The sequence below is a fragment of the Panthera pardus genome, unplaced genomic scaffold, assembly GCF_024362965.1.
Source record: "Panthera pardus isolate Hobbes unplaced genomic scaffold, ASM2436296v1 HiC_scaffold_6, whole genome shotgun sequence".
Classification (NCBI taxonomy): Eukaryota; Metazoa; Chordata; class Mammalia; order Carnivora; family Felidae; genus Panthera; species Panthera pardus.
This window is the reverse complement of record NW_026526991.1, coordinates 48,273,275-48,551,469: the sequence shown is the minus strand read 5'-3', so window position 1 is coordinate 48,551,469 and position 278,195 is coordinate 48,273,275. Positions and strand designations below refer to the sequence as shown.

General features: G+C 40.1%; 2 protein-coding genes and 3 long non-coding RNA genes across 7 annotated transcripts; 1 reads left to right on the top strand and 4 right to left on the bottom strand.

Annotated features, from left to right (window-relative positions):
* Window positions 1-5,949: 5,949 nt before the first annotated feature.
* Window positions 5,950-10,420, bottom strand: IL22 (interleukin 22). The gene is made up of 5 exons (XM_019454668.2): window positions 10,235-10,420; window positions 9,738-9,803; window positions 9,470-9,613; window positions 8,501-8,566; window positions 5,950-6,027 (listed from the first exon to the last, which is right to left on the bottom strand). Exons 1-5 carry the CDS (start codon window positions 10,418-10,420, stop codon window positions 5,950-5,952), a joined length of 540 nt encoding a protein of 179 aa, XP_019310213.2.
* A 35,817-nt stretch (window positions 10,421-46,237) lies between these two features.
* On the bottom strand, window positions 46,238-80,382 carry MDM1 (Mdm1 nuclear protein). Of its 2 annotated transcripts, XM_019455040.2 has the most exons (15): window positions 80,244-80,382; window positions 79,097-79,211; window positions 75,183-75,550; window positions 73,722-73,856; window positions 69,051-69,218; window positions 66,288-66,391; window positions 66,107-66,206; window positions 61,152-61,181; window positions 60,626-60,801; window positions 59,048-59,347; window positions 58,178-58,290; window positions 57,982-58,091; window positions 50,665-50,917; window positions 48,342-48,401; window positions 46,238-47,070 (listed from the first exon to the last, which is right to left on the bottom strand). In XM_019455040.2, the coding sequence occupies exons 1-15, from the start codon at window positions 80,259-80,261 to the stop codon at window positions 46,958-46,960; spliced, it is 2,163 nt and encodes a 720-aa protein (XP_019310585.1). In that variant the 5' UTR covers window positions 80,262-80,382; the 3' UTR covers window positions 46,238-46,957. The 2 variants fall into 2 exon arrangements, with proteins under 2 accessions (XP_019310585.1, XP_019310586.1); XM_019455041.2 differs by lacking the exon at window positions 61,152-61,181.
* A 253-nt stretch (window positions 80,383-80,635) lies between these two features.
* Window positions 80,636-235,355, top strand: LOC109270475 (uncharacterized). Of its 2 annotated transcripts, none has more exons than XR_002081546.2 (4): window positions 80,636-80,750; window positions 84,635-84,687; window positions 226,342-226,441; window positions 230,438-235,355. It is a non-coding gene; the product is annotated as an uncharacterized LOC109270475 (long non-coding RNA). The 2 variants fall into 2 exon arrangements; XR_002081547.2 differs by lacking the exons at window positions 80,636-80,750; window positions 84,635-84,687 and adding exons at window positions 222,419-222,797; window positions 222,960-223,092.
* LOC109270477 (uncharacterized) lies at window positions 81,603-85,304 on the bottom strand. Its single transcript, XR_002081553.2, has 3 exons — window positions 85,155-85,304; window positions 84,828-85,037; window positions 81,603-81,695 (listed from the first exon to the last, which is right to left on the bottom strand). It is a non-coding gene; the product is annotated as an uncharacterized LOC109270477 (long non-coding RNA).
* Window positions 128,081-128,421, bottom strand: LOC109270478 (uncharacterized). The gene is made up of 2 exons (XR_002081554.2): window positions 128,319-128,421; window positions 128,081-128,237 (listed from the first exon to the last, which is right to left on the bottom strand). It is a non-coding gene; the product is annotated as an uncharacterized LOC109270478 (long non-coding RNA).
* Window positions 235,356-278,195: the final 42,840 nt, after the last annotated feature.

Below are 278,195 nucleotides of genomic sequence, written 5' to 3'. Positions count from 1 at the left end.
CTTCTCATGCCTCTGGCCCCTTCAGCACTTCAGGGGAAGCAGACACCACAATCTGCCCCACAGCACTTTTTCTGAGTTCAAAGAGACAGAAGGAGCCAGAAATGATCATTGCAGTAGCAGTTGAAAACAAGAGAGACCAAGAGAATCTGAGATGACCCATAAGATGTGTTTACAAAGATTTACTTTCCATTGTAAAAAAAAAAAAAAAAAAAAATTCATTGTTATCAAAAATAGCTAACAACAATGTAGATCATCCGTTGTGATAAATGTATCACTCTGTTGGGGATGTCAATATTGGGGAAGTTGATGCATGTCGGGCGGGAGGGGGGATATATATGCTTATATTTGAAATTTCTATACCTTCCTCTCAATTTTGCTCTGAACCTAAACTCTAACAAAATAAAGTCTATTTTTTTCAATGGGTAGCAAGATAAAACATTATTATAGTAATGATTACAGTTCATGGTTTTGCTATAACAACTTGTAGTTGATAGGGAAATTTAATTTTAAGTGTAATTTTTGTTGACTCTGGTTTATACTCAATGCTGAATTCATTTGCCATCCTGTCACTCAGAGCAGATCTTATTAGTTACCCATGAAACCATTCCCTTTTAATCTTGCTGGCAGAATTTTTTGTGCCTAATGCTGGAAAATGAACTATGAATGATCTAAGCCAAGGGTTGTCAAATTACAGCCCAAATCTGACTCACAGACTGTTTTTATAAACCCCAGGAGCTAAGAAATGGTTTTATACTTTCAAAGAATAGAGGAGGAGGAGGAAGATGGAAGTGAAGAAAAAACATGCAACAGAGATAATATGTAGCCTCCAAAGCGTAAAATATTTCCTATTTTGCCTTTATTTGTGCCTGAGCAGTTATTTGTTCGTCTTCCTCACGAGGCTGTCAGCACCCTGAGGGCAGCATCCAAATTATATCTAACCTTCTATTTTCATAGTCCCTAGTCCAGGATCTTGCTACCCTATGATCTCAACAGTTGCTTACGGAACTAAATTGAATTGAAACGTCTAAGGGTGTTATTGAGTCAAACAGCAATGTAAGAATCATAAAGTTCCTGGGCAGTCACTGTGCCTAAAAATAGCATCTGCTGCAATGGCAAGTGGAAAATGTCATAGATGAAACAAGAGCTCAGCAGAGCATCTTTCAGCATGCAGGTTTCAAAGAGAAACAGCACAGGCTAGTAAGGGCACAACAGATCGATTTCTTGATGGTACTGAGCTTATCCTGCACACGCATCGCTAAAGTAAGATATGGGATGCAGAGAATGAGCCAGACAGTTAAACCCCGTAGAAATAAGGAGAGACTGTGACTAAAATAGGCATGTGTAGGGTCACCCTGAATATCTTGGATCAAAAGAGGAGAGAGAAGGGGCCGCACACAGGACAGACAACCAAAACACAAGGTTGAGAGCCGTGGAAATTACTCAAGTGTAATAATTCTCCCTTCCCCTAGCTGGCGTAGTAGCCTGATTTAAAGATACCCCTGTTTGTCTGGCATGAAAGCAGGGGAGAGGAGAAAGACTCCAAAGGAACAAGAGCACTCCTTGCCCAGAGGGAAGGAGAGAGCTCTTTAGTTCCTGCATGTTGATGCAAGTGCCTCTCTTCCCCCATGGAGAAGTCTGTTGGATAAATAGGATTTTTTTTTTAATTAAATAAAGTGTTTTGATTTTAAAATTCAAAATACTATTGTTTCTGATTTTGCTTTGTTGCAGGGTCAAAATTTACAGACCACTCAGCTATGCCAAAAACTGGCTTTCTTTATTGTCCATGGATGATACCTAAATTAACAGACTTCATCTTGTTGCTATGTGACTCGGGAGAGAATGGAAGAGAGAAAAGGAATACATAGATCAGAATCCCAGCAGAAAACATGTTGCATTCAAACTGGGTAATAGAGAAGAGTTTCATAAGGGATTAATTTTTCTAAGGTGTAGAAAGAGTTTAAGGAACTCCGTAAGAAGCAGTGCAATGCCCTAAAGCTAAAAATAGCTGGAAGCCTATTGGGAAACAGGGTTGAGAGCAATTTCCAAAACCAGGAAAGAAAGCAACATGGAAGAGAGCTGTCTGCAAGGAACCACGGCATTTGGTAGAAGTAGACAACCAACCTGCGTAGAAATCTGGCAGGAAGTCCCAGAGGAATAAGTATCCCGCCCTTCTTCAATCTCCGGCTAACTTCTCCCACTTGCCACATGCAGTCGAAAGCCAGAGAACACACACATATATGAGGCGTGTCGTATACGTCAGCCTCTCTGAGCAGAGAGCAGAGAGTGCAAGAGACCAGAAGATGGATATGGATGGCCAGATTGGCACAACCCATCTCTTTTGTCTTCAGCATCCACTCTTGGATTTGCTGAGGTGAAAAACGTAGGTCTCCAGCACAGGAAACCCTTAGAATCTCATCAACCACTGTGTAGTTACAGGACAATATCAATGTGGTTATTTTCCCACTTGCAAACTAGAATAACTTCTACCGTATTCTTCATATAAGAGGTGGGGGAAAGGGAAAAGGGGAAAAAAGGACAAATGGAAAACTTATCTGCTATAGTTCTTATTTTTATAGCTGTTCACAGGACCTATGTTAATAATTGTGAATTCCTTCTTCTACCACTCATTCCATTTTTCCTTTACCCTCTGCCTGCACCTCCCTTGGATGGGGTCCTTCACTTGGTAAAGTGACTTAAAACCTCATTGCTATGGAAATGAAGTTCTTGAGGATCCTGTCTTTTCCAGTTGATGTAGTTTTCCATTGACAAGACTACTGAGTGAATTGACAAGACAATCTAGTCCATACCTTTGGTCCAGTTACAGTCTACCCAGCAGTCATGGTGTAACGGCAGTATGATTTTCTCTTACTGACAAGGATCCATCATCTCAGTTTTCTCCACCTATTATTTCAACCATAAGCATTCACTGGGGAGGAGCCAAGATGGCGGAACAGCATGGAAGTTTTTTTGTGTCTTGCATCCATGAAATACAGCCAGACCAACACTAAACCATCCTGCACACCTAGAAAACTGATTGGAGGATTAACACAACAATCTGCACAACCTGAACCACAGAATTCAGCAGGTACGCAGCGCAGAGGGGTGAACTTGGGGAGCGAGAAGCCGGACGGTCAAGGAGGTGCTTTTGCAGGCAAAGAAAAGACGGAGATGGGGTGGGGGGGGAGGAGAGGAGAGAATATGGGAAAATCGCCCCTCCCTGGAGGGGAGAGAAAGTGGAAAATTGGAGTCAACAATAAGCATTCACTGAAAGTACATTTTAAAGATAAAGTCACTGTAGCTGTGGTTGCCTCAGAGACAAGAGAACCTCGGCTTTCAACCCTTGGTATCACTGCTTCTCATCTCATATGTGTCTTCGCTCAAATCTTAAAATCCTGACCTCTTTTCAGAACAAAATCACCTGTCTGTCTTTACTTTCATTCCTATCTGGAGAACTACATACTAGCGAATAATATAGTATAAATAAAAAGCCAGAAAAAGAACTAACAGATCACTTTTCCTCTGAATGTATATGACCTACACATAGCCCTTATTTCCTAAGCAATCCAAGCTAAGTGTCACAGAGAGGGTCACACACCAGTTTCCCTGGCTCTACTCTCATCCACTCCAGTGCAATCATTACCTCTTCCCTAAACTATTGTGCTGGCATTGTTTCTAGTCTTACCCCGGTTAAACTTAGTCTCCATCCAATACCAGAGCGATCTTTATGAGTCATATCAAGTTTTTCCCACACTTGAAACTCTCTAGTGGCTTCTCGTCAGTCCTGAATGCTGGTTAGTGTCTCTGGGGGTTTGCGTCTCATACAACCTCACAGATGAATCTCCCCAACACCCAGGTGTTGCCATCTGCTGCTGGGGGAGGAAACACCCATGGCCTCTGCCAACGCCAAGAGTAAGAGCAGTGCTCATAGTGCCAGCCAAATGCAAAAGAATTGCTACAGCAAGTACCAAGGATTATGTCAAGACTCCCTGTGGGAAATTTGGACTATCTCGTGCAGCTGCAAAGTTTGCCAGAACCGCCCTTGAGAACTGAAGAAGATCCTGGTACCTTCTGTTTTATGTTCATCAGCATTCAGAATTTTTTAAATCTCTTTATTTTAGACTCCTTGCCCTAGATGGAAGCATTCATGAATCCAATTCTAAGGGTATTCTTCCATTTATGGTTTAATTCCTAGAAGATTGGTCAAAAGTAAGTAAAATCACGGGCTCCTGGGTGGCTGAGTCGGTTAAGTGTCCAACTTTGGCTCAGGTCACGATCTCATGGCTCGTGAGTTTGAGCTCCACATCGGGCTCTCTGTGTCATCACAGAGCCTACTTCAGATCCTCTGTCCCCCTCTCTCTGCCCTTCCCCCCATTCATTCTCTCTCTCTGTCTGTCTCTGTCTCTCTCTGTCTCTCTCTCAAAAAAAATATGTAAAATCCCAAATTTTGCTCAAATTATTACCCTGAGATTCATTTGGAAGGAGAGAGGAAAAAGTCCAAAACTCCAGCTTATCCCAGAAATAACTATAATTGTATTAAAAAGCTTAGCTGGGGTACCTCTTAGTATTTGCAGCCCACACCCAAAAATATTAACTTCAATTAACCTGTGAGTGAACTTACAATTTACATATGTGCTCACCAGTCACCACCAGGTTTGACCTAACCCTGCAAGAATTTGGCAAATGATTGGTGAGTGACCTATACAATAAACCTGGGATTCTTGACTTTTCAGAGGAGGAAATACTGTAAACAGTCGACCACTGACACACTGACCTCTCCTGACCACTGGCTTTCACCTTCGGTGGAAAGAACTGTATATTCCTCAACGCTGGTGTCATTTGTCCATTCTTCTAGATACAGCTCATCCAACTAGCTCTACTTCTTTTCTCTTTTTTGAACCATTGCACAAATTTGGGAGAGTCCCTGAACTCAGTCCACTTCCCCTTTACTTTGTTTCCTGACTTACAGGAAAACTGGAGAATGCCTTCCTTAATAGATTCAATCTAGTTCCTCCATAGCACCGGGGGCTACGTGTATTTCTCTGCAAGCAACATCACCCCATTCTTTTATCCACAAACTGGTAATGATGCCAATGGATCCTTTTCTGTGTCTTACTGTTTTCCTTTCAGAATTACATGCTGAATCAGCATAATAAATCTACATAGGCAATATAAAAGAAAGCCCAGAAATCCCATAGACCTAGCTCAATACAGGTCAACTAAAGTTACCCAATGTTTTTTTAACATGTCTCTGATTCAATTTTCTCATCCTTAAAATAGAGATAATACTAACAGCTACCTAACTGGCTTAGATTCAAGAAAAAGTATATGAGGTTCTTGGCCCATTTAACAAATGAGAATGTTTACATGATGATGATGATATTAAAGGGAAACAAATCACAAAGCCACAAGATTTAGGATATCAAAGTGTTTATTAAGGTCAAATAAACATAGCTCCATAATTATTGTCATAAATATTAGCTTTTTACTTAAGTAGCAATATCATGTAATATTTCTATAAATAAATCTATATTATTAAAATGACATAAATAAAATGTGTACTTACAACAATAAATAAATTCATAAATATAAATATTGATTCTGGAAATGAAGTTATTTAGGGATTTTTTTTTTCCCTAAAGGAATGGGAAGTAATATTTTTTATGGGAGTAGACAATTGTTTTTAAAAAAATAAGTTTCTGGGTATAAAACACCAACCACAATAAAATTTTATCAATAATTCTCATTAAGCATGGAAGGTCTACCTTCTGATCCTGTGGACACAGGTGACATTGTTCTCTATTTTAAGCTAAGCAGCGGTTTACTTAGAATCCACCCATGATTGAAAAGTTTGGCTTCCCATTTTCCTTTTGGTAAAAGAAAGCTTTAAGGGATCTTGTTATTTCTAAGGGGCAAGAAGGGTTAGTCATCCATTTTCCAGCTTTGCTCTGTTCAATTACAGGCATTTCTCAGGGCCATAAACAGCAAATCCAGTTCTCCAATTACTTTGATCTCTCCATTCTCTCCAAGCTGTAAAAATAAGAACACATGAGTATTTGAGCATTCATACCATACTTTTTAAAGAGGAACAAATTAGAAAAAGATGGTTGGGTTGCTGGAGACAAAAACCAAGTTTTTTGCCTTTTGTAAAAGACTAATAGCAATACCCTTTTAGCAGAATATAACATGATTTGCCATAGAGCTTAAAATTATGGCTAACTGAACTTTAAAGCCACCAACGGGCATCAAATCTCAGTTGTATCTACACTAATGAAGCTGTTTAAAGCCACTTCCTAACCAGAGCAAGCGGATGGGAGCTGTGCAGACATCTGCAGGACCGAATGCCCCCACTATGCTCTGCCCTCCCTCATAGCCTCACTACAGTCTATGACCACCTAATTATAACAGCTCAGCTCACACACTTTTGTACCAAAACTATACATTTACCAATACACGTGAGCTTCTTCTGTTCTCACCTCCTTAACAAAGGGGGAAAACAACAACAGGTTTTCACTTTTGTAGGGAAAATACCAAATAAGTCCCATCCAGTTGCTTTAATTAGTAGAAAGTCAGATACACATTATAACACCACTTCTCTCCTCCTCCTTCCGGGTAGGCTGTAAATGAGGCTTTCAAACTCCATAAGAGAGAGAACTCAGATTCAAGTTCAAAGCATTCTCCTCTGAAATTCATCTAATCTATTAAATTTGCTCTAGAGTATTTCAAGGAAAACCGTAAGCCATCATTGTCCTCTCTGCTTTGTTCTCCTTTCACTTCCTCTTGTCTTCCATCATTCCACCTTTCCATACTTCCTTTGACATAATGCCAAGCGATATTTCTTATATCTCAAAGACTGCCAAGACTATAAAGAATGTTTGAAGTTAGCTTGCCCTACTGTCTATCATCCATTCTACCACAGCCTGCTCTCTGCTTGTACCTGCAGTGGCAGGGACATAACACCTCCAAGACCGCCCTCCCATTTCAGCCAGTGTTGAACAGTTATCTCTGGCGTTGAGCTTCCTCTGGGTAATGAGCTTCTTTCTTGCCTATGCTCTCTGGAGCTACAGGGTTAAAACAAAAATACCATAACCGCTCTTCTAGGTGGCACACCATTGCAAGAGTTGATTCTCCCAAAATGGATTAAAATTTGTTTTAAAAAATGCATTTAAAAAATGCTTTAAAATTTGTTTCCCCACATGGATCACCGTCAGATGTTTCTCTCCCACCCTGCATTTTTCTAAAGCCAACAAAGTAAACTGATGTCAGGAATTTTTCAGACCAGAAGTGCAAAGCAATTTTTTGCAATGGCATGCTAATATCCAGCCCTCCACATCGAGGTAACCGATATATGACAAGAGAATTGATCTTCACAATGAAAGGCTACAAAGCCTTCCACTACCCAAGGAAGAAACAGACACATTCGTGAAATCATGATCAGGAAGAAATCCTTTTTTAAAGAAACATCAAGGTGGGAAGGAAAAGAAAATTTAGGTTACACCTGTTAGTGAAAATTCCATCGGCTAGAGCTTTCGTGCTTCTGAGGTGTAACTGTGCCTGTCTGCAAAAGCATCACTTTCGCTGCTAGTAATCATTCCACTGGTTTTTGGATGAGTCACAACTGCTAGTCTCAGCTTTCTACTATTGTTCTTTTCCCCAAATAGGCCACGTGACAGTATCATTCACTGTTCGAATATACAGTAGCCTACATAAGATAAATGCTCACTGGGAATTTGTTGAGGGAAGGAGGAGACCAGAAAGGAAGGGGAAAAGAGAGAGGAAGAAAAGATTATTCCCAGTTCAGACTTTCATTCACTATATGAAAGCCATTACTAACATTTCATTCTATTTGAAACTGTATAAAAGAAATTAGGGGTGGCTCACTCTTGCTTTTAAATTAAAACCTACAGCTGTTGGGTATTGTACAATGATGATTAAATATAAGCATGAATCATTCCAGAGATTCATCCCCTACATAAGCCCAGCTCTTTTATTATGATTGTTCTGGGCTTCTCTCTCCAAGTCTTAAACCATCAAATCAATGGCTTCAAAAATCACCTCAAATAAATTTTCCCCCAGGTGCTTTTCTGTTTTTTGAACAGGTGCCTGTTCAGATTACACGCTAGTAGGAATCTCAAATTTCCTGAAGAATTAATAAAACTAAAACCAACACAAAATGCTGCTGGAAATAGTGTTGCATAGAGTATTCAGGAGATCTGCCTAGTAGCCCTGGCTTTGCTACTGGCCATGCCCAGAACATGGGGTGATGAGATTAGAAGACCTAATTTCCCAGCCGGTTCTAGGATTCTAGGATTTGCAAAATTGGGAAGCTTATTTATAAATATACAGACACATCCATGTATATGCACCTAGATGATCAACCCAGTGGTAGGCGAATCAAGTAAAAAATTATCCATAGGGGGAAAAAAGAAACAAAGGGAAGAAAAAGAAAGTGACACGTGTCTCTCCTCTTTAATAATTTAGCATTAATAGTTATTAGTAGTACCTTTTTCACTGTGTCCTTCAGGTTTTGCACATTTCTCTGGATATGCTGGTCATCACTGTCAATATGCTACAAAATGAAAACCGAAACACTTATTTTAGCTTTATGAACTTGAGTGTCCCTAACCGAGGTGCGTTACAATGCACCTGGAATTAAAGTTCTTAGCAATTTTGCCCACAATGACCCAGATTTCACCAGTGACCTAGATTTGCACAGCTCTTGAATTCCCTTGGACACCAAAATCCAGTCATTTCCCTTACATGGGACCTCTCTTCACCTTTGGGAAATCCTACTGAGGTTTAAGTGTGTGGAAAGAGTGGAGTGGTTTATGCAAATTCGGTGAAGAATAAAACCCTAACTCTCCCTCACAAAAAATGCACGCTCAGAACAAGAAACGGACATAAAGTATGTCTTGGGTGAACAGTAGGCCCTCTTTAATAAATACTGAGTCCCGTCGCTCCACCCAGTCTACCCCAATCTTTTTTCAAAATTTTAAATATTCAGAGCCATCAAGGTCATACACCTCTGACTCGGTCACTTCTTGCAGCATCCAAAGGGCAACCGTGTTTGTCCACCCAGCACCGAATGTTAAATCTTTCCATTACCCTTTCTCTTTCCCATCCCTTCCATCTCTACTCAGAGGAACCGTTTCCACATCTAGGCATTTTTTCCTACAGCTGCCAACACCTTTCTCTTCTCACATAACTTAAGTTGCTTTTTCCCAGGAACAGAGGAGCCTTCTGTGCTCTTGTCTTTCAGATACCCTTCATCACCATAAATTCAAAATGTGACTCAATTAAAGCAAAAAAAACCACTCTGACTCCAAATCACTCCTGTAATGGTGTTGCTGAGGCACCTCTTGCTGCCAGCCTGGGTAGGGGCAGTGAGGGTTGGCGTGGAAGGGCTCTAAAGGGAAGAAGGGGGGGGAGGCGGGCTAGGAGTGGGTGGAGTTAGGGTAGGAGAAGAACTCACACATTGGCTTAGTTTGTTGCTGAGCCTGGCCAGGAAGGGCACCACCTCCTGCATATAGGGCTGGAACCTATCAGATTGGGGGAGCAGCACTTCTTCAAGGGTAAAGTTCAGCACCTGCTTCATCAGATAGCAGCGCTCTCCCATCTGCAGGCAAAAGTGGAACAGCAGGGGTCATGGGAGGGGGCATCCAGAAGATCCAAACCATCATCACCACCATCCAAATAACCATGGATGACACATTGCCTTGCTCATCATGACTATGACTTACATTGACTTCGTAGAACAGTTTCTCCCCAATGAGACGAACATCTGTGTTGTTATCTGCCAAACTAGCCTGGAAGAGAAGAAAAGACAAAGTGCCTGGACGTCAGGGAGATAGGAGAAAAGTCTGTGAGTAGAGATGCATTCTATCCACGTTCCCCAGAGCAGCCCCAGGAAGACTGAAGAAAGAATTCAGATGTGTGCATGAGTTTAAAATAATGCACAGAGGAGTAAAGGGAAAAACAAAAGTCAGGTGGGCTAATAAATGGATTTTTTGGAGTAAAGCTCAATATACATATCCTCAAGGCCAAAGTGGAAGGTCTTCTGGTAAAGCCCAATCTCCAGAAATTCTCTAAAGAGACATAGAAAATAATCTCTGGTCTACCAGTGAGGATAGATGATGGGTTCCTAAAGATTTTAGTAGTGTCCTGGAGACAATTTTTGGAACTCTCAGGTTCCAAGTAGATAGATGTGAAAGAGAGAGAGAGAGTTTGAGATGAGTACCTCCTTAGCCAACATGAAGGTGCGGTTGGTGATATAAGGCTGCTGGAAGTTGGACCCGTCAAGCCTGCAGTGTGAACTGATGGGCACAGCCAATCCTCCCTGCGTCCACAGGGCAACGAGAAGGAGGCAGCTAGCGGCCAGAGTTCCCATAAGGGAAGAGCTCCCAGGTTTCTGCAGGGCGGCCATCGCAGACACCTCTAACTTAAACAAATGGCGACTAGAAAAGGAGAACCTGGTTTGGAGAGAACAAGAAGCAAGATTACAAGGGAAAGCAATGAGGTATCAAGAAGTTATCATATCAAACCGAGTTTGCTGAAACACTTACCTGTTTCAACGATTCTGCTTGTGATGGAAAGGGAAAAGCTGCTGCTTTTATAGCCCCCAGAACACGTTTTTTTGTGAAAAAGATGACATCAGCAATTATCTAATTTCCAGTACTGTCTTCTGAGAACTACCTAACCACCAGAAGAGCCCACAAAACGCTACCTCCTATTTTTCCCACCCCGAAATGTGAGTGTTTCCCTAAAACGTCACTATTAGGGCCCAGAAGGTGTTTTTACAGATAAATCCCAGAAATTTTCTAAACCCCACTTATTTTTCAAAGAAAACAATTGCTTTGTCTTCGCAGATTCCGGATTCAGCATACTAGTTTTTGATCTTCCGTAGTAGCTGAGTAAACATTTTGGTTGTGGACTCATTTTCCTACCAGCTTCATAGATTCTTATCTCATTACAGGTGATAAGAAATAAAGGACCCATGTCCTATATCCTCTGCTTTAAAATAAAGAATAATGATAGCTTGGAGATAATCACATTTTTAAAATTAATTTTATCTCCTTTTTTCAATATGCTGAATCCTGAGGAAGACTTAAAATTTTAAAATAATAGTGTTGGCTAATCTAAGCACTGTTTTCCTCCCATTCTGTGACTTTTAAATATTAACAATTATGGTGGCTGCAAATATATCGTAAAATTTTTTATTGAGGGGCGCCTGGCTGGCTCAGTCAGTGGAGCATGTGACTCTTGATCTTGAGATCATGAGTTCAAGCCCCATGGTGGATGTAGAGATTACTTAAAACAATTTTTTATTGAATTATAATCAGTATCAGTTTAAATTTGGAAACCTTAATGCTAAACAATCTAATTGCCATTTTTCTCAACATGCAAATATTTTAAGAATACAGTGGCTATTGTAGTTTATCTTAAAATTTTACCTGTTCTCATTCTAAACAACACACAAGTTAAGTCTCAAAACAATATTTCCAAAAATATTTATTTTTTAATGTATTTATTTTTGAGAGTGAAAGCATTAGAGGGGGAGGGCAGAGAGAGAGGGAGACACAGAATCTGAAGCAGGCTTCAGGTTCTGAGCCACCAGCACAGAGCCCGAAGCAGGGCTCGAACCCACAAACCATGAGATCATGACCTGAGCCGAAGTAGGATGCTCACCCATTGAGCCACCCAGGCACCCCTCCAAAAATCTTATAACAGTTTTTATTATGTGTATGGATGTCTAAGGAAGAGAACCTGGCAATATAGTGGTTATATGTTGACTTTGAGTTATTAAAAACACATTGAATTCTTTTTTTAAGTTTATTTAAGTTTTTTAAGTGTATTTAATTATTTTGAGAGACAGAGCACAAGCAGAGGAGGAGCAAAGAGAAGAGAGACAGAATCCCAAAGAGACTCCGCACCTATAGTGCAGAGCCCGACTTGGGGCTCAAACTCACAGTGAGATCATCACCTAAGCCAAAATCAAGAGTAGGAAGCTTAACCAACTGAGCCACCCAGGCACCCCTAAAAATACAATGAATTCTAAATAACACCTAAAAACTCAACTGGAACCCCTCCCAAAGGGTGGGAATGGGGAGCATGTGCTAGGGGAAAGAACGTGCAAATTAGTTTGTTCAGATTTTTCTCCTCCCAACTAGTTAAGATCAGGAATGTTGAAGAACTGGAAGAAGGAAAGCAAGTAATTGAACCTTGAGCATTGGTAGAATGGCACGACCCAGATGAGGAGCCACAGGAAGGATTAAAACAGCATAAGGACACTGAGCATTTGGGAGTGTGCCTTAGGAGAAAGATGCAAAAGGGATGATTCAGGAGAGTGCATGAAACTAGACCCATTCCAAATGTTTGTTTGAGGTTGTTTATGAGTCCAAGATGAGGAAACTCTTTTTCATCCAATTTCTTATTGTATGAGATATGGCCATTTTTGTCCAAAATTCTGTATAATTATGTTAGCACTAGATTTATTCTATATTATGGATTAAATAGTCTTTTGTTGGCTTGCCTGGGAATCTGACCAGCATACATAATTTTGTTCCCATGGGAAATAAGGTTTTTTTAAGTTTATTTATTTATTTTGAGAGAAAGAGAGAGAGCTTGGGATGAGCAGAGAGAGAGAGAGGGAGAAAGAGAAAGAATCCCAAGCAGACTCCATGCTGTCAGCGCAGAGCCCAATGTGGGGTTTGAACCCATGAACCATGAGATCATGACCTGAGCCCAACCCAAGAGTCAGACATTTAAGCAACTGAGCCACCCAGGATCTCTGGGAAAATAAATTTTGACATTATCGAATTATATGCTTCCCAGGGAAGAGTCTCAGTCTTTTTTATCTTCGTATCTCCAATACTTAAAACAGCTCCAGACACATAAAAAGAAATCAACAAAAAAAGACGTTGATCTGTGAATTTAAATAATCCACTAAATATCTTTGGGAACACTCATGGAGATAATTTGGAACTGCCTTTACCGTACTTGTAAAGTTGGGGTTGGTGCAGTACTACTTGCCAGCTTCATTGTTATCCCTGAATAGGGAATAAATAGCTGTGAAACAAGAACAGAGTGCCAGAAAATGGCAAACCAGTCTTTAACAGCAGCAACATCCGTATTATTCACTATCTAGTCCTGAGGGACAAACATCAAAAACATAGCGTTGGGGCACCTGGGTGGCTCAGTGGGTTGAGCTTCCGGCTTCAGTTCAGGTCATGATCTCGTGGTTTGTGAGTTCAAGTCCCACATCAGGTTCCCTGCTGTCAGCCCAAAGCCCACAGAACTCGCTTCAGATCCTCTGTCCCCCTCTCTCTGCCCCTCCCCCACTTTCGCTCTCCAAATAAATAAATAAATAAATATTAAAGTGCTAATGGAGCCAAGATCTTAGGCTTCAGTGAACTTGACCAAAACCCGCTAACCTGAAAATCTGCTCTAGGATTTCTGAACAAGAAGTCTCAAAAACCCTTGTTATTAGGAGAGGTTGTGGATACAGTATAAAACTGCTCCTGTGAAAAAACAACTGGAGACAAATGGGTGCTAAATAACTTCAGATCATGAAAGGCCTTCTCTTCAGCTGTTCCCTTGTGAATTTTCAAGCGTCTTCCAGCAGTCACCCTAGATAAACAGCAACCCTGGCTTCCCAGACCCAGACAGACATACCCATTGTTCATCTTTGATTTATGCAACAGTTTTCCTGCTCTAATGCCAGGAAGGGCTAACCAGAATCCCTAACCAGAAGGTAGCCTTCTCTGTCTCACTCACTCTACTCTCCCTAGCACCCAGAATAGTGCCTGGCACATAAATATTCACTGCATGATGAAACTATTTCTCAATTCATTGACTGATGCTCAGAAATCCACAATGCATTCTTTTTCTTTTTAAGTTTATTTATTTATTTTGAGAGAAACATAGCATGAGCAAGGTGGGGGGTGGAGAGAGAGGAAGAGAGAGAGAATCTCAAGCAAGCTCCACACTGTCAATGCAGAACCCGGTGCAGGGCTAGAACTCACGAACTGTGAGATCATGACCTGAGCCAAAACCAAGAGCCAGACGCTTGACCAACTGAGCCAACCAGGCACCCCAACACAATGCATTCTTTTAAAGTATACATCTCTCTGTGGCGCCTGGGTGGCTCAGTCGGTTAAGCGTCCGACTTCAGCTCAGGTCACGATCTCGCGGTCCGTGAGTTCGAGCCCCGCGTTGGGCTCTGGGCTGATGGCTCAGAGGCTGGAGCCTGCTTCGGATTCTGTGTCTCCCTCTCTCTCTGCCCCTCCCCCGTTCATGCTCTCTCTCTGTCTCAAAAATAAATAAAAACGTTAAAAAAAAATAAAGTATACATCTCTCCAGGAGAAATAGAACTTCAGGTGTCTGGTAAAAAGTCATGTATTCATCATACTCCTCAGTATAACACACAGGATCATTGTTCCCTGCAAGTTTCTCTCTCTCTCTCTCTCTCTCTCTCTCTCTCTCTCTGTCCCACTGTGTGTGTGTGAGAAAGAGAGACACGGAGACAGACAGAGAGAGATCTCACCCTCCTAATCCTCCTTCCTTCTGCACCACACAACATCACCACCTCCACACCTGCCATAGGCCATTGGGCTAATGTATTTATACACATTTCTGAATCCTTGTAAAACGTCAAGTGTTGTTGAGCATGCGTAGGTATTTTTATTTTATAGGAATGGTTCTTTCTTAATCTTTCACTCAGCACTGTGGTCTTGCAATCTATCCGTGTTGCTATGTGCAGACCCTTTTTCTAACATGCCACTCAGCAGTGTATATCCATGCTTTACTTATTCCCCCCCCCGCCCCCCAGTGGGCACCTAAACCATCTCCAATTGCACTCTACAGACACTGCAGCACTAAGCAACCTCATCCAAGTCACGTAATGGTATATTTTTGAGAACATCTTCGGGATAGTTACCCAGGAGTAGGTCTACCTGGTCTTAAAGATAAGTTCATTGCCTTTTTCTAGATACTGCCAAACTGCTCTCCAGAAAGACAGCACTAAGGTTTGTTTTCTTCGGTTTTCTTCGATTTTGAATCCAGATTTGATTTTGCCAACTTTTGGAAGTTTAAAACGCTATCTCATTATTGTTGTAATTCTTTTTTCACACACTTGGAGCCTCTTGAGTTTCCCCCCTCTCTGAATTGATTGTTTACATCTGTTGCCCATTGTTCTAGTGGGCTTTGGGGTTTTGTTGTTGATTTCTGGGCGTTCCCTGTATATTTCATACATTGTCTCCTTTGCTTGTAGGCATAACAAACTCTCCTCTCAACTTGCATTCTACTAACTTCATTAGTTTGGTTTTCTTTGAATAGAAATTTGATTTGGATGAATCTAAGACATTATTTTTTGTTACACAGTTTGCACTTTCCAATGCTTTGTTTGAAAAGTCTCTCTCCACCTCTAGGTCACAGAGATATTCTTCTGTCTTTTCTTCTATTTATGGTTTTACCTTTTACAATCAGGTCTTTAATGGCTTTTTGTAGATGATGGAAAGTAGAGAATCCAGTTTACTTTCCTCCACATAGCGAGTCAGTTATCCTAACACAGTTCACTAAATGGCGAGTCCTTTATTATGTGCGTATTTCCCATGTACAAATAGCTAGCTCTGAGCTCTCTGTTTTGTTCCATTGGTTGGTTGGTTGGTTGGTTGGTTTACTTATTTATTTATTTATTCTTGAGCCAGTTCCATAATATTTTTATTACTGAGGAATATCTTTATATATGGAAAGGAAATTCTGCTCTCTTTGCCCTTTTTCAAGACTGACGTTGTTATTCATGGGCTTTCATATATTTTTTACATAAATCTTATAATAAATTTGTCCAGTTCCGGAGGGGTGGAGACTCAGAAGAAACTTTGGTTGGGCTATCACTTAATTTGAGGAGAATTGGCAACTTTATAAGATGAACTCATTCCATCCAAGAGCGTTTACCTGTTCTCTACTACTTAAGATCTTCCTTCATATCCTTTGACAGTGTGTCAACATTTTTTTCATTGAGGCCTTGTGTATTATTTTTAACTCCTAGTCACTTTATAGGTGAAGTAAGATATTAAAGTGTTATTAATCATTTTCCCCTTGGTGTGAATGAGTACCAAGTTGGATTATTGGGATATTCATCTCCTGGGAAAATGAAGAACGTTTGCTTTTTTTCACGGTCAGCAGAGAGGAGAGTTAGAGATAGCCAGCAACAAAGCTAGAGATATTTTACTTCCCCATTATGCTCAGAGCTGACCCTGCCAGTACTTAGGCCAGCTTTCTTCCCTGCCTACCGCACCCTGTGAACACCCAGCCCAAGGGCACTTTTCAACGTAGCCACCTTTCTCTTCTTCCTAAGGACGAAATCTTGTGAATTCATCTTAAAGGGGAAGACTATACCCCCAGGAATGTGTCATGATATAAATGAGTATATTTTCCTCTCTAGTAGGACCAAGGACTGAAATCAATTTAAATGATAGAAGGAAGCAACATTTATTCAAACGCCTCACTACTCCAGCACATATAAACAATTCGGCATCAGCTCCCTAATGTCTATCCTCTACTGTGATTGATGTTGTTTTTTTTTAATTCATTTTCTTAAAGTTTATTTTTATTTATTTTGAGAGAGAGATAGGGAGCAAGCGGGGGAGAGACGGAGAGAGAGAGAGACACAATCCCAAGCAGGCTCCGCACTGTCAGTGCAGAGCCCAATGCAGGGCTCGAATCCATGAACTGTGAGATCACGACCTGAGCCGAAATCAAGAGTCGGACGCCCAACCGACTAGCCACCCAGACTCCTCTACTGTCAAATATTTTTAAAATCTATAGGTCTCTCCCAGTTGCTCACTTATTATTTTGACTAGTAAATAAGTTTAGAAAATCGTAACTCACACTTACTTGTAACACCAGATGTTGATATTCATAGTTAACTGTTATCAGTGAATCTCTTATTCCAATTCTCTAATCAATTTTAGAATTATTAATGCTTCTCACAATCATTTCCACAGGGTGAGTACTATTTTTAAACACAACTTTTAAAAATTTTTATTCAGGGAGCACCTCGGTGACTCACTTGGTTAAGTGTCTGACTTTGGCTCTGTTCGTAATCTCACAGTTCATGAGTTCGAGCCCAGTGTTGAGCCCACTTCTATCAGACAGAGTCTCCTTCGGATCCTCTGTCTCCCTCTTTCTCTGCCATTTCCCCACTCACGCTCTCTCTCTCTCAAAAAAATAATAAAAAATTTAAAAAATTAAAAATTAAAATTCTTAGTCACCACTGTATCTTGGTACAGATTTACTAGACTCTCTTAGTCTCCGAAGGAAAATTGTGGGCCAAATAAACTAGATATTTCCTACATTCTCACCACCCTGTTGAAAGTTTTAAAATACATATAAATATAACCATAGCTGGGGAGAGTAAGACAGTTCCAGTTCTGAGGAGATTTGGTTTTAAAATCTCATAAACATCATCGTGAGAAAATATTCTTTTTCCTTTTTCTTTGTCATTATCCTAATTCAAAAGCTTCGTACATGCTATTAATGGAGTGAAGTATCACTAATTTAGTTTAGTTGGAAAAGATGTCACCCTGAATCGATGGTAAGTCTAAAATACAATGTGTTTTTAAAGAGGTATATTTTGGGGGCACCTGGGTAGCTCAGTTGGTTAAGCATCCAACTTTGGCTCAGGTTATGATCTCACGGTTTGTGGGTTCAAGTCCCGCATCGGGCCCTGTGCTGACAGCTCAGAGCCTGGAGCCTGCTTGGGATTCTGTCTCCCTCTCTCTCTCTGCCCCTCCTCTGCTTGTGCTCTCTCAAAAATAAATAAATAAAAAACATTAAAAAAAAAAAAAGCCTAACAAAAAAGAGGTATACTTTTGTTATCACTTCCAAATTCATACAAACAAATCAACTAGGCTGATAATATTTCATTCTATTTAATAAATATCTATTTTGTTGTTGTTTCAATATTTTACCACACAGACGTTCTTAGACTCATGTTTAATACTTCAAAGAAATACAGTAATAGGTGACATAGTAATTGTGTTGTAGCAGCCTTAGGATTAATCTGAAGTGGGCTTACTTTTGAGAGAAAACATTGAATGTACCTAAATACTGATTAGAGAACTGCATTTTAAGTTGTACTCATGTTAGTTAATTAACCTGATTTTAGAAAAATTAAAGATCGACAGGTACTTGAATGAGTAAGGAGGGAATTAAATATAAGAGCTGGATAGAAATTGTGCTTGGTACACTTAATCGGCTGACAAAGGGAGGAGTTACAATAAATGATAAAGCCATAGATAAGTGGGATCATTTGTTAGAATACACGGCTTAAACGCAGGAGAATAAGAGGAAATGCCTGGGTGATGTTTGCCAGGAAATAAAACTGCAACAAAGAGCTATTCACAGGGTGCCAGGTTGGTGCTGGATGAGCGAGAAAGGGGCAATATGCTTTATTCACTCATTTAGTCATTCATTCCTTCACCATAAGATCAGCTCCTCAATAAATTGTAATCAGATGATCAAGTGAATTACAAGCAAAGGTGACCTGATTATTGTTGCAATAATTATATTTTGACTTTTCAATGCATTAAGCTTCTAGAATAGTGCCTGGCATCCAGCAGGGCACTTAATAATTGTTCTCTTAGTTGAGGGGACAAATGAACATTTATTGGGAAAATAACTCTCAGTACTTTTCTGTTTTCTCATCTTTGCAGCCACCTGCTAGACACCCTAATGTAGGAAAGACAAGCAGTTTTACCCCCTTTACAACTGGGAGAGTAAGATTTGTTTGTGACCTACCCAAAGCCACAGAGTCATCATGGGAAAGCCAGAACTTGAGGTCAGGTTTTCTGATTCAATGGCCACTGTTTTTACTATCTATCTCTTTCTTTTTCCATTCTCTGCAGTCTGGTTTCCTCAAGTTCATTGCTGAAGATGGCTTTGGGCCATACATTTAATAAGACTGACATTTGATATGAATTAACCAACAAAAGTCCCATGGTTGACATAAGGTCAGCTTCGTATAGCAGGAAGGCAACCATTGAGAGTATAGTCTTTCTAGTCAGTCTGCTTAGATTTGAATCTGGCTCTACCTCTTACTAACTGGATAGCCTTAGCTAAATTACCTAAGTGTTCTGTAAAAAGAGAGTAATAATAGCACCTACTACATATAGTTTTGACAATCTGTATGAAGTGCTTGGACTTTGTTCAGAAAACATTTGTTATTGATAATAATTATTATTATCCGAAATATGAAACAACCAGGAGAAAGGAATGGAGATAGTCATAAGGTAGCCAAGAGTTGGGAAACAGAGGTTCAGTAACTTCACTAGATGTTTACCTTGCACAGGCCAAGTCTGTTGAATGAATTAATGCACCATTGTTCTTGAATTCAGATTTTAGCATGAGTATCCCTTCTCCTTCATCCACTATGGTCAAGCTGTCCTAAGTCCTTTTTTTTTTTCTTTGAAATATCTCTTAACTTAGGGTCTTTTCATAAACATCTACTGACATTTGTAGTAGAACCACCACAAGTGTGAGTTGTTAAAAACAATTCCAGAAAAAATATTTGTAACATATCTGAATTCCAGAATATGTAAAGAGTTCTTGCAAATAAATAAGAACAACCCTAGAGGGGGGGACAAAGAAAAAGACAAAATCTTGAACAGATGTTTTTCAAAAGAGAATATGCATCTAAAAGGGGTAAGACTTCATGAGGCATAGGGAAAGGCAAAATTAAAACCACACACCCACCAGAATGACTACCAATTGTTGGCAAGCATTTAGAGCAAATGGAACTCTCGTAAGCCATGTGAAGGGGTATAACTTGCTACAATCACTTTATTTTTTTATTGAAGTATAGTTGACGTGCAATGTTACATTAGCTTCAGATGCACAACAGCAATTCGACAAATCTACATGTTACGCTATGCTCACCACAAGTCTGGCTACCATCTGTCACCATACAATGCTGTTACAATACCATTGACTATATTCCCTACGCTGTACCTTTTATCTCCATGATTTGTTCATTCCATAACTGGAAGCCTGTACCTTATATATAATATAATATAATATAATATAATATAATATAATATATAAAAGTATAATATATAAAAGTATAATATATAAAAGTATAATATAATATAATATAATATAATATAATATAATATATAAAAGTATATATCTTTTTGCATTAAAGTTTTCATTTTCTTTGGGTAAATACCCAGTGGTGGAATTAGTGGATTATATGGTATTTCCATTTTTAACTTTGTGAGGAAACTCCACACTGTTTTCCACAGTGGTTAAACCAGTTTGCATCCCCACCAACAGTGTCCAAGTGTTCCCTTTTTTTTTTGCATCCTCGCCGACGTTTGTTCATTTGTTATTGACTTTTTTTATACTAGCCATTTTGACATGTATGAAGTGATATCTCATTGTGGGTAAAACCACTTTAGAAAATTGTTTTTGCAATAACTACCAAAGCTGGACAGATAGATGTCTATGACAAATTATTTAGTTTCTAGCTACATACCCAACAGAAGTGAATTTGTTAACAAGAGACATTCACAGAAATATGCATTGTAGCATTCCTTACAACAGCCTGAGCCAAAATCATTAGAATAAAGTAAAGTATAGTTATATATTGGAATACTACACAGCAATGACAATATACACATAACTACAGGCATGAATCTCACAAATAACTGAGCAAAAAAAAAGCCAAATACGGAAAAATATAAACTATGTAATTCCTTTCATATAAAGTTCAAAAACAGACAAAATTGGTCTATCAAGTTAGAAGTCAGAAGAGTCACCACCTCTGGGGGTGGTTAGACACTGAACTAGGATGAAAGGGCATGTCCGGGGGTGCTAGTAATGATTTGTTTCTTTATCTGGCTGATTATTTGGGTGCGTTTATCTGGTGCAAATGTATTGAGCTATGTATTTATTATTTATTCATTTTCTATATATATTTTATAGTCTAATAAAAATGTTCTTCATGTCATTATTCCTCAAAATCAGCTAACCTTTTCACTTGTGGCCTCGTTCACATTTTCCCTAATTTGGGCAATAATTTCCAGGGCTTCCTCTGCTCAGTTGTGTACTTCCTTGGGTATACAGCCTAGAGTAAAATGAAAAAAAGAGGAATATAAGACTATAAGTACTCTACATAACTTCCAATAAATTATATGACTATTCAAACTCAACAGGAAGGTTTTTAATAGGAAAACTCCTCCTTACTTTATTTTTTTTTTTAAAGAATTTTTTTTTTAATGTTTATTTTTGAGACAGAGAGAGACAGAGCATGAACGGGGGAGGGTCACAGAGAGAAAGAGACACAGAATCTGAAAAAGGCTCCAGGCTCTGAGCTGTCAGCACAGAGCCCAACGCGGGGCTCGAACCCACGGACCGTGAGATCATGACCTGAGCCGAAGCCGGACGCTTAACCGACTGAGCCACCCAGGCGCCCCTCCTCCTTACTTTAGAAACAAAGAGAGGATGGCAAGGAAGAAGAAGTGACCCAATGACAATGACTACCCAAAGTCACCACTGATCTGCTCTTTCCACATCAGTGGTGGAGCCACCCTGAGGGCACTCTAGATGAAAAACCTCTATGGCAACCACGCACCTCTTTACTAGCTCTGTTTTCCTCTTGCTCTGCCAGCCCTGGTCACACTTATGTTGACCTCCATGCTGTTCAGGCTCTCCAATCCTCCTCTATAGAAGCACAACCTCACTAGAAGCACCGCATGCTCTGGACCCTCCATCCTGCCCCCAACCTTATATATATATAAAAAAATCTACCTAGCCTAAGTTGCTACTACCTAAGTTACCTAAAGTGGCACCAAGTAAATGAGACTATCATAACCAACTAATCCATACCTAGGTATAAATAACTAAGAAATTCTAAATGCAGATAGGCATTTTTGCAGGATTTTTTTCACATCTTAGCACAAAGGAATGACTAATGGGAAATTTGGGGAAAATGACAGGCTCATAGAGGAAAAATTGGATAAATATCTCTTGGTAACTCTTTGCCTCTTTCACATATGTTGGGCTAGGTCTTACCTAGTCCTGACCCTGTGACTTTCTCCTAACGTTCAAACTTCTGTGACCTCTTTGGAAATATTTGTGGTTGGTTACACTCACTGTAATTGAGAAAAAGTAGAGAGTGGTTTTATAATTTTTGCATAGAATCCCAGAATATATGTTATTTGGTGCCAGGTTGACTTCAGGGACCAACAACATAATTACTACCAGGTAGCCATTAATTAACTCCCCAGGGATGTCCGGAAAACCTCTCCCAGAGACCCCTCTGAGGACATGTTCTCATATCATGTTTGCCAGTGGGATTCCCCTGTATCACCCTGGTGGTTTAGTATTCTCGACAATGACTTACAAAATGAAAAGGATTGAGGGAAAGAAGTGGAAGCTAGCATCATTTTACCTCAAGAGCCACAAATGTTTCCTTCTTTCATTTTTTGTACCCACAGATAGAACCAAAACTCTACCTTGATCTTTTGAAGTAATCCACTTTCCTAGATGTCTACCTTTGTCACATTGTGTTGCTAGGTCATTTATTTCATGAATTGGTGAAACTCCAGTCACGCTGGCAAGAGCTTTGTTCATCAAAATAAATGAAAAGTTCTGGCATTCTGGTAGAAGTTCTATCCTAAAGTCCTAATCAATCCACAAAGTGCCTTTCCATGAATTTACCAAATTCCCCACAAGTCAGTCTGTCACAAGAGCATTTGTTGCCTGACTTCTATGTGCCCAGCCCTCTGCTAGTCTTTATTATGCAGGAGAGAAGAAACATAGGGAAAGTTCATCATTTTATAATTGAACTAGTGAGACAAATGCAAAGAAAAAGCAATTAGGGAGCACTGAAGTAACAAAAGGTATTGACATAAGTATAATAGAGATTCGGGTCAGAGTGAGAAACAGGTACATATACAGATTTCTTGTTTAAGGTCCCTCTGTGTTTAGAACACTGCCATCTTCCTTTTTCTGTTTCTATTAGAAAATAAAGAAATTTGTCTTTCAGGGTCCCAAATGAAGCTAAATATTATCAGTGTCTGTTCACAATTCTGCTCTGAGAAACACAAATAAAAGGTTTCAGAATACAATATAACATTACTTTGGAGTAACAGCCTTCTAGGCCAGCAGAAAGTCAGCCAAAAACACAGGCTCTCCCTTGATTGACCAGGTCCTGAACACTGAGAGAATAATCCAGAATCATTTGAAATTGGCAGAGAGTGGAAGCAGTGTAAGAACTGTATACTTCTTTGAGTTGTTATCAACACAGAATTAATAGAAAGTTAAAAGCCCTTGGTAGCAAGACCACCTACATTTGTCAAAATTCAAAGAACTGTACTCCTAAAAAGGATGAATTTTATTATGTGTAAATTATACCTCAATAAACCTAATTGAGAAGAAAGAAAGAAAGAAAGAAAGAAAGAAAGAAAGAAAGAGTTTGGCTAGTATTTGTTTCTTGTGTCCTAAAATATCCACCTAATTGCGATTGAAAAATTAAAATGGGCCTTACCCAGAGAAGGTATTAATCCCCAATTTTGCCAGTTTTAAAATAAGAGTTTTCTCCTAAGTAGAACTGCTCAATAACGGATGGAATGGACTGTCTTATAAGAGAACAAACTTCCTATCTATCACTAGAATTTGGCATTGCTTATGTAGAACTTCCCCTGCTGGGTGATTTACATAGCCCATTTATGATCCTACCATAATGCTCCAAGGGGGAGCACGTTACAAATGAGCCTCAGAGGGTGTGTGTGCCTATCACTTACAGCTGTGTCCTACAGGTGTCTGTGACAAGGCTCCCTCCTGGTGAGGCCTCCACCAGCCACCATGGCAACTGCCAATACTTCCTAATACATATATTCACTATTTTCTTTTTGTCTTAGTCACCAATTGCCGTGTAACAAATTGCCCTCAAAATGTAGCAGCTTAAAACAAAAACATTTGTTATCTAATATAATTTCCAGGCGCCTGGCTCTGGGTCACTCGTGATGTTAAAGTCCAGATGGCCCGGGCTGCAGTCATAGGAAAGGTTGGCGGGACCCAGAGGATCCACTTCTAAGAAGACTCATTCATGTGGCTGCTGTTGGAGGCCTTGTCCCATTACTATATGAGGTTCTCCAGAAGGCTGTTCATGATATGGTCTCTAACATCTCCCAGAATGTGAGATCTAAGACAGAGAGGTGGGGAGTCACAGTGCCTCTCACGACCTAGTCTCCAAAGTCACACACCATCACTTATGACTTACCCTATTCATTTGAAATGAGCCTACACACGAGGAAAAGGAAATTAAGCTCAATCTCCTGGTGGGAGGAATATCAAAGGATTTGTAGACATATTTAAAATCATTACATCTTCCATGATAATTTGTAGACATATTTAAAATCATTACATCTTCCATGATATATTTTCCTCCATGGCATTCATTACCATCTGACATAACACATTTTATTTATTTGTTTATCGTCTGCCTTATAGCACTGGCATATAATCTCCAAGGGACTTTTCTCTGTTTTATTTACTGTTGAGTTCTCAAAACAGTGCCTGGAACACAGTAAGTGCTCAATAAATATTTGATGAATAGGCTGATAAAGGAATAAATCACTGAAACAAAACTGAAGACATCAGCAGAGGCTAGACTGTGGAAGACCCCTTAGACCATGTCGAGGAGTTTGGACTTTGCCCTAGAAACGTGGGAAACTATCAAAGAGTTTTAAACAGGTCATGTCATGTCCTGGATGTTACAGAGTGATTCTTGCATCAGTTGTGGTGTTTGAACTCCATTCCTCTCGGGTCCTTTCTGACTCAGAGTGTGGCCCAAATTGCCATGACACAGCTCTCCTCAGCTTCACTGCTGGAGATGGGCCCACCCGCAGAGATCCACCTACTGTTGAAGTAGTCTCACAATATGGAAATTACGTGTTATAAGTAATTGACAAACTTTAGTCTCACGATATGGAAATTACGCGTTATAAGTAATAGACAAACTTTAGTCTCACGATATGGAAATTGCGCGTTATAAGTAATTAACAAACTTTAGTCTCACGATATGGAAATTACGCATTATAAGTAATTGACAAACTTTAGTCTCACGATATGGAAATTGCGTGTTATAAGTAATTGATAAACTTTAGTCTCACGATATGGAAATTACGTGTTAAAAGTAATTGACAAATAATTTCTGGCAAATTATTACTGACTTCTAAAAGTCTAAGACTTTTACAATATAATCATGTTATTGTTCGACGTTACAAAAAATTTTAGAGTAGGAGAATTCACAAATATAGAATCTGCAAATAATGAGGATGGGCTGTATGTATATTCAGGAGAAGGAATAGACATTCTCAAAAGAAATCAGCGCTGTGGAAGACTATCAGTAAAAGGGGAAAGCAAATAATTGTGGCACATTCCACATAGCATTCAAGTAAAATGAAGACTGAAGTCTCAAGAGTCCACTGGATGTTGTGAATACAAAGTGGCTGGTATTTCTTAGAGCACTTTCACCGGAGTAGTTGAGACAAGGATTTGGTTGCTATGACTTGGGAAATAATTAGGGGGTGGAGAAATGGAGACAAGGAAGATGCAACTGTTTTAGGAAACTTGGTCGTGCACATCAGACTGGAGAATATTCACCATTGCGATGTATGTTCTGTGAGGGTAGGAGTTTTCTTCTCTGCCGTTCATTGTCGCTTCCTCAGCATTTAGGACAGCACCTGAGACACTGGCGCTCAATATAGGTCTGTTCCCCATAGGCTTGGTCCGATAGAGCTGGGAGGGACCATTGAGATCATGTGCCCCACCTGCTGACTTTACAAAGAAGAAAACTGAGGCCAAAGAGACTGAACAATTTACCTACAGTCCCATGGCTAGCCAGTGGCAGAATTGTAGCTAGAAATCCGAGACTCTTTAGCCTTATTTCAGTGTACTATTTTGGCTATACTATGGAGCCAAAAATAGGAGAATGGAAATGAGAGGGAGCAAAAGTATTTGGCCTCATTATTACAACAGGGATTTCAGCACATGGAGAGGCTGGGAAGTTTTCTTCAGTGAAGAAAGCCAACCGCAAAACAATGTGTATAGCGTGATTCCACTTTTCTAAAATATGAACAATCTAGCCAGCATACCCTTTTTGACAAAATGGGGAGTACTAGACTGTTAAAATGGTTTTCTCTGCAGGGTGGGATTACAAGGGACCATCACTTCTAACAGTAAGTATTTCTGCAGTGTTTGGGTTTTATCCAAGGTATACATTATCTTTGTTAAGAGAAAAATGAAAGAAATACTTGTAACGCCTACGAGAAAAATCCGCTGCTGTTAGAACAGTACATCGTTGGCTACGTAGAAGATTAGTGGATCTCTGGCCAATGAAGAGAACAAGTTTTGTGAGGACGCCTGCCTGGAACCGCCGCTGGAGTTTTCTTCAAACACCAGAGGGATCTAGAAGGAGAATGGGAGAAGATAGAATTTCTATGCAAAGGGGGAGAAAGAGAGGTGGGGGAAAAGAGATAGGGAGGCATTCCCACTATGGCAAGGGGGCCGAGGTATGCTAAAAACAAACCACAGATAATCTAGGAATTAATAACATGGGCACCTACTGAGAAAGAAAATGACTCAGAGGTTTGCAGTATCAAGCACAGAGGGTTTCCTGCCCGCTCCCACATCTTGCTCCGCTCACATTTCACACATGCACGCACAAACAGCTCGGGCACACTCCCGCTGTCTGCACCGTTTATAAATTACCAAACCCGCAGAGCTAACTTCATCAAGGCTGCTTGAGGAGCCAATGAAGTGATGCATGCAAAAAAGTAAAGCACAGCAGCAGACTCATCAGCACAGCTGTTATCATGGTGGCTGAATCAAAAGGCGATCCTCGGAATGCATACACCTTGGGGAAACGCACAGATTGCTTTTCTGGACACGTACGCTTTCTCTTAATTAAGTACCGTTGTACAGCACTGTTGGAAGTGGGAAATGTTGGATGTATCCTGACTGAAGATGATGCTGGAAAGTCTCCCAAAAGGCAATTCTACTTTTTGAGGACCTGGTGGACAAGAGAGGATTTAGGGGGCTTTTTTGGCCAAAGTTCAGGGAAGCACTGTCTTTTCTTTTCCAGGCCGTAAAGTGAGAGGATCTTTTTAAAAGTCGGTGAGCAAAAAATTTAAAGCTCTGAGAGACAGGCATCAGGCGTAAGACTTTCAACTTAGATAGCACTTGGGAGTGATTAAATATTCCCTGAGTTGGCTTCTCGGCGCGCCTCCAGGGAGGCTCCTTTTCAGGAACCGTTTCAAACATCGAAGCAGAGCAGGAGATCAACACCTCCCTCGGCCCCAGCCCCAATACTGGATGAGTAAACAAATGGACCAATGGAAAACAACGGAAAGTCAGAATTAGAACCAAATTCTTACAAGGATTTGGTGCATGACAAAGGTGGCTTCTCAAGTAAAAATGGACTAGTTAATAAAATTGTTGGGGCAATCGGGTACTCACCTTCAAGAAGACAAGGTTAGATCCATAACTAACATAACACTCATCAGAATATCACCAAATAAAAATGTATACACGGGTGGAAAACAGAAGAAACTATAGAAATATGACAAGAAAACACAGGCGGAACATCAGAGTAAGAAAGGCCTTGCTAACGGTGACTCAAAATCCAGAGGTTATGAGAGAGAATAATGATGCCTTCAACTCTGTAACCAACAAAAGCCCTCTGAGTGGCAAAAGAATAGCAATAATAATAATGACAAGGGCAAAATCAAAAGATAAGTGACAGATTTAGATATTTGTCACTCATATCTCAGGCAACATAATCTCCCCACTACATTTTTTTTTTTTTTTCACAGAAAGGAAATACAGTGCCCTTAGACGTATGAAAAGATATCAACTTTGGTCATAAAAAGAAAAACAACAACTGTAAATCAGAACTACATTCGAAAACCATTTCTCGCCTATCAGATTGGTAAAAATCCAAGAGTGTGATAACATACTCTATAGGCCGGGCAGTGGAGAAAGAGGTGCTTATATAATGCTGGTGGGAGAGTCCTATAAGGGACAACTTGACAATAACCATCAAAAATGCATTTGCCTTTCAACCTACCAATCCCACTTCTGGAAAATTATCCTGCAGATACAGCTGCATGAAAAAGAAATGCCATTTATACAGGTCTCTTCACTGCTATGTTGCTTGTAATTACAAGATTTCAAAAATTTTAATATCCATTTAGAGTATCTTAATGCTCTGAAGGCCCATTAATTGGGACTCATTAGATAAATCACAGTTCAGCCACACAATAGAATACTACGCAATGTAAAGAGTGAAAAGTGAAATTTGCACGGAGTACTCAATAAGTCCTAGCGATCTAATGCACAATAGAGCGAATATAGACAACAATTCTGTGTTAGAATTATCAACTTGCTAAGAGACTACATCTTAACTATTTCAACCACTAAAAGGAAATGATGATTATGCGACATGATAGAGATGCTAATTATTGCTACAATGGCAACCATATTATAATATCGAGATGAATCAAATCAACATGTTGTACCTCTTACATTTACACAATGACATATGTCGAATATATTTCAGTGAAAAATAAAAACACATGCAATGAAAAAAAAGAGTAGAAAGTAAATGTTTTCCACATATTAATATAGAAAGATTACCATGTGTAATATTGCAATATAATAAGAAATATATATTTGGTCCCTGGCACAGATCTCATAACACCCTTGTAATTTCCTGAGTGATAAGAGTGGTAGGACCATCTCTTCTTATATCACTTGGTTTTTGTCCCTGATTCCTGACAGAAGACCTTCTAAGACCCTTGGAATCTCCAGTGATGAGTCCTTTTTTGAATGCTAATGAGTTGATTCCCAGTGGGTCCCTTGGTAGCTTCAGGATTGCATGCTGGTGACACAGAAACCAGACCAAGGGATGATTAGAGGATTGAAATGTTCAACCCCATCTCCCAAACCTTCAGGGAGGAGAGAGGTGAAACTCACCAATGGCCAAAGACTTAATCAATCATGCCTATGTAATAGAGCCTCCATAAAAACTCTAAACAGAGGGGTTTGGATAACTTCCAGGTTAGTGAATGTGTCCATGTGCTGGGCGGAGTGGCATATCCCAAACTCCATGGGAACAGCTTCAGTCTTCTGTCCCAATCTGCCAGATAGTGCCTTATGTAACCCTTTATCTGGGTGTTCATTTATATTCTTTATAATAAACCATAATAATAAGCAAAGTGTTTCCTTGGGTTCTGTGAACCATTATAGCAAATTATGGAACCTGAGGAAGACTACAGAGCCACTATATATCTCCAAAAGAGGGAATCTAGGCTATCTTGTGCACGAAAGCTGAACAAAGCAGGACTCTCTATAGTCAAGGGATGCAGCTTGTAGATTCAGTCCAGCTGAATCAATCAGTCCATTATTGGTTACTTTTTCTGAAAGTCAATATGTCATGGTGGTAAAGACTGAGATGTCCAAAATCAGTTGGGTTTGGATTGAGCCCCAAGTATACCATTTATACCGGATGTGAACTTGGCCAAGTTACTTAATTTCTGTAAACCTCAATTTCCTCATCTGCAAAATGCAGGTGATAACAGGGAAGATTATCCACATATGAGCACTTAGCACAATACCTGGCACATAGTAAGGGCTTAGTAAGTGGTTACCATGAATATTATTATTTGGCCAGTGTAAAAGAGGCCTGTTGTTCCGTATCTCAGCAGGCAAAATGTCATGCAGAGTCATTCCAGTTTTGAAGGAGGGATAGCAAATATTTTCACTACCTCTCTCTCCTTTTATGTTTCAGTTCAGCTCATTTAAATTAAGAGGCCCTCATTTGTACAGTTCTTATGGGAGACAAGTGTGTAAAGATATGAGTGTGAGTGTGACAAGTCTTCCAAATGAACCCACCCTATGTTCCAGATGTAGAGGGCCACCCCTTTACAGCAGGAAACGAGCCACTTCTAGCGATTTAATCACGAGTGGGAGAAAATCTCAACTCTACTTGGACGTCTTTGATTGAAGTCAGCAAATCTTTCAAAAGCAGTTAAATCATTTGGCTTCAGAAAATCTTTTCAATACAGGTGCAAATAGCAGTTTGGCCTTTTTTTCCCCTACTTTATTGTGATATTGTTGACATATAACATACGTAAGTTTAGGGCGTACAATGTGATGCCTTAATATACATATATATTGTGAAATAATTACCATGATAATGTTAGTCAACACCTTCATCCCCTCACATAATTACCATTGTGTGTGTGTGTGTGTGGTGATAACAGTTAAGATCTACTCTCTTAACAACTTTCAGGCATATAATACGGCATTGACAACTATAGTCATCATGCTTTACATTAAATTCCCAGAACTTATTCATCTTACAGCTGGAAGTTTGTACCCTTTGACCTTACATCTCCCCATCTGCTTCCCCCCGCCCCCAACAGGCCCCTGGCCACCATTCTACTTTCCATGAGTTCTGCCTTTTTAGATTCCATACATAACTGAGATTACACAACATTTGTCTTTCTCCAATGACTTACTTCACTTAGCATAACGCCCTCAGGGTCTATTCATGTTGTTGCAAATGCCCAGATTTCATTCTTTTTATGGCTAAATAGTATTTACTATATATAATAGTATATGTTATATATATATATATATATATATATATATATATACACACACACACTACATTTTCTTTATCCATTCATCTATTGATGGACACTTGGGTTGTTTCCATGTCTTGGCTTTTGTCAGTAACGTTGCAATGAACATGGAGTTGCAGTACCTCTTTGAATAGTGTTTTCATCAGGGCACCTGGGTGGCTCAGTCTGTTAAGCTTCCAACTCTTGATGTCGGCTCAAGTCATGATCTTAAGTTTCATGGGTTGGAGACCACCATTAGTGCAGAGCCTGCTTGGGATTCTGCCTCCCTCTCTCTCTGCCCCTCCCCTGCTCTCTCTCTCTCTCTATCTCTCTCTCAAAATAAAGAAATAAACATTTAAAAAATCTTTTTGAAATAGTGTTTCCATCTTGGAATATTTACTCAGAAGTGGAATAGCTGGGTCTTATGGTGGTTCTATTTTAATTTTTTGAAGAAACTCCATACTGCTTTCCATAGTGGCTACACCAATTTACATTCCCAGAAACAATGCACAAAGTTTGCCTTTTCTCCACATCCTCCCCATCACCTGTCATCTCTTGTCTTTTACTAATCACTTTCTGGCAGATATGAGCAGTTTGGGTTCAGCTCTTGTTCACCATTTTCATGGTAACAGAAATATGTATACCCTATGAGAAGATTCAGTAAATACTGTATTTGGTGACTAAGAACTGAGCTACTACCCAGAGAAATCATTTCACTGCCACATCAGTGCAGGAGCATTTATCTGTTATATTCTGAGACATTGTGAGCTCTAAAAGGCTGGTGCTTATCTGGGAATCTCATTTAGGGAAATCTAGCCTATTTAAGTCCAGTGCTATTTCTATGGGCATTTTGCAGTATCACAAAGAGGAATCAAAGTTAGTAAGACCTTTGCTGGAACCAATGCACTTGATGCCTAGTTTCACAAGCAGTTTGGCGATTCTGCATTTTCAAAAATCAGCAGCATTTGCAATTAATGTGCATGCAAAGATGTTTACCAAGTCCTTAGTGAGACTGGCTGAAATATCAGAGAAGATGAGGGGATGTTCTTTGATCTGGACAGGCAGGATAGAAAAGGCAACAGAATGAAATAGAGAGCTAGCTTCGTACTTAGGCACTGAGGCCCCAAACTGGGTCAGTCTCATTTCAATCTGCTCCTCTGCCTCTACTAATTTTGAGAACCTCAGGAAATGTTTGAACCTCTTGCACCTTGGGGTCCTCCTCTGAGGAATGAGGACATTTATCTTATAGGCAATAAGTAGCATTTAACTTATAGGTAATGAGATCATTCCTGTAGAACATTTAATACAATGCTTAAAGCTGCTGTATACAACTTGATAAATCTTTCAAATGGAAGTAATAATAATTCTTATTCCACATGGTTATTGTTGTATTAAATGAATTAATATAGTACCTCGGACGCAGCAATTTCTTACTTGACGTGTCACCGAAGGCAAGGGAAACAAAAGTAAAATTGGAACCATTGGGACCTTATCAAGATGAAAAGCTTCTTTGAATATATACATATATACACAAACACTTAGACTAGAACTAGGGGCATTGTAAGAGTTCAACAAGTATAAGTGCTTGAGACAACAAAGCCTCCTCCTATTGCTATGATTATTGTCCAGTCCTATTTTGGGAAAGAAGAGATGTTCATCAGGAATCAAGATTTAATTTAATCAATAGTTTGAACCATGTGAACTGTTAATATTTGATGATTTGGGACCTGCAGATATGGTGATTTATTAAGGTTCAACCTAATAATTTAAAGCCTTTTTAAATTTAAACCTTGATAACTCAAAGAAGCAAGTGGAACTTTCCCCATTGCAACTCAATCTCCCCTGTGATGTTATGGATTGTACTGTTTTTTTTTAATATGACATTTATTGTCAAATTGGTTTCCATACAACACCCAGTGCTCATCCCAACAGGTGCCCTCCTCAATGCCCATCACCCACTTTCCCCTCCCTCCCACTCCCCTTCAACCCTCAGTTTATTCTCAGTCTTTAATTAAGAGTCTCTTATGGTTTGCCTCCCTCCCTCCCTCTCTAACTTTTTTTTTTCCCCTTCCCCTCTTCCATGGTCTTCTGTCAAGTTTCTCAGGATCCACATAAGAGTGAAAACATATGGTATCTGTCTTTCTCTGAGGATTGTACTTTTAAAGACAACCTCCTTAGACTCAGCATTTCCATTTAGGTCAACATTTTGGCATTTATGTAGCCACCACCAGATGAACAGTGATAATTAGCCTCAACCAGTTGGGCTTTCCTCGGGCGCGGATAAAAGATAACTATATTAAATACCCAGTATAATTATCAAGCTCTAACTATTTAGCAAAAACAAAGTGGTATGCAATTTAGAATAAGATATTAAGGTATTTGTTAAAAAATAAATACATGGGTTCACTGTAACACCTTTCTTAGACAAAAGTGGTTGAACTGGTATCTTTGCCTATTTAGAATAAACTGTTTTTCTTCTCTAATGAAAACCTCTTAGTTTTGACTTATATTTCAAAAGTCAAAAAGAATTTATGTAACTTCTCATGATTTTAGAGTCAGAATCTCCCACAGGCCATTTAACTCTGCCATTTGGCTATCAAATTGAGTTGAAAGAAGTCTGTAAGTGCCCTTTGTCCATTTCTCCATGACAATGAAAAGGATTGTTAGAAAATTAGTATTTGGATTTCAACTTATATAAGCCTCACTTTTCTTACTGAGAAAAGGGAGACAACACTCATAAGATGGTTCAGGAACATGAATTAAATCATGTAGTCAAAGGACAAGTCACATAAAATGCATCGATCACTGTTACTTTCCTTCTAATAATAGCTAGAGTTAACTGAACGTTTGCTGTGTGCAGGGCACTAGTTAAGAATCCTTAATGGACCTACTCACTTTATCCTTGTAGGAGGAGCTAAACACAGGCTTGGAGAAATTCAGCCACTTGTCCAAGAGATGACATCAACGTGCCAAAGCAAAGATCTGAACCCAGAAGGTCTAACTACACAGCTTATATGCCTAACCACTGCACCACTCAAAGAGATGCTTTTTCCAAAATATATCACAAGTTGGTGAATACCATTTGTTTTTACTTATCAAAAGTTTACAACTTTTACATTGAAACAGCTTGGAGAAGGGGTTCTCAACTGGTTCATGCACACATACCCCAGATGGTACTACAACTTTCTTAAGAGTTCAAGTGGTAAGTATACAGTTCAGACTACAAGATCAGGTGTGCAAAAAAACATAGTTTCATTTATTTTTTGTCTATAATGGGACTTAACTTTCTATCAAGGGGGTGGGTGGTAGAATGGAGTCCAAGTAACTGTAATCAAGAATCCCTCTCACTATGCCTGATGAACCTAGATGCAAAAATTCTCAACAAGATACTAGCAAATCAAATTCAACAGTACATTAAAAGGACTATTCACCATGATCAAGTGGGATTCATTCCTGGGCTGCAGGACTGGTTCAATATTTGCAAATCAATCAACATGATATATCACATTAGAAGAAAGGGTAAGAACCATATGATCCTGTCAATAGATGCAGAAAAGGCATTTGACAAAATACAGCAGTCTTTCTCAATAAACACCCTCAAGAAAGTCAGGATAGAAGGAACATAACTTAACATCATAAAAGCCCAATATGAAAAGCCCACAGTCAATATTATCCTCAATGAGAAAAAACTGAGAGCTTTCCTCCTGAGATCAGGAATATGACAGGGATGTCCACTCTCACCACTGCTATCTAACATAGTGTTGGAAGTTCTAGGCTCAGCAATAAGACAAAAAATTGAAATAAAAGACATCCAAATTGGCAAAGAAGTCAAACTTTCACTCTTCACAGATGACATGATACTCTATGTGGAAAACCTGAAAGACTCCACCAAAAAGCTGCTAGAGCTGATACATTCAGCAAAGTTGCAGGACACAAATCAATGTACAGAAATCAGTTGCATTTTTATGCACAAATAATTAAGCACCAGAAAGAGATATCAGGGAATTAATCCCATTTACAATTGCATCAAAAACCATAAAATACCTAGGAATACACCTAACCAAAGAGGTAAAAGATCTGTATGCTGAAAACTATAGAAAACTTATGAAAGAAATTGAAGAAGACACACAAAAATGGAAAAACATTCCATGCTCATGGATCGGAAGAACAAATATTGTTAAAGTGTCAATACTACCCAAAGCAATATACACATTCAATGCAATCTTATCAAAATAGCACCAGTATTCTTCATAGAGCTAGTACAAACAATCCTAAAATTCGTATGGAACCATAAAGACCCTGAATAACCAAAGTAGTGTTGAAAAAGAAAACCAAAGCTGAAGACAACACAATCCCAGACTTTAACCTGTATTACAAAGCTGTAATCATTAAGACAGTATGGTTTGGCACAAAAACAGACACATAGATCAATGGAATAGAATACAGAACCCAGAAATGGGCCCACAAATATATGGCCAACTAATTTTTGACAAGGCAGGAAAGAGTATCCAATGGAAAAAAGATTGTCTCTTTAGCAAATGGTGCTGGGAGAATTAGACAGCAACATGCAGAAGAATGAATCTGGACCACTTCCTTACACCATATACAAAAATAAGTTCAAAATGGATGAAAGCCTAAATGTGAGACAGAAAGCCATCAAAATCCTACAGGAGAAAACAGGCAGCAGCCTCTTTGACCTTAGCCACAGCATCTTCTTACTTGACATGTCTCTGAAGGCAAGGGGAAAAAAAGCAAAAATGAACTACTGGGACCTCATCAAGACAAAATCTGCACAGCAAAGGAAACAATCAGCAAAACTAAAAGGCAACTGATGGAATGGGAGAAGATATTTACAAATGACACATCAGATAAAGGGTTAATATCAAAATCTATAAAGAACTTACAAAACTCAACCCCCAACTCAAAAAAAGTAATCCAGTGAAGAAATGGGCAAAAGATATGAATAGACACTTTTCCAAGAAAGCTATCCAGATGGCTAACAGACACATGAAAAGATGCTCAATATCGCTCATCATCAGAGAAATATAAATCAAAACCACCATGAGTTATCTATCACCTCACACCTATCAGAATGCTAAAATTAACAACTCAGGAAACAACAGATGTTGATGAGAATGTGGAGAAAGGGGAACCCTATTGTACTGTTGGTAGGAATTCAAACTGGTGCAGCCACTCTGGAAAACAGTGTGAAGGTTCCTCAAAAAATTAAAAATAGAACTACCCTATGACTGAGGAATTGTGCTACTAGGAATTTATCCAAAGGATACAAAAATGCTGATTTGAAGGGGCACATGCACCCCAGTGTTTATAGCAGCACTATCAACAATAGCCAAATTATGGAAAGAGCCCAAATATCCATCAACTGATGAATGAATTAAGAAGATGTGGTATATCTATCTATCTATCTATCTATCTATCTATCTATCTATATATATACAATGTAATACTACTCTGTAATGAAAAAGAATGAAATCTTGCCATTTGCAACAACATGGATGGAACTAGATGGTATTATGCTAAGTGAAATAAATCACTAAGAGAAAGACAAGTATCATATGATTTCACTCATATGTGGAATTTGAGAAACTTAACAGATGATCATAAGGGAAGGAAAAATAAGATAAAAACAGAGAGGGAGGAAAACCACAAGAGACTCTTAAATACAGAGAAAAAACTGAGGGTTGGTGGGAGTGGGCTAAATGGGTGATGGGCATTAAGGAGAGCACTTGTTGGGATGAGCACTGAATGTTATATGTAAATGATGAATCACTGGGTTCTACTCCTAAGGTCAAGACTATACTGTATGCTAACTTGAGAATAAAAAAAAAAATCCCTCTCATTTCTCTATCATATCTGGGGGCATCTCCACATTCTTGCCCACCAACGGGAGCAAGGAGGAAACTTGTCCTCTGCTGTCACCTGTCTACCTCTTCCATGCTGAGATGTACATCTTCCTGCCTGATTGTTGATCATCAAACCCACAGGTATGGCTCCATTTCAATTACTTCTGAGCCACTCGCAAAAGTACGGGTCAAATTTGAGTGGTCTTCCATGCCCATCTGTGGCCATGGAAAATTCTGGGATTCTGTCTTACATCCTTTCTGCTAAGATAAGCCACAAGTCATGCAGCAAAAGCCATTTGTACCTTTTTCCAGATGTAGGGTAGGCATGTGATAGATTTCCAAACCCTTGCCACCTCTCTAGACTCAACCTGGGAAGTGAAGCAGAGCTCAACTTTACCCTCAATAGTTCCCAAACCAGTGATGCGCTGGTAAATGTTTACCAATCAGTTCTCCAAGGTGGGGAGGTCTTGATTTGTCTCTGTTTGCCAATTTCTGTGCTGTAGAGATTCCCACCATGGCCAATTTCAAGCTCCTAGTGAAAGAACACTGAAGGGGGAGTTGGAAAGAGACGCCACTAGTGACTTCCACAAGCAGGTACTGTGGTTCAGTACACCATTGCCTCACCTGAACTGAAATGCCTGTAATCCTCACTCATTCAATCAGCCCATGTCTCCATCCAGAAGAGCCTCAGGGAAGGATCTTTTGTCAGCAGCCCACCAACATCAGTCCTGTCTCCCTCTCATTTCCACCCCTAGTCTGACCACTTTGAGTCTCCTGCAGGCTAGAAACACTGGCGATGCCTGACTCCCAAGTCATCCAACTTTTACCTTTCAAAAACAAAATCCTAAAGCTTGACTTTCTATTTCACTACTTACTCAGTGGCAACCTTTTTATAGGTAATACCAACTTGTGTTCCAGTGCTGAACTGGAAGAGAGAAACTGTTTAAAAGAAAATGCCAGACTGGGGAATGGGGATAAGAAAGATATATAATGACTATATAGACATAATAGCTTACTACATTATAAAGAATTCACTCCCTCTCTCACCTCCCAAACCCCTACCAGCACTGGCTGCCAAGGATTATTTTCTGGGTGGCAAAGGCGTGGCATATATTTCAGAGCATGAAAGACAATTTTATTTATTTTTCCCTATAATGAAAATTAATATCTTTAGGATGACACCTTGGCCAATTTATTAAAATTTAAGATATATATACTCTGTAACCCCACAATTGTATATTTTTTGACATATACCTATTATAGGCTGCATTGTATCTGCCTCCCACCCCAAATTCATATGTTGAAGTTCTTACCCTCCAGGACCTCAAAATGTGACTGTATTTGGAGACAGGATCTTCTTTCTTTCTTTCTTTCTTTCTTTCTTTCTTTCTTTCTTCTTTCTTTCTTTCTTTCTCTCTAGAGGGAGAGAGATCATGAGTGGGGGGAGAGGGGCAAAGGAAGAGAGAGCAAGAATCTTAAGGAGGCTCCATGCTCCAACCTTGGTATCATGACCTGAGCTGAAATCAAGAGTTGGATGCTCAACTGACTGAACCAACCAGGCACCCCTGGATACAGGGTCTTTAAAGAAGTAATTAAGGTAATACGAGATCATCTGGGTGGGCCCTAATCCAATATTACTGTGTGCTTATAAGAAGAGATTAGGATGCATAGGGAAGATCCTGTGAAGACACAGAGAAGAAAGCCATCTACAAGCCAAGGAGAGAGGCCTCGGAAGAAACCAATCCTGCCAGTGTCTTAATCTCAGACTTCTAGTCTCAGTCTGGGAGAAGATAAATTTCTGTTCTTTAAGCCTCCCGGTCGCTGGTGCTGTGTTATGGCAGCCCTAGCGAGTTAATATGATACCCTAGAAAAATACTTGCACATTTTCACAAGGCAGGTATTTGTGGAGCAGTACTCAGACCTTTAGGACTTGCCTGCAAGGATTCCGAGTGACGGAGGACAGAGAACACAGTGCTGCAACAGACACTATGAGTGAGCATCCTCTACCCACCACCCAAGCCTTTAGCGCACCTCTGCTGATTTCCAACGGCAGCACCTGCTCTCCTCGGCTTGCCTGTCACTTCCACGACATGTGTTGCCAGGGCACTGAGGCCATTGACGTTTGTTCACTTCCCTCCTCATCCCAGCATCCTTCACCCAGTGACTGATGGGAGTTCCCTCAAGCCTCAGTGCTGAGATACAAGCTCCCAGAGTTTTCCCAGCTGTGTTAAGCTCAAGTTACTCAGCATGGTAGCTGGTTTAATAATACAGCCCTTTACTGGATGCTTCTGTGATTAATCTCCAGGGTAGACGCATTGCTGTAGTTGCAGCTTTCAATATGAAAAGCATCCTCTCTCTTTTCTCTTTTTTTGCACTTCTCTTTCAAGTCCCATTCAGGTGGGTGGTAAAATGCTGTCTGCAGAGAGCATGCTTGAGGTCCAAAGTTATCAACGCACCGTGGTACATCTATTAGGGTTGGCTCTCCCAGCCTCAGGCCACTGCCCAACTTCCTGTCTCACTAGCTAGTTAAAATTTCTGAAAATACTAAATTAAAAGTATTTTTATTCCTCTCCATGTCCTTCATCTGCCTTAAAATAGAGCAGTTTTGGAAAATGAGATAGAAAATAAGTGATGGTTGCAATTATTGAACTCTAACTCTGTGCCAGCATTAAGTTGCTTCACATGCATGAAATTATTTCATTTGCACAAGAAACATTTAAGACACCTTATTATTATCCCTATTATTAAGGATAATATCCCTCACTACCCCTGTTTATGATCCCTATTTAACATACTATCAACTAGAACTCAGAGAAATTAGGTAACTGGCCCAGGATAACACAGCTAACAAGAGGTAGAACCAAGATTCAGCCTTCCTATTATCTGACCCCAGAGTGAAAGCTCTGTTTACAATGAACATTGATGGGTGTTTCTTTTTTCCAGCTTCTCTGGTCTTCAGCTTCCTAAATAAAATCTATTGTAGAAAGGCTTGGGGAGACTGATTCCTTTGCCCAGAGAAAAATGTGGTAACATACTCTACCACATTTGACCATATGTCATTGCCATTTCTGGATGAGATGCCTTGCAGAAGCCAAGGAAAAGATGCATTCTCTAGAATCAGTGCCCTGGACCCATGGAAAACCAGAAGACAAAGCTAGGACAAATGGTTTTTTTTTTTTTTTTTTTTTTTTTTTTTTTTGAGAGAGAGAGTGCACGGGGAGGGGCAGAGGGAGAAAGAGAGAGAGAGAGAGGGAGAGAGAATCTCAGGCAGGCTCTACACTCAGCACAGAGCCTGAGGCAGGGCTTGATCCCATAACCGTGAGATCACCACCCGAGCCAAAATCAAGAGACAGACGTTCAACCGACTGAGCCACCTAGGCGTCCCAGAGCCAATGTTCTTTAAAGCAGATTCGTTCAGCAGAGAGAAAACCATACAAGATTTGTTATATTTTTATTTTACTCTTCATGAACAAAAGCGAATGGCAATAAATAACACGGCAGTGTGCTGGTGTTATCATTAACACACATGCAAACACACACTTGTGTACACACACAGACCACACATACCATATTTTCCAGTAACTGAGATGGGGCTTTTTTGCTGTTAGCAACTAGGTACGAGAGTTTAACAAAGGGCATCTGGCACAGGAAAAGGGAAGACTCGCTGGATGGCTACGCTGCCCTTAAGAGAAAAGCAAGTGGAAATTAGTTGCCCAATAAATTTGAAAATTTGAAAATCCATAAAGCATACGTGGAAAATTATCTTTCTCCTTATATGGAATTAACAAAAAACAAATAGCTAAATGTCTAGTAGATTATTTTGTAAATTGTAAACCATGACATGTTTAAATGGATTATTACCTAAAAAGACACTAAGATTAATGTGTGTAATTTAATCTGTGTAGCTTTTGCATGCATTTTAATGAATGAATGAATGAACATATTCACTTGTATTTGTAAAGAAGGAAGAGTTATCAGATATTTTCCTAGAAGCTTCTCCAATCACACGTATTCAGCTTCTACATTTTATTTTTATTATATTATTATTTAAGTAATGACTAAAGAACTGTACATGTTGAATATTAGTCTCTGGTACCCTGTATTTTTATATTTCTTCCAATTATAAAAATAAACCTGAATAAAATATCTTTTCCTGGCCCCCACATTTTGATTCTGAATGAGGAAAGAAAGTGACAACTTCTTAGGTTATTGATCCATGATGTTTTAAAGTCTTAGCAGCTATCCTTCATAGTAATTAATTTTAAATGATCAGGCTAGGGTGTTTGTAATGCCAGAGTATGCTAATTTGCAAAGCACTCTGGATATTTCATCTTCACAAAATTACAAGTCATACCTTATGATGTTGTTTGTTCTTTATGGAACCAAAAAGTGTGTGTTGTGATACAAACCTATTTTCCACTTTTTTCTCTTTGTCCAGAGAGTTCACTGTTTTGACCTGAATAATTTTTTTTTAACAAGAACATCAAATGCTAAGGTACTCATTGTGGGCAAAATCTTCCTGAGTAACATGCCCAAGCTCTGACTGTAATTGAATTTATGAGTGTAAAGCTCCTACGTTTTCCCATAATGTGTGGCATTTAGGTTAGTTTATATTTTCTTCTTGAAATTACAAAACTCTGAGTTTTATATCATCAATCTCTAAATAAAAAAAATAACTCGTAGCAAACATAGGAAATCTTTGATTTTGGCCGGGTGTATTCATTTACGGACCAACCTTGCCTATCTTTCCTTTCATCAGTAAGTATCGTGGGTCCTTTGTCTCTGCATTGTTTGACTCATACCTGATAACATCTCTAATTCATGGTTACACTAATACAGTTTGCATAGCTCAGGTAATTGATTCCACCTTCCAGAATTGCTGAGTCACAAGACTGTAGTCAGTCTTTCTTGCTTTACCACATAACGGAAATAGACAAATCATTCCAGCATCTCTGCGCTAAACTGCCTCTGTGTGAACTGAATGTAGGTCATCACAGATAGGGCTTTGATGCCAGATGCCACAATTTCAGGATACACTGCCCCCTCCTTTCTAGATTTAAACTTAACCTCTCTAAAACACGCCTGTCCACCCCCCACCCCCATTACTTTAAGGAAAATTTGCCTTCAACACAACAGAACGTTTTGAACATCTTAATAGGGGATATGAAACATCTTTAGAGACCTTAAGCCATGGAATCTTAAATCTTGCAGATGAGGGACACAGGGTCAAAGAAGTTTAACTGGCTTGCTTGCTCAAGCTAGAGTTGGAATTTAACCATAGGTTGCCATAACGCCATAGCCAGTGGCTCCTAAACTACCCGACTATCAGAATCATGTGGAAGATTATATATTCTCTCAGGCCCTTTCTCTGGGTAGTTCCATGGACGGGACATGCATAGTCTGCCTCTACAATCTATAGTCTGCTATTTGTTGTTTATTTTTATTTTCTACGTGGACTTCAGCCAAGAAAGGAAACAAACCAAAGTATTTTTATTTTTTATTCGAGTATAATTAACATACAGTGTTATATTAGTTTCAGCTGTATAATGACTCAACAATTCTACACATTTCTCAGTGCTCATCATAAGTGTATTCTTTTTTTAAATTTTTTTAATGTTTATTTATTTTTGAGAGACAGAGCGTGAGCGGGGGAGGAGCAGAGAGAGAGGGAGACACAGACTCCAAAGCAGGCTCCATCCAGACTCTGAACTGTCAGCACAGAGCCGGATGCGGGGCTTAAACTCATGAACCGTGAGATCATGACCTGAGCCAAAGTCGGACGCTTAACTGAGCCACCCAGGTGCCCCAAGATAAGTGTATTCTTAATCTGCTTTATCTCTTTCGCCCCGCCCTCACCCCCCCCCCCCCCCCCCCCCGCCACTACCTTCCCTCTAGCAACCACCGGTTTGTTCTCTGTATTTAAGACTGTTTTCTTGTTTTATCTCTTTTTCTATTTGTTTTGTTTCTTGAATTCTACATATAAGTGAAATCATGTGGTATTTGTCTTTATTAACTAAGGAAGGTGTGAATGGTTTATAGCCACTTCTCTTGGGCTGCCTCTTCTCCTTTCTGAAGTAGACTGCTTTCTATCAGGCAAATGATATGGAAAGAAAATCAGAGACTGGTGTAGTGGTTGCAGTGGTGGGCTTGAAACTGCCTCCAGTGGGTAAGTGGGGAGGAAGTCCTAATTTATAGCATTTGCTAATTTCCATGGTATAAATACTCCCCCCAGAGCCAATTCAAATGAACAACCTGCTCACAATATTTCTGAATATTTAACAATTGGCCCCAAAGCCAGCTCCAACGTACTAGTGGGTGGATAATAATGGGGGGGAAACTGAACAATTTTCCGATATTACCTAGATTGCCCATAATGCGATTCAAATTGGTGTAGTCTCCCTAAACATCACTCTACCTGTTGGCCTCATGCTCGGACTTCCAAAGGCACCTCAGTTCTCATCTCTCACTCAGTGTCCAAGGACACACTCTGATATGGGTTTGGAGCATAATGAAACCATGGATGGGACTAGTGGATGGAGCATTTAGTGAAAGAGAGGTGAGACCACCTTTAGGATGACTACTCTTTCCCTCCTACCTGCCTTATTAAGCAAGGGTAGTACTATGGGGGAGCTGCCCTCTGCTTGAGAGAGGCTGCCGTCCTTAGTGAGCTTTGCAGGGCCAAGCGGGGAATGAAACATGAAGTAGGGTTATAGGAAGCTTGGCTTTCAACCTGAGAGGAAGAAAAATGGCTGGGTCTTTCTATGTGTCTACTTACCCTAGGAGAAAGACCCGTACAGTCAAATCAGAGTGCAGGATCACCATTGGCATGAAGTCTACTGGAACAGAGCTGAAGATAATAACCCCAGCCTGCTTTTCATCCATGAGGTAAGCTAGAGGAGCAGGTTGGCTTCTCACGTGACCAGGCCTGGCGGAGCACAACTCTAGTCCAATGAATAGAGACTGTGCTTTTGCCTGGAGCAGCCTTTGCACAACTGACTCATCTTGGGAAAGTGAGTAATGGTGTCAGTTGGACAAAGACTGAGCTCTGAGAACACCAACATGACTATCACCAATTCATGTAAAAGGAGCAAAAACATATTCCAAGAACAAATGTAAATGATTCTAGGATCACTTTCCATTTTAGATGATTTGTCCCTTTTATAAGCTTCCAGAAGTCAGGATAAATATTTTTGGGGTGTCTACAACTAAAGGTAGATACTCCATCCTTGAGCATCCTGGGTAGCCAACCACACCCCTGCTCTATAGAAGGGCAAACTTGCTTTGCATATTGACTCACTTTCATTCTGGTTGAATCCATTTGTACAATAATTCAATGCCCTCATACTTTTTCCTGACCAGAAAGGTAGACACTTCATTGATCTTCTAAGGTGGAAAAGGTAACTCCTAAATGAATCAGAGAGAGAAGTGATCACAGTAGGACTCAAAATTTTAACATAAACTCTCTAAAGTAGGCAGTACAGGTAGATTTCAAGTAAGAATGCCTAGATTTAATTAACCAGATATGAGGTCTTGGCCCAGTCATTTTACCTAATAGCATTTTCCCATCTGAAAAATGAAGATATTTGTGCTTAAATATCATGGTAACATTTCCTACCATGTACTAAGCATATTTCTCATGTTCTTTTTCCTTAACCCTCAAAATCAGCTTTCAAAAGTTCTTAATATGGAGTTCAGACTCCTTTCAAAGAGATCCAGAAGTGATACCAGAAATGAACATCCAAAGCCTACCATATATGCATATTTGTGCATTTTTATCTGGGTTCTCAGCCAGGGACGCATGAGAATCTCAGCATCTGGGGTGAAGCTGGGAGAAGGAACAGAGGCACAGGTGTGTGCATTTTGCAAAAACCTTCCATTGCGATTCTGATGGTTGCTCCCCAGTCTAGCTTGTACCAGTTTTGACAAAAAGGCCAAACCACCAGTTTAACATATTGATTTGCATGTATACTCAAAGTAGAAGTTATATGAAGGATGAACAAAAACTGAATTACCTATTTTCCAGAGAAATGAAAGCATATATCCACACAAAAACTTGTAACTATTAACAGCAACTTTATTCATTATGGTCCCAAACTGCAAACAATCCAAAAGTCCGCCAGGGGTGAAGGGATTAAAAGGGAACATAAACATCAAAACATAGAAGACTTCTAAAAACACTCTGAGTGAAAGCAATGTAAAAGATGGCTCCATCTATACACAGTTCTTACAAACCATCCTGACAGAGCAGATTAGCAATCACCTTGGGATAAGAGGTGGAAGGAAGGATTGAACTGCAGAGGGAAATGAAATTTTTAGGACGATGGAAACGTAGTAACGTATCTTGGTTGTAGGGTGGTTTCACAGAGGTATGTGTTCTTTCCAAACTCACTGAGCTGTAAATTCTTAATGATCGCTGTTTATTGTACATAAAAGTATGCCAAAATAAAATTGATTTAAAAATTGAATTAACAATGCCAACTCCTAAATGTCAGCACATCTCATGGAATATTTCTCACACAACTAAAACTACTTACCCACCAACTCAAATGCCTATCCTTTAAGCTGTTTTCAGTACAAGCGACGAAACAGGACTAATCTCTCAACACTATTCTCTCCCCAGGGCCACTGCGTAGGGCTTTTAAGAGGCAATCAGCAGTATACTACAATGCTAAATTGTCACCCAGAGCGGGGTAATGAACTCAGCCTCATCAGAACCATACCTTAATCCATCTAACATCTGACAGAGCAAGTTCATGTGGTGTGACTTATTCCAACAGATGTACCCATATTTTACAATGTGTACCTTGGGTAAGATGCACTGTGTTACACATTCCCTGCAAGCTAGCTGTCATTCCTTTCTTTACCGTAGATCAGTGATCAGTCATTGAAAATTCTATCCTAACCAACCAAACTAACCAACTTTAGAGGAAGAGGATGATGATACCCCTAAGCTTCTAGAGACACAGTATGTTCCGACTTTATTTTACAGCTAATATGCCTCAGTACATGTGTATAGAATCCAAATGATTGTGTTCTAAAATCCAATTACACATTACTTTCTAACTTTTATTTCCATCTTCAGTGCCTTAAAAACTTTTTTTATCAACAAACGTCAGTGAGATGTAGGCAAACATGTGTATGCCCAATTATTTATAACCTGATAATGTAAGATCTTTAATAAACTTATTGTGAATCAAGGATTTGCAAAAGCACTTTTGACCAAATTAAGTACTTTAAAACAAACTGCTCATTTGTTTTCTAACCAACGGGCATGAATATTTCATATATTTTACCTTCGGTACCTTGTATGTATGTAGTCTTGTACACATCACATGTCATATTTATGAAATTCATATTTTTTAGGAAGTTAGATATATTATGATTTGCAAGATTAAGTAAAGACTAGGAAAACAGAACATGTCCTATGAAGGAATAGTCAAAAAGTATGTGTTAAATTTTTGAAAATGAGTCTGCCTTGGAAATCTTGTATTTTTCCTATATTCATACAAAATTATTGTGAACACAGTTTTGTTGCATTTTGACAGCTGTAAAAGAAGAAAAACATTTAGTTAACTTGCTATGAGTAAAATGTTTCTAAAAGGTAATTGTTTATTACTAATTGTTTATTATGTGTAATAACTTTCTGAAGAAGCCAAACACTTGAAACACTTCAAACAAAAAGAATTAAAATACTTGATCAATTTTTATTTCAAAATGTCTACAAAGTTTTAACTCTCCATTATACAAATAATTTTTCAAAATTGAGACATTATTCAAATGTAAGCCAAAGTCCTTATACAAATAGAATACACACAAAGATCAAAAATATACATATTCTCTCAGCAAACTTTGTTACATAAATAAGAAAAATATATACAGCTCATATTTTCAATTTAAAGTACAATTGCCTTAACACTGCAACCACATACAGAAGGTACTAAAATAAAAAGAAATACTACAGCAAAAGTTACGGGAAGAACAAATTCATCTTATGACATCTACAGACTATAAAGATACACAGAGCCAATAATCAAGGAACATATACTTCACATTTAGATCTTAATTTTTACTTCACTTTATTTTTTAGAATATCCTCTGGATAGGTAAAATTCACAATTTTACCAGCTACCCTTAATACAAAAGTTAGAACATGTGAAGAAACCTATGTCTTTGTACTTTGGGATAGGTGTCAAAAGAATTCTGTAGGTTGAATTTGTATGAACCAGTGTTAAAATTTTCCAAGGAAACTGAATTGGCTATTGAAAACTCAAACAATTCTTTTTAAGTAGGAAATGTGGGGAAAAAATCCAAATACTTTAAAAGTCTTAACATAGTAAAGCAATAAGGAAAAATTATGCTAATGGTTCCGTAGATTGTTAGGCAACTCAACTAGATATATGGTAATTATGTTTTGCCCCAGAAATTCTCCTTCCTTTTCTGAGCTCGTGCCAGAGTTTGAAAAGCCTGGAGACTAGAAGCTGCGGAGCGAGCAGAAATCTCAGATAATCTGTCTTCGTCTGCAATGAAAAAAGCATAATCAGAAAGTATCTCTAATATAAACACAATGTTTTATAACGTGAACAGAAAATTAAAAGCATCAGGCTTTGTGATGTCAATATTGACTCTGTCAGAAAAAATTATTAAAATAAAAGATATTAACATTTTCAAGACAGTTCACCACAATTTCCCAAGTTTACCATATTGAGAAATCAAACACTTTCGTGTCAAATGAGCATTGTTTCCTTCCTGAAATCCCACAATGACATTACCTAAACACATGGCCTGTGATTTCAGTATTACTTGGAAACAATTCATCATCATACTGTCTTGCCCTACTTTAAAAAGCACAGCTCTTCTGAGCAAAAAGCTTTTTAAGCTTTTTAAAAACAAAATGCCATACCTTAACACAGTACTTAATGTTCACATTTCCTAAATAATCTCACTTAATGTTTGACTTTAATATGCTACCCTTCATTAGGACAGAAATTCCTCATTCTGAGTAAGCAAATATGTTACAAGATTATTTGTAAATGCTATTCTTCAACTAAGAAGAAAACAGAGGTGGATTCGAAGTGTCTGGATATTTATATTTCAAAACATAATAACTTGATTTCTGGCTCACTGAATTCTGAAAAAAGTCCCAAGTTTGTTAAGAGGAGAGAAAATCTTCAATGTGAAAATCTTCAGTCAGTTCCTATGTGAACTTATATAAAGTATTCATTCAAATTTATTTTCAAATCCAAAATTTATAAATTCAATAATTTCATACATCCTAGAATGAGTTAAAATAGTAACTTTGATTGCTCACATCAGGAATTCAAAATTCCTGCTGCCACTATTAGAAGCAAATGAATTTTTCAGAATGAATACAACACAAGAAAAAAAGTCCATTGGCCCTAATCATATTTCTTTTGATAATTGATAATTGAAAATTGAGCATTTGGAAAAAATGATACATATAATGCTAGACTGGATTCCTGAGCCCACAGCCAGCCAGGATGGAAAAAAAGAAAGAGTACTGACCTCAGGTGTGATGCAAGGTACACTCTCTTATCATCTGTTTGCCCTAAAAATTTTTTTCAAGACTTAAGTCCCAGTTTACTCATTTGTAAATGGGGATAACTTTATCCCCCCTCACAGGGTTTCATGGATCTAATGATATAATATCTGCAGAAGTACTTTGTAAACTATAAAGTGCTAACCCAATGTTAAAATCATGATACTACTATCAACTACCATATAATAAAACCTCATACTTGGATCTGATGTTATTTCACTATTGAAATACCTTCGTCATTAAAGACTTCATGCTGAGGCAGCTGGAAATTGTTCATCCTTGCTTTTCCCACTTAAAAAAAAAAAGGCAGAAAAATCATCCTTCAGAGCCATGTAACAGTATATTTTGTTTATAGGAAAACCTTAGTGAAAGATGGTCAAAACTTTTATTAATTTTATATCTTTGATAGAAATTATTATCAATGGGCCATTCACCAATTTATAACGTGCTTAGCAAATATGTAAACAAGCAATGGAAAACTTCTAGAATTCTTTTCAATAATAATATTGATCTATTCTAACTTTAAAGAAATGCAGTAGGCTTCTGTTTAAAGATGGGAGATGGGACAACACACATTTACAAGAATGACATTAAACCCACAGGACAAGAAAAATGAAGATAAGAAAACAACAAAATTTTGGAAACGGGAAAGCAAACAGAAAAGCAGTGAGTATATGAGACACCGGCAGGGCTCAGTTGGTTAAGTGTATGACTCTTGATTTGGGCTCAGGTCATGGTCTTACAATCGTGAGACTGAGCCCTGAGTCAGGCTCTCAGGCTGTGTGAAGCCTGTTTAAGATTCTCTCTCTCCCTCTCTCCCCTGCTTCCATGCTCTCTCTCCCTCTCAAAAAAAAAAAAGAGCTTAGACAAGCAGTGTGTTTGTTACCATCATACCTAAGCTGAATCCTAAGTCAGCAGAAGAAAGAATCCAAGAAGCAACCAATTTGTTCTCCTAACCTAGCTCAAGTTTAGGAGTACTAAGTACCCCTGAAAGTTGGAGTGAAGATAAGCCTGAACCAGGAAACTGGTTGAAGTCTTTTACAAAACAATTAGTCTGCCAAATCCTTCTTTATATTTCCACGGCTGGGTAACTGACCTTTCTCACAAGAGAGGAATGGAGGTTTCCTCTCTAAAGGTTTATCAGAGCTGCTCTGACTGAAGAACACCAGGTTCAACTGAGGGCGGGGGTACCATATTCAAAACAGGGCAATTATATATATCATTTATCTTTTCAAAAAGATAAAACATCCATAAAATAAGAACAGAATGCTACATAAAAGGAATATACAATTAAAAAATTCTTAGAAATTAAAAAATATAGCAAAAATTTCTTAAAACGCAGAAGGGATGAAAAATAAATAGTAACCCTCTCAAATTAAAATAAAAAGACAGAGATGGAAAATAGGAAAGGTAAGATAAGAAAATAAGATCATGTTCAACATGGCCAACATTGGAATAAGAGGAGTGTCAGAGAAACAGGAGTCAGAACATGGAGGGGAAGAAATTACTGATGAAATAATTCAAGAAAGTGAGGAACCAGGCTCCCCGACTGAAAAAGTTGACTGAGTACTAGCAAAACGAAGACACCTGCTTTAAAATTTCAGAGCATTAAGGGTAAAAGGAAGATCCCCAAAGATGCCAGGGAGTAAAAAATCCATATACAATGATCAAAAATAAAAAGAGCACTGGGGCACCTGGGTGGCACTGTTGGTTAAGTGTCCGACTTCAGCTCAGGTCATGATCTCATGGTTTGTGGGTTCAAGCCCCACGTTGGGCTCTGTGCTGACAGCTCAGAGCCTGGAGCCTGTTTTGGATTCTGTGTCTCCCTCTCTCTTTGCCCCTTCCCCACTAACTCTCTCTCTCTCTCTCTTTCAAAAATAAATAAACATTTAAAAACATTTTATAATAAAATAAAATAAGAGCATTAAGACTTTTCGACAGTAAAAGTGGAAGCTAGAAAAGAGCAGAGCAATGCCTAATAAAACTAAAGGAAACCAATTTATGACCTTGAATTCTCATCTAGGCAATGTTTGGCAATGTCTGAAGACATGTTCAGTTGTCACACCAGGGGAAGCGGTGCTACTGGCATCTAGTAGGCTGCCTGTTGTGGAAAAGACAGAACTTGGAGGAAACCTCATGCTGCTACAAAAGTACTGGGGTTGCCGCACAGCTCGGTGTTCCAAAGATGAGATGGAACTTTTCCTATTTAAATTTTTTTTTAACGTTTATTTATGAGACAGAGACAGACACAGCATGAATGAAGGAGGGTCAGAGAGAGGGAGACCCAGAATCTGAAGCAGGCTCTAGGCTCTAAGCTGTCAGCACAGAGCCCGACGCGGGGCTTGAACTCACGGACCCCGAAGTCGGCCGCTTAATCGATTGAGCCACCCAGGCGCCCCGGGACTTTTCCTATTTAAAGAAATGTGTTACATTAACTAAAAAACCCTAGATAATAAACACAAGTTATTAACATACAGTACATACTTAAGCCTTCGTACCCATCAGGATAACATTTTTGTTTTAAAAGACAAAAAATAAAAACCAAAATAATTACCATTATGCTGAAATTCTGGATCTCTGAGAGAGCCCTGAATTCGACGAGAGGGATGCCAGTAGGATGGAGCACAGGGTGGGGAAGGAGACTGCCCAGGTGTGTTTGCTGGATATTCTGGAATTTTTGAAACTGGAAGAGCTACCTCGGCACGCCTGGGGATATTGATTTCAGAATCTTCCCTCAAAGGCAAGGGATCGACTGTTTTTATACCAGCAGCTGGAGAAGTCAGGAGGGCTATAGCACGACTTTCTTTCTAAGTGATTAAAAAAAAAAAAAGATACATATATGTGTCTGTATATATATAAGTAAAATCTTTAAATACACAAAAAATATAACCACAAAAGCAGTAGGAGAAATTATGAAAAAAATCTATGTAACCTCCATGTGAGGAAGATTTTACATGCCTAACAAACAATATTGGTAAATATATTTAGCTATATAAAAATACATAAACATTAAAAAAAATTTTAATCACAAATTTGAGGAAAATATACAACCTATATATTGACAATGAATGACCACTGGTACATAGATATTTCTTTAAAAGTAGTAAGAAAAAGTCAATTAAAAAGTAGAAAAGGGATATACATAAGCAATTCATATAGACAAATTACAAATAGCACAAATACCCTACCTCACTAGTAATCAAATAATTTCAAACTAAAAGCACCAAGGCACTAATTTTTCACTTACCAAATTACAAAGATTAAATTTTTTTTGTCAAAAACACACTATTTTTAATACTGATGCTGACAAGACTATGGAAACACCGGCACTCTCCTAGAGTCCTGGGAGTTTAATCTTCCCAGGTTGCTGGCAAAACATAGAAAAATCCTTAAAATTTTGTGTTCTTTGGTCACACAATAATACTTGCAGAGTATTTATACAAAAAGAGATAAAATGAACAAAAATGTAGCTGAAGGACGGATTTCTTTACAGCACTTTTTCAAAACAGAAAAATTAATAACTATAGGCATCTAATTTTTTAAAAATTGCTTTCAACAATAAACAGCCTGCATAACTATACATTGCATATCCCGTTGCTATTAAAAATTAGATCATAATATTTAATGATATGTAAATATGTTAATTCATTGCCAAGTGAGAAAAAATAGATTAATCTTACCTACAGCATAATAAACAAATACACTATACACCTAAAGAACTCAAAAATTCAATATGGCTGCCCTGAACAGTAGATGGAACACCACTGATTTCCTTTTTAGCTGGTATCTTCTATTTTCCACAATGATAAAGTATCACTATCTTAAAAGTCCTTGTAGAATTTTCCTTATTAGAAGAATGCGAACCAGTAAAATCAAACACAGTTCCAAACTTTCCTAATTATTTCTTGTAAATGTGGCCTTTATTTACTAACTTTGGATTTATTGATGCAATATTCAAAACAATGCTTTCTGACCTTTGGTATCTTTTTCTGTAATTAGAGAGCTTACTGCTTCAAAGTGGAGAGGCCTGGGGTCTTATCCAACAAACATACATGTTTTTCACATCAAGATCTAAAATAAAACCACAAATCTTCCTCTTGCTTCCCTTTTTAACTATAAGTATCACTTAGGAAAAACGTTCTTCTGATTTACTTTTTCTACATATATACACAGAATCTGAGATCTCTGTCAAATTGGAATCGCTACTGCTTAAAAGGCCTGAATGAAATCTCTCTTACAATATTTGTAACATGGGGTTCCCAGGTATAATTTAATGGACTTTGCAATCTGTTTTTGAGGCTAAAGTCTTCTCATTGGCCTCCTTCCCCCTCCACCCCATACAGCCCATTCTGCACTGAATAGCCAGAGTGATTTTATCATGTAAACCAGATATTTGCTGTGTGGCTTTACACCCTCCCAGGGCTTCCCCGGGCCATCAGAATCACGCCCCCACACCTCACTCACCCTCCTTTCCCAATCTCATTTCTTACCTCTCCTCCTCCCTCTTAGGCCCCAGTCACACTGGTCTTCAAAACTCTCACTGTTACACACTTGTACTTACTGTTCCTTCAAACAGGAAAACAATCTCTGCTCATCTCTGCCTGGGCACATACCTCATTAGTCAGTTCTTAGTTAAATTGTCACCTCCGCAGAGGTGCCTGTCCTGATAGCCTGTCCTGATAGTAAAGCAACCTCACCCATGATTTGGAGGTTATTTGTGGTTTTATTTAACTCACAGCATTGATACTACCTAAAATTATCTTTTTAAAAAATCATCTGTCTCTCAGAATGAAAATGTAAGCTCCATGAGGGCAGGGATTTTGTCTTGATTACCAAAGAATCCCCAGATCCCAGAATGGTATGTGACACATAGTAAGAGCACATTAAATATCAAATTGAGTGAGTGAAAGTGAAATTCCTGATATTTCCCTCCAAAGATGGTTTCTGTCCAAAGTTCTCCTACTCAGTGCACGGCATCCCCTATCAATTCTACAAAGTAAGGCAGAAACCTAGAAGTCATTCATGGTTTCTCATCCACCATTATCCAACCCAGCACCAAGCCTTGACTTTGCTCCCCTTATTCACAATTCTTCAGTTTCATCCACTTCTGTCAATGTCCACCCTCCTCAGTCCAAGCTATCAACTTGTCCTACCTAGACTACCACAGTTACCTTCTAAGGGTAACTAGTCTACTCTTGCTTTCCATGGCAGCCGAAAGGTCTTTAAAATATTTCAGTGACTTCCCATTGCTCTCAAGATAATGATAAAAATTCTCAATATTGCTATCTTTGCCAGATTCATCTTGACCTACTCCCTGCCACACACTATACTTACCTTTGTTTCTTAGAACCCTATGTTCTTTCTCACCACAGGATATTGGCACATGCTATACTTCTCCTCCCCACCCTTTTTACCTGGTCACTCTTCCTCTTCCTCAGTATCTCAGCCCAATTATGACTTCTTCTAAGAAGCATCCTTGATTTCCAAGAAGCTTCCTGACTTCCAGGACTAGGCCAATTCCTTTCAAAATAGCACTATATACTGCTTTGAAACTGTTATTAGTTTTAACTTTACTTTTTTGGGGGGTATGATTCTTTGATTACTGTGTATCTCTTTCGCCAGACTGTAGGTTCCATAAGATCATGAACTATGTCTATTTTTTTTTTAACTTTATTTATTTTGGAGGGGGCGGGGGGCGGGGAGTGGCAGAGAGAGAAGGAGAGAGAGAATCCAAAGCAGACTCCATGCTGTCAATGCAGAGCCTGACACAGGGCTCAATCTCATGACCGAGAGATCATGACCTGAGCCAAAATCAAGAGCTGGTTGCTTAACCAACTGAGCCATCCAGGCACCCCCCCATGTCTATTTTTGTTCACTATCTTTATTGCATGTGGGTAAACAGATAAGTAACATCTGCTGCATGAATGAATAAAGTGAGCTAACACACACTTAGCTTTTTAATATCATTTATAAGACGTTAAAATGGTCCTTGACAATTAAACCAATACCATGAGAATTCTCTGAATTTTGTGAGACAGTGTTGTTTAGGAGTTAAAAACGTGGGCTCTGAGGACAGACTCCCTGGGACTAAATTCTGCCCCACCAATTGGCAGCTGTGTTTCCCCAGTTTCATCTAAATGAGAATAATAACAATACCAACCTCCTGGAGTCATTATGAAGACTTAAGTTAATATATATACAGTACTTAGCACAGGGCCTAGAACATAGTTAACCACTCAGTTAATGCAAGCTATTATGATCATCCCCATGTTTTTAAATTACCCAAATTGCTGCTGCCCCATAACCCTCACACAATTAAATGTCACTAAAAGTTAATATTAAAAAAATTTCTGGATATTATAAACATTCTGATTCTTATAATTAAAAAGATGTACAATGATATTGAGGGAAATTGAATACTGGAAAGGATTTATTGGAAACTATATTGTGTGCATGATGAGGTAGAAATTGGCATTAAAGAGCAGTATCATTCTATTTCATTAATTTAACTATTCAATAATTAATTCCACAATAAATGAAAATGTTACATACAAATCCAGTTGCCAATATGGATTAAGGCTACTCTTTTTAGCTGAGGGTAGTCAACTCTGTGTGGGCAAAGCTGCCTAGAAGCTCACACCTTCCAGGTAGCAACCTGGATCCTGGGATGAGAGGGAGTGCTGGGGGTGCAGAACAGCCCATGGGGGCAAGCGATTCCTAATATCTGATTCTGATCAGTCCTCTGTATTCCTTTTGTCATAAACCAATGTATACACATTGGTTTAGATTCTGTCATTCTAATAATACTCAGTCAACACCTATTTAACAGGTACCTGCTATGAGGTGACTTCGGTACTGGGCTTTGGGGACAACTAGGCTCTGATCCCCTCTCCTACCTCTCCCCAACACCTAAAAAGTTTCCCCTGGGCCATACCTCTGAAAATTCATGAACAGGCATCAGGAAAATCCCCTGGAGAAATGCAACCTCTTCTCTAAATGTTCTCTATCCTACTTCAGCCACTTACTCCCACGATTATATGTTAAGCCTTGTCATTACTGCTAACTGCAACCTCTCCACAATTCCAATTTCTGACTACCACCTCCTGACTTTAAAACTACTCCCTCTAGGTACTCCAATTTCAACAAGTCCTTAAGTTGGCCAAGACCTTCCATTGATCCTGTCACCTCTGCACTGTGCCTTACCTTCCCAAGTCCTATTTTTCCTGCTCTAACCAACTCAACTTCCATGGCCAATCATTATAATCACTCCCCTACATGTACCTTAACTCCCTGACCCCCTTTCTCATTTTGTCTTACTCCCTTGACAAAACATGAACCCCAGTTAAATTCAACTCTCTAACTTATCCTGCACCTCTGTAGCCAAACATGGCTGGAGAAAAACACACAACCCCTCACGACTGCTCTTACATCAAATCTGTGACCACTAGCCTAAAATGGGCCCTTTATGTTGCCCTGCGTTATCTCACATTTCCCTGGCCTACTCCCTCTCCCACTCTCTGTAAAGACTACTTCATGATTTCTTTTCTTTACTCAAACCTCCAACCTCTTCATACCCAGCCTTGTTCTTGGTGAGGATCTTTCTTCATGTGCCACCAAGAAAAAATCCGAAGTGGGGCGCCTGGGTGGCTCAGTCGGTTGAGCGTCCGACTTCAGCTCAGGTCACGATCTCGCGGTCCGTGAGTTTGAGCCCCGCATCGGGCTCTGGGCTGATGGCTCAGAGCCTGGAGCCTGTTTCGGATTCTGTGTCTCCCTCTCTTTCTGCCCCTCCCCCGTTCATGCTCTGTCTCTCTCTGTCCCAAAAATAAATAAACGTTAAAAAAAAAAAAAAAAAGAAAAAATCCGAAGAGACTTTCCCAAAGCTCCCAGCACATCTCCCTATTTTATTAGCAGTGCTCACATATTCTGCCTCCTCTGTAACAATGAAGGAGCTGTCAGAGTGCCTACAATCAACCCTTCCACTTCTCCCCCAGATCCCATGGAACATCTCAAGTGGTGCTAGGCACTGAGTGCACAGGGGCAAAGTTGCTGGCTGGGCCTGCATCATTTTTCTCTCTTTAAAACCATTCTTGTCAACACATAAATGTGCTGTTATCTCCTTCATCTTGACCTCGCTCCCAGCTGCCATTTGTTACTCTGCTCCCCTTCACGGAAAAGACTCTTAAAAGAGTTGTCTGTGATGACTGCCTCCAATTCATCTCCTCTCCTTTCTCTTGAACTCACTTGCATTTAGACAATTATCCCTCCCCACCATCAAAACTGCCCTTTGTCAAGGTCACCAATAACATCCATGTTGCTAAATCCAATCATCAGTTCTCATATCTTATTGATCCATCAGTAGCACTCACACTCCCTCCTCCTTGACACCTTCCAGATACCACAGTCTTCTATTTCACCACCTCACTGGCTATTCCTTATCATTCTCTTTGCTGGTTACTCCTCAACTTCCCAGTATCAAAAAACCAGGGCTGACACCTGTCTACACATACTCTTCCCTCTCTATACCCACCTCCCCTGATGACCTCCCCCGGTCTCAAGCCCTCACATACCTGTGCACCTGTACAATAGACACTCAAATCTGTATCCGTAGCCCAACCTGTCCTCCACACCTCAAACTCAGAAAGTCAACTCCCTATTCAACATGTCTACCTGTACCTGTAATAAGCTTCTCAAAGGTAACATGTCCAAAACAGAACTCTTCATCTTCCCTGACAAACCTTTTCCTTACACTGTCCTCCCCATCTCAGGTAAACGGCAACTTCATCCTTACTGCACAGGCCAAAAATCTTGAATCCTTGATTTCTGTCTTTCTCCCATGCCATATCTTAACCATCAGCAAATGTTGTCAACTATACCTTCAATGCACATCCAGAATCAGACTTCATCACATGACCTCCACTGCTACCCATATGAACCAAACGACCATCACCTCTTGGCTGGATATTGTAATTGACTCCTATGTAGGCTCAGGCCCCGGCTCTTGCATTCCTACTGTCTGTTCCCAAACAGTAGCCAGAGTCACATGGAAAAACCTAAGTCAAAACATATCACTTCTCTGCCCCTCCAAAGACTTCCGATTTCATTCAGAATAAAATTCAAAGTCTTTGCTGTGAACTACAAGGCCCTACACAGTTTAGTCCCCCCATGATGCCTCCTAACTTATTGCCCACACTCTCTCTGGCTCTCTGCTTCAGCCACACTCACTTTCTGGCCAGTCCTCAAGAAATCGGGCACCTGATCACCTCAGGGACTTTGCACTTGCGTTCTTTTTGCCTAGAATGCCTGCCTACATATGCATATGGGTCCATCTCTCACCACCTTCAGACTCTGCTCAAATGTCACCCTCTCAGCAAGAACTTCCCTGGCTACTTTGTATTCACCTCCCCTGCTTTACTTTTCTCTTTAGTACTTACCACTGTCTAAAATACTCTGTATTTTACCTAGTTATCCTGTTTATTGTCTCTCTCCTCCACTAGAATAGAAGTTCAATAAGGGTCAGAATTTGCACCTGCTTCTTTCACTGTTATATCTCCAGTGCTAAAACAGTGCCTGGAACATACTTGAAATACAACTGCCACCCAGTAGATGCTCAATAAAAAGTACTGTTTCTCTTCTCTCTCTTCTTGCTGAGTCACATTTGACAAGATTTAAAAACACATCAGCAGAAGTAGAATGCCACTACCAGAAAAAAATAATTCAAGGCCTTTGCCTTAATAAAAGCACATTAATAGCATCACCTCCACATACAATGCACAGAATTTTCTAAAATCTGAACCTACCGTTCATTCGTTACATGTGACTAAAATAATCGCTTCCTAAAAAGATATTTTTCCCCCAAGATATAAATATTTACCTTCCTAAAATCATTCTTTGCAGTTTCTAAGCCATCCTGAGGGGACACTCTTTTCCTCTGTTCTGGGACTGGAGGCCTCACTTTAGATGGAGACACTAGAACAGCACCACCTAGAAAAATGCAGAAGACAAGTCTCAAACTAAATTCTCATGCCGAAAAAGCAGGTAAGATAAGAACTACAGTGTTTGCCCATTACCAACAGCTGGAGTGGTGAGATCATGATGAGTCCTCTGGATTCCACCAAGTTCTCTCAGCTTTGGAGTAGGAAGCCTGCCTCCTTTTCCAGAAGATACAGAAGAAGAATCTGACCTACAAATCCAAACAATCTACTATGATGCATTTCCCCCCAGCAAAGAGGATTAAAAATATTTTATCATTATTATGCAATAATAAAACAAAATTTATAGGGTCATCTGTTTCTAAAAACACACGCCGTTAAGAGGGACTGAATATTGGAAAAGACAGAAGGTCACTGCAAGTCAGCAGCAATAGACCAGAGAATTCTTCCATTAAATCAGCTCCTAAGTTTCCCATTAGGTGCAAAACTCATGACAGAATGATTAAGGGATTTGGATGATGGACAAAAAGCACCATTACCAGTGGTAGAGAACCACTCCCCAAAGCAATTAACACATAAATCAGCAACAATTAGCTATTTGCAGATATCGCTTATTTTAACATTACAAAACATTATCTTTCTTTTTTGGTGAAACATTTGATATTAAAGAATATCAGCTATTTTCTTAAATCACAAAGAAAGCGATTCCCTCAAACACATTTACAAATCTGCCAAATCATAATTAGTGGGACATAAATGAAAACAACCCTAACTGCTTCCTCCCCAAGTAGCTCAGTGTTCAAGTGTTCAACTACCAATTACTGGTGACTCAAATACCTGAGTGAATCAAATTATAAATTAAAATGTCTGCTTTGTGACATTAAAGTAACATCTGCTCTTTATTAGTCATAAAACCAAGAGTGTAAACCACCGTACTTGGTGACAAAACAAAAAAATATTAACCGTGTGCATAATGCTTCCATACACTGATTAATTTAAAACTCTCACCCTTCTTTTATCTTTTCTGCCTTAGATTTTTCTGGTACTTCGACCTTCTCCAGCTCTCCGTTATGAACCTGCCTGTCCTTTTCTGTTTCTTCCTCCTCCTCCTCTCTCGGCTGTTTCTGCACCCCTTCATCTGTGTTCTCTGCGTCCCACGCCAGGCGCCTTCTAACGGGCAGGGTGGGAGCATCTGACATGCCCAATTTCTCTGTGGTAGTTTTCTGCGGCTGCTCTTCCAAGGCAGGCTTTTTCTCGTCCAGTGTTGTAGGAGGACATTTCTGCAAAGTCTTATGGCTTGTAGGATCTCTGCAGAACAAAAGTGTCAAACTGGAGTTTGAGGTTTCTAAGTTTATACTCATTTCAGTGAGTCTGTCATTCCCCTCCAGCGTTCACAACTTTATGTCCCACAGGTACTACCTTGCCCAGATACTGAAGAAAGAAACCTAATTAAGAGTTCATTTGACAGTATAATAAACTAAAGCTACAATTTGGACTTTCTATTAAAATACTCCATGGGCACCTGGGTGGCTCGGTCGGCTGAGTGTCCGACTTCTGCTCAGGTCACGATCTCATGGTTCATGAGTTCGAGCCCTGCATCGGACTCTCTGCTGTCCATGCAGAGCCTGCTTCAGATCCTTTGTCTCCCTCACTCTGCCCCTCCCCTGCTTGTACACGCTCTCCCTCAAAAATAAAAATAAAAACATTTAAAAAGTAAGCAAATTTTAAAAATAAAGTACAATACTCCAAAATAAAACCTACGTATCTTCTCTTATTTCCACCTTCACACAGGCGTGTCTGTCCCGCTGCTGACAACAGTCACATGTGTTCCCTTGACTGGCATTTACACACACAAGCAAGGACTTCACATGGTCTAACTTGTTCGGTTACTCAGTTACAGTTTATGCACAAATTCAAGTGTATTTGTAGATCAAGCAAACTGATTCCAATTTTATACTTCAGATTGATAAGTGTTTTCAAGACATTCTTACAGAATGGATTTTGTAATGAATTTTTAAAGAGGATGTCACATAATTAGAACTTATAGTTCAATTTGGCATATATAATTATATTACTATAATAACTAAAAATGCTTTTATTTGCCAAAAATCAATATGCTATTTCTTTTATAAATAGTTAAATAATTTTCACTTTAAAACCCAAAAGAGCAGAGACTTTGCCCATAGAATCAGGGCCTAAGTGTCGTATTAACCACAGAAATCCATTAATGAATGATTATAGGATGTACTACTAGCTTATGTTGTCTAGGTTTTTATTGTTGTTGGTACCTTTCCTTCCTGTTACTTTCTAAAGTTCTTTTCCATCTACTGTATAATCATCCCTATTCTACTCTTGTTAAAAAATATTATAAAATCCAGCCTTCCAGATTTACATTACGTATTATTTACACACAGCTTTACTTCTCACAGAGAATAAACTAGTAATAATGAAATGTAATAAATGGCTGGCATACCTCCATTTAACCGGAAGACAAATTTTGAGGGGTCATGTCACTTACCTATAGAATTCCGTGATCTACCTAAGCTACAATATACTTTCTCACCAGCCACAAAGAACATATCTTACCCGGCAAGATCTAGAGCTCTAATGTTACTACTAATGGTTCCTTCTGAGCTTGTGGTTGAGGAGACATCCCAACAGCAGTTGTTATCAGACAGAAGCTGATTCAGATGGTCCCGAGAAAAATGTGTTCCTTGAACTCGTTTCCTATAAAATTCAGCCTTCTCTCGGAGTTCTTTAACCTATGCAGGAGAGTTGAGACACTGTGTATTACTTTAAATGCTCCTTTGCAAACACCACCATGTAGCTTATCAAAGATACTGCACAAATACAGCCAGAGACCAAGGAGAAAGGAAGGCAAAAAAAAAAAAAAAAAAAAAAAAGCCACAAACGTTCATCAGACTGTGTGCATTTTAAGCAGAAATTAAAACAGTCAAGCTAAAGCACAATGCAGTTATTTTATTTCAGGCCAGCAGGCAGGAAGAATTTGCAGCAACTAAGAAAAATATTGACACCTAATTCTTATTTCAACTGAAATTACACAAGTACTCTATGCATTATTACAGGTTTTAAAAACTCAAAAGCAACCAACCTCCGCATACCACATGGCATTTAGAGAACCCTAGGAGAGGAATACAGAAACATACTTAATGACAGGTTAATGCCGTAGTTGAATATTAATGGGAATCAATGAAATACCTTATTATTCTTCCTTCTAAATATATAACAAACTTGTCAATCAATATTTTTATTATTTTTGGTAATATTTAATTCACTAAGTAAGATATCTTAATATTACCATGAAAACCAGCCACATTCTTGCATGGCTGAAATGCTATCAATAACAGGTAACCTAATTATTATTCCTACTTCCCCACCTCTGGAAGGGTAGTGACATGCCAGGAACCCCTACCCTGTCTTTATTTCCTGGCTTTATACAACAGCTGCTCCTACTATAGAAGCCGGCAGTGAGAGAATTATGAAGCTTCCCTCTCCAAATTCCTGAAAATTCCCTTGGCATCAGCAAAACCTCAACTTTTAAAAAATGTATTACATAAAAGAATATCCCACAAAATAACAATTATAATATATTCATCAAAGTGACAATACAAAAAAATGTTCTGATGGACTATAAGGTAATGCGAATTCCCTACAATGCAAATAACATCTGTTCAAATGGAAAGGAGCCTTCTATACTCTTTGAAACCCTTTCATGTTATACGTCATACTGCCACCTGCTGGCTTCCCTAAATTCAATTCCACAATGAAAAAAAATTAAGCTGCAGCTTAAAATTCTTTAAAATAATCTTTATTTACTCTTCAAAAAACTCAATAATTTTTCCTATCATAAAGATGGAATAATAGCATTAAAAGGATATCCAGATACCGTCTGCTATAATCTTTCACTTACAGGCAAAAAAGCAAATAATGAAACTTTGCATTGCAAAAAAAAGTAACCAAAGAAACACATCCTCAGTTCCTCAGGGAGACACTACTGAATGCAAAGGGATGAAAGTGTTACATCTGTAGGGAAGTAGCCAAAGCAAAGGACAGCACCTGTCACGGTGGCATAAGAAACCATATAATCCCAGCAGAGTCTCACTGTTCTAATGAACCAAACCTGAAACATTCCTAAAGGATAACTGAAAATATATTTTCTTCACTGCCAAGAAAAACTGAGCCATGTTCATTTATCATTTCTGTTAATTCCTAAACTTTAAAGAAAATTACTAGTTTTTGCATTTAACATATAGAACTGAGACGTATAGTTTTTGTCTGTTGAACTACTAACCAGGGTGTGTTGCTGTTTTCTTTCTTTGTTTTTAAAGTAGGCTCCACGCCCAAGGTGGGGCTTGAACTTAAGACCCCAAGATCAAGTGTTGCATGCTCTACCAACTGAGTCAGCCAGGTCCCCCCTCACCAGGGTGTTGTGAATACACAGAGGCCTTGTTATAAAGTGCCCTGATATAATCCAGATTTTATTTCTACTAAGTCCTCTCATGCTTCAAATGTTTCACAGCTGCTCCAGCACCTACATGATACAATCTTCAAGCTTTAGTACAATTTCCTCCTCTGTCTTCAAAGCTCTTCATGCACATCCCCATTAGTACTTATTTCATTCTAGAAATAAGTGGAGTTAATTTCTCTTATCATTCTAGTGGAGTTAATTTCTCTTATCATTCTCCCCCATTAATCTATAAACTCCACAATGTGAGGGAATGTGCAGCATTTAAACATTGATTCCACAACTTGATCTGAGTGTGGACTAAGTGCTCGGCTGGAGCTGGATGGCTGGTAGCCAAAGATAAACAAGAAAGTCCCTGCAGCACTCAGTGTGCTCACAGTTTGATAGAGAAGGCGGACCTCCTCGTCCTGTATGATACGTTATCATCATAATATTCGTATGGTCTATGCTATAATACACAAAAGAGATATAAGTGGAAGAAGTGGTTCAAAAGGGGCTCCATCGGTCCTGCACTGAGTGCGGGGTGGGCTGGGAAGGAGCAGCAGAGAAGGCTGTATTCCATCCCTGTGGGAGGGCCTACTGCTTGATGAACGAGACGATGGACAAATAGCCCCTCCATGTGCACGGTGACCCAGTTTTGTTTGTCAACCAGATTTTTTTTTAAAAAAGCAGATACTATGGAAATTCTGTATAACTTTATTCAGTTCTATTTTTCACTGACATTCAAAACTCAGTAATTGAAATTTACTTTGTCAGCAACCTTTATTAATAATCTTCGTGCTAATGTTATAGTGTTTTACAAATACATAACTTTAAACTTCTATGATCCTAAACTAAGATGAAAAAATAGAAAGCTGATCTTTCCTAAAGCAAGTTGTTCTACAAGAAAGAGAAGAAAACTAATGGTACGAACTTAATACCTACAACCAACAAGCAGAGGCACTAAAAAGGATGTGAACTTAATTAAACTCAATTAAAACAACACACATATCCCTTTCCAGGTCAAGAAACACCATCAGCATCTAGGATATAAATGCTGTAAGTAGAATGTTTTCATTTCTGAATTTCTTTTCCCAAAATAAGAATTCAACTAAGTTGTTTAAAATTTATATACCGAAAATTCAAATTCAAAAAACTGAGAGCATAAAAAATTTTTCCCCAAAATCATCCCCCTCAAAATGAGTCATCTTAGGCCTAGCTGTCCTTACAATGTTTGTCAAATTACAGAACGTCTCTCAAATGTGGAACTTTATCTTGAAATAAAGTTTGTGAAAGACACACTTGTGAAAGACACATTAGAAAAGAACATCTCAGCTAACGTAAGTTTGGATGATTAGAAGATCACCTAACAAGAAACAAGAAATGTAACACGGATTCAGTAGTTATTCTAAGGATGAGACCTAACAATTGCAACTGTTGGTTATTATTAAAAACCATCTTTTAAGTGAGCATTTCAAAAAGCAACAGTGCCAGTGGTTATATAATGGAGATAATAAATATACAACCACTGGACAAATAAAACCAAACACCCTAATGTTATATGAATAGGTACTTGGATCTTAAGATAAAATACCGAGGCACTAGACTATAAATAGATTCAAAAAGTTTAATATTTCAAACAACACAGGAGGAAATGAAAACGATATATGAACTAGAAAACTATAACAGGACTCAAAGTTACCATTCTAATGATAATAAAGTCACTGATGTCCAAATGCGTTTGAAGAGTGTGAATAATATTCCTCCATGAAACATTAGAAGTGGGGAAGTGAAGGAGTACCTTATGCTTAGATATCTCATAAGCAGACACATAAGTAAATGTCTTCAGGTTAAAAATAAAATCTAAGATTTAAGTAAAACATGGCCCATATTAAATATCTATGACCTGATCAACTGAAATGGTTATCAACATCAGTGATAAGATTTAGCTAAATGTCATATTCTTTACTAACTCCAATTCACTTTTTGAATTATTTTGCCCACACAGGTTAGGCAAAACGGTATCACTGATTTAAACATTAACAACCACCATTAACAATAAGCTTTTTTAAAAAGCCCAAAAGTCACCTTCCCAAGATGTTATAATAGGAAACCTTGAAATGACAGCTCTTAAGTTAATGTCAACAAAAATGCCGTTTTCCATCAGGGCAGGACAGGGACTACCACCTTATCGGGACTCCAGACAAAACAATCCTCTTGGTCCACTACATTTTTAGATCTGAGGCCTAAATACCAACTCATCTTAATTTAAAGAAGTCTCAGAGACTGAGAGATAATCTTTCTAAAACAAGGAGCCTCTCATGAGCCCAACCTAGTGAAGTCCCTAAATACAATAGGTCAGTGGCCTACACCTATTAAATGGCCACACTAGCCCTCTATGGCCACACTCTGTGCTCTGCTTTTGCCCCCAGCTTTTCCTCATTCCCCATCAGAGCTCCTGGCCAAGGTCTGGCATGACCATAAACTGTTCAAGGGTTTCACAGACTCAATTCTTTGCTCCATCATGCCTGCTCTCGATTCTTATATTTTTAACTTTATTTCACTAGGATATGAATATCCCCAGTAATATCTGGAACAGCTTCAAGATTTGCCTTTTACTCTGCCTGGATTGCTGCTGAGCCGCTCTCCAGTAGGGAAGGAGACAGCACGAGGAGCAGCCACGGTGGAAGGAACCAAGTGGTCTCCCGAAACAACATGCGGGGTACAGGAGTCTCACCAGGACGCTGGTCTGGGAGGTGCCAGCGCAAAGAGCCAGCAGCTCGAAGTGCCAATGCCTTCTTCCAGAGGCTCATTACATATAACCATTAGCCATGGTTTCAAGTACGGGGCTGAATAAAAGATTCATTCCCCATCCAAATGATCTCTCTCTTCCCAATGATGGGAGAGGGGGTGTTTACTGAAGTCTCAACTATTTTACTTTTGCTTGTTCACACAGAAAAAAACAGGAAACCATCAAGATGTGGTTTAAAAGATGGTAACTGTACAATAACCAGAAAAGCTCCACAGTTCATCCTTTGACTGTAAGAAGCTAGTGCTGAACAGGCACTTCCCAATTCTAGGATTACCCTTTCCCTCAAACCTTCCTTTCAGTCCTCAGAATTGCTCCCATATGTCAGGGTACCCCAACACTATAACACAAACCTCTCTCAGCACAGGCCACCCCTCCCAGATACTGATGGACTCTAATAGTACAAACTGCCAGTGGATGCCACGGTCAAACTAATCTTGAAAATTTACCTTCAGTTGAGAGAGTAGAGGTCTGGATCTTATTTTCAAAACTACAACGCTACAATTCTACAAACATAATGAAATACTGGATTATAAAAAAAAACATTTTAAAGACTTTAACAATAAAAATCTCCAGTTGAAAAAGGAGCTATTTGATATTAAAAAAAAAACAGTAAACACACTGATAAATTATATCCTAACATACAACTTTAAGTTCCTGATACTTCCAATGCTACTATTATATCACATATCTTTAAACTGTAGTCTCTATTACTAAATGAAACTCATTGTGGAATTAAATTGGGATATAGGCTCAAAGAAAACATGGGCATACTGAGCTTATGTATACTCACCTGATCTGGTATGTTTTCCTTCACACGGGTCCAAGCCCCGGCTTTGTATAAATACTGGGCTGGGCTCAGAAATTTTGCCCTATATTCAGAATTCACCTTCCTAACAGAAATGAAAGGAGAGTAAATATTTCACCATGTTGATCTTCTAAATACCATGACATTTTTCTTATAAAATACATACCCAAGCCTTTGATGTCTCCAAGGAGTAAGCTTCTTTTTAGGCTGGTTTGACTCTTTTGATTCCATCTCTGCTTCTAATTTTAAAGGATCATCTGTTTTATTACACTAAAATGGAAATAATTTAAACATTTTATGCTTAAAATATGTTATACATTAGGGCAAAAACATAAATGTTATAAAGTATAATTGGGTACTGTATTACAATTCTGTTTGTGGAAGTAAGTTTTAACTGCTAAAGATAACCTAGAAATCACAAGCAATCAATAAACAAGTTTTGAAACTACTAGATCCGGTTGGTTTTTTCAAGTATAGCTCAGGTTTGGTTCATTTATAACAATAAAATTTATATCCTTGGCTACAAAAAATTTTTCTAATTAACAAATAAACATGTAAATGAATAAACTTGACATTACCACCTATTAAACAATGTTTTTACATTTGCCTTTGATATTCTAAATCCACATTTTATTGCATTGCAGTAAATATAAGGTTCCAATGAGTAAGTTACCAACCACATTGTTTTACTGAATAACTTAACCCTTTTTTTTAAATGTTTATTATTTATTTTGAGAGGGAGAGTGGGCGTGGGAGGAGCAGAGAGAGAGAGAGAGAGAGAGAGAGAGAGAGAGAGGGAGAATCCCAAGCAAGCTCCACACACGTGCAGAGCCCGATGTGGGACTTGAACGCATAAACTGTGAGATCATAACCTGCGAGCTAAAATCAAGAGTCAGATACTCAAGTGACTGACCCACCCATGCACCCCATAATCCCCCATTATGGTAGATCCAAAAATATGTATATATGTGTGTGTATGGAAACAAATATATGTATAAACCAATTTACTTTTAGTCATAGAATTTCTATGTTTAGAACCCACAAGGTATTAGTTATAGCATTCCAGAAGATTTAAAAATAGGACTTCTATCCCATTTACCTATAATTTACAATCATTTTAACCTGAATCTGTAACTTAAATAGCTATAGTTCAAATAGAGGCAAGTGTTTGTATGTGTTGATTATGGGGTGCATGGGTGGGTCAGTCACTTGAGTATCTGACTCTTGATTTTAGCTCGCAGGTTATGATCTCGCAGTTTATGCGTTCAAGTCCCACATCGGGCTCTGCACGTGTGTGGAGCTTGCTTGGGATTCTCCCTCTCTCTCTCTCTCTCTCTCTCTCTGCTCCTCCCACGCCCACTCTCCCTCTCAAAATAAATAAACAAACATTTAAAAAAAAAAAAAAGGGTTAAGTTCTTCAGTAAAACAATGTGGTTGGTAACTTACTCATTGGAACCTTATATTTAATTACTGCAACGCAATAAAATGTGGATTTAGAATATCAAAGGCAAATGTAAAAACATTGTTTAATAGGTGGTAATGTCAAGTTTATTCATTTACATGTTTGTTAATTAAAAAATTTTTTTGTAGCCAAGGATATAAATTTTATTGTTATAAATGAACCAAACCTGAGCTATACTTGAAAAAACCAACCGGATCTAGTAGTTTCAAAACTTGTTTATTGATTGCTTGTGATTTCTAGGTTATCTTTAGCAGTTAAAACTTACTTCCACAAACAGAATTGTAATACAGTATCCAATTTAGGCTGGCTGTAATTTGGCATGCTAAAGCTTTGGTTTAAAATACATGTATCTAGGGGCGCCTGGGTGGCGCAGTCGGTTAAGCGTCCGACTTCAGCCAGGTCACGATCTCGCGGTCCGTGAGTTCGAGCCCCGCCTCAGGCTCTGGGCTGATGGCTCGGAGCCTGGAGCCTGTTTCCGATTCTGTGTCTCCCTCTCTCTCTGCCCCTCCCCCGTTCATGCTATGTCTCTCTCTGTCCCAAAAATAAATAAAAAAACGTTGAAAAAAAAAAATTAAAAAAAATAAAATACATGTATCTAGGGGTGCCTGGGTGGCTCAGTTGGTCGGACCAGGGGTGCCTGGTCCGACTTTAGCTCGGGTTATGAGCTCACAGTTCATGACTTCAAGCCCCACATTAGGCTCTGTGCTGACAGCTCAGAGCCTGGATCTTACTTTGGATCCTCTCTCCCGTTCTCTCTGCTCCTCCCCCGCTCACTCTCTTTCTATTTCTCTCTCTCAAAATAAATAAATAAACTTTAAATAAAACAAACAAAATACATGTAAGTATGCATGTTTCTGTTTGACTTCCATTATTTAATTTAAAGTGTGTGTTTCTATCGCTACTGTTACTCCTATAGCTCACATCACTATAAGGCTAATCATTTGCTATTAGACATAGCAGACTTACTTTCTGTGTTGCTAAGCACTTGTCACATATTACATTTATTTAGTTACAACTCTGTCTCCTCTGTGGGGTTTAGTGTGGTCATCGTTGTATTTTCAGTACTTACCCAGTGCCTGGCCCCCACTAAGTGCTTAGTGAACATGTAGCACTTAATGGACAAACAAATGAATAAACTAGCTAAAACCCAAATTCTCAGGTGGTATTCAGTAAAAGATAATGAGTAGAGTCTAAAATCATAAGTCTGTTATTTTGTTTAAAGTAAAGAGTTGATTGGCGCCTGGGTGGCTCAGTCGGTTGAGCGTCCGGCTTCGGCTCAGGTCATGATCTCGCAGTCCGTGAGTTCGAGCCCCGCGTCGGGCTCTGTGCTGACAGCTTACAGCCTGGAGCCTGTTTCAGATTCTGTGTCTCCCTCTCTCTGACCCTCCCCCGTTCATGCTCTGTCTCTGTCTCAAAAATAAATAAACATTAAAAAAAAAAAAATTTAAAGTAAAGAGTTATGAATACCTTCTTTTCAGGAGATACTGTTTCAAAATTTCCATTCTCTCTCAAATCATTTCTTAATTTTGGTTCTTTCACTGGAGATAAACCCTTGAAATTTCTTCTGTATTCAGTTTCATGGATGATTGAGTTACCTTTGAATTGTGGAACAAATTTGCTTTTATTGTGGAAAACCTTAAAACAAAAATTACTGTAGTTTAGTTTTCTTGTTGGTTAAATACACAAAACTTAGTTTCTGAACTGCTTTAAAATTTCATATATAAAGTTGAATTATAGGATGTCAAAAAAGTGAAATTATAAGACTGTTTATAATTTCGTATTATTTCATATATCTAATTAACATCCAAAAAACAACAAAAGCAAAAATAGACAAACTAAAAAGTTTCCATACAGCAAAGAAAACAATCAATAGGGTGAAGAGGCAATCTTGGAATGGGAGAAAATACCTGCAAATAGTACATCTGATAGGGGTTAATATTCAAAATATATAAGGAACCGAAGCACCTTGCTAGCAAGAGAACAATCTGATTTTGAAAATGGGCAAAGGGACACATACATCAATGGAACAGAATATAAAGCTCCAAAATAACCCTATGCATCTACAATTATTTACAACAAAAAAGCCAGGAATATACACTTGGGAAAGTATAATCACTTCAACAAATGTTGTTTGAAAACTGGACAGTCACTTGCAAGAGGATGAAACTGGACCCTGAACTTCTGCACTATTTAATCGGTACCCCGCTCCTCCTAATCGCCTCCATTGTGGCAGCCTCCAAGAGTTACAGCCAGAGTGGACTGGTAGCTGGAGCGATCTTCGGTTTTGTGGCCACCTTCCTCTGCCTGGCGAGCATGTGGCTGTCCTACAAGAACTCATGTGGGACCCAGTCAACAGATGCCACTGTCTGAGGACACCCTACGGCCAGGCCCAAGGCAGGCCCTGAGACGGGAATGTCGGGGAGCCGGCCCCCAGGAGGGGCTTCTGAACTTCTGCTCCTGTGCCAAAGCCCTGCCCACACTGCTGGGCACAAGAGGGGCCTTCGACATCCTCCTGGGCTCCTGAGCCACTCTCAGCCTCTCTTTCTGGTCTTCCTTGGAGAATAGTCCTCCCCGCCTGGGAACAAAAAGCAGCCTCCAGGGAAATCTAGTCTCTTCCTCCTGCTTTTAGAAGCAACCATCTCAGGGACTGATGACCCCACTTACCTACCACAGTCCGGGGGGTGGGTCTGAATACTCCTGCCTAAATCTGCTTCTACTCCACATTCCTCAGGGGAATGAAGCTGTTCTAAGTCCTCTTATAAAAACAAAGCCATGTCCAGGGCACCAGGGTGGCTCAGTCGGTTAAGTGTCCGGCTTCGGCTTAGGTCATGATCTCATGGTTCATGAGTTTGAGCCCTGCGTCGGGCTCTGTGCTGACAGCTCAGAGCCTGGAACCTGCTTTGGATTCTGTAGCTCCCTCTCTCTCTGCCCTCTCCTGCTCACACTCTCTTTCTCAAAAATAAATAAATATTTAAAAAAATCAAAACAAACAAATAAAAAAAAATGGGCAGAGGAATTGAATGCATATTTTTCCAAACAAGACATAGAGATGGGCCAGCAAGTACATGAAAAGGTGTTCAATATCACTCATCATCAGCCACACATAAATCAAAACCACAAGACATCACCTCACACCTGTTAGAATAGCTATTATCCAAAATACAAAAGATAGTGTTGGCAAGGATGTGGAGAAAAGAGAACCCTTGTACACTGTGGGTAGGAATGTAAATTAGTACAGTCATTATGGAAAACAATATGGAGATTCGTAAAGAAATTAAAAATAGAATTACCATATGATCTAACAATTCTACTTTTGGGTGGATTTCCAAAGGAAATGAAATCCGTATCTCAAAGAAATATCTGCACTCCCATGTTCATTGCAGCATTATTCGCATTAGTCAAGACATGGAATCAACCTAAGGGTTCACCAATAGGAATGGATAAAGAATGGTAGAATGGATAAAGAAAATGATACACACACACACACACACACACACACACACACACAAGAATATCATTTAGCCTTCAAAAAGGAAATTCTGTCACTTGCAACAAAATGGATGAAACTGAAGAACATATGCTAAGTCTAAGCCAGGCACAGAAAGACAAATACTGCAGGTTTCACTTATATGTGGAATCTAAGTAAGTGGAACTCATAGAAGCAGAGAGTAGAATAATGGTTGCCAGAACTAGGGGGTGGGAGAAACAGGGAGATACTGGTCAAAGGGTGCAAAGTTCCAGTTTGCAGAATTAATAAGCTCTGGAGATGTAAGGTGCAACATGATGACTAGAGTTAATACTACTAACAGAGTTAATACCTGAAATTTGCTAAGGGGATAAGAGCTTACAACACACATACAAAAAGCTAACTACGTGAGGTGTTAATGTGTTAATTAGCTTGATTTTGTTAATCATTTCACAATGTACAGGTACATCAAAACATTATTTACATACTGTAAATATATAATTTTTGTCAATTATACCTCAATAAAGCTGGGAAAAAACCCAAAGATCAACTTTCTACACTCACTACTATGTTGTGAATAATAGTTACTATAATAAAAATAATGTTTAAGCCAAAAAGATAATGAACCATATCTTTTCTCCCCAGTTTCCTACTCCTCCCTCCCATCAGTTTGATAATGGGATAAGTACAACTGGCATATTTAAGTGAACATAGACATTCACTTTATAAGGCAATTCTGTTGTCAGCTCTACCAGGTTTTTTTTCCTTCCTTGGCATGATTTTTTTTTCTTCCTCCAAAAAACAGAAGATTCCTAACACTGTGAATATCTGATGTGTTCTTTTGTTGTTGTTTTTTTTCCTTTGCTTATTTTTAGCTCAATGCAAGGGGAAAAAATCAGGTAATAATGATGTTTCTGTTTTTAAATGTTTCCCTTTATCCTTAGTATTTTATAATAGGGTTTCTATTTTATGGTATATTATCACTGATTACAAAGAAAGCAAAAGGAAAAGATGTGGACCACAAATAAGGTATATTATAGCTTTGCAATGCTGAATAACACATCTTCATACAGATCAAATCCAGAGTATCTTTTCCCGAGTATAACCTCAAGGACTTTTCTGCCAAAAATTATTCAGACTCCTTTACATATTAATATAAGACATCTTTTTAGAAAACAGGTGTTTGATAAAATAGAGCTGAATAGCTCCTTCAGAAGTTCCCTATCAAAACAAGCATTGAAAATTTCTGTCACAGGACTCTTTAATCCACAGACCCTGAAAATGATATACTTTGAATTGACAAAGAGCATTTACTTTCCCCCCAAATTCTCTGAAACTCCCACTAATGAAAGCAATAAAACTACCAGTGAAGGTTTGCTAATGATTTATTTTATATTATACTTTGGTCCTATAAAAAGGGCTTTTCTATACAATGTCTCCACTGAAATATATAAAAGCTGTCAATGGGGCTTTGATTTGAATTAGCTTTAGCTTAAAGATGAAATGTTCTACAAAAACTGAACAGCTACAATTTTCAGGGAGTGATTTTGTAGATACACACACTTACTATCCAAGAACACTTGTGAGCCAACAAAAGAAGTACTGATCCTCTACTGGGTTCATGAAGGGGACATACGTTGCCTTAGCTATTTTATATGCTTCTAAAATGTTCTACAAATTTCACAGTTTTTTTAGAAACCTGAATAACAAGTAAGCCCAAAGCTGCCACAATTTTTAGGATCACTAGAATTATTACATTAGTGTAAGAGGACTGATATTATTGTCTTGTTGAATCTACCCTCTCAGTCCTGAGGGGTATATAAAGTTTACAAACGAATGTTGAGATACAGGAGAAAATGAGCCATAAGGGTGTATGAAGGGATGTGTATGTGTTCATAAAGAAAATGCAAAGATCTAGAAGAAGAAAAGTCTAGGCTGTCCTGGGCCTCTGAAGATATTCTAAATGCAAGTATTTCCTTACCCAGGCCCAGAAGGATGGTTAAGAATATAAATGAGAGTTAAAAGCCTAAAAACTGTCTAGAGGATGACAGTAGTAAAATATTGAGTGTTTATTAGTAACGGTGGTCGAGATACAAAAAATGGTACAAGATACAAAGAAATCTAGGAGCACATTTAGGTACCATCATAGCTTTTGAAGTTTATAAATGTCATCAAAATGACAATTTCTATTACTGCTCACTTGATACAAAAACAAGATTATGTATCTTGTATTATTTTTAACATATTTTGTATTTTCTTAAAATATTCAGGGTAGTTATGCCTTTCTTATCAGACAGAAAACATGCAACATATTAGTCAACAAAACACAGTATTTTAGAATAAAAGCAATTTAATATTTTTTTATTAAATAAACAAAATCTCGCAGCATGCAAAAACTTACCAGTCCTCATGCTTCATTACCCTGTCTCATATTTAGCGTATGTGATGGATCTGCCAACAGTGACCATCAGTGGCCTAGGATAGTGTCATATTACTACTATAGATCGAAGTAACAGAAGGATGTTAGGAAAACTCTTATTTTCACTTTTCTAGAACCTACCTCCAGGCTCACTGAAGAAGTACCTAATTTCTTTTAGCCCTTAGTTCTGTGTAAATCTGCATTACTAGATCAGAGGATGATACTTAAAAATATATTATATCCATTCAACTACCTGATTGGCTGTAAAAACTGGAGCAGCTTCTTTAGGGGTCTTCCAAACAAACTGCCTTTGATATTCAGAATTTCTCAAGATATCATGTGAAGGAACAACAGTCAGTCCTGCTTTCTTCCGAAGAACTCTATTCAACTGTTAGGGAAAGAAAAACCCCACCCACAGTCATTAAAAGTTTCTGTTCAAACTTTTTCTTTTACTGTGGTAAAAACAAAAACCAAAAAGACATTATAACATATTTCATATAACATGAAATCTACCCTCTTAACAAATTTTTAAGTATACAGTATTGTTAATTACATGCACACCGTTGTACAGCAAACTCTTTTTAATTGATGATCTCTCTTTTAAACTATTTAAAATTTCTTTCTGAATATTGTCAATGAATCATTGTGCATCCCAGAAAAAGATAGCACCTCTCAGTCTCTTCCTACCAATTTTTCACAATTAAATCTATGACTAAGAAACAGCAGCACCTTGCCTTATTCACACATTGCTTCTGCGACACCCCTTCCCTTGTCCACCACTTACACATCACCTTCCTTGATTCTACTGTACCCCCTGGTTTTTGCAATGAGCCACAGATTCTTCACCAACACTTCTGAATGCCTCTCCGTGGTTCCAGTCCACAGTGGACACGAAATGGGGAAGAGGTAGTGGACTGGAGAAAAATGTGGGAGGCAGCGAGATGTCTGCACAAGTCCCCAAAGCCTATGCTTATGTGCTTGCAGGGATGTTCCACAGGCCAGGTGTGACATAGGAGAGCAGAACTCTAAGATCTTTGAGATCCTGCCAGAACTGCCCTTCCTTTTGTATTCTGTCAAGTGAGATGTTGTTTGTGTCCACAATAAGAAATTGAAAAGGGCCTAGGTAGAAGTCAGCTCACCACCCCTGCCAGAGGTAATGGCTTACTACTCCCCTTCTCTGTCTCAATTTGATCTCTCCCTTAGGACTTTGGTGCTGATATTTGATGAATAAAATCCAGAGGCAGGCTGCCCATCCAATGAAGAGATATCTTAGTATAACCAGTACAAACTGGCAACTATTAAGAATAGAACTCATAAGAGGCACCTGGGTGGCTCAGTCGGTTGGGTGTCCGACTTCAGCTCAGGTCATGATCTCACAGCTCATGGGTTTGAGCCCCGCATCAGGCTCTGTGCTGACAGTTCAGAGCCTGGAGCCTGCTTCGGATTCTGTGTCTCCCTCTCTCTCTCTACCCTCCTCCGCTCATGCTCTGTCTCTCTCTGTCTCAAAAATAAACAAACATTAAAAAGAAAATTAAAAAAAAAAAATAGAACTCATAATAACTAAAGTCAACAGCCTCTTAACTATTCTATAAGACATTAGATTAAAAAAATAAAACAATGGAAAAATTTTAAGCATAAAATGTAGTATTAGTGAAATGATGACATTTACAAAGAATTCTATGCTTTTGAAAAGAAATACTGTGAATATACCTACCCCATTATCTACATTTTCTGAAAGCAGCTTGGTAGAATGCTCCAGTTCCCCATTTTCATTAACCGGTATATGACCTTCTATTACATCCTCATTATTTTCCACAATATCTGAAGCCCCTTCAGCTCTGGAGTCTGTAGAGTGAGACCTGGTTCTTTTGGGAACCCTGGAGGCTTCTAGTGCAAGAACTCTTTCTTGGTTAACATCTTCTTTTTGTTCTGCTTCTTGTAATTCTGTTTCTGTGGCTTCAGGTTTTGGTGACACAATATCATTCTCTGAGATAGCTCCATTCCACTCAAGAGATTTTGAAATTTGTGGATCATGATAAGGGACTCTTCTTTTTGAAATAAAACTTGGCTCTTTTGTGATTCCTACAAAATACAGTATACAGAAATAGCCATAAAGCTCTACCATAGTATAAAGTTACAAAGACAACTTTTAATAACACTTAAGAGAGGAGAAATGGAACTGAAAAATCCCAGGTGAGATACACACAATGTCCTTAAAGTTGCAAGATAAAAAAAAAAAATAGGTATAGTTCGTTCTTCAACATAAAATCTTTAATTTTGCTTTTAAAAAGTATTAACATTTTTTTGACATAAAAAAAATTAAAAATTGGGGTCACAATGTTCGAGTTACCCCAACACAAGTCACTAGAATCGCAACGTGACGGGCCTGGCAAAGCCAGCAGGACATGTTGCCTCCGTTTCTAATTACTTTCCTGTGCTACTTAACAGAACAATGGGCCCTGGTACTGTCAAAATTTGGAACTTTTCACAAAGCTTCTCTTATGCACAGTAGACCAAGGTGAGAAGGGATGAGATGTCATTATGCTGGATCTTGGTTCTACATTTGCCTTGATTTCCTGAGAATTAAAGAGAATGAACCCTTTTAACAAGAGCTAAGATACTATTTCTCTATATTTCTGTCTGGCAAGCAAATGTCCAAAAAACTTAACCTTCTACCCAAGTAAGAGGAGCTCTGTGGAATGACAGCCACTGGGACACTGTCCTAGTTTGGGGCCATTCTTTAAATAGAAAGACGACTTAGCAGGGTGGGGAAGAAAGAATAAGACTAGAGGGAAGGAGAGGAAAGGTGGACTGAAAATGTGGCATGAGTTCTTTAGCCTCTGTCAAGGATGATTTGGCCATGGAACCCAGGGTCCCCTCCCTTACAAGACTTCCTTAGATTAGTGGTCTTCAAACTGGGTGCATATGTGTCTGGAGGCATATGGAGACATTCTAGGGGATAAGCAGAAATGGGCCGTGTAAGGGAATCATTTTGCAGATCTTAACTCTGTATGCACTACATCCCAACGTTGGTCTGCCTGAGAGTTGCACCTGCTGTCTGTAGTCTTCGTTCCCACCCCCGCCTTCCCACTTCACAAAAGGAAGACACACCTCTCAGCCAGCCCCAAGGAATAAAAAATTCTCGTAGGTGGGAAAGACAAAGGGACAATTCAAAAAAGTATAACTACCAAGAGAGAGTACCTGACAGCAAAGCAAAGAAGGCAGAGATGACAAATAACAAAAGAATAGTGCCTTATTTCACCCATCTTCACACTTTTCCCATCTAACTAACTTAGATGGTAATTTGGGGGTAAGAGGGTTGTCATGTGAAATGAATATATGTTAACACATGTTAACACATTTATAGGGATTGAAAAATAAAGTTAGACTTTGTTCTCACAGCAAATAATTCTAATTTGCCTGATTAGTTTGCCAATGAGGACTGACTTTACCACTTATATGATGAACATTTACCGTAAAGTGAATCAGCTATATTGGCTGCTCCAAAGTTTTAACAGAACGTAAGTGAAACATATGCATGATATTCCATATGCCAGAAATCACATCCTTTGATTTCACTTTGTTACAAACTGAATTTGTTACACTTATGATAAAAAAAATTAAATGTCAACTTAAAAATGTGAGGGCCACCTAGATGGCTCAGTTGGTTAAGCACCGACTTTGGCTCAGGTCATGAACTCACGGTTCACAAGTTCGAGCCCCACATAGGGCTCTCTGCTGTCAGCACAGAGCCCACTTTGGATCCTCTGTCCCACTCTCTCTCTGCCCCTCCCCGCTCGCACACGTGCACTTGCTCATGCGCTCTCTCTCGCTCTCTCTCTCGAAAATAAATAAACATTAAAAAAATGTGAAAGGATGCAAAGACTTTCTAAATACTTTTAAGGGATATGAAAGCAAAAATTTGAAGACCATTGCTCTAGACTTCTCTCTGTTCTAACACAGAGAGGCTTCTGGTAGAAGAGCAAAATGAAAGGGGAAGATTCTCAAGTGGTCTGCCATAATCTCTGAGCACCAGCAAAAATACACTAAGGGGAAAAAATACACTGTTAACAGAACACCCAGCCAGTCCTAGGTAAAATGGCTGTTATTCCTCCCACCTGCCTTTCTGAAGTTCTCACTCTGCCCCTCCCCCTAATCTAATTGTTTCCCATTCACATACCTCCCCTAGACCATTCCTGCTTTCATAATGTACCATACTCTAAAGTGGCTTTGCTCCCAGTCTTGTCTCAACATACCCACCCTCAAATGTAACTGATCTAAGCTACAATGTTATATGCACAACACTCTGGTTAACCAATTCCGTAGTATCATAACAGGCCATCAGTGGGATATATATACTTTAAGATTTATTTTGTATTAATCTAATAGAGCCTCAAATTTGTAGAATTTCGAGTCATTTGGAGGACTGAGCACCATCTTGCCCAAGAAGCAGAGACATCCAGTGTTTGAAGTCAGGCTCTGGGCAAAGGATCCTGATGCTTTAGAGGAACCAAGAGCCACTGACTCTAGCCCACTTTTCCCTTTTTTCTCCAAATCTAATCCCAGAAACCCTCTCCTCATTTTACTAATTTCCCAGGCTTGGGAAAATTATGCTTATTTCTCATACGTCTTTTCTTTTCTTGGCTTCAAATATCTAATATTTGAGGGACATACATACCATGCATAAAGCATGCTCACATGTGAGGCCCCAAGCACTCACCTGTATATATGCACCTGCCCCTTAACAAGGAATATCTCATTTAATCCCTCCCAGCAATCCTGTGCAATGGGCTTCCTAAACCCCACCTGGTAAAACAGGTCAAATTTTCCCAAGATCAAAGCTAATGGAGGTCCAAACTCACGTTCATTCATTCAAACACTGGTTTGCATAAGCACTGGAGGAAATGTCATCTACTAGGCAGGAAGACAACCAGAGCCCTTGCTCTTCGAGATCTTCTATTCTAGTGAGGGCCAGTGAAACAGGCAGGTAGGATAAAGTCACTCTGTTTCTTTTCCTCTGCACCATTCTCTGGGAAACCCTGGCCTAGGGCTGACTTCCCTGGGATACCAGGAGGAAACATGTGTGATGACAAAAATACAGCCTCTGAACTCATGGGCTTTCAACAAAACAGATTTGATTTCACATCATGGTTTTGCCACTTACTAGCTATGAACTTTGGGCAAGCTACTTAATCTAAGTTTCCCTTCCTCAAGACCTTGGGAGAACACCTCCCCAGGCTTGACTGCTCTCAGCCATCCCATCTCAGCTCAAGTATGACTCCTCAGAAAGGCCTTTCTTGACCACTGAAGCTAAAGTGGCTTCCCTCCAACCCACCCCTCCCTCAAGTTATCTATATGCTAGCCTATAACAACTTGAAGTCCCCTAGTTTATTTATTGAGTTACTTGTTTACTTTTTTTGCCCACAATTAAGGGTCTTTGTCTGATTCAAGGCTATGTCCCTAGAAGCTGGGAATAGTCCTGGCCTATAGCAAGCCCTCAGTAAATAGCTGTTAAACAAATATGTCAACCAGACCAATGGAACAATGCTTCACAATTCTTAATCATTTTTGCAAACTTAACCCCAAGCTTTACTTAAGTTACAACGACTATTAGTTTGTTCAGCTTACCTAATTGATCCGATCTAAGTCCAGCCCATGGGTACCTTCTCCCCACCGAGGGATTATAGGACTCTGACAAATATGACTTTTTCCACAGAAAGTTTCTCTGGTATTCACTCAGCCCCTGAGATACAAAATAAAATTTAAGTACAACGCAATTAATGGACATTGTTTTAAAAAAAAAAGACATCAGTAAAATAATTTCGGAACCATGAAAAGAGTTGAAAGCCTGGAGATTGATAAACACAGAAGAGCTCCCTAATAACAACTAATATTTACCCAGCCCTGTGCTAAGCAGTTCACACGTCTTCTATCCTTTAATCCTCACAACCACTTGAGGCAGATGCTGGCAGGAATCCGACTCCCTGAGCAGCTACCTTTTTGCTGGTTGTCTGATTCCAAAGCCTGAGCTCTTGTCTGATAACAGGTGACAATCTAAATCCCCATCGCTATAATTATCCTTACTGATTACGCTGGCAATGAGTACACAGTATCAGGTATTAGGCCTAGTACCTCTCGAAATGTTGTAAAGTCAACCAAAGACGAATTCCCATCCCATTCTGGATACAAGCCCTTAAGATAAAAGAATAAAACAGGGTTTGTGGAAGGATGTGGTCAACTGTTATGCTGATAGGTGCCTGACCCTGACCCCTACCACCTACCTGAAACTTACGCACAATATGAAAACTGTATATTTCTTACACCCTATCTTTACCTAGCCAGGGTCCCATTTCTCGATCCTTTAAAAGACATAGGCACTTTAAAGTTTTAAAGGGCAGGTAGGGGGCGGAGGGTAAAAGGCTGAGATGTGAGATGGGCTACAGGTGTTCCAATCTGAAGCCACCTTAGATCCCTTTACAAAGCGCCCTCCTTCCATCACCACTCCCCTGTGCCCTCCAAAATCAATCTCTCTCAACACCACCAAACGCCTCCATACTGCAACTCGGAAATGTGTGTGAGCGGAGAGGGAGCTAGGTGGAGGAGACAAGCATCCCTCAGGATCTTGGCAAGCAGGCTCGGGAGCTGACAGGCATTGCGGGGCCCAGGAGCGCCGCGCAGAAAGCCAGCGCGGCCCCCGTGCCGGCACCCGCCCAGCCGCGACTCCCCCCGCCCCCCCCCCCCCAGCAGACTTCGGATCTGGAGACCACGGCCTCACCTTGAAGCGCACCGGCATGTCGCTCGGCGCTAGAGCCCCCGCCACTCCGACAGTTAACGGGACAAAAAGCCCCGAGGGGGCGGGGCGACAACAGTCGGTTCCCTAGCAAAATCCTCAGCCTGGCGTCCCCGACTACGCGCCGGCGCACTCCGCGCTTCCCTCCTTGAGCCCCTACGCTCTGCCTTTCTCCGCCCATTCTGAGGTTTAAGAACCAATAGAGACCCCGAGAACTTCTTGCCGTCATTAAGATTCGACCAATCAGTGCCCGAATGGGGGACGCCCGCCTCCCGTGACAAATCCCGACGACTAACAGAAATGGCGGGCGGAAGACTGGCCAATGAGGCTCCCGGAACCGGGTGGGTGGGGCCCCGCGGGAGCTTTGTCCTGGGGAGAGTTCAGCGGCTGCTGGTATTGAGGGTCGTTGTGTGGCTGTGGGTGTACCTGCCGGTGGGATTCGTATGTTACCGGCCTCGCTGGGCCGGTTTCGTGACGTCAGAAAACATGAAGGTGTGTTCTTAATTCCAAGTCTGTGACGAAACCGAAATGTTTTCTTTTTCTGAAATGAGAATGTTCAGGTCTGTTCTCCTGAATATCAGGTCCTACAACTGACAGCCATGTTACATCACTTACTGTCGCATCAAAAGGAATAGGCTAAAAAGAAGTATTGCTTAGGCAGGCCAAAAAAAAAAAAAAATTTTATTTACTCTTGAAAGATAAACTGCTTACTTTCAGTGATGTTTTTGCCTCCCACTACCCCGCCCCCGCAAAAAAAAAAAAGTATATATAGCTCTTAATATTAGAAAACATTAATGATGCTTGTGAGTCTCAGCTTCTAAAGCTTCAGCGTTGTCTCTCCTCTCATTCATTTAAAAAAATAAAATTGCATCTGATTTCAATAGACTTGCCATCATCATCAGTAAGTATTTTTTGAGATTCTCCCATTGACAGAACACTGTGCTGGGAAAGAAATAAATTGTCCTGACAGTTCTCTAACATACTTGCAGAGAATGAACATATATTTATTCAATAATGTATAATGTATCATTGTGCTAAATTTTCAAATGGCAGGTATGATGATAAGGGCTACAGGAGTTGGAGGAGGGAGTTGTCCTTAAGGGCAGAGATGATTAGAAGAAGCCTCAGGAAGAAATATTCGGACTCACCCTTGGAGATTAGAAGGACTGAAATAAAGAGGAAAACGGGACGATCACAGGGCTGATGTCTGAATGGAATACTGCCCAGCTTCTTCCAGGAACAATGAAAATAGTGCCTTTACTTTTGTCATTTGTTGACTAAAGAAAAGTATACCCTCTTTTAAACTTTCAAATATTAATAGCAATCCTTGATGCTCTAAGCATCAAGACTTGTCTTCCTGAATCCTAATTGATGTCTCTGTTCTTCTTCATCATCACTGAGATACTTAAAAATTCATTTGAAAGAGCCACCTGATACCTGAAACAAAGAGAATATTAAATTAGCCCCTATGTGGCCATGCATCCAGGGGGCCCTTGATAAATGTTAATTGGTGATGACAGCATCTCTGTCGTGTAAATTGAGAATGGCACCAACAAGACACAGCAGAACATAAACTGAAGGTCCTCTTGAGGAAAACAGTCCAGATTGCACAGAGTAGGAAAAACACAGCTCTGGTTGTATATACAGCTTTGTTAGGACAGAAGGCTGAGGCGAAGTCAATAAAAGCAGGCATGTAGAATGTAGCCTGTCTGCTAAACAAGGACCATGGTAACTGCAGTAGGGCTCTGCTGAGAAGGGAATAAAGGACAAGAGCGGCAGATGGGAAAAATAACGGAATCACAACCGGGGTTGGCTGAGAGGTGCTAAAGGGACTCCAGGAAGAAGAGTACTTTGCTATTCTTAAATGAAAGCCTCCTCAAGTTTATGAGGCAAAGACGTAGACATACAAAAAGGGACAACCTTAGTATATGAGCCTATAGCTTGTGTTTTACCAGCTTTTCCACTCTCTACTACTGCAAGAAGCAGACCCAGCACCTACAAAGTTCCACCCAAGTGTTTGGGGGAGTCCCGGGAGGTGTCTCACATGTGCTTACAGCTACTACATACAGTACGCAGGGCAACACTGCCTCTCATTTCAGTAGCCACACATCTGCATGTGTCACTCTTGCTGCTGGCCACCACAGCCACAAGTGCTGAGTACTGAGCCTCCACTGGTCACGGCATGAAGCATCCTCCGACTGCCCAGTCCTGCTGGTGATCTGTGACAAGGCACCTCCGTCTCCTTTTTGTGTTACCCTCTATTAAGTGAGTGTCAAAGTGTCCTGGAGGGTTTTTCCATTTGTATTTCAGCCTTCCCTCTCTCCAAAGGGAATTCCATGGAGTCTGGGCCAGAAAGTAATCCTCAAGTGATAGGTTTCATTCTGTGTCATTCTATGACCTTCTATTCTAGATGAGCTTCTCCCTTCCACAGCCAAGCCTCTCTTCCTAGGACCAGGGTGTCATACCTGGCTCCCTCTTCCCTTTGTTGATGTCTCTGTTTCTCATGCAAATAGATTTCTCTTAATTATCTGTGGGAGATTAAATTGGTACCACCTCTAATGAAGGACAATTTTGCAGTCCTTTGACCCAGCAATTCTACTTTTATAACTTTATCTTACAAATATACTTGCCCATATGTGAAAATTATCTGTTGAAGGTTGTTTACTGTATTGGAAACAACTTAAATGTCCATCTGCAGGGGACTAGTTAGATGTATTGTGTTTCCTCCAGGGCCCAGAGCAAGAACAGGCTATGCAGCAGGCCCAGATGACAGTGCAGGCCGCTCTGCTCCCTAGGGCTTCCACCCCAGCAGGTCCAGGTGGGTCGGACCCGCTTCTGGTGTCAAGTGTTATATCCATCAGGGTCTGGCTGGGAAAACTGAAACTACCAGAGGCATTTCCAAAAAGAAAGCTTAATATAAACTATTGGTTAATGAGTTACTAGAGAACTTTGAAAAGCTAAAAGGAGAAACAGGATAGTAATTCCAGAAAGCAGCTCACACCCCTGAGGTTGGAAAAGCAAAGGGAAATGTTGATGTTACTGAAACACAGAGGTTTGCCCTAGAGGCCTCAGGGAGTGGGTGAGACCTCTGCCCAGCTGGTACTGGTGCCTCAGGGAACAAAGTGAAGCTGCCCCTGGGAATGACAGAAAGGGAGGGAAGGAAGGAAGGAAGAGAGAGAGCAAGAGAAAGAAAGAAAGAAAGGAAAGAAAGAAAGAAAGAAAGAAAGAAAGAAAGAAAGAAAAGAAAAAGTTAGAGACTGAACCAACTACTACTATGGAGAAAACAGTCATCATTAAGGTGCTGCTGAGAGCAAAAAGCGAGTGAAAGCAGGCATTCTGGTCTCTAGTGTCCTCTCTTAGCAGACCTAGAGGGAGTTAGTCAGCAGGACCCAAAGGATCTGCACAGCCCAAAAGGTAAGATTGAAAGTGAAAGACAGTAACTCAGTAACTTCTACCTATCAAACCCTTTAAAAGAAAGAAGCATTTTTTTTTAATGAGCTAACATGGAAGGAGTTCAAAAAAAAAGGCAAGTTACAGGTGTGTATAATATACCATCAGTTGGCATAAAAGAAAGACAAAAGAAAGAAGAAAAATGATGTTATCATTCACAGACACTTTTTCCCTCACTCATAAGTCCAACTCCATTATAGCAGCTATGAAGATGAAGAACATTTCATACAGCTTATAAATATATGGAGACTCTAAGGTATTGATAGCTACTACAACTATTCTCTTCGCATGAAATAACGCCTTTGACTCTTTCTAGATTTACTTTGATTTACATATATTGCAATAGGTCTGTTTTCTCTTTTAGAGACAAAAATATATCAAAATCCTTTAAAAACAACTTTTATTTGCACTTGAAATACAAATATATTACCCATTAAATTAAAAACAAGAAGTCAATCACTCCACAAACCTAACAATCTCCTATCATTTTCAAAGCAGCAATTGAAACATTGGAGAATTTGTATTTGTATTCAAACTTGTATTTGTGTTGAATCTATATGTGCCTCTAACCATATTTTTATTTTACAAACAAAAATATACTGCATATAAGCAAAATACTATCAAAGGGTTGAAGAAAGAAGATACAAAGAAGAGTAAGATACAGCCCGTTTCAAATCTGATTACAGTTGAATGAAGGAACAGACATACACACAAAGAACACAGGAAATGATAGAAAGAAGGATTCAAGAAAGGGGCTAAATGTGAGCACTCTGGTATTCTGAAGATGCTTTTAAATCTAGTGCCAGAAAGTTTGATCCAAGCCTGCAGACTGAAGAGCAGACAGGATAAGAGAGCTGCTTTTAAGTTCCATCCTGGGAAACACCTGATCGAGAGAACCTTTCACTTTCTCTTTTGTTCTGTCCTAGGTAGCTGAATCCAGGCCAGAACTAACATTTGCTCAAGATTGGGTCTCAAAAAGGTAAGTTACTTGCTCTCTGTCATCTTATTTTCCCTGGCTGCTTTAGAAATCAGAGTAAAGCTGTTTTAGAAACCACCCTACAATCAACACAGTGATGCATCAGCCTTATGTTTGCATATATGTGATTTTTTCTGAAATACCTTGCAAGGTAACTGAAATTCCAGTTTCCAGGCTTAGTAATGCTCTTGAGCTCTGTAACTTCCTCTTGGGTCGTATACGTGGGCTTTCCTTGGTAAATCTTGATCTCAGCCTCTGCCAAAAAGCAATCAGTCAGACAGCCACTTTCTTTGGCATTTTTCCATAAGTTTTAACTGCTTTTTCCTCACATGAATGAATTTCTGATTACACGACTGAAAAGAAAAATGACAAAATTAAATCAATGGATTCTGTTTCAGAAGCAAAATTGCTGATACTTCACATTAGTTTCAGTAAGAATCAAATAAACAGGGTGTGTGATTAAGACTTACCGATGAGCCAAGTGCAATTTATCCTCCAGACTTTTCGCTGTGGGATGCCTTTGTTGACAAAGAAGTGTCTGGCTTTTGAATCAATGGGGCACCTTTTGGAGGGACTCCAGGTTCTCTTGACAACATGAACTTTTTTTCCTTTTTTTTTTTTTTTTTTTTTTTTTTTTTTTGGTGAGCCTGAGGGACTTCTAGCCATACAAGGCCATGACTGAATAAAGAAAGTAATTCTTAGTAAGGCATAAGTCACTGCAAGCCTCACATACCATAATAACATGTTGTGCCTCCACTGAACAAGACACAGAGAACAAAATTTGAAGGCACATAATTCTTTTCATTTTAACGCCTTCACTGTTGATGATTTTGTTATCAAAAAATTGCCTTCCCTTTTCATCAGTGATTATTGTCCTAAGTCACCATCGCTAGGAAAGTATCCACAAGGACACAGACTTTTCTGGAATCACTAACTCTGTAGATTTGGAAGCATTAATTCTCTGACCACTTAAAACCAGGTGTCATGTCTTAAGGTCAGACCAGAGGACACTATCCACTATCTTCCTGAGAACCTTCTAAATCTCTACCCTACTCCAAAATAAATTTTGAAATATTCTTTTATCATGTAGTATATAGGCACCTTAATAACTTCAGGTCAAGACCAAATGCCTGCCATTATTCCTACTGAAATCACTGTTCTATTAGTAACGCTATATCAAATACCAATAAGGGACTAAGAATTTTTCAGAACATAAATCAGTTTTCCTCTCCTTAGTGACTTAATAATTGTTGATTCCCTTAAAACATTCATTTGGGTTTTGCTGGAGCAATGAGTTCATAAAATCTTAGTATATGTGGTTCATTCTCTCAGCTTCCAGTAATTGAATTAATAATGTTTGACAGTATAGTGATATGCCAATTGTAAAATACTGCACAATGAATTTAAAGAAATTGTTTCAATATCATGGAGCACAACTTACAGAATAAGTTTTAGGAATCCTTTTCATTTGAGTTAATCATAGCTGTGGCAGATACTGAGGCTGACACTCCAAATCCATTCCAGCCTCCTTCTCATGCACTGCAGAAGCTGGAAAGCTAAAGTCCCTTTGACACTAGACCCCTTTGCAGCTGATGGTCAGGTGTAACTTACATTTTGCTGATGAGAAGCACTTGCATAAATTGAATTAGATGGGAGAAAGAAAGACAAAGCATAAGCAACTGTTGTGGTTATGGCGGTAGCAGCAGTAAGTTATGGCGGTAGCAGCAATAGCATGGTTATGAAAAGGTAGCTCTATCAGCAGCTTCCTGGTCACCACAGCAGTGACAGATTTCTGGAGCCAGGGCTTAGAGAGGTGGCTTATTATTAACTTAGCATTGAATTTCCTGGTTCTACAACTTCCTGACATTAGTGAGTCTATTCTGTCTCTTCTAGAATTTACTCTTCTGCATTCCCAAGGATTCTGTAAGGCACTTTGTGTCAGTCATCTATTGCCACAATAATACTGTATAACAAACACCCCCAAAAGGAGTGGCTTAAAACAATAACCATTTAGTATTGCTCATGACTCTCTGGGTCAGTTGGCCAGTTCTAGTAGCCTAGGTTGAGCTTGGCTGACCTCACTGAGCTTGCTCAGTGGTTATTTGGTGGGTAAACTAGAAGCTGGCTGGTCTCCAACGACCTCAAGTAGGAAAACTCATCATTGCTCCCTCACCTTCCAGCAGGTCATCCTGGATTATTCTCATGGGATAGGAGGGTACCAAGAGGGAGAGCAAAGTGTGCAAGGTCTCTTGAGGATTAGGTTTAGAACCAGCACACCATCACTTATCACTTCTACCACATTCCATTGACCAAAGCAAGCCAAACAGCCAACCCACATTTAAGACTAGGGAAACAGGGGTGGCTCAGTCGGTTAAGCATCTGACTCTTGGTCTTGGCTCAGGTCGTGATCTCACGGTTTGTGAGTTCAAGCCCCACATCGGGCTTCGCACTGACAGTGCAAGGTTGGGATTCTCTCTCTCCTTCTCTCTCTGCCTCTCCTCTGCTCCTGCTCTCTCTGTTTCTCTCTCAAAATACATAAACTTAAAAAAAAAAAAAGAGTAGGGAAACAGAGTCAACCCTTGATGGGAGGAGTCACAAAGTCACATTATAGAGGAGGAATGAAAATTTAGGTCTATTTTTTCAGTAAATCTGCCTCAACACTGAATACCCTGAAAATACCCTCTCTGCTTTAAATAGCTGAATTAGTTATGTTCTCTGCAGCTTAACTCTGACCAATACAATGGTAGGTTACATATTTGCATTTATCTCTATTCCCTCTTAAAACACTATAAAATGACAGTAAATGGATAAACCAGGTATAAATTGGTGAGGTCAAAGAGAATGGCAGAGGAGACAACTGCAAAATAGAGATGTGGACAAATATTGGTGACATGGAAACAGAGTCTTACAGGCTGGGCTCTGTGAGAAAGAAATGGACCCTGAGATGAAGTTGAAGGTGTTGAATGTTTATTACCGAAGGCCCTTGGGATCAACATCTGTGGAAGGGAGGGCAAGGGAGCAGGACTGGGTAGAAGTCAGGTTTAAAGCAGGCCTGACAACCTCAACTAACCCCATGGGGAGTCCAGAACTAAAAGAGCCTGTGAGACATGCCCTGTGCTGGGCTATATAATGGGCTTCCCTAGAAAGAGCATGACCTTGGGTAAGGCAGCTCCCTCCAGTGGAGGTCACAGTATAGCACACAGACAGGAGGCAACTATCCTTCCCTAAAGTGGAACATGGACAAGTGTATCACCATAAGCATGTTCCTACTAAGCAATCAATGTTCCTAACAAACAACACGTATTTGAAGCCATAGGCAAAAATATCTCTGTTCCTATTGGGAGCCAGTCTCAATGCAGCTGTTAGAGTTTTAGTCCCCAAATCTTCAAGAGTGAAGGAGGGTCCCTGTCAGCACTGGTACCCTTAGTTCTGGTTCAGAACTCCCAGAGACAAAACACTGGGCCTGAATCTCACTGTACCCTTTCCCTTCCCTAGGCTGTCTCCTCTATCTTACCATGTTGTGGTTCACTTTGCACCTGCATTAGGGCATCCACAGCCTTGTGCTTCCAGAGAATCTGGTGGTGTTGGTGCCATGCTAATGGTTAGGAAAGCCAGATACAGGGGCCAGCAGGACATTCTGCTTGTGAATTTCCCAGGCAAAGGAAGGGTGGGAGTTGGGGCTGGAGAGGAGCACAGGAATCCTGACCTTAGAGGGGAGCGAGGGGAAAAGGAATTGGACCTGAGGAATTGGCCTAGAACTTGCCTTTTTACCTCAAGGTGTATAAAACCCACATTAAAAAATATTGTCACCCATAACCAGTAAAGAAACTGAATTATCAAAAATCTCCCAAAAAACAAGAGTCCAGGGGCAGTTGGCCTTCCAGGGGAATTCTACCGAACATTTAAGGAAGAGTTAACACCTATTCTCTTGAAGCTATTCCAAAAATTAGAAATAGAAGGAAAACTTCCAAACTCTTTCTATGAAGCCAGCATTACCTTGATTCCAAAACCAGACAGAGACCCCCACTAAAAAGAACTATAGACCAATTTCCCTGATGAACATGGATGCAAAAATCCTCAGCAAGAGATTACCCAACTGGATCCAACAATACATTAAAAAAAATATTCACCACAACCAAGTGGGATTTATACCTGGAATACAGGGCTGGTTCAATATCCTCAAAACAATAAATGTGATTCATCATGTCAATAACAGAAAGGACACGAACCATATGATCCTCTCAATACATGCAGAGAAAGCATTTGACAAAATACAGCATCCTTTCTTGATAAAAACCCTCAAGAAAATAGGGATAGAAGGATCATACCTTGAGATCATAAAAGCCATATATGAAAGACCCAATGCTAATATCATCCTCAATGGGGAAAACTGAGAGCTTTCCCCCTAAGGTCAGGAACAAGACAGGGATGCCCACTCTCACCACTGTTATTTAACGTAGTATTGGAAGTCTTAGCCTCAGCGATCAGACAACACAAAGAAATAAAAGGCATCCAAATTGGCCAGGAGGAGGTCAAACTTTCACTCTCTGCAGATGACATGACACTCTATATGGAAAACCCAAAAGATTCCACCAAAAAACTGCTAGAACTGATTCATGAATTCAGCAAAGTTGCAGGATATAAAATCAATGCACAGAAATCAGTTGCATTCCTATACAACAACAATGAAGCAACAGAAAGAGGAATCAAGGGATCGATCCTACTTACAATTGCACCAAAAAACATAAAATACCTAGGAATAAATCTAACCAAAGAGGTGAAAAATCTATACACTGAAAACTATAGAAAGCTTATGAAAGAAATTGAAGAAGACACACAAAAATGGAAAAAGATTCCATGCTCCTGGATAGGAAGAACAAATATTGTTAAAATGTCCATACTACCCAAAGCAATCTACATATTCAATGCAATCCCTATCAAAATAACACCATCATTCTTCACAGAGATAGAACAAATAATCCTAAAATTTGTAAGGAACCAGAAAAGACCCCAAATAGCCAAAGCAATCTTGAAAAAGAAAACCAAAGCAGGAGGCATCACAATCCCAGACTTCAAGCTGTATTACAAAGCTGTAATCATCAAGACAGTATGGTACTGGCACAAAAACAGACACTCAGATCAATGGAACAGAATAGAGAACCCAGAAATGGACCCACCAATGTGTGGCCAACTAATCTTTGACAAAGCAGGAAAGAATATCCAATGGAATAAAGACAGTCTCTTCAGCAAGTGGTGCTGGGAAAACTGGACAGCGACCTGCAGAAGAATGAACCTGGACCACTTTCTTACACCATACACAAAAATAAACTCAAAATGGATAAAAGGCCTGAATGTAAGACAGGAAGCCATCAAAATCCTCGAGGAGAAAGCAGGCAAAAAAACCTCTTTGATCTTGGCTGCAGCAACTTCTTACTCAACACATCTCCAGAGGCAAGGGAAACAACAGCAAAAATGAACTACTGGGACCTCATCAAAATAAAAAGTTTCTGCACAGCAAAGGAAACAATCAGCAAAACTAAAAGGCAACTGACAGAATTGGAGAAGATATTTGCAAATGATATATCAGATAAAGGGTTAGTATCCAAAATCTGTAAAGAACTTATTAAACTCGACACCAAAAAACAAATAATCCAGTGAAGAAATGGGCAAGAGACATGAATAGACACTTCTCCAAAGAAGACATCCAGATGGCCAACTGACACATGAAAAGATGCTTGACATCACTCATCATCAGGGAGATACAAATCAAAACCACAATGAGATACCACCTTACACCTGTCAGAATGGTTAACATTAACAACTCAGGCAACAACAGACATTGGTGAGGATGCGGAGAAAGAGGATCTCCTTTGCACTGCTGGTGGGACTGCAAACTGGTACAGCCTCTCTGGAAAACAGTATGGAGGTTTCTGAAAAAATGAAAAATAGAACTACCCTATGACCCAGCAATTGCACTATTATATATTATTGCACAATTAATTATATATTAAAAATATATAAGTAAATATATATTATAAATTATACATATAATATATATACATATGTAATGGAGTATTACTCGGCAGTCAAAAAGAATGAAATCTTGCCGTTTGCAACCACGTGGATGGAAATAGAGGGTATTATGCTAAGTGAAATTAGTCATAGAAAGACAAGTATCATATGACTTCACTCATATGAGGACTTTAGGACACAGAATAGATGAACATAAGGGAAGGGAAGCAAAAAGAATGTAAAAACAGGGAGGGGGACAAAACATAAGAGACTCTTAAATATGGAGAACAAACATAAGGTTACTGGAGGAGTTTTAGGAGGGGGATGGGCTAACTGGGTAAGGGGCATTAAGGAATCTACTCCTGAAATCATTGTTGCAGTATATGCTAACTAATTTGGATGTAAATTAAAAAAAATAAATTAAAAAGTAATATGTGAAAAAAAATATTGTCAACACTAGTGAACCAAGAAAAGAAAAAAATATTGACTCCCTAAAATTGATTCCATTTACAGTCATTTATAAACTGGCTGCTACCATTTATGCCTGATTACCATACGGCACAATAGCAAGTGTACATGTCATGAAGTGTGTGTTCAGTAAATTGATTGGAAAGCTAAACTTTCCACTATATGGACAGCTGTTAGGGTTTGTTACTTCTTCTTGGTGATCCCATAACACTGGAGGGCACATGAGCCAGAGGGCAACTCCATTCTCTTGTGATGAGAGAAAACTCTGGAACAAATCCATGTTTCAAGTCAATGTAACATAAGCTGCTTTGTTATTTGAATCATGATGTTCTCTTGAACATGGGCTTTTATTGTTAAGAAAACAAGTGTCCATTTCCAATATATGCTTCAGCTTAGCCCAGTGCAGTGAAATATGTGCAAATGCTTCGTGAATTGAGGAACATTACAGAAATGTTAGTAGTTCCTGGTATTAGGTGTTAAGAATGATCTCCTTTTGTACCATTTTTTGTTTTTTTTTGTTTTTTTTTTAATTTTTTTTTTTAACGTTTATTTATTTTTGAGACAGAGAGAGACAGAGCATGAACGAGGGAGGGTCAGAGAGAGAGGGATACACAGAATCTGAAACAGGCTCCAGGCTCTGAGCAGTCAGCACAGAGCCTGACGCAGGGCTCAAACTCACGGACAGTGAGATCGTGACCTGAGCCGAAGTCGGACGCTTAACCGACTGAGCCACCCAGGCGCCCCCTTTTGTACCATTTTGTACCACTCTTCATCGTTGTTTTTCCTAAACAGTGGAACTCACGCAGCCTAACATTACTAACTAGTCTCTAATTTATTATGAACAATACCTTTTCTTGTTACTTATTTTTTACTATTACTTATTACTATTGTTATTGTCTAATATTTGTTGAGTGCTTGTTACATGTCCTAAGCCTATATATGTTGTGCCAGAATGGTTTAATCAGGAAAACAGGGCCACTGTAAATGGTACAGGAATAAGGGGCTTCATATAGAAATGACAGCTTACAGGGGGGGTGCTTGGGTGGTTTAGTCAGTTAAGCATCCGACTTCAGCTCAGGTCATGATCTCCTGGTTCATGGGTTCAAGCCCTGCTTTGGGCTCTGTGCTGACAGCTCAGAGCCTGGAGCCTCCTTCAGATTCTGTGTCTTCCTCTCTCAGCCCTTCCACCACTCACACTCTGTCTCTCTTTCAAAAATAAGATAAACATTATTTAAAAATTTTTTAAAGAAATGACAGCTTACATAAATATGAGAAGGCCTGGAGGGTTTAAGGTCTAGAAGGTGGCAGCCAGAGCTGTGGAGAGTCACTGATGTGTGAGTCTAGAGCACTAGAGTGTGGATGGAGAGACTCAGCTCCTGGGGTATGTCCAAAATTCCTGCCATAGCTACGGAGTGAGGGCTCACAGAGAGGGCTGTGAGGCCTTGATGAGCTGTAGCAACTATTATTCCAGAAACATTGGTCTCCCTTCACTTTTGCCCTCCAAGTCTTGCGTAAGTCACAAACTCAAAGTCTCTTTCACAAACTCCAACCTGGAACCACGTAGGAAAGGAGATTTTGGGAAAGGTTGTTCCCAACCTTAGATAGGAGTAATGCTGATGGTGTCAAATTACCATCAGGCAGTGCAGCACACAGACAACTCTAATATCTAGGAAACAAGTGTTACTGTTAACATTTTTTTTTTGGCAGTTAAAATGCTGAGATGTTCAATAAACTTGCCTGAGGTCACATGTTAATAGGTGGCAGAGCTAAAACTCAAACCCAAGTCTGTCTGATTCTCTTGATCATACTTTTAACAACTGTTGTTTAATGGCCCTTCAAAATCTATAAATACTGATTATCTGTCATAATATTTAACATTATTTCCTATCTCCATGAGTACCAGAGGCAGAGGTTTCAACTAGTCTAGAACACTGTGGTTAAGAGATACAGATATCAGAACTAAAGTGATGTGTCAGGGATGCAAGTCTCCTTTGGGGCCAAGCTGGGACATTTCTGCTGCCCGAGGTATCAGGTGTTCCACAGCTTAGGAGCTACACCATTGAGAAGTCTCATTTCTTCCTCTGGTTGGAGAAAAATTAATCCCTGCACTCCTTAATTCTCCCATCTTTTCTACATACTGTGCCCAACACAATGACACCTTGAACCCTCCTTTTGGGAGAGAGGGAAGAATATGTTTTCCACTACCCCAAGCTGAGTGAGAAGAGTTTCAAGGGAACATTTGAAGAGCTCGACAAATGTTTCTTGGACTTTGTGAAACAGAATGGCTATTATCTAATTCCAGCCTGGAGACAATGGTGAAAGATTCCAGGTAGAATTGCTGGTTTATTGGCAGAATGACAAGAAGTGAGTGCATTAGGAACAACTACACTTCTGCCCACAGTAGGGAAAAAAAAAAAAAAAAGTTTCCTTGTGGGCCAAGTTGGACAGCTGGGAGGGAGCTCCAACCTATGAGTATAGCCTGGAGGGGAAATGTGACCCGCAGGTGGACTGTCAGAGGTCCAGGTGCTGAGGGTGAGATCTTGGTGGCTCTTGAGGTGGAGCCCCGCCCACATCAGGAGAGCTGCAGTCAGAGGCCCTTAGTGGGCACACCTCCAAAACATCCCTCAGGGGGAAGAGCCAGCAATTGTGCACCTGCCACCGCAGAGGAAATCATCAGATTACAGGCTACACAAGCCACAAAAAGTCTTTTTCATTAATCTCCTCTCCTCTGAGCCTGGCCCTGCAAAATAGGGAAGAGGAGACAGACAAAGTAAAACAAGCAAGCAGAGAAGTATGTGTGTGTCTCCAGCTGGGCACATTTGGGGGGAGAAGGGGCAGAAGGAAAGGAAAATAGAACTGGGTTGGAGTTTTATACTACAAGGGAACTTTACAAACCCCAACCAGAGGCTGTTCTTGTGACTATAAGTAACCAAGGGATTTTTTTCCCTATCTATGAGTAACTGAAAAAGTTTGGATGCCAAGACTGTATGCAAGAATGGGATCTAACAGGGACAAACAGGAAAGAATGAAGTTGGTTTCGGCATGACCCTATTAGGTCCAGCTTGTAAGTAAAATGATTATACCAATATAATAGGAACAATGGGACAGCATAAAAGAACTCTTAGCAACTAAAAATATTATAGCAGAATCTTAAAATGCCATATGGGAGTTATAAAATAAAGTTGAAGCCATCTCCTGGAAATTAAATCAAAAAGAAAGAAAAGACAATAAAAATCAACAGTCATTGAGGAGGTCCAAAAGCTGACATTATAATTGGAGTTTATAGAAGAAAAAAAAAACAGGAAAAAAATGTAGAGAGAGAAATTTTTAAAAATTTTTTCAAGAAATCTTCCCAGAACTGAAATGAGTTTCTAAAATAAAATCATATGTATTAATTATTCAGCAAATATCTGAAAACACCTTTTATGTGCTAGGCCCTATTCTAGAACTACAGCAAGGATGAAAACAAAGTCCTTACCAAGAGCTTGCATCCTACTAGGAGAGACAGGTCATAGACAAATAGTGACGTGTGTCAGATGGTGATAGGTGTCATTAAGGAAAATAAACCTGGATAAAGGAATATGGAATAATGAGATGGTGAGATTTTAGGCCAGGGAGTCAGGGAAGGCCTCTCTGGTAAGGTGACAATTGAGCAGAGGGAGTGAGAGATACAGACATGCTGGAAATGTAAGCCCAGCAAAAGCAGTTTCCTTGTTGGCCTTGTTTACTAATGTATCCCAACTATCATAGTCACATTTGTTAAATGAATGAATCAAGGCATAGGGGAAAAGCATATGTGAAGGCCGTGAGACAAAAAAAAAAAAAATCCTTGGCTTGTTCAAGAATGCCTCTGTGGCTGGAGCAGTGGAAGCTTGTGGGGAAATGGTAGGTGATGACCTTGTAGGTCATGGCAAGGACTTTGGATTTTATTCCAAGACAGATGAAAATCCACTGCAGCGTTCTGGACGCTGTTGTTAAAGAACTACCCTTGCTTCTTGAGGAAGGTAGACTGTAAGGAGGTGAGACAGGAGCAGGGGGACCACACTGGTGCAAGCAAATGTTATCAGTGGCTTAGAGTAAGGGTGGTATGAGTGGAGATAGTGAGAAATTATCAGATTATTGATAAATCTCAAAGAGTATACAAGACTTGCTGATGAATTAATTAGATGCCATATATGAGAGAAAGAGAAAAGTGAAGGATGAAACCAAAGTTTTCAGCCTAAACAATGAGAAGGATAGAAGGGGAAACTTAGTTGCAAGGTGTGCATGTAAGGACCAGAGGCAAAGGAAATGAGGGGTCATTTCAGACTTAATAATTGTGAGATGCCTACAAGATCTACAAGTGGAGATGTCACATGTATCTCTTTGCTAAATAAATAAATTTAGGGGGAAATGCATATTCAAGTTGATCCTCCTGAATACAACGCATCTATCTCAAGGGCCAGACAAGTAACCAGACTTTAAAGTCCATTTCTAACCCTGAGACGTGACAGTACAATAGTCCTCTCCTCACAGCTGAAGTAAAAGCCATTGAAATTCCCCTTTTGTGACTCCTGCAGGATCTTTCCTTCCCCACATATATTGCTTGCATTTTCCACATTGCCTTCTCCCCCTTTCCTCTAGCTTCTTGAGGAATAGGTCCCTCTTATTTTGGAAAAAAAGACAAAAAGAAATACAAACCCTTTATTTGACTACCTTGTTCTTTCTTCCTCATTTCCCTGAAAAACTTGGTTGCTTCCCCCTCTGGTCTCTGATAAAGCTTTCTCTCCTTAACCGTGATTTCCTTCTCCAGATCCCTCTCTAAACCAGTCCTTTCAAGGCCAAGCTCATAGCCTGTTCTCTGATCTGTGTACCCTGGCTGGGACTCTGCACCATTCCCTGTGGTTGACTTCTCATGGGGCCTCCCCCAGGATTCATTTTTGGCCATCTGCTCTCCTATCTGCATTCTTTCTCCCTCAGAAAGCTCATCATTCCCATAACTGCAATGAATACCCCTGTGTGGATGACTCCCAACTGTTCATTTTGGTCTTTGGTTTCTATCAGAGTTTGGACTTCTAAGAGTATCTAAGCAAAGTGGTGGTCTGGCATAAGCACTGGAATCAGATGACTTGTGTTTAGCTGTATAAACTTGGGGTTATATTTACCTCTCATCCTTTATAAAATGGGAATAAGATTAGTACCTATCTCACACAGTTTCCATGAGGATTAAATGAGTTTATATGTGTAAAACACATAGTGCCTGACACATAGTAAATATCATTATTGGAGATCACACTATCACCATCAGTTAAACAATACCAATTCTTCCTTTGTTTCTCTCCCTCTCTAATGGGTTCTCAAGTTTTCCTGTGCTATCTCTAGTTCTCAGACGCACAGATCTAACATTATTCCATGAAGTGCCAAATATATGTCATTTTTATATGTTTTAGGTTTTAAGATTCTAAAAGGTTGTAATGTTTCCTAAACATCAGTGTCCCTGATTCACCCCTTCCCCTTCCCTGCCACATGCCTAGGAAAGCAGTGACAAAGACCAGGAAGCCATGATGATAACACAAAAATAAATGATAATAATAATAATAATAATAATAATAATAATATACACTGTGCTATATACCAATTAGTCATCTAAGGAGCTTTTTACATATATCAATTTGTTTAATCTTCACAATAATTCTATAAAGCAGAAATATTATCTCTATTTTGCAACTGAGGAAACTGAGGCACAGAGAGGTTAAGGAACTTGACCATGATTGATTACTGACACTTGCAAATACATGAAGGAATGTAAGATGTAATTTAGGAAGACTATACTGTAAAGGCTACATGGAAGACCCAAAGAAAAGAAATCCTAAGACTCACTCTCACATCAGCGATACAAAATAACTGTATTTCTGGGTTGTGTGGGGGAAAGAATAAGTAGGGATCAGATTTTTTTTAAAAGATGTGATTTGTGGGGGACCTGGGTAGCTCAGTCCATTAAGCATCTGACTTCAGCTTATGTCATGATCTCATGGTTCGTGAGTTCGAGCCCCGTGTCAGGCTCTGTGCTGATAGCTCAGAGCCTGGAGCCTGCTTCAAATTCTGTGTCTCCCTCATTCTCTGCCCCTCTTCACTCACACTCTGTCTCTCTCCTTCAAAAAAACTTTTTAAAGTTTTTTTTTTTAAAAAGATGCGATTTGTGATTTCTTCATTTCTCTGATTCTAAATGAATCACAGAAGAGGCCCAAACAAACATCCGGTCCCACCCCTGTTCCCCCCATCCCCATGTTATAAGACTGCCCAACTACAGCCATCAGTCCATGAAAGAAGCATCGATATAAATTGGCAACTGCTCTGCCCTAGAAGGAGACACGTGTTACATGCTGTGCCTCAGAGTCATGTGCTTCTCCTCTTTGCCTGCCACAAGGAACAGTTTGGGATATACACAAATAGGGAAGTGCTGTAGGAGCTAACTCGTGACTATTTGGAAATCAGTCAAGTATTCCCCACCAATAGCAGCTCGTCAGCACCTACCTGAAGCCTAGGTCTTCACCCTTCAGAAGAGAGCGTGACCAGGCTGGAGCCGATGGCTGGCCTAGCAAGCTGCATTCTGGCACGGGAAGCAAAACCCCCGAAGCTGGGGTGTCCCACCAACACTCAACACTTCCCATGTGTGAAGGAGAGACTGTGGCTTGACTGCAGCTCAAGACTAATGTGGTGAGCTGAAGAGTTGAACAAATCAGTCACTTTTCCTGTTGCAGAAGTAAGAATTCGTACCTCCTGGCTTTTTGTTAGAGAAGGAGGGAAAAGTGTGGCTTGTTACCTGAGAAAATTCTGCCCAGTGAGAGGCTGGCCCTTCAGAGAATCTTCCCTAGATGCCACACAGAGTCTTGCAAACCTGGCTCAAAAGTTCTTGAAATAGTTATCTTTGTTTGCAGTAGTGGTTAGAAAAATGAAATGAGAAGAAACCTCGTAATATAATATTTTATACCACCTCATTGGTATTCAAATATGTTTTCCTAAGCTCAGATGATTTCCATATGGGGGAAGACTTCAGATTTAATTTTGTTAAAGATAATTAACATCACTTGGAGACAGTAGTTATCTATATGTCATTCTACCCCCAGCAAAATATTTATGTGTAAGGATGTTTCAGCTGCCGCACGTATTCTTGACTGGCATTCAAGTGCATTATTAGCTATCTTGCCCCTAGCATCTATTCTGCCTTAATGACTTCTATCCTCCAACACTGCTGAAAGTGACTGGAGGCAGTACAGATTCCAAAGGCAGCCTGCCAGATGAAGCAGAGAAGCTGCAGGAAGCATACATTGAAAGAAAAGTGAGTGCAGTTCCCCCGAGATAGGTGTACGTTAATGTAACCATGGTTTTTAATCCCCTCATATACTCTCTTTGTAACTATACCTGCCTTGAATAGTATGTTCAAAAGAAAAATGATAATAGCTAACAGCTGGACTCTTTCTAGCACGTTCTTATCAAGTACCTTCTAGTTTGCAGCCTCTCAGAACAAAGAGGGTCTCTGTTGCTTAAGCCCAGAAGCTTGATTTATAAACTTAGCATAATGAACGCTGTCAAAATTTTATTACCAATTGGTTTGTACCAGAATATATGCATGGAGCAGCTATTGTCTACAAGGATGACTTATTTTAATGCACTAGAACTTTCCCTTTGTTAACTTTCTCTTAGCCCTGGGAATTGTAATGTCTCCTTTGTTTGTAGTTAGATAGCTGCCATTTAGCCAGCTGCCCTAAGATATCCATCTCCATCTGATTTTCTTTGGAGCTACAATTCCCATATTAAAGTGGAATCCAGGGGCGCCTGGGTGGCTCAGTCGGTTGAGCATCTGACTTCGGCTCAGGTCATGATCTCACGGCTCGTGAGTTCGAGCTCTGCGTCGGGCTCTGTGCTGACAGCTCAGAGCCTGGAGCCTGCTTCGGATTCTGCGTCTCCTCCTGTCTCTGCCCCTCCCGTGCTCATGCTCTGTCTCTCAATAGTAAATAAACATTAAAACATTTTTTTTAATATAATAAAAATTAAAAATAAGAAATAAAAAAAATAAAGTGGAATCCATTTCTTTTATCCCCCTTGAATGATGAACAGAAAAAACAGAATGATGAACAGTAACTGTCTACAACTGATCTAACACCTGTGTGTTCTCTCTCATAAGAGCCAGTACCCAAGTTAAATCTCGAGCTGTGTGTAATAATTACATTACATTCCTCTGGAACCCACGAATGTCAAAGCATTTGCTCCACAAGACAGCCTGGAACCAAGGTGTAATCAAGCCTTTCACTGGTCCCATTGGACTGGGCTATGAATCATCTCCCTTTCTTACCCAACTGGCACAGATAAATAGCAACTGAACAGCATTTTGTCTCCCGAAGAGTATAATTTCCTTAAATTAACATAAGGTACTAGTTGTTGTATTCACTTGCAGCTTTTGTAAGGCCAGACATATCTCAGGAAGGCCTAACTAATCTCAGGAAGCAACCCACACTTGGAAAAAGTCTATTTACCGAGTTGAAATCCTCTTAAGGAGATGGAGTAGGCAGAATCGTCCTCACGATCACCTGTCTGGGAAATTTGAGCTGATGGCACCTGAACAGCACTGCAGCTCCAAGCAAGAACACCACCTTTTATTCTCAGGTTCATTTTATTGCCTAAATAATTCTGTCACCTGCCTTCTCCCTAGGGGCTGAGCTAGTAAGAGATTGTTACATCTATCAGCAAGTCCGTCTGGCTCCCTGAAATTCATCTCACAAATAGTAGCTGGTCAAAAGATGAGAAAGTAGCACAAAGTGGTCTAATTTGTGTAAGTCCCTCCCCCACCCCAACACACACAGCTTTGTTGGGGGGGGGGGGGGGAGAAGCACTAGCTTCGCTTTCACTGGAGCAGCAACCTGTAAAGTACAGGATCCTTTCAGAGCATTCAGATATGTCCTCAATCAGGGCCGATATTTATCCCAGTTGTTCTTGGTATTTTATTCAAGTTAAACTTGCAATGATTCAGTCTTCCACCGAAAGTTACTTTTCTCCTAAATCTTCATAACCTGGAGTGAGTACAAATTGTTTAGGCATATACAAAAGGTAATGATGCATTCATAAAATAAATAAAGAGCAGGCAAAAAAATTTTTTCCTTGTAGATTTCTGCTAAATGTTTTAAGCATCAGTGGGGATCGTGATACTTATTCATTTTTTAACCATGGGTCAGATTGGCTGCACTCTGTCCACCCCCCTAGTCTGTGGCCAGAATGGAGTTTCCCAAACTTGGTGTCAGAGTGGTCAAGAACCCATGTTCTGCAGCCACCTGGGTTCGAATCGTGACTCTGCTATAGGGAAAAGAATGGCCTGGAGGTAATAAGAGTGTCTCCATCATGAGCTGGGAGTGAGAATTCCTTTGGTTAATATAAGTGAAATATTTAAATAGCGACTAGCTAATCATAAATGCTACATATTAGCTTGATTATATTCCACAGAACATTAGTTGCAAGAGATGTTCCTGGGGAAATGAGAGTCTGTGTTCAAAGAAGATTGGAAATACTTCACGCTAACGTATTTCATGAAATCTATAAAGCTATCCTATCAATTAGGTACCACTAAGAAAGACAAAGCAGGACACAGGCTCTCCTGGGGATTTGGCAGTTCTGATTTCAGTTTTATTGCTTTCTTGGCACGTGGTAGGTAATCCTTTTATACCTATCTCAGTAACAAAATACACCCCCAACCCCTGGATATCTTCCTTTAAGTTCGATCAAGCACTTGGTTATTTCTTTGCAAGAAAATATGGAATGGTTAATCCTGCAGTAATGAACCTTTGTCTCTCTAACTGCTCTGTCTCCATACCTTTTGGCATATACAGTTGAGCAGGTCTCAGCTGCTGCCTGCCAACAGCCATGGTAAAATGCCCCTGTCCAGGAGGTGTCCTACCTTCAGAGATGATAAAATGTGGGAGGAAAGTACTGCTTAGAATTGATGAAATATTTACGGACCCCTTTAGGAGATTCCCAATGCATATTAGCATATTAGAGGTGGGAGGAAGCTCCACAGTAAAGAAACCATCTTCCCTGATTTAGCCAACGTATTGGACCATACAACCTTCTTTACAAGTTAACACATATCAACATGTTGGAGTGTGCTGAAATAGAACCTGACAAATCTGAGCATTACAGAGTAGTTAGAGGAGATTTTTGCAGCTCCTTTATAATCAAGCAGCAACAAAGAGAAGGAAGACTGGCTTCATGGGGTTCAGGACATGCTATCCCCAAATATGGGATCTTAGCATATTGAATATTTTAACCTGGAAGAGTTTGAGAAAGGGTCATTCTGAGCTCCCCTGCTCCCAACTCTTCCCCTGAAACAGGTCATGAAATCCTTATCCTTCCTATACCCCGACGAGAGAAGCATCCTTATCTCCAAAGACAAAGGGATGTTCAGGAGAATCCTAACAAACAGGCCTTGCTAAGTTTCCCCCAGGTTAGTTCACTTACCTCATATTTTTTAACCCATCAGGTTTCTATACCTCTGCCCACTCTTCCTCAAACCCAGAATAAAGATACACAGGTCTAGCTGTTATCTTCAGGTCTTCCTTTCCTTATGAAGGCCTCTACATCACGTAAAACCTGTATTCAATACATCTGTATGCTTCTTTCCTGTTAATCTTTGTCAGCTTAATTTTCAGACCCAGCCAGGGACTCTAAGAGAGTTAAGGAAAACTTTTTTCTCTTCTACAGCCCTGTTTGGGGTCAAAGATGGAAAAGTAGCCCCAGAGAATTCCTAGAGACTAGTGCTGAGTCAGTCTCTCCATACTTTTGAGGAAAATACTTGCATTGATCTCAGCCCAGGGTACTCATCATGATGAGACTAACTCCTTAGACCTGGTCAAATTCTAGTTTCATAACAAACATTATTGAGGTCTCAATGTAACAAGCCCTGAGCTCAGCAGCAGAGCTACGAAACCAAACGATTGTGGAAGTTCCCTTTCATAATCTGTAAAAAGGTAATAGTAACAATACAATAATAGTGTTATTGTCCATATGCAATGAAGGAATGTATGTAAAGCACTTAATTACAGTGCCCATTACAGATTGTTGCAAGGTTCGTTCCAGTGAGGAAGATGGAAAGTAAATGTAAGAAATGCTGAAGAAGCAAGGGCCACCACCACTCCCCTGTCCCATAGAAGGCAGATTCCCATAGAGGCCACGAAGCAAATGGCTTACTGTCCTCTGATGTACTTTATTTTTTTTTTAATTTTTTTTAACGTTTATTTATTTTTGAGACAGAGAGAGACAGAGCATGAACGGGGGAGGGCCAGAGAGAGAGGGAGACACAGAATCCGAAGCAGGCTCCAGGCTCTGAGCTGTCAGCACAGAGCCCGACGCGGGGCTCGAACTCACGGACCGTGAGATCATGACCTGAGCCAAAGTCGGATGCTTAACCGACTGAGCCACCCAGGCGCCCCTCCTCTGATGTACTTTAAATGCATTCCGTTCTAGTTCCTTTGTGCCTGCAAAAGGACAAGAACCAAATGAGACTTCAGCCTACTTGGTGTCTGGTTATCTGACCCTTGCAAATACTGGGTTATGGCAGAGCCAAGCAACGGCTTGTTCTGACTTCAGCCTGGCATCTGGGATGAGAACCAGCAGTGAGAAGATCTCTTAGCAGGCGGGGAGAGAGAAGGTGCGTATGACCAGAGGAAGGTAGGCTAAACTTGGGGCTTTCACTTCCAGCCCCAGAGTGGCAACCCAGGTGCAGGATGGTGGCACCACGGGTACTGCCCGACAGCCCCCACTGCCCCTCTCAACTGGGGGCCACTGGGAAAGAACCCTGTGACACATCCAGGCCCACTTGCACTGGAGTTGCAACCAGACTAGGGGCAGAGATTTTAAAGACAGGGATACTTGTCCTCAAGGGGACCCACTTCACAGCCAAGCTTCCAGTTCTTCCTCCCTGTCAGAGAGGCACGGCCAGCCACTCCTCCACTTTTGTAGTGCTTGTGGGTCCTCCCAGCTACTGGGGGCAAGATGTCAGCCTGCTTAGAAGCTTAGCCTCCTGCTGGGACAGAGAAACCGAAGTGAAGAGAGGATATTGTAAACAGGGTTATTCGGAGGATGGGAAAACTATTAAATCAGCTTACTTTCTTTTCCTATGTTTCATCCTAAGTGACTCAAAAGGAGGGGAGGGAAAAAGGGGGACCATTCAACCCTGAAAAAAGTGACTACTGGCAGAAAGTTGCAAGAGCATTGGTTCTGAATGTTCTCTTCAAAGGGAGATACTGTTTTCTGTTACTGTAGGGTCAGTTCTCACTGTATTAGTTTGATAACTAAAAGCTACTTGGTAACCTGGAAAAACTTATTTAAAATACTCGCTAGGGATTTCATATGCTTCATTGCTCCAGACTAAGTGTTGTAATAAGAAGGCTTGTCTTCATGTGCCAAATCTCTCTCAAAAGAATAAAGAATATCAGATTATTAAAAATCTAATTGAACTCGTTTATAAAATGTTAACTAATAGAGACAACCCTGTACAATATCCATCCAATACCCCACAGATGGGTAACTAGTGTTGTTTGATTTCGCTCCTCTTCAAGAATTACAGCTAGAGCTATATATTTATGGTGACTTCTTCGTAATTGGAGCAAAACACCACACAGACATGGAAACTTCAGCAATTGGCAGTAGTAACAAAACTGATAACTTTAAGTTGGTTTGGCTTCTCCATGCAGACATTAATTGGGATAAAGAACAACTTGTTGAATCAACAAAGACTGTCCCCACCTGCAAGGTGGAAAGGAAAAGCAAGGTAGAAGAGAATAAAGGAATAGAAAAAAATGCTGTCCAGACTCACACCCATAAGAATGAGTAGGGGACAGAGGTGCCTGGGTGGCTCAGTTGGTTGAGCATCTGGCTTCAGCTCAGGTCATAGTCTCATAGCTCGTGAGTTTGAGCCCCACATCGGGCTCTGTGCTGACAGCTCAGATCCTGGAGCCTGCTTCAGATTCTGTGTCCCCCTCTCTCTCTGCTCCTCTTCTGCTCACTCTCTCTCTCTCTCTCAAAAATAAATAAACATCAAAAAAAAAAAAAAAGAGAATGGGGGGGATAAGAAGGAAGGTGGAGTTAGAGATATAGGGATGCACTCAAGGAAAAGTTTAGTAGAGAAGGCGTTTGCAAAACAGCGAAGAACTTCAAGATTGTACGGGAAGGGCGTTAATCTCTCTTTTGTGTGTGTGTGTGGCAGTCTCTACAACTGCCTGGAAGATGGAGAGAGCCACAGAGAAAAAGATGGCATATATCATTGGTTTCCATGGCAATGACTAATAGTGTCAACCATCAGAGCATCATGACCTCAGAATAGGAATGAGGATACAATAACTAATAATAGCATATACTCACATATCCCTTTTAAATCACTCCCCAAGCACTGAGTATTTTTCACTAATTTTCACAACACCTGTGATGTGGAGAGTATTCTGCATTTTATTTCAGAGATTAAGAAACCAAAACAGGAGAAGTTTAAATGAACACTGTGCCTGAAAAGTAGTATCACTGCTAGTCTTTCACCAGACACTGTAAAGTCACAGCATAATTGATATGAAAGACTGTTTCATTGGTTTCAGGACAAGTAATGTATTTTGAGCTAATTATTTTTGGAAAGTGTACTAGCATTGCATGGAGGAAAAACCATTCCTAACAACCATTCATAGGTTTCTTCTTTGCTTACAAAACAAGAAGCAGAAATTTCAACCATTTCAACAGCTCAGTGTTGCTTTCCAAACTTCTTGCATCAAAGATTGCTAGTCTATCTTCCCCTTATTGCAACTGGCACTCTCTCAGGCTTTTTATATTTTTTTCTGGGCTTCGTTTCACTTTAGTCTTCTGTCTCTCTCTCTCTCTCTCTCTCGCCTTCATTCATTTCTTCCTTAACCTGCTTCAAACACACTTTTAATGCCAGGCATGACACCATGACCATATCACTATAAATTCTTAGTAGAACTAATTAACATGGAGAGCAAGTTTGTATAACAGTGGAGAAGACTTTGGAGGTGGACGAACTGGGTTCTAATTCTGCCTCTGCTGCCCACCAGCAGGGTGACCTTAGGCCAACCACTTCCCTGACCTTAAAATATGATAATGGTATGTACTTCACAGAGTTGTTGTGAGAACAAAATTGAATAATGTGTATATATCACTTCACAATGATTATCCCTGGGGCTTTGAAAATCCAGGGGTCTCTCGCTAGGTGACTGTCCTTCCACTTTCTCATACCCGATTTCACATTTCCTGCGTTGGCTCTCAAGCCTTTTGACACTTACTTTTAGGGGGCTCTCTCTATTAATATCATGAGGACAGGGAGAATAATGCTCAGAAAAGCTGTGTTCACACTCAGTATCTATGAGGACCTCAGGAAGTAGCTGAGGGACTATAGATCCAGAGACCAAAGTTTTCCTCCTGTGTGCCCTCTTACAAATTGTGTGATCTTGGGCAAGCGACTTCACTTCTCAGACCTTCATTTTCCTCTTCTGCAAAATGTCATCAATATTTCATAGAAGGTCATAGGGATCTTGTGAAGATTAAATGTGATTATGAATATGAAAATTGCCTTGTACAGGAGCATAACACAATAGATGCTCGATAAAGTATGAACTGAATGTGACTATGGATTTAAAATATTCCCTACCATTCTCACATTCCTCAAATTTAACAATCCTGGGATATCCTATAATGCAGTTGCTAAAATCATGTAGTGGAAGAATGTTTATTGACATGAAACAATGCTCATGATCTATTACTAAGTGAAAAGAAGTATTTATATAATTTTTGGTTTTTTGCTTTTAAACACACACAACATACCACACACACACACACACACACACACATACACAAAGGGGCTGTGAGGATTTTTACCAAATTGTTAACAATGATTCTCTCTCGGTGATGGTTGTGTGGTGTGTGCGTGGTTTTCTCTGTTTTCCAAGTGTTCTGGATTAAGCATGAACCCCTTTCCTTTTAGGAAGAAAAAGTAAAAGTAAAATTTAAAAAGGAAACTATGGCAACTTTTAAAAAGTATTATATTCTTGAGTACATAAAGCATGACCATGGAAGAAAAGCAGTAAAAGCAGCAGGGAATGTGGAGAGAGGAAGAAGCTGCCAAGAGCTGGGGGGGAAGGGAGAGGGAGGAAAAGAGGTCAGAGAGAGGACATGTGTTAAGTCAGGGCTAACACTCAGAAAGAGCCTTGTCTTCTTCCAAGCATTTGTTTCTGGGACCGCCAAAAAGCCTCTGGGGATGCAGGGCCGTGTCCCAGCCAGGCAAGTCACCACATTCAAATTCCATCATGGAACGGGGAGTCAGTGGGCTTCAGAGCCCTGGTGCCTACCTTTTCTCTCTTGGGTCCATAGAAAGGGTGATATCCTTGCCTGCTTACATAAAAGCTAAAGGATGACCCAGATGGCCTCTCATGTGGCTGTCAAGCCTAGGAGACTTTGGTTTACTAGCTTAAATGAGCAATAAACCAAAAGCTGTTGCCACTAGGTGGCATGCCCCAAATACTATTTCACTTTGAAACTGGCAAAAAAGTTGAACCAGACACCCTCTAAGTCCAAAGCGTTGTTAGAGGCAACAAGGTGAAGGCCATTTAAGGTTTTCAGTTTCTCCCTGTTAAAAACAAACAACAACAACAACAAATAAGAACAATCACCACCTTCACAACATTCCTCTCCAGAATAATAAATTCAATGTATTTCTCATGGACACATCTGAGAGTCTCCTCGGAAGACTCCCCTCCCCATTCTTGCCCCCATCAGGGTCTATAACCATCCTTAGCCAACCAAAATAAATAAGCGCCCCTACAATACTCCAAAAGTGAAAATAGGTCTCTGGAATCATCATTGAATAATGTCCAACCATAGATGTCAGGTTAGCATTAGATGAAGGAAGACAAGAAAGGTCCTAATGTGGGTCTATTAGAGTTGAGGGAAGATAAGAATGGTATTCAGTCAATCTTTCATTCAAAATGAATACACTCCTTTTGACCTAATAAGCTTCTTTACTAAATAACAGCGCTACTGCCAGGACCTCTATATTTAGCTAGAGTTATCAGTCATTTACACTTTGCTGCCTTTTCTTCTAAAAGTTCGATGCTATTGGATATTCTGTGAAAATAGGATTATGCCCAGATGACTAAAGAGAGGGATCATTTTGGAGCACATGAAAAGAGCACCCAGAAAGGATGGGACAGGTTGGGATCTTGAACTTGAGGACTCTATATGTGGCTGTTGAAGATCACTGAATTCTCGGCATTTTTGAGTGAAAAGAGGAGAGTGGAGAAATAATTAAAGGGAAGTGATGAAAGAAAGGGATGTGGCAAGACATACTTTGCATAATGTGCAGATTTGCCTAGGACTATCTGGATCATAAAGCCCTAGTGACGAAATGTGAAGAAACATAGGCAGTTTGTTATTTTCTGATTATATAACTCTAACAGGAAACTGCCCCAATTCCCTGTTATTTAAGTAAATTAACTATCTGAGATATGACAATAAATACAAGGACAGACCTTTTTAAAGCAAACACCCTGTGTATTCACACGAGTGGGTACTACCCCTTTCAAAGTGGAGGCCTTAGGAAGCTCATCACTCATTTTAATGATACACACCATTTGGGGAGTTCCTCTTTTTGAATTGATTTTGGCAACCGACACATATCTTTTGAAAAGCCACAGTACTGACAAAACATCAGTCTTTTTGAAGATGGATTTCACTTGTTGATAGAACCAAAAGTCATTTGGAGCTAAATCTGGCAAAAAGAAAGGATAGTCACTAAGAATATTCTATTTCTGGTCCGAAATGAGATGACTTTGAAGTACTGATTGGAAGTAGGTGCTCTGGTTTTAAGCTGAGCCCCAATTCCCATTCCACTATTTCATTAGCTTTGTGAATATAAGCAAGTGATGAAATCATTATGTGCCTCAACTTCTTCATCTATAAAAGGTAGATGATACTAGGACCTACCTGACAATATTACTATGTGATTAAATGAGATAATGCCTGTAAAATACTTCCACGGTGCTGATACACGCTGTTTATTAAATAAAGAGTAGGATTGGCTGTAGTGGCGATGGCTATAACAGAAGTAGTGGCAGCCACAGTGCGATGTGGCTTATGAACACAAAGAGGCAATTTAAAAAGTATACAGCCTCCCAAAGTAACAACTTTTAATGACCACACTAGTTTGCATGTGTGTTCTGAAATATTTTTTAATCTCCTTTTTTGCTTATTAGCCAATCCTTATTTAAACTCAGGTGGTACATATTTCCAAAGAGCTCCTCCAGTCAATGGAGAATATTTAAATAGGCAGTTTCTGCATCAGTGATTTTATATTATTATACCAATACATTAGAATGAATTAAGATGCTCTATTTCCTAGACATGTCAAATTGTATGTCTTTTGTTAATTCACAATAAAGATGTACAAGGCTAGTGTAAATCATTTTAAAAACTAGTAAAACAGATATAATCAGCTGATCAAATAATTATTGACCATGAATTTTGGACTGCATGGGCTGGCCACTGTGCTTGCCACCAGAGATTTAGGGATGAGCCAAACAGACATACCAGACTGGCCGGAAGTTCTTGGATTCTTAAAACTACTTGTAGCTAAAAACGAACAAACAAAAACCCAGAAGAACACTTCCAGCCAAGGCCCCCTCACACACACGCATAAACCACATACACACACACATACACACAGGGCATCATCTCTGGAAGAACACCCAAGACAATAGTGATTGCCTCTGGAGAACAACCATTTTATACCATTTTGTACTGAGTTACCACGTATGTGCATTATCTTTTCAAAAAGTAAAGAGAAACTAAAAATTTAAACTTTTATATAAACCAAGAAATTTAGTAGTTTTTATCTATTATTCTATCTTTGTGCATCCCTCTTAACCCAGAAAATTAAATCATTCACAGCAATATAATATTGCTATTGATCCCCAACCCATTAATTACTCCTAATTTCCCTTGTAAGCACACAATAACAGCTGTGCAGTCTATCAGTCCACGTACCCCAGTGACGGCCTGTTGAAATGCTTTGCTAAATGAATTTGGTGTGGCAGGGTTATCAGGATCTCACCGTCTGGCTGGGTAACCATTCTGTAGCTAGGCAGCAGGGTCTGCAACCCACACAGCGGAGCCGTCCGGCATCCGTCATCCATCAGCAGCATGTCTCCCAGAGGCACTAAGCAGTGACCCTCCTCTGTGGATGCTAAGGCTCATTTTCCTTTTTGGAGCTCATTGCTCTGTGCTTGATTCCAGAGAGCAGTAATGTCCTTCCGCTTTAACCTTGTCAAGAAATCCATCAATCAGTCTATCAGCAAATATTTATTAATCATCTCCCATGCTCAAGGCACCATGATAGATGCTTTGGGGGGATGTCAAGAAATACAAAATGTGGTTTCTAACCTATAAGAGTTTATTGCCTAGTTCCAGAGATAGAACATGTAACAATTCAAAACGTAAAACCATAAAGGGTAGAATATTAAAGGTGACAAATTAAGAGGTGAAGGGGGAATGGGAACTAACATTTATCAAATGTCTATACACTGTGCAAGGTGCTTCATATATGGTTTTCACTTAATCATACTGCCAGGCCTGCTTTTAACGCCATTTTATAGACTTAGAGATGAAGAAAATTGCCTAAGATCACACAGATAGACAATGGCAGCCCTTGGGTTAAAACTTCAGTAAATGTAATTCCAAGGCTCTGCTTTGCTGACTCCAAAGTTTTGCTGTTCCCCGCGTATACTATACTTCCCCATAGAAAGTCAGGGTTCTAGGAATTAATTGGAATGAGTTATCACTTGAAGTGATAACATTAGTTACCATGAATAGGGTGTGAAATCTGAGGAAAGCTTTCAAAGGGTTAAAAAGCCAAAGATGGGTAGAATGTTGTAAGGTAAGGGGGGAGGAAGTGTATTTCCATTTGTAAGAAAGGCCTGTACTGTGGTGTAGACATGGAAAAGCCCAAGCTGGTGAGAAGAGCATTAAGTACCCGTCCCCTGTCACCTGCTCTTCAACACACATATACAACATGGTCCTGGACATGTAGGTGTGTCGGGAATCAGCCAGTTTATAAATAAGTGAGCTCTTTTGGGGAGGCTGTACCCCTGGGAATACACTGGGAATGGCATTGACCTGCAGCCTTTTAAAACCTTATAGTCTCCTTAGAGATTCTTGATGTATGTCAGGGACCCATCATACAAGACCAGAAATTTTACTTTATAAGTAATGAGTATATTAACACAAACATGTAGATATTTTGGAGTAGATTCCAACATTGACATTATTTTTTTAAATATGAGGCATTTTAAAGTAATGCCTAGCTTATAGAGGGAAGCATTATGAGCTTTGGGCACTGGCACAGACGGCTGGTAATAATAGGTTACTGTCCTCCGCCATTGGGAGTTTCTCAGGGTAGAGGCTGAGAAGTGCTAGTATGGACAAGACACATACATGGCATAGCACATGATATGTGGAGGCAAAGGCAAAGGAAAGGAGGTCCATAATGCTACTCCCAGTCTCCATGTTCTGGTCTCCCTTGTCATCCATACTCTTATGTTGTTTTTATTTCTTGTGCTAATTAGAAAATCTGTCATTAGGACACTCCATGCATTGCTTTGTCCTGGTAAGTCATCCTTGACTTTGTTCTTTGTCTTAACCCCACATCTGATCCATCAACAAATCCTGTTGCATTTACATTGGAAACGTATCCGGAATCCACAGTGTCACCACCTCTACTCCCAGTACCCTGGCCCAAAGCTCACCTTCACTCCCCTGCATTGTCTCAGGAGCCTCCTAACTGGTTTCCCCATTTCAGCCCTTGCCCCCAGAGTCCACCCTCAACAGCAGCCAGAGGGATCATGTTACAACCTACATCAAATTATGAGTGCTCTGATCAAAACCCCCACTGACATCCTTTCCCCCTCAGACTACAAGCCCAAGGCCTCCAAATGGCCTATAAGGCCCATACAGTCCTTTCCAGCCACCTCCTCTGTTCTCCCTGCCCTCACCATTCCCCAGCCACACTTGCCTCTTCACTGTTTCTGAGCAAGCCGAGCCCCTTCTTCCTCAGGGCTCTTGTACTTTCTATTCCCTCTCCCTGGGATACCCTTCCCCCAGACATCTGCCTGGCGTTCCCCCACTCCCCTCCAGATGTCCACACAAATGTCACTTTTTCATTGAGTCCTGTCCTACCTTTGCAAAACCCTTACACGCCCTGCTAGCATATCTGACACACCATGTATTATACTTGTTCACTGCCTACCTACTTCCACTAAAGTGTCTGTTCCACAAGGGCAAGGATTCCTATCACTTCATTTATTCCCCACACCTTGAACAGTGCCTGATACTTAGTTGGTAGGCAAGAAATAATAGCTGAATGAATGAATTTGGTAATCTTTGGCTCAGAAAAGTTTGGTTTTTTTTTTAATAAAGCAAAGATCAAACTAAACTGCCTGCCAAGAGGCAAAGAGAAATTGCATTTAAATAAAATTTAAAGCAAGTTGCATAATTTGTATAGCATAATTTTACTGTTTAAATGATATATTTGGGTACATATTATAGAACACTATATGCAAGCAGTTTGATAAATATACCATACATAGGCCATGTGATATACTCTTATGTGAATGTTTGTAATTGCAGGAACAAAGTTCTGGAGAAATACATACCAAACCACTGGAGAGTGGGAATGAGGTTTGAGGGAGCAAGAGAAGACTAGCTTTACTTTTGCCCTTCTCCATTAGTCGAATGTTTTATAACAAAAATATATTATTTTATAATTGAAAAAGTAAAAGATCTGAAAAGACTGGATATCAGTCTTATTTCTATTGAAAACTTTCCATTTTCATTTTTAGCTTCTCACAGAATGATTTCCTTTGGATTTAGGGCCTGTGATAATTTACATGATTGTAAGTCTCTCAGGAATTCTTTCGTAACTACTATAGAAAATATTACAAGTGTTGGTGCCATCTAGAAAGCAAAGGATTATGGTGCCTTTTTACCCCCTTTGGGTTGCATTTTTTTAAAAGATAACTTGTTCCAATTGGCATAGTTGTGAAATGAGAAATATTACATACAAGATTGCCGCAATCCACATTTTCTGCCTATCTTTATGCCCCACATGTTCTTAAGATTTCTATCACCTCAGTATCTACAATTTCCACATCTGTAGTATAACAGCGTGGTGCAATAGTCCTTTGCAATGCTGCACACCAACAGAAAGAGGCCGTGCCCTGCCGCAGTTTCGCAACACGCAGGGTCCTTCTGCCTCAGTTGGGCAGATGACCAGAAAGGCGAGACAGGATTTTTAAGGTCTCCACGCAGGGACCGGGCCTGTCAGAACTGCAGTGGCTCCACACAGTCAGCAAGGGACACTGTGTGTGCCACAGTTTGCCTGCGTCCCTCTGGCTCTTATTTGTTGTTGAGTTGAGCAATCTGGGCTGTTCACAGGGCAACGGAGACTCCACTACCCAGCACATCTGGGTTCCCACTGCAGCGCTTCTGAAGAGTTACTTCTGCCTCTCAGTAACCACGCCCTTTCCCAGGCCCCGCCCGCAGGAAGTCAGGCTGCTGCGAGGGAGGAGGCATCCCAAGTTGTGGGAACCCCACCAACTCCAGTACTACTGACAAGATCTACTGCACCCCTCACTCGAGAAAAGGGCTCAGAACCAGCTTTAGTCCTCTCCCCCATCCCCCAGCCCTCTTGCCCTGAATGGCTGACTTGGATGATGTTTATACTCATGTTTTCATACTTAAGGAGGTTTTGAGGGCAGGGATCAACTCAGTCATCACTCAGACTACACACAAGAAGCCTCATGCTCAACTTCAATGAATCAGGTCATGCAAATGGTGGGGGGCGGGGGTGGGGGAGGAATAGATAGTATTTTATACATATGTGGAGAGAGCACAGAAGAGGGAGAGAGAGCTAGAGATTTTTTTTAATGGTAGCAGTGATTGCCAAGTACTTGGTTTCATTTGCTGCTACAGTGGTAGCCTTGGTACACCCTTTCTTAAAGGTAATTTGACAACATGTATCAAAAACCTTAAAGATACTCATATCTACAGTAATTCCATTTCAGAAATTGAATCTAAGGAATACAAGATGTACACGCAAGAGTATTCTTTGGTAGGTTCCATCCATAGGCATGGAATACTTTAATATTTTAGAAGGTAGAAGGGTTTTTTTTTTTTTTAAGGGCATGAGGTGGTGTTCATGATAAATGAAAAAGCCCCTATATTTATGTAAAAATGTACATATCCTATGTAAAAATATACATGAGAGAGGGAGCACTCCTTTCTCTTGAACTACCCTCTACCCTTGGCTACTGAGCACAGCACTCTCTCTTATTTTTTCAAATGTTTATTTATTTAAGAGAGAGAGAGAGAGAGAGAGAGTACATGCAGTGGAGGGGCAGAGAGGGGGGTACAGAGGTTACAAAGTGGGCTCAGAGCTGGCAGCACAGAGCCTGATGCAGGGCTCAAACCCTTGAACATGAGCTCATGACCTGAGCAGAAGTTGGATGCTTAACCAACTGAGCCACCCAGGTGCCCCCCCCCCTTTTTTTAGTCTTTATTTATGCACTCTCTTCTAATTTTCTTCCTAGTTACTGGCCACTCCCTCAGTTTCCTATGTGAGTCCTCCCCCTCCTCTTTCCAGCGGATACATATTGGAGGGCCTCAGGTCTCAGTCCTCAGACTTCCTGTCCATCTTTACTTAACTCCCTAGACAGGTCCCATCTCTTTTCCATCCTCTTAATGCAGATGATCCTCAGATCAGAATCCCCAGTCCCATCCTGTCCCAGAGCTCCCACCATGTCTCCAACTGCCTACTCAAAATCTTCACTGAAATTTTCACTCAGGCTTCTCATATCCAAAACTGAATTCCTGATTTCCACAACCACATCTCCCTGACACACAGGCCTGCTTCTTGGTTGTTCTCCACCACTGTAAATGGATCATCATTTCACTGAAAATGGAATTGGACACCATCCTTTTCATGCCTGCCTTCCTTACATCCAACCCATCAGCAAATTTGTTGTTTCTATATTCAAAATGTATGCCAAATCCAACAACTTTTCATTGTCTCCACCACTCACCCCTCAGCCCAGGATGCTGGCATCTTTCCCCTAGACTTCTATATCAGCCTCTCAACTGGTCTCTCTGCATCCACACTATGTGCCTACAATCCATTCTGCACACAACAACCAGTGATCATTTTTTAAGAAATAAGTAAATCAGATCAGAAGGCAAGAAATCCGTAACCAAAATGTTAAAGTGATCCAGGAATGATGAGATTATAAGCTGTTCTTGTTTTTTTGTCTGTTTCTCTGTTGTCAAAGTTCCAACAATAAACATGTTTCACTTTACTAGCAATAAATCAAAATGTGTGTGTTTTTTGAAAAAACAAAATTATATCAGGTCTCAGCCTGGAATGTCAGGAGTTTATCTCCCATGAATCACTTCTGGCCGACCAGGACCGAACAAGCTACAGAGCAGTAATGAACGCTCAGCTTCCAAAGGTGGCAATGGAGCAACAGAGGACCGTCCTCAACTAAAGTGGCAGACACACAGCTCTCGTGATGCCTCTCCTCCCCGCCACCCACACCAAGTGCAAGGCAGACTTCACTAAATGATTGTTACCATTGCCAGCTGAGCTTAGATGGAGACTCAGAATCCTTCTCAACACTTCAGTTAGGATTAATACTTAAGAGGAAATGTATTCGTCATTCGTAACAAGCATTCTGTCTGAAGATTGAGAAATTATTATGCTTTCTCTTAAGTAAGCATAACGCACTAAACATTTTCCAATCAGTTTTATATCTAAAACCTCATGTATCTTTGCAAAACCCCATAAAATGAGTAGGGAAGATATTTTTATCCCCCTTTTAATAGAAATGAGAGCCACAGGGGTGAGAGTCACACAGCAGAGCTCTGGTCACCTCATTGCCGCTCCTGTGTGCTTTTCCATGGTTCCTATAAACCTCTGCAGACTATGAGAGAGGTGAGAACCACACACCAGATCCTGATGCAGGAGAAAGGGAGGTGGGGGCCAGCGTTAGCTCCAAATTTGAGCAGAGATGGACTGTTTCTAGATAATGAGCAATTCATTACTATTAACAACTTGGAAAGTAAATAGTGGTGAAATAGGTGAAGTTCACAAATTTCACGACAAAAGCCATCATCCTCTTCAGGGGCAGGACCTTTGAAAGGCCAACATGTTTGTTGGTTACCATAGCAACCATGACTGGACAGTTTTCCATTTGACCTATTCTGAAGTAGCTTTTTATTCGGGGCTCCCAAGCCTGCAAAGAACAGATTGCTCAAGTGGCTTTAGCATCTTTTCACACTTTCTTGTCACCTTCTCTACAGTCGTACGCAGGTTCAATGACCAAGAAAAAGAAAGCATTCACATGACTGCCATGAAATAGAATACAAATTCCCACCGCTGTTCCATCTGTCTGAAGTAAGCAGCTTGCGCCATCAGCCACTAAGCAATTCTGATTGCCATGAGAGATAGTGTGACCCCTGTCCTTGGCAAGCCAATTAATAGAATTTCCATGGTAGGAAATAAGTAGAGAAAACTCCTGTTCCCAAAGGAATAGTCATGGCACTCTAAAACAGAAAAGACTAGTGAGAAGATGGAGCTGTTTGTAATGTGGTCCTGCGTGTGGCAAATGGCGTTCATCTTCTCTTCAAGCTCCCCTCCCATTCCCTTCCCCCACACCTACCTCCCATTAACTGCTCCACCTCTCCCCACCCTCCTTCCACACTCCCACAATCAGACACCCAGAGGCTAGACCCTTATAATCTCTTCCCACATTTTTGCCTTTTTAACTCTAGTTTTAAGATGAATTGCTGCATATCTGAGCAATTACAAGTGAGAGGGGCCATGGGTGAGCCAAGGCATTTCTTCTTCCTGATATCACAATAAGAATGCCCCTGGTATAGACTGGTTCTGCAGGGGTGAAGTGGAGGCAGGGAACTCTAGAGCACTGGGGTTGTGCTCTCAGCCCCACCTATTCCACACACCCCACCCTTCCACCCGGACACTATGGGTTTCCAGAATCCAAAGCTCTGTTTCACTTTGCTGCAAGGATGGCCTTACTCTCCCCAAACCTCTGCCCTTGCTGCTGGCAAATGAGAGCCTAAGGCTTTCAGGTGGTCTGGGTAAAAGGGATCATGCAAAGCGCTGTTGTTGAAAGAATGGCCGCTGAAGTCAAAACACCAGGATCGGAACATAGTGCTGGCCCCCTTCCACTTGCTCATCAAATGTGTGGACTCTGTCTAATTTCCTCTATGCGATAATAATTGCCATAAAGTATTATGCGCTCATGTGATATTAATACAGCACTAGCATGGAATACCATCTATGCCAATTATAGACGCTAGAGAAGTCAAGTGAGATGAGAAAAACAAAGTGCAGTTTAGCTGAATAAAAGAAATGATCAGTAAATTGCTTACAGGGTGTGCCTAAGTGCCATGCAACCCAGTAACAATTAGGTGTTCTATTAAATACGTGCCAGGCTAAGTCTGTTGTAAATTTAATTCAATTGTGATCATTGGATTTATGCAGGGCCATTTGCTCACAATCAAAAACAAAACAAAACAAAAAGGACCCTTCCATCTCCATCTCCCCTCCAGGGAGTGGGGAAATGACATCCCTAATGTGCCCCATGTTATCGTCTCCTGAGCCAGCTGTTCAATGTTCAGTCACACTTTCTGTTTTACTCTGTGCTACTTACACACCTCCTACCTCTGTCCATCCCATGGATTCCTAGGTTTGGGCAGAGGGAAATAGGCTCCTCAGGGACAGCTAACAGCATGGCTTCCCTAAGGGGAGCTGACAGGCTGGGTCAGAATGGCTGGCATTTCTTAGTGAGAAGGACAGACAAACAAGACCCAAGCAGCAAGTACACGGGCGAGAAGGAGGTCGTTTGCAGGAAGAAGTGCCAGTGGAATGAGCCAGAAGCTGTGGTCAGTTGCAGGGGTTCCTGAAGGATAAACACCAAAGCGGCTGGAGTCAGAAGCCAGGAGGAAGGTATCCCCAAAAGAAGGCCACCATGACAGGGCTGGGAAGCAGTGGGACTTTCCGTCAGCTCAGCTTTCTGGAGCTCTCCCTTGTTGAGGGGGCTTCTTCTCCTGTCCTTACAACGCCTGAATCCTCACAGCAAGACTCTCAACTAGATCCCAAACAGGTCTGAGAAAAATGAACCAGGCTGGACAAAATGGCAGGGTTCAAGGGAAAGCCATGACTCCACTTTTCACATTAAAATTATAAAAAACAAAACATGTTCCCCCAGGTCACCAAATCGATGTCAGATCTACCGTCATCCTAAAAATGGCAGCTCTGGACCCTGCTTCAGAAGTGAGGTTTCTCATCTGGGTCAAACACTAGAGGCTAGATATCAAAACATAAGGGAACATGATAACAAGGGGAGTATAGTTATGTGTATTGACTTATAATTATAGGATCCTAAAACAATAGGCTTGGAAGGAATTTGATACTCCACACCCAATAGGGAGAATATGGGTCACAGAGGACAAATCCATGCACAAGAACTCACCATGTGAATTACCCTATCCCATCCCACCCCATGTCTGCCCCCCACCCCCAAATATACAAATACTATAGTTACACTCTGCCGATGCAGGGAGGCATATCCTCGTGTCATGTCAACTCAAAACTTTCAGGGGGTTCCCATTGTTCTTGGAATGAAATCCACACCCCCGAACAGGGTCTTCAAGGCCTGGCATGATAGGGGCCCTACTTGCCTGACAAACCTCATCATTTTGTGTTGCTTCCCACCTTAGTCACTCTGACTCAGCCACTCTGGGCTGCTTTCCATTCCTTTTCCCTGCCTCAGAGCCTCTGTACCTGCTGTTTCTTCCACCTAGACTCTGACACCACCTCTCTTCACGAATGGCTCTTTCTCATCCTCAGATCCCAGTTTCACACATACCTCCCAAGAAGTCCTTCCACTCACAAAGTCATCCAGCAGATACTGAGAACCTGCAGTGGGCCAGGTGCAGCAGTGAACTGCAAATCCCCTGCCCTCCTGGAGCTCACATTCAAGTGGTGGTGGGGACACAGACAATAAACAAAGCAGGAAATAGTGTACATACTCTATCAGGTGTGGTAAGTACTATGGAGAAAATAAAGCATACCTAGGAGTTAAGGGGAAAGAAAGGGGGTAAGAGGGAAGTATGATTTTATTTAAAGATCTTTTCCAGTATTCTCTCTCTTAGCCTCTATTCCCTTCATAATGCCCATCACAATGTGTAACTTTTTAATGTATGGATTTGTTTTTGTTTTTAATCTAAAATGTGAACACCCACTAGAATGTAAACTCCATGATGGCAGGAGGGAGAATTTGCTGCCTTATTTTCCGTGTATGCCAGCACTTGTGCTTGGCCTGGTGGGTGCTTGATAGATTTATTGAAAAATGGGGGGAGAAAGGAAAACAGATAAACAGTCGGAACTATGGGGAAGAGCCAAGGAATCAGAGAACCAGGGAAAAGATAAGGTGAGTGGGAAGGTGGTCTCAGTGGATATTACCCTTTGGTGGACTTTAACTGATTCCTGAGTGTGTGTGTGTTGATGGAAGGGTGGGAAATGTGAGTAGAGGTTGGCCTGGGTTCATCCAAAGGATTTGACATGGAATAAAAAGAACAAACTTAAAGCTACCTCACTCCCGTAAGAAGAAGAAAAAGATGTGCAGAGTGATTGCTCAGCCAAGTGGGGTGAGAGGAAAGTTTGCACTTTGAAAATGGAACCGAGACACTGCCCTTGGAAGACAGTGACAAGAGGGGCAAATATTGGCCCTATATCCTTGGTGCTGCTCTCTTTGGGAGGTACATGTTCTTTGAAGGTTTTTAATGGGCGAAATGAAGTGACTTTAGTGAGGGTGAATGAAATGGATGATGGCAATATAAACTAATAAATAATGCTACAAAGGCAATCAGGCAACACAATTAAAAACTTCAAATGCCCGGTGACCTCCAAATTTTATTTTGGGTGTTTTAAGGAAATAATTCAAAATATAGAAAAGTTTTATGCCCCAAAATACCCAAAGATGTTTTTTAATTATTAACAAATTGTACAGGCAAAATAATCTTAAATGTCCTGCAATAGAAGATAACCAGAGTACCTCCACTTGATGGAAGAGTGTGCAGTCATTAAAAATGAAGTTTATGAAGACTGGTTTAAATTGAAAATATTTCATATACTGTTAAGAAAAACCATAAGAATAAAATATTTATATGGTATGGATTCTAACATAATTTACATGATTAATTATATATATGTAGAATGGAAAACACAATATGATTAAAGCAAAGGTTAGGAGGAAAAGTTTCTAAAATATAAACAATTAAGGTTAAATTCACCTCCACAAATATTTATTGAGCTGTGTGACATGAAGTAGGCACAGTGCTGTGCACTGAGAATAAAGAGAGACCCTTACAGATAGGACTAAACATACTGTATGGTGAGCTATGTGGCGGAAGAAATCTATGGGTTTTTTTGAAGCAAACAGGAGGACCTCCAAACTCAGATTTGGTAGGCAAATGGGGAAGGACAGTCAAGAATGGTGTTTTAGTGGGGAAAGTAGGATCTAAATTCTGAATCAGACAAAGAAAAGAGGAAAAGACAGATAAACACAGACAAGGAAACAAAAAGATAAAGAATAGAACCAAGAAAGGTGGAGAGAGTTCTAAGCAAAGTCAACAGCTTGTGAAAAAGACCAGAGACAGCAGGAGAAAGTGCAACTCATTTAAAGATTTGAAGGAAATTCCAATGAAGGAAATTTGGCACAAGTGTAATATGATAGGGACTCAGAGGAATAGGAAGCAAAAGACATAAGCAGAGCCAGCCCTGTTGAGTGGTTTGGATACTGAGGGCAATGGGAAGCCTTTGAATTGTTTTAGGATCTGTGTTTTACAAATCTCTCTCCCCGGCTCTGCGACTAGATTGGAGGATGACTAGGCTGAAGGGAAGGTGGTCAGGTTTAAAAGCTGTTTCAGTAATCCAGGAGAAAGAGAAGGATGGATTTGTGTTTGAGTAAAGGGATTATGGGTAATTTTTTTACCTTCATGTTTTTCTAGTGTTTCCAACTTTTACTTAATGAACATGTGTTATTTTCATAATGAGGAAATTTTTGTAAGATGTTTTAAGGAAGAGGAACTTTATAGTATTCTGCTGGGAAGTCCTTCTGAGCTTTTGGGACTATCTGCTAAGCCCAGGGCCTCTGTGTTTGTATAAGAATTCACACCCACGTGCCAAGCCATAATACCCTGGGAACCACCCACAGTCTCTACACTGAGAAAGTGGAGTTTACCATAGGCCAGCGACTCAAGGTATATTTGGCAGAAGTAACAGCATCTGAGAAAAGAGACAGAGGGCTTCCAGCTGATATATAAAACCCAAGTGTTCATTCATCAAGTTATTTATATATTCATTCACAACTATTGAGCACCTACTATGTGTCAATCACTGTTCTAGACACTGGGGATACAGATATGAACAAAATGACAGAGTTCCAGTTACCTGTTCTAGGGGGCAAGACAGATCATCTACAAATAAAAATCTAGCCACGTACCGTATCTCATGGGAATGCACCTTGTGCCGTGCTCACTGCTACTTATTGACAAGAACTGTTTAGGAAACTTTGAAAAATAATTGCAGGTTGGCTGATTCATATTCATCTAAATGTGGCACCTGTCACACAGACCTATGTTGCTACAGTGTTTTTGACTGGGTTGAGGAACACTCTTTCCTACAACTGTGTTTTCAAGTATCCATCTCATATGCATGCACGTACATTTACAAACATAAAAAATTTCTCCGCACGTACATTTACAAACATAAAAAATTTCTCCAAGCCTCTCCAGCCACTGGGTACAAATGAAGTTACAATAACAATAACAATTCAGATTTTATTCACGTGTCCTCCTATCATACAAGGAGGGATCTCGGCAATCTGTTCTCCCGTGCTTATATTTGGGAGCATCCAAGGGCATCTCATGCGTGTTCATAAGCAGACTTCTTATGTTCTTGCATCCCAGCCTCATCAGTGATGTTTGGAATAGCATCTCACCCCTGCCCTTCATAAGAATTCTGCTTCCATGCCCAGGAAGCAATTTACAGAGATCCCCAAACTGCAACTGTGGAGTCAGGAAACTCTTTTCAATCAGAAAAGAAAACAAAACAAAACAAAAAACCACATACTCCTTTTGTCTAACTCTAGGGAAAGACCCAAACCGAGCCCATATTAATTGTTCAGGATTCTGCAAGCACTAGCTCTGGAGGTGATTAGCAATGTTTGGGTGTTCCCTGAGTAGCATTTTCTCACTTGGACCTTGAAATAACATTGCCTCTGGCCCTTTGTCTCAGAGTTCCGTGTAAAACAACAGCCCCTTTTGGTTTGCAGTCCACTCTACACTGACCCCAAACCTAGTCCACAGGCTGGACTGGGCCTTGTGCCTCCTCCACACACTCTTCTCAACTCAAAGCCCCAAACATAAATCTCCCTTTCAGGCCAGGCAACTTGGCTGGGGCCCTCTAGGGTCCCAGATGGACCCAAACATGGCTAAATCTCAACTGAATGCAGATGATTTGGAGAAAAGTCAGTTCAAACAGATTAAGCATGATTTAGGGGAGTATTAGGGCAGAAAAGTCCATCCTATACCACTGAGAAAGGAGGAATTAACAGAGACAAGAACAGTCTAGAGTCAGTATATGCCACTGAGGACACTGTGCATCAGGATGCAGATGTCCCAGCACAAGTCAGGAACCTACTGTCCTTCCTACCCCCCTTGCTGTTTGGCCCACTACTTCTCACACATGACCCTCTAGATGAGAAGCCCTGCTGTGGAGGATAGAAGGCCTCAGGGAAGGGAAGAAGGGAAGACAGATAGATATTGCCAGGAACTATTTCTGAATTTCAGTTCTGGGGCTGTAATCCAAATTGTGTTTGATTGCAACCTTTGCCCTGAAGACGTTCAGGGTTTTTTTCAGATGGTAGTTTTTGGCCCCTACTCAGCACTAGAAGGTCAGTTCAGGAAACTGCTGTCACTTCCAAGGCCACTAATTGAAGTTAGTTATCTATACAGAGAGACCCCCATCCCCCTGCCCCTGAAACAAGCTGAAAATCCTGAAGGGAGCACCCAAAGACAGAAACATGCATCTCAAAGGCCAGCTCAAATGCCACTTCCTCCATGAAGCACACGTGGAGCTCCCACCTCCCAGATCCAAACTCCTTATAATCAGTTTCTTCTTTCTATAAAGTTCTCCAAGACTTCGGGCTCTCCTCACCCCCCCAGCATAGAGGTTTGAATGCCAGTTTCTTCGACTAGAGGTGAAATTCCCCATGGCAGATCCCAGACGTCACCCTAGTAGCCCCAGCAGCACCACCACACAAAGCCCCTCCTGTAACAGACACGTAGTAAGTAATTACTGAGCCAAGTAGGTTTCCAGGGGCTCACTTATAAAGGCTGTTTTCCATCGGCCTTGATGTGGTAGGCCCCACGTCATAGAGAATTCTTATCCAGTCTATTCTATTCCTTAGGAACACAAGCCACAGAGGCTGGGATTCCTTGGCTCAGCACAAGAGCTCCCCAGTCTTTCTGTGACTCCGGCAAAAGTGGTTGAGGATTTTCTGGCACTGCCTTTTTTCAGAGTCCCCATTGGCATGCATTATGGGTATTGTCAGGATGTTTTCCCGAAAGGGATAATGACCTACCCAGGGCTGATCCCCAGCCAGGCCACACCTCTATAACATCAAGACCTGCATCTGTTCTGGTTGGTCAGAGCCTGTCCCTGGCCTGTCCCCCACGTCCCTAGAGTCCAGTTGTCCTGGATTCCCCCCACCTCCTGTGCATATCCTGCTCCCTCTTCCCTCCATCAGGCAGACCCATAATCATCCTTCAAAGTCTAGCTGAGGGTCACCTCCTGTGTGGAATCCTCTGGTCTCTCCTCCTGGCAGAGTGGGATTGTGGCCTTGCCCCAGCACTCTACATACGGCACTCGCCATACAGCACTTATTCCATGCTGAAATTGCTGTGTGTTTCCACCTCCCGCACCAATTTGAGCTTACATTCCACTCATCTTAGCAGATCCAACAGTGCACATTGCCTGGCCGGAGATGTAGTGGCTCAGCAAATGTTTCTTGAATTAATGAACAGCATGACCCTTGCAAATATTTTCCAAGAGAGAAAGCAAGGATATCCCCTAAGGCACTCAGAGTTCTTACTGTTTTGTTATGTGCAGGTTCATGTCTTGCTTTTTAAATTTAAAAATAATAATGCCGCAGGTTTATTGGGCACTTGCTAAGTGCATAATCATGTTAAAATCCTAAACAGCCATCTGAGGCAGAGGTTATTATTGCATAGGTTTACAGCTGAAAAAATGGAAATTGAGGGAAGTTAACAAGTATATCCATATTCATATAACTGGTAAGTGGGAGTCTGTTAGGTTTCAAAGCCTCCTCTCTTAGCCACCAGGCCTTCCACGCAGCCTTTCTACAGAACACGAATTACAATATGAATACTTTATCATTAAGCTATTTTAATGTCTTTATTATATAAAGACTAAAATTCGACGTATGGTTATACTACCTTGCTACTCAACGTGTGGTATACTCACAGCGATACGAGTATTATATACCAACACGAGTGGTATATTGGGAACTTGTTAGAAGTGCAGGATCTCAGAAACCCTGGATCTACTGAATCAAAGTCTGCATTTTAACAAGGTTCTTCATCATGTATATGCACATTAAAGTTTGAGAAGCACTAGTTTAGATCAGGAGTCAACGAAGAATAGCCATGGGCAAAACTCAGCCCAGTCCCTGTTTTGTTTTGTTTTTTGTTTTTTGTCTGTATGGACCATGAGCTAAGAATGGTTTTTACATTTTTAAATAGTTGAAAATTTTTTCAGAAGAAAATGTATGACCCGTGAAAATTATATAAAATTCATATTTCAATGTCCATAAAAAAGTTTAATTGAAATACGTTCATTTGTTTACTTACTGCCTGTTGTTGCTTTTGAACTACAGTGGCTGGCAGGCTTGAGTAGTTATGGAAGATGTATGGCCCACAAAGATATTTACTATCTGGTCCTTTACAGAAAAAGTTTGATGATCTCTTTCCAATTCCATCCCCCACCTGCAGCCACTAGCTCATAATGGGCATGGGGGGAAAGGCAGGCGACACTTGGGAGGACTAAGGAAGAAAGAGTGTCCCCAGGCAGAGGCAGAGCTCAGCAGAAGCAAGGGTACTCTGGGGACTGATGGAAGGGGATTTGCCATGGAGCAGAAGTCCGGAGGGAGGAGGAGTGAGCTGAGCACATGGTATGGTGAGATGGGGGGTGGGGGGGTGGGGTGGGAGGGAGGTGGTGAGGAAGAGGAAGCACAGAACAGTGAAAAGACCAGAGTATAGGAGAACACAGGCCACATGGGGAGGGAGCTCCTCAAAGGTGCAAGGGTGGCCAAGGCCAAGAATGAGAGGTCAGGTGGTGTTCTCAGCCTCAAGATTCCCCACAGAGCCCAGTTACAGTTGTTTTGAGACTGTGGCAAGTTGAAAGTTCAGGTGGTGTCCTAGTTGTTGAAATTGGCAGACTTTTCCTGGAGTTTCCAGACTGTGAGGGTGAAAGGTATCCCTAACAAATCCTAAACTTGATGTGAATAGGGACGAAATTAACTAGCTCTTTGCACCTTTATCTTGAGACAGAATCAGTTTTTTGCTTAAAGAGCTTGTTACATATGCAGACTCTCAGCCTCACCCAGAAGGTGCCTGATCCAGTGGGAATCTGTATTTTACAAGCATCCCAGATGATTCAAATGCTTTGAGAAATACTGCTTCAGTGAATGAAAGAACTCTGGAAGGAACCAGCTTGAATAGATCATGCCTCTAAAAGGAATCCTTTATATGGGTAAGAGGCTGCCTTCTGGTTTGCGATGGTGTGTAGGCCTTCAGGAAGAAGCAGTGGCATTAGAGAGGAATTGATGGGCTCTATCTGCTAATACCAATGAGCAAGTGGTGGGGGAATGTCGAAGTCATCTGGAAACTCAAGGAAAGGCTGGGGATTGAAGCTAAGGGTTCTAACCCAGAGGATACCACCAATGGTCGTTTGATAGCCAGAGAATAGAAATACCTGCCTCTCCATGAAAAGATGCTCAACGTCGCTCCTCATCAGGGAAATACAAATCAAAACCACACTCAGATATCACCTCACGCCAGTCAGAGTGGCCAAAATGACCAAATCAGGAGACTATAGATGCTGGAGAGGATGTGGAGAAAAGGGAACCCTCTTGCACTGTTGGTGGGAATGAAATTGGTGCAGCCACTCTGGAAAACAGTGTGGAGGTTCCTCAGAAAATTAAAAATAAACGTACCCTATGACCCAGCAACAGCACTGCTAGGAATTTACCCAAGGGATACAGGAGTACTGATGCATAGGGGCACTTGTACCCCAATGTTTATAGCAGCACTCTCAACAATAGCCAAATTATGGAAAGACCCTAAATGTCCATCAACTGATGAATGGATAAAGAAATTGTGGTTTATATACACAATGGAGTACTACGTGGCAATGAGAAAGAATGAAATATGGCCCTTTGTAGCAACATGGATGGAACTGGAGAGTGTTATGCTAAGTGAAATAAGCCATATAGAGAAAGACAGATACCATATGTTTTCACTCTTATGTGGATCCTGAGAAACTTAACAAAAACCTATGGGGGAGGGGAAGAAAAAAAAAAAAAGGAGGTCAGAGTGGGAGAGAGCCAAAGCATAAGAGACTCTTAAAAACTGAGAACAAACTGAGGGTTGATGGGGGGTGGGAGGGAGGGGAGGGTGGGTGATGGGTATTGAAGAGGGCACCTTTTGGGATGAGCACTGGGTGTTGTATGGAAACCAATTTGACAATAAACTTCATATATTTGGAAAAAAAAAAAAGAAAGAAAGAAAGAAATACCTGCCTCTCCCTAATGACATGAGCATCTCAAGTGATACTGGATAGGCTCAGGGTAACCATAGGCAGGTGGCAGATTTAATATGTATTTATGTTGTTTTCTGACCTTTGTTAGATTTCACCCCCACTCCTACCATTTCTTTGGTCTCATATGACTGCACGGTATATATATTTTCTCAGGTGCTAGATGGGGACTCTGTGCCAATTAAATTAAGATATTGGCCCTCAAGGAATCTCTGACACCAGGGTAGATATGCAGGGTAGATAAGCTGTGAACAGCTTATTTTTCACAAATTACAAAAATAAAAATATCAGGTAGCATGAATACAAGGCATTGTCTCATATATCAATACTTCAGTTCCCTAAAATAGATGGGTAGGGAGAAGGACAGGATGGGAAATTAGTGCTTATTTTAATCTGCTTTGAAGCCACTATGGAAGAGCAGTTGTCTTCTCTGTTTTTGTGTTTAAGGAAACCATGCTGGAAGCAACTGCATTTGAGGCACAGCATGAAACATCTGTCCTGTTTTGGCTTCTCATTGAGATGTTGGTTCAGCTTTTGCAGGCAGCACCTTGCTGCCTTGAGACAAAAAACATTCCCAGGCTCTTTAAGCTATTATGTAGGGTTTCCATGAGGAACTGAGTGCATTTAAACAGATTCTCCAGCCCACCCAGGAATATAGGTCTGACCCTTAAGGATAGTAAGTCAGGGAGTCAGATCCAAGAAAGGCTGACACTCCCTGTCCAGTTATTTTTAAACCCCAGAGGCTACTTCTGCATGTGATATCACTTATGTAACTTCTCTTTGCAAGGACCCCTATGTGCCCCAGCCCACCCTCCACACCCACCCCGCCCCGTAGCATCAGCACAATGACACATGTGCAGCTCCACCCAGCTGTGAATTTGCCAACAGTTTAAGAATGTGGACGTTGTGTAAATAAACACACAAAAATGAAATTGGCTTTTGTGCAACCAGCTTTCAGAAGTTACATTTTGTTCTTTTAGGTTTAAAATTTCAGTCCAATGGGATAAGAAAATAGCCCAAACTATATTACAAAGCCAACTAAGAATTTCCATCACCAGAAATAGCATTATGTTACTTTTGGATAAAAGATTTTTAATTTATACTGCAGCTCCCATGTAAGGATATGACTATTAATCTAGAATAATCTTACTAGTTTCTATATGCTGGATCTATAAATGAGTTTATGATTAAGACCATATATTAAAACTTTTAAATAAATTCTAACAGTAATTAGTGACCATCCATTCTCTAAAAAGTGGACACTAACTAATGGGATTTTGCTTCAAGGAATCTGGCCTATTAAATATGACATTAAAAATTCATCTATTTAAAAAGCTTCAAATGTCAATGAAGGAACAAAGCTGTCAAATGCTAGGAACATTTCATTAAGAAAACAACCTCAAACACTGATGGGATTTGATGAAGTTGGGGACTCAGACAAGCTTTACCTGCTAGTGAAGCAGCTATTGATATTGTTTACTGATATTTTTATTGTTTCCCACTAAAAGAGCAGGAAAACAGAAATATGGTGTCCTGAATTGAAATTTCTCCTTTTCTGCGTTTCTACTAGCCCAGTCCTATTATAAATAAAACCTGTATAGAACTAAATTAACATCAGCTTATGGAAAATCATGACATCAATACTATAGTTAATTTGATTAGCATAACTAGGCTAAGAGAAGAATACAACAGATAACATGTATAGTAATTTAGAAGGGTCGTTTTAGCAATTTCTTTTAATCTGCCTACTACTAAGTGTTTTAGTAGGGCTCCTTTTGGCTGCAAGTAACAGAATGTCCCAATAACAGCAGTATAAAAAATAAGGTGTCCAGTTTCTGTTGCCACCTAATAAACCATCCCCAAACTTAGTGACTTAAAAATAACATTTATTTTCCTCCTGAATCTGTAGTTTGGGAAGGACTTGGTGGAGGGAAGCTTGTCTCTTCTCGTTGACATCAGCTAGGGCAGCTTGAAGACTGAGGGCTGGAATCATCTGCAGACTGGTTCACTCACATGTTTGTTCAGCCTTGATGGGGAGAGTGAAAGAGCTGGAGCCTGATAACAGCTGAGGCTCCTCAGGCATCACTATCTCAATGTGGTCTCTTACATGGTTTCTCCAGCATGGCAGCTTTGGTGTAGACTGACTTCTGATATGTCAACTCATGGCTTCCAAGTCGCACATGAGAAGAGGAATAATAAGGCAGAAACTGTATCACCTTTTATGACCTAACCTGAGAATCATGCAGTATCTCTCCCACTGCATTCTATTTGCTGGAAGCAACTCACTAAGTCTGGCCTATATTCAGGAGAAGGATCTTTTAATGGGAGAAGTGTCAAAGAATTTGTAGCCATATCCTAAGACCGCTACATAGGGATTTGCTTTTCATATACAATGCTAGAGGGAGGCAGTTCTGTATAATGTGGGGCTCCATGATATGATAAAAACCAAGGTTTCTTCTATAATTCTACTCTACCATTTTAGTACATTGGTGTATTATCTCAAAGTTGCTGGGTGACTGTTGTAGATTCAGGCATCACAACAATGGTCAAGACCAAAAGAAGTGGAAGGTGTAGTACCAGCAGCTTCTGGCCTCTTTCATCAGGAAATAAAAGATCCTTCCCAGAACCCTCCACTCCAGAATTCCACTTCTGCTGCATTGGCTGGAACTCTGTCAAAAGGCCACCCCTTGCTTCAGAGGAAGTTAAGAACAGTGAATATTTAGCTTCTCCATTCTATTGTAGCGGTAGGCAAGGGCAGAGAAATCTGGAAATGGGCATTGGGTCAGCCAAGCCATGCTTCTGCCCTGATAAACCTCCATATCAGACCCATAAAATCACAAGTGGGAGGAGTTTCAAAGAGTTCCTTCTCCTCCCTCAGCCGATGTTAACAATGAAATGACCCAAATATGGTTAGCAAAGGGAGACTGCATCAGCTAATGAATGGAATCATTTACAGCTATATATTTGCAAATAGAATCAAAAGCTAGATAGTGAATTCAATGAATCCTTTATACAGTTTAAACAGGAAGCAGAACTAGGTCACCACAGAAACATTTGTCAATAAGATAGGGAGGACATGGAGGAGAGATCACTGACTTGTGATAAGATGTTAAAATTGCCTAGCAGATTACCTTAGGTTCAGAGGCCCAGGGCCCAGAAATAATTTGGGGACAGGGAATAATGAAACTATTAACTTATAACCCTAACCCAAATTTTATATCTTACTTTATAGAACATTCCTTTTTTTTTTTTTTTTTTTAGGCTTCTGTTGTTCGCTAATGAGTAGAAACAGGAAAAATACTGAGTTGATGTATTTTCTTTAACCCATCTGCAACAAATATTCAAATTTAAGCTTTAAAGTTTTATAACATTTAGCTAAAGAAAAAAAATCAAAATTCCTTTCTTTCCTCCCTGTAAGCACAGAGCTCCCCAGGTCTGTTGTCTCATGGTATCGTCTCAAACAAGTTAAAGAAATCACACTGCAACAGGCATTTTCTGAACCCTTTACTCATACAAGCATTAGCAAATGACCCCAACAATACATAAGACTGAAAAATGAGACAACTGGATTTATTGATGCTGATGGTGTAGAGAGCTCTTTCCCAGGCAGATTAACAGACATTCATGAAAACACATGTGCTTGAGGGGAGATATGAGTATGAAAAAAGTATGTGCCAGGGGCACCTGTGTAGGTCAACTGGTTGAGCGTCTGACTCTTGTTTTCGGCTCAGGTCATGAGCTCATGGTTTCCTGGGTTCCAGCCCAGCATCTGGCCCATGCTGGCATTGCAGAGCCTGCTTAGGATTCTGTCTCGTGCTCTCTGCCCCTCCCCACTCACACTGTCTCTATCTCTCTCAAAAATAAATTTTAAAAATTAAAAAAAAAAAAAAACAAGAAAAAAGTATGTGCCCACAGTGAGAATCCCAGTAAATCCCAGGCCACAGTTTGCAGTAAGTATAAGGAAATAAATGAGTGGTTAAGTCTCAGAGAAAATGGAATGGGGAATAGGAAAACATTTCCTTTATAATGAAAGAACTCTAACATAAGCAAAGTAAATAATTTATCCAAACTGATATGGCACATATTAAACAGAAAAAAAAAAAGTCTAGGCATTCTCAAGCATTCCTGTTTATATTTGGGACAGAAAGTCATGCAGGTCTGCCACAGCAACTTCTTACTCAACGCGTCTCCGGAGGCAAGGGAAACCAAAACAAAAATGAACTATTGGGACCTCATCAAAATAGAAAGCTTCTGCACAGCGAAGGAACCATCAGCAAAACTAAAAGGCAACTGACGGAATGGGAGAAGGTATTTGCAAACAACATATCAGATGAAGGGTTATTATCCAAAATCTATAGAGAACTTACTAAACTCAACACCCAGAAAACAAATAATCCAGTGAAGAAATGGGCAAAAGACATGAATAGACACTTCTCCAAAGAAGACATCCAGATGGCTAACAGAAACATGAAAAAATGCTCAACATCACTCATCATTAGGGAAATACAAATCAAAGCCATAATGAGATACCACCTTACACCTGTCAGAATGGCTAAAATGAACAACTCAGGCAACAACAGATGTTGGTGAGGATGCGGGGAGAGAGAGGATCTCTTTTGCACTGCTGGTGGGAATGCAAACTGGTACAGCCTCTCTGGAAAACAGTATGGAGGTTCCTCAAAAAATTAAAAACAGAACTACCCTACAACCCAGCAATTGCACTACTAGCTATTTATCCAAGATACAGGTATGCTGTTTCAAACGGACACATGCACCCCAATGTTTATAGCAGCACATACTTTATAGCCAAAGTATGGAAAGAGCCCAAATGTCCATCGATGGATGAATGGATAAAGAAGATGAGGTATATATACATAATGGATTATTGCTGGGCAATCAAAAATAATGAAATCTTGCCATTTGCAACTACATGGATGGACTAGAGGGTATCATGCTAAGCAAAATTAGTCAGAGAAAGAAAATATCATATGACTTCACTCATATGAGGACTTTAAGATACAGAACACATGAACAGAAGGGAAGGGAAGCAAAAAGAATATAAAAACAAGGAGGGGGACAAAACATAAGAGACTCTTAAATATGGAGACCAAACAGAGGGTTACTGGAGGAGTTGTGGGAGGGGAGATGGGCTAAATGAGTAAGGGGCATTAAGGAATCTACTCCTGAAATCATTGTTATACTATATGTTAACTAACTTAAATTAAAATTATAAATTAAATTATAATTAAAAAATAAATTTTTTTGTAAATTAAAAAATTTTGTAAATTAAAAAAATAAAAATTAAAATAAAAAGATATGAAAATACACAAAAAAAGTCATGTAGGTCTTTGTTCTAAACAACTAATCTGATCTAACATGAAATAGACATTTTTTTAAGGTTTATGCATTTTTCAGAGATAAAGACAGAGCATAAGTGGGGGAGGGCAGAGAGAGGGAGACACAGAATCTGAAGCAGGCTCCAGGCTCTGAGCTATCAGCACAGAGCCCGACACAGGGCATGAATTCACAGACCTCAAGATCATGACATGAGCTGAAGTCAGACACTTAACCAACTGAGCCACCCAGGCACCCCGAAATAGACATTTCTTAAACAAAATCATAAAACATATGTATGGGAGTTACCAGTCTTTTTTATCATTTATAAGGTAATATTCTGTTTTCAATGTTTCTATCACCTGTACAATTTTAATTTTTTTAACGTTTATTTATTTTTGAGACAGAGAGAGACAGAGCATGAACAGGGGAGGGGCAGAGAGAATGGGAGACACAGAATCGGAAGCAGGCTCCAGGCTCTGAGCCATCAGCCCAGAGCCCGATGCGGGGCTCAAACTCACGGACCGCAAGATCGTGACTTGAGCTGAAGTCAGACGCTTAACGGACTGAGCCACCCAGGCGCCCCATCATCTGTACAATTTAATTAGGAAGTAAAGAATCAGCTTATAGAGATCATGAGCCCACATACTTCTTACTCATACTTCAAATTATAATCCTATTGCAATGATTTTTGATCCTTAAAGAGTACAACAAAATAATATATTGAACTTTTTCTTGTTAAAAAAAATACCAATTTAGAGACCTACTATAAGATACTTCAGATAGTCTCAAGCCAAGTAGCAAAATTCTAAAGTGCAGAAACTATCATAAACTTACTTTGTAACTCTCAAAAGCTACTGCCAACAGTTCTAGGCCCAGAATAAGTGTTTAGTTCATACTCACAAAATTTCATTGAATGTTCAACATCTCACAAACATATATATATATATATATGTTTGTGTATGAAAATATTTCTGAGATCAAACATTTTCCACACTAAGTAGAAATTCCCATTGGGTTGTAAATGAAAAGATTTATTAGATATTACTCAATTAGGTGACAATATTAATAGCCCCCATTAAACACTAATTTGCTCTTTATTCTGCAAAGACTAACACAGTTGTAAAACAGGGGTTGGCCACCCTCAGAACATATGTCTAAGACAACAAGAAAGCTGAGAATAATTTGGAACATGAGCCGGTTGTCCTTTCCATACCTCCCTTTCCACTGCCAATTCTGCCACCGATGGAATTTAACACTTTCCTATAGCATGTTCAACATCCTCGATGCTAGTAGTTTTGGGGTGCGTGTAGGATATGCGCACGCACCCACACGTTAGATCAACAAGCGTTTGTCAAGTGTCTGCTCCCAGGCATCGTGCTGGTGTTACAGATACAGTTGCAAAAGGTGCAGCATTGGGAGTCCGGCTGTCTTAAATTCACACCATCTCATCATTCACTAGTTATATGGCCTCAGGAAAGTCCCTTAGCCTCTAAGCCCTCAGCTTCTTTGTCTGCAAAATGAGGATGCTAATAATGCCTACCTCGTGAATCCCTTGTAAATATTAAATAACTCATACACAGAGCATGGCACCTTCTGACTGCAACAAACTTAGCTAGCATCATCATCATTGCATGGTCCCTCAGTCTTTACCCACCAGTAAACTAGAAGGAAAAGACACATACACAGATTATTCCAATTTTTTGTGCTATGGTAAGTGGAACTCATAAGAGAGGCATTTATCTCAACTTGGAATTCAAGAAAGGTCCCTGAGCTGAGAGTTGAAAGATGAGTAGATTTAACCAGATGAGGAAATGTTCCAGAGAGAAAAGCTTCAGCAAAATCACAGGGAGCATGTTGTGGCAGGAAGTGGATATGGTTTGCTGTTATTAAATGAAGCTCAAGGTGGGGAGCGGTCAAAATGAGGCTCATGAGGAAGGTGAGGACCAGGTCATGAGAAGTCTTATATACCATGTAAACATGACTACATTTCTTTATGTAAACCAAATTTCCTAAGCTATGTTATATAAAGTACTGCTATTCATAGGTATTTCATGAGATGTTCTTTGACATTCCTCAAAATAATAACTTCACTATAACTTATGTCTGAAAGAATCCTCACTTTTACCCCCCCCCGTGAGTGATTCACGATGCATACATTAGCATATTGAAGGCTCTGAGAAGTCCTGCAACAAAGGGACCTCTTTATCTTACGTTAGCCTGATTTTTTTAAGTTTATTTATTTATTTTTGAGAGTGAAAGAAAGCATGAGTGGAGGAGGGACAGGGAGAGAGGGAGAGAGAGTCTCCCAAGCAGGCTCCACACTGTCAGCACAGAGCCCAATACAGGGCCTGATCCCATGACACGTGAGATCATGACCTGAGCCAAAGTAGGACGCCTAATCGACTGAGCCACCCAGATGCCCTGTCGTGTTAGCCCAATGTTTTTGAAATTGATTTTATTGTAGGACATTATTTTTACAGAATGCTGGGAGAGGTTTTCCCAGGTTTTAATCAAAGAATGAACTATATAGTTCAGCTTAGTAAAATCCCTCTAGATACAGGGATACATTCAAAAGGAGCACTACTGGAGAGCATGAATGAGATGATGGTGCTCCAGGATGGAGGAGACGGACAGATTCAATAAGTATTCAGGAGGTAAAATCTGTAAGTTTTCCTGATGGAGTGGAGTGAGGGAGGCAGCTGGGCAGAAAGACCTAGCTTTCTGGCTTGAGCCAAAAGAATAGTAGTGCCACTTACTTCAAAAGGAATACAGAAAAATATGATGCAGGCAAAGGAATGAGGCGTGGATAAAGAACTTAGCTTTGAGACTTCCCAGTGAAATTATATGTAGTAATTAAGTCAACAAACCATTCATTATTCAGCCCCAATCCAAACCGGGATCATCTGACAAATAATTCCCTGGTCGTCCTAGTCAAAATGTCAAAGTCAATTCAAGATTTCATAATGTGCTAATTTGAACAGCAGATTTACCGATAATAAGATCAGAATTTAGTCATATTAAAAAGCTCAGGGTTTTCTTAATGCATTTCCAAAAGTAACCCCACCTCAGGACCTCTGTATTTGCTGTTCCCTCTGCCTCCACTTCTCTTCCACCTGGCTCTTCCCCTGACTGGCTCCTTTCCACGTTCAGGTCTCAGCTATAAATGTCACCTCCGTAGGGAACCCTTCTCTGACCACCTCATCTCCTCTGTGATTTATTATCCCAACACCCTGTGTTATTTCCTTCATATGCTTGTCATTAGCTGAAATTATCTTGCTTATTTAGTTGTTTACTCATTATTTTTTGCATCTTCCCTTCTGGATTATAAACTTCATGAGTGCAGGGACGTATATCTGCCTTATTCATCGCTCCTTCCCCATTTCTAGAACAATGTTTGGCACAGAGTAGCTTCTTGGTAAATTTTATTTTTAATAATTTGATTCATTTTAAAAAACACTAGCACACAGTCTTGGACTTTTGGAAATCTGCTCAAGTTTATGGTTCTGAAAACAAGTAATTTTTTTGCCTAAAATCTCCAAGAGTAAAACAGAATTTTAGATTTAAATGAAAGCTAATTTCAGTATATTTGACTCAGAATTAGCCAAATATACTTAATCCTACTAATTATCCTCTCTCACATACACTCTTTAACCTAGTTATAGTAATATAATAAGGAATTAGACCCTTGATAGAAGTTGCCAAGTGTCATGTTTTTAAATAAAACAAGCCCTCAGGAGTTTGGAAGGGAGCCCAATAGACTCAGAGTTCAAAGCTTCCAGATCCATTTACATGTGGTAGCACTAAGGAAAGGCTATCCTACAGAGTGTTCCTATGGACAACATAGAAAACCAGGTTGTTATTTTTTTTTCTAAATTCTTCAGTTACAATCCAGTGAAAATAAAATGCGTAGGAAAAATGTCCAAGGTAATCAATACAGCCTCTTTAAGGGTCAGATGCTTTCAAAACCACAAGGGGAAGGGTATACGTTTCTGGTCAGTTCTCTTTCTAGACGGTTTATTCAGCAATTTGGAGATTTTTATGGGGTTATACCAGTATTTTCATTAGTAAATTCTTCTAAGTGGAAGGAAAAGGGGAAAGAGTCCTATACCACTGCCCTACCTAGCACTGCTACAGAGAGCAATTGCAAAGCAAGTAAAAAGGCTCCGTACCTAGAGCTCCCAAAGACATTGTCCTATTATGGACAGTCTGGAAGGAGAGGAGGGAAGCCAGTGGGTGCTGGGACAGATCAGGGCCCACACAGAACACAAGGTTTGAGGCAGCAGCAAGGATCACTCAGAAAGGGCCACTCTCTTCCCTTGGATCCTTTCATTTCTGCTGCTTTTTCCCTTCTCAAAGTGTAGTCTGCAACATCCTGGGGATACTTTCAGGGGACCTGTGAGATCAAAACTACTTTTATAATAATGTTAAAGAAGGATTTGCCTTATTCACTATATGGATTTTTACACTGGTGGTGCCAAAGTAATAGCGGGTCAAACTGCCAGCACGTTAGCACAAGTCAAAGTGGTGTCACCAAACTGTAGCTAATGGTCACGATATTCTCCAATATTCTTCACCACCACAAACTCAAGGGGAGGGGAGGGGTGGAAAGGAGAGGAGAGCAGAAAGAAGGAAGGAAAGGAGGGAGGGAAAGAGGGGGTAAGGGAAGTTAGTTTTACTAAAGAACGTCTTTAGTGGGTGCCTGGGGGGGCTCAGTGGTTAAGCATCTGACTCTTGGTTTTGGCTCAGGTTATGATCTCATGGGTTTGTGAGTTCAAGCTCCAAGTCGGGCTCTGCGCTGATAGCATGGAGGCTACCTGGGATTCTATGTCTCCTCTCTCTCTGCCCCTTCCCAGCTCACACTCTCTCTCTCAAGATAAATAAATAAACATGAAAAACAACTTTTTAAAAAGAATGTCCTTGGTGAAGCATTAAACATTGTTAGTTTTATTAATTCTCAATACTTCAGTGTAGGTCTTTGTAATATTCTGTGTGACAAACTGGGAAGCACACATGAAGTACTTCTGCTCAGGTAGCACAGGTGTCCCCAAGAAAATTTCTTGTGTTAGTGTTTGAGTTGCAAGCTGAACTAACCATTTTATTTTTTCTTTTCATGAAACCCCATTTTTACTTCAAAGAACAATTAGTTAAGATTTAGGTATTGGCAGGCATTTTCTTGGAAATGAATAAAGTGAGCCTGTCACTTCAAAGAACATATCTGATAATATGTGTTGTCCAATAACCTCTAAGAAACTACCTGTTGTGGAGATTTGGGGTAGTATCTACAACTATTAAAATACTCCTTCCTTTTCCAACTAGATATCTCTGTGATGCTAGATTTTCTAAATATACTTCAACAAATATAAGAATATTTGTTGAATATAAGCCAATATAAGAATTTAGCTGTCTTCTATGAAGTCAGACATTAAAAGGATTTGCAAAAAATCCCCAAAAAATTTTCTTTCTTTGGAAAAATAATTTTTTTATAAAAAGATGTTATTTATGTCACATGTGATGGGTTTATTATTATTGTTTTCAAATGAACTAATATTTTTTTAATGTCTCAGTTTTGACTTCTAGTACAGTTAATATCCATAGATATAACCCAAAGAAACAAAACCTCTTTGGGATTCTCAATTATTTTTAAGAGTGCAAAAGAATCCCAAGACCAGAACCTGGTACAATAGCTGGTTATAATAGAAATATGTTACAGAACTATGTAAGAGAAATAGAAAAAATGTATGATAAAAATATATAACAAAAATGCAAATCATACATTTTGAATAGCATAAATGAGATCATTTTCATTCTACCACAAAAGAGAGTTCCATTATGCAGTTAAAGTAAAAATTCAAGTAGTAGAGCCTGGTTTGCTACCTAGCATGTCCTCAAAATAACCAAAGTGAAGTGATTCCTATTTTAGCCATTCTGACAAGTGTGAGGTGATATATCTCCTTGTGGTTTTGATTTGCATTTCCCTGATGATGAGCGATCTTTGGACATGGCCATCCCTTGGTCATCTATGGGTCTTCTTTAGAAATATGACTGTTCATGTCTTCTACCCATTTTTAATTGGATTATTTGGAGTTTTTTGGTGTTGAGTTGGATAAGTTCTTTACACACTTTGGATATCAATCTCTTTTCAGATCTATCATTTGCAAATATCTTCTCCCATTCAGTGGGTTGTCTCATTATTTTATTGATGGTTTCCTTTGCTGTGAAAAAGCTTTTTATTTGGGTATAGTCCCAATAGTTTAATTTTGCTTTTGTTTCCCTTGCCAAAGGAGACATGTCTAGAAAAATGTTTCTGCAGCTAATTTCAAAGAGATTACTGCCTATGTTTTCTTCTAGGAGTTTTATGGTTTTAAGTCTTACAGTTAGGTCTTTAATCCATTTTGAGTTTATTTTTGTATATGGTATAAGAAACTTGTCCAGTTTCATTCTTTTGCCATGTAGCTATCCAGTTTTCCCAATACCATTTGTTGAAGAGATTGTCTTATTCCCAGAGCATATTCCTGTCTCCTTTGTTGAAGATTAATTGACCATATAATCTTGGGTTTATTGCTGGGCTTTCTATTCTGTTCTATTGATCTACATGTCTATGTATCATACTGTTTTGATTTCTACAGCTTTGCAGTATATCTTGAAATATATCCAGTATAGCCAGAAATCTGGGATTATGATACCACCAGTTTTCAAAGGCCTGAGGGCTTTAAGGAGAATTCAGTTAAATCTGAAAAGGAATATCCCTTGTCAAAAATGAAAGTCTCTCCTGCTTGGGGGAGGAATCAAGGTCTTGGGTCCCCTGTGCCCTGACTTACTCCCTGCCACTGCCCAAAGGACACAGCAGAACCTCAGAGAGATTGGCCATCAATGCACCAAGAGGTGGAACATTAGCCCAGATTCCCAAAACCACAAGAATAGTTCCCATGCACCAATGGTGGCACAAAGGTGGCAGAGAGGAAGCCCTTAAAAAGACCACAGAGGGAGAGACAATGACATCTCAGGAGTAACCTGTGTGGCCAGATAGCTGATGCCTTCCTGGGCCTCTAAGATGTCTCAACTGTGCTTGACAGTTTGGAATCTTGACTTAGCCTCCAATGGGAAGTCCCAAGAATAAGTTTAATTCCTCACCAGATCTTTGAAATGTGGGGAGAGAGTAAAAGTTAACTACTGAGTTAAAAGTAGATAATTGTGAATATTGTTTGACAATAAAAACAATGAAGTGTTGATAGATGCTATGACATGGACAAACCTTTAAACACATTAGGCTACTTGGCAATGAAAAAGAATGAAATATGGCCTTTTGTAGTAACGTGGATGGAACTGGAGAGTGTTATGCTAAGTGAAATAAGTCATACAAAGAAAGACAGATGCCATATGTTTTCACTCTTATGTGGATCCTAAGAAACTTAACAGAAGACCATGGGGGAGGGGAAGGAAAAAAAAAAAAAAGGTAGAGAGGGAGAGAGCCAAACCATAGAGACTCTTAAAAACTGAGCACAAACTGAGGGTTGATGGGGTGTGGGAGGGCAGGAAGGGTGGGTGATGGGCATTGGGGAGGGCACCTGTTGGGATGAGCTCTGGGTGTTGTATGGAAACCAATTTGACAATAAATTTCATAATAAAAAAAAATTTAAAAACATAAACACATTAGGCTAAATGAAAAAAAAATTCACAAAAGGCCAAATATTGTATGAATCCATTTATAGGAAATGTCCAGAATAGGCAATTTATAGATGAAAAGTAGGTCAGTGGTTGCTAGGGGACAGAAGGGATAACCACTAAACAGTAGGGTGTTGTGGGGGGGAAGGAGAGGGCAGGTGGTAATTAAAATGTTCTAAAATTTATTGTGGTGATAATTTCACAACTCTATGAATACACCAAAAAACACTTAATTTTATACTTTAAATGAGTGAAGTGTATGGTATGTGAATTATTTCTCAACAAAGCTATTACAAAAAATAGTAGATAAATGTGATAACTCTTGCTGACCTGAGTTCTGTCTTGAGGATCATACCCATTTTATGTGTATGATACTTTACAAAGTTATTTTATAAAGTTGTGTCAAGCCGAGGTGCTAACTTCTAAACAGACACATTGTACCAGCTCAGGACCTAATAAGCAAGCCCAAGACACAAGCACTGGGGAAAGGTGCAGCAGAGAGCAGATCATGGGCTCCAGGAACATGTGGTGGCAACAGGTGGTCTAGGCAAGTAGCCTGCACCACCAAGGAACCACTGACACCACCAGGGCACCATCTCGGGGAACACCAAAAATGTGGAAGGGCAGCCAACATCAAGGACACCTTGAGCAGATTGCAAGGCCCCATTTCATGTAAGAGGCCCAGTGGCTGGAGTCCCACCCTGTACATTATTGTAGTGAGGGCTGCAACCCTAGAGAGACTTGGGAAGTTATCCAAGAAGGACCTAAGACAACCAAGCAGGGAACTAATTAGTGATAATAATAACATAGGTATATAATTTATGTCATTTATGTATTAAAATATAAAATGTAAATCAGCTTGGTTCTTCTGTGATAATAAAAATAACAAACACTATTTGCCAGTACTGTTATATGTACTTTTATTTATAAATTTACTAAATCTTCACAACAACCCTCTGAAATAGCTATTATTATTCTTCTCATTTTAAAGATAAGAAAACTGAGTCACATAAAGACGGAGTAATTTGCCTAAGGTCATTAGTAAGGGCAGAGCTGAGATTAAAACACAGGCAGTAGGTCCCAGGGCCCATCTGAACAATCCTACCATCTGCATTTAGGGTAGAGGCCCACTTGTTGCAGCTGCTTCATCAGGACCAGCAGGGATCATGGTTGATGTTGAATCCCCTTCTGCATTGAACTAAAGATCTTTAAAGCCTTTCCATGGGAGACGGATTGGTCCTGGAGCCTGGGCTGGGTCTGAGCCTACAGTTAGTGGTTCAGGGATGGCCACTCTAGAGAGAAGCAAGCTAGGGAGCCAGGCAACTGCTGACACACCTCGTTATCTTTTCATTTTCACCACAACGCTGGGCCTCGTACTATTTCTTTCATTTACTGATGAGAACACTGAGGCTCAAAGAAGCTACACAATTTGGCTGAAGACCCAGAAAGCAATAGATCCAAGACTGAATCCCAGACCTTGTGATTGCAAGGTGGCTTTTGGACTTCTGAAGACAGTATCAAACAGCAAGTGAATTGGGAAATAGGGTGGCAGAATGGTTGCAAACATGCTTGCAGATTAACCCCAGCCATGCCAATTACCTTATGATTTTGACAGAGTCTTAGAACCTTCATCATAAAACAGGTTTAGTGGTAATAATCATGTCTACCTCCTGGAGTTGCTATGGGAATTAAATGAAACACTGTGTATGTAAACATCTATCTGATAGAACGGAAGCATACAGTAGGTGCTCAATAAGTGGTAGTTGTTTTAGGCAGGCAATCCTCTTATTGTACTGCTGAGTAAAGGCAAACTCTGAGGCAGGCATCCCAGATCCTTCTCCTGAGCAATTTTACCTCTTGACTCAGAAAACATCAGTGCTGGAAGGAACATTAGAATTGACTGGATCTAGATCTCTTTTTTAACAGATGAGAAAATTGAGCGTTAGAGTAGTTACATGAGTTCTCCAAGGTTTTACAGCTAGTTACAAGGAGAGCAAAACCAGATCTTTTATTTGTAACTTAAAGTTTTAAAAGGCTATTAGGAGGATATTAAGAAAAAGAAGAAGAAGAAGAAAAAGAAGATGAAGAAGAAGAAGAAGAAGAAGAAGAAGAAGAAGAAGAAGAAGAAGAAGAAGAAAGCTTAAGAAGAAATAAAATTGAGACAACCTCAGGTCACCCTTCAATGAGGGATGCACCTTAGTAGAAAAAGAAGGTCTGTCACACCTGAGAAGAGCAGGATGACTGATAATGCCCTGGTGGAGGCTCTCTCTCACTGTCAGCATGAACACATGAAGGGACACTTCCTGGGAAGCAGCAAGTATTGCTTTCAGATACTCATTCCATATTATCACATCCGTACCCTGCAGTATTGTCTGACCGAACAAAGGAAACTGGACTTTGGTTGATACACAAGAGAAGTTAACAATAGGAAGGGAACCAGTGTCTTGGAAAGCATATGGTAGGTATGTGATTAGTGTTAGTAAAAGGATCAGTGGGGGGGGGGGGGGGGGGGGGGGGTGGGAGGAGAGAAAGAAAGAAATAAAGAAAGAAAGAGAAAAGAAAAAGTCCTTTTATTTGAGTGGGCTGCCTTCACTTGCTAAAGACTAACTGAAAAGTGAATGAAATTAACAAGCAGGTGTTAGATGAGGATGCAGAATTTTAGAGAAGGTGTATTGAATAGAACAGGTGATAAAGGGCTTTCAGAACGAGGTTTGAGGCAAACAAATGTGTATTTTGCACGTGTGTGTGTGTGTGTGTGTGTGCGTGTGTGTGTGTGTATATATATATATATATATATATATATATATATATATATATATATATTAGCAGAGAGTGCCTGTCTTCTCCCTTTGCAGTTAATTTAAGAGCTGCCCTCCAAAGCAAATTAAATTGTGTCCACTGTGCTATTTACAAGTGTCGAGGGAGGTTCTTGGGCATGATGGGAAATGTGGTGGGAGTATGGCAGGGCAAGGAAGGTAAGGATTAAGGAAAAGAGATTCCAAACTGAAATTGCTGGGTCCACCTGCTATGCATTAATTATACAACAATTACTGTCTGTTTAGAGTCAGTGCTGTATCTTTTAAGAGAAAGAAGTACATTTGGGACACACTTGACCAATCTACTCACAAAGAAAGAAAAGGTTAGAATTCTGTATGTTTTTCTAACCACATATATTATTAAAAGAAACTAACAATCCCATTTAATAAAAACACACTGAGTGATTACCAGGCAAAGAGATCAGCCTAGACTTCAAACCACTGTTCTAGTCCTGTTTGTCTGTTATTTTTAAGCCCCCAAGTGATGTTAACTCACAGATTGTTTTACATAGATTTGCATTTCTACTTAAAGAGGCACTTGGTACAAATATGCAAAGGAAAAAGACAGCACCATCAGTTGTGACATCACACACTAACAAGACCAATCCCAAAGACCATCACTCTTCCTGAAGATTCTCCCAATGAGAGAACCACAAATGTTATGGGAAAAGCGAATTGCCCCAAAATTGAAGTGAGAAAGTTGACATAAATTACAGATGATGCAGAATTCCAGTCTAAATATGTACTCGCTCCATGGCAGATGTTACCATTCATTGCCTGCGTGCTGGGACTGCCAGTTCTCATATAGAAGATGCTATAGTTAGGTGCTCTGCTCAGGGGGCACCTGTCTTTTCCTGAGGAGACATTCTTGGGAAAGTCCATTCTTTGGAAAGTTTGTCTTTCTTCTAATCTTGGGATTTTGATGGTCCTTGACCTTTTGTCTTCACAGAACATTTGCAACCTTACTAGCAACCCTCGCTAGCCTTCATCTCCCTCAACTTCTTTCCCAGATATGATTTTAGGTTGGTGGGCAACTATTCATGTTTTTCCAGGAGCTTCTAGGTTAACAGGTGTTGCTGGAATTTTGTGGGTTTTTTTTGTTTGTTTGTTTCTTTGTTTTGTGGGGTTTTTTATGTTTGGTTTTTGTCTATTTACACCATTGTTTGGCCCATTTCAGTTATTTTGGGGAACTTTTATTTAAACACGTACCCACAACTTACAAGTACTATTTTCATAATGTTTTTCATTAGTCTGTCCCATATTTTAGATTGCCTTGACCACATGAATACACACAGAAGTAACTGGAATACATATAATTTCTATATATCTCTGTTAACATGTTGGTGTACCTCTACGAAAAATGTTGTCAGTGCTCTCTTGCTCATTAAGTAATTTAGGTAAGAAATCAATAACAGCTCTCACTCACTAAGGATAAGATTGGAATTGGAGCCTTCATTAACAGGATTAGATTTTACCTCATCCCATTCTTTTCTGGAGCCAAAATGCCTAAGCAGGGACAACCTCCATTGGTGTCAAGTTTCTGGGGTTTTACAAGGTATAAGAAAGAACCGAGTGGGAAAAACCTTCTCTTGTAAGAAGGAGGGCAATTCCAGAGGGAGGGGACATGGGCACAAGTCTATACGCATTGGAGGGGACAGTAAGAAAAGAAAGGGCAATTGAGGAGAGAGAGATCAACAATTTAGAACTCCTTCTTCCTGGGGTGCCTGGGTGGCTCAGTCAGTTAAGCATCCAACCCTTGATTTCAGCTCAGGTCATAACCTCATGGTTCATGAGATTGAGCCCCACATCAGGCTCAGTGCTGACACGGAACCTGCTTGGGAAACTCTCTCTCCCCCTCTCCCTGCTCCTCCCCGCTGCGCGCGCGCGCGCGCGCGCGCGCTCTCTCTCTCTCTCTCTCTCTCAAACAAATAAATAAATATTAAAAAAGAAAAAAAAGGAACTCCTTCTTTCCAAAGCCTCAATCCTTTGAGTGCTTTCTTCTACTTAGCACACAGCAGGGAAACTTAAGTTTAAATTGCTACTGCCTCTGTTCCTCCTATAGTGTGTGGTTCTTACTGAAACATATCTGGTCCTGGGGCCAAAGATCAGGGCAAAAAGGAAAAATCTCCACACTGCAGCCTTTGCTAGAGTGATAAAGGCAGCCCAGGGGCCCTAGTCCTCCAAATAGACCCAATTAGAACAATTCCTCCATCTTTCTCAGTGGAGAAGCTCAGTAAATTAAGCACTTCAGTGATCCATAAATATTGAATTCTTTCTGAATCTGCAAGAATCTTGTCTTTCCTTTACCAGAGGACGTGGGATACTCACATGCTGATTCTGAGAATTTCAATATTTGTCAGGTTCCTAGGAGCCATTACGGAAGGGAGGTTTGTTTACCTACTGCTATTCTTTGGGGTTGTGGAATTTTTTCATCCAGGTTTTCTTAAAAACTTCAGGAAATAAAAAGGCTAAGGGAAATATAGGAATGCCTCTGGGACAAACGATCATCCACAAAATGTTCATTTAGGTTACACAAATGAAACGTACTTATAGTATCTTTAATAGTGACTGCACTAGATGTAAGATAAAGTACATAGAGTGAGACGTTGGTTCTCAAATTTTAAGGTGCCTGAAGATCACCTGTGGGACTTGCTAAAAATAAAAATCACAGGGTATACCATCCCCTGAGATTCTGGAGTGGGGCACCCCAAATCCATATTTGCAGGGAGCCCCACAGTGAGCTTGTTGCAAGTGGTCCTAAACCGTCAAAAGACATCAGCTTCTCACAAGAATCTCAATTTCCACCTTCTCCACTTGCTCTCCTTGCATTCTTTCATTCCACCAGTGACTTCCATGTTCACAAACTGTGCTCTATTCAGTCCTCATCTTGCTTGACCTGTTGACAGTATTTAGCACAGTTGATCACTTTTCCCCCCTTGAAACCCTCTTCACTTGGCTTCTAGGGTTCTAACCTCTCTCGGTTCTCCTTCTCCCTTCCTAGGTACTCTTTGTTAATCTCATTTGCTGACCTTATTTTCCTAATTTCTAAGCCTTGGAGTGCCCAGGGTTTCAATCCACAGGCCTTTCCACTTCTCAGTCTACGCTCATTTCTTCAGTATTTTTATCCAGTCTGCTGTTTTCGCATACCCTGTTAATGCTTGGAATTCCCAAATTTATATTTATAGTCCACTCCACTCTCCGGAGCTCCAGACTTAGATAGCCAGTTGCCAATTCGGCATCTCCACTTGGATGTCTAATCACCATACATTAACGTGTACAAAACCCCTGACTTCTACTTCCTCTCTTAGAGCTTGCTCCTCCATTGGGCGCCTGGGTGCCTCAGTTGTTAAGCATCTGACTTCGGCTTAGGTCATGATATCACGGCTTGTGAGTTTGAGTCCCACATTGGGTGAGCTCGAGCTTTTCTCGCGCGCTCTCTCTCTCTCTCTCTCCCTCTGCCCCTCTTGGGATTCTGTCTCTCTGCCTCTCACTCACTTGGCCTTCTCTCTCTCTCTCAAAAAATAAAAATTAAAAAAATAAAGAACTTGCTCCTCCATCGATATTTTTCAGCTTAATAAAGGGTAACTCTAGGGGCTCCTGGGTAGCTCAGTCAGTTAAGTGTCTCGCTTTGGCTTAAGTCATGATCTCAGTTAGTGGGTTCAAGCCCTGCATCAGGCTCTGTGCTGACAGCTCAGAGCCTGGAGCCTGCTTCTGATTCTGTGTCTCCCTCTCTCTTTGCCCCTCCCCACTTGTACTCTGTCTCTCTCTGTCTCTCAAAAATAAATAAACATTAAAAAAAAATTTAAAGGATAACTCTGTTCTTCCAGTTGCTAAATCCAACAACCTCAGAGTCACCACTGATTTCTCACTTTCTTCACAGTCCACATCCAAACCATCAGCAAAATCCTGTCAGCTCTACTAGGAGATGTATGCCAAATCCAGCCACTTTATCCATTTCCAATACTATCATCCTGGTCTAAGCCATGATCATAGCTCCAGCTGGATTAGTGCCATGGCCTTCTAACTGATCCCACCACTTTTACTCATGCCTGCTCTCCTACTCTGGTCTCCACACAGCAACCAGAGTGAACCTCTCAAAACACAAGTCTTGTCACTCCTCTGCTCAGAAGCCTTCCCATTTCAAGGCAAAATCCAAATTGCCCACAATGACACACATAAAACTACCTTATTTCATCCAGTGCTTTCTCTCTGGCCTCATCTTGTACCATTCCTCCCTTCCCCCCAGCCTTTGCACTAGCCATTTCCTCTGCCTAAAACCGTCTTCTCCTGGATAGCCACATGCCTGCTACCTTACTTCCTTAGGTTTCCACTCACTCAAATGCCATCTCATTAGACAGGGCTCCCTAACAGTGATAGGCAGTTTCTGAGATGTCCCCAGTGATCCCCACTTGCTGGTATATAATCCCCAACATTTGAATGTGGGCTGAATTTAGTGACTTGCTTCTAGTGAATAGGATTAGACAGTGGTGATGGATTGAGATTAGGTTACAGAAAGACTGTGGCTTCCCTCTCACACACAGTCTCTCACTCTCTTGTACACTTCCTCTGAGGGGGACCAGCTGCCATATTGTGAGCTGCCACATAGAGAGGCCCACATGGCAGAGACTGAGAGAGACCTCCAGCCAGATTCCAGCAAGGAACTGAGATCCTCAGTACAACAGCCTGAAATGGACTGAATCCTGACAACTGTTCCAGCCACAAACTGAATGTAATCTCCTAGGAGTCCTTGAAGCAGAGACACTAGCTAAGCCATACCTACAGAAACTATACGGCAATAAATGTTTGCTGTTTTAAACTACTACATTTGGGGTAATTTGTTATTCAGCAACATGTAACTAATACGCTGTATAAATCTACAAAATCCTCCTAGCCTTGCCACCTCCTTGTCCTCCATTATTTTCTCCATAGCACTGATCTCCAAAGCCTTGCATATTACATATTTGTTTATTTGTTTGTTTAGTTCTTTCTCCACCCACTAAAATAAAAGCTCCATGGAGGCAGGGACATTTGCAGGTTTTGTTCACTGCTATATCCCAGCTGCATGGGGTGTATATGCCTGGCACACGGTAGGCACTCAATAAATACTTGTTGAATGAATCAATGACTGAGCAAAAGGAAAGAGCTTTGTGAGGTGGTGATAAACAACTTAATTCACAAGGTTGTGGTGAGTGTTGAAAGAGCAAAATGTGTAACGCATCTGGTCTTTAGTAGGTACTTAGTGAACTATGGTTCTCCCCCTCAAAAGAAACTTCCATCAAAAAATGTGGACGGATCTGATTGTAGAATTTTTTTCATATGGGGATGCTTATTCACAGAATACCTTGCAAGGAAGGGGGTGATTGCTCCTTTAAATTAAGATGCAAGGGGCGCCTGGGTGGCTCAGTCAGTTGAGAGTCCAACTTCGGCGTAGGTCATGATCTCACAGTCTGTGGGTTCGAGCCCTGTGTGGGGCTCTGTGCTGACAGCTCAGAGCCTGGAGCCTGCTTCGGATTCTGTGTCTCCTTCTCTCTCTGCCCCTCCCCCAGTCTCTCTCTGTTTCTCTCTCAAAAATAAATAAACATTTAAAAACAGAGTTTTAAAAAAAGATGCAAAACATCATCCCAGTGGCTTCTTTAATAGTGGATCTCACCCAGCTCATTCATCTTATTCAGGATCTGTGAAAGCAAACAACACTCCAGTTGTGAAAGAACCACCTTTAGTTTTCTATATTGTTCCTCTAACTCTGTCTCCTTTCAGCTCTAAGGACTTTGAGTTTATCACAGTTCTTTCAGACCTTTATGAGCTCTGAATTAGATTCTCACTTGGAGAGTCATTCAGAGAAAACCAAAATAGTGCCTTCTGTCACTCTTATTGAATGGCCTCTTAAAACCCCACTGTCTTCATAATCATTGCCAGACAATAAGATAATCCCGAGAGTGATAGGCGATTATTACCATTTCAAAACCATTGTGGATTTGCCTCTGAAACGAAATCATTGGGTTATATGATCTTCAGTTATTATGGACTTATGGCATTCTCCGGCAGGAAGCAGCATAAGCGGATCATTGCTACAGAACAATGATGTTTAAAACTTTAATATTGGCCAAGCCACAGGAGCAATTTCCCTAACAGGATTGCACCGAGGATAAATGGGATGTCTGACAAGCTACTCTGCTGCATTGATGTTTCTTGAACCTTTCAGGACCTGTGTTTTCGTCACTGCTTTATTCCAAATCTAGCACTGTTCCTGTCACATGAGAGGTCATCAGAGAGCCTTTGTGGATTCGATGGATTCATAAGCAAATGAAAGAGTTATCAGGAGCCCCCAGTGAACGTCTCCCTGTCTTAGAAGCTAGCCAACCTGGGGACGGCACCCTGGCTGATTCTTTCCTACATGAATCAGCAGATGGCCTCACTTGCTTTGATGTTTAAACAGACAGACTTGACTTGCACATCCTGGCCTGACACTTCCTAATAGTGTGACATTGGTACCGTCACTTAATCACTCTCAGGCTCAGTTTCCTCATCTGTAAAACTGGTATAATAATATTTACCTCATAAGGCTATTAAAAGCACTAAATTAGCTACCATGTAAAATACCATAGCAGACACACCTAGGCAGCCAATACATGATTGTTAATTAAACTTAGCCCTATCTTCTATCACTATGAAGAAAAATATCCCATTTTGGCCCGTTCTCTCTTAAGCAATTTTGTTTCTCAAGCCCTAGGTAGGTTGGTCCTTAGTAAGAAGAAACTTATGCACCGGCAAATACTTCCATTATTATGTTTGCTAACTCCTTTTATTTAAATTTTCTTTATTATATACAAAGTGCTCTCAAATATATCATTTCCTTGAGTCTTACAACAACACTGAAAGGCATATAGAATTAAATTACTTTCATAAGATCACCCAGGGATGATAAAGCTGGATCTCAGACTCAAGTCCAGAATCTTTTCATTATACAGCCTCTAGCAAGTAGAGGCAGAAAAGCCAATAAAATGGCCCAATACGTTTCTCAACCATATCTAGCTTCAAGCAGTATGAGTAACAGAAGATACTGCACAGGCAGCCCCTTCTGGAATCTCAAACCTGTGCCTTTATAAACTGACAGATCAGTGAGCATCTGTGACCAACAGTGGAAGGGAGCCTTTGAAAGGGTGGTGTCAAGGCTTCTGGTATTCATCTCTGAGTGTGAGCTGGTGGTGCCAGTTGTGGGTCACTCACACCAATAGTTGCTATGGTGACAAATATCTTGAAACTAAGAGTCAGTTCCTTTGTGCACATCACAATCCTGTTTCGCTGGTCCCACAAATACACAGCCCCAAGACACCCGAAGAGGGAATACTCTCTAACCTCTTCCCCTTTGTAGCACAGCTAACTAGATCTGGGAAGGAAGAGTAAATTCACAATCATTGACCAACTTCTAAGTGCCAGGCATAAGTAGTCGGTTCAAGCTTATAGGAAGTGGAAAGAGCATGGAGGGGTCTCATGTTACAGAGCCAAATGTGTTATACAATTTAACAAAGCCCTATATATGTTATCTCATTCAATTTAATCCTCAAAACAATCCTTCCATCCCTTAGTGGACAAGGTGGTACCTTCCCAACATCTAGTCCTTCTTATCTTGATAACCATTCCAAGTCTGTTCAGGTGCATGCACCTCCTCCGCATAGTCCATATAGAAAAGCTGACCTGCTCTGCCACTACGGTGGGACACGGAGATGGGGTGCTTAGACTGATCTCCATAAGCCCATTCTCTGGTCATGGTTCAGGGAAGACATGTGGCCAAAATTGGGTAAGAAGTTTGCTGGGGGTGTTGAAAATTTTCCTTCTTTCTTTCTTTCTTTCTTTCTTTCTTTCTTTCTTTTCTTTCTCTCTTTATTTCTCTCTCTTTTTATTTCTTTCTCCCTTTCTCCTTTTCTCTCTCTCTCTCTCTCTCTCTCTCTCTCTCTCTCTCTCTCTCTCTCTCTCCCCCTCTCTACTTCTCTCTCTCTGTCTGTCTCCTCCTGGAAGGTATGGCAAGCTAACATGAAGCCTGGAATTGCCATGGCCATAGGGTGAAGCTGACTCCACCAAAGGCAGGGCAGAGGAATAGGACGAAATCAATTCTTTGATGATGTCATTGAATACTGAATTAAACAACCCTAAAGTTTTCTCTACTTCTTAAATTTTCTATGTGGGAGAAAATACACCATTTATTTATTTACCTAGTTTGAGTCAGATGTTCTACTACTTGCTACATAAACAGTCTAAATTACTATAAATTGGTTAGGGTAAGGCTAGGCTGTCATAACAAAGAGACCAAACAATAATGGAGTGACTTAAAGAAGTCAGAGTCCGTTTTTCTCTCCTGTAGTGGGCAGGTGTTCCAAATAGGCAAGCAGCTCTGCTCCACATATTCATTTAGAGACCCATGTTCTTTCCATGCCATTGCTATGTCATCCCTATGGTCTTGTCCTCCTCTCCATGGTCAAGTTCTAGGTTCAAGCATGTAGGGAGAGAGCATGAAGAGTCATATCCCAGAGCCGAATGTGTCACCCAACACTTCCCACATTCCACTGGCAGGGAATTAGTCCCTTGGCCACATCTAACAGCAGGGGAGACTTGGAATTTTGCTGATAGTCATGTGCTCAGACACATACATGTCTGTTACCACAAAAGGAAGCAAAAATGGATTTTGCTGGATTGCCTGCAATCTTACCAACATTAACCATCATAGAACCCATTTTATAAAGGAGAGAAGTAAGGCTGAGAAAATTTGCCTAAAGTTGCGTAACCAGTAAATGGCAGAGCCAGAATCTGAACCCAAACTTCCAATTCTTACAACCGCTTTCTCCATATGGTAGACTCTTCTTGCTCTCCAATGTATATAGTAATCCCTCTCTACAATTCCATCTCTTAAAATAACATTTACCCACCATTAGCAACATACATGGCATAGGTTGCTAATCCTTGACCTATCAATTGCCTGGCTCCCCACAAAGATAGCTAGCTTCCTCCGTAACTCCCAACCGTGACTCCATTTTCTGTCCTGTAGAGAGAGAAGCAGGGATTGGGTAGATTCCCCCACATCTGGCATGTAGAAAAAGAGATCTATGTGGTGATAGTCAGTTGGAAAGGTTGTTACCTGACAACTAGAGGAGAAATCAAGAGACAAACTGAGGTCAGAGCAAAGAGAGAAGACTGTGTGGCACCTGGAGGAGCAAGGGAAATGCCATAAATGGAGGGTCGACATCCAGTGAAGTCAATAATAAAAGAGGCTGAAAGGAAAGATTGAGGTCATTGTACAGATAGGGTGAATTTTGGATTTAATCTGTGTCAGAGCACTCCTCTTGCTAAAAATATTATTTACTAATTTGAATTGTCAAAAAGCACAAAAGAGGCACAAAGGAAAAAAAGAAAAATTCTCCCTCCCACCCTATCTCCCAGGCACCCAATTTCTCTCCACCAAGGTACTGAATATTATAAATTTCTTAGATATCCTCCTGGACACACACACAAGCAAATACATACATATCTAGTATAAGTATTGTTTCTCTCCTCTTTTGTTACTAAATTTGTTCCTCAATTTACTTTAATTTTTTTTTCACTTAACAAAATACCTTGGAGATCTTTCAATGTATGTACATAAAGAATATCTTCATTTTTTAATGGCTTCATCATAGTCCATTATATGGATATGCCATAACTTATTTATATCATCCCTTATTGGTAGATATTTAGATTGTTTTCAATCTTTCTATATTAAAACAATGCTATAGGGGCGCCTGGGTGGCTCAGTTGGTTAAGCGTCTAACTCTTGATCCCCACTCAGGTCATGATCTCACAGTTTGTGAGTTCGAGCCCCACGTCGGGCTCTGTGCTGACAGTGCAGAGCCTGCTTGGGATCCTCTCTCTCCCTCTCTCTCTGCCCCTCCCCTGCTCATGTTCTCTCACTCTCTCTCAAGATAAATAAACTGTTTGAAATGCTACAATGTATAACCTTGTGAACTCATTATTACCTACATGCATGAATAAATCTGTAGAATAAATTTCTAAAACTAGCTTTAACTCATCAAAAATTTAGATATACATAATTTTGAAGGATATTTACAAGTAACCCTTCGTGAAGCTGTACCAACTTATTTTTCCACCAGTCATCATCTATGAGAGTCCCTGTCTTCTCACACTCTTACCAACACAGCGGGTTGTGAATCTTATCATTGCCAACCTATTACATGAGAAATGAGTGTTGATATAAACTTAATTTCAGTTTCTCTTATTATTAAGAGAATCTTTTAATATCTAGCTATCTTTTAATATCTTAAACATTTGTATTCCCTTTTCTATAGACTTTCTATTTGTGTATTTTTTGTTGGGTTCTTAGTCTTTTACTGATTTGTGAGAGCTTTTCATACAGAATTAGCTCTCTCTATTAAATGAGTTGCAAATATCTCCCCTTTTTATAATTGTCTTTTGACTTTGCTCATGATAGGTTTTACACTGCAGAAAAGCATTTCTTTTATCCACTCTCTAAAACATCTCACTTAGATGGGAAGAGCTCCTTAAACAAGCCAAGCTTTACTAGACAGGTAGGAAAGAAATATGAACTTGGGAGAACTTTACTTTTGAAGATTTTTCTCTCCTGTTGTACCCCATCTTTAATTACCCCCTGATAATGATATTGTCAGAGAACTCACCCTACTGAATAAAATTAAAATGACTAACCATGATTTCCAGCAGTAACGAAGTGCAAAGGAAGCCAAGTTTCCTGCCCATTGGCTTACCAGCTAAATCAGAAAGTCAAGTAATGTTCTGAAATCCCCAGAGAATGCTGCTGACACATCAGCTTTCATTCTTTCTGAAGCTACTTCCTGCACACAATTGAGTTATAAAAGTCCTTCCTAAGTAGTTATTCGATGAATGGGATTGGGCTGAAGGAGAATGGGCCTGTGGATAGATTAGATGGATGGGAAAAGGAAATAAAGAAACGGAGTACATGAGTAACAGGAGACACCGCACTGTAAGTTAGGGGCATTTCATAACAGAAATGAAATTGCTTCTGCCACAAGCAGGCAAACAGATTTCCCCGAACAAGGGAGGGTAGAGCACTCTTCATAAGTCCAAACATCAGTCAGAGTGGGGAATTTCAAGGACGCCAGAGATTGTGACAATATGTGGGGTGGGGATGCCCCTTTGCAAGGTGTAGGAAGGAATGTAAGCAGTGTTGCTTTAACGTCACCGAGAAAATGTGCTGAGACAGCTTTGGAGAACATTGTGGTTCCTTCTGCATTTCTCAGCCTGATTCAGAGCAGTTATTGAAAACCCCCAACCTTCAGCCTCCACTGGTCAGCATCTGACTCTGCCTTGCTGGAGATTTCCCAACCCTCTGATGAGCAAGTAGCTAAAACTCTGGAATTACACTACTGCCCCATCTTCCCAGGCCTCCCCTTCCTCCCCAACCCAAAGCACTGTACTGTGCAGCTCCTTATAGGATGGCCTATCCTATAAGGCCTGGGCTTCTGCCTGGCTTCCTGACTAGCACTGCAGTGCCTGCTCTCATTGGAGCATTGCCCTGAACTTCAGCCTCCTTGGCAAGGGCATTGACACCCCAACTGGGCCTCAGCCATCATCCTGTCCCTGCCAGCAAACAGCCAGAGTCCTGTTTCAACCCAGATGGCCCTCCCCCAAGACCCCCTCTTCCTGACCATCAATTAAATTAGTGTTTCTGTCATCCATTGCTCAGTTTTGCCCCTACTGTGCTCCCCATAGATGGGACACCATGGACATTTGTACCAGGTAGATCAAGCCCAGGTTTGCCACACACAAATACCATCTCAGCCTGCTTTAAACAATAAGCACGTTTATTAACTTATGTAACAGGAAGTCAAGGGCTGGGAAGATTCCAGGCTTGGTTAATCCCATGGCTCAAGGTATCATTAAGGACCTAGAGTCTCTTGTCTTTCTACTCTACCATCTCCTCCATGTTGCCTACTCCTTTCATAAGATGGATAAGCAGCTCTAAGGAATCCGTGGTAGGCTTGTGTTGGCTCCTGAGATCCACTTGCTAAATTTGCCAGCCACTTGATGAGCTACTGGTAGCCTGAAATCAGCCATTATGAGAGGAGTTACCCCACAGAAATGAAAATGAGCAAACATTACAAATCAGGGCTTTTTCGGTTTTGGAGAGCCGGTTAACTCTGCATCACATCCTCATGCAGTAGTATCTAGAGATAGAAAGAGTCTATTTCTTGATTGCATCATTTTCGAGCAGAGTACCTTCTGGAAGCCTCACAGAAGATCCCCCACCCCTGCCTTCTTTGCCCAATTGTGTCATATGCCCATGTTTCAACCAAAGGTTGGCAAATAGATAAGGTTATGATGACTCCTCTGAAGCATATTGGGGCACCTGATACCTGAAAATCAGTATTTTCTTAGCTAGAAATAAGATGGAAGATGGCCTTTGGGAGGGCAGTCAGCAGGGCTTGTTTCTCTCTCTCTCTCTCTCTCTTTGTCTCTCTCTCTCTCTCTCTCTCTCTCTCTCACACACACACACACACACACACACACATACACACACACGTGCACGCACACACACACATCATCCATCCAGCTGATTGAGAGCTTATCTCAGCTTTGGCCCATCATGGAGGTTCTAGCAGGTTTATAGGGCACGTGGCATATAACAGCCTGAGATGTGCATAGAACTACCTCGCTAGAAGAGGAAAAAACAACAGCAACCACTGAGAGTCAACTTTTCATAGGTTTTAGGCCTACAGTTTACCCAAGTGGTTCCAAGAACCCTGGCTTTGTTCAAGCACTATTAAATGAATAGAAATTGTCCTGTTTCCACTCAATAATGCTTTTTCTGTAAAGAGATTCATATTCAAAGAGATTAGATACTAATCAGGAAGGAATTACATTAATTTTTATGTTTTGACACGAATTTGAATTGAGTTAAATCTTGTTAAGCAGTTCACTCAAAATTAACTTTTCTCAATTCAGGCTTAACCTAATCCTGGTTTTCTCTCTGACTTGAGTAGACAGACTATAAGTTTGAACTCACCCAAATCTTTTTTTGGACTCAGTCCTTCCAAAAGCTGGTCTAAGTTTGCAAAACTTTCACTGATATTGTGAAGTATCAGACTCCATGCTGTCTGCCTTCACTGTGGCTTTCATGGCCCCTAGGAAGGGATCTCAAGCCTGGTGTCTATTAATTTTAAGAAAGTGTCTAGAGGAACCTGGGTGTCTCACTTGGTTAAGCATCTGACTCTTGATTTCAGCTCAGGTCATGATCTCACTGTCTTGGGATCAAGCCCTAAGTCAGGCTCTGTACTGGGTGTGGAGCCTGGTTAAGATTCTCTCTCCCTCTCCCTTTGCACCTTCCCACCCCTTCTCTTAAAAAAAAAAAAAAAAAAAAAAAAAAAAAATGTCTAGCTTGCCCTTCTCTGCATCCCATCCAACTTCTTGTGCCTTTTTCCTTACATTAATGAAAATAGAAATTGAAAACTTCTGACCACATATGCCTATGTTTTTTATAAAGAGTTAGGCTTAAATATATTAAACATTTATACAAGCCTCTGGAGAGTATAAAAAGAAGCACAGAGCTCAGCCCTTAACTTCAAAGAGCTGACAATCTGGTTGGAGAGGCTTATATAAGAAGCAAATGAGCACTATAGAAAAGCTATAGACATTTAGAAAAAAAGAGAAGGAAATCACTCTGAATAAGTGATTAGAAATTTTGTTTTCTTTATTAACGTTTTCCACTATTTGATTATGTAATTTCCAAATGTAATGAAAAGTTAAAAGAATAGTACAATGGGGGCACCTGGGTGGCTCAGTCGGTTAAGCGGCCAACCTCAGCTCAGGTCACGATCTCGCGGCCCGTGAGTTCGAGCCCCGCGTCGGGCTCTGTGCTGACAGCTCAGAGCCTGGAGCCTGTTTCAGATTCTGTGTCTCCCTCTCTCTGACCCTCCCCTGTTCATGCTCTGTCTCTCCCTGTCTCAAAAATAAATAAAACGTTAAAAAAAAATTTAAAAACAAATAGTACAATGAATACCGTATCTCCATCAGTTAGATATAACAATGGTTAATATTCTGCCATATTGTCTAGCTATCTAAATATTTAGCTTTACATTTTAAGGAAGTTGCAGCCATTATAACACTTCACCCTTACTTCAGCATGCTCCTCTTTAAAAAGGACATGCAGCTAAAAAGTACAATACCTTTATCACATCTAGGAATATTGACAATAATTTTCTAATATCATCTAAAATCCAATCAACATTAAAATTTTCCCAATTCTTCCCCCTAAAATATGACAGCTGGTTTTTGCAAACCAAGTTCATACATTACATTTGGTAGTTAGGTCTCCTTAACTTATTTTAATCTGGAAGATTTTTTTTCTACTTTTTAGAAAGATGACTTCTGAAGACACCAGACCAACTGCCTTCTAAATGGTGCCAAATCCTGGATGTGTCTGATTGTTATCTCAAGGTATTGTTTAACTTGTTTTTCTAGACTTGTTGTTAAAATAAAGACCTGATTCAGTTTGGGCAGAATCAAAGTCCTGACCAGAGCAGATGGCAACTCAAAGGGTTTAACTGAAGGGAGTTCAGTGAAGGAACTATTTACAGCTGAGTGGGCAGGCATAGGGAACAGCAGGGGGGGTGAAATGCGTGGGGACTACCACCCTGGGCCTGGAACAGCAGCAGAAGGAGTGGAGCTGCCGAAGCATGGCTGGATCTGGAGCTTTGGAAGAGGGACCCCCAATAGGAGCCACTGAAACTGCACCCAGGCAGGGAGTGAGATGGTACAGAATAAATACCCCCAATCCATCTCTGTCCTCCTTCAAATTTCTCCCAAAGCCTCCCCATTGGCCAAATCTAATTAAAAGCCAAAATGGGAGGGAGACTGGCTGATACATTTTGCAGAGAGGCATCTCCGGGAACACAGAGCAGGATGAAGAAAGGCATCAAATGGACTTAGAAGGGCAAATGGAGAATAACCAACATACAGCTTAAACATTTTTGCCTCGGTTGTGTAGTGAATTTCAGATGGTGTCACATCAGGAGAAACAATGTGTTAGGTTATCTCACCATTAGCAAAGCTTATAAGTTTCACCACTTGGTTAAAGTGTTAACAGCCATATCTCACCACTGAGATGTAAAGGGGCGTTTTCACTTACAAATAAGCAAGTAATCCAAGAGCCGACCCTTGTCACCATGGGAATGTTTTTTGACCCCTACAATTTTTCTCCTAATCGTCTTAACATCCATTGAGGATTATGATCTGAACCAGTTATTTCAATGGAGGTTGCAAAGTGTTGATTTTTCTTTTTTTTTCTTTTTATCTAAATCCAAGTTAGTTAACATGTAGTGTAATCATGGTTTCAGAAGTAGAATTTAGTGATTCATCACTTACATATAACACCCAGTGCTCATCCCAACAAGTGCCCTCCTTAATGCCCATCACTCATTTAGCCCATCCCCCCGCCCAATACCCCTCCAGCAACCCTCAGTTTGTTCTCTGTAATAAGATAAAAACAGAGAGGGAGGCAAACCACGAAAATGTTGATTTTTCTAATTCTTTCACTGCATATTTGGTTGCACCAGGTGAAATTTTATAGATTAAAAATAGTTGAATATCAACAATTTCATAGAGTTCAAATTAAAACATTTATTATCTAGTGTTTTGTGGGGAGAAAGTCTTTCCCTCCTCAACCAGGGAACAACTACAGTCCTTCCTGAAAAGACAAGGTAAATGTGTAGTTCACTTTTTCTTTTTAATGCCCACATTGGCTCAGATTTAACCAGTGGGTGCTCCTTCAAGTTGACTCCTCAGTAGGAGTCTTGGAGAATGTCCTTTCTTTTTGAAACTTTGGAAAGTCCTAGGCTAACCCAGGCTAAGTTATGTTTCTCTGCCCCAGATCTTCTCCAAAGAGACTTGGCTCAATTTAGTGGGAAATTATATGTGTGCAACATCTGTGTACTAGATGTGCTCATTGCTACTGAGCTATTATTGCTTCTAAGCTTTTTCAGTGGACACAGCCCCTATATAATATACACACATGCATCTATATCTTTAATCAGAAGCTCATATTAACATGTATTAACTAGTCAGGAATAGTTATGAGGAGCAAAGATTTGAACTGGTTTGGGGAGGCATATACTATATCTTCTTTAAAAAATAATTTTTCTGTAATATAATCACATTCCCAAAGATAAACGAAATTTTTAAAAATCAGAAAGGGAATAAACTGATTTAATTTTGATAAATTAACTTGATATTTTCTCAAAATAGGAAATTAATTGTCAGAGGATTCTTCCAAAGTCAAGAAAAAAATTTAGGGAAAACTTTGAAATTGTAATCATTTAAAACATACAATTTTTTAAAGAGAGAGAGAATGAAGGAAACCATTCTCTTAACTATAGAGAAGAAACTGATGGTTACCAGAGGGGGATGTGCTAGATGGGTGGGCAGGGGATGGGCAGGGGATGTGCTAGATGGGTGATGGGCATTAAGGAGGGCACTGGTTGGGATGAACACTGGGTGTTATATGTAAGCGATGAATCACTAAATTCTATTCCTGAAATCATATTACACTATATGCTAGCTAACTGGGATTTAAAATTGTTATAAAGGTTGAAAAAAATTTAAAAGAACAGAAATTATTGTACCAGAGCCCATTGCACATAGCAAAGACAAACATTGTTTCATTAAACTATTGTTTTCTGAAAATAAATAAATAAATAAATAAGCAAACAAACATTAAAAAAGGAAAGAAAAAAAAAAAACACCAAGACAAAACAAAACAGGCATTATGGGCCCAGAATGTCGACTGTTGTCAGGGTATATAAGTGTGTCCCATCCTTGCTGTTTTTAAAGTTTTTGAGTATAGTTGCCACACAATGTTATATTAGTTTCAGGTGTACAACATAACGATTGGACCTTCTAAACCCCTAGTCCTAGGCAACCACTGATCTCATATTTCTATGAATTTGCCTGTTATTTCAAATAAATGGAAACACACAAAACAAAAAGGAAGACAATAAATTTACCAATAACCTTGCCCTTTTAAATATTTTTTATTTAAACCATTTGAAATATTGTCATATGAGTCCTTGGTGGTTAGGACTTTAACAGAGAGATAAAGATGAGGGGAATTCCAAAGAGGAGAGCACAGGTCCTAAAGTGTGTGTAAGACTTGAAACAGGAAGTTTATATAGGAGAATTACTTATCTTTAGGCCTCTGCTCACACCATACTTTCTGGGTACATAACCTTTCCCCTCTCCCTGCCTGTCAAAATTATATTCATCTTTCGAAACACAGCTCACTAGCTTTCTGTGATTCCCCAACCAGGTAGAGCCCCGTCAGGTACAGTGCATCTCTGTGAACATGAGGTATTTGTGGACCTCTGTTATCTGCCTACCTAGTTTGCAAGCTTCTTGAAATCAGGAACTGTACCCCGTTATCTTTGTATTCTCAAAGTTCTTTGCTTAGTGGCTCATAAAAAAGAGGCTTTCAGTAAACATTTGCTACATTGAATTGAGTTGTGGAACCTCCAAAAATGAGCCTAACAAGTTTGCACTATGTTGTGCAGACCTCCTGTAACTGTTCTTTTCCCAGCTGGGAGAAAATAGCCCCCTCGCATGACCATCTTCCAACCCTAGTTATTTACTTTTGAAACCTAGGGCTGAAGTTATTTCTAATTGTGAAAATAAACTCGAAGTTACTTATCACAGCCTTTTCAGTTGCCTAGTAATGCTTCAGTTTACTTCAAATTTACAAATAATAATTTTAAACATCTCTAAATAGAATATATTAGCTTTTAAACAGACATAAAGTGCTCCACATTTTACATGTAAAAATGTTACTGGATTGAGAGATATAAAAGACGCTGTGAGGGGCGCCTGGGTGGCTCAGTCGGTTAAGCGGCCGACTTCGGCTCAGGTCATGATCTCACGGTCGGTGAGTTCAAGCCCCGCGTCGGGCTCTGTGCTGACAGCTCAGAGCCTGTAGCCTGTTTCAGATTCTGTGTCTCCCTCTCTCTGACCCTCCGCCGTTCATGCTCTGTCTCTCTCTGTCTCAAAAATAAATAAACGTTAAAAAAAAAATTAAAAAAAAAAAGACGCTGTGATGCTTCACAAAGAAAGGGTGTGAATTGCCTCATCAGTCGGCTATAAAGTAAAAGACATGCTGCTGATATTGTTTAAATTCGCTGTGATAGAGGTAGATGGATACATTATTAGAAAAGACGTGGAGGTCCCTCTCAGCTCTATGGTTTTAATTGAGCCATATAAACTTACACAGTCTCATCTGTCTCATGACTAAACTAAATTGATTTGAGTCTAAACTTCCCTACTGGCAAATAGTAATTTCAGTAATACTTGACAACAGAGAAAGCTGGCCTGCATTTTCTTATCGATAAGATGAGAAAGTTGAATTGATTAATCTCTATGATTATGAAGCACTATAACAAAATAAATCTTTTGGGAATCTGTTATGAGTTCAGGTACGTGCTTTCTATGATATTGACTTGGAATAATTCTTTTGGCTCCTAAATCTTCCTAATAGCTGATAGATTTTTAAAAGAACAAATTTAGCTCTATTGAATACTGTTGGTTTTCTAACAGAAGTATTATAGTTGAGAAAAAGGAAAAGGGACAGATAGACACATTGAAATACCACTGGGCATGGATTGGAATCCCAACTCTGCTACTTACAAGCTCTGTGACCTTGGGCAATTTTCATACCCTCAGTATTGGCATCTAAAATTAAATAACAACTACCATCTCATATCCATTAGGATGGCTACTATCACAAAAACAGAAAATAACAAGTGTTGGTAAAGACACTGAAAACTGGAATCCTTGTGCAGTGTTGGTGGGAAGGTAAAATTGTTCAACCACTGTGGAAAACACTATAGCAACTCCTCAAAAATTTAAAAATAAAATTACCATATGACCGAACAATTCAATTTGAGTATATACTGAAAAGAACTGAAAATAGATCTCTAAGAGGTATGTGTATATACATGTTTATAGCAGCATTATTTATAATATAGCAGCATTATTTCTAATAACTAAAACATAGAGGCAACCCAAGTGTCTATTGATGGATAAATGAATTATAAGCAAAACGTAGTATATACATGCAATAGAATATTATCCGTCCTCAAAAACGAGGGAAATTCTGACGCATATTACATCATGGATGAGCCTTGAGAACATTGTGCTAAAGCCAGTCACAAGAAGACAAATACCATACGATTCCACTTACACGAGATACTTAATAATAGAGACAAAAATTAGAATGGTGGTTGCCAGGAGCTGGGAGATGGGGTAACGAGGAGTTATTGTTTAAATGATATAGAGTTTCAATTTTGTAAGATGAAACAATTTACAATTTTGAAGATGGATGGTGGCAATTGTTGCAAAATATGAATGTATCTGATACCACTGAACTATATACACTTAAGAAATGGCTATAATAGTAAATTTTATATTGTGTGTATTACACCACAGTTTTTTTTTTTAATTTTTTTAACGTTTATTTATTTTTGAGACAGAGAGAGACAGAGCATGAATGGGGGAGGGGCAGAGAGAGAGGGAGACACAGAATCGGAAGCAGGCTCCAGGCTCTGAGCCATCAGCCCAGAACCCGACGCGGGGCTCGAACCCACGGACCGCGAGATCGTGACCTGAGCTGAAGTCGGACGCTCAACCAACCGAGCCACCCAGGCGCCCCTACACCACAGTTTTAAAATTGGAAACAAATTAGATAACAATTTCTCTCTTGTGGTATTATTATGAGGGTCAAATTAGATAACACAGATAAAAACCCCTGCATACCCCCTGGCACACTGCGGATAAACAAATGTTTATTGATATGCCCCATAGTATAGTTTTGGTAGAAAGAGGTGGTTAGTTTTTCTGTTTCAAGGTTGCTTTGGCTATTCAGAGTCTTTTGTAGGTCTGTGCAAAATTAGGATTGTTTGTTCTAACTTCGTGAAAAATGCTTTTGGTATTTTGATAGGAATTGCATTAAATGTGTAGATTGCTTTGGGTAGTATAGATGTTTCAACAATATTTGTTCTTTCAATCCATGAGTATGGAATGTTTTTCCATTTCTTTGTGTCGTCTTTAATTTTTTTCATCAGTGTTTTATAGTTTTCAGATTACAGATCTTTCACCTCTTTGGCTAGGTTTATTCCTAGGTGTCTTACGGTTTTTGGTACAATTGTAAATGTGATTATTCCTTGGTTTCTCTTTCTGCTGCTTCACTATTGGTGTATAGAAATGCAACAGATTTCTGTATGTTGATTTTATATCCTGTGACTTTACTGAGTTCATATATCAGTTCTAGTGATTTCTTGGGAGTCTTTTAGGTTTTCCATATACAGTATCACGTAGTCTGCAAATAGTGAAAGTTTGACTTCTTCCTTGCTGATCTGGATGCCTCTTATTTCTCTTTTTGTCTGATTGCTATGGTTAGGACTTCCAGTATTATGTTAAATAACAGTGGTGAGAGGACATCCCTGTCTTCTTCCTGACCATATAGGAAAAGCTCTCAGTTTTTCCCATTGAGGATGATATTAGCTATGGGTTTTCGTATATGGCCTTTATAATGTTGAGGTATGTTCCCTCTAATCCTACTTTGTTGAGGGTTTTTGTCATGAATGGATATTGTACTTTGTCAAATGCTTTTCTGCATCTGTTGAAAGAATTGTGTTCTTATCCTTTCTTTTATTTTTTAATTTTTTTAATTTTTATTTTTTTTAAATTTACATCCAAATTAGTTAGCATATAGTGCAACAATGATTTCAGGAGTAGATTCCTTAGTGCCCCTTACCCATTTAGCACATTCCCCCCTCCCACAACCCCTCCAGCAACCCTCAGTTTGTTCTCCATATTTATGAGTCTCTTCTGTTTTGTTCCCCTCCCTGTTTTTATATTATTTTTGTTTCCCTTCCCTTATGTTCATCTGCTTTGTCTCTTAAAGTCCTCATATGAGTGAAGTCGTATGATTTTTGTGTTTCTCTGACTAATTTCACTTAACATAATACCCTCCAGTTCCATCCACGTAGTTGCAAATGGCAAGATTTCATTCTTTTTTATTGCCAAGTAATACTCCACTGTATATATATATACCACATCTTCTTTATCAATTCATCCATCGATGGACATTTGGGCTCTTTCCATACTCTGGCTATTGTTGATAGTGCTGTTATAAACATGGGGTGCATGTGTCCCTTCAAAACAACACACATGTATCCCGTAGATAGATGCCTAGTAGTGCAATTGGTGGGTTGTAGGGTAGTTCTATTTTAAGTTTTTTGAGGAACCTCCATACTGTTTTCCAGAGTGGCTGCACCAGCTTGCATTCCCACCAACAATGCAATAGAGATCCTCTTTGTCTGCATCCTCACCAACATCTGTTGTTGCCTGAGTTGTTCATTTTAGTCATTCTGACAGGTGTAAGGTGGTATCTCATTGTGGTTTTGATTTGTATTTCCCTGATAATGAGTGATGTGGAGCATTTTTTCATGTGTCAGTTGGCCATCTGGATGTCTTCCTTGGAGAAGTGTCTATTCATGTCTTTTGCCCATTTCTTTACTGGATTGTTTTTTGGGTGTTGAGTTTGATAAATTCTTTATAGGTTTTGGATACTAACCCTTTATCTGATATGTCATTTGCAAATATCTTCTCCCATTCTGTCAGTTGCCTTTTAGTTTTGCTGATTGTTTCCTTTGCTGTGCAGAAGCTTTTTATTTTGATGAGGTCCCAGTAGTTCATTTTTGCTTTTGTTTCCCTTGCCTCCAGAGACATGTTGAGTAAGAAGTTGCTGCGGCCAAGATCAAAGAGGTTTTTGCCTGCTTTCTTCTCGAGGATTTTGACAGCTTCCTGTGTTACATTGAGGTCTTTCATCCATTTTGAATTTATTTTTGTGTATGGTGTAAGAAAGTGGTCCAGGTTCATTCTTCTGCATGTCGCTGTCCAGTTTTCCCAGCACCACCTGCTGAAGAGACTGTCTTTATTCCATTGGATATTCTTTCCTGCTTTGTCAAAGATTAGTTGGCCATACATTTGTGGGTCCATTTCTGGGTTCTCTGTTCTGTTCCATTGATCTGAGTGTCTGTTTTTCTGCCAGTACCATACTGTTTTGATGATTACAGCTTTGTAGTATAGCTTGAAGTCTGGGATTGTGATGCCTCCTGCTTTGGTTTTCTTCTTCAAGATTGCTTTGGCTATTCGGGGTCTTTTCTAGTTCCATACAAATTTTAGGATTATTTGTTCTATCTCTGTGAAGAATGCTGGTGTTACTTTAATAGGGATTGCACTGAATTTGTAGATTGCTTTGGGTAGTATTATCCTTTCTTTTATTAATGTGGGTGTGTCACATTGGTTGATTTGCAGAGATATTACTCAGCCATGAAAAAGAATGAAATCTTACCATTTGCAACAACATGGATGGAGCTAGAGAATATTATGCTAAGCAAAGTAAGTCAGTCAGAGGAATACAAATACCATATGATTTCACTCATATGTGGAATTTAAAAAGCAAAATAATGATCAAAGGGGGAAAAAAGAGAGGGGAAAATCAAGAAACAGACTCTTAACTATAGAGAACAAACTGTTGGTTACCAGAGAGGAGGGTTGGGGGGGGAGGGGTGAGATAGGTGATGGGGATTAAGGAGCACACTTGTGATGAGCACCAAGTGAGGCATGGAGGTGTTAAATCACTAAGTTCCACACCTGAAACTAACATTACACTGCATGTTAGCTGACGGGAATTTAAATCAAAACTTAAAAAAATAAAAAAATAATAAAGAAAATGAAAAATGAGAGGTGATTGGAATTCCCTGGTCGGACTGCACACTGTGCTACTCCAGATTCTTAGTTGTCAGTGTCAGAAATCCACTCTGGCTAATTTAAGCAAAAGCAAAAGCAAAAAATTACCAGAAGGATATGGGAGATTTCACAAAATCAAAGGGAAGGCTGGAGAACAGGCCCAGCAGAGGACAAAAAGCAAGACTATTTCAGGGTCTCTACAGCAGGCATATTGCAATAGTCTAGACAAAGTGTTGCCACTGGAATAAGTGACTTTCAACTGTTTCCAATCTGTTTGTACACTAATCAAAACTCAGTTTGAGGAAGAACACCCATGTTCACTCAGATCTTACACCTGCCCCTTGACCAAGGGTGATCAGGGTATCTTAGTTAACAGTTCCCACCAGAATGCTACTAGTAAGAGATAAGTCATTCCCCAAAAGAAAAATATTAATGTCATTGCCAAGAGATAGTGAATAGATTCAGCACTGACAAAATTAAAAAGTAAAAAATAAACATTTCTACCAATCACTGACATTTTTGCACTTGGGTAAGGTGGGAGGTGTTTGGTATAGGAAAGTACTACATGGAAGAGCTTCTAGAACTCCCCCAAAGACCTAGCTGCTGGAGGCACAAAATTTCCATCAGAGAACTGGATGTCCAGCCAACCTTACCTCCTAGTCTGTACAGTTCTTCCCAGAATCAACATTGTATACTAGTTGTGCTGCTGTGTAGACCCTCTCTCTTTTTCATCAAACCCTGTGACACAAGCCTTATCTCCTTCTCCTGATACCATTTGTCATTAAACCTTGTACCTTGTTGGAGCCTTAAACTCAAGTCTTTGCCTATAAGGAATTTCTGGCTACCAACCTCAGTCTTCTAGATCTCTATACTTAACACTTTCCCTTTGCTATTGTAGTTTAGCTTAATTGGGGTGGTATCTATGTTACTTGCTTACCTCTCTATGCCTCAGTTTTCTTCTGTGTAAAATAAAACCTTTTGAAAGGAGATCAGGGGAGAAGAAGACCAAGGAGTACGAACGCTGATGCTGAAAATTCTATTTAAGGAGATTAAAGCCCTTTGGAGTAAGTAATTTATGCTTCCAGTAAGAAACATTAGTAGATTTTCACACTACAGTTTACTACTGAATTTAATGTAGTCTAACACAGTGCATTCAAGAGCTTCTTATAAAACAAAAATTGTCCCCCAGTAACCTCATCATAAAGACCACAGCATGGACAGTACCATAAAGCAGTGAAGAACCAACAAGTATCCAAGGATCTGGTTTCTAGTTCATCTTTGCCACAAATAAGCTAGGTTGCCATGAAATATTTTCTTACCTCTCTGAGCTTGCATTTCTTCCCTTTAAAATTAGGGGGTTGAGCCAGATCTGGCCTCTAAACCTCTCCTTGCCTTTATATTCTATGATTTCAAACAAGATATAGCCAGACCCTCAATAAAAGCTACAAAGGAAATCTAGAGCAAAGGGCAAACAGAGAGTGACCAGGATTCTATTTGAGATGCCATAGTCAGGAAAGACATCTCTGGGGAGGTGACATTTCCAGAGACTAAAGGAAATGAGAGTGTCCACATGTGGATATCTGGGGTGAGAGGGGTCTAGGCAAGACCTTTATTTTTTAGTGATGGTGCTCAGTGTTGTGTACAGTGTGATGGGAACTCTCATTTCCTCTCACATGTCCCATCCTATAGGGAAATGGGTTCTACTTACATAAATGGGTTAGAAAAAAGCTTAAGGTGGAAAGCGGCCACCACCAGGAGAAAATGTCTGAGGTTCGCTAGTGAGATATTGTGGTGGGATCACGAGTAACTTGTTATATCACCTTCAGGAAATTACTTCCCATCTGATGCCAATGTACCTTGATCAAGAACACCACTTGTCCCCCAGACCCTTTTTTCTTGTACACACAATTTAATGATTACTATCTGATTGTTTTCTTCATGTTCACCACGTGTGTAAGATCTTATTTTCACATTCACCACGTGTGTAAGATCTTGAGCGCTCAATAAATACAGAGACGAAACCCCTGTTGGGGCTCTTGTCTCCTCCCAAATATTGGCCTCTCGTATTCAATTCTGTGTCTGCTCTCTTGCTGGACAAGAGAGAACTCCATACTCATAGTCTGCAACACCATCCCTGTTGAGAGTAGATCATTCCAGCCAGGACAGGTCCCAAGGAAGCTGGATGGGGCACAACAGGGGCTGGGGGCCCGGGACAAAGAGTGTAATCTGGAATTCATGCCTCAGAAGATGGTAATGGTCAAATCCAGGAGAGAAAATCCAGAACAGCTCATTAATTTGAAGGGACTGTTGAAGAACGAACTCGGGGGCCTAAGTGAGTAGGGAAAGAGAGAGGCTAAAGTCCTAAGTCAAGTTGTGAAACAGAAACTGTCCTAGAATGATATTTTTCAAACTAAAAGTAATAACCCAATGGGTTATGATGAGCTTATTTTAAAAATTAAATTAGAAGAGAATTGACTTGGGGTACTTGGGTGCCTCAGTCAGTTACGCATCCGACTTTAGCTCAGGTCATGATCTTACCATTTATGAGTTCGAGCCCCACATGGCACTCTGTGTTGACAGCTCAGAACCTGGAGCCTGCTTCAGATTCTGTGTCTCCCTCTCTCTCTCTGCCCCTCCCCAATTTGCACTCTGTCTCTCTCTCAAAAATAAATAAACATTAATTTTTTTTAATAAAAAAAGAACAGAATGCACTTAACAGAGCACATCACACAGAGGAAGGGCAAGTGATTGTTCTGTGAAACATTTGTTTCAGTTATGTAACTCACTGTATTGAGTCACTTGGTAAAATTTACTTCTTACTATGTGTCACAGTCAAAAAAATTTGAAAGCCAGTGGCCTAGAAAAATTCCAGATATGGAGTACAGACACCAGTGGCAATTCTTCATTCAAAGATTTATGTGAGTAGACCAAGTTAATTTGAAGAGGCCAAAGCAGAACACAGAAACACTGTTGATGGGAGTATAAATGAAACATTTTGCCAATATATCCCAATATTCTTTTTTTAAGATTTTATTTTTAAGTAATGTCTACACTCAATGTGGGGCTTGAACCTACAACCCTGAGATCAAGAGTCGCACACTCCATTGACTGAGCCAGCCAGGCGCCCTTATCCCAACATCCTTAAAAAGAATAAATACTCCTATTTCTGCAAATCTATCTTGAAGTGATAACCCAAAAGATAGAGTTTTATGCAGTGAGACTTTCATCACAACATTATTTATAAAAGTGGAAAATTGGAAACACCTAAATGTTCAACTTCAGGTTAGATAAATTATTGTATACACTGCATCAGCCCCCTGAAATTTTGCTAGCAGGAATGGGAATCATTTAAAAGGAAAAACAAAACAGAGGCACCTCGGTGGCTCAGTAGGTTAAGCATCGATTCTTGGTTTTGGCTTAGGTCATGATCTCACGGTTTGTGAGTTCAGGCCCTGCATCAGGCTCCACACGGACAATTCAGAGCCTACTTGGGATTCTCTCTCTCTCTCTCTGTCTCTCTCTCTCTGCCCCTTCCCCACTAGAGCTACAGCTCACATGTGCTCTCTATCTCTGTCTCAAAATAAATAAATAAACATTAAAAAGAAAGAAAAACAAAACCAAAAATGCAAATGACTGCATTATTACTGCACCCAGTGCTCAGTGATTACTACAGGTTCACTTTCCCATCCATTGGCTTCCTCACTCCTTGGTCATCTGCTTCCTGACCTCCTTGCAGGTTTAGGACAGGGCGTCTTGACCTCCGCTTATCATCTAACATGTTAATTTGGGAAGTCTCATTTTTGGACTTTCTGCTCATCTGAGACCTCTGTCTCTTAAAGTCACCAATTCTAGAATCCCTTTATTGGTACCCTGTCCTCACCATGTCCTGTCTCCTCTCTTCTCCATAAGGGACATATCTTCCACTGGACCCACCTCTCACTACGCCCTTACCCATTAGAAAAGAAGGTCAGGAAAATGTGATACATCCATATAATGGGACATTGTTCATCCACTAAAATTTATTTTCCTGAATAATTTGAATGATGTGAGAAAATGTTTACTATGTCATTGTGTTTGGATCGAATGCAAAGACCTAGGCCTAAAGGGAAACCGAGGGTCTAAGGAGAAGTGATTTGGGTCTTACCAGGCTCTCTTTACTGTTAAGCAATGTATGAAAGCAAAGAGGGAGTTGATACTTTCTTAGCATAATAAAATCAGTTTTATCAGTTCATAAGAATATGGCCAGAGTTGTATAAATAAGATGGAGAATAGATCTGGAGGTATGAAAGGAAATTTATCCTCTGGATGTAGAACTTGTTTCAGATATACCAGGAGGCAAAAAGCAGAATCTAGGAGGTGCTCTCCCACCTTCTCTAGCAAGAGGCCATCCCCTACCTACCCTCACCCTTTGTTACCACCACCATCACCGACAAAAAGTACAGCTTTATCCCTAAAATTTTGGGTAAAAACTGTTTTCAAAAACAAAAAGAGAGAAAACTCAAACGCCCTCCAGGGCTCGAAAATAACAAATGAATGAAACTGACCAAGGTAAGACAAATGGGCGTGGGGGGGTGGGGGGAGGGCAGGGACAGGGACAGGGACAGATGAAACAGGTATGCCCTACCCTGCTGGGAGGGGCAGCTGCTTCTCAGCTCCCTCCACTGTTGCCCTGCAAGAATGTGAGCCCAGTGTTGTCAGATCTTGATTCTTTTTCAAGAGATGCTGGAAGTCTAGGTTTTTATATAAAAAACACTTTAAAACGGGGCGCCTGGGTGGCTCAGTCGGTTAAGCATCCGACTTCAGCTCAGGTCACGATCTCGCAGTCCGCGAGTTCGAGCCCCGCGTCGGGCTCTGGGCTGATGGCTCAGAGCCTGGAGCCTGCTTCCGATTCTGTGTCTCCCTCTCTCTGCCCCTCCCCCGTTCATGCTGTGTCTCTCTCTCTCCGTCTCAAAAATAAATAAACGTTAAAAAAAAATTTAAAAAAAAAAAAAAAACACTTTAAAACAATGTGCATGCCCAGCAAAACATGTCTGAAGGCCTAACATGCTCACACTACACCAAAATGTGAATAGCTGCTGTCTTTGGGTGATGGGATTTGGGGTCATGAGATTTGGGGTCATTGTTATTTTCATTTTTACATTTGACTGCATGTTTCAGAATTTTAACAGATTTTTGTGATCAGAGAAAATTGGTTACTTGTTAAATTTTTAAAAATTAATTACCGAACAGACCATTAAAATGACAAACGCTACAGAAATTTTCTCTGGGTGGATGTTTACATGTGACTAAATTTTTATAATGTTTTCCTTCTTCAGTTTGCAATATATCAGGAATAATTTCAGCCCAAGCACAGCAACATACCAAGCTTCAAGTTTACGGATTGTAGGTTTGTGGTCATTATCTTTAGCTATTGTTTTCAGATCAGGATTTATGAAAACAAATTGTTTGTTCCATAATATCATCATTCCTATTTAGTTAAGTATTTAACCCAGATTCCGTAATATGCAAGTCTGATTCTTGAATAGATGTTGGAGGAAGAGTCCAGGTAATGCTTTCTTCAGAATAATTATAGAATAGTCTGCCACATAGGGTGGTTATGAGTAGTAAATGAGTTAAAATTTGTAAAGCATTTAGATGAGTGTCTGACACAAAGCAAGTGTGAAATGAGTGTTCGCCATCCATCTTTGTGACTATTACTATCATTGTCATTATTACTATCATCATCATTATTCAATAAGCAGCAGTTAAGAATGACCATTTCTTGCGAGGGGGTGAAAGAGATCATATAGGAAGAAGGGGGTAAAAGGAGATATGGGAAGGGAAGGAAAGAAAAAGATAGAAAAGGCATTTCTAATCTGCTGTTTCTTAACTGGGAAGACAGAACGGGGAACGGGAAGAACGGAAAATACCACAAATCTAGAGAGTCAGGGTAGATGTGGTAGACCGAAGGCCAGGACAGAGCTGGTGACATCCAGCAAAGTCCCACATATCAACTAGACCTCGATTCCTCTGACTGCGGTGACACCCATTATGGATCATGAAATTACTTTAGCATGCGACAGTCCACACTTTTTAATGAAAGAGAATAGAAGAGAGCAGAACACGGTAGTGCAAGGAATGAAGACAAGTATTATTTATTGAAAATTTGTTTTCTGTTTTATATAGATGTATCTGTGGGTAACCATTGTGACAGTCAAAAACTTTTGAAAGCCTTTTACTAGACCACAGTGAAGCATTAGCTTTTCTCTGCAGTGTACCCCTTCTTCAAAGGGTGGGTGTGGGTGTGAGAGAGAGAGAGAGAGAGAGAGAGAAAGAGCGTGCACATATACATGTAATTACCTTGAAAGAATTTTCAGAAAAGGAACATCTTGAGAAAAATGAAGAAATCCCCACCTAAACAGGATGCCCTTGACCTGAAGGTATTTATTTCAAGGGCAAACTTTTAAATACTAATAACAAGTACTATTTATTGAGACCTTACTGCATGCCAGGCACCGGATTAAATACTTCACATTTAATCCTTCCAACAACCCTATGAGAAGAAAACAAACACCAACAATATTAAGAAATCCCTGGATCAACAAACATTTCAGAATTACAATCTACAGAGAACAGATGACCCTCCTGCCCAGTCTTCTCTCTCTTTCTCTCTGTCCCAGTTTCATATCTCAGGAAAGGGAAAGAAGAATGACGAAAGAGAAGGAAAAAGAGAAGCCACTGAAATAAAACAGATGGAAACAAGGAGAGGAGGAAGGAAGGAGGTGATAAAAGGGAAAAAGAGAGGAATATTGAACACAATTGATATGGTACCATAGATCTCTAAGAAATTATCGCTTTGCATGCAAAATCTTCCAAGAAGCTCCGTAAGGGGACTCCATTGTTAGGGAGGGGGTGAGAAGGGCAGAGGGGAGTGGTGTGCCAAAACAAACTCCTGCTCCCTTATTCTACTCAAGGTCAGCCTTGCCTGCACACATTCATCAGATTTGGCATGAAAACCAGCTACAGACGGATGGCTTCTGTGAAAAACCAGTATTCAGGTATTGATATCAGCTTCTTGTGCAGTGGTAGCCTGGAGTCATGCATTTTCCCCTCTCAGGGGAGCCCTCTATATCTATTTGATTTCTGTGATGCATGCCAGCAGGCTTTGGCTCAATGTTAATGACTTTCTTCCTTTTGAATTCCTGTGAGATGTTATTCCTTTTGGTTTCCAGGAGTTGTGTGCCATGGTGATTTCAGCCCAGTAACACTTTTGCTGTGATAAAAAGCAACGATGAGGAAGGCCTGCTGTGTATCCTCTGTCTAATGCTGCTGCCCAACACAGCTACTAATATTGGCTTTCAGAGAATGCAAAGGCTAGATTCTATTCCCAGAGCCCTGGTCATGTGCCTTCACTGTCTAATAAACTGAGAACCCTAAACAATGTGCTAGTCACACATACTTTACCTGGAAAAGACCCCTTCTGGCCAGAGCCAAGTGGACGTTATAACAAGTCTGGGTACACAAAAATATTGAGATTAGTGACCTCACTCTCACTTCTTAACCATTACGTGACAGACCACCAGTTACTAAACAACTCCATTGTTAGATATTCTCCACCAGCATTTTTGCCAATGCCATCACTTCAATATTTTTATTTTTTTTTTCATACAATTTATTGTCAAGTTGGTTTCCATACAACACCCAGAGCTCATCCCAACAGGTGCTCTCCTCAATGCCCATCACCCACTTTCCCCTCTCCCCCACCCCCCATCAACCCTCACTTTGTTCTCAGTATTTAAGAGTCTTTTATGGTTTGCCTCCTTCCCTCTCTGTAACTTTTTCCCCCCTTCCCCTCCCCCATGGTCTTCTGTTAAGTTTCTCAGGATCCACATATGAGTGAAAACATATGGTATCTGTCTTTCTCTGCCTGACTTATTTCACTTAGCATAATACTCTCCAGTTCCATCCATGTTGCTACAAATGGCCAGATTTCATTCTTTCTCATCATTTCAATGTTTTTAAACTAGGGTTTTGTTTGTTTGCTGGCCTCCCCATCCCCCAACCCCTACTTGCATGTGCACACACACACACACACACACACACACAGCCTTCCTTCACTGATGTTAACAGGTTAGGGTAGGAAAACATCTGCTTAAACTGATAAGGAGGTCATGAAAATTTCTACTCTACCAAAAAAAAAAAAAAAAACAGATTTAGGGGCGCCTGGGTGGCTCAGTCGGCTAAGCGTCTGACTTCAAGCTCAGGTCATGATCTCACAGTTTCTGAGTTCAAGCCCCACATCGGGCTCTGTGCTGACAGCTCAGAGCCTGGAGCCTGCTTCCGATTCGGTGTTCCCTCTCTCTCTCTGCCCCTCCCCCCGCTCCTGCTCTGTCTCTCTCTCTCTCTCTCTCTCTCTCTCTCTCTCTCTTTCTCTGTCTCTCAAAAACAAAATATTTAAAAAAAACAGATTTAAGACAATATTACCTATTAAGCCTAGAAACTCAATTTTTAATCTTCCTGACCCCAAAGAAATCACAAAAAGTATCCCCCTTTGCTTTTGTATCTTCCAACCAGGGCCCAGGTTTTATCTGTGTCAATGACACTCTAAATATAGGATCTTTTAGTGACTCAGGCCTTGCAGAGGCACCAGAAAACTTCAGGCTGGGGCACTAAACTCTCATTCCTGATCCAGTCTTTGAAAGCACCCATAGCATCTCAAAATATAATGAGGGCAGTAGCAGAAAAAAGTCCTCAAATCAAAATTAATTTTAATCTACTTTGATTAAATGCCTTTTAGCACTTTGTTGAGACAGATGAAGATATTGTTACAAAATCAAAAAGCAAGTGATTCTCTAATCTCATTTCTGTTGCCAAGTGCCAGCTGACCTACTTTTAAGTTGCCCTGCAAAATGTAGCCTCCACCCACTTCCCCTCCTTCCTGTCCACAGCTCCTCCTGACCTCTGTGCCTCTCTTCTCTTGGTTCTTCTTTGTCTTTCACAGATTCCTCTTTCTCCTACAACTGTTGTCTGTGGGACAGCCTTGAAGTTGGCCTTGACATCCTCTTCTTCCCTTGACCTGATGGTGAGACCCTGCATCCTCACGGCTTCCACTTGTCCTTTTTGAAGGGAGACACCCAAATCTTTAGCCATGATGTCTCACCAACTCTCCAATCCCCTAAATCCAGGGTAAGCTCTTGTTCCCTTTTGCTGGGACAGTCCCAATTTATGTCTGTCATTCCAGCTTAATTGTTAATAGTGCCTACTTTCACCCTCAGAAGGGTCTCAGACAATATGATTTACTCAATATATTATTTAGTCACCCTACTTAAGATTAAGGATTTCCCTCTAAACATTTACTTGGTCCAACATATCCTCACTCCTTGCTACATATATCCTCATTCTCATTTCTGTTGCCAGTTCTGATGCTCTTCCATTGTTGAGGGCTAGAAGCCTTGGACTTACTGACCTCTCTTTCCTCATCTCATCTTAACAATGAAAAACAATGGCAAGAGCCAAGGCCAGAAGAATGGACACAACCCCTGACTGTGTCACTTACCAGCACTGTGTCCTTGGTTCCCCCCTATCTCTGTGCCTCAATATTATCATTTATAAGACAATGAGAACAGGGTCATTGCAGAAAGCAAATGAATCAGCTTCTGAGGGGACACCCAACACTGTGCTGGCACAACAAATCTGATTGCTTTTTACTCACATGTTCATTCAACACATTTATTGAGCACCTACTCCATGCCAGGCACTGTTCTAGGTCCTGAAAAAGATAGTCAAAAATATGACTTTTGAGAGCTCAAAAGGGCTAACATCCCAGTGGAGAATTAGACAATGAACAGACAAAGAAATCATGTCAGGGGGTGATAAGGGAAAGAAAAGCCAAGCAAAATAAGGGAGTGGGGGAGTGCCAAGGTGGAGGAGAGTGGCTGTTTTCAGAAGGATGGCCAAGGAGTATGTCACTAAGAAAGCAACATTTGTATACAGACCTAAAGGAGGTGAAGGAATTAGCTCTGCAGATACGTAGGAGAAGAACAGACACAGGCAAGTTCCCTAAGGCAGGACCAGGTCTGATGTATCTGAGGAACAGCAAGGGTGACAGCTCTGTGGAGTAGAGCGGACATGTGGGTGTGTGGAGTAGAGAGCACAGATGAAGCCTGAGGTAGCAGGAGCCCAACAGTGCAACCCTTATAGATCCCAGTGAGGGGTTCAGCCTGTCCTCTGAGTGATGTGGGAGCTGATGGATGTGTGTGTAAAGGAGTGGCTGTGTTGAGATAAGACTGCAGGAGGCCAGACCAGAAGCAGAGAGAGGTTAGGAAGAGGCTGCAATAATCCACACAAGAGATGATGGTGAACTGGACCAGGGTGGCAGCAGTGAAGGTGATGAGAAGTAGACACATTCCTTTGAAGAGTCTCTCAGTCTTCCCACCACATTTCCATCTCACAGCCACAGCCCCATGCCTGGCCTTTGTCACCTAACACCTGAATTACTGCAATAGCCCCTCACACGTCCTCGCTGCACCTCCTATTCCTGTCTCTCCTTCTCTCACTTTTGTCTTATCACTTCCCTGCTCAGGAAAAGCAGCTGTGCCCTAACATCTCTCCATCCAAGTCCAAAGCCCTCCACCAACACTCACGACTTCCACTGGGTTCTGCACATTCAATGTTCTTTCCTACCATAAAACAGTCCCTACCAGTGCTCCACAAATTCAGTAGCAACTCAGACAGTCACTGGCTTGCCAAATGGCTAAGAGATTTGCTATTTGATCTGGCAGTTCAAAATTAATAGGGTGATTCTTTTAGTTGGATCTTGCCACCAGATATCTAGTGCCACAACAGATAGTAACAGCTGACATTGATTCAGTGCTTGCTGAGAACTTTACAAACTGTATCCCCTTTAATTCTCACAACACCTCTATGAGATGGATACTATTATTACCCTCAGTTTTACAGATGAGGAGACCAAGGCACAGAAAGGTTAAATACGTTGCCTGACATCACAAAGCCAGTTAAATGACAGGAGTGGTGTGGAGCTGGGATTTGAATCTGGAAAGTCCAAATTCAGGGTCAGCACTCTGAGTCATAACCCTTTATTACATCCATATTTGGGCATTATGTCTCAAATTTCTTAATAGAAATCATTTATTTGTAAGTTCACGTGCTCACAATGCTCGATACTGCCTCCATGCCTTAGTTTAGCCCTTTCTCCTCATTCCCACCTATCTCTGCCTTGCCATATCCCAACCTCTCAACTCAACCTTCTGTTCATCTACAAACCTTCTCTAAATACGTTAGACCTTGCTGACCTTCCATTCTCCCGGCTGTGTGAAATCCATTGCAAATCACCATGGATTTTTTTCCTTGTATCTTCCCAACTACACTGCAAGCTGCTTATGTAGAGCAACTATAAATTATATCTCTTTTTATATCTCCACAGAATTGGCCACATTCCTGGGCCATTCAACCCAACAGACATTTTAAAATAAAGCCTATAGTAAGCTAGGTCCTGAATGGATCCTGGAGATACCGTGAAGACAGCACTCAGTAGTGTTTCTTTCCCAATTGGGAGGATCAAAAGAAATGCTTCCTGAAACATAATTATCTATTATAATTAATCCTTTTTATATAAATGCCATCAATGGCACTATTCTTAAACAAATATATGATTTCTATGTCATTTCAGTATAAATTCATTGGGTACCTACTTTGTGCAGAGAGCTGAGCCAAAAGCTTATTTCAAAAGGGAACAAGACATATAATGTGATATTGGTATCAGGAGTAGAATTTGGTGATTCATCAGTTACGTATAACACCCAGTGCTCATCACAAGTGCCTTCCTTAATACTCATTTAGCCCATACTCTGCCCACCTCCCCTCCAGCAAGCTTCAGTTTGTTCTCTATAGTTAAAAGAGGTTTGCCTCCCTCTCTTTTTCCCCCTTCCCCTATGTCCATCTGTTTTGTTTCTGAAGTTCCACATATGAGTGAAATCATATGGTATTTGTCTTTCTCTGACTAACTTATTTCCCTTAGCATAATACACTCTAGCTCCATCCACAACATTGCAAATGGTAAGATTTCATTCTCTTTTTTTAATGTTTATTTTTTATTTTTGAGAGAGAGAGAGAGAGAGAGAGAGAGAGCACATGTAGGGGAGGGGCAGAGAGAGGGGGGAACAGAATCCAAAGTGGGCTCGGTGCTAACATCAGAGATCCCAATGTGAGGCTCGAACTCGTGAACCTCAAGATCATGACCTGAGCCAAAGTCGGACATTTAATCAATGGAACCACCCAGGCACCCCAAGATTTCATTCTTTTTGATGGCTGAGTAATATTCCATTATATATATATATATATATATATATATATATATATATATATATATACACACACATATATATATATATGTATATATACATACATACCACATCTTATTTAACCATTCATCAGTCAGTGGACATTTGGGCTCTTTCCATAATTTGGCTATTGTTGATAATGCTGCTATAAACATTGGGGTGCATGTGCCCCTTTGAATCAGTGTTTGTGTATCTTTTGGGTAAATACCTAGTAGTACAATTGCTGGATCATAAGGTAGCTCTATTTTTAACTTTTTGATGGGTCTCCATACTGTTAAATAGAATAGAATTTAAATAAAAACTTGAAACATAAAAAATTTCATTAGAACAAAGGGTTCCACTGCAAAGAAACAAAATAATAAAACAAAACAAAGCAAAATAAAACAAAATAAAACAAAACAAAATAAAATAAAATAAACAAAATACCTGCCATTAAAGAATTCCCAATCTAGTTACCACTTTCTAGTCTGTGTTACCATATGTCTTAGGGCAAGTTTGCACATAAAGAACAGAAAATCCATTTAAATCTGCTTTAGGTAAAAAAGAAGGCAGGGAAATCTCACAGAACTCAAATATAGAAAAAAACAACAAGGCCTGCAAATAATTAGAACAGAGAATGACCTAAGAAGTTACTTTCTCCATCTTTCCCTCCCCTTCGCTTTTCCTCTCTCTCCATCAAACCTATCCTAGATTTCCTTCTTTCACTTTGCTTTCACATGATTCATGATGGCTTCTGCAAAATGGTACCTTCAGCCTCCAAGTACCTACATGGTGACCTTTGAGGTCCAGCATCACGGTCTGTTAACTAGATTTTCTATATTCTAATCCCAAATATCTGGCAAGAGAATCTAACAGGCAGCCCACCATGAGATAGATTTCCACTCCTGGTGCAAACAAATATGGCTGAAGAATGGGGAAAAGATGCACAAGGTCATGTTGAATGAGACATAGGGCTATCCAATCTTCCTGAGACAGAACTCAAAAATTCAGGATGGTGTCTTCTGTAGAATATAATGTAAAACATGATACAGTAGTCACTCTAGGATACAGACACACCTCAGATTCACATATCACAGACTTCACCAATTTATGGACTTTTAGAAACATAAGAAATTCTAGGAATTACTTGACACAACTTACACACTTGAGCTCATTGGAAACCAAAGCCCAAGAGCAGTTAAGGATAGAGCCAGAGTAGATCCTATATTCGGTGACTCCTAATTTAAAGTGCTTTCTCCACCTTATGCCTAACATTTACCAAACCAGTGACCGTTTCAGATCACCTTTGACATGAGGGTGCCCAAACATAGTCTAGACGTCACAGTATGTGGGTTTGTTTGTCCTTTTTAGTATAATTTCAGTATCTACTAAGCACTTTCATGCATATCATCCCATTTAGGCCTGAGAACCAACCAATCATGAGAAGAATCATGAAATCTATCTTGTAGATGACAAACTGAGACTCAAAAGAAATCAGGAGACTTGCCTACATTTTATAGCAAGTACTGGGCTGACCCAGGATTTAAACCTAATTTATCTGACTCTAGACCCTTGCTCTTTCTGCTCTGCAATGCTGCCTGTACTCCCCCGAAATCAAGTAGGTGTCAGTCATAAGAAGGGATTGAGAAAGCAGACTGACAAGTTCAGAGGTTCAAAGAATTAACATGTACAGTAGAGGAGTGGGGTGCTCAAACCATAGACACAATGTCTTTAATCTCTAACAATCATGGCTTCTAGCACTTTTCTCCCTCAGCATTCATGTCTTCAGCACAGCAGAATGAATGATAGGAACACTTTCCAATGCACGTATCAATCCCATTTGCACAAAAGGGAAAGCCGGTTCTCATATAAGATTGTTCTGTAATGATGATTCATTTTATCAGTGGCATCACTGCTACCTTTGATATGGATATTATCAGCAGCAGCGCCTTTGGAATCAATCTGGAACCCACATATAGCCTTTAGCCTGGTAAATTCTTCACAGTTGTCTAAACTACTCCAAATGCTTCTGGATGACTTGACCTTGTGCTCCTGGGACCAAAAAGGAGTGAGGCACCAATGTCTAAGTCCCAAAGTGGTTCCAAAGAGTAATACTTCAAAGAACTTTGCACAAGGTAATTCCTTAAAACTGCCTATTGACTCACGGTTTTTTGCCACGGTAGAGATTTATTATTCTTTAAAATGCAATAGTGGACTCCAAATCAATTGCATGCCCTGATTTCAAGAAGTCCTGATAAGGTTCTGTCAACAACACAACTAAGGATAGGGTGATCAACCTTCTCAATTTGCCCAGGACTGAAAAGGTCCTAGGGATGCAGGATATTCCATCTTAAAACCAGCAAGTTCAAACAAACAAATAAACAGGAAAGTCCATGAAAATCTGATCACTCTACTCTGGAGATTTTTTTTCAAAAAAAGTAAATCTTGTGGGGTACCTGGGTGGCTCACTCGGTTAAGCATCTGACTTAGGCTCAGGTCATGATCTCACAGTTCATGGGTTCGAGCCCCGCATCAGGCTCTCTGCTATTAGCACAGAGCCTGCTTCGTATCCTCTGCCTCCCTCTCTCTCTGCCCCTTGCCCCCCAAAAATTTTAAAAACACTAAAAATAAGTAAATAAGTTTATTTTTAAAAATAAATTAAATAAATAAAAAGTAAATCTTTCATCTTACTAAATTTTAAGAAGTGTCTATAGAACCAAATGTCTTGGCAATGCAGGATACTAATTGTCCTTTAATGTCTTTAAACAACACATTTTTTACAAGTGTGCAGAAAACCCAAAATAGGAGTATGTGACAATAAATACAATAGATCAAAGAGTGATTCTTAATACCTCTAAATGCAGTTAAAATCCATCCAGCAAATGAAGAGCAAAACTGACAATGATTCATTTCAATACATAAAGGCCCGTCAGTGACTTCTATGTAAAAGCGAGTCTTTACCAGTCAGCACAGTAGTCTTTGATTCATTGCCTTCAAACAACAGGACTGCCAGCTTTCACTCTTCTAAGAGTAGGGGCGGGAGTGTTTTAGTCCCATGCAACCTGTTGGAACTCCTACCTCTGCCTGTGTCCAGCAGTATTGGAATGGGCAGCCCAAATAATGTGCACATTAATTAAATTTTCAATAGGGGAGGAAGAGAGGGAGCCTGGTGAGAGCCTAAATTGCTTTAGTGCTTTCTGGGGAATATGAAGAGTTAAAGCTTTACCAATCTAGCCTCTAAAACAAATTCTCCAAGACTTAGCCCTGCAGTGCTAATTGATTGATGTCATTTATAAGTCATCTAATAATGTTGAATAATTTATTTTAAAATGACAGATGTTGAAAATATAGAGTCATACTAATCTGTGTCTACTGAAGAATAGTTTTGTGATTATCATATTAAATTCAGATCAGGATTGAATTTTGTTTTGTTTTATTTTTCAAACTATCTTCAGATATGTCATTTTAGTGCTTGTAATAAAGTGAATTTAGGAAAAGAGTAATTTTGAGCCAGTGCATGAGGCTAGATTATAAATTTGTCATTCCACAAATAAATACTAACCACTGTACTGGGTGGTAGGAGACATAGCCAAAAACAGAGAAATGGTGCATGGCCTCCCTCACTGGGTTTCCATTCTAATGTGAAGATTGACAGTAAACAAGTAAACAAATACACAAAATAAGCTCAGACTGTGATGAATAAAAATTAATAGCAAATCTGTCAGTTTTTACACTGTTTTATCTATAGGTCTTTGAACCATTCATAAGAGCCAACCTCATTATCACGTATTATTCAACAACAGCTTTCTTTCTCAATTCAGTCTTTGTTAGTTCCTCCTTCATTTAGGGGAGAAAAAAAAAAACTTGATGAAGAAGAGTGATTTAATATTATGTCATAATTTTCCCACTAAAAGAACTATATTATCCACCTTAGGCTATTAAAAATTCTTTATTACTTTTTTATTGTTTTGTTCAATATTTTAAAAACCCTGAAGACAATTTATAACATGAAAATGCAAGGTCTTACAAATAAGCTGGAAGTGAAGTTTCTCACCATTCATAAGGCCTTCTTTCCTTACTGATAAGTTTAACACCTGTTCCCTCTGGTTCTTAGAACAAATAGAAGAATAAGGGGGGAAATCTGTGTTTCATCTCTTAAGTATAACCAGTGCCAGGAGAAGGGACGCGGAAGGTAAAGCTGCATTAAGGATACAAGATGGCCAGTCAGCTTCTCTAGAGAAGACAGTCTTAGAATGGCTTCCCCTCTTCCTCCCAAACCCCCTACTCCCCAGCCTCTAAGTATCCGTCTTTCTTTCCCTGCAGTGGCCACTTTCCTCCCAGCTTCCCTAAGAGCCTTCTCCTCCAGTAAAGTTTAATCTTCAAACAGGACCCAAACTCACTCATACAAATGTGTCAGTGATTGATGACAGCAAGGATAGTACTATTTTAATAAGGATCAAACTTTAAGAAATGAAACTCCAAGAATAAGGTCTATCACTGGTGAGTGACTGGAGTGGGGGTTAATGTATATTTGGCCAGCCCTAAGGAGATCTTGACTCTATGTTGGTCTAAAAACCAGCTGGCACATAGGGTGCTGGTGGCTTCTGATGCAATCTCATTGTCATACTCCATGATCATGATATAATATCAAATATTGCTGTTTTCAGTATATTATAGAGTAATACCCAGGTAGCTACTCAACTAAAAAAAAAAAAAAAAAATCACTGTAGTTACCCTCAGTGCATCTTGGATTATCTTGTTTAATAGTTTTTCAAGGTAATGAAATGTCCTCCATCTATTGCGTTGTTATTTAGATTTTTATGTACCAACATTTGTCTCTCCTTCTAGGGAAGAGACTTTTTTTCCTAAATCAGCACATGGAAAACATGGACGGATAGCTTCTTGACTATTAAGTGTAAATTAACTTTTCCAGGACTCATTTTAAATGCTATTTTATTCTAAATGCCCTTAGTGTTATTATTATTAATAATAACAGCAATTATGTTTGTTGGATATTTGCCAACAATGTACCAGGTGCTCTTCCTTACATTATTGCTTGAGCTCACAGCAGCCTCCACATTAGTTATTATTATCCCTCTTTCTATAGTTGAAGAAACCACCCAAGGTCACACGACTACAGAGAAGCTCTCCCACGTTTGCCTCTCTTTTAAAAGATCTGGTGGGAGTCTGTCAAGGTTTCTGCTCCTGTACAGGTTAGGGACAATAAGGCAAGAAAGACACTATGGCCTGGCTATATTACATGGGACACATGAAGGCACAAGGTTAAGAGATATGCAATTTTTAAAACCTCTGTGTTTTCTGAGGGATATTTCTGAGTCTGGAGGTGAGTCAAGAATGAAACAGCCAGTTGCAGGATGTGAGAACTATAATCAATGCTATGGAACTCAGCAGAAACAGCTTAAACAGAGGAGAGAGTTCCAATTTAGATTCGCCCTTTCCAAAGCAGGCAATAATAGAGGAACAAACTGCCAACCACAGGTTTGAAGCATGTGATGTCAGGACCAACCCTCCCTGGCAAACCCAACCTTATCCCAGACTAATTTTTAAATGCTTATGCTTTATTGGGCATTATTATTACCCTTACTGTTATAGAATAAACCCAGGTTTCAGTCAGAGCAGGCCTGAGAGCAGCTTAATGAAGTATGGTTCTCCATTCTGTTCCTCCCTCCCACTCTCTTTCCATCATCACTGCCTGCAGATCAGCCTAATAATAGTCCTAACTGCCATTGGTAGACTTCACCCCAGTCTACAAGGTCTTTTCACATAGTTTATTTCATTCAACCTTGTGAAATAAGTATGATTAGTAGCCCCATCTTAAATAGGAAGATGATTCAGAGAAAAGTTACGGCTTACTTCAAATCACACTCCCAAGAAGGACAAGAGCCAGGACTGGATCCAAATTTCCTGGGTCAGAGACCCTACCAGAGAAAGGGTACCACATGATGATCATTTGATCTACCCCCCATCTCAGACTTCAGGATTAAAATGAATAACAATTTATTGGATTTAATGGTATCCCACCATAATCCACCCACCTCCAACAAAAACACATCTCAGTCTCCCAGGACTATCCCTTTAACATCTTGTACTTTAATTTCACTCATTAGAGTTTATAGAGAGCATTATTCTCCATCAGTTTCTCCTTTTTCCCCTGAGGCTTATAGACAACACAAACAAGTATTAGTGAATAAATCCTCCTATATGTCCATGGTAGGCCTGGGATTGATTTTCACCACTTAGTTACGAACTGTTGAGGGAGATGGCATTTATAAAACTCATGCACATCCTGAGTACTCCTAGCATCTATGATATGGGCTATAGTACTCATTCTTACTATCAAGATAGAAGCTCATCCTCCATAAACACAGCTTCCGTTCACTTGGAAGTAAAAAGGAGGAGAAGAATTTGAAATTACTATGAGCACTACCTAGGTTAATGGTCAGTAATTAAAGAACCAATTATCCAGTGTGTGGATTTTTTTCGGCTCCTACACTACCTCCCCCTTATTGTCTACTGGGCATTTTCATTATTCATCATCATCTCCTTCAGGGGGTATTAAAGAAAACGAGTGGAAGTGAGATTCAAAATAAAATTTCAATGTATTATTATTATTAAGCACCTACTCTGTGCCAGATGTTGAGATGGGTATAAGAGTCCTAAATGAGTAATATATGACTCCTGCATGTGGGTTACTGTGATAAATGCTGCACTGAAGATATGTATAAAGTGCTACAAGAACTCTGATGAAAGAGCAGTCAGCCTAGAAAGGAGGGAAGCAAGTGAAAGGATCAGATTTGAAAAATGACCCTTCTGCTGGGACTTGAAGTAGTTGGAAGTCAAAGAGGGAACAGGGGGAGGGAGGGGGTGGGCATGAGGAGAAAACAGAATGAATGGGGGGCAGCAGGAGTACCAGCAGTGAAGTTTAGAGGTATGCACATACTCTGCTCTATGTGGCCCTAATGGATACAGATAAAGAGTGAAAGGTGACACTGGAGTGATTTCATGAAGGGCTATGTGAGTGGTACCCATACATCCTGGTTTGCCTGAGTTAGTCTGAATTTATGGCACAGTTTAATTTACCATAGTAGTGCACTATTATAGCACCCCCTTTTACTCTCAAAAGTATCCTAGTTTAGGGGCACCTGAGTGGCTCAGTTGGTTAAGCATCCGACTTTGGCTCAGGTCATGATCTCACAGTTCGTGAGTTCAAGTCCCACGTCAGGCTCTGGGCTGACAGCTCAGAGCCTGGAGCCCGCTTCAGATTCTGTGTCTCCCTCTGTCTGCCCCTCCGCTGCTTGCACTCTGTCTCTCGCATTGTCTCAAAAGTAAATAAACATTAAAAATTAAAAATAAAAAAAAGTATCTTAGTTTGGGCAATAAATTTTATGCCCATGTGTGTCAATCTGAAGCACATATGTTTTCACTGTCCCACCTGCATCCATCACAGACATTACTAAATTATCATGGTACAAATTTCTGGTAAAGCCTAGACTTGTCTTCAGATTCCTATTGAAAATATCATTCCAGTCAGCGACATAGATTGGAAATGGACCTGTGTATGTCTGTTGTGCTACAGGCCTGAGAGGGTATTAACTGGCAGCTTGCAGACTGTATCTGGATTGTATTTGTATTTTGTTGGGCAAAACCAACGTGTACTGTCAGGATATTTAACTTAGAAATCTGTATTTATGGCTTTAGCTGAGAAATGGAAAAACTCAGCAACATAGGACCCTTCTTCTACCATAGTGACAATTGACTAAAGCTGAATAGTAGATATGACCATTTGTCCTATAGCTACCTGGGGTTATTAGCGCCCAAGATGTCCACAATTATCCTTGCTTCATGGTACCCATTCCCTCCCATGCTGTGTCTCATTTGGTATGTGTTACCAACAGAATAGCACAGAATGATGCCATTTTACTTCCAAGGCTAGATCATAAAGGACCCTGTGACTCTACCTCTCTTGGATGACTTGCTCTGAAGGAAATCTGCTCCCATGTTGTGAGAAGAGGCCCACATGGTGAGGAAGTAAAGACCTCAGCCAACAGCCATGTGCATAAAGCTTTTTGGAGTGGGTTCTCCAGCTCCAGTCAAATATTCATTTTTTTTTAATGTTTATTTATTTTTGACAGAGAGAGAGACAGAGCATGAGCAGGGGAGGGGCAGAGAGAGGGAGACACAGAATCGAAAGCAGGCTCCAGGCTCTGAGCTGCCAGCACAGAGCCCGATGCGGGGCTCGAACTCACAGACCGCGAGATCATGACCTGAGCTGAAGTCGGATGCTCAACCGACTGAGCCACCCAGGTGCCCCAACTCCAGTCAAATATTCAGATGACTAAATTCCCCATCAACCTATTGACCTCAACCTTATGAAAGACCTGAACCCGAACCACTCAGTTAAGCTGCTCCCAGATTCCTGAGTCTCAAAAACTGTGTAAGAGAGCGAAGTTGTTGTTTCAAGATACTAAGTTTGGAAGCAATATGTTACACAGCAGTAAATAACTAATATACCAACACAATTGATTTTCATACAGTCTACTTGCTTCTGCCAATTATGGTACCTATATGACTCTAAAGAAGTTAAGATTCCTACTGTAGCGGAAAAGATATTGCTGAGTATTTTAAGCAAGAAAGTGGTTTTCGGTGCAGTAGAAACAGGTGGAAAGAGGCATACGTATCGTCCAGATGAGGTAGCACTTGGTAATGGCATCTCTGAGAAGGAGAAGTCAGAGGGGGGGCTCAAGATCAAGCTCAAGTTTCCCAAAAAGCTCTAGATTTGCAACCTAGCACATAGAGATATGATATAGAATCATGTCTAGGAGAATAAGCTCAAGATTCTAGAGTCAGAACATGTGAGTTAAAATCCCCGTTATATAGTTACATCGTATAATTTTGGCAAGTCACTTAGCCTTTTAGTTTCTTTATCTGAGAAGTGGGACTGGGAATGCTTTCAACTGCAAATAACTGTCCACCTAACAATAGTTTTAAAAATTATTGTTCTTTCTCACATAATTGGAAGTATAGTGGCAAGCAATTGCTGAGGAAGATTTAGCTGTTCAACAATGTCATCAGGATCCCAGGGTCTTTCTACCTTTCAGCTCTTCCTTTCTTAGCATATTGGCTCATTGCGTTATGTTTCCAAGATGGCTACTGCAGTTTCATCACATTTATACTAAAGGCAGCTCCAGCCATCACATTTACACCAAAAGCAGAACAAAGAAGGGGTAGACTGAGAGCTTTAACTATGTGTGACCCATTTTATCAAGAAAGAGCAAAGCTTCCCGGAAGCCCCCAGGAGACTTCTGCTTACATCTCATTGGCTACAGTTGGATCACAGAGCCACCTTAGCAGTGTTGAAGACTGGGAAAATAAGTATTTAGTTGGATACACTGACACTCCAAGCAAAATTGGGTTCTATTAGCAAACAGAAGAGGAGAAAATGGATATTGGATATTCAGTTGCTCCAGCTGGTACAATCAACTTCAGAATATTAATATGAGGGTTAAAATAAGCTGAAGTGGCGGTGGCTCAGTCCGTTAAGTGTCGGACTTCGGCTCAGGTCATGATATTGTGGTTTGTGGGTTCAAGCCCCAGGTTGGTTTCTGTGCTGATAGCTCAGAGCCTGGAGCCTGCTTCGGATTCTGTGTCTCCCTCTCTCTCAGGTCATGATCTAGCGGTTTGTGGGTTCAAGCCCAATGTTGGGTTCTGTGCTGATAGCTCAGAGCCTGGAGCCTGCTTTGGATTCTGTGTCTCCCTCTCTCTCTGCTCCTCACCCACTTGCACTGTCTCTCAAAAATAAATAAACGTTTAAAAAAATTATTTAAAAAAAATAAGCTGAAGCACCTGGCATGTAGTAAGTGCTCAATAGATGTAGCTCTTGAAATTATAACAGTCCAGAAACAAAATGGTTCAACTCTGAACTAGGACATAGCATAGGGAATAATTTTTAGACCCAGTTGAGCTAAAGGTCTTGAAAACAAAACAGAAAAAACTATTGGTGGGGGGCGGGGGGGAAGACTTGGTTTTATTGTTTTTTATTGCTTTTATTTCTCCTTTCCCTTATAACCACAGAAATGTCCATTTTCCACATCATCATCTTTTTTTTAGTTCTAATTATTTTATAATTGTGTACCTTTGTTAGAATTCAAGTATTTTGTTATTTTAAAAATCTAACTAAAGGAAACATAAAATGTGAGTTCTTAAATCTACTTGATTAAAAACCTCCTACAGCAACTTTAATCCCAATTAATAGCCTGAACAATTACATAATCACATAATGCTGGGCACTGTGATCTACTCTAAGCATATATTTGTTTTAGATGCAGCTTGCCTATCTGAAGAAGTAAAAATGCCTCCTATGTGAAGTAGTAAAATTAATTGCACCATTATAGCCTCACGACATTCAGTGTTTTTAGAACTAGCAGGTAACACAGCTCCCAGAAATCCAATTGCACATTTTTCTGAGCCCATCTCAAGGCACTTTCAGGGTGGATCAAACAATTGATGGACCCACCATATGTTTTCGTAACCATGGAGAATGGTTTAGGGGCCAGGATCCAAAACCATTGGCAGCTATATAATTGCATAGTGTTCAAGAGAGGTAAGTGGCATGGGATATAGATTGAAAAGAAAAGGAAGGAACTGGAATATGATACCCCGACTCCAAACACTCATTACACCCTTCCCACACCACCCCCTCCCCAAACACACAGAGTCCTCTAAGATTTGCTTAGTAAGGGCCAAAGAAGCGAACAAGATAGCAGAAGACAGCCTTCCAAACTCTTGTTAGATATGGGCAGCGTCTTTTAGCCATTCTGTACTTTTCCATTCCTTACAATAAATTCGTATTACATTTGTAATCCGGGGCGGGGGGGGGGGGGGGGGGGGCGGGGAAGGAAAAGGACCGAACATTATACAACTGGGCAGCAAAGGAATACATAGGATAAATTCCTCTTCTTCTGTGGCCAGAGGTCAAGGCAATTCTTCCCTCACCCTCAATGAGGCTTGAGTTTTTGCCCGAAGTGTGAGATATCATTACCTTTACCTTTCATAGCTTCAGTTTATGATAAACTTTGGGTCAGCAGTTACACGACTGGCCTGGAATGATTTCACATTGCTGCATGTAGCGCCAGCTGTAGGGTGATGAACTGGAGCTAATGACTGTGTAAGCAGCTTCTGGTCAGACCAAACCGCAGGGCTGCTGCGGAAAACTCTTTTCTGTTGTCTCTCATTAGATCGTTTCATGTCTTTTGGGGTTTTTGTGTGTGTGTTTTTTTCTTCAAGAAGAAAAGGGTGTCTCATTGAAGCTTCAGGGAAATGATTGAATTTTAATGGAATCTAATTGGCTCCCATGGTTATCTCAGAGGAGCTGTGGTCATAAAAGTTAATTAAATTAGATTCATTTGCATATTCAAGACCATTCTCTTCCCTCACTTTAAAACCAGAGTAAGAGAAGATGTGTCCCTCCTCCCCTGGATAGGACACACAACAATGTCCAGATGGTTTTCTTTGTGTGCTTGGAATTAGAGTAGTAGGTTATTTTTTTAATCCTCTCACCTAGCTTGGATTCTCCATTTATTTCATGTGTGTGTCAATGCAAGCGTTAAATAGATATTCATTGTAGTTCTTGCTTTGAAATATGTAACTGGTCCTTTGTAGAATGAACTTTGCTGTGCTTAAAGACTGACGTAATTTTCTAAACAAAAGGTGAATTCAGAATGTTCAGTAGAAAAGTAACTAGCAACATTCAAAGCCACAAAACTGGCTAGAAGCATCTCCCCTTTGCGTATACGCTTGCATGGTTATTGACAACATGTGTCTATAGCTTTCTTAGGGGTCAGAGGAATGGAACGATTGGATCCTAAGAGGATGTCTAGTCTACCCAGCTGCCTGTGGTAGGCCTAAAATAACCAGCTGAAATGGAACTCTGGCCTCTTTTCTGAAGCCTCAAGGGAGGGCTTCCTCTTCTATAATCCAACCCATTTTTAACAACCCTTAATATCATACCAGAAAGCATTCCCTTATGTCAAACCTATTTCTACTTTGCTGCTGATTTACTGTTTATTCTCACATGAAATGCTGGTGTGTGTGGGGGGGGGGCGTCAAACTCAGGCCCTCCTCCCTGCTCATTTCTACATTTCTTTGGAATAGCAACTGGATGATGATACTAATTCAGTGCCCCCATCAGTCTCGATGGATTAAAGGCATCTGCCCTACTTCCATTGGCAAGTGTTGCCCGTTGATATAGGTAAAGTCATATCATTAACTTCATTCTCCCTGTCATGAGAAGACAGGGTTGATTTTTAGGACTTATATTTCGTTAATGAACACAAACGTGCCAGACCCAGTGCCAAGTTCTTGGGAAATAATGGTGGATAGGAAAGACTAAGAGCTCACCCTCATGCATGGAATTCAGACATAATTCAAGTAATCACAAGTGAGGTGAGAGTTACCAAGAAGTTTAGGTGACTAAAACAGCACACAACAATCTGACCTAACATAGACTGGGAAGGCAGGAAAGCTTTCTGAACAAAGTGATGTTTCACCTGAAACCTGAGGGATGAATAGGAATTATTAGAGTGAGAAGAGTATTTATGGCAGAGGGAATGGCATATGCAAAGGCCCTCATAGGAGAAAGGGAGTGGAGTGTTTGAGAGTCGGTGCTGAAGTTCAGACAGCAGGACAGAAGCTGGAGAATGGTCAGACAGCACTCATGGCCTCTACCTGCTTAGCTGTGGGAGGATTAAGCTAGGACTGAAACCCAATGCCCTGGTCCAGCTTTTGCAGTGTGAGAGCTTGGAGCCCCTGGATGCTTAGAGACAAGGGTCAGGCACCTGGAGAAAAGATGGAACGAAAAGGCCTCACTTGCACACCCAGAAGGCCTTGATTGTCCTAGAACCCCACCCCCGCAAAATAGCATGCACAGCACAAGAGCAGCAGTCAGCTTTCAAGGGATTAAGGTGCTGTGAATGAAATTTTTAGCAAGTCGCACCTTTAGGGTCTCCAACCCCTCATCTGTAAGATAAGGAGTTTAGGCATGGACCCTCCATTACTCACATTCTAGAATCATTTACAATAGTCTCCATATGGTTCTTTCGTTCCTAAGTGGGTCACATTATTACTGAGCTAGCCTACATTTGGGAATGGAGGAGGGGTTATTCAGACATAGAGGCGGGCCTCTCTCTAATTCACTTTTTTTTTGGGGGGGGGGGGGGTTGAATTTTTTTATTGTGGTAAATATGCATAACATAAAATTTACCATTTTAACCATTTTTAAGTGTACAATTCAGTAGCATTAATTACATTACAATGTTGTACAGCCAAACCATTATCTAGTTCCAAAACTCTTGCATTCCAATTCACTTTTTTTTTTACAGTGAGGATAGTTTCTTTTTTTTCCAGTTTTATTGAAATATGGTTGACATATAACACTGTGTTAAAGGTGTACAACATAATGACTTGACAGCATAATGACTCAATATTTGTTGAGAAATAATTACCACAATAAATATAGTTAACTCCAATTCACTTTTAAACAAGTCTGGGCAAGTTCTACAAGTGTCCTCACAATCTAAGAACCTGACTATCTATCAGGACTCCTGACTCAGACCTTGAGAGGTCAGATACTGCCCTTAAAGCAAATGATGCTTCTTACTTCTTGTATAAAAATGTATACAAAGGGTAAAAAAACCATAGAGTTAATTACTAGGTAGTTCAATCCTCTCCTTCTGCCATGAGATAAATCATTTTGTTCAAGATCATAGTACTTAATACCCAAAATTTAGTGAGCTCCATCTATGTGCCCAGCATTAAGCTGGTTGCACATGTCATTTGACAGGTAGGTAATATTATCCCCATTTTACAGGTAAAGGAATTGATTATGGTGGGACTAGATTTTCTCTTTTTTTTTTTTATTTTTTTTTAAGTTTATTTATTTTGAGAGAGATGGAGACAACGTGAGCAGGAGAGAGGGAGAGAGAAGGAGAGAGAGACAGAGAGAGACTCACAAGCAGGCTTTGCACCATCAGTGCACAGACCGATGTGGGGCTTGAACTCACAAAACCATGGGATCATGACCTGAGCCAAAATCAAGAGTCAGATGCTTAACCAACTGAGCCACCCAGATGCCCCTGATGAGACCAGATTTTCGACCCATACCAGTCTGCTTTTAAGATTTGATTCAACCCTCTATACCTAGTTGCTACCTCGATGGCAGCTATAGGGGAGACTTGAAGAGGGCATTTTGAAAAATGAACAAAAGCTAAGGAAGGCAAAAATTGAATTTAAGTTCATTCAGAACGTACTCAGATTTGTGATTGGTTTTGTCACATATGTTCTAGTTTCTCCAAATTTAGTCTTTCTTATCTCTCTAGCCCATGGAATTGATGGTATTTACTACCCCAATTTTCAAGGATGGCATGTGGCTCAATTACTTAAGAAAATCCTTACAGCGTCAGGGTGCTTAGCAGGCAGGAGGGGTTAATAGCCCAAGGAAGGCCTGAGCTCCCTGCACCTCAGATCTGACACAGAAGACCAGGAATAATGAGGCCAGATGAACTGCCCACCCTCCAGAAACCTTTGCTGTGAGTCTCAATAGAACAAAAAATAAACATTGAGACAAGGGAATTGTCAGGTAAATTAATATTAAGAGTTCAAATTTTGTTTTTTTCTTTTTTCCCTTAACACGTGTGCTTTGAGACTTCAAAGCAGAATGGGTTAAAAATAGGATGACAATAGCCAGTGTGACAATAGCATAATAGAAGGAGTATAGTGAATTATACAAGAGGACTGCATAAGAAAGCATAAATAAGAGCAGAGGCAGGGGCAAGCGCACTAACACCATGGGATCTTTAAAGGGTCAAAATGAGGGGCGCCTGGGTGGCGCAGTCGGTTAAGCGTCCGACTTCAGCCAGGTCACGATCTCGCGGTCCGTGAGTTCGAGCCCCGCGTCAGGCTCTGGGCTGGTGGCTCGGAGCCTGGAGCCTGTTTCCGATTCTGTGTCTCCCTCTCTCTCTGCCCCTCCCCCGTTCATGCTCTGTCTCTCTCTGTCCCAAAAATAAATAAAAAACGTTGAAAAAAAAATTAAAAAAAAAAAAAAAAAAAAAAAAGGGTCAAAATGAAACCATAGTATGATATCTTAAAATAAAAAAGAAATCTAGGGTTCCAAAGCATGAAGATTTTTAAATAGAAATGTTTGTCCCACAGAATAAAGTCAGGCATCATTATCTTGCCCTGCAGGGCCTCCTGTGGCTTGCCTCTCCAGCCTCACCCCTCTTGCCACCATCGACAACCCTCCAAAGAATTGCTTGGATGCCTTCATTTGTTGTCATGCTCTCAAGCTCCCTCCCAAAGGCCTTCCTTTCCTTTTCTGACAAGTCAGAGTAGGTGGGATCTCCCAATTATACCTTCTAACAGCTCCATGCTAACCTTGTTTTCCTTGTAAATATTGCCCACCATCTGCCTTCCTACTAGAAGATCTGCTCTCCCAGGGCGGGGTCCATATCTGCCTTGTTTATGGCTATACTGCCAACCCTAGCACAGTTATGAGTAAATGAATGAATGTTGGTAGCCATCAAGGTTTCAAACTGCCTAACTTCATGACATTTAAAGAAAACAATTGCTTCTGCAATTCATGTATCATGTCAAAATTTAACTAGAGAAGCAGAACCAGTATAATTTTTTTTTAATCTATCCATTTAGGGGCGCCTGGGTGGTTCAGTCGGTTAAGCATCCGACTTCAGCTCAGGTCATGATCTCACGGTTCGTGGGTTCAAGCCCTGCATCAGGCTCTGTGCTGAGAGCTCAGAGCCTGGAGCTGCTTCAGATTCTGTGTCTCCTTCTCTCTCTCTGCCCCTCCCCCACTTGTGCTGTGTCTCTCTCTGTCTCTCAAAAATAAATAAATGTAAAAAAAAATTTTTTTTAATCTATCCATTTAGTTACTACACAGAATTGCCTTACACAGTTGCAGGACCTGGCTAAGCAAGCCTGACATCCATAGGGCAGGCAGGCAGGAAGCAGAGATCACAAGCAGGATGGGACCTCACAAGAGAGAATCTGGTGGTGAGAGCATCCTGCAGAAGCCAGAGCTCTTGGTCCCGGAGTTGAACGCACACACTTGGCCCAAAAGTCGGTGAAATCGAGTGAGGATTCAGCTGGAATGGAAAGCAATTTCAGGCCCAGCTGCCGCTTCCCATCACCAAGGCAAATCAGCAGATCAGCAACAACATGAGTTTTGTCCCAAAGTATTGAAAGAAACATTTTACCACTTTGCTCTGCTATGTGGACTCTCTGACATCATGGAGCGTCTCAACGCTCCCTGGGGGTGGGGGAAATCAGATGAAGGTGTCAAAAGTACAAACTTCCAGATATAAAATAAAGACTTACTGGGGACGTATCGTACAACATGCTGACTTTGGTTGATACTGCTACGTGGCATGTTTGCAAGTTATTAACAGAGCAGATCTTAAGCGTTCCCATCTCAAGAAAACAAATTTTTTTTAATTTTTTTGTATCTATAAAAGATGATGGATGTTAATTAAGCTTACTGTGGTAATCATTTCGCAATACATATAAATCAGACTATCATGCCGTACACCTTAAACCTTATCCAGTGCTGTATGTCAATTATATATCAATAAAACCGGGGTGGGGGGGGGGAACTTTCCACTGATTAAGTCACCTGGAACAATATTCCTTTGGTTGATTTGAAATCAGCTGAGTAGGGACTTTGATGACATCTGCAAAATCCCTTCACAGCAGCACCTAGACTGATGCTTGGTTGAACAATTGAGAGTGGGGGGTTGTGAGCTACAAAACAGTTGCTGCCACCCTATCATTCTCCAATATTTGCAACAGAAATCTCCTTCGTAGCCCACCATAGCCAGAGACATACTAGAGAGGGAATTCTGGAGGATGTAGTTCAGCCGAGCCAAGTTGACACATCACAAAGCCATCACAGGTCACATGATAGGACAACTCTCTCCTTACCCTCCAGTCTGACCCTGAATGAAAGAAATCAGTGACAGAAACTAGCAACATTCGTTAAGTGGGAGGGCTCACTTTGCTAGCAGAAGTAGTGCTTGACCCTGCAGAGGCAGAGAAAAAGAGTAAACCTGAATAGGAGCATAGAGCCAGCCACCTTAGAGGAGCATGTTCTCAAGAAATAGAAGAGGTATAAAGGAGCTCTTATAGCCAAAAGAGTGGGTGGTAAGAATATATTTCTATCAAAAGCTGGGGAAACTCTATTCTGATATTCTAAGCTGGAATATAGGTGTTCATCAATGAAAGTTTTTTGAATGAGTGAATCAATCAACCGGTCGACCAATGCCTAACTCATCTATTAAGAAAAGCTTAAGGCCCAATATGAAACTATGGTGATAAATAAGACACACTGTCCTCACCTTATGGAGGGTCCCTAGGGTTGGAAGGTATACAAAGATCAAACGGCTCAGGCTATAGGCCAAGAGTTCTCTTAAGGCCCTTTGGCTAAGAAAGAGTCGTCAGATTGGTGTCATCAGTGCCTTAGTGGGTACTAGATACTCCTGTGTTGCCATTTCTGCATTGCGAGAGCCACACACACATAGGACGCCACAGGTTTTGTGCAGCTTCCAACACGAAATTAGGAATGAGAGCTGAATGTCTAGTTGACAATGGCAATCTGGTGATTACAGAAACCCAGGTATGACTTATCTTGAATAATCAATGACTGAATTATGTGTCTGTAAGCTCAGCCTATACCAAAAGCCTCTGGGAAAGGTTAAGAAAAAAACTCAGAATTTGCTCTCTGGCTTAGAGTGATTGAATTATGCTGTGGGCTATGGTAAATTCATAGCAGTGCTAAAAATAGATGAAGAGCAGTTCAGTAACCCTGGGGAATTTTATCTGCCTCATTCATGCATCCAGAGATGCTGCTTACGTAAAGCCAAAATAAGCACAACTAAAAGGGCATTGAGGGAGATTGATAAAAGGTGATGAGTCAAATAGAAACCAAGAGAACAAGCAAGCAGTTAACAGCAAAGATCAGGACCAGTTCCTGTTGCAAAGATCTGAGCAAGAAGAAATGGGTGTATGAAGATGATACGGTATCTTGAACTTCCTAATAGTTTCTAGAGGCAAATTTAGAAACCTCTTTCTGGAGAAAGCCACAGCCTCCAGCTGTTCTTTCTCTACACATTCAGGCCTAGACCCTCGTCACAGTCTCTCGGGGATTCACACTTCACACTGGCAGAGCACAGTCATCATCTCTCCTAGAAATACTCCTCCTTGGCCTCCAGGCAGAGCACCAGAAAGTCAATTAAGAACCATTTTAAAACGTTACCCAAGCAACTCAGAGTTAATAAGATACCGAAAAGTTCCAGGAGCTCCACTTGGCCCAGTATGCCACCAACTTCTTGTAATGTACAAGTGGTTTCGAAAGGAAATCATTTATCATAAAGTTGCAGGAAAGGTCTGCTCCTGGTCTCTGGCTGCCTGTGGAAAGAGTCTAGGATTGGCTGGAGTAGCTCTAAGAGGCTGGAAATTCAGTTCATGGTCAAGTATGTCAGTGTTTTAAAACATTCTAACAAACCCAACAGCACCATCTGTAAGGACTGCATAATTTGCAAAATTTCTTGCTAAATCAGCTGGCCAAATGCAAAGCCAATTGCTTTGGCTTCTGTACAGCACCGTGCTGCAGCCCAGCCGGGAAGTATTTTAAGTGGATAATGAGTAGTTCCTTCTCTCAATGACTGTATTCAAATAACTTCCACTGCCTAAAATATGCAAAGTTCCTAGTCAAGGCTGCCTTAGGAACTTCTGCCCCTTAACTCAGAGTCTCAATCTTCATGGTGGGGGGAAGGGTATTAGATTCCCTCTCTCTATCAATATTTAGGAAGCAATGACTAGCAAAGATCTCATACACTTCCCAGCTAGCACACATATGCAACAGCGCAAGCACACACACACACCAACTCAAACACACAGCTCACATCAGTTCTGAGATAAGCAAGGCTTGCATCCTCATCCAATAATAGCAGCCAAGTCTTTCATTTACTTAGTTACAGTATCTTCTCTAAAATTATTAATTATTTGGGTACTCCAAATGGCTTTTTTTAATGAGGAAACACAGGTAGGAAGTATTTATCTGCCTTTCTCTCCTGAGAAATATAGTTATCCATTGGCTATCCATGGAAAATGTTCTCTCTCTCCCAAGTGGCAAAACAGATGGAAGTTCCTTCTGTGAAGAAACCAGATTCTACACTCTTTATATCCAACCTCCATTACCTCCATCTTTGTAATTTAAGATATCAATAGACATGCAATAAATGCTTGTTTGATTTATTAAGTGAGCCCCTCACTTACTGAATCTTACTGCTTAACCTCCGGTCCACAGACAACACCACCAGCATCATGAGCTTGTCAGAAACGTAGACTCACACCCCAGACCTCCTGAATCAGAATCGACATTTTAACAAGATTTCCAGGAGACTTATAAGCACATCAAGGTCTGGGAAGCACTATTTTAGGATACATCTTGATTTGTACACTGTGACTATTAGTCTGGTAAGTTCTGCCACTCCTTGAAGATCATGTCTTGCCATAGGGGACACTTTTGTGGAAGCAGTGAATAATATCTGACTTCACTGGCACTAACGGTATGTCAGGAGTAGAGGGCACATAGTTAACAATGATAATGGGAGTTACACAGCTAGAAAAATGTGGAGCTAGGTCAGAACTCAATCTGGCTTCTGGGTCCACATTTTCCATCACTGGGCTACAGAGTCAGGTGCTGCTGCTCAGCAGGGGCACTGGTAGCCTGTAGGGACTGGCAATTTTAAGGAACCCTCCTCTCCCATGTTCTACAGGACGTTTAACATCCCTATCTGCCACCCACTAAGTGCAAGGATACTTACAGTATCCTGATAACCTGAGAAAACACCCACACATTTCTAGATACCCATGGGGGTGGCCCTGGCTTACATAGAACCAATGTCTTATGGCTTCATGTAATGATTTTTGAGAAACTCATTTTCTGGGATTTGTTTCTTCCAATGTTTAAGCTATTTATAAAATTCTTTGACATTTTACATTTTATTTTTCATTTCAACAGAAGGCTATAACTATTGAGTATCTACTCTATGCAGTCTAAAAGATAAGGTCCTTGCCTGCCAGCAGCTGACCATCTGGTTAGAGAAATTAGGCCTTAGCAATTCAAGGCATGCTATGATTAAGTCTAGAAATGACAACAACAGTAACAAAAAGACCTAGATTCATATTCTGACTTTATATCACTTATTACTTGTGAGTCCACTGGTATTCTCTAAGCCTCGGTTCTTCCATCTGTAAAATGGGAGTATTATTGGGGCACCTGGGTGGCTCAGTCGGCTGGGCGTCTGACTTTGGCTCAGGTCATGATCTCATGGTTCGTGGGTTTGAGCCCTGTGTCAGGCTCTGTGCTGATAGCTCAGGGCCTGGAGCCTGCTTCGGATTCTGTGTCTCCCTCTCTCTCTGCCCCTCCCCTGCTCACACTCTGTCTCTCTCTCAAAAATAAATAAAGATTAAAAAAAAATTTTTTTAATGGGAGTATTATTAAACACTGCATATAAATTGCCAACAGTGCCTAAAGCATTACATATGCTTAGTAACTGTGAGCCAGTTACTCACCACCTATCACTCACCACCTCCTCCCAATCAGGTAAGATATAAGATATAAGGAAAGGATGTACATAAGAGAAGAGAGAGCATTCTAGACTCTTTGCTGGACAGCCTAAGCAAGTACTTGGTGTTGGAAGTGAGCATGCCCAAGGAAGAAACTGTACAGGACTCACAAACTGGATGAAGTGAAGGGTCCATGCCAAGGAGTTATGAGAGGTGAACATGTGGAAGAAAAAATGAGTTTGCATTTGCAGAGACTCTCCTGGGGACTTCTGAATTTCTTTAGTATCATGACTTTCTAAGAAATGAAAAAAATATATAAGCCTACAGAAAAGTTAAACTTCTACACCAATGAGCTTAGATGTACCTATTACTAGTCACTGTCTTTAAAGTAGAAATAAATACATGGCACTGCTATGGGATACATTTTAAATTTTTATTTAAATTCAAAATCTGTCATCTACTTTATTTCCAACTTCACTAAATGCCTTTTAAGTACAGACCTGGGCTGAATCACATAGCTGATAAATAAGTATCCATATAGGAATATATTTAGTTCTTCAAGTTTATAAAGTCCACAATTTCAGCATAAAAGAGGATAAAAAGGAGTCCCCAAATATCTGAAAACATCCAAGAAGCTATTGCACTATTAGTGAGTTCAAATAGCTTGCTGCAGCATTCTTATTACTGCTGCTCATTAGTAAAAGTACTGTAACACCCAGCAGAAGAGAATAATTAGCAAATCAATTAATTAAGGTCCTATCAACACTCCTCTTGCCACCCCCAATCACGTCTTTGTTGTAAATAAGCTTTGTTGCCTACATTAAAGTCATTAGCTCTCCATATGTAAATAATAATGTCCTTTAATTTAAACTGATTAAATATCAGAGAACAAATTTCAATCTACTCTTTCTGATCTAGCCAGGATATTAAAAACAAAAAGCATGATTGTTTTACATAACTTAGCAAATTCAACACAACTGTATACACTTTTGAATTCGCTAATTTCCAGATTCACCTTCCCTCCTGAGGATATTAGCCAGAGTGCTATCTTTAGTTATAACACACACACACACACACACACACACACACACACACACACTATAGTAATTAAAGAAACCACCCATTTCCTTCCCCCCTGAGTTCCAGGAAGCTATGTTATTTCTGTGGACCAATTTCTATTTGCCAACTGTTCTCTAGAGCTTTTAACAGAAAATAAAATGTACTAGAAGCCATTCTCCAAATGACAGCCAAGAACACATCTCCTGTGTCTCCTCCCTTCAGAGGAAAAAGCAAAAAATATTTGTGTGTATTTGAGACCTTTACACTTAGGATCTTGTTAAATTCTGAACTATTTAAAGCCTCACAATCTCTTGAAATGTTTGAAGGAATCTCTAGTCTCTAAAGTTAGCTAGATTCTTTGCAACATTCACCTCTTATTTTGGCTCCTCTAATTATCCCTTTTAACTTAATGCTGGTTGTTTTTATTGCTTCCCATCTTCCCTCACACCACAATGTTTACAACTGGATAGAATATACATAAATATACACATATATGTATATATATATATATATATATATATATATATATATACACACCACGATGCTGGTGTGTGTGTGTGTGTGTGTGTGTGTGTATATATATATATATATATATATATATATATATATATATTCTCAGTGGTGACTTTTCAGTATGTTCCCCTCCCCCACCATTTACCCTGGTGGGGGGCGGGGTTGGCAGAAGTTTTGGCTTTTTTTTTTTTTATCATTTTCCTTCTTCAGTCTAAACAAAATAAATTATCCATATAACCTCCAACAAACAACTTCTTAACTATTTCCCACTCTTCAAACTTTGATCTTATAACACACATTATATGTAACTCAACCAGTGTGGATGATTTCATCCTGAGAGGGGAGATGGGGTCACTTATTCAGATCCAAGGCGGATATCTTGTGTTACCCAGAAGGGAGCCGAGGCAAGACAAATCCACACAGCAATTCCCCACTCTCCAGTCTTTCTTCTCTCTGTTCTTGTCCTTCACAAATACCTCCCAGAAGACCAGATTATTTTGTTAGAGAAGCTCCAAACTGCCTAAAATCCCAAACAGGACAAAAGCTTTAGCAAAGTTTATGTAACTGATACTTATTTTCCTCATTACAACCAACACAAAAAATAATCTCCCCTTCCTGCTTCTCAGATGATGCCCTCCACTTCCTGTCCAGGTCAGATTCCTCTGCTGGAGGTTCACCCAGGGCTCCGCTTCCTGCTGCCTTAGAGCATGCTTCATTTCCTGTGAACTTGATGCCAGTTTTCCTCACAGGCTCCTTACCCTGTCACACCATTTGTTTATCTCATGCTTGCTCCTGACGCCTTGTGCACTTACCTCTGAGGCCTGACATTCTCTCCTGGTTCTTTGCTCTCCAGCCTCACCCTTCCTTAAAACCATCTTTTTCACAGAAGTCATTCAGTAGCTAAGACCAGTAAGAACTTTTTAAGATCCTGTTGATCCTGGTTTGCTTTATTAGCTTAAGAGTGAAAATTACCACCACCTGCAGGATTGATGTCTTTTAAAGGCCTAGAACCTCACAGTTAAGTATATATATATTTGGGGGGTGACTGGGTGGCTCAGTCGGTTGAGAGTCTGACTTCAGCTTAGGTCATAATCTTGCAGTCCATGAGTTCAAGCCCCATGTCAGGTTCTGTGCTAACATCTCAGAGCCTGGAGCCTGCTTTGGAGTCTGTCTCCCTCTCTCTTTCTGTCCTTCCCTCACTGGTGCTCTGTCTCTCTCTCAAAAATAAAGAAACATTAAAAAAATGTTTTTAAAGAATATTTATTTATTTATTTATTTATTTATTTATTTATTTATTTTGAGAGAGAGGGGAGGAGGAGGAGGAGCAGAGAGAGAGAGGGAGAGAGAGAGAATCCCAAGCAGGCTTCGCCCCATCAGCGCAGAGCAAGACACAGGGCTTGAATTCATGAACTGTGAGATCATGACCTGAGCAAGAAATCAAGAATCAGATGCTTAACCGACTGAGCTACACAGGCACCCCAGGAATATTTGATATCTAAATTGTGTTGCTTATCAACTATGAGCCAGGCCTTTGTTTTTTGGTTTTGTTTGTTGTTTTTTCACACTGAGCAAGACTGCACCTACCAGCTACCTCTCCTGACACCCAAGGTTAAATTGGTTCCTCTGGTCATTTTTTCTCATAATATCTTATATTTTTGTTGTTACACTTAAGACCAGTGTAACAAATTGCCTAATTATCTATTTAAGAGGTTTCCCCCAGCAGCCTGTAAACTTTATGAGACCAGGTGGTCCCTCATCAAGCTGTCCTCTTTTTTTTTTCTATTCTACCTTTCCACTGCCAACGCAAACACAGGGCATGGCACATATTAGATGATCAATAAATACATATTGAACGTACCACAAAATAAAAAATGAAAAAGAAATGGTAACTATGGGAAGGGATGGATATGTTAATTAGCTTAATTGCGGTGAATATTTCACAATGCGTATGTATATCAAATCATCACTTTATACACATCAATTATATATACTTTTTGTCAGTTATACTTCAATAAAGCTGGGGGAAAAATACATATTGAGTAGATGAATGAATGAATGAATGGTATCTTCTCCCTTTTTTTATCCCTACTGTTCTCCTTCCAATGCTGCACCCAGTTCTCACCTCCACCCATGATGGCACATTGGCCCCGGGAAGACCAGAGAAGCATATGCCCTGCCCCTCTCTGATTATGTGAATAGAACCTCACTTTTGAGGTCCTTCCTGGAGCAGGGCAGAGTCACAGTGGTAAAACTTGGTTTGACTACAACAATACATCTTTCTTTAATCATTCCCATTAAAAACGTAATCTTTCTTTATAAATATTCTCTACATCTTTGTCAATACATTACATAACCTGACATCCCTGGGTTCTATGGTGACAGATTTTGACACACATATAGGAAATTCTTCTTTAAACATGAATAGAAGTTGGCAAAAGATTGCTTTTCTGCACTACTTTGCAAAACCCACTAATGGTGGGGTGGGTTGCATAATAATAAATTATTCAGATCATAAATCTAAAGTAATTAGTTCATCATGATCAATACAATCTAAGTGAATTGGTGTGTGGCATTCAATTTTCATAATATAATTAGTTTTGAAATATTCAAATTAAGGAGACTAAGATCATCATAAAAAGTACCGAGTCTCTTAATTTCTAAGTAGGAGAATCCTGCATTTTTTGGTCTTTATACTAATAAATCTTAATTATATTCTTTTTCCACTTAGATAAAAAATGTCTTTAATCAAATCATGTCTTAGGAGTGTCACTAAAGCCTTAGCCATTGACAAACATTCTAAGAATGATGGAAAGTCAGCAAAGGCCATTTGCTGATGAATTTAAGCTGTCTCTTCATAAGAAATTTTTTTTTTCAGTAATTAACAGTTGGCAGTTTCCAAAACTGTTCCCTCTAAGCCACAAAGAACTTTTCTAAACCACAAAAACAGATAAATTTTATTTCTAATGAGAAACTTTGGATTATCATTCTATTCATATGTCCAATGTAAGCTATGTCATTTCCATAAACTTATTTTTGTGCTCTGGACTTGCCAAGATAATATATTGTCTCCTGTTTTCAAATTCTTCTGAGCTTGGAAAAGTGATGTCTACATGGCTCATTAAAAGTGTACTCAATGAACTCTTGTTGTTTCAATGCAGAGTTTCTCAACCTGAGCGCTATTGACATTTGGAGACAGTTCTTTGCTGTGGAGGCCGACCTGTGCGTTGTGGGATGGTTAGCAGGATCCCTGGTCTCCACCTACTCAATGCCAGTAGCCTCTCCCAGCCGTGACAACCAAAAACGTCTCCAGACATTGCCAAATGTCCTGTGGGCGGCAAAATTGCCCCCGGGGTGAGAATCACAGTTTTAAAGTACTGTTCTCTTCCAAATAAGAAGGCATTATTAACTCATTATTTTTCTTTCTCTTTATTCTTTACCAATAATACTAATAACCATTCATTGAACAGTATTTAAAGCCTCATAAGAAAAATCTACCACAATAAAAATAATGAAGGAATACATTTCATGCAGAAATTGATTTTTTTCCCTTTTCCTGATTATTATCCTAGTAATATTATGTCTTGCCCCAAACTCTTTGCTTTATCAGTGGAGACACAGACTTGCAGCTAGAGCAAAGGTGCTTCTATAGGGTGACTAATAAGCTAGCATAGTGTAGTCCAGGGATTAAGGGAATGTCCTACTAGCATCAGACGCCTGGGTGCCTATCCTGGCTTAAACACTTCTGTGCCTCGATTTTTCTCATCTGGAAAATGAGACGATGACAGTACTCATTAAGCAGTACTTAATCAGGTTTGTGGTAATATATAAAAAGCACTCAAAACAAGAGTAGAACTATTGTATGTACTTATGTATTCATTAGGTGGTATTAGTTACCTGTTATTAAGTCATTTGCCAGATCACCCAAAGATTTGCTATCTTGGCCCTGGCTGCTGCAGCAAAGACTTCTAATCAGTAAGCACAAAACTATCATTTCCCTTAACCCTGAATTCGGGGGGGGCTTGGTGGGTTCTGCCTTCCAGCAGCACTCTGTAGGTGAATTACTCTGCAGCTCCCATAACTCTAGGGACATGTTCACCACATTTTTTTTAAAGATGATGGGAATTGATTTTTATCTTTAATTTTTGCTTACAAATAATTCATCTGTTAGGAGAAAAATAAGCTCCAAAGGGAAAAAGCAGACACCAGTCTGTTCCCACATTGCCTTGGGTTAAAGAATAAGAATTATCTACCACCAATAAGCTTAATGAGAAACAACCTTCAAGGTGTAATTTCAATAGGCTATAAGTTGAGGTCTAGCTCTACCCACTGTGGTGGTCTCCTAAAATTCCGAGTTAAATACTGTCTCATTACTCTGCCATATTAGTTGGGACTCTTTCTGATGAAAGTGACTAAAACCCAATGAAAACTAACTTAAGGGGGGAAAAAGGGAATTTATCATCTCTTGCAACTTGGAAGTCCAAGGGAACTCTGGCTATAGATGGAGCTGAATCAAACTCAAGTCTTGTCTTCAGTTCTGTCTCCAGGCTCTGTTTTCCTCTCTCGTGCCGGTTTCATTCTCTCCAAGTGAGGATTCATCTCTTACCAAAGTGAAGGAATAATAAGGAAAAAGTATGTTGAGAAGTCCAAAGCAATGGCTACTACACTAGATAATATCCTGATTTACACATAATTGTTAATAAAGAAATAGGCTAAATAGAGGCCTGCTCCGTTAAGAAATCCAAATTCGACCCACTTTTCAGAGTCTAGAATAATTGCCACCTCTGCCATGAAGCCTTCTTCGATAACCTTACCCCTAGCAATTACTACTTTATGAAAACACTAAGGCACGTACTGTCTAGATGGCTTATTTTGCAAAATAGCATGAATCGCTTTGTATTATTAACTATATGTACAAAAATATGGACATATACGTTTTATATCTCCAACCCGATTCTTTTTTACAACCACAGTTATTTTTCCTTATTATAAAAGTTGCACTCACTTCAAATTGTACATGGCATATTGAGCAATCATATTTATTGTAGGCTTCTCCCAATCGTCCCTGCCCTCTGCCCACGTGATGGTAAAAGGATTTTATTTAAGGCATAAATACACGAGGACAAAGAAGAAGGAAAAGCAACAAAACATGGGAAGCTGGAAAGCCAGTGGTAACTGACTTATCAAAGCCAAGGAACTGGGACAGATTTGGGAGAAGCTCAGAAGAAAGGTGGTCTGTGCTATAGAATCCCAGAAAGACTTAGGTAGGAGAAGTTCCACATACCTCTGAAAGTGGGGTGGGGGTGCTGAAAACTGAAGTCTTGGTTGAATGCCCAAGTAAAAGCACTTTCTCGCAGGGGCGCCTGGGTGGCTCAGTTGGTTCAGTGTCTGACTTCAGCTCAGGTCATGATCTCACGGTTTGTGAGTTCAAGCCCCGCATTAGGCTCTGTGCTGACAGCTCGGAGCCTGGAACCTGTGTCTCCTTCTCTCTCTGCCGCTCCCCAACTTGTACTCTGTCTCTCTATGCCTCTCAAAAAATAAATGTAAAAAATAAAGCCACTTTCTTGCAGCAATGAAAGGCACAGCATAGGGAATATAGTCGAGAGGACTATGGTGGCAGATGGTAGCCATGTCAGCGGTGAGCATAGCACAACACAGAGCTGTTGAATTACTGTGTTATGCACCTGAAACTAACATAACACTGTGTGTCAACTGTACCTCAATTTTTTTTTTTTTAAAGCCCTTTATCCGCCAGCCAAGACTCTTCTCTACCCAGTGGAGGAGTGCAGCTGCCCCTCCCCAACCTAAGCAGAAAACAAAGCCTCCTCCTTGAGGAGATAAAGCCGAGAGACTCAGGCATCAAAGTCACCAGGCCCAGTGGGGGTCAAGGACATACAATCAAAATCAAGGACACCAGGCCCCGATGCAACTCCATCCCTAACTACAGCCACAGGAATGCTGCCATTGAGGCTCTCGTGAGTTGAACATTGACTACACACCAGCCACTGTGCTGAACATTATACGTGCATGATATCACGTCTAACCCTCGGATAAATCCTATGAGGCAAGTACTATTTTGGACCTTAAAATCCTTTAAAAAGGAAGTAAAACCAAAGTTTATATAACTGGTTAAGTTATAACAAGATTAAGTAGCTGGCGGAAAACTCACAACTAGTGTCAAAGACCAAATTTGGACCCCAAATCACTATCCTACATGACCCCCCATTTATCAACTCATTTATTCATTCATTCAACAAGCATTTGCTATGTGGCAGATACTGACACATGACTTGTAAAGATAAATATAACATATGGTCTGTATCCCCAACAAGCTCTCCTCCTAAAGAGGGCAACAAATCAATAAAAGCGTAACGGGTACATTGAACAAGTAGGTCTCCAAACTGGGGTTAGAGTAAGGATTCTATTTCTCTCAGCCAGTGATCTGACGCTGTTCTGTGGCCCGTGTCTTCCCTACATGGAAAGTAGATGAAATCTTGGGCAGATTCCATAAACTCTCTTGAACACACTTAGTGCAAAGTCGCTCTGTCTCTGTTAGTCACAAGAACAGTCTGATTTTAATTCACTGATCTGAACCTCATTCAGAGTTAAAGCCTCTCAGCTCCCCAGCTGGAGAACAAGCGGTGGGGAAGAAGGGGCATGGTGAGCTGCTCCCCTCTCTGCCTTGTGCTGCTCCTCCTCTTCTGTGCCCTCCCAAATACTGTCTCCGGCTCCCCCGGGGATGGAGGGAGACCCAGAGGGTAAACAAGAGGAGGTTTCTTAGCTCTCCAGTACTCTGATGATCTGGCAGCAGTGTTCTCTGACCTTGGAGGGTTTTAGAGGTGAGTGTTCCTATGATGGGGCTCTTATGTGGGATTTCGAGATACCCCCCCTGGAGCCTTCTGAATAGACCACTTGACACAGCCAATGCTTCTCTTCTGGCTTCTGATCTCTCTCTCTCTCTCTCTCTCTCTCTCTCTCTCTGCCCTAGGCCACCCAGAGTCACACCCTCTATTAGAGTAACTGCTCTCTTCCGGCTATCTTCCGGGTTCAGGAAAGGCTCCAGGCTATTTTGCTTCTGGAGAGTCGCATGTCCAGTTCAATGAGAAACTTTTACACCCTCTTGCCAGTCATCGTGAATGAAAGTGCAGCTTATTCCCCATGAAGACTGTTTCTCTCTGTTCTGCCAGCCGGCAGGTGACTCTAGCCCCAGTCCCTTGCCCTCAGTGTGCTCTGGCTCAGAACCAATGCCTGTCCCTTTGCCCCCAAACCCCATGGCACTTCTGTGTTTTTCCAGAATGGTCCTGTTGAAGGCTACTTGCTTGACAACGGAGACTTGAGGGGTGGTAGCTCTTAGGCCTCCCTCTCGATTATTGCACGTATTTTGACTTCTAGAACATTATGCCTACAGAGACAACTCATGTTTTTGCTTTATTTCCCACTGAGGTCATATTCTATCTTTAGAAATGCATTCTATGCAAAATATAAAAAAAAATAAAATTAAAAAAAAAAGACAAGCTCAGAGCCATGGTTCCAAACACAGGACTATGTAGCCCCTGAGAAAAAGAAAACCTCTGGGGTCTTGTTTCTGATGGCATTTGTCCTTATCAGAAGTCACTTGAGAATTATTTGTAACTCAAAAGGTGGGTAAGTGTCCCACACAGCAACAACTTTCCAGACAAACAAAATTAGATCTAATTGTCAACATCTGAATTGCACTCACTAATTCTTTACTTGCATGTCTTGCTTTTGATAGATCATTTGGAAATAATCTTATCCCTGATGCTAGTTGTTTCTCCCAGACACTAACATGCACATGGATGTGTATTATTTTCAGAGAAGTGTGGAACTTGGTGTCTCCTGAAAAGACTCATAAAAATTCTGAGAGAAATAATAGTTCAGCCATGTAAATCCAGGCCATCCAGTTTGGTTCCTCTTTGAATAATTACTCAATATGTCCCACAACTTCAAGGCTAAGGGGATTATTCCTTCGACATCACTGTCTCACCCTTATATTTCCTTAATTGGATTCCCTATTTCCTATGATATCAGCCTTTACCAAACATTATGATAATCCTATTTGTTTTCAATGGGATTATGAGATTTTTCTTAATTAAACCCCAAGCAAACTTCAATACTCGAATCTCACTAGAAAACACAGAAGCTTCTTATGAAACAGTTTCTAAATGCCCTTCCTCTTACCAGACATGTTTGTAGAATGGTATCAATCACAAAACCCACAAATCACATGGCCAAAATAGTCCCAGAGTGGGTCATCCAAGTCTGCTGTTGCCCTATAGGAAGTTCCCAGAATGAGGCTTAAATGCTGGTTTCTTAACATCCACACCAGCCCCCACACCCTCCCCACACCCTCACATCCCCCCCCCCCCCAGAAAGCCAACCTGTCACCTTTGTCTCGGCATCTCCTGAGCCCCCCCCCCCTCCCCGCAGGCCTGGCGCATAGTAGGCCTTCAATAAACGTTGACTGAATTGTTTTATTGAATTTTAAGTAAGGACAGCCAGACATCTTAGCAATCATGACACAGATGTTTTGCACCTCTTTTATTTATTTTTTTTTTTTAGTTGGCTCACAATCAGCAGTTGTTTTATTGCTCTTACAATAAAAATTAAATCAGAGGAATCACTCGCAGAAGGAAGTGGAGCTTGAGTGATTTAAGGCCACTTCTTGTCTCTCCCTAGCTCTGCTTTGGTCTTCTACCGAGAAACTCTGCCTTTAGCTTTAAGAAAGAAAAAGAAAAGGAGAGGAGGAAGGTTAGAAAGATTGGGTCACCTTTTCAGAGGAGGAAAGAAACAGCACTATTGTCATAAACTGCAGGAAACATTTCTTGAACCTACTAATTTGGGTACAAGTACAGGATCAATGGAATGGAAACCCTGCTTTGGAGAGGACAACCTATGAAGGGCAAAAGGGGTGTAGCATCTAACTTGCTGGGACTTTTTTTTTTTAATTTTTTTTTTCAACGTTTTTTATTTATTTTTGGGACAGAGAGAGACAGAGCATGAACGGGGGAGGGGCAGAGAGAGAGGAAGACACAGAATCGGAAACAGGCTCCAGGCTCCGAGCCATCAGCCCAGAGCCTGACGCGGGGCTCGAACTCACGGACCGTGAGATCGTGACCTGGCTGAAGTCGGACGCTTAACCGACTGCGCCACCCAGGCGCCCCGGGACTGACTTTTTTAAAAAGAGGTATATACTATCTAAATAATCCTGCAATATGACGTTTATAATGTAAAAGCGGACAAATTATTGTTTACTTTAATGTGTTGAAAATGTTCATTTTAAAGCGTATATTAATTTGAGGGGAAAATGTATGATAGAGTAGGGTTGAATTTTATGATTTTACATAATTCCAGGTATCCTTGTATAATCAATGTGTGTTTATGACTGTTTTATGGGACTCAGGCATGTTTTTACTATGTTAAATTATTTTTGAGGATTGCAGTTGTAGCTTTGTCTTTTTGACATGTTATTGATCATGACTATAATTTATAGGATACTGAGTCCTTGGTCAGTCCTCATTTACAACATTGTCGTTAGAGGAGAAGATGTTCCATTGTAGGGAAGATGTGATTTCTAACAACATAATGTGGCAAAAAATGAGACTGACTATAAAATTTAGGAACATGTATTTATGGCTACAAACTGATAACAGGAACCGTCTTAAGAAGAAGGAGACTGACAGGTTGTAGGATGGATAATCAGCAGAGGCTCTCAAGAGAAAATAGACCTCAATCTGTTATTTAAAGGAAAGGAAATAGAGTGAAGGCAATAAGCTGTCAGTAGTTATAGTCATCGTTATTTAACATCTGTATCGGGGGCGCCTGGGTGGCTCAGTGTTAAGCCTCCGACTTCGGCTCAGGTCATGATCTCACAGTTCATGGGTTCGAGCCCCATATCAGGCTCTGCGCTGACAGCTCGGAGCCTGGAGCCTGCTTCAAATTCTGGGTCTCCCTCTCTCTCTGCCCCTCCCCGCTCGCACTCTGTCTCTCTGTCTCTCAAAAATAAATAAACGTTTAAAAAAATGTTTTTAACATCTGTTGAACAGAAAGTGTCTTATTGTTTAGGCCAAGTAGCCCTCCTCTGTCTACTCCAGTTATGCACACCAGGTAACAGAACACTCCGAGCCCAGAAATGTGTATGTAAACGTGTTTGTTTTCCTTTGTAATGTAATAAATCTGATTGCTTGCCTACCATGACCCAGGCACATCCTGTGTGTTGGGGAATATAAAGACAGTTGTAACTTGGTCTTTGTTTTCAAACGCCTCCCAATCTGGTAGGGAAGACAGACCAGGAGATAGTGCAGTAAGGTCAATGCTATAATAGAGGTAGTGTTGGAACACAAAGAAGTGGATATTAAATTTATATTTGTGGGCACAAGGAAGGCTCCTCAAGAAAAAGTATGTGGCCTCTCCAAAAAGAGGCCACACTGATCCTGCTAGGCCAGCCAAGGGCAAGTGGCCCCCCAAAATGGGGGCAGCCTCAGCCCATCCTGCTACTCTGCCACATGGAAGGGAAGAGAACATTTGTCCCAAAGACACTGCCCCACAGAGAAAAAGGTTCAAAGCCACTGCGTTTCCTCCACCAAGGCCCCCACTCCCTACCATCATGGCCCAACTGGACGTTCCTGTTGTCTCGTTAGTGACAGACTTGTCCCAGAGCCCGTCCCCTGAAACAGCCAGACAAAACAATGAGCTCCTTCCAAGACTTAGAGGGTGGGGTTTGAGTATATGATGTTTGGAGAAGTGGCTACATTGTACCCCACTCATGTCTTTGGAAATAAAGGGGTTGGGGTAAAAGGTCGGGCCCCTTTGCAGTACCCCATCACTGTCCCAGCCTCCTATTTCCTGTCCAATTCCCATTCTGAGTCCATGACCCAGCTAGAGAAGCCTTATCTCTACTATTATTTTTTTTAATCTCTCTATCTTATACAAAGATCAAGACTCTTCAAACCTAGCCAAAAATGTGATATCTTTGTTCTCTGGCTCCACTTCCCTTTCCCCTGCCTCTAGCTGGCCAAATGAGAGATTGGGCAGTAGCAGGTTTGGGGGCAGGGGAGGTGCAGGGAGACATAAAAGGAGAATATGTTTTTTGAAAATCTACTAATATTTAACCCCCCCTTGAGCTCATGGCTTTGGTTGCCTGTCTGATGAGGTAGTTGCTGCTATCCAGAATTGTAACTGAAAACTCTTCACAGCACGGTTGAAAATTGAAGTCATTTCTACCACTGAGATACATCATGGGTTAAACAAGTTTTCTAGGGGGTGACCTAAAAATTAAACACCAGTTACCATCAGAGAGGGAAAAAAAGAGCTCCAAAACCCAAACTGTATTTATATGTATTGTATAGACGATTTTGTTAATATGCAGTCTAATATGTTTAATCTTGTGAATTTCCAAATGCACATGCTAATGATTGGTATATCCATCGTTTCAAGAGTTTCTTGTTTCTATCATATTATAGATATGCTTAGATTATCAGGAATATATGATTTCTTTGCTTTCTCAACCTAATTTTCCATTCTGGCCAGTCTCCTGTGGGTTTTTTAATGATAAGCCAGGAATCTTTTTTGGGTGCTTTTTCTCAGTGACACCGTGTAGTGGCCACATGTACAAGCATAGGTATCTCCGGTGGTCACCCACTTTAGGAGTAGATCTCTAGTGGACAAACCCAGTATTTACAGTAGCTGCTGCCACACAGCCACCAAAACAGCTTTTAAGTGACTGCTCCTCTTTACAGGACCCATCTGTCTTCCAAGCTCTACATGGTATGTTGGAGTGCCCCAGGGTTCAGTGCTCTGGCCTCTTTCTTATCGATTTATCTGTCTGCCTAAGTGAGTTCATTTAGCCCCAGGGCTTTTAAGATCCCAAACTTCTAACTCCAACCCCAGCCTCTCCTGTGAACACATCATGCTCATGTCTACTGTCTACTTGAAGCCCTCACTTGGAAGTGTCTTAAACTTCAAATATACAAAATAGAACTCCTAATTCTCTACCACCGCATGAAACACGCACGCACACACAAAACACGCCTCCCACAGTATTCCTCTCACTAAAAGGCAACTCCATTCATCCAATTCTTGCCATTTCTCAAGCCAAAAACCTTGGAGTCATCATTGACTCTTTCTCTCACATCCAGTTTATATCCAGGATCAAATGATGTTTGTCCTTAACTCCACCATTGCCCTGAGCTGCCATCCAAGCCACCGTCACCTCTCACCTGGGTTATTACAAGAGCTAACTAACTGGCCTCCTAGCCTCCACCATTCCTTTCCCACAGTGTATTCTCTACAGACCAGTCAGAGTGAGTTCCCCAAAATGTTAAGTCTGATCAGGCCAGTTCTTTGTTCATAATACTCCATGCCTTCCTACCTCAACAGAGTAAAACCCTTCACCATAACTTACAAGACCATGCATGATCTGCCCTTCCTTAACCTTGAAGTTCTGACCTTATCTCTTACCTCATATCCCAGTCCCCTCCACTCTCACGTAGTCCCAGTAGTTCTAACTATACTGACACACCTGACATAGGGGAAGTAGCTTCCCCGTGATGGTTGTGCTTGCTGTTCTCTCTGCCTGGAATGTTCTTCTCCGAGATAACCTTTACTTCAAGTTTCTGCTCAGATCGCACCTTATCACAGATGTCCCTGACCATCCTACATAGAGAGGCAAGCCCTCTGCCCAGTTTTTCTCTATTCCCCTCACCCAGCTTTATTTTTCTACATAGCACTTACTGCCTCCTTAGAGACAGGGAGGCCAGTTAGACAGCTATTGTAATAATCTCTGACATATTATACATTTTTGTATTTGTCAACTGTCTCTCCACACTACTCAGTATACTCCGTGGAAACAGGAACTTGGGGTGTTTATACTCTACCCTACCCACAGCAACTAGAACAGAGATTGGCACAGAGTTGGTACATTTTAAATACTCATTGAATAAATACAAGAAAAAATGTTTTAGAGACCTCGGGATACCATGTTCCCTAATGGTTGGCCACATGGTCTCTGGCTATAGCTGCAAGATATTCCACTGGAATTGCCTACTTCAGCCCAAACAGCTAATGATAACCTGGGTATCATGGTCAATATTGGTAATACATCTGGAAACATTATCCCGCCCTGACTCCCACCCCTGGAGGGCCTGAACCTGTAATATTACATGCAGCTTTAGCTGTTATAAGCTCAAGAAATATCCAAATAAAAGCAAGTACAAAGATCCAGGAAATGGAGAGGACTGCCAGAGTAAGTAGGACATTTCAGTCCAGGAGTGACAAAAGATGAGAGAATATGATTACAATTTAGAAAATCATAATATTGTGATCAAGCCCAAGGTGAACTTGTATACCAAGTCAAAGATACAACAGAAACAAAGGAGGGAAACTCGTTAAAACTTGGAAGGTAGAATGATGTGATAGAAATTTCACTTGGGCAATGAGATGGGGACACCTGAGTTTAAACCTTAGGTCTAGCTGCATGATCTTGGACATGAACTACTATGAACTAGAACTTGTACATACAAATAAGATAATGGTACCTGTGCCATAAGTACCATTATGAAAAGAATGTACATACAAAACACATGGCAAATGCTTATTCCCTTCCTGTGATGAGGAAAATATTAGGATAAGTGAAAGGAAGTTCTAAAGCAGAAGACAAGCTTAGTAAGTTTTGTTATAGGATGAAAAGAAATAGGTAAATAAATACAAGTAGGAAATATATGTATTATATTCATTCTGCATTTTACAATCATCAGACTATTTTCACTGACTTCATCTCCTTTGACCTCATAAGCTATCTTATCCAGTAAGAAAGGTAGATGTTATTAAACCCATTTTACAGATGAGGAAACTGAGGATGGGAGGTTTTGTTTTTAAGTCTTTTTAATACAAGCTTGGTGATCCTCCCACAAGTCAGGGCCTCTTTATAGGATTTAAATCACTTCTCAGAAAAGCTTAGTCACATAGGGAGACTCACTACGGGTGATTAATGAAAACAAAGAATTCTGAGGTTTTAATTTGTAAGTGGAGTCAAGAACTACCACACACTTTCTCAGCACACCTCACAGGCCTGTTATGAAAAAATCCAGCTGGATGGGGCCTGGATGTAATTCTCCCGAGCAAGCTTCTCAATCCACTGTTTGCTGTCCTTAACTGGGCATGAGTGCAGTCCACCCATGAGATATGCCCATGGACGTCTTCTTCCTGCCTCTGGTTTGGGAGGGCATGTCGTTGTGCATTCCCAAGGGTGGAGGGCAGACTTGGGAGGCCTGGGTCTTCAGTCACAATAATCCCAGTTACCAGAAACAGCTAAACCAAATTTATAACATATGTTTCCACAGCCTCAAATACCCACCATTTGTCCCATGACCTTCTGTCTTTAAACAAATGCCAAACAAGGAGATTCAATTATTCAGTCAGTCTAATAAGGAATTGGTTTATGCTGAAACTCAATGCTAAGTTTATGTAATTTTACACTGTGGGTCACACTGAAAACTTTATGCAAGCTTGTAGCTGCCATCAAGGAAGATTCCTACCTTTCTTTAGAGTTAAACTAGTTTCCAGGAAGAACTGATCCTCAAAAAGAGAAAAAGCCAATCATACCACACCAGTTTTGGGAATGAAAAACAACAGAGAGATGGCATCCATTCATCTGTGCAACAAATGTTTACTGTGCTCTTTTGAAGTGGCAAACACTGTGCAAGGTATTGGCACTATAAAATGGACAAGAAACAGTCCTCAGGGTCTTGTGGGCAGTTAGACACAGAACAGTCGGAATCATTTACAACATAATGTAATAAATATTATGATGAAAAGAATTATCAGCTGCAGTGGGAGTTTATGCTATGTGATTATGGAGTGTTGCTTGGAGATATCACCTCCATAGTTAGGATGATCCACTCATCCCAGTTAGCCTGGGACTTTCCTGGCTTCCCTGACAGTCCAGTCCCGGGCAAAGTGGGATGGTTGGTCACCCTACCTATGATCCTAAACCAAATAAATAAATAAATAAATAAATAAATAAATAGTTAATTTTGCTCTCCTTGAAAACAACCAAGCTTATTCCCCGGGGCATATGGGATCAGAATAACCTCATCAGCCTGAAGACTCAGCAGTCCATGGAAACATTGAGGTCTTTCATGGCTCTGCCAGAGACAAACGAGAGTCAGTCTGACATGTTAATAGAGCTCATACATGGTTTCCCTGGCCCTTGACTAGAGTCATCTAGTTAACCTGCCTGAGCATTTGTTTGTTCATCTGTAAAACTGCGGTAGATACGGCATTAGTCAGGATAAGCCAGATTCTACTGCTAAATCTTAGTGGTTTATAATCCCAAAAGTTTATTTGCTTTGCAAGTCAGCTGGGGCTAGCTATGCCGCTCATCTTCTGCCTCCGGAAGCCAGGTGAATAGGGCAGCCATCGTCTCAACCCTTGTCTGTCTCCGGTTCAAAGGCAAAGAGAAACGTTCTCCCTACCTCAGAAACATTTTCTCACCGTCCACTAGTCTTCCCTAAACCGATGCTTTTGGTTGATTTTAAGCTTTTTTGTTGTTGTCGCCACAGCAGAACCCGGCCTATTCTGACTGATGGGGATACACACTGGTGCAGACGTGACTCACAAAAGAAGTGAGATTAGTGAAGTTTGGTACCCTCCTAAGGGGTGGTGTGAACACCCTCGAATGCTGTCTCAGGTTACTCATATGAACTATCCTGTTTTCAAAAACCAAAGCTAGTGCTGAGGTTAAGGGTAGGGTTAGGGTGTTGCTAAAGATCAACATTCCTGGTTTGCCCTTCATACAAACTTGTAAGTTTCTCACAGAGAAACACTTTTTCCACAGCCCAGCCGTGGTCCCACCCAGCTATTCTTCTGGCGAATAATGAGCAGCTGGTCACAGGGCCAGAACATACGGTTGGCACAGCAATGCCTCTCCCTGCTACTGGAAACACAACTATGCTGCATCATTCTTGTGTGTTTAAAATGGGCTTTTGAAAGCCACTGGATCATTTGGAACATATTTCTCGTGAGTTTTATGACATTTTAACTCTACTCCCCTCCGTTTGAGTTTCACTGCAAGTTTCCTGTTCGTGCTAAAGATAGTCATAAACAAACTCTGTGGTCTGTATCTCAAAAAGGGAAACATATGTAAAGTCCAATTATCATCGCCTTTCTCGGAGAAGGGAAGAGCTCTGCTTCCTAGAGGGTCATGTGCATTTGCAAATTCCCCTCTGACAGACAATAAATGGCACATCTGAACTGATGGCCTCTCCTTTTCAGAAATCTTTCAAAAGATTCCGGTGGAGAGCTACAACATCTGATTACAAAGTCAGTGGCAAAAAGGGTTTTCCTCTAGGGATCGTTCAGCAGGAGTTTCAACGTGGCTGAACTTTTATATAACTGAAGTCATCCATTATGTTCTGATGAGCTTGTGCATAACATACTGCCTAAGTAACTGGGACATCAAAAAGTTCTGACCTTTTAGTTAAGTGAAATGAAATGTTTCTCTTAGTCTGATGATTGAATGGATCCCTTTAAAAAAAAAAATCATAAAAGTTTAATCCTATTTAGGTGAATCCCATTGTGATCTTGCTTGGAAATGAGTTATCCTACAGCATGAGTTTTATAGTGACTGATTTCCTCTTCTGTTCAACATAGCAATTACTTAGCTGTGTTCTTATGTATTAAACCGCGTTCTCTAGGGTTCAGTTTAGTTAGTTTCACTCCTGGTGACACCGGGAATGGAATTTCAGCATAATCTCCTGAGGATCCATGGACAGGAAATTGTCCAATGGAGAAACTCCAGGGAGACAGCAACAGACCGGCTTGCATCTGAAGTTGAAGACGTTGGATGGTGGGAGCCTGGAAACAAGCATAGAGGAAATGGTTCCTGGAGATAGAGGGAGAGTCTCCCAGGCAACACTCAGTTCAGGAACTAATTACCTTTCTTACTGAAATCCCTAGAGGTCTATTAGGTCCCTCCTTTGTTCATGGGCAGACTCACAGGCAGTGGGAATTTGAAAGGAGACATTTTATGGATGGTATTCTCAACACCACTCTGAGTACAGTGTAAGGGACTGCACAGCCCCATGGCCTGCGCTGCACAAATCTGTGCAGTCCTAAACAGGAACAGAAAAGGCACTAATATTTCCCCACACGGGAGCCTCAGATCCCTAGGTTTCCATTAAAGGACTTCGGGTAATCAGAAACTACACACAAGATTCAAACAAAGTCTCGGGTACTTGTTGGTTCCTTCACCGAGTGTTCATCACGTTCAAGTTGCTCTGCTAGGCTCTGGGAATTCATCAGCAAATGAGACAGCCCAAATCCTGACAGAAAAAAGCTCAAGCTCTACTCCAATTGTCCAGCATTATACAACTACCTTCAACATCATTTAATTAAAATTCTGGTAAATGTTGCAAAAGACAAATATAAGACATTAGGAGAGCATATAACAGAGAACTTTACCTGGTCTGAAGTTCAGGGAAGGCTGCTCTGAGGACATGTTGCAAAAATTGAAAGCCACTATAAAGGATGAGTTTTAGTTAACTAGTTAAAGAGGTGGGGCGAGAACATTACAGACAGAACAGGAAATGCAAAGGTGAAAAGGAGAATGGCATTCTAGGGACAGAGAGACAGCCAGGTGGCTGGAGTAGATGCTGAGCAGGAGAGGAAAGAACAGGCTCTGAAGATTGTCAAGGGTTTGGGGCCTGAGCTGGGAAAGAGGACATGATTGACTGTTATTGTACAAGTAATGTAAGTTGTATTGCTTGTAAACAAATAATAACTCAAATAAATCACATAACACAGGATGATAGGAAAAACTCCTTGAAAGTTTCCTTTAACCATCTACCCTCCACCCCAACTCATAGTGGTTAAAAGTAACCACTGTGAACAGTTTTGTGTGTGAATTTCCAGACCTATTGCTATAAGTATTTTAAAGGGAGAGTTGCTTTGCATTTTACTTACATAAATTATACTATGCATATTATTGTGAAATTTTTCTTTTCATTTAGTAATATGACTCAGAAATCTTTCCATACTTTCTGTATTTGCATCTACCTCATTCTCATATTTAACTATTCTTCTATTAGTGGACCTTTTTTCAAGATTCCAAGTAGTATGGCAGAAGACTCCCAGGAGTATCGAATTCTAAGCCAGCACTAAAGTCTCCCTCTCCCACTCTTAACAATAGAAATTCTCTGCCAACTATGATCAAAATATTTTAAACTATATTATATAGCTCAGCTCAAAAGAGGGACAGGACAACCCACAGGTGCCACAAACATGGAGGGCAAGCAAAGCCAGAATGGGGCTATCAGTCTTGGTCAGAGGCCCAAGTGTCTAAGGCCTGAGGTTTCCATTCACGCAGCAATAGGAGATTCCTCCTGTATCCTGCAGGAGGGCGTAAGCAAGAACTAAGCTCTGCAAGAAGCTGGGATTGTCAAATGACCATTAAAGAAAGGACCAGAAACACATAGTCTACCAACCCAGAGTATCATGATAAAGCTTGCCATAATCCACAACCACTCTTGGAAGAAAAAATACCACCTTGTGGAGTTGAAACTTCAAGCTAGTACCGTATGTAGGTTTGTAGGAACCCCAAGGTAAGAAATCAGCATAGAAACCTCCACACAGAAAACTATAAAACATTACTGCAAGAATATAAAGATCTCAATAAATGGAGGAGTGTACCATGTTCAAGGACTGGAAAACTCAGTATTGAAAAGATGTCAGTTTTCCTCAAATCTATAGACTCTGTACAATTCCAATTCAAAATCCCAGCAGCTTTTTTTCATGTGGAAATTAAAAAGCCTATTTTTTCCATAAATTTATATGGAAAAGAAACAGGCCAGAAATAGTCAAAACACTCTTAAAGAAGAACAAGATGGGAAGACTTATTCTACCAGATATCAAATTTTTTTTATGTTTATTTATTATTTTGAGAGAGGGAGAGACAGAGCACAAGCAGAAGAGGGCACAAAAAGAGGGAGACACAGAATCTGAAGCAGTCTCCAGGCTCTGACCCATCAGCACAGAGCCTGATGTGGGGCTCGAACTCACAGACCACAAGATCATGACCTGAGCCGAAGTCGGACGCTTAACCAACTGAGCCACCCAGGTGCCTCATATTCTACATTCAGACAGTACTATATTGGTATTATTTCCAGGTGAATTATAGATCTAAGTGTGAAAGTTAAAACAATAAAGCCTCTAGGATTTAACACAAAAAGCATATCTTTGTGAGTTTGAGGCAGGAAAGAAGGAAGAAAAGAGCAAAGGAAAGAAGGAAGGAAAAAAGGAAGAAAGAAAGAGACATATATATGGGGTCATATGCAGCAAAAACAAAGGCAAAACCGAAAGCAAAACACCTCTGTTGGGAGATATCCACAGCTCAAAAGACACATGACTCCAAAAATGGAAAGTAAAAAACACAACACTCTGTAAAGCTCTCAATAAAATTACAAATCATATACTGATACAAATGCTCGATTGGAATGGCATCAAATGCATAGATTATCTTAAAGGTAATTTGCATCTTTAGTATAATAGGTAACTTATTAAGTATTTACTATGTGCCTGGCACTGGGCTAAGTGTTCTAAACAGATCATTTCATTCATTCATTCATTCATTCATTCATTTATTATTTAGTCAGATTATTTTATTCATCTCTCATCCTTGATACAGGAATTAGTGAATATTATTGCTCTCATTTTACAGTCAATCAAGACTGATTTACAGTCAAGTGAAGTGACTTTTCGGAGATGACCCATGAGAGAATTGAACGAAAGGGGATTCAAACTCGAGCAGTCAGACCTGAGACTCCTCACCACCACATTAGACCTTCTGTGCAGAAACATGGAGTGTACTTTTGTAGGGTCAGGTGTTATTTTTCTATCCTTTAATCAGTCCAAAGTTTTTTCTTTAATATGAAGTTACATATTTTATTAAGTTTTATGGTTTTTGATGCTACTGTGAATAAGAGCCTTCTTTCCATTACATTTTCTAAATGTTGGCGATTGGGAGATCTGTTGATTTTCTTAAATCTTCTATCTGACTACTGAGTGGTCTTACTCGTTTTTCAGTTGATTCTCTTGGATATTCCAACCAGTCAAGGTGTATGTAAATAAGGAGGTATGTAAATAATGACGGCGTTCTCTCTCTCTTTCCCCTACCTCTTTTGCCGATATTTGTGCATTTTATGGCAAAGGGAAAAGTTCATAATGTGGTACTGTTGGGGAGGGGAGTCAGTGCATTCCAGGCAGCAGGAACTCTGTTGTGAGCACAAGGTTATGGACAACTGAACCAATTCCAGAAATTAAGAGTAGTTTAACATGACTGTAGGGTGGGTGCAGATGAGGACAGCAAAAGATGATAACTTGAAAGGGAAGACAGAGGATCTTGTAGGATGACAAGCCATTAAAAGACCTTCAGCGAGGATGTGGTATAAGACTTACATTTTCAAAATACCACCAAGTCAGCAGTGTGGAGAACTGAATCAGGAAGGGAATACTGAAGAAAAGGAGACAGGCAAGGAGATCATGACAATAATGCATACAAGGGAGGAGCCACCCATGGAGTAATAGGAAAAGGGTGTGAATTTATGAGAATGGAGTCCCTACTCATTCAGCCTCCTTCTAGTCATGATCTTGAACCAGTTACTCAATCTTCCCAGGCTTCAGTTCTTCTAATCTGTAAAATTAGGATTATACTACCAACCTGGCATGGCTGTGAAGTTTAAGCAAGATAACATGTGTGATGTGCACTAAAAACTGGTAACTCTTTATTGCGGAGCTAGACAATGGCAGTGAGAATGAAGTTGAGGTCACTGATTCAGGAAATACGTATCCGTCACAGTGCCATGCCAAAGCCATCACTTCCTTTTGTGAGTTATCAGGAAAGATAAATTTTGATGTCTAAGTTATCGGGGAAGATAAAGCTGTGTGTTAGCACCCTTTCAGCCACACCCCAAGTTCTATCTCTCTTGTGCTCTTTGCTTTCTCTTCTCCCTGCCCACACCCCACCCTTAAGACTGCTGTGGGGATTGGATTTATATCAGGACACAGCTGAACTACATGGCTCAAAAATTAGTTTGCCAACTCAACAACAACAACAACAACCCAATTAAAACATGTGCAAAGGACTTGAATAGACATTTCTCATTTCTCCAAAGGAGATATGCAGATAGCCAACAAGCACATGAAAAGATATTTATCGTTAGGGAAATGTAAAGCAAACCATAATGAGGTACTACTCTATATCCATTAGGATGGCTATAATTTAAAAAAAAAATGAAAATAATAAATATTGGCAAAGATGTGGAGAAATTGGAACCCTTGTCCATTGCTGGTGGGTATGTAAAATCACTCATCCACTGTGCAAAACAGTTTGGTGGTTCCTCAAAAAGTTACACGTAGAATTACCATATGACCCAGTAATTCTACTCCTGGCTGTATACTCAAAAGGATTGAAAACAGGTATTCAAACAAGTACAGGCACATGCATGGTAGGGTCTGAATGTTTGTATCTCCCCCCAAATCACATATTGGAATCTTAATATCCAATGCTATGATGTTCGAAGGTGGGACCTTTGGGAAGTGATGAAGTTATAAGGGGGGAGGGGCCTCATGAATGGGATTAGTGTTATAGAAGAGATCCACAGAGCTCCTTAGACCTTATACCTTGTGAGGATATAGGAAGCCTATGAGCCAGAAAAGGACCTTCACCCAACCATGCTGACACCCTGGTCAGAGACTTCCAGCCTCCACAACAGAAAGCAACAAATTTCTATATTTATAAGCTACCCACTCTGTGTTTTGTTTAGCAGTTCAAATGAACTATAACAACACAGGTTCACAGGAGCACTATTCACAAGAGCTAAAAGGTGGAAACAACCCAATGTCTACTCATATAATGACAAACAAAATATGGTATATACATATAATAGAATATTGCTCAACCATAAAAGGAAATGGAGTACTGATATATGCTACAACATGGAAAGCATTATGCTAAGTGCAAGAAGCCAGACACAAAAGATTTATTATATGATTCCATTTATAAAAAATAAGCAGAATAGGTAAATCCCCAGAAGAGACAGAGCAAAGATAGGTAGTTACCAGAGGCAGGAAGGAGGGAGAATAAGGGGAAATTACTTAATAGGTATGGGGTTCCCTGGGTGGCTCAGTTGGTTGAGTGTCTGACTCTTGGTTTGGGCTCAGGTCATGATCTCAGAGTTGGTGGGATCGATCCCCATGTTGGGCTCTGTGTTGATGGTGCACAGCCTGCTTGGGACTCTCTATCCCTCTCTCTGCCCCTCCCCCACTCATGCTTTCTTGTCTCTCTCTAAATAAATAAACTTAAAAATAATTAAATAGGTATGGGGTTCCCTTTCAGGGTGATAAAAATGTTATGGAACTAAATAGAAAGGATGGTTGCACAACGTTGTGAATATAATAAAATGCCCAATGCACTTTGAAATGGTTAATTTTATGTTAATTTCACCTCAGTGACATAAATAAGTAAAATATATTTTTTTAGTTATTATGAAAGCCTCTTCATAATAATTCACTTTCATAAGAAAGTGAATGTGATTAGCTGCTAGAGTTCACTTCCCTCAAGTCACCAGTGAATAAAATAAAAGGTAGATTATGTTAAACCACAATGGTACCCATTCTGGTCAGAGCATTAATTTTCAGGCTTTCTTTATTGTTTCACAACACGAGTATCTCTAATGAGAGCAGTATAATCTCCTACTGATGTCATTACCTTTAACTAGATGAATACTGCATGGGGACCCTTATTTTTTCTCTCCATTGTCTTGTCTTTTCACAGTCCCCCTGAATACTCACAGCCTTGGGCTAGTTCCAGGGGCCTTCTGGAGGCAATTTTTCTCCCTTTGAGTTGCTGGGTTTTGTTTTTTTTTTTTTTTTTTTTTTTTGACTGTGAAGTCTTTAAAAGTCCTCAATCTGCTCTATGAAATTATTATGTCTCCTTATGTCTAGCCTATATAAGCTTCATGAGGGCAGGAATCATGCTGCTTTGGTTTACCACTATGCCAAGCACATAGCACAACAAAGAAATTTAGGTGCGTAGATGCCCATCTTGGCAGACCTGGGTTTCTCTGTGGCTGTCACAGCACTTGAAGAAAAAAGTCTGATGGATAAATTGGTTTTTAGTTTTAACGTTTTAACTCTATCATTATCCTGTGTTCATAGGAAAGGAGACTGACTACAAACCAGCAAATGCTTCTCTAATATTACCATTCTCCTCCACAGTCAAAATACCACCTTGGCTCCCTTACCAACTGATAAAACACATGCTGTTTCTCAACCTCTTCCACCTGCAGCTTTCCGATGCTGCTCGTTCATTACCACCTGAAGGTAAAAATTCTAGGATATATTAATTCAACATGGTTTGAAAAGTGAAATAAATTTTCACTTGTTTCTTTCTACTCAGAATTCAAATAGTTTAATTTGTTGTATTAAAAAAAAAAAGACAAAGCATTAAACACACTCTCGCTTCACTTTTTTCTTTTATTCAAGGTGCCTCACTTTTGTTCAGTTACTGACTTCCCAGTCAATGTTGCCAGAACTAGAAGCTGCAATTGGGCTATTTTGTTGCTCTACATAAACAGAGCCTTAATCTAGCTTTAAGGCTCAAAGAAAGACTCTACAGGTAATAATTACAGACAAGGGTTGTCCCCAAAGAAAAAGATGTTTTGACACTGTTAAGAATCACCATGTGTAGCTGCCTCCTCCTATGTCAAGCACAATACGTGGGAAGACCAATTTACTAGTCAGAGAGTTTCGGGTTTAAGTCTCAGCTCTGCTACTTACTGTATGAGCTTGAGCAAGTTATTAAACAGCTCTGAACATCAGCTTATTAACCTTAAAAAATGGAAATGACAGATAATTCATCGAGTTGTTGTCTGCATTAAATACGTTATTGTATTTAAAGATTACCTGATATATAATGGGCTCTCAATTAACAGTCATTATCATCATTCTATGCCAGATTCGTCTTATTGGGATAAAATTTCATTTGTCTCTTGTTTACATACACGCATGCACAAGCACACAAGCATCTCCTCACCTGAATTTCAGGCTTATCTAATAGTAAAACTGTCAAAATAGAAAAGTAAGGGGCGCCTGGGTGGCTCAGTGAGTTAAGTGGCCGACTTCCATCCAGGTCATTATCTCACAGTTCATGAGTTTGAGCCCGGTGTCAGGCTCTTGACTGACAGGTCAGAGCCTGGAGCCTGCTAAGGATTCTCTGCTAGGGGATTCTCTGCCCCTCCCCCACTCACACTCTGTGTCTCTCTCAAAAATAAATAAACATTAAAAAAATTTTTAATAAAAAAAATTTTTTCTAAAAGAAAAGAAAAGTAGGAGAGGGGCATCTAGGTGGCTCCATCATTTAAGCATCTGACTCAAGCTCGGCTCAAGTCATGATTGCATGGTTTGTGAGTTCCATGGAATTCTGTCTCCTCTTCTCTCTGCCCCTTCCCTGCTTGCACTTTCTCTCCCTCTCAAAACAAATAAATCAACTTAAAAAAAAGAAAAGAAAAGAAAAGAAGACAAACTGTATAATGAACTACAGCCATAAAAACAGGCATGTTTGTGGGGTTTTTTCCCAAAAATTCTTAATCTATATGAATTCTGTAAGTCCACACATGTCTGTATTAATTTTACCCATATTTGCCAAATGTTATCCAATTTTTGATGCTGCTTTCCTTGTCACAATCCATAATTTCCACAAATCTACGCCTGTGTTTCCATACGTATGTAGATCCCAGTGAGAAACGAAACCAGATGTAATGAAAAAGAGCATCAAGGAATGTATTATTCAAATGCCGTCTGATTCCTGGGAGACTCAGAAATTATTTTCATAGTAAAATGAATTTAAATCGGGGCGCCTGGGTGGCTCAGTCGGTTGAGCGTCCGACTTCGGCTCAGGTCATGATCTTGCGGTCCGTGAGTTCGAGCCCGGCGTCAGGCTCTGGGCTGATGGCCCAGAGCCTGGAGCCTGCTTCTGATTCTGTGTCTCCCTCTCTCTCTGCCCCTCCCCCGTTCATGCTCTGTCTCTCTCTGTCTCAAAAATAAATAAATGTTAAAAAAAATTTTTTTTTTATTAAAAAAAATGAATTTAAATCAATTCAATAACTAGTTAGACAATGCCTACTACATTCAAGACACAGGAGAGATCCAAAGATAAATATGCTACAGACTGTGCCTTCAAGCAGCTAATAGTCTAGTAAAAACCTGATAATATCAGCCATATAACAGATCTGGTTATTCTAACAAATCCCTTATCCCACCATGGCCTGTACAGTGCATCTCACAGAAATCGTTCAGACAAAATCAGCTGGAAACAGTACAAGTAATTTTCTAGATTCTTTGGGCAGATAATCTTGTTTTAAAGGATAACAAAACATAATAAAGGTTTCTGAATTATCTCTTGTGGCTGGCTCTGTTGTTTGTGTTCACCAGGTAATAACTCAATTATCCTTTTCTATATAGACGGGACCATTTTATGTGAGACTATAGCAGAGAAGCTTTGGCAAGATTATTTGCACAAGGAGGTATTTCCTTATTTGTACCAAACACGATGACATTTAAGCAACTCAAAGGAAATTAATTTTTACAGTGTGTTGAGTATTCTGTGCTAAGAATTCTTATGTGGTGCACTAGGTAAATTACATGTAAAATAATTTTCCTTAAGAAACAGAATGTTCACGAAGATACTGTTGTTGAATTTTTTTTTCGTCAAGAAAGGTTAATCCAAAATTTGACCTTGTAAACAATACCAGCACACTATGAACCAGACACTTGCAAATCACTGTTGCTCTCTGGTATGCTAAGCCCTCTAGAGAGGAGAAGGACTGGAACATCATTTCCTCTCTACCACTAGGTAACTATTAATAGTCCAGCATTCTAATAAAAACCCTAGTGACCTGGAAAAGTTAATGTGCCTTTCAGTGTCTTATTTATACCCCAAGAATAACTCAGCATCAAATCCAAGATGTATACACATTTACACACACACACACACACACACACACACACAACTCATGGACTTATCCCAATTATTATGAAAGCCAGAAAGAATTGCATGGTCTATATTCCTTTTGATTCTCACCTTATAGAGCTGATGATTAAGGACATAGCAAAATACTGAAGTTGTACCAAAAATACCTTTAGGAAAATGATGGACCAAATTTTGGAGATAATGAAAATCCACTAAAAGAAAAATCACAGCCTTCCTCCCTTAAAAACTTAATGAAATTCTAAGGTTATGTCAGAAAGTGAAACCAGTTGCATGGAAAATATAGTCTGAAAAAAGTTTAAATGTCAGATGTTCCCCAACTTATGATTGTTCAACTTATGATTTTTTTTACTTTATGATGGTGTGAAAGCAATACACATTTAGTAGAAACTGTACTTTAAATTTTGAATTTTTATATTTTCCTAGGCAAGCGATATGTGGTGCAACACTCCCTCATGATTGTAGGCACCAGCACGTGGCAGCTCATGGCCAGGGTCAACAACTGATACACTTGCAATCCTTCTGTACCCATACGACCATTCTGGTTTTCAGTACAGTATTCAATAAGTTACATGAGACGTTCAACACTTTATTATAAAATAGGCTCTGTGTTAGATGATTTTGCCCAACTGTAGGCTGATATAAGTGCTCTAAGCACATTTAAGATAGTCTAGACTAAGCTGTGATGTTCAGTAGGTTGGATGTGTTAGATGTATCAAATGCTTTTTGACTTAAGATATTTTCAACTTGTGGTGGATTTATTGAGACATCAGCCTGTCATAAGTTGAGGGAGACCTGTATATATATTAATAAAATGATAACATAATTATTATTGGCATAAGTGTGTATCATGGTTTTCAAGGCTCTTTTCTTTTTTAGGTGTCCACTTGGACTTCACTGCCTTTGAGAAGACTCTGTTGGTTCTTCTTAGACCAGGTTATGTGCCCTTTCATGTACTCCTTACCTTGGTACTTATCAGGTGAGCCTGGCAAGAATTCTGTTAGATAGGTGTAGTTTTGATTGCCATTTTACAGATAAGAAAACCGCGTTCAGAGAAACTGAGTAACCTATCTCACCAAGATCACAAAGCAGAAACAGGAATCAAACTCCTATCAAATGACTCCAAACCCCATCCTCTGGCTGCAGATTACAGGGGAAAAGATTATTCAGTGGGCTTCTCTTCACTTACTCTAAGATTGCATCTACTGAACGTTAAGTAGAGAGATGAGCAACTGTCTGTTGACTTTGGGCAATAAACATAGAACATATGGGTAATTACAATAAGAATGTGTTGAGCCCTAATGCCAAGTGGCAAGTGCTTGTCTAGGTGCTCAGTGTGTTCTCTCATTTTATTCTTAAAACATCCTGTAGCATACAAACAATGGTTATTTCCCTCCACCCATTTCCACATCTTACAGTTAAAGAAACTGAGGCTCAAGGAGGTTAAATAATTGGCCCAAGGTCACACCAGTAGGATGTGACAGAACCAGGCTCTTTACCCAGTTTCTGACTCTGAGTCCACCAGCTTACCCACCACATCTATTACCTACTTCAAACCCCTCCCCCAAATCTCTTCCTTGGATATTTATTTAAGAGGGGAAATTGTAGGCTACAGGTAAGGGTTGTCCTGAATTATCTTAATAACCATTCAATTCTTCCCTTTTTTTAAAATACATATAGACACATACTAAGAATTTTTTTTCAGATTTGATTCAGCCATTTAGTAGACGGAACAACTGTGTTCACATTGCTGAACCTCCAAAATTCAGTTTGCCCCGTTTTTCTCAAAATTTTTTTAACGTTTATTTATTTTTGAGACAGAGAGAGACAGAGCATGAACGGGGGAGGGTCAGAGAGAGAGGGAGACACAGAATCCGAAACAGGCTCCAGGCTCTGAGCTGTCAGCACAGAGCCCGACACGGGGCTCGAACCCATGAACCGTGAGATCATGACCTGAGCTGAAGTCAGACGCTTAACCGATTGAGCCACCCAGGCACCCCCCAGTTTTCCCCATTTGACAAAAGGAGCTGATAGGACTCAACCAATAGTGTGGTTGCACATAAAGTGAAATGTATCAGAAACCTCCAATTACAGAACCTAGGAGACAGAAGTCACTCAATAAATATCAAACCCAACTCCTTCCCTTCCCCTGAGTTCTAGCTTTAAATATAGGTGTAAATCAAGCACATACTAGATAACAGAAACTTCTTCTTTCATTTGTTAACTCAGTCATTTACCTCAGAACATTGCTTACTTTTCTTGAATCTCTCTAGTTCAGGAGATTTTAAGATGACAGCTTCCTAATTTTTTTTTTTTAATTCTATATCTGGATGGCAACAGCCCCTTGAACATTTTTTTCTCACTTTGTTTGTACAAGTGCATAAATTTATCTATATCTTAAACATAGCATCAATGATGATAGATACTCTCTTTAATTCCACAATTATCTGTTAAGTGCCTCCTGTGCCAAAAACCATCCCCACCCCCAAGGAGCTCATAGTTTATTGGGTAAACAAGCACAAAAATAGCTAGGATACCATGTGATAATGGCGCCATAACAGAGACATATACCAAGTTCCATGGGAGCAATTAATCCTTTTTGAGGTGTTAGGGCCTAGCTCACAGTGGAGGTGACATTTGGGATCAGCCACAAAGAATGAGTCAGCTTCTCCAAGTCCCGAGGAACATCATCAGAGTCAAATTTCAAGGAGGGTATCTTGTTAAGCTATGACCACAAGAATGTCACATCAGAGGAAACACTCTCCTTTTGCTTGATCCTCGTTATTAAAGACAAAAGAGTCGTGATGACTTTCAGGGTTAATCTGCTAAAGTCATTTGATGGTGGTTTTACAAAGCAAATATGTGGTATTTAACTATCCCAAAGCCACCATTCTGTAGCACTTAGGATTCTGAACAACGCGAGTTTCCCCTTTGAGGGCTCATATATAATGAATGCATGTTACATTAAAGATTATCGAGGATTGTGAGTCTTCTTTTTTATGTGTAAGATTGGTAGCTTTTAAAATATTGATGCATTTGTGCAAGTGACTTGACTGAATTTTTCAGTAAACTCTGGAAAGAAAATGTCAAAGGTGAACGAATTTTACATGAACCCTTTAAAAGAATACTTCTTAAAATGGGTAATATTTGGAGATGAATTAGGCTCCAGATCCCACCCTGGATCTCAAAGTATAAGTAGCTCAAGGGTGCAGGAATGAAATAGCAATGAAGACTTGTGGTAATGCTCCAAGATTTGTTAGTGCCTTGTTCTATGTGTAACCCATGTTTTCCTACTTTTTGCCTCCAATCATTCTTCCTATGAACATTTCCCATATGCTGACAAATAAGTCTAGTAGCCATTCACATGGTACCCTCTACTCTCTTCCCATTGCCTAAATTCTTTCACTGTTCACCATGTCCAGCAGGCATTGCCATCTGCCTCCACAGCTGATGCCATGGAGCTGATGTCAGGATGACAAGGCTATTTTGGTGTTACATTGAACAGTTGGGAAGAATGTCTCTCTTCCTTTCCTGACCTCCTCTCTCAGAGAGACAGGACCAAGGCAGACATCCTTGGGCCCCATAGATGGCCAATATAGTCAGTGTGGTGGCCCTTTCAAGCTTTACTCACAACCTTTCCATAGGACTCAGGTGACATCAGGCCCTGGGCAAGAGACAAGCTGACTGACGGCTCCAGATCTCCCCCTCTAATGATTAAAGCTTTGTTTCTGGGTCCAGCTTATACCTGGCTGCCTTGCCTGTCAGAACAAGTCCTCACCAAAGAAGTGCTGGGACGACATCATGGAGATGGTCTGCCATGCCATTACCTCAGATAAAGCTAATGAGTCTGACTTTCAGAGATCACTTGACTTAGGTTTATAGGATTCTTGAACTTATTCCTACTTGCTTTAGTTACTGGATGAAAATAGGTTAAGCCTCATAACAAACCTTGGAGGAAGCTAACATCCATTTTTACTTGGTTAAAGATAAGTAAAGGAAGTAAGGGAGGGAAGGAGGGCAAGAGGAAGGTCGTCTCAAAACTGTAACTTCCCTCAAGTGACTGTTTGGTAGAAATGTTCCATTTCTGTAACCGCTATGCCTAAATCACTCTTACGATTTCAAATATTTTGTGCATTTTCCTTAGAAATAGTAACAGCTAAAATTGATATCACATTTTGCAAAGTCTTTCCATATACATTCCTTCATTTAGTTTTTCTGTATAATAGGTAGTATTGTGATCTCCATTTTCCAGAAAAGAAAATTAAGCAGTCCCTCTCACCCAACGTCACCGCCCCACTTTCACTACTAAACTTTACTAACTGTTCAAGCTATACTGAAAACAGCATTTTCTCTAGGAAGACTTACCTGACATTCTTGGCACCTGTTTCAGTACAGCAGAGTACCAGCTGACCAGAAGGAACTGGGGATGGCCAGAGCCCGCCAGACCAATCGCCTCAAGCCTTGAGTTGTCCCACTCACTCCCCGCAATGTCCTATGAGTAATATTGTTTTCCATGTGTGCCGGGATGTGAAAAAGGCTAAGAAGCACTGCCATGGAGTAATGGCTGACAGCATGGGTTTTGAAAGCATTTATTAGCTCTGGGACTTTGGGCAGTTATCTAACCCATCTGGGTATTAGTTTCCTCATCCGGAAAATGGAGATAACAATAGTGACCACCTACAGAGCACTTACTACCATATAGGTTGTCTCATTTGCTTTTCACAACAGTATAAGGTAGGTGGTGTTACTCTTCCTGTCATACAGAGAGGAAGCCAAGGCACAGGAAGGTGAAAGTCACACAGATGTCAAGTCCTGAACTTACCACTGACAGTATCAGAGCAGTGATTCAAACCCAAGCCCGTATTTATTCATAATCACTACATTACCCCGGGATCATAATTGAACCTTCCTCACAGAGTTGTTAGGAGGATTCAATCTGATAATCTATGTGTAAATGATGTTCTCGTTTTCTCAGAATCATAACTGAAGACCAAAACCACCAAGTACTCCTGCCGCTGCCCTGCCGCCTTTACTGAGAGGCACCACGACAGGTAACTGGCGTTACCACCCACCATCATCCCACACACACTACCTCACCACCCCAGCCAACATAAGGGACTTGCAGACCTGCCTCTGTGTAATCAGAGCAGATGAAAGAGATTCGGGGACACAGATGCTGTGCTTGCCCTGCTGCGGGAGGGGATGTCAATTTCAAAGCCCTCTTTCCTAGAAAGATGGACTCTGCCCTTGACACCCCAAGAGCTGACTGGCCACACACGGTGGTTGAAATTGGGAGCTACGTGTTGCCATAATTGGCACTGCATGGTGCGCGAAGTGCACTTGTATCAAGGTGTTACAGCAGGATACCACGACTGGGGTGAGGGGATCAGCTGCAGACGATGGCTAAATCTTGCAAGGGGTCACCAGTGCTTAGGGAAACTGCACTGGAGCAGGTCCCTCCCCGGCAGGGCATGTTGAAGCCCCCTGGCGCCCTCACCTATGAAATATGGAAATGGTGATGCTTGCCCCCCGGGATCGTCACAAAGACTACATGAGATAATGTGAGAAACCTTCTGCAAAGTGGACCCACAATTAATGTTAGCTCCCTTGCTACGCTTTTGCTGCTCAGTGTTTAACGCCTGGATAAATACTTCGAGTGTGGAAAGAGACGGGGAGCTTTTCATAATGTCAGATTCAACCTAAAAGGAAAAGTCTGTGTTTGCAGAGTTCTATCTCCCTGGATTACCAGGCAGATTCTGAAATTTATTAACCTTTTTAGTCATTTGTGAACACCAGCAAAAGGACTTCTTTGAATAATCAAAAAACCTCCTCATTCTGGCAGCCAAATAAAAGGAGGCCAGGTGTTCAGGATTAAAAATGCATTACCCCCACCACTGACTTTCTGGGGATGGTGTCAAGAATTTTCTCTTTCATAACATGTACCATTTCTAGAGTAGAGAAAGAGGAGGGAAAAGTGAACAGAGATGATAAGGAGACTTTAGGAAACATGGGGGTGGACAGAAAAATGAAGGGTGAAAGTGACAGACGGAAGACAGGAGAACCGTATTTTTAGCCAGTTATGGTCTTCTTCTGTCCCCTTAAAAATAGACCCTCTTCCTGCCCACAGTGAATGGAGTGGACAATATCTGGGGTTCCATAACACCATTTGTGTATCTGTTTGAAGGCACTGACATTGTGACTCTTAGACAAGGTTGGGTAGGCCTTTTAACACTAGATACACAGCCACCAAATTTCCTCTAGAACTGTTTCTAAGAAAAATGCCCACATTCACACTCTCGTTTTCTAAAATTATCCTTAGCACGAGGCTAAGACTATTTTCTTGAAGTAAAACTAAGACAATTTCTCGTTGCTAATAAAACTAACCACACGCACACGTGTCGAGGCACCATGCTAGGTCTTGACATTCATGGTACCCTTTTGGCAGATGGGGACATTTAGGCTCAGGAAGCGAGCAGGCTGGATCCGGGCCACAGAGCTCATATGTAGTGGAACTAGTATTCAAACCCAGGTCTCATCCAAACCCTGACATTGTCACCTCTGCCCTGTTATCGGCTTTAGAAACCTTTAGCGGCTGCCACTCCAGCACCCGGGCTGAGCTCTGACACTGAGAAATGCAGCCCATGGGAAAGGCAAGACCGAGCACAGCACTGGTCGCTACCAGAAGGAGGATTGTATTACAAGCCCTTCAGACTTTGTACACAACACGCTCGTGGTGCACCATGAGGCCGTTTTGAGGCTCAAGGATTACTTTGGAAAGGCTTCTGTAATTTCAGAGTTTAATGATATGAAATTAGACCTAGAATCCTCAAACAAACCCATTTCAGAACTACAATACCCCTGGAAATGAGCACTTCCATTAGATTTGAGACCATTACGTATCCATCTCTGTGTGAGGGAAATAGATGTTTTCACGTTAGAACAAATACAAAACATCATTTTCATCCAGTACAATTTCCTGAACTCCTTTTATCCAATTTCCCAGTTTTTTCCGATATTTGAAACTGAAATAAAGCTTTCCTCTTAGCCCAGTTTCTTGTTCACTTTAACTCCGCAACAAAATTATTCTTAGGTTTTATCACTGGCCTATTTCTTAGATAGGACTTGGGTTTCATTATTTCAACATGGGGTCAAAAATAGAAAAAGATGTTCCAGAAACAGACTTTTGTTATTTTCTTTATAATCATTGAATCTATATGCCATTTTGCCCCACCCTTGTACATTATGTGGGAGATCCTTAAACAATTACAAATCTACTACAAACAATAGTTTCTGGTACTCACATAATGAGAAATGTCTTACAGATGATAAACACAAGGTATTCACAATAGATTGAGAGATTAAACAACCTAAACAAAGGAAAAATATTCCCCAATCTTATGTGAACAAAGATTGCATACATCACAATTAGGAAAAGTTTCATATTTTTTAAACACGATAAAATGTTTTTTAGTCTTTGAGCAGTATTAAAAAATCCTCAGTTAAACAAATACATATATACAGCTACTATTTATAAGATATTCTCTAAGACACCATTATGGTATTAGGACGAATAATAAATACACGGGTCACTAACTTCGAGAATCTTTTACTGTTATAGGGGAGGTAAGAAATGTATTTATAAGCTATAATATAACGATGAATATGATGAGTGCTATAAAGTACAAAGAATTATGGGGGTTCAGAAGAAGGAGGGATTATCTCTATGTGAGATCAGAAAATGGTAGGCCGCCCATTCCAGGATAATGAAATGCATGAGAAAAGATAATACCGTTTCAGGAAACAGTCCCCTTTGAAATTCAAAATGTCAGTGGGAAATACAGCAGGAGTATTAGCCTGAGATTGGACCACAGAAAGCAAATGCCAGATCCAAGAGTTTGGAGGTTAGTCAGTTGGAGAAATATAGACTCACTAGGTACAACTAGTATTTCAAACATTACCTATTTTTACCTATTTAAAATATCTCTTTTTTTAACAGCTTTATTGAAGTATAATTGACATATAATTAACTGTGCATGTTTAAAGCATATAATTTGGTAAATTTTGACATGTGTATACACCCGTGAAACCATCACCACAATCAACATAATGAACATATCAATCACCCCCAAAAGTTTCCTTGTGCCCCTTTGTAATCTCTTCCTCCTGCCCCATCGCTAGGCAATCTGCTTTCTGCCACTGTAGGTTAATTGGCACTTTCAAGAACTTTGTATAAATGGAATTATACACTATTGACTCTTTAGTCTGACTTCTTTCACTCAACACAATTTTTTGAGATTCATCCATATTGTTGGATGTATCAATAGTTTGTTCCTTTTTGCTAGTAAGTGGTATTCCATTATATGGATATGCCATATTTGTTTTTTCATTCACCATGTTGATGGACATTTGCATTGTTTTTAGTTTGGGGCTATTACAAATAAAGCTACTTTCAATATTCATATACAAGTCTTTGTAGGAACATATGCCTTCATTTCTCCTAGATTAATGCCTAGCCATGAAGTGGCTGAGTCACCTAGTGTGTTTATGTTGCTTTTTAATTAACTGCCATACTATTTGCCAAAATGGTATATCACTTTGCATTCCTGCCAGCAGCATATGAGAATTTCAGTTGTTCCATGTCCTTGAGAAAGGTTGGCATGGTCACCGCTTTTTAATTTTGGACAGTCGAATAGGTGTGTAGTGATATCTTATTATGGTTTTAATTTGCATTTCCCCAATGAGTAAAAACCTTTCATGTTTTTTTATTTGCCACTTTTATAGCTTCTTTGATGAAGTATCTGTTCAAAACTTTTGTCCATTTTAAAATTATTATTATCACTGAGATTTCAGAGTTCTTTATGCATTCTGTGTATAAGCCCTTTATCAGATATATGATGTACAAATATTTTCCCCAGTCTTTAGCTTTAAAGAGTAGAAGTTCTTAATTTTGCTGAAGTCCCATGTATCGTTTTTTTTTTTTGTTTTTTTTTTTTAATGCATTGTGCTTTTGCCTTTAAGGAATCTTTGCCAAGTCACAAAGATTTTCTGTGTTCTCTTCTTGTTTTATAGTTTTATATTTAACTCTATGATCCATGTTGAGTTCATTTTTTTGTATTGGTGCAAGATATGAATTGGTTTGGGGGGGAAATGTGGTTTTTTGGCAGATAAATATCTAATTGTTGTAGCATCATTTGTTGAAAAAACTATCCTTTTCATCTAAATACGCTTGTCAAAAATCAATTGACCATATATGTGTAGGTCTATTTCTGGATTCTATTCTGTTCCATTGATCTATTTGTCTGCCTTGATGCCAATACCACATTGTCTTAGTTACTAAAGTGTTATAAAAAGCTTTGAAGTAAGGTAGCTTAAGTCCTCCAAATTGGTTCTCTTATTTCAAATTATTTAAGCTATTCTAGATCTTTTGCATTTCCATATAAATTTTAGAATCAGCTTATTAATTTCTACCAAAAAAAACACTGGGATTTTTGATTGGGATTGCTTTGAATCTATATAATAATTTAGAGAACTGCTCTCCTAACCATATTGAGTCTTCCAATCTGTAAACCCAATATATCTCTGTATTTTGATCTTCTTTAATTTCTCTCACCAATGTTTTATCATTTTCCATGTACCAATCTTTCACACTTTTTCTCAAATTAATCTCCAAATATTTTATATTTTTATGTTACTTTTATATTTAATGTCTGGTTATTCATAGCTAGTACTATATACTGAAATCCAATGAAGTTTTGTATATAATTTTGTATCCTACAGTCTTGCTAAAGTCACTTAATAATTCTGGGAGCTCTTTTGTAGGTTACATAGGATGTCCTATGTAAATGATCATGTTGTCTCTGAATAAAGAGAGTTTTACTTCTTTCTTCCCAATCCAGATAGCTTCATATCTTTTCTTGCCTGATTGCAAGACAACTGTGACTCCAAAATCCCAGAATCCCCCCAAAAAACATGAGGTGCTGATTTATAGCTGCTAGCACTGCGGTGGTAGAATTCCTCAAGTACGAGTGGAGATGGCTCTCCATCAGTTTTAGGACAGCTTAGAAACTACACACGCCGCCCCCCAAGTCACTTCAGTACTAGACCTTAAATTTGCCCTTCTATGATTTTGGCTTCGTGTGTGTGTGTGTGTGTGTGTGTGTGTGTGTGTGTACACGCTTATATATGCATGCAGCAATTTTTAAAGCCTCCCCACTAAGCTCAGACAGCCCCTTCTAGAACCAGGCCTCCCCAAACTTATTCTAAGCTTTTGCATATGGCTTTGGTCATCACTCTGGATTATCCTTCCTATTATGATAAGTTACTTTTCAAAGTAATTTGATGTTTTTGCCAGATGACCTAAGTTGGGTCCATTTTAATTCATCTGATACTTTTCTAATAATATTAAACTTCAAAAAGGAGAGTATCATAGCTTTATCCACTACTTCCCAGAAGGCTACTTGCACCTTATGCAAATATACCCATCTTTTTTTTTTTTTTTTTGGAACCTCCCAGAAGGGCAGTATTTGTCAACATAAAACAAAGGTTCTGTTACACACTTTCCTGTAAACAACGGTATCTAGGGGCGCCTGGGTGGCTCATCCGACTTTAGCTCAGGTCATGATCTCACGGTTCGAACCCTACATTGGGCTCTGTCCTGACAGTTCAGAGCCTGAAGCTCTGCCCCTCCTCTGCTCACACTCTGTCTCCCTCTCTCAGGAAATGAATAAACATAAAAAATAATAATAAAATAAAATAAAATGAAATAAAATAAAATAAAATAAACAATGGTATCTTATTTGCCTTACATCTAGCTAAAAGAAACCATTCTAGAGATTGTTCTCAGGTAAAAGGATATAAATTTCCCAAGGAAATTTATAAATTCTAACACTAGAAATAGAAGCTACTGACAACTTTTAAATAACAACTTATTCTAATTTTAAAAAACTATTAAAGCTTGGTCTCATTGGGCACCCTTCTAAAGAAGTTTTTTCAAAGGTAGGAAGAATATTTTAGGAAGATGAATATAGCAATGATTTGAAGAATAAATGAGAGGTGGAAAGAGAGGCAGTTCAGGAAGATCAGTTACCAGACTATTATAATAATCCAAGTCATATATAATAAAGATGTCACTCAGAGATAATAGTAATGATGGAAAGAAAACAGTGAATGTATGAGATTTTTTTAATAGATTAAATAAGATTTAGGAAATGAACTATGGAGAATAAGGAGACAAGTCAAAAATGGCTAACGGGAGAAAATGGTAGCCCACCTTTAGAAGAAAATGGTCAGTACATAAGAAAATGTGATAAGGGGCAATCTGAGTAGAAAGGTGGACAGTTAGATGGTGGACGTGTTGAGTCTGGCTCCAATGTTGAGAGGCAGTAAGAATTATTGGAAGAGAGTTGGGTACAGATCAGGAAACCTGAGTTCGGGTTGTGGCACTTGCCACTGACTTCCTGGGAGATGGTGACAGACACTGTGGGAGCTGGCCCAACATTCATTTTCCACTGTACCTTCTTCCTTTCTAATCTCAAAGAAACCAGATTTAGTTTCTGTGTTAACCCAACATCGTAGTCCATGTGCTTTGGAGGAGGCTGGACTCAGTCTCAGAGGGCAAATTTAATTGGTCTAAGTCAATTACATCTTCCATTCCCAGGGCATGTCACAAGTCTGGCCAATGAAGTATGAAGGAAAATCGGCTGGGTGCTTCAGGTTAGTGAACACTCACTCTTAAGAAGAGCTATACTGGATAAGATGGTCTGTCCTTTCAATGGCCATTGTCAGGTACGAATGGGACACTAGGAACCACCACACCCATCTCACCACAAGGAACTGGCCTATGAACAGACCAACGTACTGAGGAAGGCAGAGCCAGTAGAGAGAGAAATTGGGCCTGTGATGCTATCATTGAAATTCTACACTAACCAATCCTCACATGCCATACTCTTGTATTTCTTGTTATGGTAGATCACACATTTAAACCAATTACATTGGGATTTCTGACATTTGAAGCTAAAGCCATCCTTACTGACCCTGCAGCCCAAACCATTTCCTCTGCACACTATTTCTTCCACTGTAAGTTGAGAATAGTCTAAGAACTCTCCCAGCTCTAACCACCCAGGATGTTGTTATTATTATAGGTAAAAATAGAGGTTAAAAAGGAAGAATGAATATCTAGAGAAAGATCAAAACACAAATATAGATATAGGAGTCATCTATGTAGTATAAGACTTAGAATCCTGGGGGTAAATGAGATTGTCAAGTGAAACTTACTGATTGCTGTACATGTTAACAATAACACCTCATGTTATCCTCACAACATTCTGCAAAGTTGGCATCATTGCTGTTTCCTATGAATAAACCAAGACCAAATGTCCAGAAAAGTATGAACAGTGTCCCAGACTCTAAGAGATGGTCAAAATTTCAACAGTGTCACATGTTTCAAACAGGTCAAGAAGAATGAAGACGAAGAAAAGGTCAAAAGCCTTGATGATTAGGAAGTTCTTAATGTTTTCAAGGTAACTGTTTCCAGAAAGTCATAGGGGTGAAAGAAGAGAGTGAAAAGTGACAGATGTTAAGGAAGTAAAGACCATTTTTATCATAAGTTTAGCAGTCAAAGAAAAGGGCAAGGTACTTCAAGGGGGGAACAAGTTTGAGAGAAAAATTATTTTGTTTCTTGTTTAAGAAGACCTGACCACACCGGGGGGTAGAGGAAAAGGAACCAATGGAGAAAAAGGGCTGAAGGGGCAGGAGAAGGAGGCCCTCACTGATGGAACAGGTTCTGGAGGACATGGGAGAAGATGTGCTGTTTGGTTTCCCTCTGTTGTCTGCTCCTTGAGCTCCGGGTGAATTGAGGGCTTTGAGGACCGATCGATGGCCAGACTGAGCTGATGTAATCACTGCTACAAGGTATTAATAATGAATGAATGTTATTTCTTTTATGTGTTATTTTAATAGCCCTTTATAAAAGGATCACTGGAAAAAGACCAACATATCTTTCCAGAGTTTATTTTTAAAATGCATAATTCATACAGAAAAGTATTACTGTATAGTGAAAGCCAACATTTACCTCCTTCTCCTAACAGAATGCAACCTATGGAGAAGAAAAAGATGAAAAATATTATTAAAAATAAAGTAGTTTATACCGTGTCCCAAATTTCACTGGGAAATTACCTAGACCTACATTACAGAGAGAAAATTCAAATAGAATAATAGAAGATAGTATTTAGTAAGACTTAGGATGATATGCCAGGCCCTGTGCTAAGCACTTCTTACACATTATCCTATTTAATCCTTATAACACCCTGTGAGATGGTTGTTATTAACTTTATTTTATGCTGAAGAAACTGAAGCTTAGAGATGTTATACCCCCAAGATCCACCTACTGTACTATTCTGTACGAGTTTTCACAAAAGAAATAATTATTCATATATACAGAGTTCTAACTATGTTCTAAACTATGTTCTAAAAAGTGCTGGGTACTTCCTACTCTTGTGGCAACTATGGGAGGTGTCTGTTTTTATTATCTTTAGTATAGATGCAAACCTAAGGACCAGAAAATGAGATGATAGAGCCCATCCTCGAACCAATATGGTCTGATACCTACAAAGATTTTTTTTAATTTTTTTTTTACCTTTACTTATTATTGAGAGACAGAGGAGACAGAGCATGAGCATGGGAAGGGCAGAGAGAGGGGGAGACACAGAATCCGAAGCAGGCTCCAGGCTCCAAGCTGTCAGCACAGAGCCTGATGTGGGGCTCGAACCCACAAACCACCAGATCATGACCTGACCCGAAGTTGGACACCCAACCAACTGAGCCACCCAGGCGCCCTTGGTACCTACAAAGATTTTTGAAAATAAAGTCGAGGTAATTTGAAAATGGCTTTATAGGATCCCATAATGTATCCAACAAGTATAAGCCAAATCTTCAATTCCCTGGAAGGAATAAAGTATAGGATAAATTTCTAAGGATGAAAATGTTGCCTCTAATACATAAGCTTAGTAGTGTAGTTAAAAATGTTTGAGTCAAAATTGAATGTCAGTTATGAGACACTAAACTGTGTTGTATTTAGTACTTTCCCCTTAATAAAATTGTCAGTAGTTGATGTTCCAAAGGAGAGAATGTATTTTGTTCTATAGTGCAATTCACTATTAGCTTCCAAATGCACATTGGCTTAGGCCTACGAAGGGCCCTAGCTCATTAGTTTTCTCTGAATTCAAGAGTAATAACTAGAATAACCAGAGATACTACGAAGCATCTTTTAACACCAATGTCATTACTCCATTTAGTAGAAAGGACCGTTGATGATTTTCTTATCCTATCCATGTCTCGTATCCTGAACTGCAAAATGGAGAATGAAGGATGAGGTGATGTGGTATATAAATGTAGGCTGTTAGACACACTTGGATGTTTATAACACCATTTGTGGCATTCTCAGTGAAGTCTTGCCTAGCTGGATAAATAAAAATTATCATTCTTTTTTTCAAGGCATGTTTTCAGTGTTATCCTGGGGCACCCTTGCAGAAAAAAAAAAAATCCTCTTTGAAAGCCTAATTCCACCTCTTTTGTCAATAGGACCAGCTACCTCACTTGCAGGGCCCAGTGAAAAATGAAAATGCGGGGGGCCTTGTTCAGAAATATAGAAATCCAAAATGGCAGCAGTGTTAGGCTAAGTTGCAGCCTTTCTCAGCCCAGGACTCTATGCAACTTCATGGGCCACATGCCCATGAAGACTGGCCTGCGTGGCATCACTTTCTTTGATGAAAAGGTAAGACACCAAGCTCTCCAAATTCACTCCGTTGTTGATGTATTTCTTGGGATATTTGTTTCTAACCCTACCTTATCCGGGAAAAGATTTAAGGTAATTCTCTTTCTATGGAAAAAGTCTGAGAATGAAAATATTCTCCAGAAAACCAACTTCCTGTTCCAGGGCAGATTTTTACTATGTCATTAAACACAGCTACTCTCCTAGAGTGTGGAAAAACCAAACACTTTTGGAATTAGTAAGGATTTATTTTGTTCAGTGATAAGCTCAGAGACCTTTTCCTAGACTAGGAACTGCCCCAGCTACCCCTAAGCAGGTGCAAAGCATCAATGAGGCACAGGGGCAGTTCTTCACCTCTGACCAACAGCATGAGTCCTAAACTACCAACTAAAGGTGTTTATTCCCACTGAGAGAACCAGCTGAAGTTTTTAACATGCTTTTCTCCTTGTGGTTTTTCTCAAGTCGATCCCCAGATCATTCAATGGTATTTAAGACTGAAATCTATTAAAATTAGTTCTGTATCAATATTAGGTTACCAGTGTTAATATCTATTGAACATTAAGAGAAATACCAAACCCCTTCTTAATGAAGAGCCTTGATTTTATTAGGTTCAAATAGCAAATAAGTATAAGACTATGCATGAGTATAGTGTCTTTTATTTCAAAAACGTCTAGTGCTTAGTCTAGATTTATCCCATATGCCTTTCCTATGGGCTATAGCAAGGAGAAACTCAATCTGTAAAAGACCCACATGTTCACTCAATCTCCTCTGAACCTTCTTTGAATTGATAGCTGGTGGAGAGCTGCCTTTTGATTGTTTCATTGGCTCCATTATGTTAACTTAAGCACCCTTCAAAAATTCCCAGGGTCTTGACTCTCCAGGAACTGTTTGCAAGTAAGGCAACCAGGGTTTTGGCAACTATTGACAGATATTGATAACAATAAAATTGTAAGACCTCCTTAAATTAGCTCATTTTCTCATGTTGCTATTTATCAGCATTTGAATTTGAGCTGTGGTTGGCTAGGCCAAAGTCAGGAAGCCAGACATCCCCGTAATCAGATCATGGAGTAAGGCCAGGTGTCAGTTACTGAAGCCAAAGGAATACAGAATCTTGAGCCCAAAAGTAGATCCAAAACTAAGAGGATGAGCAGGATAGGAGAACCATGTACTAGAATTCAAAGCAAGTCCAAACTTCCTTGCAAACCAGGGCACGTATTTAAGCAGTAGTGGGGCAGGTAAGCAATAGAATAAAATGTAACAAGTGGCAGTCCAAGCAAGCAGTCCACATGTAAATGGCGTCACGTTGTACAGAGAACTTGTACACCTTGATCAACTCTGCCTGGAGAAGGCATCAGAGGGAAACTAGCATTCGGGACAAGAAGCAGTCTCTACAAGGATGGTGGTATCTGTAGGGCATGTTGCTTGTTGCAAAACAAGGTCAAAACTCGGGTACTCAGGAACCGGATCACAAAGATTAGAGCAGATTACAAGGGAGCTAATACTACCTCAAAAAGCTACTGACCCAGAACCTCTTATAGGGGCCTCCTTAGGAATAAAATTAGGCCCACGAATTGGGCTTGAATGAATCTATAGATAAAGAGATTAGTGACAGTGGTGTCACCTCACATCAGCTCATGAGAGCCAACTGTTAAAACTCAAGGAATTTTGTAAGCCAGAGGTTAAACACGGCTGCTATTAAAAATTAAATTACATAAAGTTATCATTAAAGACGTATTAAAAACAGGTAATAAACTCTCCAAACTCCTCCCTTCCTAATTCACTACATTTTACTATTAGCTGTGGTCTTGAGGTGCTTTGTGTCTATTGTAACTGTGTGGTGGAATATTTTATCTTGGCATCAAAACTGTGAATCTCTTCCCACTTTCATGTTGACTAGCATCACATTGGTAGCTTGAAATTGGCCATTACAGGAGCATGTACACCATGGAAATCAAAAAGCGCAACAAATCAGGGATTTTTGTAGGGAAAGGGAGGGAGGAGGTAGCTGTTAAACATGTACTGACACATCACTGATTAGCGTCCCCAGAACAGAGCTACAACATTGAAAAGTATGGTATCTATGGAGGTGAAAAGGATAAAGGATTCTGTGACTGCTGTTTGCAAATTCCTAAACCCAAAGTATAGCAATCTTCATGATCTGCCCCAGTTTACTTGTTTACATTTAGCCCATACTCTCTATTTTCTGTCCTCAAACATCCCCCAATAAAATACCACGTTTTCTCACACCTCCGTTTATTCAACAGACATTTACCAAGCTCCTACTTAATACTGGCCGCTAGGCTGTGGATTGAGGAATCAGAGATGTAAGGAATCCTTCCTTCCCTCAAGTAGTGCCCGGTTTAGGAAAGAAAGGGAAACAACAACAAATGAATGAAAGCTTCTAATTGAGCATGACAAGTGCCAGGATGGAGACAGATGTGTGCATGTGTCTTGTGGAAATGCAGAAGATGTACCCATAAGTAAAGACAGCAGGGAAGACGTCCTAGAAGAGGCAACAGTTACACTGAGTCTTGACTAGACAATATGCACATGTGTTCTTGAATTGGATTTCTTGAGTTCTTAGCCCAGCTCTACCAGTTTACCAGCTGGGTGACCTTGAGCAAGTTACATAGCCTCTCCAAACCTGTTTTCTCATCTACAAAATGAGATCCCTCCTTCACAGGGCTATTGTGAAGATTAAATGAAATAATGAATGAGTTGGGCATTTAGCCCGATGCTGATGATACAAAAATGCTTCTGAAACATTTGTCTTTAAATTAGTCAAGTGAAGAAGGGGGTAAGGAATGTTATTGATAGAGAACAAGTGCATGCAAAACCCAAGATGCATGAAAGATTATGACATGTTTCCCCAAATGCATTTTTAAAAATATCACTGTAACCCAAAATAATAGGGAAGTGGGGGTTTACCCTCTTTCCCCCAAAATGGCACTTCTTTAACTTTCTATAACTATCACACCCAGTTGTCAGAACGCGAGAGTCATCTTACTCCCCTCCTTCCACCTATTCCCACATTCACTCAGTTACCAAGTCCTGCAGATGAGTACCTCTCAACCAACTGTGATGAGGTCCACTTTGTATTGCTTGCCCATATATGGGCCCAATACTTTTATAAACTACAATAAAAATTAATTAGCAGACAAATGAAATAAAAAGCAAAGATCTACAAAATACAAGTCCAATTTTTTCATTATTACATTTAACAGATACAAAATTACTCCTTTAACCTGCTACGAAAATTTCTACATGCTTACTGTCACTTTCTGTATTTCTCTCCCAGAAGACTGGTAACAAACAGTACACAGACCGCCACCAGTTCAGGAACTCAGAGTTGGAGAAGCATTGCTAGAGAACATAATACCTCCTTAGCATTTCTGAAACATTCCACTTTCTTTCCTTAGTTCAGCCCTGAGACCTTCCTCATCTCCCTTCTAAATAGCAACCTCAAAAAGGCCTCACTGCCTCCAGTATCTTACATCCCTCCAATCCATCGTCCACATTATAGCCAACCAGATCTTTTAAAATCCCAAATCTTGGGGCGCCTGGGTGGCTTGGTCGGTTAAGCGTCTGACTTCGGCTCAGGTCATGATCTCACAGACCGTGAGTTCGAGCCCCGCGTCGGGCTCTGTGCTGACAGCTCAGAGCCTGGAGCCTGTTTCAGATTCTGTGTCTCCCTCTCTCTCTGCTCCTCCCCTGTTCATGCTCTGTCTCTCTCTGTCTCAAAAATAAATAAACGTTAAAAAAAAAATTTAAAAAATAAATAAATAAATAAATAAAAATAAAAAAAATTAAAAAAATAAAAATAAAATCCCAAATCTAATTTTGTTACCCTTCCATCTAAACCCTGTCAATTATTTTCCATTGCCTTCAGGACAGAGCCTAGAACTCCACCATCTGACCTCTGCCTCCTTCTTCTCCAGTCTCTTTTTCTTACTACACATCCTCCTCCACTGCTTGCCTCCCCCCCCCCCCACACACACACAGGGTCTTGCCCTCTGTGCTACAGATATACCAAACATGCAGGTCCACCAATGCCACTAACTGTGTCATACTTCCATGTCTTTGTTCATATTAATGCCTCTACCTGAAGCACCTTTCTCCATTTTCACAAAAGAAGGAGGAGGAGAAGGTGGAGGAGAAGGGGAGGAACCAAAAATCTACGTACCTGTCAAGATTCAGTTCAGGGTCTTATCCTCTGTGAAACTTTTTCTGATTCCATCTCCCTGCCAATCCCTGCCTCAGAGACCTGACAGTCATTCCCTTGTGCCTTCCCTGCATCCTTAGCACGTTGTGATAAGTATAACATGTATCACACATATTTGTGTCTATTTACCTCCCCAGACTGTAAGTTGCTCTTGTGCAGACACCACGTCTAGACTTCTTTGTATTGTTTCCCTAGCACTTAGCCTACATGGTTTCCAGCATACTGTTGGCACTTGCGAATAGAAGGATGGATGGATTGGAACGGAATGGAATAGATGGACACATAGATAGATGGATGGACAGACAAATGATGGGGAAAAAAATAAAGTTGAAAAGGTACAAGAACCAGGTCAAAGTGCCCTGTATATCCTGGAACAGAATTTGGATTTTATCCTAAAGGCAATTGAAGACCAGGAAGTATTTTAAATGGAAGTATGACAACATCCCTAATTGGATTTTTGAAAGATGGGGATACAAAGGAGCCTAGAGAGACCAGTTTAGAATATGCAATAGATCAAGCAAGAAGATGGAGAGGAGGTGGAGAGAAGATTGGTTCGAGAGATAATTAGGGGATTGAACTATGAGAACTTTATTAATCAATAGGAATGGGTAGGATGATTTCCAGGTTTCTGTCTTGGATCATTGATGCCAATCACTGATCAGAAGATAAGAATAAGGAGCAGGTTTTGAGGATAAATAACACGTGAGGTCCTTCCTTTGTGCTCAGTGGCAATGTCAAATCTGCTCACTTTTCTCAAGCTTCACCAAAGATGCCCGGCAGAGAATCTCACTTGTTTTCTCCTTCAGGGAAAGTCATAGTCATCATGCAAGAATCTCTCCACCTCCTTATTGCCAGTGACTAACCTGTCTGCATCCTTCTCCTTCAGTCCTTGGTAGAGGAGGTTCCTCCCCAGGTCTCCTCCAACCCTGTGCCCCAGGACCTCACTCACAGTAAAGCCTCTTCTTAGACCTTTAACCTGTCCCTCTCCACTCTTCTCCACAGCATATAGCTTTCAAATGTCTCCTGAATTAAAAAGAACCTTCTTCCACATGTTGCTCATTCCTTGCTTTTCTTTAACAACTGGCTTTCTACTTGTAGTACATTTTTGTTGTGAAAAGCTCAAAAATACATATGAAGGAGATGAAGATGAAGTTACATGGAATTCTACTATCCAGAAATAGTTCTTGCTGATAGGCTGGTATATTTCTTTCTAGTAATTTTTCTATGCAGATATGCCTGCATGCATAAATGAGTATTTTATACTTTTCACTTCAAACTACAAGCATTTTCCATGTTTTAAAAAAAATTCCATTGACATTTTAAATGATGTGTAAATAATCTATTGTCTGGCTATACAAAATTTATTTAATTAAATCTTACTATTGCACTTCTAAATTTTTCTACTATTTTTGTCAAGGTAAGTAGCATTATGTACTATAAACGCTTTTACTCACATTTCAGATTGTTTCCTTCAGATAGATTTCTAAAATTGGGATTCTTACGTCAAAGAGTATGAACATCTTTAAAGTTGTTGATACATATTCCCAAATTGCTTTCCAGATAGGTTGCACCAAAATACATTGCTATTCATTCTGCCTTTGCCAGCCTTATCATTCTTAAAACTGAAAAAGAATCTTTCATCTAATGATCAAAAATGATATGTGATTTTTTTATTCTGTATTTCTTCAATTAAAAGTGAAGCTGGACACTGAACTATACACTTAAAAATGGTTAAGATGGTAAATTTTATGTTATGTGTATTTTACCACAATAAAAAAATTTTTTGGAAAAAAAGTGAAGTTGGGCATTTTTAATATTTATTAGTCATTTCTATTTTCTTTTCTTTCTTTTCTTTTTTACGTATTTATGTCCTTTACCCATTTAACTATTGTGCTCTTAATATTTTTTCTTATTGATGTTTAGGAGTTCTTTATATATTAAAGGCATTAAATCCCTTGCTGTCAATTTTACTAAAAATATTTTCCCCTACTTGTTTTGACATTTAAGTTCATTTATGAGCTTAGGCATTTATGGAGTAGTGTGGAGACATTTTAAATTTTTATATATTCAAATATTTTAATAATGTCCTTTGAGATTTCTTTCATTGCTACTATGCTCAAAAATTCCTTTTCTAGCCAGCCACCAGGGAATTGTTCATCTACATGATTCTATTATGGCTAATGTTCTTTAGTCTGAGCCGTAAAATAAAGATGAAAACACTTATTCTCCATCTCAGGGAACTCTACCAGCCAGTGAGGGAGCAGACATGTACACATATAAATGCAAATGCCTAAGGGACTGCTGGAAAAGGACTGTTCCCCCCACTTGAGAAAAGTTCATGACTAGGTCATGGGGCCACATTTGCCTAAATCAGCTCATCTTCTGCTTCTATCATCATGTATTAATTTGGGATCATTTAACACATTCGCAAAACTGTACTATTTCCAGAAATATATGAAATGGGAATATGATAACTCATCCCAGCTAATCAGCCCTTTCTTCCTGGCTCTGGAGGTTTTAAAAACAATGACTCATGAAGTATTTGCCAGGCAACCATCCATCCAGTCTTCCCACAAGTCTGAGTTTGTCAGCCTGCCTCGAATTTATCTAAGAAATTAAATCTCGATTTTAGTTTTATTAGCACATGTACTGCTTTGCTGTTTTTCAGAAAACACTGTAAAAGGAAACATGTAGGTTATAATGAAGATAAAGAAGAAATGAAAAGCCTCGGGTACAATGGCAATGATTGTTAATAAAAAAACATTAACAAAGGTTTCCAGAAATTAATCAGCACAGATGGACATGGCAACCACTTGTGAAGGAAGTCTTTGTAGAAATGCTCTGCAGCAAGGGTTCTGGGAAATGCTGAGTGTCACACACTGGTAAGAGGAGCATAAAATTGGTACAACCTTTCCATAGGACAATGCTCATTGTGAGTTAAGAGGCTTAAAGGTGTTTATACTTTGTGATGTAATAATTCCATTTCTTGAAATCTATTTCAAAGAAATAACCAGAGATTTAGGTATACTGATAATCATTGCAGTGATATGTATTATGGTAGATATCCTAAACAGCCTTAAAAATAGGGAATAATTAGATAAATTATCGGTAGAACCATACTGTAGGTCATACTACATAACCATTCAAAAGTATGTTTTCAGAAAAATCGTCTGTGTTAGTGACATAAGAATATGCTTTCTATACAGTGTAAGATGAAAAACATCAGGCTACAAAAGATACGTACAGTTGATTCCAATTGAGGTTTATGTTGTATAAAAGAGATTGAAGGAAATACGCCAATGGTTTTCTGTAACTAATGAGATTACAGATGCTCTTTACATTCTGGATTTTCCAAATTTTCTACAATAAATTAAGCTCAATGAGGAGGCAAAAAGCTGCTTTTGTAAATGTTTGCTCTGTGCAATAAAGGCCAGTCCTTTTGATTGGCTACGAGTGGGTCTATTTTCACCCAGACCCATTTCCAGAAAACTGGCTGAAGTTTAGAGGTATAGAGTTTCCTGACTCCTTCCATTAAAAATATAAAAGACATGCTTCACCCTTTACTTAAAATATGAATCAAAGCATGTTCCACATTCATCTATGTTCCCACACTGCAAGGGTTGGGAAAGCTGTAAGCAACTTTCTCCAAAAAGACCCATTGCTTCTTAAAGAAAACAGTAAAGAAATAAAAACACATTGAGTGCCTACCATATGCCAGGTAATTTCACATACATTATCTTATTTGATCCTCACAGAACACTGTAACATTGACTTTGAACGTATTTAAGCAACTTATCCAAGTTACAGAAGTATTAATAAATAAAGCAGAGATCTGAAATCCAGTCTACAGACTCCTAGTCAAGAACTCATCACAGCAGCCTTTTATATGTACATCTGCACATCTGAGAAATACATATCGTCCGAAAGTGTCCATGTTATTTCAATTACTTTTCAGCTTAGAGAAATAAGACATTCATATTTTACACTCATTTGTTAAGTATATGATAATAAATATGTATACATTTGCTACTTATCATATATTTAAGTTCTGCTATCCATTATCATCATTTCAAGCTGTTTCATACAGAACAAATACACAGTTCTTCTCAAACAACAAGCCTTCTGTAACATTTTGAAAGGATTCGTTGAAAAAATTTGGGTCACAGATTGTGCATTTAAATTTATCTTTCCAGATTCACTTCTTTAAATCCTTTCCCAAGTCACTAGAGATATGTGTTCACCTTTACTGGCAATCCCCTTGTACTCACCCGGGCACCCATACTTCGCACAACCCCAAAGAAATCAATCTCACTCCTCTCCATTAATCCTCGTCTAAACCCAATTTCAAGTTTTGGTTCAACATTCACCAACTGAAGGCAGTTTCCTAAGACTGGCCCAGTTCTGCTTGGATCATTCACTCTGTATTCTCCTATTGGTGACACATTTAATATGTTCTTTTTCTTTGTTTCTGGGGTTTTTGTTGGTTTTTGTTTTTGTTTTTGTTTTTAATGTTTATTTTTGAGAGAGAGAGAGAGAGAGAGACAGAGCGTGAGTGGGGGAGGGGCAGAGAGACAGACACAGAATCTGAAGCAGACTCCAGGCTCCGAGCTGTCAGCACAGAGCCCCACGTGGGGCTCAAACCCACGAACGGTGAGATCATGACCTGAGCCGAAATCGGACGCTTAACCGACTGAGCCACCCAGGCGACCCACATTTAATATGTTCTAAATTATTGCACACTTCATATATCATTTTGTGTTTCTTCTCACTCACTTTGTTTCTACCTGTTTACATTCTGTTTACCATGGTTTCCCAGGAACCATGACTATATCTTGTTTTCTCTCTTTTTTCACCCCAGATGCTGTACATTTTTTATTCGTTATGTACATAATGGCTATCCAATAAATGCTTGTTAATTAACTGTCCTCAGCTCACTTATATTCACCTACAAACACAGCCTCAAGCAAAACAAACAAACAAACAAAAATCAGTGAAATGGAAAAGGTAGAGGAAAAAACCCCACACTTTGAATTCGTGTATAAGCCTTTACCTTCGTGAGTTAACTTGTACGTGAGAAAGTACACTAGAACGTATGAAAAAAGCAGATATCAGTGTGCTCATCTTATATTTCAATATTTGAAAATTGCTTATCCAAATTTCCCTTAAATCTGTAAGTTAAACATTATTGAAAGACAAATTATGTAAGCTTGTTTAAAAAAAAAAAAGTCTTAGCTAAGGAAACCAGCCATTTGAATACTTTTTTAACCACCATTTTACTTTAATCACAGAAACATGAACTGAATCAGGAAACTGAACTAAAGTAAACCCCAAATCAAAAACCCAAAATGAAAAAAAAAAAAATGAACTATATTAATCTGCAGAAACACAAAGGGAACCAAAAGAAGTATGGTATAGCTTTTTACAGAACCAAAATCTCCCAGAAAATTATTTGCTTATGTCTGCTTTTTTTCCAGATAAATTACATTTTTCAATACTTTTAGAAAAATGTTATCCAGCAAGATAGTGTGTCCTTAAGAAGCACAAGTTGGATATTAAATAAAATATTCATTCAACTCTTCTCTCCAGAAGTGCTTAGCCAATCCAGTCCGGACAACAAGCTGAAAACCAGGTCCTTCCCAGAAGAGCTCGGAAACACAGGGAGCAAACCAAGTCAGAGGCTGCAAGTCCCTGGTCCTGTTCTGAGGTGGTTAAGGATCTAAACACAGGTAGAGGAAAGGAATGAAAAGGCTAATCTCTACTTTTTTTTTTTCTTTTTAAACTCTCTCCTGTTCTCATGATCTTTTCTCCCTTCTTCTCTCTTTTGTGCAAATCATCTCTTTTTCCTACACTCCTTTTGCTTCTTATTTCCATATCTTTGTCTTCTATATCTTATGTCATTATCGCTCCTGTTTCTTTTCTCATCCCTGTTTTCCCCTTTCCCTTCTCTTTTGTTTTGCCACTACTTTTTTCTTTCTGTAGATCCTTGTTTTCCGATCTTTCCCTTCTCCATTTTCTTTTTCTTTTCAATTATCTGATCTCATTTCCCACCAAAAGGTTTATGATCTTATGAAGCAGATTTGACAATATTTACTTATTTGCTTTATCCAATGTGATGATACGCGCTATTCATAATATAGGGGGGGAAATGTTATTTATACACTTATCAAGCCTTCTTGTTAAATGCTATTTCCATTTCTGCACCACCACTCCATAATTTTCAAAGCAGTTTTTAGTGAACATTGGTAATCAATTCAAAATTCATAACAGTGGTAGATTTTAAAATAACCTTGTGATTTCTCACTGTTATCCTTAGCATCCAAGATGATCCCAATGATTCTTATCTCCTGGTATTTATGCCCTCACGTAGTCAGTCACTTCCCACATTGTATGAAGGTCACTTTGTGTGACTAGTAGAACACGATGGAAGTGATAGTGTGACTTCTGAGGTTAGGTCACAGAAAACATAGCAACTTCCACATTGCTTACTTGAATCATTTGCTCCAGGAGAATTCACCCATCACGTTGTAAAGACACTCAAGCAGTCCTATGGAGAAGTATACATTATGAGAAAACAAGGTTTCCTGTCAACAAGCAGCACGTATTCCCCAGCCATGGGAGTCCGCCATCTTGGAAGCAGACTCTCTAGCCCCAGTCAAGCTTTCTGCAACCTGGGCAACATCTTGACTGCAACTTCATGAAAGACTCCCCAGCAGAACCTTAGCTTCTCCCTAATTCCTCCCAGAAACTGTGAGAGATAAATGCCTATTGTTGCTTCAAGCCACTAAATTTTGTGGTAATTTGTTATGCAAAAAATAGATAACTAAAATGCTTTTTGGAGGTAAAACCAAAGCAATTTGTGCATACGTAAACACCTGAAAATACTTCTTTCTTTACTCTACCAGTAGTGAATACACACCCATCAATTCTGGAAATGAAATTTTGAAAAATTCTCTGGAACTTTCTTTTCTGCACTCAGGTTAATTCAGCAGTGCTTCTGTTGTTATTCTCATATGAGGATGGAGAAAATAATATACATAGAATAAAATTAATAATTTTATGTTTAACAAGTCTAGTTACATCATAAAACAAGGCTCCTATGGCAACTTATGATAAATAAGATCCTCCAAAAAAAAATCAAAGCAATAAGGTACAAAGGAGAAAAATAGTTCCATTCTCTCAAAACAGTGCATTTATACCCTGAATTGTCTTTTTTTAATTATCCATAATATAGAGCTAAAGAACATTCTTGTTATTTGTTCGCGTTTTGAAGACATTTATACATCCCCTAGTCATAATTATATTTTTGAATAAATTTGAAATCAAAAGTAATATTAAAAATCTTATCAATAGGTATTGCTATCTAGCTTCCACCACTGCATGTTTTCTTATATTAAAAAAAAAGTGAAGTCATCCTTTTAATGACCCAAGAATGTAATCTAACAATGCTATTAACCTAGAGCTAAAATTGAACATCAAAACATCCCTCCATATGAAAACTGAACCCTACTGTTATATCATTTAATTGAATCTTTAGATTCACTTTCAGTGCATCAGTTCCCAATTGCACTGGGAAGTTACTGCCAAATTACTGCTATAATTCTGAATTTTTTTCTTGCAAAGTATCCTGATGGGTATAATGTGATCATCATTTACATGATCCAAGATTAGGATGATAATAAAAAGGAATTAGATCAAAACACCAGCTAAAGAATCCTTCGGTATGTATTTCCTTTATAATAATAACCACACTATATTTGTAGTGGCCTATGAGGATTTCGATAATCTGTACAGATTAAAGGCTGAGTGAAATTCATCAGATGATTCAACAAATATTTACTGAGCTCTGCTAAGATGCCAGACATCATCCTAGAGCTTGAGAAACAATGAGCAAGAGTGTCAATTCCTTGCTTTCATGGTCTTCATATTGGAATAGTTGGCAGACAGACCAAAACCAGGTTAAAAAAAAAAAAATGAATGGATTGTTTCAGATGGTAATAAGTGTTGTGAAGAAAAGCCAGAGTGATATTGGGGGGGCGGGGGAGGGGGGTACTTCGTAAGGGGTGGTCAGGGAAGGCATCTCTCAGGAAGTGATGCAATCTGAAACTCTGGATCAGAGCATTCCAGTCGGAGGAAGTATCTGATGAGATGGAATCATTTCTTCAGGTGATGTGCCACTAATTTGTATGCCCCCCAAATTCTGAGATACCCTGTGAAACACTGTCAAATGTGTTTTTGTTTCTGATGTACGCAGTGGTACTCTAGGTTTGATCCTAGCACAGATATGATGAACATAGGCAGAGGGTCAAATATATTGACCCCTCTTCACCTGTACCTTAACAACCTGGGGTAATGGGAATATTAGGTATCCAACTTATCTGGCCCTGATTTTAAGGATTTGAATTGCTGTTGGAAAAACTGGTGGTGTTGGATATTTATCAATTATAAGACTAGGATCTTACAGTGCTTTGTTATTCTATGCAAGAATCTTTATTTTCCATCAGCCAGCCTCTTAAATTAACATCATTTTGAAGTCTAGCCAGTTCAAAGACGGCAGAATCAACTACCATGCCGGGTGTTTATAGAATCATGTTTCCAAGTGCCTGCCCATGAAGTAGCTTAAGACACACAGCAGCCTCCCACCAATGAAGACAGTATCACAAAGTAGTGACTCCGCACGTAAAGAAGCTGGTGTGACCAAGACACCATAAAAGGCTCTCTTACTCCCCTCGTAACCCCCTCAAAGATTTCAGTAAACCCATCTAGATCTGTGTCTAGAGGCCTCGCCACAATTTCTTTAAAAACCCCTAAATACTTATTCTCAGAGGTTTTTCTCTCCTTGGGTCCACACAAGTTCACTCTGACCTACTCTGCTGATCTGGATACACGCCCAGCTCTTACGCGTTTACAAAAATAATAATAATAATAATACTAATAAGGCTTAACACTAAATGTGTAACCAGTTCCTTAATTTCAGCTAAGATTCGCGCGGGAGGGAGGAGAGAAAGCGTCAGGACAGATGCAAGCCACTTCCGCCCTCCCATTGGCTGCAGCCCTTTCGCTCGGCTGGGAAGTCCCTGCCCATTTGCTCCCTTTGTCTCAGAAACATTCCGCCCACACCCCAGCCCCTCCCGGGCTCTCTTCTCCTCTCCCCGCTCTTATCAGGGTATTTTTCAAAGCGAAAGCAGACCCCCTTTCTGAGAGAAATTCTGGTGTTAAAAAAAAATAGCGTTCCTCTGCCTTAAAACACATGATGCACCAGTTCTCATATTGGGCCCACTTCGTGCTGGAATAGACCTCAGGAGGTTTCGTGTTATTTTAGATCTTGGTGAGCCTCACTTCTACCAAAAATAAAAGAGTTTTAAAAAGTGGAGCCACAGGGAGGAGTGTTTAGAGGGGAGGAACTAACAAGTGGTTTTCCACATTTGCTCAGGGGGAGGGGGGGAGGGTGTTGATCTGTGAGGTTTGTCAAGGCTGGCTTCCAAAGACAAGTTACAAGCACAGAAGAGCAGGCCTGTTCACTTTCTATGGGATCAGATTCTGCTGCAAAGTGGGACCGCGCAAAATGAGCTTTTAGCATATTTCTTTTAAGTTGCTCCATACGCCATAGGGTTTTGCATCTTCTGATCCTCCTCTCATAAGGGAGGGATCGCCACACACAGGAGAACATCAAGAATTCCTGAGTGTCATTAGAAACAGCCTCTACTCTATCTACTTAGGTTCCTTTGTGAGGATTGCTTTTCTGAAGGAAATACATTTATCTGAAAGCCACAGAAAATTTCCAAATAGAGGGTAGCTTACTGAAATAGCAAGGGCTAGTGCCTCTGGGATACTTTATTTATATGATATAATGAAATGTGATTCCTTTGAAATTGACAAGCAAACAAGGAAAAACCAAAGTCATTTTTTTTACGGAAACGTTTCATGACGATCTTAGCTTTTACATCATTACGTTTTCCTTGGCTCAGCTGATAATGGGCATGTAAACTGTTTTATGCAATTGAAATGAGCATAATTTTCACATAATTTGGGGGTGTGGTTATTACTCAAACATTTAGGCACAATTATTATAAACAAACGCCCATAGAATTAATTCATCTGGGCCGGTATTTCCATGATCAAGCCCACACCCCATCCTTTCTTGACCCCTGCTTGGTAACTTCCGACTCACTTTAATCACGCTTTATCCTCACCGTGCTTTTTTTTTTTTAAGTTTATTTATTTTGAGGGAACGAGAGAGACAGAGAGGGAGAAAGAGAGAGAGAACAGCAGGGGAGGGTCAGAGAGAGGAGACAGAGGATTCAAAGCAGGCTCTGTGCTGACAGCAGAAAGCCTAACGCGGGGCTGGAACCTATGAACCTGGAGATCATGACCTGAGCCAAAGTTCACGCTTAACAGACTGAGCCGCCCAGGATCCCCCCTCACAGTGCTTCTTAGTAAGAGTCCATTTTTGTCATCCCTCTGCAATGAAATGCTGTTCATTAGCTTGATCTGCGGGACCTAACTGATCTCTGCAGGACCACAGATTTGTTTGCCCCACGTGGACAGTGAGTGATTATACTGTTTCTAAAGCAGTTCTCCTTAGCAAATGCCCAACAGGACTTTCAAAGGTCTTAATAATAATAGAGACGGCTCCCCAAATCAATGTTCCCTCTGCCTCTGTTTGACCACCTCACATAAAAGCAAGTGCAAGAATGTAATGGGGAGGAAACAGAAATGACTATTTTCTCAGCAAAGCTGTGCAGAAAACTTCAGTCGTCTGGTTTCCACAACCGTAATTCTCCATGCACCCGGGGCCCCTACCAGCTCCGTAACAATCGGGCCCCTGGGAAAGACCACAGAACAGTAGGTTCCAACCTAACTAATGCATGTTCAAAAAATAAAATGACGTTTAGGCATCTAGGATATTGAGAAATATACCGTGAGTTTATTTTTAGAGCGGTGAAGCATTCAAACCCTCAACCTGCCTCCTGACAACACCTGCAAGGTGAGGGTGCTGATCCTAACAGGCGTATTTTCTAGAAGCCCAAGGGCCAATTGAAACACACTGACTATTGTTAAAATGTGGATTCTCTTCCCTTAGGTAGACAGTTATTACGCACCTACTATATACAAAGGTATCATGAGGATCACAAGATGAGTAAAATAATTATTTTCCTCAAGAAGTCATATATCCTCACGGAGAATGGAGAGCGTGTTCGTAGTAAAAATGACCTGACAGGTATTTACTGAGTGTTTACCATGTTACCAGATGCTCCACATGCATTCTCTTATAGAATCTTCATGAAACTGTTTAGAAAAATGATTAAAGACCATTAAGGTGAAACAAATTATTTAACATGCCGTGAAGTGGACAGTCTCCTTTCGGGCCTGCAAAATGGGGCGGAGGGCAAGAAACTTTTATGAGATAAAGAATAAAGAACAAGAAAGAGAAAAATAGAAAATATCTGATTGTCTTGGTCCCCACAGTCCACCTTGTTTGGGGTGAGAAGGCCCAGAGCTGGCTCGACATTTGGAGCTGGCTGACTGAATATACTGTTTCTGGTCAAGCACAGCCATTCACAGGGACACAAAAGTTGTCTAAGCTTCTGTTTCCTGATGTGGCACCTTGGGCAGGAGCGGCTCCATCTTGGGCCTAGAAATTTATTTCAACACAACCTTAAGATGTAAGGACTGTTACTATCTTTGTTTGCAAATGAGGAAACCGAGACAGAGAGGTTAAAAAAAAACGTGCTAAGGCCAGAAGAACGTGGTGAGGCCAAGATTCAAACGCTGAGTCTGCTGTTAGCATTTCCCTCCCTAGTCATTCACTGCACTGTGCCTGGCACCATCAGACTAGAACAGAGATGTTCACAGGGCCTGACAGACAGCAGGGTGCAGACGAGTAGAGAGAGCTAGGAGGGAAACTTTGAAAAGCTTGGAATGCTCTCTGTCTTCCTCTCACACATACATTCAGCACACACTCACACACACACACACACACACACACACACACAGTGTCCTTTCAGGTGAACTGAGAAAACTGAAAGCATTATTCAAAGAAAACGTGAGAGAAAAACATTGCCCCATCCCCTTTCTCGCCTCTCGACATCATTTATCAATTTGAGAAAAGGGTTTTAGGGCTGAATTATCCTGATCATTGCTTAGATTTACCACTTCATACATGGAGCCAAAACTTCCCTCCAGACTTTTATAAGGAAAGTGAGTTCTATGAGCTAGAAATCACATTCATCTTGCTCATTTTATCCCAGACTGTTCAACTATCCTATATTCTAAGCTTGTCAAGATTTGATTTCTCACCATGGTCCCCTATTTTACGGGCAGAATTCCCAGTATCTTCAGTCCAAGTGACTTATAGACAGTCAGTCTAACAGCTGGATTGGTGGGCTGCCTTGATTGAATTTAACACCCAAATAAATTAAGGTTTTTCAAAGTTGATTTAAATCCTCATCAGGCAAACATTGGTAACGCAGAGAAGAAAATTAGATCTCGTTCAATTGATTCAATTTCCAGATTTGTTACCGAAGTCATTTATGGTTTTTAGTTTGACTCAGATGGAGATACACAGATAACTAGTTAATGCAAACAGTAATATCAACACATGACTTAAAAATAAAGAGAAACATGATATGAGAAGAAATCAGCCCTAGCAACAGAAAATAACACAAGTAAACAAGGCTCGCAGTAGTCCCCATGCTCCCCAGCCCCAACAGTTTCCTTTACTGCACAGATGCACGTTTCTGCCACAACGAAAGTCAGAACTGGTGCTACATCTTAACAACTTCCTACCTTCCTTTTCCTTCCCTTGCCTCCTGTGGGTGGTCCGATGTCTCCGCAGTGTTTGCAGGTGTATGTGGAGGAAGAGGCTAACAGGTGTTCCCTGGTTAACCTTGCCCTCGCTCTCACGGGGCCACGTCCCAACAGAGCGAGGAGCAGACCCCGTCAGGCTCTGTGGGAGCCAAGACTGTATCGTCACACAGCCTCAGATCAGCATTGAGATCCGGGCTCTCACTACCTACATGACCTTGGGTACAGTACTGAAACTTCCCCGGCCTGAGTGTCCTCACAAATAAAACCGAGACAACGCTTACCCCATAGAGCTTTCATGCCGATTAAATAAACTGTTTAAAAAAAAAAAAAAAAACAACTAAGTGTCAGAGGCGCAGTAATGCTCACCAGCCTCTACTCGTTCATCTTTCTTTGCACCTTCTTAAGGATTCCTTCCAGTTCTCTGCAATTTGGACTATATTCGGGGGTCTTTCCCCCCTAAATCATACTACCTCTTCTGCATTTGTCCTACTCTGTCCCTCCCTAGAGAGTGGACCTATCCTCACATTCCCAGAGAATCTCCACCATGGGGTTTACTTCCCTTTCCTTTTCTGCATTTCGTCTTTGGTAACAACAACCTGCACGTGCTAAGCCTCGGCTATGGTGTGAATGTGTGTGTCCCTCCAAAATTCATATGTTGAATCCTAACCCCCGTGGAATGGTATTTGGAGGTGGGGGCCATGGGAGGGGATTAGGTCTTAAGGGTGGAGCCTTCATGAACGAGATCAGTGCCCTTGTAGAAGGGACCCCAGAGATGTGCCCTCTACACTACTGTTATGTGAGGACATGGCAAAAAGCCATCAGTGAACCAGGAAGCGACTCTCACCAGACCCAGGATCTGTCGGTGCCCTGATCTCGGACTTCCCAGCTTCCAAAACCGTGAGAGATAAATTTCTGATGTTTTTATAAGTCCTCCAGTCAGTGGTATTTTTGTTATAGCAGCCTGAGGGGGCTAAGCAGCCCCTGACAGTTTACAAAGCAACATCATAGCCAAGCTCTCGTTTGTGCCTCCTTATGTTTCTATAGCAGAGGAAGGATGGGTATTATTTCTCCTTGTTTTATATTTTAAAAAAATCAAAGGTCTAAGCGATGAAGGGATTTGCTCAAGGTCGCATCAAGAGAAAAGAGAAGGAATGCTGAACATAAAGAGAAGAGCTGAACATAAATCAGAGAGCAAGGCAATGTCTCTGCCTCATGGACCTTCCGTTTTAGTTATGATGGACTTATTGAAAATAAATAACTTTTTTTAAATTTTTTTAATGTTTATTTATTTTTGAGACAGAGAGAGACAGAGCATGAACAGGGGAGGGGCAGAGAGAGAGGGAGACACAGAATCTGAAACAGGCTCCAGGCTCTGAGCCATCAGCCCAGGGCCCGACGCAGGGCTTGAACTCACGGACCGCGAGATCGTGACCTGAGCTGAAGTCAGACGCTTAACCGACTGAGCCACCCAGGCGCCCCTGAAAACAAATAACTTTTTATACAATAACACAAATGATTTGCAATGTCAGAGAGTTGTAAGTGCTAAGTAAAAGTAATAAAGTGGGATAAGAGGATAAATAGAAAGATGGATGGGGGAAAGAAGAGGCTCCTTTAGATAGGATAGTCCCGAAAGACATCTCTTGTTTTTATGTGAATTTATTTTTGAGACAGAGCATGTAAGTGGGGGAGGGGCAGAGAGAGAGCGGGAAAGAGAATCCAAAGCAGGCTCTGTGCTGACAGCAGAGAGCCCGATGCGGGGCTTGAACTCGTGAACTGTAAGATCATGACCTGAGCTGAAGCTGGACGTTTAACCGACTGAGCCACCCAGGCACCCCCTGAAGGACATCTCTTAAGCAGAGACCTGAACAGAGTGGGGGATTAGTTATGTGAATATCCACAGAAACAGCTTTCCGGGCAGAGGGAACAGCAAGGACAAAGGTCCTGAGGCGGGTGTGTCTTGGCCGGTTTAAGGAATAGCATGTCCATTGCACATTAATTTTACTGGTTGTTATTAGGTGTTAGTTGAAAGAAGCATTCTGTGGTCCAGTAACTTTCCGAGCCTCTGGGTAAAGCAGAACTTCTGAGAGCCTCTAATACACAAATGCACTCCGTGAATCTTCTCAAGCAAGCTGCATCGCACGACGTTGCACAATGTTATTCAACCATGGAAACCTTTCCTCAAGGAGCATCTCAGGGGATTATTGTTCCACAGAACACTCTGGAAAATGCTGCACCACACCCTGCTTTTACTGGAAAGAGGAAGTTGGGCTAGGAACTAGCACTTTAGGCGCTGTGTGAAGCCATCGGAGGACACCTACAGAGGCACAACAATCCTATCAGGCAGTGGCCAGGCCCACTTATCCACAGGGGTGAATGTGCAGCCAATCCGGTTTTTTGTCAACTATCTGAAACTACGCTTGGCCCCTATTTCCTGTCTGAACCTCTGGGGTTTTCCATGATTTAACCCTGGTTAGTTGATTCCATGTTCTGCTGGTCTTCCTTAGTGCTCTCATTTGGGGAAATGGGAGTGGGCAGAACAGGAACGGTGGAAATCTGCTCAGCGCGTGCTCCCCCTCAGGCTGGGGGTGGGGAGCAGGGCAGGGGGCGATTTCCACGTCCCTGAATGAAGTGTGCAGTTGGTGGCCTCCCCTGCAGCCCAGGGCAGGAATTCGGCTCACATCTTTGTTCTGCACACTCTGAGCTCTGTCTGCCGTGGACACATCCAGAAGCGATTCAGCTGCAGACAGGTGCGGATGCTACACGAGGAAGACTCACATTTGGCAGGAAAGCTGCCAGCTGTGGAGAATGCGGATCACTGCCTCGCTAGGGAAGAATTCCCAAGCCCTCCAAGCTATGAAGCCAGGAAGTGAATGGGAAGCAGCTGGAGTGGGCTGGGCGGAAGGGACAAGCCAGAGAGAGCAGGAGAGCACCCGACGGTGGCCTGACCCCAGGGAGCCCAGCAGAGGCCAGCTGGGCCAGCTTCCCCAGAGAAAGCAGTGAAAGGGAGTGGCCGGTCCCAGGGGTATCAGCGGGCAGGCTGGACCAAGTCACATCAGAAGAGTGCCAGCGGGAGTCATCAGTTGGCTTTTAAAGAAAACTAAACTGTATAAATAAATAGATGTGAATCCCAGATGCTGCTCACTCCTGAAATACATGAAATGTAAGTGACCAAGGGAAAAACACTGAATGAATTCTTTCTTTCAGGACTTTCAAAGAAATCTTGCAAAAGCAGATCTGGCTAAGAGCTTGGCCGCAGACGAACAAGTACATCCCAGACACAAGGAGAGTTTTTTCATGGTCATGTCTTGTCATAGGGCTTTTTAAACAAGTTGACTTAAGGCTGTGATCCGTACGCAGCTGAGAAAGTCTACTGAAAACAGCAAATGCCCCAGGCCAGAATTTGTGGGCATTTTCTCTTCGTGTGACATTAGAGATAAAATTAAAGATAAAAGAATTATTAGAACTTTTATTAAGTGTTGAGAGTTTGTTGAGCACCCGACACTTTGCACACAGCATGTTTAATGTTTACAAGCTAGCATTGCTATGCCTTTTTTACACACGAAGAAACTGTGGTTAACGTGTCTGATGCCACAGGGTTAGTTAAGGGGTTGTTGGTCTGAAATGCAGACCCAGACCTCCCTGACTGGGAAATCAGGCTCTCTCTGCTGTCACACCAAGGCCTGTGTTATCACATCAACAGCAGCATAAGACACTCAGAACTGAGGACTTACTGTACAAGGAACCACGCACTTCCTTTCCAGAGCACCTGTCTACTCACTAGCAATTTATAAAACACATCTTTTGGGGTACCCTTTCTGTCAGATGTTGGGGAGATCAATAAATATTTGCATGGCGCTTTGAGAGAAGGAGAAGGAAAATCCTAGATTTTAAAAAAAAAAGGAAGTACTACGTCGCAGGATGGATGGGATAGATCAGACATAAACTTGGACAGGTTTGACTCCTCTAAGTCACCCACACGTTGGTAACTTTGAACCCTTATGTGAAGCTGCCAGGTTAGAGCTCCATGAGATACTGAAAGAAACCACAGAGCCACGGTCACTTCCTCGCCATCTTCTGGGACACTTAGGCTTACTGTTCTCATACTCTTCAGACTGCTCTTGAATTCTGAAGACGCTTTTCAGAAGTAGGTAAAAGTCCAATCAAATAACTATCGAATTGGACTTTGCAGGGTCTATGTGAAACCCTTATATGTCCTCATATACTTGATCACTTACGTGATCAATTTGTTCTGTTCTCTCCAACATACCTTCCCAGAGCTAAATGTCACTCACATTTATGTCACACTCAGCCCGCACTGTTACCTACACATTTTGTTCTTATTGACAAAATGGTGCATGTACACATTTTTCAGCTACATATCTGGCGATACACAACCAGGGCTGAAAATAGTGCCTAAACTCCCCACCACAGTGATAGTTTGACTAGCACATAATTCATATAATCGCTTAGGGTTGCCTAGGTAATCTAAATAATTTTACTTTGGTTAACAAATGGTAGCTGTGTAAAAACACAAAAGAGAAAGCATGCTTTAGCGATGTCAATATAGTATGCACAGTGATATTAATTATCATATCTTATAACGAGTAAAATTTTATGAAAACATTTTGGAATAGTTTTTATTAGCAGTCTCTACTTCCATACTATACCCACAGATTGAAAATATCTACAATTGGAAGAGAAATTGAGGAACAAAATTAATTCACTTACATAAAACCATCAAGAAAGTTAATCACAGTCTGCAGTCCGGAATCTAGTTCAATTTAAGTTCGACATTAAAGCTACTGCAGAAAACTTCCTTTGTAGTGAAATGAGCTTTAATTTTTAGAAGCTTTGTAGCCATTCTTGTAATCATTCAAGGTCGAATGCAAAAAGATAGAGCAAAAAAGAACAAAGCTTGTCTGTGATTGCAAAAAGTGGCAAATTTTCTTTCAATCTTTTCCCTATTTCAACAAACTGAAACCAAGCCTTTCCAACCTAGTTCCATGCAACTGTATCCGCACTTACTTGCCTACCTTCCAATTTTTTGCATCTTTAAATGATTTATTTTAACATTTGGACCCAAAGCAACACCCATTTTATGCACAAGTAGAGTTTCTTTGTGCTATAATTGAAGACAGTGGAATAACTCTCCTTTGTCCTTGATTACGTGAATGCCACTACCCAAAAATGCCTTTCTTTGGATGAGGATATTGCCCCCAATTCAAACATAAACGTTCGCTTTTTATCATGCACTGGGATTGCCGGGAGGGTGAATATCACCTGTTACAATTTACCATTTGGATGTTTGATAAAGCAGTTTACAAGAAGGAAAATAGCTTCCCCAGTGTTAAGCTTGAGAGTACGAACACTGTTTGGGGCCCAAGCACTAACTGCCTTAACACTTTGCTGAAAGCCGGTATCCCCAAGCTAAACAAGGGAGAGTAAAATATGTAGGTGTGTCCTAGTCAGTGCTTGGAAAATGAAAAGGTGAAAAGCTCTTTTTTCAATTTTTTTTAATGTTTATTTATTTTTGAGAGAGATAGAAACGGGGACAGAGCATGAGCAGGGGAGGGGCAGAGAGAGAGAGAGGGAGACACAGAATCTGAAGCAGGCTCCAGGCTCTGAGCTGTCAGCACCAAGCCCTGCACAGGGCTAGAACTCAAGAACTGTGAGATCATGACCTGAGCCGAAGTCAGACGCTCAACTGACTGAGTCACCCAGGCGCCCCTATTTATTTATGTTTAAATTTTGGGGGGTATTCTTTCTGTCAGATGTTGGGGAGATCAATAAATATTTGCATGGCGCTCTGAGAGAAGGAGAAGGAAAATCCTAGATTTAAAAATAAAAACCCCATCCTATGTCACAGGATGGATGGGATAGATCAGACATAAACTTGGACAGGTTTGACTGCTCTAAGTCACCCACACGTTGGTAATTTTGAACCCTTATGTGAAGCTGCCAGGTTAGAGCTCCATGAGATACTGAAAGAAACCACAGAGCCACGGTCACTTCCTCGCCAGCTTCTGGGACACTTAGGCTTACTGTTCTCATGCTCTTCAGACTGCTCTTGAATTCTGAAGACGCTTTTCAGAAGTAGATAAAAGTCCAATCAAATAACTATCGAATTGGACTTTGCAGGGTCTATGTGAAACCCTTATATGTCCTCATATACTTGATCACTTACGTGATCAATTTGTTCTGTTCTCTCCAACATAACTTCCCAGCCGGATACAGGGCTCGAATTCACGAACCCAACCATGAGATCATGACCTGAGCTGAAGTTGGACATTAATCAGCTGAGCTGCCCAGATGCCCCAGCAATTTTTTAAGGAAAAAAATTCCACAAACTTTTATGGCTCCAGATAATTTTCGGTGTATTTGCCAGTGAGTGCACGTCATGAATCTACCTGATTACATAAATTTGACCCTCGTTATTATGCAGTGGTTCTGGATTGTGAAATATGGTGAACAAGTGATTTCTCATCCTAGCTTTAATATTGTCAGAGTTAACCTATCGCATTTTTTTGTTTACAAAATATATGGTTTATTTTTATTTTTTGTCAACCTTTCAGCTTTGCTAGAAATGCTGGGCAACAGGAAAGAATTGAGTTCATGACTCATCAGCTTATTAGGCCACACGTCTCAGTGACTATACATGCTGCCGTCAGTCTCCTTTTTATGGTGGTGATAAAGGAAGGTAACTCGTGCAAAGGAGTTAGTTAAATGATCCGAAATGTCATTGCTCAACACTGGAGATGTATTAATGTGTAGCCCTATAATTGGAAAACAGGATATGAAGTCTTTAGGGGCTGGCTGGCCGGCCAGCTGGTCAACCAAATAGTAGACTGTTATAACAGCAAAAGGAAATGTCATACAGCTCTTCTCTAAGTGCATCATAAGACTTATTGTGCAAATGCTTTTCTTTTTCTTTTATATTGGTTCATTTGTAGTTTTTATTTGCTTTAGCTTCTAGCTAAAGCATACTTTGCAATGACTGTGTCCTTTTGGAAAATTATCTGTACTAATTTCCAAAGGAGAATTTCTGTGCTTCGCAATATGAGGTAATGTTTGTGATCACTGTGGAAAGTAGCACCGTTAATGAGATTACTATTAAATCAATAACCCCAGTGAAATGCAGGGAGACTCTAGTTCCATGCATTTCTCTCTTGTGACACTATTTGACGCATTGTTGGATACAATTCTATGATCCCACTGTTTCAGATAGTTATACAAACCACACGATATACAGAAACTATACAAATTTAGATGCGTAAGCGTAGAAAACAAAATGTATGCGGCAATCAAAATCTGTATTTAGGGAGTAAGGTAAAAACTATTTTGGTAAAATTACCAATGATGTTGAAATATGATTTAACAGAGGTACTGGCAGGTGAAGCGTTATTCTGCATTTAGCGATCACACCGACCACAGAAATACCATAGGAAACACATCTGATAAAATGAGTATACGCTGGAGATTCTCCTGTAGAGGAAGTAGAGTACGTAACTACACCCAGACCTAAATAGAAATGAACGTACAGTATTGCATGGAAAACCATAAGGTGAAAGAGTAAGTTTTACTAATTTTGAAAATGAGAGGAACGTTGTTTTCAAAATCCTGGAGTAAAATTGAATATTTACTGTGGAAAAGATGTAGCTTTAAGTAAGATAGTGTGTTCAACTAAATAAAGGTGTGAGCAAAACACATTTCAGTCATCTTGTGACCCTAAGCATGAAGAAAAGAAGGACCAACCTGAATAAGACCTTTTTTTAAAGAGAGAGGAAGGAAGAAGGATAGGCCAAAGAAAAGATTTTGATAAGAAGTTTTCTGAAATATCAAAAGATTTCCATAGTCAACACAACCAGGGCCCTCCCTGTGATAAGTCAGAAACATTGTATGTGGAGACCAAATCCTCCTCTGCTTCACATGAAAGGCCTTTAATTTTGAGTAGGAGTCTGCAGTAGATAAATCTAACTTGGCTAAAGTAAATTCTAACCGTCAAGCTGTGAAATGTTGGAGACTCTTCACATTCAAGAAATAATTTGTGTGTTGCTAAGAATTCACAGAAGAAAACATTGGATTATGAGATTTTCTAATGAGACTGTTTCAAGACATATACCTACTTTATTTCATGAGTCTCCAAGAAGCTTTCCCAAAGATGTCACAACATCATCCAGTCCCTGGTGGGGCTCTTAATTCTGCCTCTTGACACTTACGGTTCAGCCATAATTCAGAAAGTCTGGGATAAAAATCAATCCAAAGCTGGGTTCGTGGCAATCATGAGTGCCTTGATCTCCAGGAGAATGCTACTTAACAGGCCCTCCCAAATATGCAAAAGAAAAAAACTCTCTTCAGCTTCTAGATTCCCCCCTCTCTCTCTAGGATTCAGCTTAATGGTAAGATTTGCCCAACCCAAACCCTGCAGTATCCGGCCTACCTCAAGCAGCTGGAAATCACTTTTCACAGGAGTACTTTGGCACATCCCCATGAAAAAGGGAATATTTGTGCAAAGGTAAGTGATTTTCTTACTGACCCCATCTCAAATCAAGAACCTCTTATTATCCACTGCATGATGTTGCTTCCACAAAGGAAGTAGGTATATTAAATCAATTGAAAACCAGTCAAATTTAGAAAAAAAAAAACTGTATAAATATGTAGCATTATTCTGCCAATTCTTTAATCATGCTTATATAGAATCATATAGATAACTCTCCTCTGGGGTGCCTGGGTGGCCCAGTTCGTTAAGCATCCGACTTCAGCTCAGGTCATGATCTCATCGTTTGCGAGTTCGAGCCCTGCATCAGGCTCTGTGCTGACAGTTCAGAGCCTGCAGCCTGCTTCAGCTTCTGTGTCTTCCTCTCTCTCTGCCCCTCCCCAGCTCTCACTCTGTCCCTCTATCTCTCAAAAATAAATAAACATTAAAAAAAGAGAACTGTCCTCTAAGAATATATGATGTAAAAATTATATTCTTTTTTAAAAAATTATTTTACCAGATTTAATGAGTTCAATTTTTTTTTTTTTTAATTTCTCTGTGTGCTCAACACCTTGAAAGGTACCAGGGAAAGAGATAAACATTACATGACAAATTCTGTACTAACAGATGTGTCCCAGAGGAGACAGGCAAGAAAATCAATGATAACTATATAGTGTAGCAAGCACTATTCTGGAGATATGTGCGAGGGGTCGTGGGAATATACTGGAGGGCATAAACTGAATGATCGGGATGTGTCTGCTGAATACTGAAGAATAAGTGTGACACAGCCAGGCAAATGAAAGCGAAAGAACTTCTTTGCAAAGGACCCGCGTGAGCAAAACTACCAACGTAGGAAAGAGTACAGTATTTTGAAGTACTTAACCAGAATGTTGTGACTAGGAACACAGAGGTCATGGCAGAAAAATCAGGCTGGAAGGAGACAAAACAAGATACTAAAGGGTCCTGTATGCCATGGTGAGTTTTCCTTTTGTCCTGAAGGTGCCAATGAAAGATTTTCAGCAGAAGAGTTACATAGTCATTTTTGGCTTTAGGAAAAGAAAATATTACTACCTGTAAGAAGAGATAGATTATAGTAGGGGAAATCTAAAACAGAGAGATCAGTTAGGGCACCAGAAGCATTATCCAGGGATTCACAATGGAGCTGCAGCTTAGCGGGATGATTCCAAAGACAGAAAATACAGTCAACAAGATCCAAGGATCGGTTAGTTACGGAGCCGAGAAAAAGAAGAGTCTAGGATTTACTTGCAAGTTTCTGGCTTAGGCACCTAAGAGAGGAGCTAAAAACAAGGGGCAATAGATTTGAGAAGAAAGATGTTCACTTCAGAGCACTTTGGATTTGAGGTACCTGAAGATGCCCAAGGGAAAGTGCCAGAGAAATGGTCAGAAATGCTCACTCAGAACTCAGAAGAACCAGCTGATGGGAAGTACAGGACTAGAAGTCAGCTGTGTACAGCATGAAGGCCGGGGTGTGAATGAGAAGGCCCAGAAAAAGTATGTACCATTAGAAGAGGACCAAGGAAGAACCTTGGAAACACTAACAAAATCTTTCCAAAATGATGAGTTTTGTTTGGACCACTGCTCCTTGGGTAACAATTCATGATTGATGTTAATGATACACAAATGATAATCTAAGATTTTTTCAATATTTCATGCCCTGGGGCCAACACAAGATGGCGGCTTCCTCAGTGCAAACCCAAATGGCCCTGTCAATGGTGATTACCACAGATCCCAGTATGGGACCTAACCAGGAACCATCAATTAAAATACCAGTGCAGAAGTATTTTGGGGAATCTATGAAATCAAATTTATTTCCATGACAACACTAAGGTATTATTTATCTTTTTCACTCTATTGATATTTGCAATGACACTGAACAAAACTTTCAGCACCTTAGCATGAATCAACGCAGTGGCAGTAATTGTACCAGCAGTCATGGTGTTCTTCACCACCATGCATTCACATCAAAAAATTAATGCTGCTTTCACTTAAGAATGTCCTTCATGAAGCAGTTTCTTACATCTAGATTTCTGGGTACAGTTCATGTGATAAACTGGGAAGTACACATAAAGTGCTTTTGCATACCAAAGTACAATGAGCGTCTCTAGAAAAAGCACTTGTACAATTGTTTGAGTTTCAAGGCTGAACAAGCCACTTTTTTGTTTCATGGACCACCATTTTTATTTAAAAGAACAACTGGAAAAAAAAAAGTACATAAATAAATAAAAGAGCAACTGACAGAAAATTCGTGATGATTCTGACCCGGGTATTTAGCAGGCATTTTCTCAAAAAAATGAATGAAGCGAACCTGTCACTTCAAGGAAAATACCTAACAGTATTTGTTGCCGTTGATAGAATTCAAGGTTAAAGTGAAAATCGGTTATGGATGTGAAGCGTGGAAGTGAAAATCAGCTTCCCAATGCGCAAAGACTTTTCTGATGATGTCAATGATGACATTAACAAATGTGATTTTTTGATATATATGATATATTGTGTCAACTTTGCTACATTTGCATTATTCAGTGAACTAATATTTTCCAAATGACCGATGAATGATGTTACAAAATCAAACCATATAAAAGATTCATTCAAAGTACAAGATAGACCAATGGATTTTAATATAACTGAGTACAAAAAGTTCATTGATAAGGGTTTAGATTGTAACTGACCTTTATACTAACATGTAATAGGGTTATTATTGTTATTTTAAATAGTTTGAAATCTCTCAGTTTTAATTTTGAATATGGTAAATATCGACTAGATATAGCTTACATAAACAAAAAGCTCTTTGGAGGCCTCAATAATTTCTAAGAATTTAAAAGGAACTTGAGGGGTGCCTGGGTGGCTCAGTCGGTTAAGCATCCAGCTTCAGCTTAGGTCATGATCTCACAGTTTGTGAGTTTGAGTCCCACATTGGGCTCTGTGTTGACAATTCAGAGCCTGGAGCCTGCTTTGGATTCTGTGTCTCCTTCTATCTCTGCCCCTCCCCCACTTGTGTCCTGTCTGTCTCTGTCTCTCAAAAATAAATAAATGTAAAAAAAAAAATAAAAAGAACTTGAGACCAAAAAGTTCGAGAACTGCTTTCTTAGGGAAAAACAAAACAGGCTTAGAAAAAAGGATATTCTCATTGCTCCATTGCCCTCCAGACTTCTCTTCTGTCCTACCTTCTCATCAAGCCCTCCTAAACAATCTTTAGAAATGTCAGTGTAGGGGTGCCTGGGTGGCTCAAGGGGTTAAGCCATCATCGACTCTTGGTCTCAACTCAAGTCATGATCAAAAGACTTGTGTGATCAAGCTCCACTGGCAGGCTCTGCACTCACAACTTAGAACCTGCTCGGGATTCTCTCTCTCCCTCTCTTTCTCTGCCCCTCCCCTGCTCATGCTCTATCTCTCTCTCAAAATAAATAAATAAGATTAAAAAAAAAAAAAAAAAAGGAGAGGTGCCTGGGTAGCTCAGTTGGTTAAGTATCTGACTTTTGATTTCGGATCAGGTCATGATCTCATGGTTCATGAGATCGAGCCTGGAATTGGGCTCCATGCTGACAATGTGGAGCCTACTTGAGATTCTCTCTTTTCCTCTCTCTGTCCCTCCCCCACTTTCACATGTGTGCTCTCACGCGCTCTCTCTCTCAAAATAAATAAATAAACTTTCAAAAAAGAAAAAAAAAGCTCAGTCTAATTCTTTCATCCATTGACTATCTTTATTTCTCCAATTCATCATTCAGTGACAGGTCATGGTTTTATTACAGAAGTTCTACATTATCTAATTGAGAATCTGCCCTTCTCAGAAGCTGGTCTGACCTACAACAGCAAAACTATTTTCTCACTCTAATGAATACCTATTTTTTTCACAATATTTTTAGATTCATTAAAAACTGTGGTCATTTTTCTATGACTCTAGTCCATTCTTATTTTTGAATGCCTTATGTTTTATTGGCTAAGCTGTTCAAGCAGAAAGATAATTATTGGGAACTCTCTTAGTCAATAAAATTTCATTAGATCATCTCTATGCACATCTTGAACTTTAATTATTGTGGTTTCATCATGATGTGTAAATACATTCAAATGAGTTAAGTTATTCCAATCCTAATCAATACAAGTAAACAGAAATTTATATTTATGAGTGAAGAATATTCTTAATGAACCATCCACATGCCTAACTTAGGTTTAATGCTAGTACAAGTGTTTTAACTTAAGAATAACGTGCTAAAGATGTATGTATGTGAACGTTTCCTATGTTTTCTGCCTCTTCATTGAATACACACTTGAATTAAATGAATTCCTTCTACTCTAATTATATTATGTTGCACTGAAGTCATTTCATTTCTAAGATAGGTAGCCAGTGTTTGGGGACCTCAGATAGTAATTTCCATTTCATAAGTACATATAAAACCCATTCTGACAAATATTATGGGTTGACAATCGACACATATGATATGTATTCCAATGCACTTCTAGCAGAGGTTTTACAGGCAAGAACTATATTTCTTAGACTCTTTTGAAACTAGGGTTCTGGGTTAATCAAGGATCCACCACCAGTCAGATCATGAGGGAACTGTTTTTGGAATGGAGTTAAGTGGGATGAGAAATAGCGTGAGGCACCATTTTGGTGTGAATCAGGTTGGATCTGCTTGAGGCTGCAGCAGTGCGGACCCAGGACCTCAAGAAAGACTCCTGCCTTAACCGATGGCTTCTTGATCACGGCAGTAGAAGCCAGGCAATTCTATGGGGACTTTGGAGTTGTCTGGAAGCTCAGCCTATTTCTTCAGCTCCCTGTCCCCAAGAATTCTATAAGCCATTTTTATCCTGCCATACATTCCATTCTGCTTCCACTGGCTAGAATTGATTCCGTGCTCAACAGCGACCAAGACGTCTGCTTAAAACATTGCTCATCAGACATGATGCTATCACTGAAAATTAGCTTCTTTGCCCATATCACAATTACAGTACATGTAGCTGGCATCATTTAGTGGTTTGATGAGACAATAGTTCAATTTCCATCTAAACTTAGAAAATTCAATTATCAGGAGTTGAGAAGTCAACATAAAGATGGGATTGTTTCTTGGCTCAGGGTTTTAGGTGTGATTTTATTGGGAGATCGGCTAAATCTGACCTTCTCTGATTACAACCCCCAGGCATTCTGAGGGCACGACCTGCCTTGCATTTATGCAATGCTTTTATAGTTGTAAGCGCGCATTCACATACATTGCCTCAGTTGCGGTTAACAACAGTTGGAAAGCAGAAAGAAAAAGCAATGGTCACATCAGCATTAAAAGTGAAAGAACTAAACCTTCAAGGAAACTAAGAAATTTGTCTAAGGCGTTGTAGGTAAAAAGTGCAGGCAGGACTAAGACCCAGGGCATCTGTCTGCTAGTCCAGGGCTCTTCCTTGAGCTCTTCTCTGAAGCATGTGTATCCTTGAGTCCCTGTCTGTATACTGTCATAGGGACCATTGCTGCTACCTAATATCCATTCCCTTGTCTTCTTTAGAAGTAGAACCCCAGGCACCTGGGTGGCTCAGTTAAGCATCCAACTTTGGCTCAGGTCATGATCTCACAGTTTGTGGGTTCCAGCCCCACATCAGGCTCTGTGCTGATGACTCAGAGCCTGGAGCCTCTTTCAGATTTTGTGTCTCCCTCTTTCTCTGCCCCTCCCCCACTCACGGCGCGCACACGCTCTCTCTCTCTCTCTCTCTCTCTTTTTTGCTCTCTCTCAAAAATAAATAAATATTACCCAAAAAAACCCAAACAAACAAAATTTTTTTAAAAGAAGTAGAACCCCAGGTTGATTGGAGGCAACAATATATCTACTTATGAGTTTACATTTCCCAGTCTCCTTTAAACCTACAAGGGGCCATGTGACTAAATTCTGGTCAATGAAATATAAGCAGAAGTGTCAAATGGCTTACTTACTGAGAAGACTGCTTAGAAGAAGCTAACTCAGCTGGGAGAACTTTTTTGTCCTTCTGTATTTAAAAAACAAAACAAAACCTTAATTTTGTTAAAGTCTCCAAGATTCTCTTCTTGGTCCTCTTCTAATGGTATTCACTACTTCTGGGCCATCTCATGCACACCCTTGGCTTTCATTCTGCACACAGTCGACTCCTGGTCCTGTACCTTCCACCAGGCATTTCCTCTGAGCTCTGAGCCAACATTTCCAACCATTTCCCTGGCACCTTCCCTTTAGTGTCTTCAGGCACCTCAAATTCAGTGATCTCAGGCAAATATCTTTCTCCCCAAATCCTTCCTGCCATTTAAAAGTAGATGTGATCATGAGAACTGAATCAGCCATATTGAATCATAAAACTAGATGTCACATGCTAAGGTTGAAGTAGCAAAAAAAAAAAAAAAAAAAAATTGGAGCTTGGGTCAATGAATGACTTTAGAGGAATATACTACTCCTGGACTTCTTACCTCTGGACTTGTTTTTAGATGAGAGAGGATAAATATCTATCTTGTTTAAGCTACTGTGATTTGGGGTTTCCAATTATATGCAGCAGATCTTAATCCCAACTGATACACATAATTTTCCCAAATTATTTCTATTTTAAGGTTATGTTCTTTTAAATAAATGCTTTCACCAATGAGCAATCAGAGAATGGAGTGATTATCTCAAGATAATAGCTGTCCCAAGTTACAGAGTCGACATCTGGATATACTGTTAGATCTATATTACATTTCGAAGAGTAAAAGCTAGATTCTCCTGAATGCATGTTTAAGAATGAGGGCTTAAGCTGAGTCAGTGTGTTTTACATATTATGTACCCCCTCAATCTGGGTACAGGAACACTTAGCAACATAGGTAAGCCAATTACATTGAAACACTGTTAGCAACATATTTTGGTGTTTTCTTGTTTCTTCTTTAATTCCAGTATACTTAAAAACAGTGTTATATTAGTTTCAGATGTACAGTATAGCGAATCAACCATGCCATGCGTCACCCAGTGCGCGTCACAACAAATGCACTCCTTATAATTATCAACATATTTTCTGAATTTGATATCATAATATATGTGCTTCTTTAAGGCACCCAATTTTGTGCATTAAATTTGAAGATGTCACAGTACGTCTAAGAATTACCAGGACTTTAATGTTGAGAAGAGGATAAATGATATTTTGTGACATCAGGAGCAACTGTAATATAAAAGGAAAATACCTGTGATTTCTATTAGAAACAGAATCACAGGTATTAGCAATACGTAATACTATTGTGGTTTGTGGCCTACATTCTTAAGGGAAGGAAATACTACATTTCAGCTAGAGATTAGTGAAAATAAGTATGTGGATTTTTTTCCCCATCAGGTACATGGACCCCTCAATTCTAAACACAGATGCTTTAGGGGGGCTCTAAAGCCCCCTAAACTTTAGGGGGTGCTTAAAGTTTAAGCACCTGTGCTTAATCAGGTGGTTCAATCAGTTAAGCGTCCAACTTCAGCTTAGGTCATGATCTCACAGTCTGTGAGTTCGAGCCCCGGGTCAGGCTCTGTGCTGACAGCTCAGAGCCTGGAGCCTGCTTCGGATTCTGTGTCTCCCTCTCCCTCTGTCTCTCCCCTGATCATGCTCTCTCTCTGTCTCTCAAAAATAAATAAATGTTAAACTTAAAAAATTAAATTAAGTAATACACAAACAAACACAGATGTCTTGGGAGTCTATGAATCCTAAGTTAAGAACCTTACTTTATTATTTTTTAAGTTTATTTATTTATTTTGAGAGAGTGAGAGAGACAGCATGTATGTGCACGTGGGTGAGCAGGGAAAGGACAGAGAGAGGGAGAGAGAGTATCCCAAACAGGTTCTGCAACATCAACGTAGAGCCCCACACAGGGCTCAGTCTCACAAACCATGAGATCATGACCTGAGCTGAAATCAAGAGTCAGGGCCTTAATCAGCTGAGTCACCCAGGCACCCCAAGAACCCTACTTTAAGCCATGAAAGAATCCTTGTGATATCTGCATTCCACTAGAGACCACTGAAGAGGTCTGGTTTGTGATATGACTCATGCCTGACAGGATCAGCCCTGGATTTTAGCACCTTTTGCAGTTCAAGAAACTTGTGAAAGCTATAATGCGTGGATGTCTGACTCCAGTCACGGTCATCCAGAAAGGCCGGTGTTGTAAAACGTTAATTCCACTGCCAGTGACAAATGACATCGGATTGCAGTTACGGGCCAATGCATGGATTATAGGAAAAATGAACTACCAGTTAGCCCCTTGAGGATCTCCTATCGGAGGATTGAGACCCAGGAAATTGGTTACGTGTTTATTCTGTGCAGAATAAACCTCAGACTGAAAGACCTCAGTCTCAAAGGCCTTATTTGGGACATCCTTCTGAACACTAAAACCAAATATGAAACGAAGAAAAGTAATGAAAATCAAATTCCTCTGAAAACTCCTCATAAACATTAAGATCCAAGCTCTCCCCAAAATCCAATTTAGTGAAAGAAATGTCTACGATAAAATGGTGCTTGACAAGAACAATTTAAGGAAATAGTTCTGGTGTCTTTGTCTACTATTAAAGAGACATACACACGGAAAATATGATGAAGAATATGTTTTGCAATTTTTTTAAACTGTAGGAGATTTTAAAAGACAGCCTCAGTGTTCATAAAAATGGACTATGACGCAGCCTTGAAGCAATTTTTGAAGCCTATATTCAAATCAGTTCTGTGGAGTTAAAGAAAGTCAAGAGAAAATATTTCTGATTTAAAAAAAGATAGTTTTCAGGGGAGCAAAATTTGAGGGTAAAATTACCTTTAACAAAAAAGGTGCATCTGTGGAGACCATTTTAGATTAGAAATTTCTTAATAAGTGCAGAAAGCATACAGAAAATTTATAAATGCATCTTGGCAACTCTAAACACACAGGTTCACCATACAGTTACAGATCTAGAGTGAGAAAAAACTATTTTGTATCTTTGCTCTGCCGTATATTTAACGGTGTGAGCTTGGGCAAGTTACTTAGCCTCTCTGATCTTCAATTTCCTCATTCACCAGGGTAATAATTGTACCTGTCTGGGCAGTTGTGAGACATAAGTAAGCAAACAACTGTAAAACACCTAGACCTGTGCCTCGAATATACTAAGCAATATACATTTTATCATCAAAAAATTCTTGTGAGGGTTAATTGTGATATTACCTACAGAGTTCTTGGCACAGTGTCTGATATATACTTAACACTTAAGAGACGATAGTTTGTATCAGAAATTGAAATAAAAGTCCTGGTATTGGCATTTAATAATATTGAAATTAGTATTGGTATTAGATTAATAGATTCTTACTATTAGGATGGGCATTGATATTGGTTTGGATATATATCAGTACATAGTATGATGTAAACCTGGAAATCATGCCAGGATGAGGAACCCTTCCTCAAGATGCTGTTGCTCTAAGGACTTCCCTTTCTGCCTTATCTTAAAAAAGATGAGGACTGGGTCCCACCATCTTTCTTTGGGCATATCCTAGAAATGGATTCCAAACCAACAATTCCGTGGCTATGTGGCTACGTTCAATGATGGCTACACGCTCAGTGCCATTATCTTTGGGTTCAGGCAATGGCTCACTCTCTTTCGGTAACATCCAGCAAAGAACTCACTGTATCGTGAAACATGGTTGCCTTTGGTCCTGCAGCCACTGGCCCAGCTCTGAAAAGGCCGGCTATTTCTATGCTTAAACTGGGTTTGTGAAGAAAATATTCAAGGGGCACCTGGGTGGCTCAGTTGGTTGAGTGTCTGACTTTGGCTCAGGTGATGATCTCACAGTTTGTGAGTTCAAGTCCCTCATCGGACTCTCTGCTGTCAGAGCAGAGCTCGCTTCGGATCCTCTGTCCCCCTCTCTCTCTGCCTCTTCCATACTTGTTCTCTCTCAAAAATAAATAAACATTTAAAGAAAAGAAAAGAAAATATTCAATAGTCTAATGATTTATTCATTTGTTAGTAGTGAAAAAAAATTCCATAGAACCCCATTGTCCTGAATGTCTAGAAATAACATTTTGAACTCACCTATATTCCCTGGGAACAGAAACTAACCCAGAACCATCTATAAATCACCAACCAGTTATGACAAGACCATGAGAAGTGTCCTAGTTTCCATGTCCACCTCAGAAATTCTGAACTATCTCACACTGGCTGAAGGAACTGTACCCATTTAAACAATGGCCTCAGTCACCATTAACTAAGTGCCCAGTATATACCAAGTATTTTCATAAAATACCCTTATTTCTCATAATAATCCTGTGAAGAAGTCATTATTGTCTCCAATTTAGAAGCAAGGAAACAAAGTGCCAATGTTTTAATAATTTGTCCAAGCCTCGGCCCTCCCAGTGCCCCTCTTAGACACACACACACACTGACTGCACGACCCGAATAAAGAAGGCAGACATCCATGAGCAGAAGCGCCAGTTAGACCCGAGTAGCAAGGTGCGAGGGAAATGTCACTAGGTGACACAGCCAGCCAAGCTGCACCCAGACCCAGGCAGAGAATACCTTCTTACACTTTTTGAGAAATATACTCACCCACTGCCCAAAGGCTGTCCTGGGCTTGTCTCTGCAAAGTCTTTGTACGAATCATCCCTGAGTAAGCAATTCCCCATCTTGCCCCGCCAGTCCCCAGGAATAAGGTGCATCAGGGACTTCATCAGATTTAAATATCATCTTTTTTTTTTTTTTTTTTTTTTGAGATAGAGTAGAGAGAGAGACAGAAGTGAGGAAAGGGGAGGTTCTCAGGGGATTTTGTGGTGCACATGAAACTTGTCTTTAGAACCTCACCTCCTTCTCTGCATTTGCACCTCCAGGATCTCTTGGCACAATTTCCCTTTCATCCCTGTGATCAGGCTGATGAAAGATTCCCCCTCAAGGGCCCCTAATAAAGGCTTCTTCTCCCCTAAAACTCCCACCACTCAAAATGTATCTCTATTCTTCCCCTCCCTCCCTTCTCCTCTCTCTTCAATAGTCCCTTTCTCTCAGTTTCAGTAATAGAGAAGCAATCTGATCAAACTCAACAATCCCAAGTGTAAATGAAAGATATCCTGCTTTGGGGAACCCTGTAGATGAATGTCTGATAGGAACCATGTGAGCACCGTAGAGAAAATGTCTTTGAGCCGAAAGACTTTTCCTCAAGCACATCTTTGAGAGAGTCCTAGTAGAAGAGTGGGAAAAGGGAGGTCTCACCCGCTCCTCTTGGGAGTAAGAAGGAATTAGAAAACCTAGAGTTTTCTCCAATGACCACAAGGTAATTATGCAGCCAAGCCTTCCCACTCATCTGGGGTGGGGAGTGCTCCATGACCAAGGTGATCTTTGAGGCCCTCAAATGGATCAGTGCAATGACAACAAAGTGCTGGGAATCAGAACGCAGTGAGAATAGAAAACAAGCCATAGTTTTGCTAAAAGCAAAACTATTCCAACACTCTGCTTTGGGTGTTGACTCTGGCATTATTTACTATGAATTGGATTCTGGTGTAGCTGAAATGTCCAGATCCAAGCAAGTAGCTGATGGAGAAAGAGAAGGAGATACCAGCTGATTTCTCCATCAGCAGGGAAAGATGTGAGCCCTTATCCCTCCTCCCCAGAGAAGAATTCAATGGAACCTCTTGTCTCCCTTCCTTTCAAAACCACTTCTCAGCCCCTTATCTTTCAGCAGAAAAACACAGCTATGAAGGCCCTTGAGTAACAAACTCAAGAGCCTTCAAAGAGGCCCTCAGAGGAGTTTCTTGCTCTTCTTTTCATGTTTCCCTTTCTTGGCTTGGTTGTACAAAATAATTACAATGACACATTAAAATGAACCTACAGTTTTTTCCTTGTTATTGTGCAGCACAATAATTATTATGGCTATCATTAAATATATTTTTAACATCATTATAAGTGTTATTTGATTGGAATCCTAAACTCTGTTCACAAATACTTATATTTCACACTTTATTGCTCAAGTGGTATGATCATTGACTCATAACTTTAAAAATATTAGGAGAACTATTAATTAAGAGGCCAGGTTTTAGTCCCAACTCTGATTATAATTAGCTGTGTGATTTTGGGCAATTCCCTTAGTCTCTTTGGGTCTCAATTTCCTCAACCATCAAATGAAGTAATTGAACTAGAAAGCTCTCTAATTTACCATCCATCTCTGAAATTCCACAATGTTGTGATTATACTAATATTGAACATCCTTTAACATTATTGAGGAGACTTTTTAGAGCCTTGTGCAGCCTGAAACATTTCTTATAGAAGATATATGTTGTGATATCCTGCCATTCACCGAGCATTATGTCTGTCCTGGGCACTGTCCCAGGCATTTCCACACAGTGGTTCATTTAATCTTCTTAACACACCTGTGAAGTACATACTGTTGACCTGATTTTAGAGGTAAGAAGCCTGAGGCTCAGGATCCCAAAGTCAGCAGAGCTGGAATTCACATAATTGGGCTCTATAAGATTCCAAAATCTGTGTTCTTCAAGCCATAAC

Excerpts from the sequence above, each read along its gene's own strand:
- IL22 (XM_019454668.2), bottom strand. The coding sequence starts at position 10,420 with ATGGCCGCCCTGCAGAAACCTGGGAGCTCTTCCCTTATGGGAACTCTG. Across the intron at positions 9,804-10,234 it reads CCTTCATGTTGGCTAAGGAG|GCTAGTTTGGCAGATAACAA; the intron begins GTACTCATCTCA and ends CTTCTCTTCCAG. Across the intron at positions 9,614-9,737 it reads AACTGTTCTACGAAGTCAAT|ATGGGAGAGCGCTGCTATCT; the intron begins GTAAGTCATAGT and ends TTTTGCCTGCAG.
- MDM1 (XM_019455040.2), bottom strand. Across the intron at positions 58,291-59,047 it reads GCAGAAAAGATAAAAGAAGG|GTCAGATTCTTCTTCTGTAT; the intron begins GTGAGAGTTTTA and ends TTGGATTTGTAG. Across the intron at positions 58,092-58,177 it reads TCTCACCACTCCAGCTGTTG|GTGGTGCTGTTCTAGTGTCT; the intron begins GTAATGGGCAAA and ends GCATTTTTCTAG.